General features: G+C 40.8%; 1 protein-coding gene and 1 long non-coding RNA gene across 3 annotated transcripts; one reads left to right on the plus strand and one right to left on the minus strand.

Moving 5' to 3' along the window:
- The first annotated feature begins 27984 nt into the window (after positions 1–27984).
- mpped1 (metallophosphoesterase domain containing 1) lies at positions 27985–193314 on the plus strand. The gene is made up of 7 exons (XM_047389294.1): positions 27985–28171; positions 51214–51571; positions 69467–69648; positions 92561–92786; positions 162806–162921; positions 180488–180601; positions 192009–193314. Exons 2-7 carry the CDS (start codon positions 51393–51395, stop codon positions 192125–192127), a joined length of 936 nt encoding a protein of 311 aa, XP_047245250.1. The 5' UTR covers positions 27985–28171; positions 51214–51392; the 3' UTR covers positions 192128–193314.
- Positions 193315–244364: 51050 nt separating this feature from the next.
- On the minus strand, positions 244365–245828 carry LOC124883250. Of its 2 annotated transcripts, none has more exons than XR_007042126.1 (3): positions 245651–245828; positions 245171–245460; positions 244365–244425 (listed from the first exon to the last, which is right to left on the minus strand). It is a non-coding gene; the product is annotated as an uncharacterized LOC124883250 (long non-coding RNA). The 2 variants fall into 2 exon arrangements; XR_007042127.1 differs by having other exon boundaries at positions 245171–245483.
- Between the last annotated feature and the right edge of the window lie 42530 nt (positions 245829–288358).

Raw genomic sequence — 288358 nt, forward strand, 5'->3', positions numbered from 1 at the left:
AAACCGAATAAACCACACGTGTGTAATGTAAAATGCAGTATTTGCGGTGAAAATGTACCCCCCCGCCTAGACATTACATGCGATGATCATAAGTGTTACATTCTGCCTTGCAGTGCAATTAATCAGCTTGATGATAAACTGATTTTTTATGATTTCGAATGCCTCGTCAATGAGAGCGGCGTGCATACCCCCTTTCTGGTCTGTGCTAAAACGTTGAAAGGTGATGAATGGTACGCTTATGGACTGAATTGCACCCAAAAATTTCTCCTGCATTTCAGGAGGCCAATGTACAAAGGTTACACCTTAATAGCGCACAATGCGCGGGGGTATGATGGTTACCTGATTCTCACAGCAATGCTGCAGTTAGGCATTAAACCACATATCGTCATGGTAGGGAGTAAAGTTCTCTGTTTAACCGACCCTGATTACAGGTTAAAATACATTGATAGCCTGTCCTTCATGTGCATGAAGCTTAGTGCCATGCCGAAAGCGTTAGGCTTTACCGATCAAAGCAAGGGTTTTTTTCCCCACCTATTTTCCTCTGAACAACATCTCCAGTATGTAGGGGCTTTTCCTCCTCCATCCTGCTACGCTGTAGAACGCATGAGTCTTCAAGAACAACAGGTGTTTAGCAGCTGGTACAGAGAAGCGAGCAAAGAGGTCTTTGACTTTAAGAAAGAAGCTATTCGTTATTGTAAAAATGACGTTGAAATTCTTTTTCAAGGATGCTTAAAATTCAGAGACGAGTTCTTTAAGGAGACAAGTGTGGATCCGTTTAAAAGTATCACAATAGCATCAGCCTGCATGAAGGTTTTTGTAACCAATTTCCTTCCTCCTCAAACCTTAGCCATTCCATCACCTCTGGACTACAGACGTAGCAGTAAAACGTTCTCCAGCGCGTCCATTCAATGGCTCGGCTGGATTGCAGACAGCAGAGCCATATTTATCGAGCATGCATTAAATAGGGGTGAAAAGAAAATCGGGCCATATTCAGTGGATGGGTATGCAGAGATTAACGGTGTCAAAGTTGCGTTTGAATTTTATGGCTGTTTTTTCCACGGCTGTAAAAAGTGTTACATGCCTCATGACAAGTGTCCGTTGAGAGGGGTCGCATTTGAACAGTTTTACGCAGCCACTGTTGAGAGAAGCAAGGTGTTACAAACTGTGTACGGCCTTCGTCTCGAAGTCATATGGGAGCATGAGTGGATTGAAATGAAAAAATCAGACCCAGGGGTGATCAGCTTTCTTGAGAAAGTTAATGCACCCGAACCGCTATCCCCCCGGGATGCCCTGTATGGTGGACGCACCTGTCCTATGAAGTTGAGGTACACAGCGGAACCGGATGAAACTGTACACTATGTGGATTACACATCTCTGTACCCTTATGTAAACGCCAACTGCGTTTTTCCCCTCGGACACCCCACCATCATTTACAAAGATTTTGATGACCCCAGCAGCTACTTCGGTATAATCAAAGCTGTGGTCTACCCACCACGTAACCTGTTGTTCCCTGTTTTACCTTACAGAACATCCCAAGGTAAACTTGTGTTCACTCTCTGCCGCTCATGCGCTGAATTAAATAACCAGTCAGGTCCCTGCATGCATAATGATCAAGAAAGAGCTCTGACGGGAGTTTGGGTGACTGCAGAATTCTGTAAAGCTTTGGAGTGTAGTTATCGTCTTGCTAAAATCACAGAGGTGTGGCATTTTGAAAAGAGAAGTGATACAATCTTTAAAGGTTACATTCATTGCTTTTTAAAGGGTAAGCAGGAGGCTTCAGGCTATCCATCTGAAGCAGTGGATCAGGAGAGTAAGTCAAAGTATATAAGCGACTACAAACTGCATCAGGGCATCCAATTAGACCCTGAGAAAATCGAGATGAATCCTGCCAAAAGGCAGGTTGCAAAATTGTGTTTAAACAGTTTTTGGGGGAAATTTGCGCAAAGAAGTGATCTGTCTCAGACCACAGTCATCACTAATCCTGAAGACTTTTTCAGCTTCATGTTCTCGAGTAAATACAGGGTTAACTATTTTCATTTTTTCAACCCTGAAATGTGTGTAGTGCAGTGGAACTACAGCAAACGTGTCATATATCCACCAAGTAAGACAAATAATGTGTTTATAGCAGCATTCACCACCGCTTATGCACGTTTAAAACTTCTCAGCAGCATGGAGAAGTTACAGGACAGATTGATTTATATTGACACGGACAGTTTGATTTATGTGACAAAAAGTGGTGAAACTCCTCTGGAATTGGGGAATTATCTGGGTGATCTTACTGACGAGTTAGATGGTGACAGCATTTCGGAGTTTGCATCGACAGGACCCAAGAGTTATGCATACCAGACCAAAAACCGTAAAAATGTAATGATACGTGCTAAAGGCATCACTCAGACGCATGAATGCAGCGAGAGGGTCAATTTTGACAGCATCAAAGGGCTGGTCGAGGGCTACTTACAGGGGTCAAGTGAGGGTGTCATTGAAATCCCTCAGCACACGATCAGGAGGGATAAAAAGAGATTCCGTTTGACAAACGCGACATTTCTTAAAAAGTTTCGACTGGTGTATGATAAGAGACGTCTTTTTTCTGACGGGACAACTCTGCCTTTTGGTTATTAGAGTTGAAGAAGAAATAAAATAAAAAGTCACATGGATTTACAGGAGATTGATTTTGATCCTAGATTTAGAGCCCCTTTCTCATGTATGATAGTTGGACCCAGCGGCTGCGGGAAAACTTTCTTTGTAAAAAGTATTTTACAAAACTGTAATCATGTCATGGATATTGTTCCAGAAAATATTGTATGGATTTACACATCTTTTCAACCCATGTATGCTGAATTGCAGAAGATGAATAAAAATATTACCTTTGTGGAAGGATTGCCTCATTCTTTTGAAGATGAAAACCTGTTTCCTCCTGATCAGAATCATTTGATCATTCTAGACGATGTTATTGCTCAAGCCTCAGATGATGAAAACGTGATGAAAGTCTTTACCCAGTTTCGTCACCATCGTAATATGAGTGTTATGATGTTGACTCAGAATGTATTTCATCAGGGAAAGTTCAGTCGCACTATTAGTTTGAACTGTAATTATATGGTGTTGTTTAAGAACCCGAGAGATAAGCTGCAGCTGAACATATTGGCCCGCCAAATGTTTCCATCTCAAAAGGGTCTCTTCTTGGAGAGTTTTGAAGACGCAACGAGAGAAGCTCATGGATATTTAATCATCGATTTTACGCCTACCTGCCCAGAACATTTCAGACTGAGAACGGGGATACTTCCTCAGCAGTGGCCTGCTGTGTACGTACCCAGAACAAAGTAAGTCATCATGTCAGCGCGTATAAAAAGGAATTTACCATTATTCAGAGCTTTGTACCAGGCCTGTCCACAGAAACGTAAAGATATTCTCGCACACTGCTCTCCCGACTTTATTCAGGCTCTGTGCGAGATTGCACTGAATATCCTAAAAGGTAACATTAAACTATCACCCTCTCAACACCGACAATTGAAGAAACAAAGAAATATCATCAGATTGTTGGGTGATAAAAGAACCGGGATAAAAACTAAACAGTTGGCTCTCAAAAAGCAACGAGGTGGTTTTATTCTGCCCATCTTAACGGCTCTTGCACCCTTGATCGGTGATCTAGTGGGTGGAATCATCAGGAGATAATGTCTCTCAGAACATCGCAGAAGATGTTTCTCATTTCCCCTCATCAATTCAAGCGTCTGACCCAGTCAGACACGTCCATCAGACAGACGGCGGAGGAGAATTTGGATGCTGAAATGAGAGCGATATTAAACGAGCCGGGTTTGACTTCTTATGAAAAAATCAAGAGATACGATGCTCTTCTCCAGAGGTATCTGACTTTACTTAAGCAAGGTGTCAAAGAAGAAAAACAGCGGGTCAGTTTAACGCTGCAGCGTGACACAGAGGTTCCTGAACATGAGCGGTCCCAAGAAAAACAAGGCCCAGGGCAGGACGAGGCCCCTAAGGATCAGGTTCTTACGGAAGTACTGAAAAGCCTTCCTAAACACAATCGTAAAAATGCCGAGTACATTTTGAAGAAATTATCCGAAAGAAGTGAGAGTTGGACTTCGCGAGGTGAATTTGTATTTAACGGAAATATTATAAAGGGGTCCCACATGATTGATTTGTTGAAAAATCTCATGCTTCCGTTTAAAAAATCTGGAGCATCACAAACCCGAGGATGGTCTGACTTTCTACACACCTTGTCAGAGGTAAACATACCTATATCTTCAGTCATTAACCCTTATGCTCGTGAAGAATATAGACGTTTCAAAACAGAGGGTACATCGATTGAAAATGGGGGTACACCACCCAGCGTTAAGCAGAGAAGAAAAAGAAGAAGAAGGCAGATAACTCATTCTCCCCACTGGTCGAGATCTGAGCTGGAAGATCCAAAAAATGCTGATGGGAGATCAAAAAAGTCTCTTCGTAAGACGACACTACCACCCCGATGGATTACATTTTCACCATAAACCGTTATAAGAAAATGAAACATGTAGCCTATTTCTTTTATTCAATAAAATATTTATTGATTATATTTTTCAAGTCTAACTTCGTTCTCTACTTCACACACTAACATATGATATCATTACACAAATATTAAATCATAAGAAGAAAAAAAAAACAAACAATGAAAAAAAAAATAAGACATTTTAAATTCCATAACAATCCAGAAACATCTCCAAAGAGCATGTTCCGTGAGTATAAAATGTACAACTTTGATTAATGACACATTTCTGATATTTTTTCACAAAGTTAGATACCATTAAATCATTCTTAATCACATCTCCGGTGTATTTCGACAACACTTGCTGCATTGATAATCCGCACGCTCTATGACATAGATAAAAAATGCAATGGTGACCGCACACAGTGGACAGAGTGTTTTGAAGCTGATTATTATGATACAATATTTTTGAGGATCTGTCTTCTAAAAATGTTACGATGCTTGACGGGTAGAACTCGAAATCCGGAGAGAATCCATAAGAGTCAAAAAAGCTGGATTGACCATTCTCATCCAATGTCAGAGCTAGCCAGTGTTCCCCCGGCATGTGTGAAGGATGTGTATTCACGATAAAGTAGGCCGGCCCTGGGAATTTGTCAGCTAGCAGCGGCAGCTGGTCGCACGGCCACACACCGCAAAACAAATCTCCCAGCAGATGACGCATCAGGCTCTCAATTTCATGATTATTCATGCCTGATTAGATTAATAATAATCCACCAGCACACGCCTCTTTGAATCAATCTCTAAAATAGAATCATAACAAGCGTAGATGATCAGCGTGGTGGTATATGGCAACGGGTTTCTGAAGCGCATTTCCAATCTTAAATTCCCACTGGAAACTGGAGATAGAGCATCTGTGTCCTCACCCGGGTTAAGATTAAATGGGAATAGAGAGTATCCTTGATTAAATTCCTGACGTGATATACTCAGTGGAAGATCTTTTAGATGTCGTCCTGTAGCCGTAAACAAGTTGTAATACTCTCTCACTGAATGACCTTGGTTAAAATTTGGCTGGAAGGCTTTAGCAGGAATTTGTCTGCCATCCTTACACAAAGCTAAATATTCCATATCAAAATGATTAAAGTCAAACGGATTGAGATTGCGTGTTCCTGTAAAAGCGTCATGATCCAGTAACGCAATCACCACATACTTGGGAAAGATGCCTAAGAAAAGATTCTCTTGGTTGCATACCCTTGAATTTTCAGGGATGGAATATGTTTTTACATTCACACGTGAAAGTGGATACAGAGCATTTGCTTTCATTAAAGCTGAAGCGTGCCCCAGTCGTACAGCTGGAGAGACAGTAACTTTTTTGATAAAAAGAGATGCTCCTAATATCCTGAGTTTGTAAGTGGAGTCTCTTGCGGCCATGAGACAAAAGGCATCGTTGGCTCTTGTAAGTTTAATTTTAAGGTCAACAGAGTTTAAAAGAAGTCTCTCGCAGAAAAATATGTCGGCATGCAGGGGGCCTAGGAGATGTACCTCCCTGGAATTTGCCGTAAAGCCTGCTCTGCTGTTAAGACCTTGGTTAGGGCCGTTAGTTGTAACAATAGAGTTCAGAGCACCTGCAGTGTCTTTATAAAAAAGACCGGAGCTAAACTGGGTTTTTAAAGAATCCTCAGAAAAGTTTAACAATGTCTCAATCATGGCTCTATATGGATGTGTAGCGCTGGATTGTGAAATCATTCGATCTCCGAGAGTGACGTCACACTGACTGAAGATGGTGTTTAACGGGTAGTTGATGAGCCCTACAGGTGCATCATCTGGCAGGTTTGTTCCATTCTCGTTAGTAATTTTCACTCTGAGATGCAACAGCGTATCGTTGAGATCCAGATACTTTTCTCCGTCTCCCGGAATGAAAAACTCGATCGGCCCTCCATCAGTGATTGCTGATAAAGGCTGGATCTCGGTGTAAATTTTATCTTCGATCGATAGCTGCGTCATCGGGGCAGAAAATAAGTCCAACTCTGCCAGCGTGCACTCTGATGATTTGTTATGTAAAAGAGCCATTATTTAAATATATCAAAACTTGCGGATGACTTCCTTCCTCTTCGTTTGTCAGCTGCGACTGATCTCCTTTTTCGCGTTTGTCGTTGTTTTTTAACCGTCCTTAAACGATCACCAGGGGGTCTTGTTCTGGGTCTTTTGGATAAAACCATAATTCCTGAACCTTCTTGACCGTCGATGTGTGCAGAACCACTCAATTCCGCGTCCGTACATGACCGGGGCCCCATAAAACCCTGGCAGATTACCGCCTGATTGACTTACATAGTAATTTACAAAGCGATTTGGATCACGTCTCAGACTTAGATGTGCCATGTTCTCTCTTGCCTGCTTGATGCAGTGTTGAATGACCAGCGTAATATGAATGATAACCAATCAATCTTAGAGGTTATATACATATCTCTGGAATAGTTTATACAAATAAAATTTATCTCAGGCTACGTTGTGATATCACCGGTCTGAAGTGTAGTCTTATGACGGTCTTTCCATAGACGAAATTTACAGGAACGTTTTGGTCCGATTTAATTTCTATATTGATATTTTCAATATGTCTTCTGGAGACTGGAAGGTAGTGGGCGGGGTTAAACGTCTGAGTAATCATATCACTGAATGTGCCTTGTACTTTGACGGTCCGCAGTAAAGGTGCAAAAGTGTCGCCTACTATTTGTGGGCTGACCACGTCGCTGTAACAGTATAGGTGATAGAAACCAGCCTTTATATCCGCCGGAAAAGGAGCCAGTTTTGGTTCAGAAACATGAATCCATTCCCCTGGTTTCACGCCCATCATATAAGCTAGAGTGCTGAAGAAGCGTATTTCATACGGACTATTTGCTTGAAATGCAAATCTCTTTTGAACTTTGCTGAATTTAATGCGTAAACCCGATTTCAATTTTTTGAAAAACATTTCCATCTTTGTCTCGAGTTGAACAACGCTGTTATAGTAGCCACTTCTGATCCTTTGCGTATTGATCTCCACATCACCAACCTTCCTCCATTCAAAGTAGGCATCATAATCCGGTAAATTATGCCATGTATGAGGGTATGAAATCTCGGCTAATGCAACCATCCATTGGCCTTCTAAATCAATATGTTGAGCTAAATTTACACGGAAACTTGAACTGGTATTATTTTTAAACACTTCCATGCTAGCATTAGATGGAAGAGTAACGTAAAAGCCTTCATCCTCTACCTGACGGTTCATGATGCTGTGTCAACTGTGAGGTTTAGTGCAAACCTTTTTTATACGTTTCGAAGTTCATCAAACTTGATCCAACTGTTGAATTTCTCAGGCCAGTTTTTCCAGCTTACAAAAACCTGTTTGACTCCCTTGACCGTACGTCGTTTTAATATTTTTTCCACTTGATACATCTTGTCGTTAAATATTTTTACTTTTTGAAGTTCCTCAGCGTAAAAGGAACCCTCGATAGGTTCTCCATCCAAATCTTTGAGTTTGTATACAGGAGGAGAACGGGGTATCCGGTCATAGACTGTAAACACTTCATCCGTAAAACTCTGTTCGTATTTTTTGTCAAACACTCCACGGACCTTGGATATTCTGACAAGATCCCCTTGTTTAAACGTTGTCACTGAGTCCTTGCAATATCTGTTGGACTTGACATCATACAGATTCTGAAACACTTGAAAGGCATTTTCTGGGGTCACTTCCATAGGGCTCCATTTTAATGCTGGAGTGGTAGGAATGGTTGTAGCTTCTAGCTAGGTTTTGCAGTACATCGACGTACCGCCGGGTATTGTTAGCTGTAAAATATCTCCACATCCTTGTTTTTAATGTGCGGTTAAATCTCTCGACCACTGAAGCTTTTGCTTCACTCGCTGTGGCAAAATGTTCAATACCGTGTTTCTCCATTAAAACTTTAAATTTCTTGTTAAAAAATTCTTTACCGGCATCAGTCTGAAGTTTTTTGGGGATCTGACTTTCTGTAAAAACTGATTCAAATGCCTTTACCACCTCAGCGGCTGTTTTCCTCTTCAAAACTCGTACATACGCCCTTTTTGAAAAGATGTCAATGACTGTTAATAAATAATTATAACCATCATTTTCCATGGCCAGAGCTTGCATGTCACAGAGATCGGCCTGGAACTGCCTCAATGGTCTGGTGACAAAAACTCTGTTTCTCGGGAACTTTATTCTTGCAGGTTTATGTAGAGTATAGGTATCTTCTCCTGATAAAAAATCTTTAACTTTTTCAACCGCAACCTTCTTTCCCGTTTCATCTTGCATAACCCTCCTCAGCCTATCTACACCCCCAAAACTTCCCGGATTTGAAGGGCTATAATATACTTTCTTCATCAGCCGTCTTCCTGCCATCTCTGCCGATTACTTGTTAAATAATGAGAAAAAACACACAGGAGGGTAGATTTATCCTTTTTTTTAAAATTTTTTTTATTTATTTAATATAAACAAAAAAACAACCAGAAAAACAAAATCAGATAAAATGCAGATGAATTCAAACACTACTAGCTTTTTAAACAACACTTTTTGGGAAAGGTTACTATGTTCCTACTTTAATTGTATTTAATAGTAAAAAAGAAAAAAGAAGAAAAATCATATAATGCAGATTAACTAAAGTACTGGAATACTAAAAAAAAAAAAAATTATACAACAACAAGTCATCAAACATGTGAGATCAGTTTGTCAGTCCATAGCACTCTGAAACAGAGTTAAGTTGTTTGAGATGTTTCTCATCGACCATGCGATCATAAACGTGCGCTATTGCACTGTGGATGCCTTGTACCGATTTCAGTTCATATAAAACCGTCTTGGCAATCGTCTTCACTCTGAAGTCATCCGCTTGTATGCTTCGAAGTACCAGAAGATTCTGAATAGCAGGAATGAGTTTGGGGGTTACGAGTCGTCGTACGATGCGTTGAAAGTTGACTTGGTAATAATCCTCCCCCAGTACCTCCAGGCAATGGTGTTGACGCTGGCTTGGGTGGTTCGTTATACATCCATAGCAGGTTTCTCTGAGATAGTTCAAAGAGGTTATGTTGAATAAATGAAGTATCGCTGTTTTCACCGTATTGATGAGGGTGGTTGAGAACCAACCATCAATTTCGTCCTCCTGGTTACTCTCATCCTCTGCTGAAGGCTGAGGGTCCTCCATCGGTTCCAGGGTTTGTGTAGGGGCTTCGGTAGAGGGTGAGTAGCCGGTGGCTACCTCCTCCTCCACGACCACCTTCATGTCTTCAGGCAGGACATTCGCGTCTACAGACTCAGCCATGAATAGCGGTGATGGTGAGCAGAGGTCTGGAGAAAGCGGTAGATATTTCATGTTGTATCCTGTAGGTGATGCAGGACTGTAGTGGTTTTCTGAGAATGAGGATGTTGAGGTGGATGGTGAGAAGAGGTCAGGGGAAGGCGGATGATATGGTCCAATGTTGAAGCTTTCATCGTGCTCAGGAGAGAAGTGGATCTCTGCTCGGTGGTTGTAGAGATCCCTGTATGGTGTCGGTCCACTCATTCTCATGATACGATTCTCAGTGTCTGTGAGCTTGCAGTTATCCCCCCCGTATATATATCATAGGAAGGGGCGTGTCCTCAGAAGAGGGTTCGTTCTAAACGTAAAACAGGAAACGTCAGCGTTTTTTTCACTGACATGACATCGATCCAACTTCGTGACTTTTGGAAAAGGTCGGAAAGACGATGTCCAATTTCACTCATCTTCTCTGCCCAAGCTTCAAACGGCAGAGCCAGCATTGTCTTGAATACGCCGCAGTCCTGATTGAAAGCCTCCAACACAAACAGATCTGAGGGACTCGTCCGGTTGTTCCTGCGTCTGCTTGCCCGAAAAGACCAGCGGCCATTTGCTGTGGTTTTTGACCCCCACACTGCGCTAAAGAGAGGTTCTCTCTCAGCTATTTCAACATCGGATGGTATATGAAACATTCTCGCCCGTTTTACAGGTCGAGGAGACAGTTCATTTTCTTCTTCTTCTTCTTCTTTCTCCCTCTCCTGCCTTGAGACTGTTTCAGGGCTATCATTAAGGTGCGGGATTGCAAGCTTTAACACAGCCCAGTCGCTGTGGGTGAGTGCACACAGAGCCAGTGATCCATTAAATACCTCGTCTTGATCCAATTGATACAGGCAAAGCTCTCCAATTTCATACATGAAAATATAACCCCAGCTGCCAACCAGGCCATATGGCTCCAAAGACCATTCTTCCTGCAGAGTCTTGAACGGGGGTCTTTGTACCCTGCAGATGTAGTATGTTGATTTCTTAGGAGCATTCAATTCACGGGATGAATACTGGTAGACGGTCACTGGGGTTTCGCACAGAACTGACATACCTCTTGGCCGAACCGAGGTCTGATTTTCAACCATGGTTGTTGAAGTTGATTTTGGATCCTCATCATCGGTAGAGTATGTCACGACGGGAATTCCGATAGGTATCTCCGTTGAGGAAGTATATGATGCAGTTGCTTGTTCATCATCATCATCTTGGCACGCGTTGCGTTTCTCCTCCGCTTGACGATAAACTCTCTTAACTCTAGCCATTGTTGAACGGGTGTCCTTTTTTTTCCAACGAATGCTGCATGTAAAGTGCAGAGTTTTATCTCTGTATTTAAAGTAAACACTAAGGCACGCCCTATTGTTTTCATTGGGTTATTCAAGGTTTAACGATGCTTACAAACACACCCCCTCTATTTTTAATTGGTGCTGATGCCAAACAGTTTCCGATAATACCATATTTGTCTTGTTCTATTTATAACAAACACACCCCTGTGTTTTAATTGACTCATTTAAGGTATTGCCCCTAATGACGACAACCAATCAGCATCCACTGTTACGCCCCCCTTGGACACACCACCTGCTTGACCACGTGACCTCCTGCCCACGTGGCAACCACATGGCGCCCATATGGCCCCCACCGGAAATCCCGCCCTCACCGGAAGTCCCACCCACCTGTCAAAAAGTTTGATGAAAGGGTGTACTTAAATTCTCTAATGTGTGTGAATGGGAATGACTGATTTCATTGTAATGCATCTTTGAGGGACCTTAAAAGCGCTAATAAAGGTCTGATGTTCTGATGATCTTTGCCAAATTTATATCTTAATAAGGTTTCCAGAATCTTTTTCGAAAAATCATATAAAGATGGCAAAGGTTCTACCTCTATTGAAAATACTGATAACCATAAGAAAGTTCATAGACCCATCTTGAATTTTTCCTAATTCTTTTACAAACAGGTTATTTAAACTTTCATGTGGCCAAATGTCTGTATTTGACTTTCTGTTTTTGTGAAATAAATGTCTGTTTCATGTTATGTAAAAATTAGAGTCCTCAACATTACCATAATAATATTAGGTCAGTTCTCTATGGTAAAACAAAAAGATTTTAATAGATGTTTAGACTTTTTCCAGTCAGGTTCAAAATGATTGAATTAGACTCAAACTTAACATAAGATGAAATGAACCTTAACAGAATTACTGAACTGGACTGAAATAGATAAAACTTTAGTTAATTGAAACAAACTTTAGTTACTTGAACTAAATACAAAGCTGACTGAAACTGTATGTTGTATCTATAAAACTGGGTAAGATAAACTAAGATTATAAGATATAATATGCCCTTCATTTTTTGTGTTCATCAGTGAGTGAGTTTTTATTTTTTATTTTTAATAAGAACTAAACCAAGCATTATTTATAATAATAGCAACTACCAAAAATAGTGATCTCATTTTTAAATGTAATAAGGACTTACTTTATAAAATATGATAAAAAAGAATAAGAATTTGGAAAAACAGAGGCTTTAAACCTCTGCAGGAACAGCACTGACACTGTCAAAAGTGGATCCTAATACAAGAATCTGGAAGCTCATTCTGGCGTGGATAGTCAAAGTCCATCTAAGGACACATTTAGATGAGGCAGAGAGACAAATACAGGGCTTAGCTGAGAGCAAAGAGAGCAACATGTATCCTGCCCTAGCTGCTGTCCCACCTGAACTGTGGTCCCAATCATCAACTGATGTAGGGCTTATAAAGGGGTTCCCACCATACAAGGTTAAACTAATATCTGAAAAAAGGCTATCAGTCCACCAATACCCCTTAAAGCCAGAAGCTGAAGAAGGTACTATGCCAGTAATACAAGATATGTTGAAGTCAGGAATATTAAGAGAAGCACCTGACGCTACATGCAAGGCATATCACACTGACATCGCTATTATTATCACAGCCAAACATAACTCTAAAAAGATGTGCCTTTTAAATCCAAGTACTCTAATACCTACTGCAGAAGATGGAAAACCACATTCTTATAAAGCAAAAGTTGAAGAAGACACAAAACCCAGACAAGACATTTCTCAAACCCTTATACCAGATTCATGTGTTGTGTTTGTAGATGGCTCAGCATCTAAAGATGAATATGGAAAGAATAGAGTTGGTTATGCAATAACAACCATCGACAGAATAATAGAAGCTAAATCTCTACCCAATACATGCTCAGCCCAAACAGCAGAATTATATGCTGTAGTAAGAGCATGTGAATTACATGAGGGACAAATACTTACTATATACACAGACAGCCAATACGTTTTCGGATCAGTACATCACCATGCTAAGATTTGGCAAAATAGAGGTTTTTAAACATCATCAGGGACAGAACTAACTCATTTCAACCTATTAAAGAGAAAATGTCAGATCTGCTATTTATAGACACAGACGTGCTGAAAGACGCCCAACAGTCAGCACCCAAGACAGAAATAAAGGCCTGGCTAAACAGAGGAGCTCAGAGAAAAGATGACATCTATCAGATAGAAGATAAACCAATCCTCCCAAAAAAAAAATCTATACAACACAGCGGCTACAGTGACACATTGGGAAGACCCACGTGTCAAGGGGGGAATTTGTCACATCTAGTAAAGCATTAATGCTACACTATACATTTTTCTGACTATGCAAATAATTTTTGCAGATCATGCATAATTTGTTGCAAACACGGGGGAAGAAATATTGCCTAGTTGTAATAGATGAACCTAGTGACACATTTTTTCCCCACATATGGTATCCCACAGATTATAAGGTCAGATAATGGAACTCATTTTGTAAATAAATTAATCGAACTAAGTTCTACAGCATTAGGATTTCAGTTAAAGATTAAGGAAAACAATGGAAGAAACAGGGAGGCCATGACCCGAATGCCTATCCCTGGTTAATTATGGATGAGAATAACTCCAAATCAAACTGGTCTTACTCCATTTGCCACCTACTGTACATCATTGTATAACTCCACCCACTGTGTTCTGAGCCTGAGATCACGTGGCACCAAGTTGCTGATGTGAATTTGTATTCTCAAAGAAATAGTACATGGCAGACCGTTTTCTCTGCCCTCTGACATGAATGAAATAGAGAAAGCACAACAGGAAACGTCATTAGCTGAGTGGATGAATAAAATGTTGCAGACAAAAGAAAAACAAATGTCCAGTGGTCTGCCGATAATCTCTGCTCCCATCCCACAGAATGAGGCCTGGAGACCTGGTCCTGATTAAGACACTCCACCGGAAGGATTGGAACACTCCTTGGTGGAAAGGGCCGTTTCAAGTACTCCTGACAACGCCCACAGCTCTGAAAATAGCAGAGAGGCCTTCCTGGATCCATAAAAGCCACTGTAAGCCAGTTTTGCCGTTACAGGAGCCAAACCAACTGACGGGGTAGGCAGAAGGAAGTCCGGGTTCAAAGGAGTTGGAGGATCCATATGGCCCAGCGTCTCAAACCGGTGAAGAAAACAGCTGATCTGCGCCCAATTATAAAATGGCTCTCTGTAACATGTGGACAGGACTGATAAGCCTGAGCTTAATTCTGGTAGCAGGACTCTTTCTCTATCTAAAGCAGGATCCACAGGAGGTGATACCGAACCAGAAGAGATGGACATCAGACGGGACCCATCTCAGAACACTGACGGAAGAACATGACGTACATCCATTCCTACAGAATTTCTGGTATTGTTCATGGTGGCATATGCAACATTGAACTAGGTAGAAATGCACGAAAATGAAGGGGACAATTATGATGACATGTTGTAAATAAATCACATCAAAAGCCTGAGTGTACTCATACATTGTATTTCATAAAATGACCTTACAGCAGAAAATCGAAAGAAGTTGTTGCTTAAGTGAAATGAGAAAAAGTACAATGATGACATAAACAGGGCAGATTTTTAAATTCCTTTATTATGTTTCACTGTTTTCATTAAGTATTATTCTTTTATTTTTATGATTTCAAGTATTATTCTTTTATTTTTATGATTTCAAGTATTATTCTTTTATTTTTATGATTTCAAGTATTATTCTTTTATTTTTATGATTTCAAGTATTAATCAACATTTAACTTTTAATGGTCGCCGAGTGCGGCTGGACCGTATGAGTATTTCCCACAAAATATAATCTGTTTACCGTCCGTGGGTTTTCGCTCTTACAAAGTATTTTTCTTACTCGTTTTTATATTAAATGTTTTTACTTGTGATAAAAGGAGGGACTGTTGGATGGGTGCAAAAACTTGTTATCACTCATGTAAAAACTTTGTGTTGCAAGGCACCTGCACTATGCCTTCCTCCCTGTGTGTGTGAGATCATTGTTCTGTCTCACACACACACACCCTGTCTGAACTGTCTGTTGAACTGTGCATATAAATAAAGAGATAGGGTGTCAAAAACTTTGTAGTTTCACTGCAAAGTGGGCTACCCTTGCTGCAAGTAACTATGACTGTATCGTTCTTACCTCTGAGTTGACTAAATAATACCTAACACTGGGTGAATCAATGATTAGCGCTAGCTTACAATTAGCCCATTCTGAGCCAGCTCTCAGGTTTAACACTAACTACTTAGGGTTAAACCGCTCTGCTTCCACCTGTTACTGGGCACACACACCTACCAGGCTCCCACTCTCTGGTTGGCTCAGCGGCTGCTCTGAAATGAGGCCTCTCCCCTATTGTAGCCCTGTTTGATGTGCGTTCTGTAGCGTTTTACGGCACGTAATTAATAAGGCAGGCCAATGCACCAGGACTGAACCGTCGTTCTGGATTTCTCCAGAATGGACAAATTGCCACTCCAATTGAGCCCGTGCTCTTAGTTGCGTGTTGCGGTACCACGTGTGCGCAAATAAGCACTTTTTGTCTTCTTTTCTCTTAGACTCATTGTCAGGTTGGGTGGAGTGGGCAGTTATTATATGGAACACAACAGAAAAAAATCAGATTGTTTTTAAATAAAAATGTGAAGTCTGTCATTTTGGGACTTAATGCATCTTTTGAACAGACATTAACTACTTCTTCTTTCATGAGATTCTTGGGCTGTTCTGACAACATCTGGAGCTTCAGCCCCAGAGGTCCAGGTGGCAGGTCTAATAAAGCATATGGGTACCACTGTATTTCGGAGCTAGTCTACATGCACTGCCATTCAGTGTGTCTTCGTGTGCGAGCAGCATAGAAAACACATCATCAGCTTAACAATACATATATATTTACCGCATTTTGATTTTTTCTCTTTTTACAAGGTGTTGTTGTCGACAAACAGTGAAAAAGTCTGTGCACTTTTTTGAGAGTACTACCATTCTCACTGGCGACTGAATCAAAAGTACAGGAAACTGTGAATGCTTGGTGGGGAAAGCAGGTTGGGTGATACCAAGATTTTGGGAGGAGGGGGGTTACATTACCAGATGATGATGCTATTTTACTGGCAAATTAAAATAAAAGAAAATTACCTAGTTATTCATGCAGGATATATTTGTAAATCGGAATTGGGGCAGTTATAGGACTGGATCAGATTTTTGGAGGGGGTCATAACACCCCTAACCCCCCACAAATTACGCTCTTGCAGAGACAACAAAACAAAAGCTGTGAGGTCAGGTACCAAAAAATTTTGAGTAATAAAAGTCAGTCAGTCATTTTCTACCACTTATTCCATAGTGGGTCGCGGGGGAGCTGGTGCCTATCTCCAGCAGTCTATGGGCGAGAGGCAGGGTACACCCTGGACAGGTCGCCAGTCCATCACAGGGCAACACACACAAACAACCATGCACACACACATTCATACACCTAAGGGCAATTTAGAGTGACCAATTAACCTAACAGGCATGTCTTTGGACTGTGGGAGGAAGCCAGAGTACCTGGTGAGAACCCACGCATGCACAGGGAGAACATGCAAACTCCATGCAGACAGACCCCTGGCCGGGAATTGAACCCAGGACCTTCTTGCTGCAAGGCAACAGTGCTACCAACTGCGCCACCGTACAATAAATAATAAAAAGTAATAAAAGTATTTTAAAAAATAAAATAAAAAAGTCATAACTTACCTTGTTACATAATGTTCATTGATATTGCTCAATACACCTCCTAACTTCAGTTTTGCATTAACTTTTTTTTTTGCAATTAAGACTTTTAAACCATCCCATCTCCCAAAAAGCTCAATGAGTGTTTACACCCCTGCTGTTATTTGCAGTTTTTCCATTTCTTATGCACAATTATAAATGTGCTTTTTGTAAATTTTCATATCACCTTACTCAGCTGCATATTTCATTTAGATATGCCATTTTTAATAACTGTGCCGTATTTATATTTGTTTTAATTTTTTTGCTTTACTGTACAGTCTACTCTTACATTTGCGATTGTATTGTTTTTCCCCCTTTGAGAGTACATGTTTGCTTTTATTTGTGAGACGAAAAAGGATATTTATTTTCGATTACCTTCCATTTTTCAAAACCTAACAAGTTAAAGTTCCTGATATGTCCACTAGATGGCACTGTTGTGTCAGCCCCTGGTTCAGACATCTCCATTCTGAAGGTGCTTGTTGGGGTTAGGAAATGTCTGGCTTTAATCCGCCAGGACAACATTTATTTCTGTAGGAACACATTTTTACAAATTACACCAGCACATAAAATATGTGTTTTTTCCTGTAGACTTACACAGTCCAAATCCAGAGGTTGGTCGTATGAGTTATATTTACTTGAGTTAGTTTTAACTGAACCATATGTTTTACTTTTACATACTGTATTATTTTGAAGTGGTGCTACTCTTATTTGAGTACACATTTTGACTGGTCACTTCACGGACTGAAGAACAGGCATCTTTTAACCAAATATGCACAGACACACTCACACAGCATACAGCAAAGGAGGATTCCTTTTATACCATTCTTTTACACAGGCTTCGTTGTTCTAATGTACTTTGTTATTTTAGGAAAACATTTTTTATTTTTAATCATTATTTATTTCATTATTTGAAAATATCTGAATTTTGACACTATTTAATCTTTTTTGTCTGTCTCATTACATTATTTCTATGCAAAATAAAATTCAACCTGAAAAGACTCACAATAAGAAACACAAAGATGGCGATTAGAGAAGTTTATTGGCCAATTATTATTTCTTTGGGGCTCGGACCCCGGAGGAAGACATGAATGCTGAGAATATCATGAGCTTGAATGGACATCTTAAGTTTAGGATTAGAGATGTCTTCCCCCTGGGATCCGACTGATGGTGGAGTGAAGGCCGGAGGAGGTGAGGAAACTGGGAGGAGATTGGAAGGAAGATGGTGGAGGTGGGGTGGTGGAGGGTCGAGCTCGGCTGAAGAGCAGGAGGGATCCATGACTGGCGGTCCTTAAAAGCGAAGCGTCAGAGGGTGATTGGCTGAAGAGGCATGCGGACTTGACACTGATTGGATGCAGGAGAGACGCATGGAGGAGTCATTGGATGGAGCAGGTGGTGAGGGTCTGCAAAACAGTCAGTCTTTCTTCAAAACTACATTAATCGAACATTACAGTCAAACATTTGCTCAGTACTTGAATAGTTTTCCTGACAATTTTTCGCTATACTTGAGTATTATTTTTATTTTGAAGTAACATCTTATTTGAGTGCACTATTTTGCTACTCTATCCACCTGTTTAAATCAAGATTATGTTCTGGCTCCTTTTTCTGTGAACACTGGAATCAAGATTCATGGTTCTCCTGTCTGCTGGTGGAAGATGGTCATTAGAGCAAACCTCAGTGTCTAAATACTAAATCATACTTAGTGTTTTTATCTGAGGTCAGAGTAACATTTTCTACTTGCATCAGAATAATGTTCTCTAAATGGTCGGTAAGTTATTGTTTTATGAATTTAACTAAACTACTAAGTAAAAATGAAAAGACTGAGGAAAACTAATAAACTACCGGAAAAAATAGTAATAAGGAACAAATAAGAATAAAACCGAAACCAATAACCAATAAAATAATGCAGTGATATCACAGTTCAGTGTGAAGATGTTTGCTTAGGAACCAGGGTTTGTTTTGAGGAATTTAACAAAATAATGTTTCTAAAATCATTTGCCGAATCAGCAATCAATAACATTTTGGAAAATTAATTCTTAATGTTAACTAGCTATCACAGTGACTGATTCAATGGAGTAATGGACTTCCACGATGGCTCCTATAAACATTTATGGACAAATAAAATGGGGAACGAACGGACAGAAGGTATGGTGATATCATATCCAACATTAGCGACTCAGTTAATAGCAATGAAAATAGCGGCTGCTGCATTGTTTAGCAATATATAATTTACCATTAGTACAAATATTAATGTGTGCATGAGGTGGCGGCATTCTACGGCCCATCGTGGTGCAGCAGAACAATATTTGTCATAAACACTGGAACTAATGTTGACTACCATTTTAGGATTTGCAGAGCTTTTAGCATTAGCAGCTGAGATAACTGAGACACAATTTAACATGTTTATAAGGACAATGTGGAAATATTCTTATAAAGGTTAGTGGGAGGAGAAGAGCAGGTCCAATGAACAAAGAAAACGTGGCAACCACTCTTGGTCTAGCAGCTGGTCAAGCATCTGCTTGGACTGGCGCACCCGTCAGGCATGGGAACCTGTGGATTTAATGTGCTCTTCATAGGGCAGCGGTAGGAAAAACTGCACGTAATTAGAGACAACTCGGCTCTTCTTGGAGAATTTTTGGCTCAGATTATTTTCTGCAGGAGATCAGATAGCCAGTTTTAAGTGGCTAGTCTTATTTTTGGGGTATGGGGTAGAGTCACTGGTTACACAGACAGCAGACAGTACCTCTTTTGGATGGAAAGTTTTCTTTGAAGATTCAGCCAGCAAGATCAAGATTTTATTCTGGGTGCGCCCCCAGTTTAGCCTGTGTAGAGCTGCAGGCAAAGTGGAAGGAGTGCTGCTAGGAGCAGAGTTTTGTAACTCCATGTCATCAGGGGTGTTCCAGTTGTCTATCTCCTTCTTCCTGGGAACTGTCATGAAAATGGGTTGATTTCTGTGCATTCTGGAATTCAGAGTTTTTACCAGTCTCTTTTGTTTGGTGCGTAGTTCATTCCCTGTTTCCGTCTATAGTTAGGACAAACACTTTCAACTTCTGGAATCAAATAACCCAAACACAGTTACTGCTTGATAGTATCCTAAATTATTGAGATGTACCTGTATGCTACAGATTTTGACATGTTTCTTCTTAAATGTGAATGTTGTGTATCAAACAAGCACTCAACATTCCTGAATCAGGCCAGCTTATTTAGGACCTTCAACCCATCTGAGATAAACCAGATATTTATGATGTACTGCATAATTGTTTTCATTGTTTTTGTCATGATAATATTTGTCTGTTCAACCAAACCACAACAAATGTCATCCATCTTCTATGATGTCTGTGAAGAATCATCCCATTAGACATTTGCTCCATGCTTATGAGGATATAAGTGTTTTTAATCCATTGTTTTGATTAAATTAAATGTACTAATACTTTATTAATCACAAAAAGGGAAATGGAACTTATTATTTATCCTTATTTTGACAGTATTGATATGATACAGCAGGCCAGGTAGAGAATTTTGCCACCACTGACAGAGAGATAAGTTAGTTGTACTTAGTGTGAAAAGATAATTATCCAGACTAAGGTGCAGAATGCTTTTACATCTAGCAATTCAATTCAATTCAATTCAATTCAATTCAATTCAATTCAATTCAATTCAATTCAATTCAATTCAATTCAATTCAATTCAATTCAATTTGCCGTTCCTGTTGTCATTCCTGGTTTTTGAGATTTCCTTTGTGTCCTGTAAGTTCATCTGTGTTCAATAAATGTATCTATCAACCATGGCCTGCTGATGCCCTTCTGCCGCTTTGGTCCTTCACCGCCGCAAACCATGACAACAACACTATAATGATGTGAGATTACAACAGTCATGCAAATGGGTGGCATAATGCTGAGGGATCTGTTATGATCACTGCGGCTGCTGATCAGTTACCAGACTAAATGATTGAGAAGGATGTATAACATCCTGATTCATTAACAGACTCCTGCAGGCAAGCATTGATTCTTTTGTTTGTTTGCAGTGATGTTTGTGACATGTTTCACATCTCTGTATCATCCCTTCAATATTCCTGTTGATGCCTGGCCAAAAACCTGCTTCTCTCACTCTGATTTTACAGTGCTCCACTCCATGATGTCCCTCACACTGAAGCATGCCTTTCCACACTGAACGATGACAATCCTGTTTTGTCTCAGCCCCCGCCCATTAGCCGTACGCAAATCTGCACGCACAGAGCAGACTCCCGGACACACTCCCTTTGACCAACCATTTTGGATATGGTGGGACATTTTCTGGAGGGACATGTCATCAAGGTTATTTTTTCTGATATGAGGGGTCTGTGATCAGTCTGTGCAGTAAAGGTTGGTAATCCATACACATCACTGTGAAACTTTCCACACCCAAACACTAAGCTCAAAGTCTCCTTTTTAATTTCAGCATAGCATTGCTCGGTTTCTGCCATTGATCTGGATGCAGATGCTACAGGTTGCCATTCGTCTCTGTTCCGTTAGAGCAGCACAGCTATTTTTGGGCGTCTGTGGACATTTTTGTTGGTGTTCAGGATCAAAGAATGTGAGGACTGGCTCCAGAGTTACAGTTTCCTTTAATTTCTTTCTCATGTCGGGCTGTCCACTCAAACACTGTGTTGTGCTGTAGCAGCTCCTTGAGAAAAGCTGTCTTGGAGGTAAGATTAGGAATGAACTTACCCAAGAAGTTGATCATTCCCATGGCTCGCAACACACCATTTTTGGCAGTTGATACAGGCATATTCAAAATGGCTTGCACTTTTGACTGATCAGGTTTCACCCCTTTATTTGTGACCCTGTCTCCCAAGAAGGTCATCTCAGTAATGCCAAAGAGGCAATTGTTTCTATTCAGTTTCAGTCCATTCTTTTTGACTCTCCAAAAATGTTTCTCCAGCCTTTAGTCATGTTTGTTGTCTTGTATTTCCCCAGACTACAAGGTTATCTACTAGACTTTGATGCCCTCCAGCCCCTCTATTATGGACTCCATTGCTTTGTGGCAGATCTGTGGGGCTGATTTAATTCAATTCAGTTCAATTTAAAAATACTTTATTCATCCCAAAGTGAAATTAAATGTTGTTGTAGCCCATATTATGCAGGTTTCTTCAAAGAGTTGTAGATGCTGATTTCTGTGGGCAGGACGGATCTCCTGTAACGGTCTGTGTTACAGCAGACCTGAAGAACCTTCTGACAGAAGACACTCTGTTGTTTTAATGTTTTAACAGTTTCATGAAGAATAAGGTATCTATACTCCTCCACCACCTCCACTTCTTCTCCCATGATGAAAATAGTGTTTGACCTAGTTCTGTTTCTCTTAAAATCTACAATCATCTCCTTTGTTTTATTCATGTTCAGCATGAGATGATTGTTTCCACACCATGCCACAAAGCGGTCCACCAGCTCCCTGTACTCAGCTTCTTGTCCATCTCTGATCCACCCCACGACTGCAGAATCATCTGAGTATTTCTGCAGATGACAGGAGTCTGTCTTTTACTGGAAGTCTGAGGTGTACAGGGTGAAAACGAATGGTGAGAGTACAGTCCTCTGTGGTGCTCCTGTGCTGCTGACTATCTGATTAGACTCCAGATAGTCAGTGTCAGAAACTGTGGTCTGTTTTGTTCAGGTAGTCTTTGATCCAGATTGTTGAGGCAGAATCCCAGAGAGCTGCTCTACACAGGCCTCCAAGATTCTAGGGTTGAGACCACCTGGACCTGCAGCCTTATTCTGGTTCAGTCTCTCTATTTGTCTCTCCACCTGACTTCTTGAGACACCCATGTGGTAGGTGGAGGTAAAGGGAGCATCAACATCTTCTGATGTGGTTGAAGAAAAACAGAAGGAAATGTAGAAGCAGAAGGATCCATGAGTGAGGTGGAAGATAAAACATTTGAGGTGTGACAGAAAAGCTGTGGGTCAAAGGAGGGTGGGATGTCTGTTTGGCTGTGAGCAGGAAAGAAGGATGCTGAGCTTGTTTCTGAACTGAACCTATTCAAAAATGTGTTTATTTCATTAGCTCTGACCAGACATCCATCTGTCCGATTGTCCTTCTGCTTAAAGCCTGTGATCTTCTTCATCCCTACCACACATCTCTGATATTGTTTTGCTGGAGCTTGCTCCCCAGCTTTTTCTTGTACACCTCCTTGCTGTCTCTTATCTTGACTCTAATGCCAAATGGGAGCCTCAGGAAAGAGTAACACCCAAATAGTGTGTTGAAGGTAGCGGACCTGCTGCTTTCTGGGTCCAGCCTCAGCTGCCAAACTCCGAGTGAAGCATCGAGTTTCCTAAAAGACGTAGCCCTTGCAATTTCACTCATTATTTCTTCTCTCTTTGGGATTTGATAATGCTTTCTTTTAATATTTTCATTTAAATCTTTGGGATCAAGGCGGACTCTTAAAATACCTGTATTCTCTTTCTTGACACATGTGATGGACTTCACCGAGCCTGTGGGCTCAACTACTCATTCAATAGCACCCATTTAAGTTACTCTTTCAAGCTCTGTTTTTCAAACCAGCCTGAGTGGTGCAGGCGCTGTTCTTGGTTTTGCAGTCTTTTGTCTTGTTTAACTACTTCCATGTTGTCAATGTTACTCTGATATATCCTCTTCACTAGTCCTAGGTCTTCAGATGGTTTGCCTCCTAAGAGTGACTCGTGTCCATTAGGCACAATGGTGAACAACATGTGAGGCTGTCTGCCTTTCACAGTCACTTTAAGTCTATATCCAAGTCTTTAGGCTTCTCAGTCCATGCCTTAAAAGCCTTCTCATTGATCAAGTTAGCTTTGGCTATTGTGTCAGTTTTAAATGTTACAATTATCCCATTTACTAACAGTGGAGCAGTCCATTTGTCAACACCTGTCAACACCTGTGACTGTACTTACAGTTTGGCCAGTGTTTATTCTTGAAGACTGTGATGACATCTTTAACATGTGACACCATCTTAATGAAAAATGTTTCATTTCATTCCTTTGTCATCTGTGACTTCCCGCACTGTGTGTACTTTGTGCCCTTTCTTTTTGAATCATGCAAGATGGCACTGAGCATGGCAGCCTATGAGCTTTGCTCTCTCGTCTTCTGCATGTTTTTGTGGTGCTTTCTGCCACCATTCGGAGGTCTCTTTCAGGAGAGAGGAACTAAATATCAAACTGTCTCCTCTTGCCATTTTTTCACCATCAGTCATTGATGCCAGCTTCACTGAGATACTGGTCAAATAAGCTCTCTATGGGAGGGGAAAGAGAGAGGAAAGAGAGCCGGCGTGCTTGTGAAGCTCCGACAGCAGGGGCTCCGTGCCCCCTTGCCTTCAGTCCATCTGGATGAGAACACCCCAGACTGCGCACTTCTGATACCAGGCTTTCAACTGAGCGGACTTATTGGACTTATTGGGAAGAAAGCAAGGAGGCAGAATCTGCTTTTATTTAAATGGAGGTTGGTGCAGAGATACCAAAGTGTTGAAGAAGACATGTTGTCCTGACCTGGAGTCATTTCTCATAAACTGTAAACCGTTTTATTCTCCTTTTTTGTACTGGTTGGCGCTTACATACCACCTCAAGGATTCACTTCAGATGCTAAACAACAACTCTCTGAGATGATAACAGACGTGGAGAAAAACGTCCAGACTCTCTCATCCTTGTTCTTGGAGATTTTAACAGTGCCAACCTCTCTAACAAACTTACAAATACATAAAGCACATTAAATGTCCCACCAGGGATAAAAACACTCTGGACCACTGCTACACAACTTTAAAGGACACATGTCTTGCTGTCACCAGGGCTGCTTTGGGCCTTTCTGACCACTCTCTGGTCCATCTAATCCCAACCTACGGGCAGAAATTAAAAGCTTCCAAACCTGTGGTGTGAACTGTTAAGAAGTGGACTGATGAGTCAAAGCAGATGTTACAGGCTTGCTTTGACTGCACAGATTGGACTGTTTTTGAAGCTTCAGCTGCTGATTTAAACCAACTTACTGAGGTTGTGACACCATACATCAGTTTCTGTGAGGACATGTGTGTGCAGACCAACATCTTCTGTAGATACAATAACAATAAACCTTGGTTCACTTCTCATCAAAGGAAGCTGTGCAAGGATAAGGAAGAGGCTCACAGCCGTGAGACCGGGCCCTGTATAAGCAGGCCAGGAACAACCTGACCAAGAAGATCAAAGCAGGGAAGAGAGGCTACAGTGAGAAGCTACAGAGAAGCTTTTCAGACTCTTCTTCTGCTGTTTGGAATGGTTTGAAAAACCTGACTGCCTACAAGAGCCATTCCCCCAACCCTGAGCAGAATCATCGCCTGGCAAATCCAGATCCCATTCGAATACAAATTCTTCCAAAACCACAAACCACCACCTACCTGTAAATAGGCTCTCAGCGCCTGAAAACAAAGAAGGACTCAAACCCTGACAGTGTCTCCCTATCATGCCTGAGAGCCTGCACCAGCCAACAGGCACCCATTTTCACTGAGATCATCAACAAGCCACTGGAGCTGTGTGAGGTTTCCTCCTGCTTCAAATGCTCCACCATCATCCCAGTACCCAAGAAACCCACCATCACAGGATTAAATGACTACAGGTCTGTCGCCCTAACGTCTGTGGTCATGAAATTCTTTGAGCTACTAGAGTTGAAGTACCTGAAGGACATCACAGGCCTCCTGCTGGACCCCTTGCAGTTTGCCTATACCGGGCAAACAGGTCGACGGATGATTCAGTCAATTTAGGACTACACTTCATCCTTCAACACCTTGACCATCCAGGTACATACACTAGGATCCCATTTGTGGACTTCAGCTCAGCCTTCAACATCATCACCCCAGACATCCTCTCCTAGAACCTCACTCAGGTCAAGGTCCCTGCCTCCACCATCCATCAGTGGATCACCAGCTTCCTGAAGGACCGGCAGCAGCAAGTTGAGGCTGGGGAGCATCTTCTCCCTAGATCAGAAAATCTCTGCAGACCCCACACAAACCCCACACACCCTGCACGCAAACTGTTTAGGCTTTTACCTTCTTGTTGGCTCTACAGAGCGCTGTCTGCTAAAACCAGCTGCCACAGAGAGTCTTGGTGAGGCACATTTTTGCATAATGGTGTTGTCCTTTACATTTGCAATTGTTTTTGCATAGGCAGGACATTGTCTTGGTCTTTGTTTCTCACCACCTCTCTTGCAAGTGAACATTTCTTTATCGTTGGTCGTGTTTTTATTGTCATTGTTTTTTAATTTGCTCCATAATAAGGCTGCATTTGCTTTATTTTAATTGACACAGCATTTAATGTCTCATTTTCTTGTTGCACTGTTCCTTGAGCAGGCTGTCTAAAGGTCAGTCCATGTTGCCATGCTAGCTCACTGGTTTGACATTTGTTTTATCGTACTGTCCAACATGAATTCTGTTTCCCTGAAGAGTTTCTCCCTGAACGTCTTCTCATGAGTTCTGAACACTATTTGATCTTTTATCATGGAGTCTCTGAGATCACCAATTTACAGGACTGAGCTTTAATCTTAAGGTCTGTGAGAAAAGTATCAAATGGATTAACTGGATGCTGTAAGCGTGAGCGAAAGACATACTTCTTGTACATTTCATTTTTCTTTGACAGACAGTGCTTATCAAATTTGTTTGTGACCTCATCATACTTGTCTTTGTCCTCAGGTTGAGGAAACGCAAGTATTGAAGACCTGTATTGTTTCTGTGCCGGCGATGGTGAGCAGCAGGGCTATTTTTCTTTCATCTGCCCGTTGATCAACTCTGCAATATACAGCATGAACTGCTGTATATTGAAAGCCTACAATTTGAATCTACATTTTCAGTCAGTTTCAACAAACTTGGCAGTTTTATTGAATATTTCCATACTTGCTGTCTCTTTTTCTTGTCTTTCTCCCTGAGGTCTCCCTTCAAGTAGCTTCTTCAGTAGCAGCTATCATCACAAATACTACGCAATATACAGTAAGTCCAATTTAGAGATTGTATCTACTTGTTTTTGTGGTTCAATGGGAAAAGTACTTATCAACCTGTTCACTGCCACATGTTGAAGTATTCATGGATACTGCCGCCTAAGTTGTTTTTCAGTACTATATATTTGAGTATGAATGTATCTGTAATGTTAAAGTGCTTTGAGTGGAAGTTATAACTAGAACAGAGTATTTATTATTTGCTGTCAGTGTCTGGATTACTGTTAAACAAAGAAGCCATCAGAGGTGAACCATAAATACAATAAAACTGAAGGTGATTAGATATGGAAACTAGTTATTTCTTGTGTGTTAAAGGCTTTGTGTTTGTATCCCTGATATTGTTATGATTTGGGGTTGTTTGGTTTTTGGTTTCTGGTTTTTTCTTATGTTTTTCACAGTTAAGGTTTTGACTCGTTCTTTTGTTATTATTCTTCTTAGATTTTGAATCATGCTTCTGTTATTTTCCTGGTCATGCTTTAGTTTTGTCGTCTTGTTCATGTTTTGTCAAGTTTGGTTTTCGAATCTGGTTATGCTTTTGCTTCATGTTTTTTCTAGTTTCTGTTAGTTTGTGTTCAAGAGTCTCTGTTTTTGCTGCAGCCACATTTTGTTCTGTCTGTCAATTAAGTTTATTCGGTCCACCTGCACCATGTTAATCAGTTTTGTTTTCCACCTGTACCATGCTCCATATATACACACCTGTTCTGTCATTGATTGCGGAAACATTCTCAAACCAAGTCTTGTTTTTTTGATCGTGTTGTTTTGTTCCTGCCTCCTGCTGAGTGTGAGATTTTGTTATTAAACCTTTTTTCACTTACCATCACGCTGCCTGCTCGTCTGCATTCTGGGGTCCTATATCTCACAAGTCATAACAGATATAATATGTAATAGGATGGAAATGATATAAAACCTCAGGTCATGTACTAATAAGAATCTCTCTTAACCAGCACTTTGGAACAGCTGGAGAGAAACAGATGGACCATTTCTTAAATGCCAAATTTGAGATATTCCAGCATTCTTGTTGTTGGAGCTTTTACATTAGAGTGATGACCTCTGTCTCTACATTGTAACATCTATCTCTCTTTGTGTTGTATGATGAATTTCTGGACCTCAGGCTTTGCTAAGTTCTGCCAAGTTGCCCCGGCCTGTCATCCCTCCTCCTCCTCTTTCTCTTCCTCCTCCTGCTCCTCCTCCTTCTATTCATTTTCATTGTGCAGCTAAAACAGTGGCGGATGTCCCCTTTAGCAGGCAGACGCAGGAATGAACAGAGAGGAAGCATCTCTCTCCACTCCGATGCGCTTTCTTGAAATTGAGCAGCGCATCTTTCAGGCACCTTCCAGCGCTGGTTAGAGCAGACTCTCTGCAGCTCACCTTCAGAACCGGTACGTTTCTTCAGCATCTTATTTACCATCTATAAGGCCTGGTAAAACAGCTATGTCTCAGGCTTTCAAGAACACAGCAGAGATGTGCGCTCTGTGTCCGTCCGTTATTCACACGGCTGTGCATTTTCTGACAGTGGGAGTCTGCGCTCGACTTCTGCGCTTTTCATGAAGCTGTTCATTTCAGTATGTAAATGTATGGAAAGCTTTTGGTTTCTTCAGATTGTCCTCTGAATAATGTCCAGTCCTTCCCATGCCAAGAACAAAAAAGACAGTTGGTGTGACCATATGGTTGGAAAGTTTAAATCCAGTTGACTGGAATGCTGTAGAAGCAGGGATCTGCTGCAAAGTGTGCAGGAAGATGATAATTTATTTTCAAGAGGGACCCGTCATCATTTGAAGTTAGAAATCTGCTGAGGAAACAATAGTTGAAATCAACTAAAAGAGGTCGAATTAGATGGAAATGAAACTAGATGACAAGATGACCACAAATCTATTCAGAAATAAATACAGTCACCTTTGGATGAAATAGGGGAGACCACTTTAAAATATGTAGTTTCTCTAATGTTTTTAAGGTGTGTGTTTTAGTAAAATTACAATTTCTGTTTAATTCTTTGAACCAGAATCATTAAATAATTTGAAATCTTTGATCGTCTTAAATGACCACAAATAATGCAAAGAAAAGACACATTTAAAAAACACTACCAATGTTTTAGAAATCGGTGTTTGTAGGGATAATCCTGATTTTCTGCATCCTCTCCACCAGTCTTTTACACCACTGCCAGGTTCAGGTGCTCACCTGATCACTTCCTTGTTGTGTAAATTGATCTATGCTTATATTGGAATGATCATTTATGCGGAGATGCTGATTTCAGAAAAGGCTCTCATAGTTTTTTAAGAGCTGTACTTTAGGATTTTTCCACCTTGGATTTTTTCAGTTAGGTCCTTTTTTAAATTTATTTTCACTTTTTAACTGTTCTGTGTAGAATTAATGATCTTTATTTTTTTATGATTGCAGGGAATAGAAAAACAGTAATAATCCAGAAACAACATAAGCCATTATTAATTCATCCATTCGAACGCATAACAAAGAGATGCAGCTGTGTGCTGACTGCAGTTTACATAGATGAAAATATGTACACTGCTAGCGCACAAAGTGTAGAAATGTAAAATACCACAGCAATGAGTTAAACATTTCTAATTGATAAAAATAAGAGCAGCAAGTCAACATAACGACCAAGATCTGCTCACCTCCTGATATTTTGAATGAGAACATCTTTTGGATGTTTCTGTCACCGTGACTGATGCAGGATCCAGTGGAAAATGTCTAATCGGGTTTTTCATAATAAATCAGAGAAGATGAAAAATGTGATTTCTCTGAATGTCTCTTTTTAGAGACATTCTGCGCAGTGAGAATTTCAAAGAGAAACACACTGGAGTAGGGATTTGTTCTGTAGTCTATATGTCCTGAATGTCCAGGATTTGTTGTGGAACATCAAAGCCCACTTGTTGTCACTTGTTCTTCTTTGTGGATCCATATCAAATTAATATGACCAAATTAATCAACCAAAACAAGCCAAAAAATTCAATAGCTTTTATTTGTTGTGGCTGATTAGTTTTTTTCAGCTAAATCTTAGTGAAAATTGAACTAAATGAGATTAAAAACCAATAAATGTGGAAAAACCGCTGCTACATTTGATCAGAATCAGATCCCAGTTATTATTTTATAGGCAATGTAATTAGCACTGATGCTTGAATGTACTTGGCCATTTGTAGGATTTTAATGGATTTTTAATTAACCATTTTTACAGTATGATACAATTTTATGTTCATTTCTAAGTTAGTGTTTATATGTTTTGTACAGTCAGGAAAAACGTTTTTTTCTTAAATCTGTGAGATTTTGGTGGTTTTGAAAAAGAAAAAATGCTATAAAAGCTAATCAGAGAAATTAGCAAATTTATTGTGGTTCTGATAAAAAAAAGAGGTAAATTAAATAAATGAGTTTCAGAGAGTTTCTGTTTCTGTTCTTAGCACTGAATCCAATATCAGACACCAGCAAAGCATAAAACTAAGAAGAAAATATTAGTTATTCTTTTATAAAGGCGCTGCAGGACACTGCTCATAACACACTTTGTTTCCTGTAAATTATAGTTCTCATATTCAAGGGACAATTTAAATGAGAACAATTAAACATCAATTAAAAAGTCAAGCACTGAATATAAATCATAGGTGGACCGCAGTAAGATCTGTTTAGCTAAATAGTATCCATCTGCATATATGTATTTATTTACATGTATTAACTAATTGGAAGACTTGTCTAATTGTCTAAATGGAGTTGGCACAATACGTTTACGATGCAGCCGTTATCTTCTTGGATGGAGAAGGATCTGTGCGTCACAGTAATCTGCAAAGAAAGAGACAGGAGTCCTGCATCTATATACACATTTTTATTAATTTTATTAATATCATTACTTTTAGTTCTTGTACTTTTAGTACAAGAACAAGGATTGCATTCGTGGTAAATGTCAACTGTTTGCTGCAAATCATGATGATGAAGAAAAGTATTACCATGAAAGTGACTTGCTTATAATCAAACAATATTGTCAGTCAGTTTGATTATATTCTTCTGTTATAAATCTTTATTTTTTTTTTTTTATTCTTTAGTTTTTTCTGTTAATATCTTTGTGCTTTTGAAATTTAGCAGAATTTAGCAGTGTCAGTTATCTCATTACTTCCATATTCAAAAAATAAAAATAAAGTTTTAACAAAAATAGAAAAATGTGTACCATAATCTAATTGCTTTTATTTAAAAAATAGATTTTGATGCAAACATGAGGGAAGAACACAAGAGAAGTGAGAGGACACAGGTGAGTGTTAAACATTTTAATAATCAGTGTCGCATATCGTACCGATGATACTGATTTTTAATCACAACTATACGTTGTTTTGTAGATTCACGTGGACAGCCAAGTTTTTTCAAAAGTATTGAGATGAATTTTAATGCCAGTATCAGCTCAAACAGCAGATAGTCGGCATGTTGCAGTCAAAGATTCTATGACAGATACACACCGTGGTGCTCTGTGGGAGATAACATTGGGAGTTTGAAAGCTGGAATTAGGTTGTAATTTAGCTGGGTAAATTGCCTTGGTAGTGAATAGTAGTGGTTTATAACCACAGAACTGGTGTCTCTCAAGCTTCTCTAAAAGAACAATGGGTGGCGCTCTTCTGATAACCAAACCATCACTGCGGATGTTTTTTGCTTCCAGACACAATTTCAAACCAACCTCTTTGCCTTAATAATAGAGTATGAAACAACGTAGCTGCTTTGAGACTCAGATGTTGTCAAAAATGTATTTAGAAAGTCATTATTGGTAAAATTGATGGTGTCCATGTTGTCTTTGTCTAATCCAGCTCTTCCTGACAGCAGGACAGGATTCCATCCCCTTCCTGCTCTGTAAATGTCAGCTGCTCACATGAACACTGGCTGGTACCATCATCATTAATGTGGTTTTATTGTTCTCAGTTTTATCATGGCTCCATATCATAGTCTGGTAGTTCAGACCGCTCCCACTAATTGTGGTGCCTTTTCTCTTGTCTTCATTTTCTGTCATAACAGATATTAGGAAACAGCTTAAGCATGCTGGAATCTGTGTAGGAACAGTTAAGTGTAGAAACAACATAACCATACATGTTTTCCTCTTGAAAGGACAACAGGATGGTTGTCTCTCTCTTTCTTTATGAAAGAATGTTATTTATTATTTTTTAAACAGAAATGAGCAAACAGACCTTTCTGCAAACCTGTCTGTTTAAACCCTGTTTAAATGTGGTTAAGGTGCAAAATCAGCAGGTCATCTTGCTTTTAAATAGGCAAATAGTAATAATTTTGTTATTAAAGACTCAAACATTAAAAACGGTAAGTTTTAACAATGGAGCCTTTATTATCTCAGCTGTGTTATTCATAACACAAAACGCAGTGGGAACCTACATTTACAGAGAAATCTAGTCCACGAGCACAACTATCAGAAAATGTTAAAGGTATGGATCATCTTATTGGAGAGAAATATTAATATTGGAAAATATTACCACACATGCCAAAGAAGGAGCTGCATTTCTGGGTCATATTTATCTGTAAAAATGAAAGATATATGTAACTGAAATAAGGCTGTAGCAGCTCCCCAGCACTTAAATTAATTAGCCAGTCTCGACGGGTGATTTTAGCATTTTATTTTCCCTCAGTCACCTCAGTCCTTCAAACACTGTGAAAACTAAAACATATACAAATATTAGAATACAAACATAAACTTACAATACAAACAACAAAACAAAACGTACCTCGCTGCTTTCACTGGGGAACACTAAGTGTTCATTCATTTCCCTGTGCCAAGTATCTTGTCAGTTCAAGTCATTCATTGGCACAATGATTCTACAAGCCTTTATAGGGCCAGCCCTCATTAACTACAGCAACCCGTGAGGTACATACAAAAAAAACCCAAAACATTATAAAATATAAACCAACAATGCTAATCAAAACAGACAAACATCCATAAACAATCTGCGACGTTCTTAATTTAGAAAATTCACATCGAACAATTTCATCTAAATAGTCTACCAAATAAATTATTTAGGCAATTTATTTTAAATAGATCACAATCCATTACAATGTCTCTTTATAATGAATCTATTTAGCCAATTCAGAATTCTTCCTTATAAACATTTTTGCCTTACAAAAATCATGCTGCTGCAAATATGCCAAATAAATGTGTTAATATTAGAGATGCATCCATTTATTTCTCTGAGGTTACAAGCTGGTTCATTATTTTAATTCATTACTAACATTGTTACTCAACAGTTCGTTTTAGGTAAAAGTAGAATTTAGGTCAATTCTGTATAGGTGTTTAAATGTCTTCTACTAAAAAGGAAAATGTTATGTTCATTTAATTGGGTCTATGTGAATTTAATTACCTTTAATGGTTCATTTTGGAGCAGAGGAGCTGGAAGTGGGGAAGGTGTTAGTGTGGTCTGGAACTGTTCGTTTGAAATGCTTATTTTTTTCTGTTCTGGTACAAAACGAGTTAAGGTTCAGGTTAGACTATTAATATCCAAAAGGTAGATTTGCCTTACAGTGAGATAAGAATGAGATCCGTTTACTCGGCCTAGAGTACAAAAGATGCACCAATCAGGACATTCGAGGACATTCGAGGAAGGACAAAAGAAAAAAAAAAAAAAAAACAGACCTGTACCATACAGTCCATTTAAAGTGTCAGTACATCATATTCGATTCAACACCTGCTGGATCAAGATTGTTTTTATAATGTTGTGTTCTAGATTTTGGGACAAAGAATCTCCATGCGGAGGGAAAAAGCTGAAGTTCACTGTGCAAAGGATAATTATAATACAAAAAAAAAAAATGGAAAACGCTATCTGCTGTACAAGGCTAGAGAAAGTTGCTGTTCAAACTTTTTGATTTGATGAATATATTTTAAGAAAAGCAAGAATAGGTCAAACGCTATTTCCATCATGGGAGAAGAAGTGGAGGAGTATAAATACCTCGGTGTTACTTTGAAGATACCTGTGTAATATGATCTACAACATTTAATTTCCCTTTGGGATTAATAAAGTATCTGTATTGTAATTGAATTTGTCTTGTTGGGGGAGGGGCACCACAACACACTTTGGAAGAAGTGGTAGAAAATGACTTCAGTCTCCCTTAAATTTGACAACAGTATCATCAGCATGCTTTATAATAAATCTATTGTCATGTTTGCGCTGACACATTTGTGTCAAGAACAATCACCAGAAAGGTGACAGCACGCAATCATATTTAACCCAGACCCAGGAGACTAGTGCAGCTCAAATCAAACGGAACTGATTTTAACAGATTTATTGAGATGGAGTTTTTTCGCAGGAACAGGACTCCATAGCCTTCAGCGTTCTGGGATTGGCTCAGTAAGAGAGAGAGGATATCCGCTAAATGATCTTGAATGATGAAGATGCAATAATGCTTACTTCTTGGTGGTTATGATGAGGCTGGGGAGGAGTGAGCAAACCACGGAGACTGAGGTTGGCAGGTTTCTCCAGTTGGTCTAAGGCATTGGAGGGTTACAGGCAGGGCACGTAGAGCGAGGAGTGACTCTGATCTGGTCCAGCGGATCCAGGGAGATACTTAGACTGTGGTAAATTCATTGATGAGTTTACCAGCTTGTTAGGAGACGGAACTACAGCGGGTTATCCAGGAAGAGGGCTTGCACTCAGCCAGCAGGAAGCAAGACAGAACATTGAGGGTAATCCAGGGCAGGGATCAGCTGACAGCAACCTTAAAGTGGAAACAGAGCTAGGGTTAGCTGCCTGACAAGTCAGGACAAAGACAGGGCAAGGTTAGCTGGTCTGATTACCACTCTAGTTGAGTTAATAATCTGACGCCTCCTCCAAGGTCTCAGCAGTATTTGAAGCTCCTCTTCCTGCCTGTTGCACCCTGGTGGAGAAAGTGAAGCACAACACCCACACCACACAACAAACCTGGACTCAGCTCCGTGGCCTGACAGCACGCAACCTTGGAGTGACCTGTCAGTGTGCTGTAAGTGTGAGAGGACACCATTTATTCTCCTTCTGTGTGTCCTGTTAGTTAAACAATCAAGAATCTACCAGATTGTTCCCTAAATGAAACTGTTCCAGGAGCCTTTTGAATAAAAGGTGAGGATGGATTGTATTGAAAGCCAAGGAAAGATCCCCAAATAACTGTCTGGCCATTAAGGTTCAAATGTTTCAAAAGTACATTTAACAGAGTGAGTGCAGCATCCTCTACTCTTTAGTGAGGCTTGTATGTAGACTGCTGCCTGGGGTTCCAGATATACTCAGTTTGTTTTAAAATTGCACCTCTGACCAGTTTTTCAACAACGGTCATTAAAACTGAGGTCAGAGCTACTGGTCTGAAATCACCAAAAGTTGTAGGGTACAGTTGTAGGGACAGGAACAACTACAACATGTCTCAGTATATGTTGTGTCTGTAGTGATTTGTTATAGATGTACTGAAAGACAGGTCTCAGCTCATCAGCACAAGATTTCATGAAGAGACCAGAGATATTGTCAGGACCATGGCTTTTGTTCACTTTTACTTAGAGGAAAGGTTTTTGAACTTCCTGAAGCCCTGTTTGAAAGTGTTCATTGTCTTTAAGCTTATGAGTTAGTTCCTGAATTTCCTCATTAAAACCACAAGTATCAATATGACAATAAAATGAATTAAAAACATCCAACCCTCCATCCATCCAGCATTAATTTGTTTTACTGCAGCTTCTACTCTGCTAATGATTCTTTATTTATTGTCTTAATTAATTAAAAACACAGAGCCATTATTTTCTGTGGCAAATGGAATTGTCTGAAAAAACCCTTCCCTAACTTTTTTATTCGAGTGCTTCATTTTTCATCTTTCAAGAACTGTCACAGACCCGTCCCGGTTTTTGGGTCTGCCAGCACACTTGGGGCTCTGGATGGTGATCCAGATGGGAGAAAAGCTTCCTGCTGGATTACCTTGTAACATGGAGGCAACAAATTAGCAAGACATGAAACATTTTTTACGTGTAGCGTGATCATTTGGAACAATTTAAAACAATGGAAGAAATCCATGAAGCATAATGAAAATGTCTCAACAACAATATCCAATGTGATTAAAGAAAAGGGGAAAAACACTGAAGTGAAATTTTGCAGCACCAAGGTCTCTCTGGCCTCTATTAATCCCTTTTAATAAAATATTGCTGTTATTCCTTCAGCAGTATTAAAAGCTTTTTGTGTAACCATGTAGAAACTTTGGGACTCTGTCAGGCCTTCTGTGCCGGTCTGCTGCTTCCCCTCGCAGGGCAAAGGTTTGATTAGCCTACAGGTTTTGACTTTATGTCTTGCCGTATTTTGAACTAAAGCAGATGTGGCTCAGGGAGGAAGAGGATTACTCTATTAATCAGTAGCTTTACTATCACGGAACATGTCCTCAGTGAGCCCAACTTTCTTACAGTTTGTGAATGTGTGGCACTGGAAAAACCATGTGGTCCAACTCCATTTCCATGTGGGATAATGTGGAAAAATTTTCCCAGTTTTTTTCTCCCAGTTCTTTTAGAGAAATAAGAGGAAGACATAGTTGGAAGGCATTTTCACTCTGCAAACTAGCATATTTTAAGCATAGTGCTAAAAGTGTGTTAATGAGTTCATTTCCAGGTGTTAAAGACATCTTTGTTTTCTTACACTTCTCCATTTTGAAGCAGACAGCCACAAAAAAGATGTCATAGCCTTCAGAATAAAAATCACAACAGCTGAGAGCAGCATATTGGAGCTGTAGCACAGACCTGCCACGTTGGTAGAAGTAGGAAGGAATCTGTGGAAAATGATGACAGCTTTGTTTCTCTAAGTGGGTTTCGTTTCTCTTTACAGTGCCTTACAAAAGTATTCACTCCTATTCTCCACGTTTTCTCACATTAAAACGACAAAGTATTTTTTGGGGGATTTTATGTGACAGACCAACACACAGTAGTGTATCACTGTGAGGTGGAAGAAAATGAGTTTCAAAATTATGTTACAAGATGTCTGAAAAGTGTGGCCTGCATTTGTGTTCAGCCCTCTTTACTGTGATACCACTGAATAGAATTCATTGGAACCAATTGCCTCAAGACATCACATAATTAATTGACTTTAGTCCCACTTTGTGTAATTTATTCACAAAAGGTGATGTGCAGAACAACCTTGAGCTCAACGCTCTAAAGACAGTGGAGATGGTTGTGGACTTCAGGCAGAACCCAGCCCCACCTGCCCCCATCACCCTCTGTGACTCCACAATTGACACTGTGGAATCTTTCCGCTTCCTGGGAACCATCATCTCCCAGGATCTCAAGTGGGAGCCAAACATCAGCTCCCTCATCAAGAAAGCCCAGCAGAGGATGTTCTTCCTGCGGCAGCTGAAGAAATTCAACCTGCCAAAGACTATGATGGTGCACTTCTACACAGCCATCATTGAGTCCATCCTCACCTCCTCCATCACCATCTGGTACGCCGCTGCTACAGCCAAGGATAAGGGCAGGCTGCAGCGTGTCATTCGGTCTGCTGAGAAGGTGATTGGCTGCAGTCTACTGTCGCTCCAGGAACTTTACACCTCCAGGACCCTGAAGCGGGCAGGGAAGATTCTGGCTGATCCCTCCCACCCCGGTCACAGACTCTTTGAAACTGTCCCCTCTGGCAGGAGGCTGCGGTCCATCCGGACCAAAACCTCACGCCACAAGAACAGTTTTTTCCCATCTGCCACCAGCCTTGTTAACAAAGCCTGGAAACCACACTGACACTCCCCCTTCCCCCTCCCCCCCCCCCCCCCCCCCCTTTTTTTTTTTGCTGACAGGACACTTGTAAACTGTAACTCTATGCGTTACATTAACGCTCAGCTTGGACTCCTGCTTTACTTGCACTGCCATACTTGCACACTGATCATCTGCACTGTTGTATTGCTCTTGCATCTTATACTGCTCTATACTTACTCTCACTCACTTAAAACTGTGCACATATATTTATATTATATTGTAGATTTGTTTATACTGTTTAATTTGTATTGTATTGCACTGACTACGCCAAAACAAATTCCTTGTATGTCCAAAAACGTACTTGGCAATAAAGCTTTTCTGATTCTGATTCTGATTCTGATTCTAAAACAGCGTCATTTTCCATCACTTTATGATATGCACTCTGATGTGTTGGTCTCTCATGTAGAATCCCAATAAAATACATTCATGTTTTGGCTTTAGAGTGAAAAATTTGAAAAAGTTCAAGGGGTATATTGCTTTTGTTCGAAATGTTGGAGATATTCAAGTCATTGTAGCAGCTCTGCTAAAGTCTTCATTACATTACAGGATAACATTACAAGACGAAAATTACCGTTGCTAGAATATCAACTGCTAATAAGAAGAAAACAGACTGCAAAAAAGGTGAAAATAGGTGTACTTAGATTTTGATGTACAAACAAAGCTTCCAATTTATAACTATACACATAGACCCAAGTTTTATTCCAAAAGACGTTTTCAAAATGAAATAAATTAGGGTACAGAATTGACACAGAACTCTGTAAAGTGCATTTTCAGTCATTCTGTGTAGCGTACATGATCAAGACAGCTGCATATGAGCCCAGAGTGTTAGACACTCAGCATCTGCTAATGCATTTCTCTGTCTGACACTAACAGTGTGAGGGACTGTCACTGTCAAATTCATGACAACAGAAACGCTTTTAAATATGCATGCACAGGCCTTCATACTCATCGGCCTGTGCACAGAATGCACACACGTACTGTGTGCACTCCTGAAACACAGCCACCAACCATGCTGAGATTCGCCTGTGACAAACAACCGCAGTGTGAAGTGTGAAGTGTGTTTCAGTCTCATCAGCGGGCTGTCAGTGTGTGAGGTTGCAGTGAATGATGAATCGAGATGGCAGGCCGACATCACGTGGTGGTCCAGGTGGACTCCACTAAAGCTGCCTGTCCCCAAATTATCACCTCCTTCTTACAATGTTGCCGTCATTCAGCACCTCTCAGTTGCTCCGTTCTGCTTCCAACAGTCGGTGAAAAATGAGCTGCAAAATTGAATCTGTGCCTTAATAGATGACGTGCACACAGACAGGCCTAACACCAGGGAAAGGCGGTGAAATTTACCAAATGCTATTCAGACTCTATCCAGTCAAAAGCTATATCCACAGGAACTAAACGTTGCAGTAAATTCATCAAACACAAGGCTGTTATAAGCAAGGCAGGGCTTTAATGGAGGCATTCCTGCCATGTCCTGCCTTTCTCAGACATATTCATAATTTAGTAACTTGACTAAAATTAGGGGTTTGAAAGTCTTTGCTTCCTTCCGTTAATGAAATTATTCACATTTTTTAGAACATTGACTGATGGATGATTTTTTTAACCAGTGTGGTCACAGCCTGTTGCTCTGAGTTTTCATCCCTGTAGTTTGTTGACAACAGCTGAACAACTGGTTCAGAACTTCAGATAAGCCTGCTGGGTTTAGGTGAGAACCTAACTAGTTTGTTTGGACTATGAATTTAGTTCATAACATTTATTTAATAAAGACAAATGAATTTAGTTTTAACCTGTGTGACCCGAACATAAAACTAGTTCTGGTTTAGGATAAACTTGTACAACACTGGTTGCTCACAGTCTAAAGACTGTAAGAAAATATGGCTGTGGAACGTGGCTGGTTGAAGCAGCTGAATTTACTGTCTGGTATTAGAGTGCTAAATGTGCTGCGTTTTTCCTTTTCAGGAATCTAGACTGCATTTGATTGTCTGTTGTTCAAAATCTGAAATACTTAGACTGATAAAACCTGAACTGATTTATTTTGCATTGAACAGAATGTTTTATAAGCACTCATTCAGATTCATGAAAATCTTTGCTCTAAATAAAACTGATGGTTTGGAATGATGTGGCTAAATTCTCCATTTATTACAGATTCTCTAAAAAAAGGTTGTGATTTGTAAAATATTGACTCTGATCATGGGTGGAGGAAATGTTTATGCAAGAACCACCACTGACTGTTTTATAAATGCAGAAGCAATATACAGGTGCATCTAAATAATTCAGAACAGTATTTAAAGGTTCATTTATTCCAGTAACATCAGTAACTCTATCATTAAGGGAAACACGTTATATAGATTCTTTACACACAGGTTGATGTTTTCAAGCCTTTCATTCTGTTAATTATAATGATTTTCTGCTTACATCTATTGAAAACACGACACTGAAGATTAGAACATTACATCGTGACATTAAAAAACATTGTTAATACAGAAAAATATGTTTAATACCTACTTAAAGGTTGTTATTTTCAAAATGTATTTTTGATCTGATTAAAGAGCCGTATGGGAACAAATTTACTGAGGTATAGACATGGGCCCGTATGTCAATGAGTAAAAATACACAAACGTTTAAAACCAAGATGAATAAATGTACATCCTTTTTCTTTTAAAGCCAAAAAACAACAAACACTATGTTACTGCCGCTAAAATAATATTGGTTATGCAGATGCTGCTGTCTATGACATTTATTTATTATTGAGAACACAAGTGACACTCACCTGTTTAATATACTCATGACAATGCATTACAAAAATGTTTTATCAGCTAAAGATATCTGGAGAAATCAAGAATAAAACACTTGATTCACAACTAATGAGATAAAATGGAATTCTGTAAAACAATAGATCATTTGAAAGATTTATTTTATACACGTGTAAAACAGCATTATTTTAAGTAATGGGTGGCGCAAAATATTTCAAGAGTCGACTGCCTTTCTTGTTATGAAGAGAAAAGAGTGACCAGGTCAGCTTGTTAATGTGCTGAAACATTTCAGGGAAGGCTGACTCTGGTAACTCTAGAACTTTAAGCTGTAGCAGCGGTATGCAGAACTATTAGTGGTTTTGAAATTGTTTTGAAATTGTAACGTAATACTCGATCACCCATAAGAAGGACAGAGTAGTACTAGAAGAAGTCTGAAAATAAAAAGAGCAATGACAGTTTAGTATTTGGCATGTTTTGTTTTCATTTAGGTAAAAGTCATGTTGAACAAAAGAAGATGTATCACAGTGTCAGGGTACGTCATCACTGAAAGGATGTGCTTTCAGAAGGATTCAGAAGAAAAGTGGAGGTGATAAAGTTTGATATGATGAGATGACAAAGAAAGAAGAGTATTAGAAAAAATGAAGAGCCAATGGAAAACATGTTTGACATAAAACAGGCTGCAACAGCAACAATCGAGACACCTCTCAGGTGCAACACAGGAAAACAGGAAACTAACAAAAAAACTCTGCTATCAGAGCTATCAGAACAATCAAACAATCTGCACACGTGTTATATGTCATGTGCCCCAGAGTGGTACAGTGCCTAGAGAAGTTGTCTTGCAATCTGAAAGTTGTGGGTTCAAACCCAGCATCCTCCTATCACATGTTGATGGATCCCTAGACAAAGCACTGTATGTCTAAGTTGCATATTGGTGTGTGATTGTGACTGGCTTATATGACTAGAAAGGCACTATAATTTAGTGCATTTACCATGTTCACTGCAGGATAAATTGCGAATTTAGTATTATCGCAGTATCACCGTATGCAATGTGCATGTCACAAACAACTGCCTTGACAGTGTTAGCTAAATGTTGAAGTATGCATTCAGACGTTCTGGGCATATACACTGCTCAAAAAAATAAAGGGAAAGCTCAAATAACGCATCCTAGATCTGAATGAATGAAATATTGTCATTGAATACTTTGTTCTGTACAAAGTTAAAAATGCTGACAACAAAAATCATCAATGGAAATCAAATTTATTAACCAATGGAGGCCTGGATTTGGAGACATACACAAAATTAAAGTGGAAAAACGCACTACAGGCTCATCCAACTTTGATGTAATGTCCTTAAAACAAGTCAAAATGAGGCTCAGTGTGTGGCCTCCACGTGCCTGTATGACCTCCCTACAATGCCTGGGTATGCTCCTGATAAGACGGCAGATGGTCTCCTGAGGGATCTCCTCCCAGACCTGGACTGAAGCATCCGCCAACTCCTGGACAGTCTGTGGTGCAAAGTGACGTTGGTGGATGGGGCGAGACATGATGTCCCAGATGTGTTCAATCGGATTCAGGTCTGGGGAACGGGCAGGCCAATCCATAGCTTCAATGTCTTCTTGCAGGAACTGCTGACACACTCCAGCCACATGAGGTCTAGCATTGTCCTGCATTAGGAACCCAGGGCCAACCGCACCAGCATATGGTCTCACAAGGGGTCTGAGGATCTGATCTCGGTACCTAATGGCAGTCAGGCTACCTCTGGCGAGCACATGGAGGGCCATGTGGCCCTCCAAAGAAATGCCATCCCGCACCATTACTGACCCACTGCCAAACCGGTCATGCTGAAGGATGTTGCAGGCAGCACATCGCTCTCCACGGTGTCTCCAGACTCTGTCACGTCTGTCACATGTGCTCAGTGTGAACCTGCTTTCATCTGTGAAGAGCACAGGGCACCAGTGGCAAATTTGCCAATCCTGGTTTTATGGCAAATGCCAAGCGTCCTGCACGGTGTTGGGCTGTGAGCACAACCCCCATTTGTGAACGTCGGGCCCTCATACCATCCTCATGGAGTCGGTTTCTAACCGTTTGTGCAGACACATGCATATTTGTGGCCTGCTGGAGGTCATTTTCCAGGGCTCTGGCAGTGCTCCTCCTGTTCCTCCTTGCACAAAGGTGGAGGTAGCGGTCCTGCTGCTGCAGTCCTACGCCCTCCTCCACATCTCCTGGTGTACTGGCCTGTCTCCTGGTAGCGCCTCCAGGCTCTGGACACTACGCTGACAGACACAGCAAACCTTCTTGCCACACCTCGCATTGATGCGCCATCCTGGATGAGCTGCACTACCTGAGCCACTTGTGTGGGTTGTAGAGTCCGTCTCATGCTACCACGAGTGTGAAAGCACCACCAACATTCAAAAGTGACCAAAACATCAGCCAGAAAGCATAGGTACTGAGAATTGGTCGGTGGTCCCTACCTGCAGAACCACTCCTTTATTGAGTGTGTCTTGCTAATCGCCAAAGATTTCCCCCTGTTGTCTATTCCATTTGCACAACAGCATGTGAAATTGATTGTCAATCGGTGTTGCTTCCTAAGTGGACAGTTTGATTTCACAGACGTTGGATTTACTTGGAGTTATATTGTGTTGTTTAAGTGTTCCCTTTATTTTTTGAGCAGTGTATATAACCGGTGAGACTTGTTTATTGCAGCATTAAATGATTTATGAGACAACGAGGTGATCAGATGGTTAAGTCACTAAGAAGCTACAACTAAGTTGCTTCATCGCCAAAACAGCAAATCTCAACTAGAAGCAAACCTTTCAATTAAACCTTGTTGTTGAGATTGAAATAATTTATTTCATTTTATTTTTTTCTAGTAGACAGTTGCAATTCTATTTATTAGGCGATTGGTTAACTCCAAAGGGTTGTTTCAACAATTCTGCTCCTTCTATTCATACAGCAGTATAAATGCTATAGCAAACATCAGTAATGTGTTTAAGTGGAACTTGTGTACACTTTTCAAATTTGCCTCAACATCTTTGATCACTCTTGGGGGGTGGAGCTGTACTGGACCATTAGATATAATGGCAAGAAAGGATTGCAGAGTTTGGTTTAATGATGCATAGCATGTGCAGCAGCCACATAACAGTCAGTGTATTCTAGCTTTGAAGAGCTACTGAAATATTTTTTAATCAGCAGAAACTGATGGAAACACTAACATAATATAACGTGCATAAAATATTTGATCGCTTTTGAAGAATTTCTTTGCATTTTGACTGCCAGCAGCCCACTCGTCTTGGGCTTTACTTTACAATCTGCTCAAGGCTGTGATTATCCCTGTTGGTTGGGCACTTTATACCTTACATTCGCACCCTCAAGATTCCACTGTACCCTTGCTAAATCTTTACCTATGTGTGTGTTGCTTACCCCTGCTGAGGTTTTTTGTACTATTTCAGACTCTATTCTGCTAAGAATGGTCTGAATAGAAGAGTCTGAAATATGATTTTTTTTCCTCCTTTCTTACTTTACCTAAAGGTGTGATTTCATTACTTTTCTTAGATTTTCAGATTTCTCAGAGGGATTACCAGCAAATGACAATTATTATTAGTATTTCATTACTTTTTCATTGATTTTTAGTTTTATCAGAAGGATTACCAGTGAAAACCAAATATTAGTAATTTGAACTTTAGCTGCTCTTACACCAATGACCCAGCTTTCTACCTACCTACCTACCTACCTACCTACCTACCACACTTTTACCTTCCACTCAACTTTACATTCTTATGTCTGGGTACAGCAGTCTTTAGCAGTCACCTTTTGTTGCTCACCCACCGAGTGAAGGGTATTGTTAGTCCAAAACACTTCATGGCAGGACTGAGATGCCTTTACAGGATTATGAAAGAACTGTTTAGTAAAATAGGCTGTTTATTAATGAATAACTGTCAATACAGCAGTCTTCCCCATGCTTGTTTGGGTCACAACATAACATTTTTGTTATGTTGTGACCATGACCATGACAACCATGACAGCCCTACAACATCCAGAGACTTGAGGTACTCAGGGCGGATCTCATCCACCCCCGAAGCCTTGCCACCGCGGAGCTTTTTAACCACCTCGGTGACTTCAGCCTGGGTGATGAAAGAGTCCAACCCCGAATCCCCAGCCTCTGTTTCCACCACGGAATGCGTGATGGCAGAATTGAGGAGATCCTCGAAGTACTCCTTCCGCCGCCCGATAATGTCCTAAGTCGAGGTCAGCAGTCTCCCGCCCCCACTATAAACAGTGTTGGCGAAGCACTGCTTCCCCCTCCTGAGGCGACGGACGGTTTGCCAGAATCGCTTCGAGGCCAACCGGTAGTCCTTCTCCATGGCCTCACCGAACTCCTCCCAGGCCCGAGTTTTTGCCTCTGCCACAGCCCGGGCCGCAGCATGCTTGGCCTCACGGTACCCATCAGCCGCCTCAGGTGTCCCACAAGCCAACCACAGCTGATAGGACTCCTTCTTCAGCTTAACAGCATCCCTTACTGCCGGTGTCCACCACCTGGTTCTGGGATTGCCGCCGCGACAGGCACCGCAGACCTTACGGCCGCAGCTACGGGCAGCAGCATCGACAATAGATGCGGAGAACACGGTCCACTCGGACTCTATGTCTTCAACATCCCCCGGGATCTGGTCGAAGCTCTCCCGGAGGTGGGAGTTGAATACAACCCTGGCCGAGGGCTCTGCCAGGCGTTCCCAGCAGACCCTCACTATGCGCTTGGGCCTGCCAAGTCTGTCCGGCTTTCTCCTCCTCCAGACTACTCCAGACTCAGTCCACTGCTTCCGCGGGTCCCCCAAGGTCTGGAATCGGCCCTTCTCCACAATCTTCCTCTGGGTCCGGTCACTTCTTCTCATTGTGCAGCGTTTTCTGCCACATTTTTCCTTCTCACAGACTTCCTACTGAGGTGCCTTGTACAGCATTCTGGGAACAGCCTCTTCGTTCAGACATTTCTTTCTGTGTCTTACCCTCTTGCTTGAGGGTGTCAATAGTGGCCTTCTGGACAGCAGTCAGGTCGGCAGTCTTACCCATGATTGGGGTTTTGAGTGATGAACCAGGCTGGGAGTTTTAAAGGCCTCAGGAATCTTTTGCAGGTGTTTAGAGTTAACTTGTTGATTCAGATAATTAGGTTCATAGCTCGTTTAGAGACCCTTTTAATGATATGCTAATTTTGTGAGATAGGAATTTTGGGTTTTCATGAGCTGCATGCCAAAATCATCCGTATTAAGACAATAAAAGATCTGAAATATTTCAGTTAGTGTGCAATGAATCTAAAATATATGAATGTTAAATTTTCATCATTACATTATGGAAAATAATGAACTTTATCACAATATGCTAATATTTTGAGAAGGACCTGTAGATGCATCCCGTCTCCAACACCCCTGAATGAAATGAATGGATTGTTACCAGCCCTCTGCAGAGCTGAAAGGGCTGCTGATGAGGGAATTCAGTCACTTGATTCTAGTGTGATGGAGAAGGGATGGATCTAAAAGTTGCAGGATAGTAGCTTTGAGGACTGGACCTGTGCGCCCCTGCAGTATACTAAGTTTAACTTTTGGAAATGAATTACCAAATTCAATTTTACTTTGTGAGTATAGTGTAATTGAACTGAGTTGAATTAAATTGAGTTGAATTTAAAACCTATCTTTATGTCAGTGCCATTTTTACAGATTCGTCGTCATTGTCTTCCGCTTTATCCGGGGCGCGGATCGCGGGGGCAGCAGACTCAGCAGAGACACCCAGACGTCCTTCTCTCTAGACACCTTCTCCAGCTCCTCCGGGGGAAGCCGAAGGCATTCCCATGCCAGCCGAGAGACATAGTCCCTCCAGAGTGTCCTGGCCGTCCCCTGGGCCTCCTCCCGGTGGGACGTACCTGGAACACCTTCCGAGGTAGACGTCCAGGAGGCATCCAGTATAGATGCCCGAGCCACCTCAGCTGGCTCCTCTCGATGTGGAGGAACAGCGGCTCTACTACGAGCCCCTCCCAGATGGCCGAGCTCCTCACCTTATCTCTAAGGGAGGGCCCGGCAAACGTACGAAGGAAGCTCATTTCCGCCGCAGTATCTGGGATCTCGTTCTTTCGGTCATGACCCAAAGTTCATGGCCATAGGTGAGGGTAGGAACGTAGACCGACCGATAAATCGAGAGCTTCACTTTTTGGCTCAGCTCTCTCTTCACCACAACGGACCGGCACAATGCCCCCATTACTGTGGCAGCCGCACCGATCCGTCTGTCGATTTCCCGCTCCATTCCTTCCTCACCTGTGAACAAGACCCTGAGATACTTGAACTCCTCCACTTGAGGCAGGAACTCCCCTCCAACCTGAAGAGGACAAGCCACCTTTGTCCGGTCGAGAACCATGGCCTCGAACTTGGAGGAGCTGATTATTATCCCAGCCGCTTCACACTCGGCTGTGAACCGCCCAAGCACATGCTGTACCTCTTGGCTGGAGGGGGCCAACAGGACCATGTCATCTGCAAAAAGAAGAGACAAAATCCAATGGTCCACAAACCAGACCCCCTCCGGCCCTTGACTGCATCTAGAAATCCTGTCCATAAAAGTTATGAACAGGACAGGTGACAAAGGGCAGCCCTGCCGGAGTCCAACATGCATCGGGAACAGGTCCGACTTATTGCCGGCAATGCGGGCCAAACTCCTGCCCCGCTTGTACATAGACCAAATGGCATCTAATAAAGGGCCCCCGATTCCATACTCCTGGAGCACAGGCCCCACAAGGGACACAGTCGAATGCCTTCTCCAGGTCCACAAAACACATGTGGACTGGTTGGGCAAACTTCCATGAACCCTCGAGTACCCTGTAGAGGGTATAGAGCTGGTCCAGTGTTCCACGGCCGGGACGAAAACCACACTGCTCCTCCTGAAGCCGGGGTTCGACTATCGGCCGGACTCTCCTCTCCAATACACTGGTGTAGGCCTTACCAGGGAGGCTGAGGAGTGTGATCCCCCTGTAGTTGGAACACACCCTCCGGTCACCCTTCTTATGAAGGGGGACCACCACCCCAGTCTGCCAGTCCAGAGGCACATTCTCCGACTGCCATGCAATGTTGAAGAGGCGTGTCAATCATGACAGCACCACAACATCCAGAGACTTGAGGTACTCATCCACCCCTGAAGCCCTGCCATCGCGTAGCTTTTTAACCACCTCGGTGACTTCATCCTGGGTGATGAAAGAGTCTAACCCTGAGTCCCCAGCCTCTGTTTCCACCAGGGAATGCGTGATGGCAGGATTGAGGAGATCCTCAAAGTATTCCTTCCACCGTCCGATAATGTCCCCGGTCGAGGTCAGCAGCCTCCCACCTCCACTGTAAACAGTGTTGGCGAAGCACTGCTTCCCCCTCCTGAGGTGTCGGACGGTTTGCCAGAATCACTTCGAGGCCAACCGGTAGTCCTTCTCCATGGTCTCACCAAACTCCTCCCAGGCCCGGGTTTTTGCCTCTGCCACAGCCCGGGCCGTGGCACGCTTGGCCTCACAGTACCCGTCAGCCCTCAGGAGTCCCACAAGCCAACCACAGCCGACAGGACTCCTTCTTCAGCTTGACAGCGTCCCTTACTGCCGGTGTCCACCACCGGGTTCGAAGATTGCCTCCGTGACAGGCACCGCAGACCTCACGGCTGCAGCTACGGGCAGCAGCATTGACAATAGATGCGGAGAACATGGTCCACCCGGACTCTATGTCTCCAACATCCCCCAGAATCTGGTATAAGCTCTCCCGGAGGTGGGAGTTGAATACATCCCTGGCTGAGTGCTCTGCCAGACGTTCCCAGCAGACCCTCACTATGCGCTTGGGCCTGCCAAGTCTGTCCGGCTTTCTCCTCCTCCAGCAGATCCAACTCACCATCGGGTGGTGATCAGTGGACAGCTCAGCCCCTCTCTTCACCCGAGTGTCCAAAACATGCGGCCGAAGGTCTGACGACACAACAACAAAGTCGATCGTCGACCTCCTGCCTAGTGGTGCCAAGTGCACTGATGGACTTGGCACCCTTATGCTTGAACATGGTGTTCATTATGGACAATCCGTGACTAGCACAGAAGTCCAATAATGAAACGCCACTCGGATTCAGATTGGGGAGGTCATTCCTCCCGATCATGCCTCTCCAGGTGTCCCTGTCGTTTCCCACGTGGCCGTTGAAGTCCCCCAGCAGAATAATGGAGTCCCCGGGAGGGGCACTATCCAGCACCCCCAACAGGGACGCTAAGAAGGCCGGGTACTCTGCATTACCGCCTGGCCCATAGGCCAAATCGACAGTCAACAGGCAACAAGCAAACCCACGCCAGCCTGCCGCCTCTCCCCGTGGGGCATTCCAGAGTAGAAGAGAGTCCAGCCCCTCTTGAGGAGATGGGTTCCAGAGCCCACGCTGTGCGTGGAGGCGAGCCCGACTATTTTAGTCGATATCTCTCGACTTCCCGCACAAGCTCAGGCTCAAGGCCTGGCTTGTGCATTTAATATGTAATATTTTACATATTGAATGTGCAAAACTGTAACCAGAGTAACAACAACACATTTTAACAATCTGAGCAAGGCTGTGAATGTATTATATTTTGGCTAAAATAACGTCACTTCTTTTGTCTTGATTTGAGCAAACCTAAGGACTTATGCAACTACTTTTTGATCAGTGAGACATGTGCCCGTGTTTTAATCACATGCGTATGAGAAAAGCTTGATTCACAGGAATAAGTAAATCTAGGCCATTTTCCTTGCCGAGGAGTACTGATATTGACAACATACAGTATGTACAGTATTAGGGTTCTCTGTATGATCAGACTGAAAGTGATTTTTATCAGGCAAAAATGACTACAAATGCACTGTCTCATTCTGAAAGATACCTTCATCAGTGCATAATATTACATTGGCTTTGACACTGAAATCAGGCTGTGCTTTGTTATTAAATCTGTCATTACATGTGTTATCTGTGCCCTCGGGAAAGAGCTCATAAATGCAAAGAGGTGTGAGAAATGTAACCAAGGTTGACTTCAAGGTTTAGTGTGTCATATGTTCAATAGTGTCACTCAGAAAGTGCACTGCTTCCAAAAAATGTTCATCCACCACTCAGTCCAAACATGTTGCTGCTCTCTTGTTTTTACATTTTTGGAGAAATGACTCGATCTTCTGACGGTGTTCACAGGAACGGTCCAGAACCCTCCCTTTGCTGAGCCATCTGAAATCATTATGAACCAGCAGTTCTGTGTGCTCAATGCCTCGGCAAGCTTCTTACGGAACAGGCTGTGTTGTAAACTGGAAGTTTAGCGAAATAAATTAACAAAACTCATGACCATGTCTGCTGTGTTTTTAAGTTCATCACTGAGATTTACACACAGCTCGTACTGATGGGTGATACACTGTAAAAACTGCATATGTGGGGCTATAGTCTACAGTCTGGCAACTAGTCCATGCATCATACCGATCATAACTGGAGCTCCATCAGTAACCAGCAGATAAACCTTTTGCAACTCAATATTATGTTCATTAAAAAATTCACTTCATCTGTTGTCTGTCCTTCAAGTAGCTTACGTCCATTAAGTTCTTCCTGAAAACAAACACAATAAAAAAAAAAAACTAATGTAGATGCAACGCTTGGCTGTTTCATTGCTATCTGTTGATTCATCCAAAGCAGCAGACATGACATCTGCTTTTGTGAGTTCTTCAAACAGGTTTTTTGAAATATGGTTACCAAGTAACTGAAGGCTGATGTATTTGATGACAGAACTTTTTTGATAGATGAAATTATGCTCTCCTTAACTTTTTGGTAAACCACAACTTTTTAGAAGATAGCAAGCACCCTTTCTTTCACTGTTTCATCCTTAGTAAAAGGTCTCTTTTTCTGTGTTAATGTTCAAGCCACTCGGAGGGATCATTGCTCTCTCCTGTTCCATGTAAAAGAGTCAGACTGCCACTTGAGTCCATTCAAAAGATGCCAGATGCTATACTTTAGATCTTGATTCCTCAGACTCTTCTGGAAAACGCAGAAAAAGAGTTAGGGCTTGTACTGTAATGTCTTTTCAAATTGTACTCTTTCATCACAGTAATGCTTTCATTTCAAAGAAAACACAGCAGCTAAAATTCGTTTCTGTTGGCAGAATAAACAAGTATTGGAATAGTTGATTTTCCAGATCTATTTTCTGTGTTTTTGTCTTTGAAAGTTTTTTATATTTTGAAGCTAGTTAACTTTGCTAACTTAAGCTCTAGCAATGGTTTCTGTCCATGGTTGTATTATGGTAGCTAACAGATGTATTTCAGAACTTTGGAGCCACAGTTTCATAAACAAGTCTGAGTTTTGGCAATTTTCTTGCCACAGGAAGTTTTAAAAGGCAGTATTTGGCATGTGGGCCGCTACATGATTAGGCATGTGCCAAATATACTGAACCTATATAATGCTTTTCTAGTCCTACCCACCACTCTAAGCAGTTTTACACTAGAGCCATCTTCACCCAGCTGCACTAAAGGACACATATTCAACCACCAATACACAGATAGGTAGGCAGGTTGGGCTTAAGTGCCTTGCCATCAACATGATGTAAGGCAGGAAGCTGCAATCAAAGGTGCAACTTTCTGATTGCAAGATGCAAGCTGCTTCATTACATAGTGCTGCGTTTCTTTGTTGGACAAACCAAATGTAACTTCAAAACAGAAAATTAAGAACGAATTGCAAAGATGCATGCAAGTAAGCACTGCCATAGTCAAGGACATAAAAAGCTTTGAGGTGATGGTAGAAAAAAAGGAATATCAGAAGAATTTGCCTTGAATAGTATGTCGAAGTCAATCATTACTATATAATTATTTTAAAACCTAATTAAAACTCTGATATTTTATCACAGAAATTGTTTCTTTTTTAGTAAATATCCTTTCATGTAGGTGCTTAGATCTCCAGCTGTTCCAAATTCCATGCTCTTTAAGTAAGTTCTGTTTTTTTCCCTTTAGGTGCTGAGGAAGAAAAAGAGGCAATGTTCACTCCACATATCATGGTGACAGTGAGCTCAGTGTGTGTTTGATTGTTTTGAGGACAGCAATCTCCACTCTGACCAATACAATCCACTCGCTGTCTTAAACCGAAAATTACAAGCAGCTGACATCCCTGTTTCACTCTGATCGCAAGAGCCATGGCCTTCACCCTGTCAGAGATCATGGCAGCGAGGCGGCAGCAGTCCCAGGCTCAGTCACACACTCAGAGAGGCAACAGGGCGGCTGTTGAGGTAGACGAGTACAGCACCAACCCCACTCAGGCCTTCACCTTCTACAACATCAACCAGGGACGCTTCCAGCCTCCTCATGTCCACATGTGAGTAGGTGGAAAAGAAAAGGTCCAAACATTTTGGTCTTTGACATTTTTTCCATGTTAGGCAGAGTCTGTTTACATTCACCAAAATCCTCTGGAGTCAGACAGTTTTATCTAAGCCTGGGGCCACATTATGTGTTTAAAATGTTCAAGCTGCAGCAATGCATCCACTATTGTCAATGAAACTGGCAAGACTAGGGAATACAGCAGTGTGTGACTAGAGCCAACTGTGACCTCACAATCCAACATGGTTGTTATGTTATTGTTAAAAAATAGTCATATTTATAAAAATAAATTGATGTTAAAATGTCTCATTAAACCAGAGATGTGTGTAAAGACATTGCTACATTGTTTGAATGGAAAAATTACCAAGAAACACACTATCTTGTCAAAAAGAAATCCAAATATTGAATTCAGGTGTTTTAATCACTTTCAAGGCTAAAGGTGTATAAAACCTAGCTTCAAGGCAGGCAGTCTGCTTCTGTAGACATTTGTGAATCTATGGGTCCCTCTATAGGGCAATTCCAGCCTGGTACCATGATAGGACTATGATTAAGTCCGGTTGTAAAATTTCCTTGCTTTTAAATATTCTGCAGTCTGCTGTTAGTGGTATTATGACAAAGTGGAAGTGATTGGTAACAGCAGCAACTCAGCCATGAAATGATAGGCCATGCAAATTTCACAAAGTGGGGTTATTGGATGCTAATATGCAGAGTGCACAGAGGTCGGCGGCTTTCTGCAGAGTCAGTAGCTACAGACCTCCAAGCTTCATGTGGCCTTTAGATTAGCTAAAGATCCATGCAAATAGAACTTCATGGAATGAATTTCCATTGCAGTGGTATAAAGTACTCTATCCCTGGACTGTAGAGCAGTGGAGAATCAACAGAATCATACCTTTTCTGTCCGGCAATCCAAAGGATGAGCCTGGGTTTGGCATTTAGCAGGAGAACAGCACTTGCTTAACTTCATGCGTAAGGTTTGGTAGAGGGAGAATTGTAGTGTGGGGTCATGAGCTGGGCTGGGAACCTTTCATTGAGTGAAAAGAATGTTTAATGTATGTCATGACATTTTGGACAATTTCATGCTCCCAACTTTGTGGGACTTCCTATGGAAAGAAATCACATTATAACCACAAACGTCAATGGATTACAATGGGATTTTATCTAATAGACCAGCATAAGTGCATAATTGTGAAGTAAGAAATGAAAATGATGCCTGCCTTTACAAATAAGAATCCAAAGAACCTCTTTGTAGAACCTCCTACAGACAGCTGCAGGTCTTGTGGACTATATTTTTGTCTATTATTCTTCGTGATCATAAATTTTCAAGTTCTCCCACAGAATCCTAGTGGAATTTAGATCTGAACTTGACTGGGCCATTCTAACAAATGGAAATGGAAAACTAAACCATTCCCTTTCTTCGACTGTATGGTTAAGGTCATTGTCCTGCTTTAAGATGAACCTCTCCCCCAGTTTCCGGATTTTATGCAGCCTCTGACAGGTTTTCTCAGAGGATTGTCCTGGATTTAGCTCCCTCCATCTTCCCATCAACGTTGATCAGCCTTCCTGTCCCTGCTAAAGGGAAGCATTCTCACAGTATGATATTGTGTTGTAATTATTATTTTGATTATATCATTTAAAATTTGACTAAAATATTAATTCAGTCTGTTGAGTGTTGTCCTGTGAATACGAGCCCATTAAGGCAGTGGTACTAGGACAATAGAGAAAAGGGTGAGTCAAGCTCTGACATTACTGAACAGCAAAACGTTGCACACACATGGAATAAATTCACACAATTTCTTAAACTACAAGAATTTATTAACAAAAATAATTTAACTCAAAGTCAAACATATTTCAGTCAACAAACTCTTTACTATCCTTTAACAATCCAACTAAATTACTAAGCAAAATGAAAGAACAAGGAAAACCAATGAACTCTATACAATATAAACAAGAGAATCAAAGATGGTTAAAAACCATGACCGATGCAATATTAACATTCAGTGTTATATATGTTTAAAAACCAAGGATTATCTTGAGGAATCTGGAAATTAGGTTAATAATTGGTATACCTTCAGACCACCATTCACACTGCAACATCAGATGAAAAATTATTTTAATAAAATAATATTTGAAAGAATGATTTGCAGAATAAAACCCAACTTTCTGGAATAATTAATAATGGTGTTTAATTAGCACACGCTGTTTAATTATTGTATATAGTAAAATAATATTTAGGGAAATATCATATCCTAGATTGGAAACTAACAACCTTTCTAAATAAATTAATCTTAATGGTGTTAAATTTGTTGTCTTTATTTAGTGCAATGATATTTAAGGAAATATTATAAAGGAAGTATTAAAATAATATTTTTAAGGTAAGGTAAGGTAAGGTAAGTTTATTTATATACCGCTTTTCAGCAACGAGACACTCAAAGCGTTGTACAAACAATTGCAGTACAATCACAAAGCAAATAAACACAGATACAGACACAGAAAAACAAATCAAAGGATAAAATCAAACAGAGGTAATTTAAAAAAGTTAAATAAAATAAAGAGAATAGAATAATGGACAAGAAAATGAAAGGAAAATTGGACTGAAAACGCAACTAATCATGCCTAGATGGCACAGTCAAAGGCCACTCTAAACAAATACGTTTTTCATCTTGATTTAAAGTGTTAGGTATTAATTAGTCAACTCAGAGGCAAGAACGATACAATCAGTTTTACTTGCAGCAAGGGTAGCTTACACTCTGCAGTGCAGACTACAAAGTTTTGGCACCCCTCTCTCTTTATTTATACATGCTGGTTCACACACAGTTCAACAAACATTCAGGGTGTGTGTGTGTGTGTGTGTGGGGGGGGGGGGGGTCAGAAAGGTTAGGGTTCATGTGTCTTGATTTTAAACAGAGAGGGAGTGAGGACTTGGTAAGCATAACTCACTCGTCTCCCCCATCTCCCTTTCTGTGGCATGTAGGAGGGAAAAGCACTTAGAGCAGACATGAGTGATAAACAATACAAAGGTTTCAAACCCTAACAGTCCCTCCTTTTTTATCACGAAGAAAGTCATGATTAGATACATATAAAAGAAAACACTCTGTGTGAGCGAAAAACCCACGGACGGTAAGCAGATTATATTGTGGGAAAAATACTCAGAGTACAATAATAATATAATAAATCAAAGAAAACAAAATGTAATAAAAGTAAAAGAAATAAAACAAGCCTTGTTCATGTCATCATTGTACTATTTCTCATTCCACTTAAATAGAAACTTCTTTCGATTTTCTGCTATAAAGTCATTTTATGAAGTACAATTATGAGTACACTCAGGCATCAAAGATATTTTCATTTACAACATGTCATCATAAGAGTAGTGGTCTTTATTTTGTAGCTCGGTAAAATAAACCTTTTCTGAGTCAGCAAAGTCATCTGCTTTGGTTTCAGTTTGGTGTCAACATTTACACACAGTATTTAAAGAGTATGTGGGTGCAATCTCAACTTAAAAGAGTTTGTGCTTTATGGCCTAGACTCTCCTCGGGTCAGGGGTAACAAAGTTATCTACGAACAGACCATCTGCTTTTCCTGAGACATCACCCAAAAGGAATGGGTTTTAACCATTAAACGTCTGATACTGGTTTTTACAGCTTCCTCCTCTAACACAGATGTTCTGAAGAAAGAGAGGTAACCTAAAGGTCATACACTTTGGAACACCTTAGAGCACTTAATACAAGAATTTCCATTACAACTCCTTTCTTCTGATTACAAGGTAATCACAATTAAAAGGACAATTCTTCAAAACCATCACCCCTCTCAGCTAACAGATAATCCAAAGCCATTCTACTTTGCAAACTCATCGTTCTAAGAGCTTGCAGCTCCTTGGTCAGAACAGTGAACCCTTCCTCTCTAATAATGGGCTGCTTGAATTATAAGTTGTGACTGTAGGTAGTAAATGAGCTAGATAATATACTCCAGACCAATTAGCAGGCAGATACAGATATTATCTATTTCCACACATCCAAACCATGTTCTTAGGACATGAGTACCCATCTCTACTAGGAAAAGTAACAAGAACCCTGGTTAATTTACCTGCCTGGCCATACAACCTACTTCCATTCAGTAAGGCTGTAAGATTAAGAGTTAACACATAGGGATCTGGGACCAAAGATCTTGAAATGGTAGAAGCAGCAGTTCTGATAGGACATGACTCAAATTTATGTCTGTTGATTAAAGCACATGAAACTGATATAATAGTTTTGCAACCTTCTGTCTTTCCAAGGAAATAAGGTGTGTTTTCCTCCTGTGCGATACAAATATCTGTACCTATATCTGGATATCCAATTGATTCCTATTACCCCAAAATCTATAAAGAATTCCTGTAGTAGCACATATTAAATTAGTCTCACTAGAAAATCTACTAACATTTCTGCTTTGCCTTACAATATAATTCCTCACCCAAGGAAAAATAACCTCCACCAGCTGGTTATGTTGCCTATCTGAAAAGAAAGTAGTATTATTAGGATCAGGTACTAAAAATGGTTGATCATTAATAGCACGTGGAATCAAACAACAAACATAGCAACTGTCATTTCTTATCTGCCTCACAGTTTGATGCATCAGTTGCCACCAAACATTATCAGCATGATCATGGTAGTCAGAAAAGTGATGAATCTCTCTTCGAATCAGCTGATGAGTATTATTGGCGTAATTACTCAGATTAGCCACACATTATCTTTGCTGTACCTTTCCTCAAATGAACACAAGAGTAATAAAATACTTGTAATACCAATCATCAGCATCAGAACAGACCATCTTTCATATAGATGCATTGTGACCTTGAAGTGGAATGTCCTTCCTTCTGGTACTGAAAGCAAACAGTTTTTTTTCAAAGAAAACAAATCATAAACAAAACTAAAAAATCCTGCTGCCTCTCCTGAGTGGCTTCTGCGCTTCAAGCTGCCCTGTTACCAGTCTGGTACAGGTGGGTGGTGGTAGGAAGCTCCTCTAGAAATATGTTTAGAAACAGGAACTCTAACTTGCTGGAAGTTAGGCTTCCATAGTCCAACTAAACAACGGTGGAAATAAACACATTTCAAATTTGTAATAATACCATAATGATAGATATCAAGCAATAAACATGAAAGTTAGATAAAAGCATCCGAGATTTCCTCCTCAGAGTCAGTTTCGCTGTCAAAGTAGTAGAAAAGAATTTGGCTGACCCTTGCTGTCCAGGCAAAGGAGCGCCTAGTAGCCACCAAATGTTAAGAAATTAAGGAGAATAAGCATCATGGCGCATGTTTCACTGTCTCTCTGTTGCAGACGTCGCCAGTCCATCATCCAGAGAAAAGTTATGTGCAATGTGTAGAGGTCTTCCGTGTATGTTCCCCATGTGTCTCTCATTGTGGTGCGTGTGCAGTGAGGCAAATGACCTTATGATTTCCAACTTTCAGGCAATGCGATGCCCTTAAGTAGACTCTGAAACAACGTTGCACTGCCCAAGAAATCGTGATCCTGTAAGAACAGTGTTCTTCAACCACCTCTTCAATCACTCGCCAGTGATCAGCTTACAGTTCTTTGTCTTGTGGTGGTCCGCTGTCCTCACACCTTTCAGGCCGTGGATGATCCAGTTGGAAGATGACTTGTGTCCTGGAAGCCAGATGAAGCTGGAGGAGCTGGAGCTTTCCTGCAGCTTTCCTGGGTGACTAGTAGGATCTGATATGGGCCATTCCAGCGCCTGGACTTCCAGTGTTTTCTCCTAGATTCTCTGATCAGAATCCAGTCGCCAGGAATAAAGGACTGGAGGGTGGAAGTGGCTGTTCCTGGTAATGCAGCCTTCACCGTCTGTGAAACTTGAGAAAACACAGTGGACAGGTTTTGACAGTAAAACAACATCCTATCTTTACACAAAGATGTGGAAAAAAATTATCTTGGCAATATCCCCATGTTACTTTATTCTGACATTCCGCCCTTCTGGCGCAGGGTCCAACCCATGCGACAATCCAGCAAAAGGTTTAAACAAAAATGTTCTAGTAACCAAGATCACATTACATAGAACCAAAGAATTGAATTCTGACATAACTATGTGTTTCTATGAATTTAACGAAAGCAACATAAAGAAAATCCAGATGTTTTTAACTGCAACTCCATTAACAACAAAACACAAACTTCAGTCGTTGTACATTTAATCAATATTTCACTTAGAAATAAGTCACATATCATCCTGATTTGTCTGGTATGAAGATGAGTATTAGATTAATGGAAATCTAATATAATTCTGATGCATACACTCTACAAATTTAATCTAATAAATAATTCCTGTCAAGTATGAAATCATAACTCTGATTCTTTATCAAAAATATATTCCTTACTTTTGGCATATCTTGGACTGTCAGTTAGCTTAATGGCACCAGGGAAAACCAACAATCTAATAAATCACCAATGATTCTGTATGCAAAACTGATTTAAAAAAAACGTTTTAACTATTTCATTAACCTTTTAATAGTAAAACACATAAATCTAAATGTCATGCTACATCCTTTATCATTATACAAAAAAAAACATGTTTTTAAGGTAACAATCACAACAAGCATTTTGATTCTTTTGTCTCTTAAACAGTGTTAAAACTCAGGAAGGGAGGTGCTGAGCATTTCCATAAATGTGAAGGCATGAACAAACCTGGTAGGTGGGCAGAGTCAGGCAGAACTAACCTCTAATGGGCAACCTATGGGTGGGACCCACAGTTTCTTCATTCAAACCCATCTTAGTGTACCTTAAACTGCAAAACTGTTAACATGCACCTACCTCAGAAACAAGCTGCTTCTTAACTCTCCTGAAGACTCAAAGTTGAATCAATCTGGGATTTAGAAACATTATTCTAAACATGGATTATTTTGTTGTGCAACATATAAACAAACATTCATTCCAACAAAACATCAAAGACAAACAAATGGCCAAATTTGAAACTTCAAGAATTCAAAGAAATTTTTAACAATCTCTTTTCAGAATATGTTTTCTCAGCCATATCTTTTAATGCTGTAATTGATCAATTTTGTTATGACAATCTTCAGGATCCTTTTTAAGATGAGTGCACATAGTCCAAAGAGATCTCAAAGTATTTAGAAGCACAGCAACAGTTTTCTTTTAAATGAATCCAAATTCTCTGATGCTGAAACCTTTTGCCAATTCTTTGTACTGTAACTCTGTATTAATAATAACTACAATCCTGAGAGTTATTGTTATAATTCTCTTTTTGTTTGGCTCAATTTGATCGCAGCTGTATTCTCTGCTCAGGTTAAATGCAAATAAGTATTTAAAGCGGCGTTGACATTTTTATGGTATACCCAAACAAAACAAAAACTGCAGTGTTTGACTTAATCAGAAATTAAAATAAGAAACTTGACTCCAAACTGGACTTTTTTCCACATAGTGTTTCAAAGGGAGGACACATATAATTTTCCTTCATTTGGCTATTTAAATTTTGAGAGTTGGGGAGAAAATTATTACTAGAACCCCAAAACAAATTCCTTGTATGTCCAAAAACGTACTTGGCAATAAAGCTTTTCTGATTCTGATTTTTGATTCTGATTTAATAATCCAAATGCTGATAAATGTTTCAATATTTTATGATTTAATAATCTGAAATTACCTTGTGTACCTTTCTACTCCTATGTATTCTTTTAATCTTTAAACCCGAAGAAATCAAACAAGGAGAGTGGAGTTTGAGCTGACCATCCTCTTTAGTGTTGAGAGATCCTTTATTTTTTTTTTCTTTTCCTAAAATGAAGGATTTTACTTGTCTTTATTCCGTTATAAAAATCCTAACCTTCGTTCTAAAACAAAACTCTTCAACCCCAATCTGTGTCCCCCAGAGTAGACATTTTGAGTATTACTGCATTTCAAAGCCACCAAATGACTGGAACCCATCATTGGCTTAGATCTGTTTTCATTTTTGTGTGGTACCACTGTCCAGTCAGATTCTTTCTTACCTTCAAAAATAACCCAATTTTTCCCATTCTCATTTTAAAGGTTTGTTTTACCAAGGAAAATGTGTTCATAGTTTTTGTCAGGACCTGATATAAGGTACAGTGTAAATAAAGATGCTGCATGAATAAGAAGAGGGAAGGAAAAAATACTAATATAACCTCTTCCCAGCAGCTGCTGTGAAAAACAATGAATTTATACCTTCCATAAGCGTAAGTTAGCACTTGCGGACAAAAACTGCACCCCACTGTAAGTACTGTGTCAGACCCTGAATATTCCACAACGAAAGAGAACTTGTTTCTCAAATAATTAACTTTAAAGTATCAAATGAGCTAAGTTATCACCCTTTTGAAGCTGCTTTTCTAACCCTCAAATAATATTTTAACCCGCTATATCTGTCAACGTCAGGCCAGCGTGTCACATGAGCAGCGGTTAATAAGCGTTCTTCGTTGCAGAAAATAGGAAAAGATTTATGCAAATGTGTGCGTGTTTGTACGTTACCCCCCTCAGTTTCTTAATCGCTCCAGAGTCAGACTGTCATGGCACACAGTCCTCTATCAGTCCAAAAACAACCCAAGCCTTTCAAGTCTGTTGGTGGGACATTCACTCCTTCGTTGTCCACTTTAACTTCTCCAGGAGGGAGAAAGAACTTTGCTCCGGCCTGTTTCTCTTCAGCCCGCATATGATGTGCTTTCAATATAAATCCAGTGTATCGCTCTTCTGGCTCTGCAGCAGCATGGATCGTTGTCCATCTTAGTGGGTTTGGGCCAGATTTCTTCTGAGTTTCGTTCTGGTGGAAACTCACACTGTGATTTGCAGCAAGCAGGCAGGCAGGCAAGCAGACCCTCTCTCTCTTTCAGGCCGTGCTGACGAAGCGTCTCTGGTGGAGTAGCCATGGGAAGGGCAGGTTTCTAAAGTCCAGACTTTAGTATAGGTTCAGATTTTGCACACAGAAATATTATCAGTCAGTCAGTCAGTCAGTTGTCCACCTGCCTGTCATTTCCTTTCATAGCATGCACTATACTCCTTTCTTTTCCGACTGATCGCAATATTTAAGACAAACCAAACTTCCTGCAGGAAAGTTTTAACTCTTTAACACCTTAATTGATGCACTCTGTGCTTTTTAATCTTGTTCTTATGTTTTTTATTTACACTCAAACATCCACTCTGTGAAAAACCAAACTTATCTTCCCAAATTAAAGCACATTTAACACAATCATCCCCACCTTTTCCTTTCATTTTTTAGGAGATGATGGTTAATGTGTAATAAAAAAAATAATAATAATATACATTATATCATACAGAGCAACTTCTCACCCAGATATATTTGTAGACAAATAGTTCGGATTCAATTGGCCAGAAGCCGCAGGCGGGCACTAGGACTCCCCTCCATTAAATGGAGGTGGACTGAGGACAACGTCTCCAGGCTGGCCAGGCGTCCGTGTCCCCTCCTGCGGTTTCCTCTCGCATGTTAGATCAATTATAGTATGAATGTCCCAGATAAAAGGTCACTGTCATGAGACTTATGGGGAGGACATTAACACGCCCTTCTACTGGGACTAGTTCGCAGCGGCAAAACTACCTAGTCGTTTCTGATCTCCTTGCGCCGAGATCCTACCTAAATTTATCGCTATTTCCTTTCGGCGAAATAAAACCCACCCAATCGCTGTCTCCTTACGGCGAGACACTACCAACGACTTTTTCTTATCTTAGCGCTTATTCAATTTCAAAACTGTCTCACCGCGGAGTTGACCTCTTGGTGACTGAGAGTCACTGTTAAAGCAAAGAAAATAAGGTTATTGAAATCTATCCGGCTTGAAGGACCAAGTTAATGTTAGGTATTAATTAGTCAACTCAGAGGCAAGAACGATACAATCAGTTTTATTTGCAGCAAGGGTAGCTCACACTCTGCAGTGCTGACTACAAAGTTTTGGCACCCCTCTCTCTTTATTTATACATGCTGGTTCACACACAGTTCAACAAACATTCAGGGTGTGTGTGTGTGTGTGTGTGTGTGTGTGTGTGTGTGTGTGTGGGGTCAGAAAGGTTAGAGTTCATGTGTCTTGATTTTAAACAGAGAGGGAGTGAGGACTTGGTAAGCATAACTCACTCGTCTCCCCCATCTCCCTTTCTGTGGCATGTAGGAGGGAAAAGCACTTAGAGCAGACATGAGTGATAAACAATACAAAAGTTTTCAAACCCTAACAAAAGCAACTTAGGGTTTCGGCGATTTTACAGTTTTCTGGCAGTTTATTCCAGATTAGTGGAGCATAAGAACTAAAAGCTGCTTCTCCATGTTTAGTTCTGGTTTTGGGTATGCAGAGTAGATTTGAACGAGATGACCTGAGAGGTCCGGTTGGTTGATACACTGACAACAAGTCTGTAATGTATTTTGGTGCTAAGCCATTCAGTGATTTATACACTAACAGAAGTATTTTAAAGTCTATTCTCTGAGCTACAGGGAGCCAGTGTAGGGACTTTAGAACCGGGCCGATGTGCTCCACTTTCTTAGTTCTAGTGAGGACGCGGGCAGCAGCGTTCTGGATCAACTGAAATCAACATCAAAGTAATTTTGTTCTTTTCATATTAACCTGGATAGGTGCATTTAGAGGTCTGGGCAGGATGAGGCATAGTTAAGGTGATGTAGGATCACCAGTAGTTAATCTTAGGTATTAACTTGTTGCATGCAATACTGATTGAATTATGTTATGCTGATCTGTGTTTTGATTTGGTGATGTTATGGATTTTCTAATCAAAGTGGGAGAGAAATTAACTCATTAAAAGAGAAAGACCGGACTTTGTCTTATAAAGTTTTATTCAAAGGCATTGCAGCGTTTGAAGACCCTGTCACTGAGCTTAGTCAGTGAAGCAGAGCCCAGAACAAGAGTTTACAGAGAGTATTTAAACAGTATGTGGGTGTTACCTCAACTTAAAAGAGTTTGGAGATATGGTCCTCTAGACCCCACCTTGGGTGAGAGGTAACAAGGTTATTTATGAGGGCACCCATCTGCCATTCCTTGGGACACAACCCTTCAGGGAGTGTTAACCATAAACATCTGATAATGGATTTACAGACCAACTCCTCTAGGGTAACAGAACACAGAGGTCAGAGGAGAGAGTTAAAGGGAAGTTCAGAGCATTTAAAAGAATTTTCCACAACAGTGCGCAAGCGCTGCTGAATTATGCGTGGTTAATGATTTGTCAGGCTGATCTCAAATCAGCCAGGAGTTAGAAGTTGGACTTTTCATTCAAAGCAACTGCGGTCTGGACCTCGCACAACCACTCTTTGTTCCAGTTTTATTGTTGGAGATTTTCCACTGAGTTCTCGCCTCAGAGTTTAGGATTCTTTGTCAAGATTTGGGGCATTCAGCTGATTGTTGCTAAAGGGGCGTGGCCCCATCGTTTTATCAGCTGATTGCTGCAATCGAGACATCAGCACAACAGGAGGACTTCTTTCCATTTAACCCAAATTACACATTTTGTCCATAAAACTGCTGGTGTGATCTTCATAGACACTTAATGCGCATATGTTTTTCTTTTATTATTATTGTTAGGTAGTCATTTTTATTCCCTTTGTGTAGAATAGTGCTTGTTAGTTAGGTGATGGTTTTGGACCAGAACAATGGTATATCAGAATTATTTGGCTTCAATAAATCTTCACATATATAATTAAGAGAAGCGTTTGTGTTTATTTCGTGCAAGAGTGATTTATCTGTCAAAACAAGGTCAAAGTTCGCCCACCTTCAGTGAAGCGGTTGAATAAACAGTGACAGTTTGTGGTTTGGTTAATAATTTGTAATTATTAAAGAGCTTTGAGCCCATAATCACAACACCGGAGGACATCTCTGATTTCTATTCATAAGTAATGATTTTGGTTAAGAAATTATTATTTAGTTTTTTTAATTATGATTTTAAATTATAATTCTTGATAAATATTAATTAATCAATAATAATAATCTTTACACAGAGCTGCCGGCTCTTACGCGGTCCGCTTTCAGGCAGGGGATAAACCACTTCAATTAGAGCTGCTGGGGCCTTGGTTGCTTCTCTGGGCCTCAGAAAGGCAGACAGGCTTGTCTTAATCACCACCTTTTTATGAATAAATGCTGGGTACCCCAACAGCAGATCATTTCTTTACTTTGTGGATCCAAGTTGAAGAGATATGCCTGCTCGTTTTCAAGGACACATTCGTGCGCTGTGTCTCCCCTGTCTGGCTCTTGCTGGAGATCCGCGTGGTAGAGAGCGAGTGGAAGATGGAATAGGGATTTTGTCAAAGATTCAGCTCTGACTCCTCCTCTTCCTGGACTGAGCTGGACGTTTTTGAAAGTTCCAGAAAAGTTCCTACCAGCCTTTGATTATGTTTAGAGACCATGTTCATCTATGCTGTAATCCTTGGCTGGGGTCCCTACAACTGCCACCACCATGTTTCACTGTAGGGATGTCTTTTGGCAATGGTGTCGGAATGGGGGAGGAACCACACACTGTGTCGGGAACCACACACTGGGTCGGACAAAACGCGAAAAAACAGGCACAGCACGATTTACTAACATGTGCAATGAGGTCAGAAGCGCAAAATAACTCCCACTGTCCAGTTAACATGTTTGCCTCCATGCAGTCATTCGCTTGTTTCAATTTATGAACACAATGTCACTTAGAAATGGACGTCACTTCATCTTTCCAGACACCCAGGATGCACAAAATGAATTAAGACCTTCAGTTTTTTTTCCTTTTATCAAAGACAACATTACAGTTAGTTTCATAAATTAATGGGAAAAAAACGATTGGTATGCCAGCAGAGGTTTCCCCAACCAAAAAACAGTTCCACAATATAACAACAAAACAGAAGACAAAATGTTTATTTGTCTGACTTTAATAACAACATATTACACAATCTGACAAATCAGATTCACATTGGCATTGAAAACACCCCTGATAATTATTATTCTATGGGTTAATGTATCAATGAAGGCCTATAAATTGTTCTTATAAGATTGTTTTTATGAGTATTTAAGATATAATAGTAGCCTATATATACACATACAGTAATATTTGATATAACCCAGGCTATATTTGAGCTCAGTTATAAAAAGAAGGCAGCCAAATGATAACAAAAATAAGTGTGCATCACAGCAAATATCAGGTTTCACGTATGCTCCCCAGGAAGAATCCCACCCCTGCTGTAGGCTCAATCCCATTTCAGTGGTTCTCACCCTTTGTTTGACAATAAATGATGTAAACCAATGGAACATTAAAACTATTTCATTTTAAATCATATTAAACAATCACACTTATTAAATGCATGCATTTTGTACAGCACAGCCAATCAAGTAGTTTTATTGTTTTGTGTTTACATTCTTTGAGCAGTTAGCCTAGCCTACAATCAAGCTAGCTCAAAAATAATAAAATAGCAAACATGACAGAGGACATGGAGAAAAATAAAAAACTAAGATAGTGTTAGGGTTTGATTGTTTATCACTCATGTCTGCTCTAAGTGCCTTTCCCTCCTTGCATGTCACAGAAAGGGAGATGGGGAGAGGAATGAGTTATGCTTTTATCAGCAACATCTAGGGACTGGTACGAGCACTCACTCACTCCCTCTCTGTTTAAAATCAAGACACATGAACCCTAACCTTTCTGACCCCCCCCCCACACACACACACCCTGAATGTTTGTTGAACTGTGTGTGAACCAGCATGTATAAATAAAGAGAGAGGGGTGCTAATACTTTGTAGTCTGTACAGCAGAGCTACCCTTGCAAGTAAAATGACTGTATCGTTCTTGCCTCGGAGTTGACTAAATAATACCTAACAGATACAATCAGACTAAACTGAACTTCAACATTTTAACACTGAATTCTACATGTTTTACGCCACCATTGAAACCAAGCCTGTCAGAACGAGAAGCATTACTACAACCCCCAAGCTGGTCTTGACCAGTGAGACAGTTATTAACACCAATAGACTAGTCCCAGCCCTGGAAGGGTGGAAGCATGTTGTTGAAACATAGATAAGGGAAAAGCACCACAATTAATCATTGATAAAAAATTAAACTGTCATGTTTGGCCAGACAGAATTTTAATACTGAATGGTGCAAAGACAGGGAGTGGTTGATCAGCAAGAAGTGAACTTTTTGTGAAATATGCAGATTGGCTGCTGTCAAACTGCTCGTCGCTTTCTCCAAATGTGGTGATGATGGATTTTTAAAGACAAGGATAAACAACTAGAAGAAGTTCCCAGGCCTTCTGGACAGCCATGAAAATTCAGTTTCTCATATAGAGAGTGTCCAAAGAAAGTGCGCTTAATTCAGTCAAACACCCATCAATATCCAACTTGACAAACAAGTGTACACTGAGCAGATAAAAAGGAGAGAAGGGCTAATGGAGCAACTATTGTATGTATAGTGCCTGCCCAGACAAGGGCTAGCTATCGAGGGCCATACAGATGAAGAGAGAAATTTTCAAAAGGTGGTTGAACTTGTAACCAAGAAAACTTCTCTGAAAATTTTTATTTTAAATAGAAAATATGTATCTCGTGAAACAATAAATGAACTTGTCCATAAGATGTATGGGGAGGCTTTTCGCCTCTCTCTTGGCCAAGATAAAACGTAACCTGGGGAGTACAGATACATGCAAAAAAAGCACCAGGGCTGCAAGCTTTGATGACTCAGTTCAGTGTTTTCTTTCCACTTAGAGTGTCTTTAAAAGTGTTCTCATCTACAGAGGAGGTGGGGAAGGTGCTCTGCTTCACAGACATCTCACCAGAGACAATTAAGTCAGCAGTACAGATGCTCCAGACTCAGTACAGACACATGGGATTGAGTGAGCCATTCCACAGCATCTTTGAAGAAGCCCAAAACAGCCATTAACGGCCTGGTTCAGGGGCCCACACTCCTTCCAAGGCAACATACGCCACACTGTTGTGATGATGGTAGTGTACCTCATCAGTGGGGAAATCCAGAGGAGTACTTCAGGAATCTGTTCTGTAAGCAGTCATTTACTTTTTCAACCTCCTCACTTCTGAGATGAGGCACAGGTTTTATCAGCCCACACTTCATCTACTGATGGGGATGAAACAGCAGGCAGCAGGCAGCATCAGCATCCCCCAGAATGTGGTGGAGATGTACAGGGGTGATGTTGACATGGAACAGCGCGCCACCCAGCTGTCAATGTTTCCAGTAATCCTGCTGGTATTCAACAGTTCCACCGATGGACCCATTAGTCGGGCCTACAGGCTTCTCCAGCTATATTCGACTGTGCCCATGTCAAATGCTACAGCTGAGTGAAACTTTTCCCGCCTGCGTCGACTGAAACCCTCCCTGTGGTTAACAATGTCTGAACGATGTCTTAATCACCTCCTTTTTCCTACCTATTCATAGAGACTTGGCTGATAGCCTGGACCTCAACAAATTACTGGACGTTTCTGCTTTCCAAGTTAGCGAAACGACACTTACTTGGAAAAGTTTAAGGGGAAAAGTAATTAATTGTTTTAGACCTGTTAATATTTCCTACCTGCAGGGTAAATGGACTGAACTTATATAGTGCTTTTCCAGTCATGCAGACCACTCAAAGCGCTTTACACTAGAGCTGCATTTACCCAATTGCACTCACTAACGCTCACACATTCACACATCGATACGCAGATCAGTAGGCAATTTGAGGTTAAGTGCCTTGCCCAGGGGCACATTGACATATGGCAGGAGGAAGATGGAATCGAACCCACAACCTTCTGATTGCAAGACAACTACTCTTCCTACATAGCCACAGTCACCTCAGGTAGGATTGAACACCAGTATTCACTGGTCAATTTTTCCATGTTCAGAAACTCCAGCATTTATAAAGTGCTTGGTTTTACCTATGATCATCATTCCTAATAAATGTCTTGAAAAGCAAGAATGACAAAAAGTAGACCATGCAATCTGTGCATTTTCAGTACCACAGATGTGTGAATACGGGCGATGAGGGAGATAAGTTATTTATTTTAATAAACTTTACCTCTGATAAACACAGAGAAATACATATCCACTCCTCTTTGTGCTGCAGTTCGTTACATAAATTGTTATTTCCCTTTTCAAAAGACAGATTGTTGTCGCAAGCTATTTTCCCCTTAATCTGATAATTATGATTAAAACTACGCACCAACATTACAGTATGACAAAACTGAGTATGTGCCTCTGCCAGTCATTCAAGTGCAAGGCAACCCAACACCCCGACGGCCCCCCACATCTAAAATGCATCCAGTGCCACTGTTTAGGGGAATGTGCAGTTTCATGCAGGGCAAAAAGGACAATTTTAGTGACATCTTTCTTCCTCTTACACGTTTGATGTCGCCCCTTTACATCTTGTATCAACTTTTCTTATGGCGGATTTCTTATGGCTATCTTTCATTGGTGGCTTGTTGAACCATTGTCTCACCTGAACTGTGGATCTGTGCAGATCCTCCAGAGTTATTGGCCTCTTGTCTGCTTCTCAGATTCATTTTCAGATTCATTTCCTCCATGTTCATATGATGGACTGAACAGATTTGAAATTTTAAAGCCTGGGATATTGTTTTAGAACCTAACCCTGCTTTAAACGTCTCAACAATGTTCTCTCTGACCTGTCTGCTGTGTTCCCTGTTCTTTATAATGCTGGTTGTTCTCTAATGTTCTCTAACAAACCTCTGAGGCCAAAAACAGAACAGCTGCATTTATACTTCGATTCAATTAGACACAGGTAAATTCCATCTACTAATTACGTTACTTCAATAGGCAGTTGGTTGTACTTGTTTTTTTAAGGGTGCATCATTTTCCTTCCATTTCACAGTTATGTACAACTTGGTAATGGTCTGTCATAAAAACATCCCAATCAAAGGTATCGTGTTCTTGTAATGTGACACTCTTAGGAAAAGTCTAAGGGGTACAATTAGTTTTGCAATGGACTGTGCTGGTAAAAAACAAACTAATCTACAAACTAACTATTAATATGTCACCAAAGACTGATGTGTAGTCAGGTGTGTTCTGCACGTTTGGCATGCACCTTATGATATGATTTTCTTGACTTTTTGTCAGCACTGAAGACCTCAGGTCTTTTGTCTAAATCCATGTCCTGAAAAATTGAAAAGTTGCTAAAATTAAGAAATCATCTCATATAAAACTTAGAATTTTCTTTCGACTATCTGTCAGTTTAACTGTACAGTTCCTTTACAGCAGACATTGTGGCTCAATCTGTCTTTATTAAAATAACACAGTTTAAACACAGTTTTGCATTGTGACAAAACAATGCTCGCTGAGGACTAGCATATCAGTGGAATGTGAATGTTAAAGTGAAAGCATGAATTGCTGCATTTTCTTACTTACTTTACTGTTCTTTCTTTACTTTTTACAACAATCTGAGATTAATGTAGAGAATATCTGCATTCCCCCATCCTCTTACTTGGTTGTTAGGTTGGCTGTTAGGGGGAGGGGGGTGTTTTGAGGGGCGGGGGTCTGGTGGAACAGCAGTGAGGGGGAGAAGGGCCTGCGTGGAACTGTACCTGTAGGAAACTTACTAAAGTGGGCCATGGTTACTCACCATCTCCCCTAGTTCCCTGGAGACCACGCGAATGTACATGCTCACTGAAAATCCCACAGGACTCTAGACTTTTCTATATCTGTGCTTTATTCTTTTTCTATTTTTGTACATTTCCTTCCCAGTGTATCTCTGTGCTGTGCTTTTATTGTGGCCTCTTATTTCTACTTCTTCCCAAGCCTCCTGTTTCCTTTGATACTACAGTCTGTGGAGATTTTTTATTTTTTTGCTGGATACTAATTTAAACTTATTTTACTGTCAGCCTCCTACTGCAGAACGTTTGTGAACAGTGTTATTTACCTGTAAATTTTACTCTTGCAATGATGCTTTTATCTTCACACACAACTGTTTTTGTTTGCTCATTTTTTTCCTTCTCAGGGTAGACCCGATGCCCCACGACACTCCCAAACCACCAGGCTACACACGCTTTGTGTGCGTTTCGGACACTCATTCACGCACAGATGCCATCCAGATGCCATACGGGGATGTGTTTATCCATGCTGGAGACTTCACTGAGCTTGGGCTACCTTCTGAGGTTAAAAAGTTCAATGACTGGTTAGGTTAGTAAAGCCTTGGTTCTATAACTACTGTGGGTCAGGTGTTTAAAATGGACCACTATGATTCTCACTGTCAGTTTAACCACAGTCACATGCAATGTCTTAGAAAACAGTGTGAAAGGTAGAGTCAGCTTACTCTAACAAGATTTACAACTTCAAGTAAAAACTGTACTAAGTTGAATGCAGTACATTATCCCAGCATACCACAGTCTCTAAAATCAATTTGGTAAGTTCAGCTCTGTTTGAAGTTTTGCTCAGTATGCTCAAGGACATCTGGGAATGTTCAGAGAATTTTTTAGAATCAAGGCAGAATCTTTATTTCTTTATTTTCTAAACCTTTACACAAAAAACATTGCTTTGTATCATCTCAAACTTCTCAGATGTTCACTGAATTAACTAAAATGACTTCTGCTCACAGTAAAAACTTTAATGAAACAAAAAACGTTTGTCTTAATGCTCAATTTATTGAACGGTTTATCACTATTAGGTGAGCATTGTGCACATATAAATGTCTACCTACATTTACAAGTAATATTTTTCATCCACTTCTTTTTGATGGTAGAATGACGACACAAACTATTTAAATGAATTTAAATAACAAGAACGGGGTGCAGAAGTTTGAATTTAGTGCATAATATCACTAATGTGCGTAACATACACCCCACTAATACTTAGTTAAATGCCCTTAGCGACTTACAGAGAAACCACACACTTTTTGCAGTCATCAACAAGGCCCAACATAATTCTGGCTGGATATTTGGCAACTCTTCTTGACAGAATTTGTAAAAGCTCAAGAAATTGGTTAAGTTCTTGCCTCAGACGTCAGATATTTTTAAGCAGTCTATAATTTAATTCAGTTCAATTCGGTTTATTTAAATTGTGCCAATTCACAAAACATGTCAGAATCAGAATCAGAATCTGAATTAACTTTATTGGCCAAGTTGGTGTGCACAAACAAGGAATTTGATTTTGGTTCTCACATTTTATATCAGCATCAGTTGAAACAACAACCACAATGTGTAAAAACAAATAAATGGAGAAGGAACAGTATGTACAAATGTCGTCTCGGGGCACAAAAAAGTTTATTTCTTTAAATCATACTGATTCCAAATCAAGCACATATATTCCAAATAATCCTAGCAACCAAGTAGCCCAGCCGATACTCCTTGAGGAAGTCAGAGCTAAACAGAATGCCGAGCCAGATGTAGCTTCTATGAAGAACAAAAACAGAGAGAACATAAAGTTAAGATCTAAATTATGGTAAAAAATGCAAAATTGGAGAGTAGTATGAGAAAGTAACAGAGTGAGGAAGAGTGGTCATTATGTCCTCCAGTAGCCTAAGACTATAGCAGCATAACTACAGAGAACCTAAGCCACTCTAACTATAAGCTTTATCAAGCTTCAGTCTTGTTCAGAGATGCTCTTCTGCATGCCTTGGTTGTAATGGGTGGTTATTTGAGTAACTGTTGCCTTTCTATCAGCTCGCACCAGTCTGGCCATTCTCCTCTGACCTCTGGCATCAATAAGGCATATGCGCCCACAGAACTGCCACTCACTGGATATTTTCTCTTTTTTGGACCATTCTCTGTAAACCCTAGAGATGGTAGTGCGTGAAAATCCCAGCAGATCAGCAGTTTCTGAAATACTCAGACCAGCCCATCTGGCACCAACAACCATGCCATGTTCAAAGTCACTTAAATCACCTTTCTTCCCCATTCTGATGCTCGGTTTGAACTGCAGCAGATTGTCTTGACCATATCTACTTGCCTAAATGCATTGAGTTGCTGCCATGTGATTGGCTGATTAGAAATTTGGGTTAATGAGCAGTTGGACAGGTGTACTTAATAAAGTGGCCGGTGAGTGTATTTATATATATATATATATATATATATATATATATATATATATATATATATATATTCAATTCAATTCAATTCAAAAATACTTTATTAATCCCAAAAGGAAATTAAATGTTGTTATAGCTCATATTATGAAGGTTTCCTCAAAGAGCCGTTGTAGATGCTGATGGCTGTGGGCAGGAAGGATCTCCTGTAGCGCTCCGTCTTACAGTAGATCTGAAGAAGCCTCTGACTGAAGACACTCTGTTGTTGTAGGACACTCTCATGAAGAGGATGCTCAGGGTTCTCCATAATGTTCTTCATTTTATGAAGAATCCTTCTTTCCACAATGATCTCCAGAGGTTCCAGAGGAGTCCCCAGAACAGAGCCAGCCTTTTTTATCAGCTTGTTGAGTTTTTTTAAGTCCCTGGCTCTGATGCTGCTTCCCCAGCAGATGATGGTAGAAGAGATAACACTCTCCACAACAGACTTATAGAAGATATGCAGCATCTTGCTGCAAACACCAAAGGACCTAAGCTTCCTCAAGAAGTACAGTCTGCTCTGTCCCTTCTTGTAGATGTATATATATATATATATGATTAAAGGCTAAATCATTCAGTAATACCTCCATTCTTCATGACTTGTCATAAATGTGAAAACTCCATCCATTAATTTCCATGGGGTCTTTTTCTTTGGAACAAGTTAAACATCAAGATTTTATATAAGTCCTGGATAATAAATGTATGGTGGAAATAGCAGACAGGTGGAGAAGTAACATGTAGGAAAAAAACATATGGAAAATGACAACAATATGAGTTTATCTGTGAACATGTTGGAGCAAATCTTTTGTTTAAGAAATTGTAGAAGAAGTTTAACAAAATCTACTCATTCATTCTTTCTAATTCCATTTCAACTTCATGCTCTATTGTCCCCCACCTGGAAGCATCTCATCTCTGAGTTAACAGCTGGTGGAAATCTTATCAGCTTCCAGGATTTCTGTAATGAAAAGCCTTTGTACAAAGTTGGGTTACAAAGTGAAAAAATCTCAAAATTTACACCAGTGCAAGTAGCTTCACTATCACCATCTCTATCGTAATTGTTGCTGCCACAAAAACCTTCCCAGGACTGCCGGAGGTCTGTTGTGTGAGAGCCTGTGAGCTTTTGTGTGTTCATCTCATTTTTAGAGGCAGTAGAAGAGGTAGTAGGGTGGGGGGTAAGGAAGGGGGACTCCCTGTCCTTCCCCTGTTTACTCACTCACATTTATAAGAGCTGCAGGGAGTGCGAGTTGCAAATCCACCAGCCTGTACTCCAGCAGTGGGCGAGGCAACGTGAGAGATTGGAATGAGAAGATAAACCGAGCCAAAATCACCTGCTGCCACCTCTGAAGTTAGGCTCCCTTCTCTCCATCCCTTCATCACTTCTCTCCTTTTGTATTATTGCCTCCTCCCCTACAACTCTGCCTCTGCTCATAGAAATATTTATATTGTAGCTCTATTCCTCCCTATCTTTACATGCTGCTTTCTATAGACGAATGTAACTCCTGCTGCTTATTGTGCAGAAGAGTGTGATCAGCTGTAGTGTATTCATTTATGACAAGTCTCTGTACTAACTGCTTAGTCGCAAATGATTGTATTCTCAAACTTTTTTCTTCTCCTTAATTCTCCTTCATTTATTTTGTTTATTTGGTTATTTTTCTCTTTTAATACTCTTTTCTCTACTTCCTTCATTTTTTTTATGTGGAGATTTTCCATCTTCTCATTTCTGTCTCTCCATCATATTTTCCAGCTTTATCCCGTCCATTCTGGTCCTTCCCTCTTCCACTCTCTCTCAGTGAAATTCTTCTTTTGGCTTTTATTTTTAGTAGGAAGACAGCCAGCTCTTGGGGGGTGGCATCCACTCAAGGCTTTTGTCAGGGGATGGCAGCGTTGTAGGAGAAGCGGAGGAAGGAGAGGATGAGTGAAGAGGTAGGAGTTGAAATTCATGCAGGGAGAGTGATTGGACATGGAGTAGATGATAGGAAAAGAGAGTGTGGAGGTGTGGTTAGTCTGGTGATGGGGAAAATGTAGTTTTTTTTTTCTGCCAATGTTGGAGGAGCTCAGAGTTTTGAAACCTGGAGGTTGATTCCAAGACCCCCACTAAAACCCCACCCCACCCTTTTTGTCACTTTCATAGAAAACTATGTAGTTACTGCTGACAGTCAATGAGAAAGGGCAGGTGAACTATGTGTGTGTGTGTGTGTGTGACATCTATTCCTCTATCCTCCTCTGATATTCTGTATATTTTTATCCCATATTTGGCACACTATTAATTCCCTGAATTAGTGTGATCAGAGGATCAAGACAAGGATTTTTTTTTTTCTTTTGATCACATTTTAAAACATTTATTATGTGATGTAGGTCCAGCAGTCTAAGCCTTATGGAGATATCTGGCATTTTTATGGGTTTTTGTTCTCTGACATAAGCATTGCATCAGGCGTTTTTTTAGCGAATCTGACTTTGCCATTTCTTCTGTGGCCTTTTGGTTGTAGCCATATTTAACCCCTGTGTTAGAAACATACATCCACTATGAATCTGCAACTCTAAGCAAAAAGGTAAAAAGGCAAAAGCAGCATAATATATTTGGCTAATTCAAAGCAGAAATAAAAATTTAAAGGTTTTAAATCATGATTATTGTGTGCAATTGTGTCTATAATTTGTTTCATTGTCTGCCTCCTAAATGTTACCACGTTTCGTTATATGACTAGAGGCTGCCAGGTTCACAGCCTTTTCTGCAATCCCTTATTTAAAGCCTGATCTGTTACTCTCCACTGTTGAATAATACATATGTGAGTAAATAAAATGATGCAATTGCCATGTAGGTATTTTAAATGCAAGTACAGATAGGTTAATTTTTATTTGGTCAGGAAATGTAGTAAGACTGTGTCTTTCTCTGCTGTTGCATCCATATTTTGGCCTCTCTGTCTTTGGGTTTTACTGCATTACTTCACATCAGTACAACCTTTTAGCATGTTTATCGTCCCTCATTCTTCTCCCGGATTGTTTCCTTTAGCTGTATAACAGCGAGGGCATTAAACTTTCATAACTACTGTCTTTTTATGGAATGTTTTACTGCTCTTCTCGCTCCCTCTTTTACTTCCTTCCTTTGTCACATTTCTATCTCATCTTTTTTCCCATTTTCTTGTTTCTATTCTTGGTTCTCCTTCCTTACCTAGGTTACATTTAGGCTTTGTCTTCATTTCTTAACCCTCCGCCACCCCCACCTCCTGCTGCTGTTATTGTTTTTTAATATCAGATAACTTTAGGAAATTGTATTGGACTGTACATTTAGGCATCCGTTTTTCATCTGTCCCTCAGTGCTTTTGTGTTTTCTATTTACACTCTTACAAAGCTGTGCTACTTAAATGTATGTGCACATATGAGGAAAAATATTAAACTGGCTGTGAAAGCTCACAGAAACATTTACAATATTTTTTTAGGTACAGATTTTTTTATTCAAAATACAAGAAACATTAAGAAGACATTAAGGCCTCCAAGAAAAACATTTTCAACATGATGGATTCATCTTTGCATCTTATTCTTTCTGACGCAGAATTCTCTCTGGGTCATTGAATGTATGTTTTAAAATAAATGTAGCTTTCACCATCTCTGTCAAAGGGAAGGAGGCATTTTACAAATCAAGGCCAAGCTGTAGGTAACTTTAAAAATGAGCAGATGAGGGAAGTCAGTAGCGTTGCAGCCTCTTTGAGTGCAGACAAAGTAAAATTAGAGGATTTTTCTTAAAGTCCAATGGAGAAATGTAAAGCTTAAGGGATTAACCTGGAAGCAAAATATATGTTATGGTATCTTGGTGAAGCTATAGGATATGAAGTGTGATAGATGTGGAAATAAAGCACAGCAAAAAAATTCAAACACGTAGTAAACAAAACCAAGAATAGCCTAATTTAATAATGTTTAAGAAGTAAAATGTGTCTGCCCAGCTAAATGAACAATGTAAATCTAGTGTCTGAATGATAATCTTAAAGAGCCCATTTTAAAAAATACAATGTGACCATTGCTACACGAGGTAACAAGGGAACAATTTGTACGAAAACTAGAGCTGTTCAATTATTTGCAAAGAACAACCTGAAGACAACAAAGGAAATCTGAGGCTGATCCCCTTCTCTGAGGAATGCAGGCAGCTTCTTTTGGCAATGAAATTGTCAGAACTGAATTTACATTTTTTGCTGCATTTTTTAATTCATAATACAAAGGTTAACATTATAGAATGTGCCACAAGTCTGCTTCACATGGTGAGGTAAATAAACAGAACCCAGATAAATGAACTCTGTCTTTAAGTTATTTCTTAATTAATCAGATTAACCCTATAACAAAACAACCCTTTTAAGATCCAGTAGTTTCAGTGTCTGGCTTTTATGTCTCTGATGTTTGTAGTGTTTGTTTGAATGTTTTATTTAATTAGTTACAATTTTCTGTCGACCACTGGATGCAATCAAGGGCTGGTTATTTGATTTCTACTGTAACTGTAGCATGAGCACTATTGATATAATAGAAAATCCACGTTGGATATAAAACTGGTTTGATCTGACCAAAAGCCTTCATTCTACTAATCACCACAACTGTGGAACAGCTGAAACTTTGTGTTAGCACAGGTTGTTGCTTTGCCACAACGGTCTGCTGTGTGAAGCTGCTTGACAACAAACTGATCAACAAGCACATTACAGCTCCTTTGGACTGATTAGTGATTCTATTGTATCTGGCATGTCTTTGTTGCACTGGAACATCAGTTGCACTGAGTTTCTTTCAGAGGAATGTAGGGGTCTCACTTACTGGCACAGATGATTAAAGTTCCACATATGGAAAACCATTTCATTCAAAATTAAATAAATATTGTTTTTAATAAATTATTAATAAATATCCCATCAAATAAATAAATGTCCCCATAAAATAAAACTAAATAAATAGTTAATAACTAAATGTTTTGCTCATTGGTAATTTATTTATGTATTTCAAGATTTATTTATGTATTTATTTACTTCAAATTTTATATATGTATTTCTTTAATTATTTTTCATTTTCTAAAAGATTATTTATTTATTTATTTATTTATTTATGTATTTGATAATGGTGTTTTATTTTGCGAAACTTTTATTTTGTAAAGCTACTTTATGTATTGCAGGGACTTTTATTTTTAAACTCTGTTTTTATTTGAGGCTCTTTTTATTTGATGTTATTATATTCAAATGAGGGGGCCGAGCTTTCTGTGAGCCAGGTTTGGTCAGAGGGCAGCGACCCGAGAGCCAGCGAACTGAAGTGGAATCAAACAGGAACTAGCTGCAAAATGTTGAAGAAGGAGCAGGAAAAAGTGAAGGCAACGGCGTGCTCTCACCTGCTCCTTCTTCGATATTTTCCAACTTGTTACTGTTTGATTCCGCTGCAGATCGCTGGCTGTCGGGTCGCTGCACTCTGACCAAACCTTCGCGTGGTTCTTGTAGCCCTAAATAATTCCAAACATCTCAGTGCTGTTAGTAAGTTTCAGCAACTTCTGGGGTAACAGAACGCAAAAAAAAACGAAACTACTTTCTGATTTCCCCCAGTGACCTTGAGAAATTAGTGACCAATAATGTGTACACATTACCTCAGTGACAATGCATTTTATCAAAGCATTTTATTAGGAGCAACAGGGAAATTCCAACAGTGTTCTAAATTTTAAGGGGAAACAAGAATGTTTGCACATCATAGAATACATTTAGGCTACATATCATATTTATGGATAAAAGTGTTTATAATGTTATACACATAAAGAAAACCAAACAGGAGAAATATTAACTATTTTAAAGCTGTTTCTGATGTTCTCTGCATGCTACCATGGGACTGCTATACCTTCTCCTCCTATACACCTAAAGATGCACGTGGATAAGAGCTCTGCTCCAGCTTACCTTCAGATCTACATAATTCAACAAAGCATGCAATATTACTGTTTCCAGGATTTACTCCTATATTTCCAAACCACCCCATGTGTAGCAGATGTCATTCAGTCTGTTCTCTCTGCCTGGTATCACATGGAAAATGAGCTGAATGGCAGAGCTGATCTAAACTATTTTAAAGTTTTAAATGCCTTGGACGAAAAGATGAGGCTGTCGGCTGTAGATGCTTCGACTGATGACAATAATAATTAGAAGAAAATACTTATTAAGATGTTGAGGGTGATTGCCTTACCATGGTTGGCTGTGCTGCATTTGGATGGACCAATCAGTCTGAGAAAGGGATCAGAATGTATGGCCTCCCAAAGACATTGAAAGAAGAAAATTATTGGCTCAGTCTGCAGTCTGTCTTGAAAAGCTGTTCAGCTGCATAAATGAAAGGAATTCTGTCCCAACACCAGATTAGTTTCACCAGGTACTGAGATCAATCTAAGTTGGCCAGTTTCTTATGACAGTCACATCACGAACCCATCCGGTTTATCATGATAAATTACTTTCTGATCACTTTGAATTTAATTTTTCATACTGACAGCCTCCCCATCAACCAGCCAACTCCAGCACTCCCCATTCCACTTACCAGCTTATGCATCACTGGCAAGGTCCACCAACCTGGTCATTTGTTCACCACTCATCTATCTCCCTGAAAACATGAAAATGGACATGACTGCAATGGCAGCAGTGTTACCTGTAACAGTTTAATAATAGTTTTTTTGTTACTGTTCTACAGTTATTTACTGATGCTGACATAGCATTGTTAATAATTCTTAATTTCTTGTTCTCTCTTGAAATACAGATTTTAATCTTAACTTGACAGCATGATTACAAATGCTAAATTAATGATATAAAATAAATGCAAATTAACAGCCCAGGAGTAATTTGCAGTTAACACGGTTAATTAACTAAAATTGGCTACATGAAATATCAGTGTTGACTTATTTTGGTAGGTTTGTTTTAATTTCATCAGGTTACTGGAGAAAATACCGGAACAGTAAAAATGGACTGTGTTCAGTGCTGGAATTGCTGGTGTTTGAAACTATCTGCAGATGCATGACCCACGTGACTTTCGGATTCGATGGGAATGTCGCCACTGGCCCACAGAGAACCTCCACCCCCTCATCTGAATATAGAGCATGAAATAAAAAGAGTCTGAAGTAAAAACAGACTTAAAAAATAAATGTCCCTGAAATACATAAAGTAGCATTACAAAATAAAAGTCCCACAAAATAAAAAAACATCATGAAATACATAAATAAATGAAGAAATCTTGAAAAAATAAACAAATAATGAAGCAAATAAATGTATAAATACAAAAATAAATATTGAAATATAGAAATAAATGACTAAATTAGCTAAAACATAATTTTTTTAATATTTATTTTGCTTTATTTTATGGTAAAATGTATTTAATTATTTGATGGAATAATTATAAAAATTTTATTAATAACAGTATTTATTTAATTTTGAATGAACTGGCTTTCCATACCACTTCAGTTGAGTGAATGTGGAAACTCTAAATAACACTGACAAATGAATAGGTGACAGAATATTGCAAAACGGTGCAGTGTAAAAGTGTTGTTCTTTAACACTGATTTAATTTGGCAAAACAGAAATCTAAACCCAGGCCTAGGGGGGATGGCGTTTTGCCAAGTACCTTAATTCATCAGCATTCGTCAGAAGCCCACGCTGCCTGTTCTGAAAGTTGCAGCTTAATCTTCTGCCACACCATCCTGGAGGCGACGTTTGTCACACTGAACAAGGACGTGAAGCAGACAGAATGAAAGAGAGAGATGGAATGCAAGGGAGAGAGAGGAGACAGACCACCTACGAGGATGCTTGATGATGCATTGTATCTCTTTGTCACTGCTTCTGTGTGAGCGTCTTTGGATGTGTCTGTGTGTGAAATCCATTATGTTTGCTATGGACATTGTAAAGTAAGTTCTGCTGGACTCAGATAAAATGATGGTTTTGGATGCATGGCGCAGTAGGTGGTGTTTGTGTACGATTTCTCATAATTGCTGGCTGTCTTTGTTTTATGTCTACTTGTTCAATTGTGTGTGTGTGTGTGTGTGTGTGTGTGTGTGTGTGTGTGTGTGTGTGTGTGTGTGCGTGTGTTTGTGTGTGATGGATGCGGCAGTGTGTGGGTCATGGATTAAATGAAATGTGTATGAAAGTTAAATTGAGGTTGAAAGGCAACAGTTCTTGTTTCTTCCTTTATTGTGAACCTTTATCTTGTCAGTCTATCTCGTGTGCTCTTCTCTTTGTTTCTCTTTTATATGATGATCACTTTTTCTCCCATTCAGTCTTTCATCACTCGGTTTCTCTCACACTGTACTATGGATTAATGACTGAGTCTTTTATTTATCTGTCTCTAAATATCAGTTTTGATTTATCTGAAGTTTCAATTTGAGTCCAACAGTTCTTGTTATTCTAGCTAAAGCTGTGCTCACAATCTTACAATGTTCTACACATAAAGGCTGTGTTCAGACAAACATAACCAGTTTTTGCCCGTGACAGAGATCCTTGTATGGGAGAACAGATCTGGTTGTTTTAGGAATCTTATTTCCCATTATCAGGCTGTCTGACCAATGACTGACATGGCATTAAAAAAAAGTAGTTAAATAATCAAATATTTGGTAAGGTAAGTATTTGCTTAGATAGAGTATTTTATCCATAAATACATTCAAATTAAAATGTATTCTTTCATTTTAAAAGATACCTGTGTGAAATTAGGTTAGTAATGGTTTGAAGATTTGGTGTTGAAGTATTTATACTTTCATTTTTTACTCATGCAACCTTTTCTATTTGCAATATCTATATCCTGTTCTGTACAGGGTGTTGTCGGCCATTTAAAAATCTGAAATATGCTGAACCAACAGCAATCAAAATAATTGCTTCCACCTTAGGACCAATAATACACCCTGATCAACTAAAACAGTGTGTCTGCCCACCCTGCTGCCATCACATCCTTCACTCACTAAAACAGAAACTTCCAGATCTATGAAGGTCTGCCAAGGTATCTGGCTCAAAGTCATCAGTAGCTGATCCTTTAACTCCTAGCTGTTAAGTTTAGTCTCTGTAGTTCAGACTCATTTGTTCAAAATATCCCACAGATGCTGGATTGCATTATGATTTGGACAAATAGGAGGCCAGGTCAGGTCAACCCCCTAAACTTGGGGTTTTGTTACTCTAACCATCTGTTTACTGGTGGCTCCAAAGCACACTGCCCTCTCTACCTGTTCTTGATCCTCTCTTCCAACATGTTTATGTTATCGACACCATCTGGATCCATGTAATATGGTCTGTGTTGGAAATTAATTATGCATATGAAATGTGCATTATATTATCATAAATTATGGCAGTTATTAATTACTAGTTACTTAATGGCTGGTTATTTATGAAATTAACAAGAAACAAATGAGGTACTAATAGCTAATACTGATAACTAACTAATTATTATCTGATTGTGAACTCACTATGCAGCAAACAGTGAATTTATGGATACACATCTGACCACAGTCATATCAGCTAATGGTTATATTATATTATTAATAGTATATTTATTTAAATAATGACCAAACATTAATGGAAAAAAAATGAATTCATTAATAAATAATTCAATAATACTTTTTGACATTAATAATGAACTGCAAATGATTCATATCTGGGGTTCCTCACGTTATTTATTGCAAAGCAAGAAAATAGCAACAAATATATTCTTTTCCTTCATCCCTTCTGGGTTTAAATATTACTACCAGTTTTTGAACCTTATTATTACTACATACTGCAGCAGTAGCCACAACTAACATGAATGTTACTGTTGATAATCCCTGTATTCTGAATCAATAGTTGTTACTGAACCATCCCTTTATCAAGACCTGGCCTTTGTTCTCTAACTCTTTTTGATTAATCATCACCCTAAAAATTGTCTTAACACAATGTGTGCAGTAATTTATTATTAATTAATGTTTAAATAAGATTTGGCCCATAATTTCTGCCTAAATAATTCCTTCATAACCAAGCATTTTTCTGTTTTTTCTTGTTTATTTTAAGAAATTCTACACATCTCTAATATTAGAGCACACTAACTGTTGTCTACAGGGAATAAGACACTGACTGTTCTTGACATTAAATAATCCCTTGCAAAAACATCCAGACTACAATAAAAATTACTTAAAATTTGACCTGATAATGTAACAAATGTCAAACAAGAAAGAAAGAGCAGAAAAGGAGAGTAAAGGATGAAAGTTTGAAAGAATTTATGTTTTGCCTGATTTTTGAAGAACGTTTGAGTGCTGCTCCTTGATTATTTGTTGACTTCAATGGTAATACATCATAATATTAAATCAGAAATCTCAGGCTGTCAGGAAGCGTTTGGACTCTATTTTATGCAATTGCACACACTCCCAGAATTTCCAGACTTATACACTGTTATTAAGTTATTTGGCAAGATGTTTTGGCTATCGCTTTTTAATATCAACATGTGCACATGCACACTTTTGAATTGCCGCTGTTGGCAAACAGGATTTCTTTTGCCTTTTTCTTAGGAATCTATGTTTACACAAACACATGTCAGAGCACACATGCAGACACACAGTTGGCATTAATCCAACATGTGGGAATTTTGGCCAGACCAGGGATTTTCCTCTTCAAAGAGCAGACCACCCATAGCAGCGACAGAACTATGACGACCGTGCTCCGGAAGATTTCCTGTGACGGTAGTTGGAGCCCACACAACACACACACACACACACACACACACACACTTAGCTGGCTCTATGCATACAGATGGTCTCATGCACCTACTTTTGAAGTAAGATTAGGCATGGACTCAAAATCTACAGGATCATAAACATGTCTGCAGGCTGCATATTGCAGCTGTAGAGCACAATACATAAATTAGCCACCAGGTAGAACTGGGTGCAGGATGTTAAAACACAGACAACACTTGATCTGGATAATGTTGGGTGGGCATGCAACAACAGGGCAGAGAATAAAGAAAGGACTAAAAGATAACAAGGAGAATACGAAGAGATGAAGGGACAGAAAGAAAGGTTTTTCTTTAGTGTTTCCAGCCAACTACTATAAAACTAAACTGAATGATGGAGTCCAGTTTGGGCTAAGTAACGTGACTTTAATTTAGACCTTCACAATAGCAACCAAGCTACATGGATGTTGAGATAATCCCTGAGCATTCATTCCAGTGTATTTTGGAGCTCTACTACTTTCCTTTGAGCTCATGTGATTTAAAGTCCTTTATAAACGAAAATACTTGATGGAATTAATAATTATCCTATTTTTTAATTATCCTTATTAATCTTATGCTGTGTTGCCTTACTGTTCGCTTCATAACATTAGCTAACTTGCATAGTTTAACTATTGAAAACAACATTTATTTTCTTCAACCTGCATCAAATTGTCATGAGTTAAAACCATCTTTAAACTTGCATCCAAATAATAAACACAAGTAGCTCATCACACTCCACCAGATGTTTATTTTATAAATCACAATGTGACTCAATCATCATTGTAATAATTAGGGCAAAGCCAATACGTGGAAATTCAGCACCTATAAAAAAAATCATTTAAAAGTGTTGGTAATAATTAGGGCAAAGCCAATACGTGGAAATTCAGCACCTATAAAAAAAATCATTTAAAAGTGTTGGTTCCCTGGATTGAATAACATTAGAAAAGATAACAGAAGAAGGCAAGGCACGCTTATTTGTATAGAACATTTCAGTATCAAGACAATTCAAAGTGTTTTACATGAATCAGACATAGGAAAAAAGAATGCATAGAAAAAAAGTGCATTGCAGTGGTATGATAAAGGCAGGTAGAGAAAATTGGTCTACTCTGACCATGTGGTTTCAGGAGTAGGATCCAAATGCAGACAGGCAGGAGCAGACGTGAAATAAAAGGGTTTAATGAATAAACAAAAACTTACAAGCGGCATAAGAACGAGGTCAGTCTCGGCTTTGACAAACAAATAGTAGAAATAGAAATAGTAGAAATGCTTGACATGGGTGACAGTGTGGATAGACAATGATCCAGCGAGAAATGAACAGTACAGAGGAGTAAATGAAGACACAGGTGAAAACAGAAACTGATGGGCATGAAACAGGTGGACCAGATGAAGCTATTTACAGGCTGTGGCAGGACTGAACACAATATGAATGGACTAAACAGAGAAGCAATAAAACAATCGAACCAAAAGAAGTTCCCACAGAACACAAACTAAAATGCATGAAGAACAAGAATAAGTAAGGAATAAAAGTGACTCCTAGAAAACACAATAATCAAAACAAGAAACCTAACTCAAAGTAAATGAACCAAAGCAACACCTGGAAAACAATCATGAACAAGGTCCTAAATAAAACTCAAATATCCTCAGATCATGACATACAGACTAAAATGAATGATGTTTCAGTTAACTGTGTAATAGAACAAGCAAAGGCAACTCTAAGCAAATAGGGTTTTAACTTTGATTTAAAAGAACTCAGATTTTCTGCAGTTTTACCTGCTGTCTCCTGGAAGTTTGTTCCAGATAAGTGAAGCATAAGAGGAGGTCATGTTTTTCTCAGCTTTGTTATTGATTAAATTTTCATATAACATGGGTATTAGGACAAGGAACAAATGATTAGATTTTGGTGGTGAAACAGAGCATAATCTGGATCCAGGATTTTTGTAGGATTCTTTATCATTGCCAGACCATGGTGTGACAACTTAGAATTCCCATATGATTCGTCACCCTGTTAGCAGCTGACATACAGCGGCCAGAAGTCATCCAGAGTATGGCTGATCAGTAAAGAAAAAAGTTGTCATGCTTCAATGACCCTATTGCCTTGGCAGTCTCTGCTCTATGAGTACTTTTCTAGATTCAGCAGACAGGAGTGAAAGGTCTATTGAAAATTGAGACCTTCAACATTGTTCAACAAATGAATAAAATTATCTGACTTTTTTTCTTCACAACATCCAGAGTTCATGTGTGTGAGATGTAGATTTTCATGATTCGATGCTTTTCCATGTTCATCAGTATTTTCGCTGAGAAATCAGACACCATGCACTTGATAAAACTAAATACTTCAGGGTTTTTCTTACTGCAAAAATGTGTAATCTCATTCACGGTTACACCAACCACTATTAGGATGTGTGGCCTGGTGGCTGGCACTTTCTGAATTCATTTGGGAGGAAATTGTTTAAAGGGCAATATGTTCTCATACCTGTTACTGTTGTCTGAAGATGGGCTTTTCTTTGGGGAGTCAGACCCTTGTAGAAGGGGAGCCAGCCTGTTTTATAGTAAGATTCCAGTGTTTAGAGTTTGTTTGCTTCTCTGATTTGTTGTGAGAACAGTTCGTTGTTGTTTGCAAATGTTTTCCGAGGTTAAAGAGATTGTTTTCTGTACTGTCGTCCAGGCTTTTTCATCTAGATGTTAGGAATAGTGCAGCGTAGGACCCTGGAATGCAGACAAGCAGGCAGCATAATGGTGAAAAAGATTTAATGAACAAAAAATAAAAACTCACTCACAGGAGGAGGCAGGAACCAAAACAATAAACAGGCAGGCGAGACAAGCATGGCATGATCCAAAAAAACAAGGTGACATGATCTGAAATGTTTTCGCGATGAGTAACTGAACAGGTATGTATATATGGAGCGTGAACCAGGTGGAGCAAGGAGACAGATTAGCTTGGTGCAGGTGAACCGAATAAAGTTAATTGACAGACAGAACATAACGTGACAGGAGCAAAACAGAACTTCAAGGATACAAACAAATAGAAATCTAACTAGAAAAACATGAAACCAAAGCATAACCAGAAGCCCAAACAAAGAACAAAACATGAATACAAAAACTAAAGCATGACCAGAAAAACAGAAGCATGATTCAAACCCCAACTAAAATAAGACCAGCAAAAACCCAAACCACCAACAAAGCATAACACTAGACACAGGGTTCTTCCTGTTAGTCTTCCCAGATTTAAAGGAAGGGATTTATTGTTTGTGCCAAGACAGTTCCAGGAAGTTTCAGGGTTGGTCGGTTTCTTCTCATTTACATCAGCGTTCTGTTTCTTGGTGTTGGTTAGCTGTCTATTGGTCTTAAGAAGTGTTTATATCCTTTATGAAAGTATGGACCTTGGATTGATAAATTTACATTTTCTCATAGAGGAAGAAATAAAGGATTATTCTATTCTATTCGTTTTTTCAGCGTAAATATTGATGTGGCCCATACACATAATATTTTATAGTGTAGACAAGGATCAGGTTCACACAGAATTTTTTTATAGTGTGAACAAGGATCTGGCTGTAATAGATGAATCAATATCCTTTCCTAAAATGACATGAGATGCAGATTTATTAGTCAACTTTGACCAAAACTTCTGGTCTTAGATATGTTTAAGGAACTAAAATGACGAGTAACCACAATTTGCAACTAATACAATATAAAATCCTTCATTGAGCTGAACGGATGATCAGGATGGGTTTTGCACCGTCTAATACTTGTTTCCACTGTACCGGCAATATACCTGACAATTACATGCACACACTAGTTATGTACACCTATTCAGAGGTTCTGGTGCCAGATATGTGAAGTCTTATCAAAATCTCTGAGATATAATTTTTCACTTCCCCCTCAGTTTGCTTGTTGGACAACTTAGATGAAAATTCTTATATATACTCATTGAATATTCTTATGGAGAAACCTTATATACACGAGCATGCTCTCAATTTTGGATTCATGGGTATACAGATATACTCAATATTGAGCTGCGGTTGTCACTAAATACATCTTGCATTCATTAGTACTGTGTACTTTTCAGTGACATTGTCATAAATTCATAAATGCGTTCCTGTAGGTGTAGAATCAGTCTTCTAATGTGTTATCTTGTATTATCTTTATCCTTCTTTCTCTCATCTATTCTTATCTCCTTCTTTCCCTTTTACCTTTTGCCCCACCTCTCTCCCGTCCTTCTTTATTTTTTTTTCTCTTTTGTTTCCGTCTCACAGTCCATTTCATAAAAATAAAAAAATCCCAAAGCAATTTCTAATAAAGTTTTTTACATCTATCAAGCAGAGCATTATAGCAATAGCCGTAATGCTCCACTTGTTAGAGTAAATCAGTTGAGCTTCTTCTGGGCACTCAGACAATTCTGAGTGCTACTCTGCAGGCAGGACACATTAACAAATAATAATAAAAAAGGAAATGGTCACGACTTAGTGTTTCACTGTCCAGTAAACATCAGCAGTCTTCCAAACTAATTTAAATCCATCCTGCTGTCCATTGGACTGGACTGAAAGTTTGATCTTGTTATTAATTTAGAAAAACAGATATTCAAAGAAGCTGCAGTACAATAGTCTCAGAATAATACAATGTTGTCTTTATTAGATATTAATCAAGACTAGTTTAAAGCAACACAGTACTGCTGAGTAAAACATACAGTATCTTAATGGTGTACAGCCGCCAACGGTCATGTTGTTTTACACACCAAGCATAATTAACACATACAAAGCATCCTATAGATTAAAAAACTCACCACTGCTGTTCTACTGCCAAAGAACCGCTTTCACCTTTAGGTGTGCTGGATAAAATCACAACCAGAACATTCTTCATCACCAAGATCTCTGTTTGCTGCGTACATTACACTTTCTATATTATAGGACTGTATTACTGTCTGCAATTGTTAAACAGTAAGACAACTGAGCTAGTGAGAGCTAGTGATGTCAAATATTCCCCTTATCTTTGAGAAGGTGAATCTAATTACAAATTTAATTGCAACCTTTACCATGGAAGATATGCAAATATGAAGAGTTTTTAGGAATCAGGGATTCTGCGATACAGAGTGGTCTTTGGATTAATGTCTCACCGGAAGGTAATTGAATGGCCTCGTTTGGTCATCACCTGATCATCAGTAACCAACAGCCAAACAGTAGTCTACATAGGTCATTGTTCTTTAAGTACCAGCCCGGATGATAGTGGTATAGCGCAATGAATGAAGAAGTGAATCCGAGCAACAACTTCTCCTTAAAACACACCAGAATTAATTAACGTAATACCCTCAATTTACAGTTAAATACTTGAATCAATAAACTATCATTAAACTAGTAACTTTCAACTAAAACAACACATAAAGCCTGTCACAAAAAACTGATTTATTCTCAGGGCAGCAACATTACATTCAAGTATGTGAATGTATGTGTTTGTACATATCGGTGTGTGTGTGAGCCAAGCTATGCTGGCTGAGAGACAAGCTGGTGGACTAAATGGAAGGGCTAGATGTAACAAAAAAAATTGCATTGGACTAAACAAAGGAGCTAAGGCTACTACTGTGTTCAGGCAACCAGAACAAAACGTACCCCCTGTAGCAAGCTCCCTGAGGTTGTGTAATACTGTTTGTGTGTTAAGAGAGACAAAGGAGGAAAACACAGACAAAATCAGAACAAACTCAAAATGCCAGTATTCTGCAGCTCGTGTATTAAAATGACCAATGACCCAAACAACAAAAAACAAAGAACAACAGAAATCAACAATACAGGTCCTTCTCAAAATATTAGCATATTGTGATATAGTTCATTATTTTCCATAATGTCATGATAAAAATTTAACATTCATATATTTTAGATTCATTGCACACTAACTGAAATATTTCAGGTCTTTTATTGTCTTAATACGGATGATTTTGGCATACAGCTCATGAAAACCCAAAATTCCTATCTCACAAAATTAGCATATCATTAAAAGGGTCTCTAAATGAGCTATGAACCTAATCATCTGAATCAACGAGTTAACTCTAAACACCTGCAAAAGATTCCTGAGGCCTTTAAAACTCCCAGCCTGGTTCATCACTCAAAACCCCAATCATGGGTAAGACTGCCGACCTGACTGCTGTCCAGAAGGCCACTATTGACACCCTCAAGCAAGAGGGTAAGACACAGAAAGAAATTTCTGAACGAATAGGCTGTTCCCAGAGTGCTGTATCAAGGCACCTCAGTGGGAAGTCTGTGGGAAGGAAAAAGTGTGGCAGAAAACGCTGCACAACGAGAAGAGGTGACCGGACCCTGAGGAAGATTGTGGAGAAGGGCCGATTCCAGACCTTGGGGGACCTGCGGAAGCAGTGGACTGAGTCTGGAGTAGAAACATCCAGAGCCACCGTGCACAGGCGTGTGCAGGAAATGGGCTACAGGTGCCGCATTCCCCAGGTCAAGCCACTTTTGAACCAGAAACAACGGCAGAAGTGCCTGACCTGGGCTACAGAGAAGCAGCACTGGACTGTTGCTCAGTGGTCCAAAGTACTTTTTTCAGATGAAAGCAAATTCTGCATGTCATTCGGAAATCAAGGTGCCAGAGTCTGGAGGAAGACTGGGGAGAAGGAAATGCCAAAATGCCAGAAGTCCAGTGTCAAGTACCCACAGTCAGTGATGGTCTGGGGTGCCGTGTCAGCTGCTGGTGTTGGTCCACTGTGTTTTATCAAGGGCAGGGTCAATGCAGCTAGCTATCAGGAGATTTTGGAGCACTTCATGCTTCTATCTGCTGAAAAGCTTTATGGAGATGAAGATTTCATTTTTCAGCACAACCTGGCACCTGCTCACAGTGCCAAAACCACTGGTAAATGGTTTACTGACCATGGTATCACTGTGCTCAATTGGCCTGCCAACTCTCCTGACCTGAACACCATAGAGAATCTGTGGGATATTGTGAAGAGAACGTTGAGAGACTCAAGACCCAACACTCTGGATGAGCTAAAAGCCGCTATTGAAGCATCCTGGACCTCCATAAGACCTCAGCAGTGCCACAGGCTGATTGCCTACATGCCACGCCGCATTGAAGCAGTCATTTCTGCAAAAGGATTCCCGACCAAGTATTGAGTGCATGACTGTACATGATTATTTGAAAGTTGACGTTTTTTGTATTAAAAACACTTTTCTTTTATTGGTCGGATGAAATATGCTAATTTAGTGAGATAGGAATTTTGGGTTTTCATGAGCTGTATGCCAAAATCATCCGTATTAAGACAATAAAAGACCTGAAATATTTCAGTTAGTGTGCAATGAATCTAAAATATATGAATGTTAAATTTTCATCATGACATTATGGAAAATAATGAACTTTATCACAATATGCTAATATTTTGAGAAGGACCTGTATCTATGTTGTGAAATTCTACACTAAGGTCTCTAATCTGATTCAAAGACTCCACTTGGGATTGCTGTTGCTAGCAATCGAATCCCACAGTTGCTTGCACAACAAAATGAGGTAGACTGGCTAGAGCTGAATGGACCGGGACAGCACTCCGTCTGTAGTCCCAGGGCAGCTGTTCTCTCGGAGTAATAAGTAGCTGTGCTTTGACAGGCAAAACCACAGAGTTTCCCTTTTGGAGATCTGGGGTCTGGTCTTCCTTCTGCTGGCAGTTATCAAGATTGCCAGCTCTACTACAAAATTAGCACTATGACATTTTTATTGACATTTGTAGAGAAAATTGTCATTTAAAAATCAGGCATTTAACTGATCAGGAGGATTGGGAAAGTTTTACATATTTGTTTAAGTGTGAATTTTTTCTTAAAACCAAATTTTTCCAGCAAATGTTACTTTTGATGTTTTAGACAATAAGGAATTAGGAAAATTCTTTATTTTGCATTGGCTCCATTTGCCTTCAGGGAAGTGCAACCCTTTGTTTATGGGGGCTTTTTTGTGTCTTTATGACAGCTAAACACAAACCCTTTCTCCAAACAAATGGCAGTTATGTATGAAGAGGCGTCGGCCTGGGCCCAAACTGCAGAGACGGGTTGCCTTTGACAGCTGCTTTCATCTCGTTATTATTCCGCCTTCACACTCAAGGATTTCTGGGCTTCCCAAAGTGTTTCTTTTGCAGTCTTCTTCCTCCCTCTGTCCTTCCACTGGCACTGAGCTGTGATTGGCTGTTATGACAGACTTGTCGCCTGGCTGTCAGCTTCTTCTGAAGCTCAGTTTAATTACTCCTTTTCAATAACATGACATGTTCATGCACAGATGCATGCAAACTTGGGCACACATTGGAAAGTCAGTCACAAATAAGCCCGCTGACACACAAACTGGCGCGCTGAGCTGCACACTGTGCTATGCTGGCAGTAATAATGGAAAAAGAATGGTGATTGAACTTTCTACCAGCCAAACTACCTCACACAGCAGAGCCCCAGATGTTTGTCACTGTTGACTCTTGGTTTCTTGAGCCGAGCTTTGAAAACGTTATTTAAAATTGTGAAGGCCCAGACACCGCTGGGCTTGATGAGCTGAGATCAATGTTGCACCATGCTGTGCCAAGCTCTGAATAGCCAATTAAAACTATTGAAAAGGAGGAGAGGATGAAGGAGTGAGCGTTTGATTAGAAGAGGATAATGAAAGAAGACGGGGTAAAGATCCAGCAGTGATTGCTGTAGCTTGTAAATGTTTAATATTCTGCATCATAAAAGTGACAGTGATGACCAGTTTTGCTCTCCTTCCTTTTCCTTCCTCTAGAAAGAAATATTTCCGGAGAGATTTGCATTCAGCTCTGCTTGAATTAACAAAAGGCAGCAGTGCACTGGGTTAAGACTGTAAATGATTTAGGAAATCTAAAACAGATGTACAGATTTACTAGAAATAGCAAAGAAAACAAGAAGAAAGCATTGTCTCAGTGAATGCCAACCCTTCTGAGAGGGGTTTTATATGGTCCTCAGTTCCTTCATCTTCTTCTTCGCTTCCTTTTTTCTTAATTTCTGTTTTCTCCTACTCTCCTATGGTTCCTTTCTGTCCTTCCCCACTCTTGATACCCTTAATTTATACTTTTTAATCGTCCCTTACCTCCTGTTTTTCCTTACTTTCATTTGATTTATTTATTTATTTAGAATGTTTTCGGTTCAATGCATATATTGAATTTTACATATACAGGGATTGGACAGTGAAACTGAAACACCTGTCATTTTAGTGTGGGAGGTTTCATGGCTAAATTGGACCAGCCTGGTAGCCAGTCTTCATTGATTGCACATTGCACCAGTAAGATCAGAGTGTGAAAGTTCAATTAGCAGGGTAAGAGCACAGTTTTGCTCAAAATATTGAAATGCACACAACATTATGGGTGACATACCAGAGTTCAAAAGAGGACAAATTGTTGGTGCACGTCTTGCTGGCGCATCTGTGACCAAGACAGCAAGTCTTTGTGATGTATCAAGAGCCACGGTATCCAAGGTAATGTCAGCATACCACCAAGAAGGACGAACCACATCCAACAGGATTAACTGTGGACGCAAGAGGAAGCTGTCTGAAAGGGATTTTCGGGTGCCAACCCGGATTGTATCTAAAAAACATAAAACCACGGCTGCCCAAATCACAGCAGAATTAAATGTGCACCTCAACTCTCCTGTTTCCACCAGAACTGTCCGTCGGGAGCTCCACAAGGTCAATATACACGGCCGGGCTGCTATAGCCAAACCTTTGGTCACTCATGCCAATGCCAAACGTCGGTTTCAGTGGTGCAAGGAGCGCAAATCTTGGGCTGTGGACAATGTGAAACATGTATTGTTCTCTGATGAGTACACCTTAACTGTTTTCCCCACATCCGGGAGAGTTACGGTGCAGAAGCCCCAAAAAACCGTACCACCCAGACTGTTGCATGCCCAGAGTGAAGCATGGGGGTGGATCAGTGATGGTTTGGGCTGCCATATCATGGCATTCCCTTGACCCAATACTTGTGTTAGATTTTACACAGCCTAGCCCCGCCTTATTTAATTAAGCTTTTCCAATACCACACTCCCGCTCGGTCACTTCAGTCCGTTGACCAGGTGCTTCTGGTCATTCCCAGTTCCAAGCAGAAGCTTAGAGGGGATAGGGCCTTCTCTATTGGGGCCGTCAGTTATGGAATGCTTTACCATTGCATATTCAACAGGCCCCTTCACTGTTTTGTTTTGAGTTTTTAAGTTATTTACATTGTTTGTGTTTAGCTTTGGTATTTTGTTTGATGTTTTTTCTTATATTATTTATCCCTGATGTTCATCACTGTTTCAGCTGTGGCTGGTGTAAAAGTGCTTTATAAATAAAGTTGATGATGATGATCTTGTTGGCCGTTCATTCCTTTAATATCCCTCTCTTCTATGCCAGGTACATTACCCTACGACATCAAAATTGTTATTGCCGGAAACCATGAATTGACCTTCGATCAGGAGTTTATGGCAGACCTCATCAAACAGGACTTCTACTACTTCCCCTCAGCCTCCAAGCTAAAGCCTGAGAATTATGAGAACGTCCAGTCGCTGCTCACCAACTGCATCTACCTGCAGGACTCCGAGGTCACCGTGCGAGGCTTCAGGATCTATGGTTCTCCATGGTGAGTGACTGCAGCTCTATCCACAAGTGAACACCACAGCTACCGACTACTTCAGCAGCTCCAGTTCTGATTCCCGTTAGCAAATGTTTTCATGTGGCAAATGAAAGTAACTTTAGCTTTTAATAATAACCAATAACTGTAACTTTCAGTACGTCCCCATTTTGCTTTTATGTGTGCATGTTGATGGCCATATGTTTCATGCAACACTCAGAGGCAAATGTATAAAGCCACATGTAGTTGCTAAATGTGTGCAAATCGGAGCTTCCATGTCCTTTCAATTCTGAAAGGAGACATGGAAGCAGATCTGCACCCTTAATAGATCTAATGAGCAAACAGTGTCTTTCTGTGCTGATGCTGTTTTTTGGCTACATTTAACTGATGCATTAAGCATTTAGAGGAATGTATTTGTTTAAATTACAGCCAGAGCAAAGAACTCAGCATTCTTGAAGAACAGAGCTTTTTGCATGAAATGAATTATTCACATTGTGTTTAAAATCATATTATTGCTTTTGAATGCAGAATACAAACCTTATGATAGTGTAATGTTACAACAGTTGGATTGACGTAGAAGTTAAAAAACAGAACTGAAATATGAAGATTAGTCTGTTTGGTGCAACTCACATTTGGTATATTGAGGAATCTCTCTCCCACTTGTCTGCTGTGCTGAAGGGTGGTGATATGGTGGGGGATATTTGGTTGGGGGAGTGCGTTCACAGCCAGCATCTCACAATAGAAACCAAAACCATTTTCTTCAATTAATAAGTAAAATTATGAGCATGTTCCTGCAGACAATGTGTAGACTACATGTAATAATTTAAATAATCTGGTTCATTTTAATGTCAGTAAATGTTTTTTTCTCAAAAAACTGTCATTTACAACCTGATGCTTCACGTATTAAATGACTGAAAAAAGGAATTTCCCTGTCAGATGTTGATCTTCGAGAAATGCCTCATCATATCAGAACATGGTGCTCTCTTTATAATTCAAATAATTATAAAGTAAAAGTTATTTTGCTACTGTTTTGATTAGTTCTGCATCTGCTGTGTATGTGGCTCAAGGGGGCAAATCACAAAAACACAAAAATAAGTACACATTACTTCTATCTGCTAGACTTGATGGGCTTGCTTTCATCTGCATGTATTTAGCATAATCTGAGTCTATTGCCGAAATAAAGCAAATGGCAGATGCTTTGCAAATGTTTCCTTATGTGGCCTAGAGGTTAGGATGGTCAGTGGCTTTATCTTGTAACTACTGGGTAGGTAAAGAGGACCACATGTGTTATCATCCAGAGTGTGTCCAACATCCAATATGACCTCATGTATAGTCTGCTGAGGAATTCATCAAGTGCTGTTAATGCTGTCTAATGCATCTCTGAGGCATCCACTGTCTGCTGACCTTCACATACTGTTTTGAGTGACTGTTTGAAATGCCTTTAACACATTGCTCGACTTGTGATGGCACCACTTATGCCTATGATACCCGCTTACATACCAACAGCTGGTAGGCATGCGGACCAAATTACATCCAAATCAAAGCTGCTGGGAAGAGACCTTGTATAATAAACAGATTCATTTCAAACTGGGAAATGACTGCGGTTAAAGGAGGTAAATAAAAACTAATTCCAAAAACTATAATAGTCATAGAAATATAATTGCGCGTAATGACAAACAGCAGAAGTTGTTATTAGTGAAGACACCACGATTTAAAGAAGATTGTTAATAAAACATTAAAGCTACAGTAGGGATTTGCTCTCTGCTCTGCCACAGCCCTCCCTCCACAACTCCTCCCTCACAGCGGAGGCTGCCGTGAACCCACAGGCTAGTAAGTAGGACCACCGATGATGGCGGATAAACAGTTATGGCACATTCACTGGTATGGATGAAACATCAACGATATGCTTTACATTGACTATGGCCTGCCCATACTTTGACAACAAATTTGGTCTTCAAATCATTAGTGCAGCGCCATTAGCACATCTGCAGCACACCAGCAATTTTGGGCTTGAATGACTGTACATGCTGTATGGGGGAGGGGTGAGCATGACTGACACTCCAAAGACATTCCTCCTGGCTCTGATTGGTTGTTGACCGGAAACAGTGTATTTCTGCAAATGGCAGTAGGACCACTGGGAGGAGACAGATGAGTTTGATTTTTTCACAGATTATCTGTTTCATATTCCACTGTCAAGACAAAGTGACAGTTTAACAAATATGTAAAAATTATATTTTTACATATTTGTTTAGTTACCTACTGCAGCTGTAAGGCAAAAACATGACTAAGAACAATTAATAATATATCTTTTAGAATTTTCCATAATATTCAGACATGAAATGACATTTAAATCACTTATTGTGTTGGATTGTAACTGGATTGAAATTTTAAACATGGTTGTGGCCAATAATGCAGCTAGGCTCACAAACGTTTATAGATGTTATCAGTGGTCACACAGTGTTATGCAACATTTAGCAGGTCTTTAGCAGCACCTTCCTGAAACCTTGTTTTAATTTGGTCATGTTGGAATGTTTTACAAGCATGAACAACCTGTTTAAGTCCCCCACAGTTGGTTTAAGATTTTAACTATACCACTCCAAAACATTTTTCTTATTTTTGAACCATTCAACAGAGGTCTTGCTGGTGTGTTTTGGATGATTGTCCTGCTGCATAACCCAAGTCTGCTTGAACTTAAAGTCATAAACTGATGGTCGGACATTCTCCTCCAAGATTTTGTGGTAGTGAGTTGAATTTATGGTTCATCAATTCATGGTTAAGTCTAATTGTCCAGGTCCTGAAGCAGTATTTGAATTCATAGGTCTGGCAGCTTCACCTTCAAGAAATGTGGAAATAAATTAATTTATATTTCCATCTTGATACGTTGGTTTGGATCATCATCATTACAGCAAGAAAAAAACTAGGAGAAACAAGGTTAGAAATGCCGCAGCAGTAGTGTTTGTAAGACTTGATTAATGCTTTTCGACACCTTTTTGTACACCTTCTCTTCAAGCAGAAAAGAAAATCTTGTTCAAATGTTATAGGTTTTGAAAATGAATGTATAAACTATTAAAACAAAATATTTAGCTCAAATGAACAATGTTTGAAAACAATGTTTGCTTTAAATATTTAATGTATTTAATGTATACAGAAGTGTTTTGCACAGGTTCTGGGGTGTTCTGCAAATTGAGTGAAGAGTTTTAAAAAAGAAGGGCTTGTTTTTACCATTGGCTTGCTTGTATTTGGCTTTTTCCTCAGACCTGCTGTTTTCTGGTACATCAGCAACATGAATGTATGTGTTTATTCCTTGATCTTTGCGTATGTGTGTCTGATACAGGATAATTGGTTTGCTGTAATAGCAGGTTTCCCAAAGTGGCTGCTGGAGCTGCTGTAGCAAGCTGGCCAGTCTGAACAGAAAGGTGGGAGCCAGAGTGAGAGGATAGAAAGGTGAGGGGGAATGTGAACGAATTACAGATGGCAGGACACAGGAAAGATGCAGGGAAGCCAGAGCTGGTTCCAAACATGGAAGATCTTCTGTACACCAGCTGGCCTTGGTTGCTGACTGGGATGAGCCTATGAAGTGTGTGTGTGTGTGTGTGTGTGTGTGTGTGTGTGTGTGTGTGTGTGTGTGTGTGTGTGTGATAGCTGTGGGGTGTGGTCTAGCAGCACAGAGGGACTCCAGCTGGAAGCTCAGTCAGCCCCCCTACTTAGCACCACCCACCCCTGTCTTTTCTTCCGTGTTCTCTTCACCACCCCAAACAACTCTTTTCAGCTGATGGGCCCTATATGTTGTTGGAACCTCACAAGTCACATTTTGTACATACTTGTTTTCTCCCAGACTGGTACTGCTTTATGGTCAGTACACTGTCAGCACTACCATCTTCCCTTCCTATATGCTACAACAACCACCTCCACCTGCCTGTTTATGTTTGCAATCATTCCTGTGTGGGGGAGTCTGCCCATTTATGTACACACCAAATAAATGTAAAACTTCCTCTGTATACTTGTCAATGAAAAACAAGACTTCTACAAGGCCTCAGGAACAATGGGTACATGAGATCATTTTAAAAACCTTTGGCAAGAATGCAAAGCTTACTACATTGGAAACAAAGTTGATTCTAGATTTAGAAGTGTTTAAGCTCTATGTTTCACTCTGACATTGTCACGTGTATCTTAAACATACTAAACATAAAGTATTTAAAGTCTACTTATTTGTTGAACTGACTATGTCATAATATGGTTCCAACATAACAGACTCCATCTGTTGATATTATCACAAGTCAGCATTCACTTGAGTCAGAATATGCATGAGTCAGAATATGCACAAATCAAATACAACATGTGTTTAAGCTTTCAAATCATATTTCTCTCATATGATATTATTCAATGTAACTCAGATGGGGTTATTAGAATATATCAACTAGTGTGTAAGGAAGCAAAAAGCAATGAAAGGAAGTCATGATTTTTACAAAACCAGCTGAATACAAAATCTTCAATATCAGAACAAACTAAACATATTGCAGGTAACATTCTAATTCTGGCTGTAGTAGACAAGAAAAGGAGATTTTCACTCAGCCTCTTCAGCGTTAATAAAAACTGTCTACATTTCTCTTATCTTTGTTCATGCTTTCAATGTCTTCTTCATTATCTAACTTACCGAAAAGTCATCTGTTTCTCCACAAACCCATTCTATACCCAGGTAATATGTAAATACATGCACATGCACTTTATAATCAGACGAAGAGCTCAAATTTGTTTCACGTTCCTTTTCGAGTCTAGACATCATCTTCTTGATATGATCAGTGTGCATTTTATTTAAGGATCTCAAAAGTGAAAGAAAATCAGCATCATCATAGCTTCCTATGCTGCAAACATGATGCTACATAAGAACCCTCAGACGGAAATAGCTGATGAATGTATGCAGCCCTGAATCACTGCCATCTGATTTCATTTGGGAAGTTCTTTCAGAGGAAGATGATCTTCTGACATCTCTATTAGCATCATTTCACAAGTATTTATTCAGACTGCCTTTTATCCCACCTTATAGATGAACAAAGCAGTACATGAAGCTACCTGGAGGAGTTGTCCATTGATTCCGCTAATTATGGTTGCAGTCTTCACTTTCACTATATGTCCAAGTTCTCTGAAACCTGAGGTATGGTCAGTTCAAGAGACTCAAATACATCTTGCTATAATTGATAGTGTTGAGTATGACTTGGATTCAGGAGTATATTTTCCGTTTGTAACTAAGTGCAGAACAATGGGTTCTTGTTAACATGATAAAGTAGATAAACTATTTTTTTAATACTAATCTTTTTATGTCTTAACTTTTCTTTAACTTAGTTGTAATAAACGTAATTGAATTGGAATGTCAGTATAAATGGATTGAACTGACTTTTTTTGTAAAGTGCCTTGAGACAACGTGTGTTGCGAATTGGTGCTATATAAATAAACTGAATTGAATTTGCTGGTTCATTAATGGTCGCAGTTGGTAGCACTGTTGACTTGCAGGAAGAAAGTCCTGGGTTTGACTCCCGGCCGGGGGTCTTTCTGCATGGAGTTTGCATTTTATCCCTGTACATGCGTAGGTTCTCTCTGGGTACTTTGGCTTCCTCTCACAGTCCAACAAAATGACTGTTAAGTTAACTGTTCTGTCTAATTGGCCCTTAGGTATGAATGGGTGTGCGTGTGGTTGTTTGTACTGTGTCTTTGTGTTGCTATGCGATGGAATGGCAACCTGTCCAGGGTTTACCCTGCCTCTTGCCCATAGACCTCTGTGGATAGGCACCGGCTCCCCGCGACACTTTATGGAAGAAGCTGGTATAGAAAATGGATGGATAGATGGATGGTTCATTCATGATACTTGAGACTGTTTCACTTACTTTACCCGAGAAAACAAAATGTTACTCGTACTTGTACACGTCTCGTACTCGACGTCTTCCGCTTTATCCGGGACCGGGTCGCGGGGGCAGAGAGGGAATGATAGGGAATGATAGGGAATGGGGAGAGGGATGCCCAGACATCCCTCTCTCCAGGCACCTCCTCCAGCTCCTCCGAGGGGAGCCCAAGGTGTTCCCAGGCCAGCCGAGAGACATAGTCCCTCCACCATGTCCTGGGCCATCCCCTGGGCCTCCTCCCATTGGGACGTGCATGGAAGGCGTCCAGGAGGCATCCGATATAGATGTCCGAGCCAGCTCAACTGGCTCCTCACGATGTGGAGGAGCCGCGGCTCTACTCTGAGCCCCTCTTGGATGGCCGAGCTCCTCACCTTATCTCTAAGGGAGTGCCCGGCCACCCTAAGGAGGAAGCTCATTTCAGCCGATTGTATCCGGGATCTCGTCCTTTCGGTCATGACCCAAAGTTCATGGCCATAGGTGAGGGTAAACGTAAACCGACCGCTAAATCGAAAGCTTCGCTTTTCGGTTCAGCTCTCTCTTCACCACAACGGACTGGCACAGTGTCCCCATTACTGCGACAGCCGCACCGATCCATCTGTCGATCTCATGCTCCATTCGTCCCCCACTCGTGAACAAGACCCCGAGATACTTGAACTCCTCCACTTGAGGCAGGAACTCCCCTCAGAACACCCTCCGGTCACCCTTCTTATGAAGGGGGACCACCACCCCAGTCTTCCAGTCCAGACTGCCAGTCCCCGACCGCCATGCAATGTTGAAGAGGCGTGCCAACCATAACAGCCCCACAACATCCAGAGACTTGAGGTTGGATTACGTTGGATTTGTTTTATGCAAATGTCAGGGCTCATACATCTTTAAAGCAAGACCTTTTCTAGGCAAATCAGATCACAATCTTGTTTTTCTCTGCTCAAAATATGAGCCCCTTGCTCAGAGACAACCTGTAATAAAGAGGACTGAAAAAGCTAAAGAAGCCCTGCAAGGTTGCTTTGAGGCTACAGACTGGGACGCACTGTGCCAGCCACATGGAGAGGACATCAATGGCACGACGGAGCGTGTCACCGACAATATAATTTTCTGTGTGGATAACACAATCCCCACCAGAATGGTGAGATGCTTCCCCAATAACAAAGCAGAGCAGCTCTGTGGGATTCTGCAGCACCTCTTCAATCTTAGCCTGGCCCAGAAGAAGGTTCCAGTGTTGTGGAGGACCTCCTGTCTTGTTCCGGTACCAAAGAAAACTCACCCATCAATCCTCAGTGACTATAGACCTGTTGCCCTGACATCCCACATCATGAAGGTCCTAGAGAGACTCCTGTTGGCCCACCTGAGTAAGCAAACAATGAACTATCAAGACCCTCTTCAGTTTGCTTATCACTGTGGAGTTGGAGTTGAAGATGACATCATACACCGGCTTCAACAAACCCATTGTCATCTGGACAAACCCAGCAGCACTGTGAGGATCATGTTCTTTGATTTTTCCAGTTCATTCAACCTGATTTGCTTTGTCAGAAACTCCAGAAGACTCAGGTGGAGGCCTCAACAATCTCCTGGATCTAAGACCACCTGAAAAACAGACCACAGTTTGTGAGACTGAAGGGTTGTGTGTCTAACCAGGTAGTCAGCAGCACGGGAGCACCACAGGGCACTGTACTCTCATCATTTCTTTTCACTCTGTACACCTCAGACTTCCAATATAAGACAAACTCCTGTCACCTGCAGCAATACTCGGATAATTCTGCAGTTGTGGTGTGGATCAGAGATGGACAAGAAGCTGAGTACAGGGAGCTGGTGGACCACTTTGTGGCATGGTGTGGAAACAATCATCTCATCTTGAACGTGACTAAAATGAAGATGATTGTAGATTTTAAAAGAAACAAGAATAGATCTAATGCTGTTTCCATCATGACAGACAAGGTGGAGGTGATGGAGGAGTATAAATACCTCGGTGTTAAAACTTTGCTTAAGAAACCTTCGCTTGATCGAGATGACTTACTAAATTACAGACCTATATCCAATTTTCCATTCTGATTTAAAATTCTTGAGAAAATAGTTGCTAATCAAATGTGTGAGCATTTACACAGCAATGACGTGTTTGAAGAGTTTCAGTCAGGTTTCAGAGCTCATCATAGCACTGAAACAGCTCTGCTGAAAGTCACTAATGATATTCTTATGGCCTCAGATAATGGACTTGTGTCTGTTCTGGTTCTGTTAGATCTCAGTGCTGCATTTGATACAGTCTATCACAATATTCTCTTAAAAAGGCTGGAATATGCTGTAGGGATCAGGGGAACAGCACTAGGCTGGTTTAAATCTTATTTGTCTGACAGATTCCAGTTTGTTCATGTAAATGATAAATCATCTTTAAACTCCAGGGTTAATTGTGGAGTACCACAGGGTTCAGTACTTGGGCCAATTCTCTTTACTATATATATATATATATATATATATATATATGTAGGTATATATAGGTAAAATTATCAGGCACGCTGATGACACTCAGCTTTACTTTTCCATAAATCCTGATGAGCCCAACCAGTTAGATAGACTACAAGCATGTCTTGAAGATATGAAAACTTGGATGACGTTAAATGTTTTGCTTCTAAATTCAGACAAGACAGATGTTGTCGTCTTTGGACCAGAGTCTTTGAGAAAGAAACTGCTTAGTCAATCACTTAACCTGAATGGCATTAAATTGACCTCCGATAATAAAGTAAAAAACCTTGGTGTTATTTTTGACCAGGACATGTCATTTAAATCCAATATTAAACAGGTTTCTAGGATTTCCTTCTTTCATCTCCGGAACATTGCCAAAATTAGAAATATCCTGTCCAGGAGTGACGCTGAAAAACTAGTCCATGCATTTGTTACTTCAAGGCTGGACTATTGTAATTCTTTACTATCAGGATGTCCACAAAATGCAGTTAAAAGCCTTCAGCTGATTCAAAATGCTGCAGCAAGAGTTCTGATGAAAATTAAAAAGAGAGATCATATTTCTCCTATTTTAGCTTCCCTTCATTGGCTCCCTGTTAAATCCAGAATAGAATTTAAAATTCTCCTCACATTGAGGGCCCTTAATGATCTAGCTCCATCGTACATCAGAGATCTGATTGCACCATATATTCCTAACAGAGCACTTCATTCTCAGACTGCAGGTTTACTGGTGGTTCCTAAAGTCTCTAGAAGTAGAATGGCAGGCAGATCCTTTAGTTATCAGGCTTCTCTCCTGTGGAACCAGCTCCCAGTTTTAGTCCATGAAGCAGACACCCTGTCTACTTTTAAGGCTAGGCTTAAAACTTTCCTTTTTGATAAAGCTTATAGTTAGAGTGGCTTAGGTTATCCTGAGCTATCTACAGGTCCTTCTCAAAATATTAGCATATTGTGATAAAGTTCATTATTTTCCATAATGTCATGATGAAAATTTAACATTCATATATTTTAGATTCATTGCACACTAACTGAAATATTTCAGGTCTTTTATTGTCTTAATACGGATGATTTTGGCATACAGCTCATGAAAACCCAAAATTCCTATCTCACAAAATTAGCATATCATTAAAAGGGTCTCTAAACGAGCTATGAACCTAATCATCTGAATCAACAAGTTAACTCTAAACACCTGCAAAAGATTCCTGAGGCCTTTAAAACTCCCAGCCTGGTTCATCACTCCAAACCCCAATCATGGGTAAGACTGCCGACCTGACTGCTGTCCAGAAGGCCACTATTGACACCCTCAAGCAAGAGGGTAAGATACAGAAAGAAATTTCTGAACGAATAGGCTGTTCCCAGAGTGCTGTATCAAGGCACCTCAGTGGGAAGTCTGTGGGAAGGAAAAAGTGTGGCAGAAAACGCTGCACAACGAGAAGAGGTGACCGGACCCTGAGGAAGATTGTGGAGAAGGGCCGATTCCAGACCTTGGGGGACCTGCGGAAGCAGTGGACTGAGTCTGGAGTAGAAACATCCAGAGCCACCGTGCACAGGCGTGTGCAGGAAATAGGCTACAGGTGCCGCATTCCCCAGACCTGGGCTACAGAGAAGCAGCACTGGACTGTTGCTCAGTGGTCCAAAGTACTTTTTTCGGATGAAAGCAAATTCTGCATGTCATTCGGAAATCAAGGTGCCAGAGTCTGGAGGAAGACTGGGGAGAAGGAAATGCCAAAATGCCAGAAGTCCAGTGTCAAGTACCCACAGTCAGTGATGGTCTGGGGTGCCGTTTCAGCTGCTGGTGTTGGTCCACTGTGTTTTATCAAGGGCAGGGTCAATGCAGCTAGCTATCAGGAGATTTTGGAGCACATCATGCTTCCATCTGCTGAAAAGCTTTATGGAGATGAAGATTTCATTTTTCAGCACAACCTGGCACCTGCTCACAGTGCCAAAACCACTGGTTTACTGACCATGGTATCACTGTGCTCAATTAGCCTGCCAACTCTCCTGACTTGAACCCTATAGAGAATCTGTGGGATATTGTGAAGAGAACGTTGAGAGACTCAAGACCCAACACTCTGGATGAGCTAAAGGCCGCTATCGAAGCATCCTGGGCTTCCAAAAGACCTCAGCAGTGCCACAGGCTGATTGCCTCCATGCCACGCCGCATTGAAGCAGTCATTTCTGCAAAAGGATTCCCGACCAAGTATTGAGTGCATAACTGTACATGATTATTTGAAGGTTGACGTTTTTTGTATTAAAAACACTTTTCTTTTGTTGGTCGGATGAAATATGCTAATTTTGTGAGATAGGAATTTTGGGTTTTCATGAGCTGTATGCCAAAATCATCCATATTAAGACAATAAAAGACCTGAAATATTTCAGTTAGTGTGCAATGAATCTAAAATATATTAATGTTAAATTTTCATCATGACATTATGGAAAATAATTAACTTTATCACAATATGCTAATATTTTGAGAAGGACCTGTATGTAGTTATGCTGCTATAGGCTTAGGCTGCTGAAGGAAATAATGACCATTTTCAATCTCTCTGCTACATTCTCATACTACTCTTCAATTTTACGTTATTTGCTGTTATTTCAGCTTTTAACTCTATGTCCTCTTTCCATTTTTTCTCTTTCTAGAAACTACATCTAACCTCGCTCTGTGTTTAGCTGTGGTACCTTCCTGCAAGGGGACATCAGCCAAGCTGCTGCCACCAACAACTTAATGCTCACCTCATACAGATGATCCACTTGGACCTGTCTTTCAGTGTTTAACTCTGTCTCTCCTAGACATAGCTACTGGCTGAGCTTGTACTGTGACTAACTGTATTTGCTCTCTTTCATACTCTAGACTTGAAAACTGACACAGAGTTCATCTGCTGAGTTGTGTTTCTCTCCTAGAGGAAGACAGTAAAGGAGCTATAACCATTAATGTTTCACTTTTCTTTACTATAGAACTACACCTTGATCAGTGCTTCTGTGTCTTTTTTGTGTCTCTGCTCTGTTCTTCCTATTAAAAGGGAGTTTTCCTTTCCACTGTCGTTACATGCATGTTCAGTATGAGGGGTTGCTGCAAAGTCAATGCTAGCCACTGTCGCTACATTCTCATCCAGGAGGAGTGAATGCTGCAAGTCACTGACTCATTGCAATCTGCTGGGATTCCTTAGATATAAATACTTTTTAAACAATCTGAATAATAAATAACAAACTGAGTTTGACTGATCTGTTTGATAGCTGGGATCAGTTGTATTTGGAATCAGTATAATTCAATTGAATTGACTTTGTAATGTGTGAATTTGGTGCTATATAAATAAAATAAATCGAAGTGAATTGAATAAGGAAGTTGGGGCATTGTGTAAAATGCAAATAAATGATTTGAGAATCCTATTCAACTTATATGCAATTAAATTCACTACAAAGACCAGATATTTAGTGTTTAAACTGATAAACTTTATTGTTTTTTGCCAAATATTGACTCATTTTGAATTTGATCCTTGCAATATGTTCCAAAAAAGCAGGGACAGAGGTATGTTTACCACTGTGTTGCATCACCTTTCCTTTTAACAACATTCAACAAACACTTGGGAACTGATGACACTAATTGTTGAAGCTTTGTAGGAGGTGTTCTACACCTATCAGTCCAGATGAACTTGGGCCCAGAGAAGCTGACGGCATTTCTGTGTGTTGTTGATATATGGCTTTAGCTTTGCATGGTAGTGTTTTAACTTTTAGTTGTAGCAACGAACTCTGTTAACTGACAATGGTTTTCTGAAGTGTTCCTGAGCCCAGGTGGTAATATCTGTTATATTATGATGTTGTTTGATAATACAGTGCCTACTGAGGGGTCGAAGGTCATGGGCATTCAATGCTTGTTTTCAGCCTTGCTGCTTATGTGCAGAGATTTCTGTGAATAACTGAGCCCTTCAGCGATGCTCCGTTTATATCCAATCACAACACTCACCTGTTTCCAATTAACCTGTTTACCTGAGGAATGTTCCAAACTGGTGTTGTTTGAGCATTTCTAAACTTTCCCAGTCTTTTGCTGCCTCTGTCCCAACTTTTTTGGAATGTGTTGCAAGCATTAAATTCAAAATAAATGAATTCATTAATTTATTTGAATAAAGTTTATCTGTTTGAACATAATAAACAAATAACGCAAAACCACCGTTGTGGTCAAGAGAGAGCTCAGCCGAAAAGCGAAGCTCTTGATTTACCGAAAGAACAAGATCCCGGATACAAGTGGCTGAAATAAACTTCCTCCGTAGGGTGTCCGGGCACCCCCTTAGAGATAGGATGAGAAGCTCGGCGATCCGGGAGGGGCTTGGAGTAGAGCCGCTGCTTCTCCACATCGCAAGGAGCCAGATGAGGTGGCTCTGGCATCTGTACCAGATGCCTCCTGGACGTCTCCCTCGGGAGCTGTTCCAGGGCACGTCCCACCGGGAGGAGGCCCAGGGGACGGCCCAGGACACGCTGGAGGGACTATGTCTCTCGGCTGGCCTGGGAACACCTTGGGCTCCACCCGGAGGAGCTGGAGGAGGTGTCTGGGGAGAGGGACGTCTGGGTGTCTCTGCTGAGTCTGCTGCCCCCGTGACCTGGTCCAGGATGAAGCAAAAGACGACTGAAGTGTATTCAGTTGCATATAGGTTGAACAGGATTTGTAGATCATTGTATTATGTTTTTATTTATGTTTTACACATAGTCCCAACGTCTTTGGAATTGGGCTTGTGTTTATACAAATATAACAAGTAACCTGGTCACCTTTTCACTTATGCTTACAATGCCTCACAGAGGTATTAATACCACTTGAACATTTTCCGTATTCTGTGATCTAATGCAACAATCACAAATCTCAGTGTTCTTTATTGGGATTTTATCTAATACAGTAACACAAAGATAGCGCATCTCTTGCAGTGGCAGCAGATCTGTAGTGTTTCTGTGCGTTTTTAAATTAACTCTCCATATAAATGTGCTTATGTTTAACTGAATTCAAATCCATTTAGTTTACTTAATTTTTTTTTGTGGCACTAGAGGCCTTTATTTTTCAACAATAGGTAGACAGGAAAGAGGACAAAGTGAGGGGGAGACATTCGGCAAAGGTGGCCAGGTCTGGGACTCGAACCGGCAACAGACGCATTGAGGACTACAGCCTCTGCACATGGTCGCGCGCTTAACGCTTACACCACCCCTACTTATTAATTGCACTGTACAAAAAAAAAGTTAATTCAGTCCAATCTTACAGATAGATTCAAAGTTAGTTACATGCGTTCAAATTTCATCCAGTTTATCAAACAACATGGTGAAATTCAGTTCAGTAATACTCAAATTGGTGAAAAGGTTTTCTAACTTTTCTTTCTGCTCTTGGTGGAGGAGAACGCTTATTCTCTGTCTCCCGCACCCCTCCCATATCTGCCCTGCTTCAGCTCTGTGTCTTGTCTTTTTTGGAGCCTATTTTTGCATATCTTCCAAATTCTTCCAAAATATGGATTTGGTCAGCTGGTCTCTCAATGCAATTGATCAAATTTTCTCGACGAGAAGACAGGGGTCGGGAGAGCCCACTTGCCCGAACGGGACGATTTTCTCTGGATACACAATGGACTCCTGGCAGAAGTGGAGGATTGTGTGTCTGTCAATAATGTCAGTCGAGGATGTGGAAGATGTGTATATAATTGGATGTTTGATATCAGGATTTCTGCTTTTTTGAGTCAGCGGTTACCTGGCATATCGAGAAATTCAGAGAATGTCAGCAGCTGTTCTGGCAATTGTGAGGCTGCTTGGCATGTGTGATGGGATCTTCAGGGCAATCACCACTCAGACTGAGATGTTACGAGAGATGAATCGCAGACTGGATGTGATCCTTACACAGGATCGCAGGCAGATTCAGGTTCCTGGACTCAGGGGTGAAATGGGATAAATCTTGGAGAAAGTTGTTCGGTCGGATCTGGCGAAAGACCAGGAATTTGGCTTTTTGGATTCGCCTTTGAGCAGCACCAGCGAGACTCTCAAGGCTGACGGAAAATTAAGAGTCAGCCCAACCCAAATAATTATTGTTTTTCTGAATCTGGTTCCCCTGCACGGCGTTGATGGCTGGCTATCTTCAACCTCTCCTGAAAGTTGTGTAAACATGACGCTCTACTCCCTCTGCCCCCTCCCTTCACTGAAGACATCTGTGGACCTGCTCAGAACTTTGTGGCCGGTTGATGAACATTCCAACGTACCATCAAGGACTATGGCCTCTGTGACAGTGCTTCATGGACTTACTTGCACACACTCACTTGCACACACACACATGCTCAAGATGAACATATGCACCCCCTCGCACCACCTTCACCGTTCCCGGCATGATGTTGTTTTGTCAACTTATTGCTTTTTGGCTGAGGTTTTTTTTTTGCAATCTCAAACTGTATCCTGCTAAGGATAAAGTATGAAATATGATTTTTTTTTTCCCCTCTACTTACCTGTGGCCTCTTTTCTCATCTAAAAAGGGCAGCGCCTGTGAGTGGGCAGCAAAGCCTCGGTGACCAGTCCCCCCTTGTCTTGTGTCATGATGTATGTTTGGATGGGTTGTACTGGAATTCTAATTTCCCCTCGGGGATCAATAAAGTGTCTTTGAATTAAATTGAATTGAATTGAATTGAATTGAATTGAATTGAATTGAATTGAATTGAATAACTAAAGAGACCCAGCAGACTGCATCGATTCACTGACTTGGATGAGCATGTGGTAACAGTGGACAACCGCGTGCACTGTGACACTGACTTTGCGGAAGTCGCTCATAGTGAGCATAAATGTAGTGACAGTAGAAAGGAAAACTTTCTTCCTGTTTAAAGAAACAGGAAGAAACCTCCAGCAGAACCAGGTTCAGTGTGAGCGGCCATCTGCCACGACCGACTGGGGGTTTGAGAGAACAGAGCAGAGAAGGAAAAAGAACACAGAAGCACTGATCCAGGATTACTTTCTATGGGAAAGAAAAGTGAAAAATGAATGGTTATAGCTCCTTTAGTGGCTTCATCTAGAAGAGAAAGACAACTCAGCAGATGAACTCTGAGCCACTTTTCAAGTCGAGTATGAAAGAGAGCAAATACAGTTAGTCATAGTTGAAGCTCAGCAAGTAGCTATGTCTAGGAGAGACAGCGTTAAACACTGAAAGACAGGGCCATGTGGATCATCTGTAGAAGGTGAGCATTACGTTTTTGCCAGCAGCAGCTTGGCTGAAACCCCCTGCAGGAGGGTGCCACGGCTAAACACAGATCCAGGTCAGATGTAGCTCCTAGAAACAGGAAAAAACACAGAGAGAACATAGAGTTAAAAGCTGAAATAACAGCAAATAACGCAAAATTGGGAAAGTCGTATGAATAAGTCATCATGATGTACAAGTTCTTTTGCTACTGAATCATGACACTTCACACCAATAATATTTAGCTAACATGCTAATGAATCTGATTTTCCAGTTACCAAAAAATGATCTTGATATTGTAAGAGAATATTAATTCCCTCTGGTGTAAGAGAATTATATTGATTTCTCTAAACCATAAAACTTACTTTTTACTCATTAACAGTTCCATTTACATACTAAGCTGAAATACTACTATTTGAATGTATTTTTTGAAATCTAAACTACAACTCCCAAATGTCTCCATGTTTTCTCTGAAGTGGCATTATTCTTTCTCTGACTGGTGATAAATCACAGATGTTTGCTCTTCAGTTGCTCAGAATTACATCCAACTCATAATTTAGCAACTTAGACTCTCAGAAACATGGCTAGTCCTTTGCAAATGACATCTGAGTCATTAATAATAATGAGCAACATGGCATTGACATACAGCATCACACATTCATGGGTTCTCTCTCCGGTGAGACCAGACACAGAAATGAGTATGCATGTCTCATTCTGTGCGGTTATTTCATTAGAGGCCATACAAAGGAAAAAATCACTTTTTTTGCAAAAAGAAATTTTCATTCCTATCGGAAATTATATAAACATTAAAATAATATATTGCAGTTTCCCCATCAACAACCAACTTCGAAAACATTGTTTCAGTAGAAACAGAGAACTTTAGAGAAAACTTGGTCAAGAAATTGATTCATTTACTTTTTATGATCAAATGATAAGGTACATGGCTTTTTAAATCTAAGGAGGTAAACAGAAAAATACATAAATATTTGCTGGTGTCCTTATATTACACATGACAGTGACTTGATGTGTATTAATGTTTGTTCAGAAGGATCAAGTTTTTAAAGTTTTTTTTGGTTAAAGTTTTTCTTACACGTCTATGAGAAAAACAGAGACTTTGCATTATTTATCAGCCTCTGTAGTAGTGGATTTTGAAACCAAGTGTGCTTTATTTTAGATTAATGGAGGAGTTTTAATTAACCAAATAATACAAATAAATGTTCTATATATTGTTTGCACAGAGATTAAATTATGGTTTAATTTGCCAAGTTGTGCTTTTATTTGCTGCTCATAAAACAACACAGAGAGTCTTTCTGACCAACTGAGTGATTTTATCCAAACTGGGACTTCATTCCAAAACAGCTTCACTACCTAACAGTTTAGATTTGGACATCTGGGAAATCAGATAAGCATTGATGCTTTTGCAAACCAACTTGTGGATGGGGGGGATTTGGAATGTGAAGGGGCTTGGGTAACCGTGCTAAATTTTACCATCGGCACATTGATTTAAAAGACAAATTAGTGTTTGTGTGCTAACAACTGTTCAGTTCAGGGCCAAAATCGAGCGAATCGACTAACTCTGTGCTCCACTAACCAGCCTGAGATCACGTGACACCAAGTCGCTGATGTAAATTCGTATTCTCATAGAAAAGAAATCGTATTCACAAACTCTTATAGCATATTGTATTCATAAAGAATAAACCACAACTGTAAACTTGAACTTTGTGTTTGTAATTTCTTGAAGCTGTAACATATTATTTTGTATTCTTATAGAGAAAATATACCTCTTTTGGATTTTACTTATGCACAACTATTGATTAATATGCATGCTTAACAAATTACAAATAAATACACAGAAATTTTAAAACCCATGTAAATACCCTCACCACAAAATAGAAAGCCTGTTAATAAGTGACTTAATATTAATAATTAATTCACAATAAACATCAGACATCAAATTTAAATGATGTTGATGTTTAACAAAGAAATTTTAAAAGCCTATTAACATCTTTATTTCCAACAGTGAAGGAGCAACGATGCCGGACAGCATATCCTAAGATTATCTGTTTAGATATTCGCAAATTACTGATAGCACCATTATTGTAATTTTGGTGTAAGTTCCCCTGTCGAAATGGCTCCACATTAACTCCGCACCATGCAACAGCTCCATCATATCAGGCATAAAAAGGTGAAGCGGCACAACAACCAGCTCATTCTTTTTTAGTAGAAAAGGAATTAGTGGCTAATGTAGCTCAAATTAAAATGGATAAACATTAACAAACGTTTGCTCAGACTGAAGCTGAAAGTTACAGCAAAAACTGGTCAGAACTTTTAGCAACCAAACTTGCTGACTCCTGTTCAACACTGAAGATAATGCAAACTGTTCAGAAACTGAACAGATGTATTGCTGAAAACCTTTTGAATGGACCAGATTCTTGAGTGCAGTGTAAAAAATGTCATTTTTTAGGGAACAGATCTTTGTTCAGACTGAAAAACGTTGCTTTCCCAAATTAGGTGTATATTTGAATCCTAGTTGCTCCTTTGCAGATGTTATAACTTCTAGGTCAGGGGATCTCAAACTTCATGTTCAATGGTCTTAATCGGACTTCTGGATAAGGTCAAAAGTCATGGAGAACTAGAGATGAGTGAATCCCATTAATTAAATCTGCTTACAATTTAAAAACAAAACAAATGACACTTTATGCCTGAAACAGTTTAGCTGTGACTAATCCACAATAATTGCTGGCAGTAAAATTCAATAACTTCTCTAACAGTTTAAGAAATGTGAACCTAAACGTGACCAAAATAAACATACCTGTCAGTTATTTCAAGTATTTTGTTATAAAATAGTAGCATATGTTTCATATGAAAGTTTAGAAAAGGTAATTTTTCAAAAAATCTAAAATCTTAGGATATCAACTTAAATTTCAGACTTACAGTATAAAATGAAAGGTGTCATTTAGTTTACAGTTTTCATATAGAGGAAAGCAACACTTTTTAATAATTTTATTTTCTAAATTGGATTTGAATTACTACTTATTACTTTTGTTCTAATTTAGGACAATGACAAAACCATTATGATGTGATTAGTTTTATTTTTCTGATCTGTATTAAAAAGTACCATGCACCTTTAAAAAAAATGTTGCAGTGTTATGAGAATGCTATCAGGTTTTTTGTATATTTTATAGTAATTCAATACAACCCCTCTAATACAAACATGACAGCAGTGGCAACGTTTTTAAGAAGAATCTGGAGTTGTTTTAGAATAGCAGGAGTTTCAGCCCCTTGATGCTAAGAATTTTATTTACTGCAGGTAAGATATTGACAAGTCATAACCTCACAACAAAATATGACTTTAAAAAAACTCTCCATCCAATGTCAATGCTAATGATAAGCTAAGTTGTGGTGGTCGGTGGTCAGTGCTTTATGTGAGAAAAATGTTTCCACACATCTTAATAGTCTTCCCAAAGGTCACGAGACACCAAGTGGAGGGCTGTGAGAGTATATTAGGAATCATTGTGATGTGACCCCTGTGGTGTATGGAGAGGCAAAAGGGACAAAATTTAAGAAATGTTCAAAGAAATGTACCATGAAATGAATAAATGTCCTATTAAATAATTTAATTGTACCATTTATTTATTTAACACATTAAAAAAATAAATATATTATTAAAGCATGAATTAATTAGCTGAAATGAATTGAATTAATTATTTGTATTTTTGGGGGGCCGTCAGTCTCTGGTTCTATTAGTTTGGTGGTCACAGGCTGAATTGTATGGGAACCCCTGAGATAGTATATTAAACCAAAGTAGATGCACTTAAGATGGTGTTTTGTGGGGTCAAGATATTGGTCTAACATGCTTACTTTTTAATTATATTCCAGGATTTTTGAAGCATATTCAAAGACAAAAACAATTCTCAGTCAACTGACTTAGAAGAGAGGACAGGCAAAAGTGCCAATACATGTTCATAGTCACATTAACAAGAAAGATATGAGTGACTGGAGAGGCAATGCTGGAGATTCTGTTTTCCTTTTTTAATGAAAACAGCTCAAATGTACCGTTCTCCACTGCTACACGTGAAATAATTATGGATGAAGAAGCAAAAGACTCCTTAATTAGATTGTTTAATTATTGAGGATTTCTTCTATAGTGCCCCAATTAAAAAGCTCATCAAAAACTAAAGAGATGAAGAAAGACTATTTTTCTTCCTTGTTCCTCCTCCTGTCATCCCCTCCTCCTCCATCTCCATTTCTTATTCCTCTGCTCTTTTATTTTACATGAATGGACTACCTGCATTCTGTTTGATGAGCAGGAAATTGAGGGGATTCTTGCCCACTTTAATCAACTTGGTTATTTTCATGCACATGGTAAAAGTAAGGGTGGGTAATGGTGGCATGAAAGCTTTCCTCTAGTGATAATCACTCTAACGATGGAAGTGGAGGCATCAACATACAACTGTTTCTCTCGCCTGTGCTTTTAGACTTTACTTTTCTTTCATTCTGTATAACCAAACGTTCCCAGAAAAATTAGGGATTGATTAAAATAAATAGGAACAAAAATTATTCCATTTATTTATCTTGAAGATTGAAACTTGGTTGTCGGAATGACGTCATGCACAACATTCATCCAATTTAACGAGCTTAATACATTTGTATGATTAGAATTTGTTCTTACTTTCATTCTACAAATTGTTTTTTATCCTGTGCTGTGTAAATTTGACCAGTGTTTCCAATAAGAGCCAGCTTTACTTACAAAAATACCTCAGCAGTTTCCATGGTAACTGCGTGGTCTCTAAGTCTACCTCTGCTTTTCTGAAGGCTGTTGGTATTTTTAATAATATAAATGGATTGATTAATTAGTAAGTTAGGAAATGTGTACATACACTTTTTTGTCATTGTCACTATGTTTTATATATTTGATGTGCAGCAGCCATATTAGATTTTGTTTTGTGGGTTGCCAGGAAACCTCCAGCTTCTGGGAACATGAGGCATTTCTCAGAATGTCTTCTTGTCTAGTCATGTACTCGCCTACTTGTGAAACGCTAGGCCAAGTACTGGTCCAATCCTACGTCTACCTCAAAGTGCCCAGATGTGTTCTTGCTCCGCCCATTTTATTGAAGATGCATCTGTATGTCCTTCTGCAGACTTGGGTAAGCTAGTTATCCCACAATGCATTTTGCCACCAGCAGTGTTAAATGGAGAAGGTGTGTATAATTTTTATACCACTATTAATTTGTCACAAAAAGTGGTTTTAAGACGTTTTTATGCGAGAAAGTTGACCACAAAACTTCATCTGTGCAGTCAGTTAATCAAGAATGAGCTTCCTCTGAAATGTGCTCTGGTGGATTCGAAGCAGCAGAGCTCCACTGACAAGCCATGGTATGTGGAGGCTCAGTGGGCGGTTGGAGCATGTTTTTCCCACTAACCGCAGCCTGATCTCGACAAGTCACTATGTAATTTACTGCTCCCTGCTATCTGTTTGTGGCGGCTGAAAGTAGATATAAAGCGTTTAGTATTTGTGGTGAATGTCTGCAAGTACCAAAATGTAAAATTAATGATTTTTCTCTTCCAATTTTTGACATTTCAAGTGATTGTATTGTTATTATAAAGTATGTCCCCTCACCACTTAATTTTATTTGACTACCTAGCAATTTTTTGGCATGTAAAATTATACTGACAACAATATTTTAATACAGTACTTCACCTTAATTATCATACAGAGAGCTTTAAATTTTCCTTGTACATAAAAATACACATTTCCCTAAGACTGGAGTCTGAACTCTTTATTTTTTTTCTGTATTTCATGGTTTTATGCAGATAGCTCTGCAGGAGGAGAAAAATCAAACATAAAAAAATTATTTACAAATAATCATGTTAAAACTATAGACATAATGGAAGAAGTTAATCAAATGTATTACTGAAGCTGCTTATCATTTTTTTTTATTTGTCTAGTGAGACAAAAAATGACTTACAAGCAAAACGTCTTAAGTAAAGATTTTGACTTAAGGGAACAATGATGCTTAAACCCTCATTATCTACTTAGTAAAGCTTTTTTATGATCAAGAAATGAATTTTTAATTATTAATTATTATTTTAAAAGGTATTAACTTAATACTGACAGTTCTTTCTAATTAATTATGTATATTTGATATTTGTCAAATAAATCTTTTGTTCTAAATTTTACTATAGCTATCATTCTTGAGTAAAATGCGACCATTTAGTGAAACTCAATAAAATATCTTAGCTGAGCGATGACATCATTAACTTTCATTCAATTTCAGAACTACTTTTCTTGTGTTCTCAGTAAGAACATATTTTCAACTGTACCTATCAAGTACGTTTGTGTCAAACACACCAGAACATACTTGTGTACTTGGGAATTGAGAAAGCGCCATGCAAAACTTTCACTTCTCAACTAGAACTAATGGAAATCTGTTGGATGCATGTAAGAATGCCACTACAGTGTTTGAATTCAGATTATGTAATATTTCGTTAGTTTCCTATGCAAAAAAATTAAGCCTGTATGTTAACTGGATGTAGCAATGACTAAGTCCTACTGCTTGTCTCATTTATAACAGGAACCTGATTAAACTGGGTGTGTTGGTATTCTAGATCAGATTTTCAGTAACACTGTAGGGAACCCAGTACATTGTGTATATAACTTGAACACACAAGCATACTTTGGTCCAGGCAAGACTCCAGCATATTCTATTTGATTTGACCCTTTTAACATTGGAGACAACACTGATCAGCAACCTTCAACAACACAAATGAGATCACCATATACCTTTGAAGGACAGATCACAAACACCTTTTAAATAACAGAAGGATAGACTTTGTTTCCGAATTAATTTCATGGTGAAAAATGTTGATTTTTTCAGCTGGCTCTGCAGCTTTCTGCTGTTGATTCTATTGAAAGGACAGGAAAGTATGAGAGTTCATGTCTTACGGCCTCTTCATGACACATGGTGACTCGAGTTTGAAGCTCTGGCTCAAGTCACACTTAAGTCATGAAAATAAAAGACTTGAGACTTGACTTGGACTTGTTACCTAATGTTTGAGACTTGACTTGGACTTGCCCCTCAAAGACTTAACCTCCACACCCCATATCTCACAAGGCATTTTCTACTTTGGCCCACCCACCTGTGGCATCATCTCTTAATTTCTCTGTCTTACAATTTCAAACCTTTAAAAAGGAGACTTCGATGCCGATGAACATCAATGATAAAAAAATAATCTTTATTTTGTTCTGTTTTTCAGCTTCTCTACCATGTCATGTTTATCTTTCTCATAAGTGCTGCCAGTTTGCCGGCCTGTTGCTGGATAAACAGCTATGGAAAGCAGAAAGAGCAGACAGGAGGACATTTTACTGTGTCGTATCCCTGGAGGGATTTCTCTTTAAATTACCTGTTAAATGGCCTCAAGGGGCTGGGCTTTAACATGCGTGGGTGTGCATGTCAGCATTTGTGTGTGCTTTTGTGTTATGGCCCGCTTTGGGGCATTTTCCTCCATTTCACACATGACTTTGCTCCCCAAGGCATGTGGCTCTCTTGATAGGGGAAAGAAAAGCATAACAATGATTCTGTCCTTATGTTCCTTCCTGCTGCTATATGTACAAAACACACTCTTTTTCTGTCTCACACATTAGCATGCACTGACGTTCATTGACCGTGTAACCACCTAGACCCCAAAGTAACCATAATGCGGTTTTTCTCTAAACTGAAAACCTGATCATCAACAGATGGTTATTTAGAGTGTTTGACCACAAACCTAAAAGAAGCAACATGCCATGGAAACCGTCTCGTATACTGTACATGCAGTTCATTTTATTTAGCACGTGTATTGTGACACAAACGTTATTAGCTTAGGTTGACACTTTTGCATATTACTTAGATTTTGTCTTTGCAGGTTTTTATATCAAAGTCAGTATTAACAACTAATAATCTTGCCTATCCAGATGGAGTGGTTTGGGTAAATAGATGCTGCCCCTTTCAGCCCATTTTATACTATTGTAGTTTGGGTCAATTTGCACTAATTGAGGGTGTCTGGTGCAGGATTTGTCTGGAATAACCAGTTTACTAGTTGATGATTTAAAGTGAAGATCTATTCATAGTCTGTTGATAATATGTAAATCTAAAATCTTCAGACAATGATATACACTCGTACTTGTACTTGTCATCTTCCACTTGATCTGGGACAGGGTCGCGGGGGCAGCAGACTCAGCAGAGACTTCCAGACGTTCCTCTCCCCAGACACCTCCTCCAGCTCCTCCGGGGGGAGGCCAAGGTGTTCCCAGGCTGCCGAGAGACATTGTCCCTCCAGCGTGTCCTGGGCCATCCCCTGGGCTTCCTCCCGGTGGGACGTACCTGGAACACGTCCCGAGGAAGGCGTCCAGGAGGCATCTGATATAGATACCCGAGCCACCTAAACTGGCTCCTCGCGATGTGGAGGAGCAGCGGCACTACTCCGAGCCCCTCCCGGATGGCCGAGCTCCTCACCCTATCTCTAAGGGAGTGCCCAGCCACCATACAGAGGAAGCTCATTTCAGCCGGTTGTATCCGGGATCTCGTTCTTTCGGGTGTGACCCAAAGTTCATGGCCATAGGTGAGGGTAGGAACAAAGACCGACCGGTAAATCGAGAGCTTCGCTTTTCGGCTCAGCTCTCTCTTCCCCACAATGGACCAGCACAGTGACCCCATTACTGCAGCAGCTGCTCTCCCGCTCCCGCTCCATTCTTCCCTCATTCGTGAACAAGACCCCGAGATACTTGAACTCCTTCACTTGAGGCAGGAACTCCCCTCCAACCTGAAGAGGGCAAGCCACCCTTTTTCCTGTCAAGAACCATGGCCTCGCGAACCGCCCCAGCACATGCTGTAGGTCTTGGCTACACGGGGCCAGCAGGACCCCGTCATCTGCAAAAAGAAGAAACAAAATCCACTGGTCCCCAAACCAAACCCTTTTGGCCCTTATGAACAGGACCGGTGACAAAGGGCAGCCCTGCCGGAGTCCAACATGCACCGGGAACAGGTCCGACTTAGTGCCGGCAATGCGAACCAAACTCCTGGCGTAGGCCTTACCAGGGAGGCTGACGTGTACCGTGAGGCCAAGCGTGCCGCGGCCCGGGCTGTGGCAGAGGCAAAAATTCGGGCCTGGGAGGAGTTCGGTGAGGCCATGGAGAAGGACTACCAGTTGGCCTCGAAGCGATTTTGGCAAACCATCCGGCGCCTCAGGAGGGGGAAGCAGTGCTTTGCCAACACTGTTTACAGTGGGGGTGGGAGGCTGCTGACCTCTACTGGGGACATTATCGGGCAGGAAGGAGTACTTCGAGGATCTCCTCAATCCTGCCATCACGCATTCCCTGGTGGAAAAAGGTTGGGGACTCGGGGTTCGACTCTTTCATCACCCAGCCTGAAGTCACCGAGGTGATTAAAAAGCTCCGGGGTGGCAGGGCTCCGTGGGTGGATGAAATCCGCCCGGAGTACCTTAAGTCTCTGGATGTTGTAGAGCTGTCATGGTTGACACGCCTCTTCAACAATGCGTGGCGGTCGGAGACTGTGCCTCTGGACAATGACATACAATTACATTTAATTCTACCATTTTTCACCATAACTGATCAACACAAAATGAATAAAGTGATTCACACATCACCATTGAAAAAATTATTGAGGGGAGGAAATGGGAATGCGTAGGTATGAAATGTGATAATGAGTTGGTGAAGCGACAAATTCACCCTGAACCTTGTCAGTCCTGTAGGTCAATGGTGTCATAATGCCGTTTTGTGGTAGGACCAATGTGCAGTGAAGAAGAAAGGATGATCATGCCAGGAAACACACAGGGTGGCTAACGTACACAAGGAACCAGCAGGGAACAAAGAAAACAAATGGTCTTAAATACAGAACTGAACAGCAGGGGGAAACAATGACACACGTGACAAGACGTGACTTTTCCTGCTCTCGGTGGAGGTGGACGCTTTTTCTCTGTCTCCCGCACCCCTCCCATATCTGCCCTGCTTCAGCTCTGTGTCCTGTCTTTTTTGGAGCCTCTTTTTGCACATCTTCCAAATTCTTCCAAAATATCGAATTGGTCAGCTGGTCTCTCAATGCAATTGATCAAATTTTCTCGACGAGAAGACAGGGGTCGGGAGAGCCCACTTGCCCGGACGGGACATTTTTCTCCGGATACACAATGGACTCCTGGCAGAAGTGGAGGATCGTGTGTCTGTCAATAATGTCAGTGGAGGATGTGGAAGATGTGTATATAATTGGATGTTTTATATCAGGATTTCTGCTTTTTTGAGTCAGCGGTTACCTGGCATATCGAGAAATTCAGAGAATGTCAGCAGCTGTTCTGGCAATTGTAAGGCTGCCTGGCATGTGTGATGGGATCTTCAGGGCGATCAACACTCAGACTGAGATGTTACGTGAGATGAATCGCAGACTGGATGTGATCCTTACACAGGATCGCAGGCAGGTTGCGGTTCCTGGACTCAGGGGTGAAATGGGATAAATCTTGGAGAAAGTTGTTCGCTCGGATCTGGCAGAAAGACCAGGAATTTGGCTGTTTGGATCCGCCTTTGAGAAGCACCAGAGAGACTCTCAAGGCTGACGGAAAATTAAGAGTCAGCCTAACCCAAATAATTATTGTTTTTCTGAATCTGGCTCCCCTGCACGGCCTTGATGGCTGGCTATCTTCAACTTCTCCTGGAAGTTATGTAAACATGACTCTCTGCCCCCTCTGCCCCCTCCCTTCCCTGCGGACATCTGTGGACCTGCTCAGAACTTGGCTGGTTGATGTACATTCCAACGAACCATCAAGGACAATAGCCTCTGTGACAGTGCTTCATGGACTTACTTGCACACACACACATGCTCAAGATAAACATATGCACCCCCTCACACCACCTTCACCATTCCCGGCATGATGTTGTTTTGTCAACTTGTTGCTTCTTCGTGCTGAGGTTTTTTGCAATCTCAAACTGTATCCTGCTAAGGATAAAATATGAAATATGATTTTTTTCCTTCTAGTTACCTAATGTGGCCTCTTTTCTCATCTAGCAAGGGCAGCGCCTGTGAGTGGGCAGTAAAGCCTCGGTGACCCGTCCCCCCTTGTCTTGTGTCATGATGTATGTTTGGATGGGTTGTACTGGAATTCTAATTTCCCCTCGGGGATCAATAAAGTATCTTTGAATTGAATTGAATTGAAGACAATCAGGGGAAATCACAGAACAGGTGTGGGCTTGGGGTGCAGGGAGACAGAAACAAAGGACTAGACCAGGTAAATAAACAAAAACACAAACTCAAGAACTCAGACACAGGCTGGCATAACAAATGGTGCATGGCCTAATGAAACCTAAGCAAGTTATTAGGTGTCTTTCAACAGCTTCAATCTATGTTGAGTTTACTCATAATCAGCAATCTTAAATTCAGTTATACTGAAATAGAGCACCTACAATAAGCAGTTTGGAGATCACAGCAGATTACACCAAACTAAATATGGCAGTGTTCAAATATCCATGGACCATGGATCAGTGGTACCATTTCTCCTTAGTCTATCTTTTAACAAGTAGCCTGAGCTGTGAATAGACCAAACTAGAGTGAGAAAAGAACCATAACATCCAGCTGGTCCAAAAAAATGCAAGTTACAGTCTTGTCATAACTTCTCTATAGCAATCAGGTCCATGGACTCTGAGCATTACCACTGCACCATTCCTTTGTCTTCTCAAGGCATTTTAAGACTGTTGTTAAAGAATGTTGTTTATATGGACATTTTCAGCACTTTCATTTGGTACATTTAGTGAACTTAGCCCCCCTTTTTTGATTGGAGGGTTTCAACATATAATTTATGGAACCTTTACTAGGTTCTAAGATTAGTTTGATCTACTCCCAAGTTTACAGAAGGACACAACAAATACTGCCTCATTTCATTATTTATTTAACAAAGACAAAGAATAATAAAAAAAAGCTTACATACATGTACAATCCTGGCTTTTATAAGGGCTTGATTTCTATTGCTATTGAGAATGAAAAAACACAAACAGCTAAGATCTTAACCTGGAGGTGGCATAAATGCAGTATCATATAAACCTGCATAGCTTAAAGAGTGAGATTAGAAGTCTATCTTGCAAATATGAATGGCTTTTTAGTTCCTTGTGTCTTCAGTTAATAAATATATTCTTTTAAATTCAGAAAAGTGATTTATTTTTAAAGTTTTCTATTTAAAAAATTGTTAGTTAAAGGGGACCTATTATGTAAAATTCACATTTGATCGTTTTTACATTTTCATTTGGATCTCTAATGCTTCCAGAAACAGTCCAAACGCAAAACCCCCACCAAACATTCAGCCGTTTTCTAGGAACTGAAGCGGAGCTCCACCCACTCAATTTATTTTTGAGGGCAATGCTCCAGTCACATTGCCGAAGACAGTGCTAATTTGCGCGTATTACTTCAGCACGGACTGCTTTAAGAACTCACATCACTACACGTCAGGATTTGCAGAAAGACTTATACTGAAGAAAGTTTCAGTCCCTACTGTTCGTGGCAAATCTGCAGATGACAGAAATGTAAGTACCTATTGTTGGGTCCTAAGGGCAGAACATAGTTGGTCGTAGTGTGAGCAGCGCGGACACCACACTCATTGTCTCCAGCTTCATAGTCGAGCGTACCAATTTCCTATATTTCTAGTGACAAATTCCTACAATTCCCACACTTTCTGCCATGGCATCATTGGACATGGAGGTATAACTAATTCGCAATATAGCTTTGGAAAAACAAAAAGAAAAGAAGGTGGTGTTAAAGACCATCAAACCAGACTAGGGATGAAGAAGAGAATTACACCCCTCAGTGTGAGGCAGAGAGTGGCCGTTACGTTGTGCGTACTAAAACAGTTCGATGTGGAGACTTTTTTAGGCCGAGCAGTTTATTGTGTGGCACCACGTACGGGGGCGTAAAAGCCACGCCCACAGAGTCAAGTACGCACGGCTATGGTCAGAAACAGCTAATTTGCATAGAAATGACAGAACCCTAAAACAGGTCATTCTGCTCAAAAAAGGGGAAACTGAGGAGGTGAAATCTCATTATCTGAGAATGATTTTGTATGAAAAATGTTATTAACATGTTTGTTTATAGCCCATAGACCTATCCCAAATGTTTAAAAGGAATTATAATAGGTCACCTTTAAGTTCTACTCCTCTCAGGTTTCATAGAAGTGGTCACCATGGCAGGAATGAGAATGAGCGACCACATGTGATCACTATTCATGTTCACAGAATCCCCCAATGGTACAAATTATCAGTGTTTGTAACACAGACATACTGTACATTGAGGAATTTCATACTACTGGATTTAGAAATATAGTAAAAAAGTGATTGAAAAATTATTAAGAAAAAAACTATTAAAAGTTTTTTGTCATTTCTGCTCAGCTCCACTTCAAAGCCATCTATCCTCTCAGGAAACTAGAGATTGTTGAGTTTGTGTCTTATTGAAGCATGATAAGAGAAAACAACAAACTACTACAAATCATCTGCTCTTATGAAATACTTGACATTTGGTTGATGTTTTGTTTCCTTTTGGATGACACCTTTATCATTTCACCAACTTATTTCCTTTCTTTGGCTCTTTCTTTTTTTCTTTGGCTTAAACAAACCCAGAAGAAGCTCAACAACAGCACATGGGTAAATGGAGCAACAGTAGCAGGCTGTTACAAGATAATGTAACGAGATCATGTTGTAACACTAAAGCCTGTTGGACCACATGTTAGGACTAAACTAAAAACCATTTAACTTGGTGTAGGATTAATTTACCTGAATTCCTTAAAGGTCAACAGAAGTATATCTGATTTGCTTTAACTTTTGTTTGGATATTCCGACAAACACAAAAGTGGCTCTGCCTGCTGTAAATAGTAGTATCAACCTCAGCATCCCTGAGCCACAATTAAATCGTTCTAATATTTTCTTCAAAATTGTTTGACCTCATTTTGTTTGCTTTAAGATTTTAATTATCTAATGTTCTTACCATCATACATCCAATATCAGGCTGTTTTCTGGAGCAAGAACTTTACTTTATTTCATACAACATAAATAGTTGTCACAAAGTTTTTTCTTGCAGCTGTTAGCACCTAAACGTGTCAGATCTCCAGCTTGCACACACCTCAGTGTTCCATCTGAAGAACAATTGTTGCACAATACATCCTATCTGGTACTTTTAAATGTTACCTTACAGCACCTTGCAAAATTACCTATTTTTTCTCTTTCATCTCTTTACAAACACAAACTTTAATGTATTTTTGTGATTTTATTTCCTAGGCCAGCACAGAAAATCTTAAGCGTAGCATGAAAAGGTATTCAGCCCAGTTGAGTCAATCCTTTCTTTCAACTCTCTTGTCATTTTTCATAAAACGCAGATTTGGGGAGTGTACGACTAACAGTTGTCCTCTCAACAGATTTTACCCATTAGAGCTGCGGATCACTGCAGCTCATCCAGAGTTACTGTGGGCCTCTTGGTTGCTTTTCTGATTATTGCTCTCCTTGCCCAGTTTATCAGTTCAGGTGGATGTCCATGTCTCGGTAAGTCTGCAGGTGGCTCATCCTCTCTCCATGTTCATATGATGGATTGATCAGAGCGATGTGGGATTTTCAAAGCTTGGAATATTGTTGTAGAACCTTACCCTGCTTTAAACTTCTCCACAACCTTCTCTCTGACCAGTCTGTTGTGTTCCTTGGTAAACAGCAAACGCACAAACAGGGACATATTTTGGACTTGATCATCACTAAGGGTCTAAACATTTCCAAGGTGTCTGTAACTGATGTTGCCCTATCTGACCACTTTTCTGTTATTTTTGAAAGCATCATCTGCAATGACTCAGTCTGCCAAAGAGGCATGATAAGAAAACGTATCTTTAAGGACGGTGCTGCTGAAACATTTAACCAGATTTACTCTTCTACCTCCACTTTTCCCTGTAACATTGTAGATGAGCTGGTAGATAACTTTCATTCTAAAATCTCGGACATCATTGATTCAATTGCTCCAAATAAAGTGAAAGTCGTTTCTGGGAAGAAAATGTCTCCATGGAGAAGTGCTCCACCGGTCAGAAGTGAAAAAAAGGAGTGTCGAAAAGCTGAACGCAGGTGGCGAAAGACTGGACTCCAGGTTCACTATATTATCTATAATGAGAGACTATACAGATATAACCTACAACTGAAAAATGCAAGGGAATCTCTTTTCTGAGATCATCAGCAAAAACATTAACAATGCTCGTGCATTATTTGCCACGGTCGACAGGTTAACAAACCCTCCTGTAACTGTAGCATCTGAACTCCACTCTACCAGGGCCTGCAATGAATTTGCTAAACTCTTTACTGAAAAAACCCAAAAGATCAGAGAGGCAATCAGCACATCCACATCAACTCCAGTACCAATGTTGTCTCCAACTAGAACTGATTTTGACAAAATTTCCCAATTTCACCAAATAAACTGCAAAATCTTAGAAGAAATCGTACAACAACTAAGCTCTTCTTCCTGCTGTCTCGATCTTTTACCCACAGCTTTCCTTAAGAAAGCTTTGCCTGTAATAACATCTGATTTAACTCAAATAATAAACACGTCCCTTTTGTCAGGTGTTTTCCCCCAGGCCCTAAAAACAGCATTTATCAAACCTCTATTGAAAAAGAGCAACTTGGACAAGCTGCTACTACAGAACTACAGGCCTATATCAAACCTCCCCATCATCATAAGATTATTGAAAAAGCTGTTTTTCAGCAGTTAAACAACTTCCTAACAACGACCAACCGCTTCGATGTCTTCCAGTCAGGCTTCCGTGCTCACCACAGTACAGAGACTGCTCTTGTCAAGGTGTTCAATGACATCCGTATAAATGCAGACTGTGGAAGAACCACAGTGCTGGTATTATTGGACCTTAGTGCAGCATTTGACACTGTTGATCACTCCATTTTATTAGAGCACCTGGAAAACTGGGTCGGCATTTCTGGTACAGCACTCAACTGGTTTAAATCCTACTTGAAGGACAGGGACTTTTTTGTGTCATGGATGAATCAATGCATGGATGGGCCTAAATTTTCTTCAACTGAATCAAAACAAAACCGAAGTAATAATCTTTGGACCAAAGGAAGAGCGTTTAAAATTTAGCACACATCTTCAGTTAATACAGCTAGAAACCACCAGTCAGGCTCGAAACCTGGGTGTTGTGATGGACTCAGACCTGAACCTTCAGAGGCACATAAAGGTAGTAACTAGGTCGGCCTTCTATCACCTAAAGAACATCTTCAGGATTAAAGGACTAATGTCTCAGCAGGACCTTGAAAAACTCATTCATGCGTTCTCCTTTAGTAGAACTGATTACTGCAACGGTGTCTTCACAAGTCTGCCTAAAATTTCGATCAGACAGCTGCAGTTGATCCAGAACGCTGCTGCACACGTCCTCACTAGAACTAAGAAAGTGGAGCACATCACCCTGGTTCTAAAGTCCCTACACTGGCTCCCTGTAGCTCAAAGAATACTTTAAAATACTTCTGTTAGTCTATAAATCACTGAATGGCTTAGCACCAAAATACATTACAGACTTGTTGTCAGTGTATCAACCACCCAGACCTCTCAGGTCTTCTGGCTCAAATCTACTCTGCATACCCAGAACCAGAACTAAACATGGAGAAGCAGCTTTTAGTTCTTATGCTCCACTAATCTGGAATAAACTGCCAGAAAACCGTAAAAACGCCGAAACCCTAAGTTGCTTTAAATCAAGATTAAAAACGTATTTGTTTAGAGTGGCCTTTGACTGTGCCATTTAGGCAGATTAGTTGCGTTTTCAGTCCAATTTTCCTTTCATTTTCTTGTCCATTATTCTATTCTCTTTATTTTATTTTATTTTATTTTACTTTTTTAAATTACCTCTGTTGTTTGATTTTATCATTTGATTTGTTTTTCTGTGTCTGTATCTGTGTTTATTTGCTTTGTGATTGTATTGTAATTGTATGTACAGCGCTTTGAGTGTCTCGTTGCTGAAAAGCGCTATATAAATAAACTTACCTTACCTTACCTACCTTACCTTACATGATGCGGTTTGTTCTCTGAGGTTCTCTGACCTGAGGCAAGTGGTAAACCTGGATGTGGCTTTGAGACAGAGACAATATTTTTGGGGCCTTTTTTATATATTCTGGTAAATTGTGAAAGCTGTTTGAAAATTTGTGAATTATCACATAGTTAGGTCATTGCTTGGTCATTCTAGGCAGACTTTTCTTTACTGAAGTGCTTGAAATGTCTCTGGGTAGATTTTATTTGTTTTTAAATCAGATACTAATTTGCATTTAAAACAGCAGAAATGAATTCAGCCAAATGGCATAAACTTGAATTGTTCTAAAAACAAAACAATTCTTTATTTTTTAATTATTACTAACCAGAAAATTAGTTTGTTTGTTTGCATGATGTCTAATAGGAAATTATTTGCACAGGAACAAAACAAAGCTCATCACTTAAATGCTTCTGCGTTGTTCTATGTTGGCACCAGGTGTACTCCTTTTGTCTTCACCCATCCCAGAAGAAGGAGACAGAGTTCCCCACCTCCACTTTACCTTCCACCCATTTTATCCACTTTCCTTCAAAAAGCTACTGTCTTCAGCTGAACTGGGCAATCTCCATGATTCATACACAGAATCACAGACAACTAAGTAGGGGGAGAAATTAGGCAAGGTCTGGGTAAGGGGGTACAGTTAAATTTTGTCTCTGTTTAATTCTCTTCCTTTCTTTTCCTCTCCCTCGCCCGTCCATTCCCTCTCTACAAGGAAAGAACTTTGAAATCATTTGTGTCTCATGGGTTTTTTACACATTCTAATTTCCAACTAAATGGGACATCTGTTTGAGAAAAGAAAGATTTGCCACGGTTGCCAAGGCAACTATCACTGTGAAAGGAAGGAAGGGGGTAGGTTGTGAGAGAGGAAAAAAATTCAACTGCTTTTACGGAAAAAAATTAGATTTTGGTGAAATGTTATCCTTGCATGACATACAGCAGCAGTCTCTCCCTATTTTTCTCTTTTTTTATTTTCATCATATGTTTTTATTTTTTATTTCTCTCATTCTCAACTCTTTGCTTGTTAATGCTGTCATAGTTATTCCTATCTCCGATCTTCATGTTCCTACCGTACATGTTGCATCATGAGAGGTATCTTTATGAATCTCCAATTAGAGACCTACAGCCTATGTTAAAACAGCAGCCCTGCAGCTTCCCTGCCGTTCTCTGCAAAAAGCCTGTTATTTACAAGAAGAAGGGACAAATGTATAACCACTAGTGCCACTAAATGCAAAATAAATTGACTCGACATTTTGCACGCCTAAGCAGGGATGACGAATTGTCAGGGATTGTGTTTGAGGAGTCGGACCAGAATGCAGGGAGACGCTCGGGAGCCACATGGTAAGATGAAAAATCGTCTTTTAATGACGTTTTGCACAAGGACCTACAGATGAAACCAGGAGATACAGGGAAACGACAGGAAGGCATCAGGTGGTATGCAGGAACTAAACAGCAACTAAACAGGAGCCTAGCAGGACGTGGCGATGGGGAACAAGTGAAACCGGTGAGCAGAGGGAAGTGAATAGTGAGACGATGGGAAGGAGAGGCAGGTAATCAGGGTGAGTACTGACAGGTGTGATGACCAGGTGTAGGGAACTGAGGGAAATAGGTTACTATGGCTATTGGGAAACTGAGATATGGAAACGGGAGGAGAGACTAAACTAAACAACAAACTCAGGGAAACAGATCTGAAGGGAAACAGAACTAAACAGAACATAAGCTAACGTAAATAGTAACTCTAGAGGGAACTAAATCTAAGGACATGGAAATAATTAAAAGTAAATAAGCACATGAATAAGCACAAGAATACTAAGCGTGAAACTAAAACTGAACTAGAAACATTTGCATTTCCTGTGAAAATGCAGTGTGAATGCTGTAAGCTGAATTTTTTAGCAGAAAGCTGGCAGAAAGAAGCTGAAATTGACTGCAGAAAATCTGCTGAAATCTGATAAATTAGTAGAAATAGCAGAAACAGCAAAGAAAAACTGTCATCTGATCTGTTTGAACAGGAAGACTATTAGCTATAAAACAGCTTAACAATGTAAAGTTACCTCAAAACTACTTGTTGAAAGAGTTGTTGAAATGCAAGAACTGACAAAAACTTTAAAAAAGCAGGAAAGAGCTGCCATAGATGAGCTGAAAAAGCAGACTGAAGCAAAAATATAGCCTAAGAAGTTGAAGTCAGTGCTAAAATACACAAGAAATTTCGGACATTTCTGAAACAAATTAACTAATAACAAATACGCTGAAGAAACACAAAAACAAACAAGAAATTGCCAAAAAAACGCAAAAGTGTTCTTCAGCTAAGAGAGAAGAGAGGAGAAAGAGAAGCTAAAATGATAACATTAGCATATTGGCTATCACTTGCATGAAGGCTGATATTCATTTAACCCATCTACCATGCAAAAAGCAATATATAAGCTAAAATGAGCTAATATTCTAATGCTTACTACAGCGTATATTCAAAAGTCTATGAAATTGCCATTTAAAACTATTCACTCTTCAGCATTCACACAATAATAATAATAGTAATAAACTAGAAAATGTCTGAAGAAATTTAGACGGGGCCTGCCTCTTGGCGCGTGCTTCTTGGACCAGAGCCAAATGTTGTGGGGCTGAGGTACAGAACCAAAGCAACAGAACGGTGTGCATCATGATTGAGGGTAGAAGGTTAAGATGCCTATCTAGACCTGTTCTTGTTTCACCAGTAATCATGCATCCTTGCATTGCTTTGGCAGTTGCCAATAAATAAAGAGTCCAGTTTAGAGATGTGTAGTAATAGGTGCCACCAGGCAATGGCACGGGAGTCAAGCCACTCACTGTTCTCCCTTCATTACTGTGGCAGGCCCCAACTAAGGAATGTTGAGACTTTTATTTTGTAAATATCAGTGAGTTTATTTTGAAAGGATAAAGTAGATCCATTTCCATCACAGAGTCCCAGCAATAGTGTTAAGACCAATGCTGCAATTATTGCTGTGTGAAATATGAAGGCGTTTATTTTGTAGGGTATGTCTAGGTGTTGATTTGAAAGTCCAGCATGGTTGTCCTTTCAGGTCTAGCGTACTTCCACTAGATATAAAGAACCTGTTTGCTATTCTAAAATCATTGTGTATGCTATTATAAGCTTTAAAAAAATCAATACAAACTATGGAAGCTGAGGCTTTTATTTTGAAAGTTTCAGTAAGCCTTATTTCAAAGGACTAGCATAGTCCCATTTCCAACACTGTGTGAACTCCAAAAGTAGTGTAATGCCCAGTCCTGCAATGATACATACAGGTCCTTCTCAAAATATTAGCATATTGTGATAAAGTTCATTATTTTCCATAATGTCATGATGAAAATTTAACATTCATATATTTTAGATTCATTGCACACTAACTGAAATATTTCAGGTCTTTTATTGTCTTAATACGGATGATTTTGGCATACAGCTCATGAAAACCCAAACTTCCTATCTCACAAAATTAGCATATTTCATCCGACCAATAAAAGAAAAGTGTTTTTAATACAAATAACGTCAACCTTCAAATAATCATGTACAGTTATGCACTCAATACTTGGTCGAGAATCCTTTTGCAGAAATGACTGCTTCAATGTGGCGTGGCATGGAGGCAATCAGCCTGTGGCACTGCTGAGGTCTTATGGAGGCCCAGGATGCTTCGATAGCGGCCTTTAGCTCATTCAGAGTGTTGGGTCTTGAGTCTCTCAACGTTCTCTTCACAATATCCCACAGATTCTCTATGGGGTTCAGGTCAGGAGAGTTGGCAGGCCAATTGAGCACAGTGATACCATGGTCAGTTAACCATTTACCAGTGGTTTTGGCACTCTGAGCAGGTGCCAGGTCGTGCTGAAAAATGAAATCTTCATCTCCATAAAGCTTTTCAGCAGATGGAAGCATGAAGTGCTCCAAAATCTCCTGATAGCTAGCTGCATTGACCCTGCCCTTGATAAAACACAGTGGACCAACACCAGCAGCTGACACGGCACCCCAGACCATCACTGACTGTGGGTACTTGACACTGGACTTCTGGCATTTTGGCATTTCCTTCTCCCCAGTCTTCCTCCAGACTCTGGCACCTTGATTTCCGAATGACATGCAGAATTTGCTTTCATCTGAAAAAAGTACTTTGGACCACTGAGCAACAGTCCAGTGCTGCTTCTCTGTAGCCCAGGTCAGGCGCTTCTGCCGCTGTTTCTGATTCAAAAGTGGCTTGACCTGGGGAATGCGGCACCTGTAGCCCATTTCCTGCACACGCCTGTGCACGGTGGCTCTGGATGTTTCTACTCCAGACTCAGTCCACTGCTTCCGCAGGTCCCCCAAGGTCTGGAATCGGCCCTTCTCCACAATCTTCCTCAGGGTCCGGTCACCTCTTCTCGTTGTGCAGCGTTTTCTGCCACACTTTTTCCTTCCCACAGACTTCCCACTGAGGTGCCTTGATACAGCACTCTGGGAACAGCCTATTCGTTCAGAAATTTCTTTCTGTGTCTTACCCTCTTGCTTGAGGGTGTCAATAGTGGCCTTCTGGACAGCAGTCAGGTCGGTAGTCTTACCCATGATTGGGGTTTTGAGTGATGAACCAGGCTGGGAGTTTTAAAGGCCTCAGGAATCTTTTGCAGGTGTTTAGAGTTAACTCGTTGATTCAGATGATTAGGTTCATAGCTCGTTTAGAGACCCTTTTAATGATATGCTAATTTTGTGAGATAAGAATTTTGGGTTTTCATGAGCTGTATGCCACAATCATCTGTATTAAGACAATAAAAAACCTGAAATATTTCAGTTAGTGTGCAATGAATCTAAAATATATGAATGTTAAATTTTCACCATTACATTATGGAAAATAATGAACTTTATCACAATATGCTAATATTTTGAGAAGGACCTGTAGTTTAAAACATAAAGGTTATTATTTTGTAGAGCATGTTTTGTCTTATTTTGAAAGTCCAGCGTGGTTGTCCTTTCTGGTCTGGGTTAGTTCTGTTAGTTGTTCTAAAATCATTGTCTATGCTATTATCAGCTTAAAAAATCATTAGTAACTATGGAAGGTTGAGGCTTTTATTTTGAAAATTTCAGTAAGCCTTATTTTAAAGGTCTGATCTGGTCCTATTTCAAACACTGGATGAGCTCCAACATTAGTGTGAAGCCCAGTGCTGCAATTTTCTATAGTTTAAAATGTAAAGGCTTTTATTTTGTAGAGCATGTTTTGTCTTTTTTTTTTAATCTAGCAGGTTTGTCCTTTCAAGTCTGGGTTATTTCCATTAGTCATATAGAACCTGCTTGCTTGTCTGAAATCATTGTGTATGCTATTATCAGTTTAATCATTTGTAAATGTGGAAGGTTGATGTTCAGTGTGAAAAAAAGGCTTTTATTTTGTAGAGTATGTGTAGGTCTTATTTTGTAAATCTAATGTGGTTGTCAGCTATTACTGACTTATTGTGATCACTCATGGAAGCTTATGGCCTGAGCTCAGCCTCAGAGCCACTCTCTTTCAGAGGTTACTTAAGTTCACTGGCAGCTGTGTTCTGTTGCTATGGTAATTAATGAGTGCCCAACAGCTGCTGTTTCTCACTCACGCAGCACCTCACTTTGTGTCTCATCATGGCCTGGCTTTATAACATGGTGGCACATGCTCCCGAACTACTGCCCATAACTCGGAAACCGTAAGGGCTATCAACGTCATTCTTGGACCGTTTTTCTCAGAACGGACAAGAGAACGAGAATATTAACACATTTTTGTTGAAAATATAATAATAAAGGCACAACACTAGGTGAAAAAAAGGGAAAAATTGAGAAAAACATAAAAATGCCTGAACATGCTCTCGAACAACGTCTAATACCTCAGAAACTATAAGCGCTATCAATTTGATCCATGCACTGTATTAATCAGCAGGCCGTGGTGAACAATCATGGAGCTTCTCAATTTTCTACAAAAATCTGTCTGGGAGGTGTGACCCTGTAAAAAAGCGGATAATTTTGACAATTTTTAACCTGAGTGAAGGTGAATTTTTTAATGTCAAACAAACCTACTTCACGAGGAAACGATAAAAAGTATCCAAATAATATTTGGACCGTAGGTATCAGCAGGGATCGTTGAACAATCCTGGAAATTTTCATGTGTCTACATAAATCCGTGTAGGAGATGTGACAGTGTAGAAAAGTGGATAATTTTGAAATTTGTTAATTTCAAGCAATTTTGAGAAGGACAGATTTGGTACTCCTAAACAAACCTTTTTTATGACAAAACGATAAAAGGTATCAAAAAAATTCCTTCACTGTGAGTGCCAGCAAGGTCTGAAGATGAATTGGTGCAAAGCTCATGTCTCTAACCTGAACGGTTTAGGAGGGGCGGCGATTCGAAAACATGTGAGTTTAAAGATTTTTTCCTCTGATTTTTTCTGAAATTCCTATAGGTTTTCCATTCAGGGTGTGTTGACTTTGCGGTGCTCCCAGACGTGTTGCGTGAAATCCGTTAGTCCTACATTAATGAGGGTGACATTTTCTGAATCGCGAAAGAGCATCCTACATTTTGATACCTAATTTGTGCCAGTAGAGTGAAAATTGAGAGTTTGTTCGTACTTTCTCTGGTTATTCAACAACCTAGAGCGTACACTCTACCAACTGATGAATTCCGCCATAGGATTACATTATAAAATCAAAAACATCAAACATCTTGCCTAAATTTGGATCGCAATTGTAGAAGAACCGTAATAGATATCAAAAAGCTGAATCATCTGAAGATAGCTTGATGTCTTGTGAACATTTTAAAAGTTGAATGGTGTTTCTAGCTGAAAGTATGCAGAAGTTGTAACCTGTTAAAGAGCACAAAGTTTTAGCTGAATTTTGCGGAATTTTTAAGATTTTCCATTCATTTCAATGGGCCAAAAATCGGCACAAAAAGCTGAATATTTTAAAAAGTATAAAAAGTATTAATACCAAAAGTCATAGCCGTAATGTCCTAAATGAGCTGAACATTTTAAAAGTTGAATGGCTGAAATAGCACAAAGTATGAAGGAGGAGATAGGTGCCAAAAAAAGTGTTAGATATACATAATAATAAAGAGAAACAGGATCTCTACAGTTATTGTGTGAATGCTGAAGGCATTCACACAATAAAACCAAAGAATGGAAATAACCATAAGGAATAGACAAAGAGAACTGTACAAATAATAATAAACCCGAGCTTCGTCCATTCCTGATCATGTCTGTCTGTCCATCTGTGTCTTTACATTCTCATCTCTTCCGCCTTCCACCTATCCATTGTCTTACATCCACACACTCCTCAAAAAGATGTTACACTTAAAATGTTCTTTTTTTAACTTTTAATACTTTGATGGCTGATTAGTTCATCTCTTGTGTTCTTCCATGTCGCAAGTCCCTCCTGTGTAGTGCTGTTTCTGTTGGGAGCTCATTATTGCTGGGCATGAAGTTGACTGTCAGGGTCTCGGCTGATTTGCCGCATCCCGGCTCCCTCCTGCCGCCGAGCGTGGCTGATTGAGGTTGTTGCTGAATGGTGCATGTGTGACTGTGGATGGTGAGTGGGCTAGAGCTGGTACAGTCGGGGTTGAGGAACTGTTTAGTACTCTCCGCTCTAGGGACCATCGCAAAGCATTTTTCTCTGGCTGCGCATGTTGCTGTTTTGTTCCACCACAGTGACTTGCGTCAGCAGCAGGGGATGCAACTCCTGACATAGTACAAGTTGAGACTGCTTCCTTGAGGTATTTATCAAATTTCTGATATTATGCTGTTTTCTTCCTTTTTATTGCTTGGCTGAAAGAAAAAAAAACAGTACCTTTTTCAGTAGAACTCATAACAAGCAAGGACGGGAGTTGATGACAGTGGAGTTTTCTAATTCAGACAGAGTAGTAGTTTTAGTCTTGTGAAAAGCCAAATTCAGGGAGAAATCATTGGAATGTAACCTAAAGAAATTAACTGTGATTACTGCTACAAGAGAAGAATGCAGGACCAATTTTTCAGTACTAGTTTTGTGTTGTAGGTGGAGTATGCAGTAAGGGATAGAAAGACTGAGATATAACGTATGAATAAATTATTAACGGTCTGTCTTGACCAGTGTAGTGGAGGACCCAGGATGCAGATGACAGCAAGCAGTGGTGGTGAGTAAACAAGAAGATTTAATAAATGAAACTTACTTCAGCAGGTGGTGGCACAAACAGGTATGGACAGGCAAGCAAGACAGGCTTGGCAAGAACAGGTGACAGAGAGAAGTGTTCTGTAATGTTACAGTGAGGCAGAAACAGAACAGCAGTGTATATATGGAGCATGATGCAGGTGAAACAAGGAAACTGATTGCATGGTGCAGGTGGACCGAATGAAGTTGATACAATAACTTAGAAAACATAATGATAATGAGAAAAACCCAAAACCAAACACCCCCAAATCATGACACGGTCATAAAATGATGTAACTACATTAGTTATCAACTGTTACACCTGCTTTCAGCATCTAATCCTTTTCAGAGGCCAACATTTTTTTTCTGGTGGTCAGTTGTGCCCAGATACAGGTGGGGTAAGGATCTTTCTCTGTGGGCTTTAGTTTCCAAGTAAAAAATCCACTCGAAGCGGCCGTCCCGGACTCGGCAACCTTTGCTGAATGTCTCCCCCTCTCGTTGCCCCTCCTTCCTGTCTGCCTACTATCAAAAATAAAGGCTTCTAGTGCTGAAAAAATTATTTCATAAAAAAACATTAAATATTGCCTCAAAAAGGTATTTGATCAGTGGAGCTCTTCTAGCATCAAATCTGCCTTTTTATCTACTCTCCAAATGCAAGCAATTTGCTGTTTTGTTTTACAGTTTTTTACGATTGCTTAAGCACGATTTTGAAAACAGGGCTCGGAATTTCAAAACACTACACACAATTAGCACAACCACCCACACAATATGCAGAACACCTCAAAGCCTGTGCAAAATGAAACACTTTTGTGAAAACCATATACACATTTAAAAAAACCATATTAAGTTACCGTATGAAACACACATATTTCATAAGACCTCATTCTATTTGAACCAGTTGCACACTGCTGTGTTTAACTCAAAACTCTTTTAGCAATTCTACCTCTCAGTGATTGGATTACTGCAAGCGCAGTACATGGAAAGTGCAAATTTACAACATGGTAAATTCACCAAACAACACAAGATCAGTGCTGCAGACTATTGAAAATATGATTTATTTCTCTTCATTTAACCAAAATCTGTCAACATAGACAATTACAACAAAACATGTCCGACTCCCAACACTGCAAACCCAGAAAATAGACAAATTAAAATACTGTACTACCAGTACAGGTTAAAAGTACTGTAAAGTAAAAGATCTGGCCAGAGATTTTCATCAACATCACAGGCAATATCCTCATTGGCAAGAAAACGTGGGAAGAATCGTGTTGAATGACGGATTTGTCCTTGCGCAGCTGCGGCATCAATTTGATCACAAGCCTCTTCCATGGCCTGAATGTGGGGCACCTGAGCCTGGGCCTTCCGTTTTGGTTGAAAGCAGGAGAACTCACCTGCTGCATTTTTGTAGAGCTCAAACCTGATTGGTGTGTCTAAAATAAAGCAATCATGTGTTCTCACATCGGATGTGTGTGTTTAATCAACTGGCTCATGGTTATGGTGATTTGTCAGTCAGTGCTTTGGAATTGCAAGCAAAAGACATTGTGATATACTTCTGTGTCTAAGGTATACACATTTGTCTTGCAAATCACTGTGTGTATTGTTCTGCAAAAAGTGTGAGGCTGACATAGTGGTGAGAATCTAGTCCAACGTTTTGCTCCTTGAGTATAAGGTGTTGATAATTATGTGATTCTTTTGTTTTTGTTTTCAGTGTTTATGCAATCATAAAAACTGTAATTCTAAAACAGAAAGAACGCTGTAATGCAGCTACAAATGCAGATGTGTGTGTGTTTGTGTTCTAGCATTTGTTACAGTGTAAAGCCCAATTCTTCTAACATACTGTATAATATGTTGTGAGGACCCACTGCTCCTAATGGGACCCAAAGCCTGAAACTGAAAAGAAGAACTGCTGTTTTTGGGTTAGGGTTTAGGTTTAGGACTAAGGTGTGTGTGTGTGTGTGTGTGTGTGTGTGTGTGTGTGTGTGTGTGTGTGTGTGTGTGTGTGTGTGATGTGCCTTCAGGCCTTCAGTGCAACTGTTACCTACAAAATATCAATGTCTACATTTCAGTACAAACCAGCCATCAAAATGCTAGACAAAACTCCCTGTAGGCTAACGTGAACTGACATAAATCTGTCTTCTTTAGGATTACTAGCCTCACTTTTGGCTTCCTCATCATCAAATGTGCTGGAGAACAAAAGAGAAATCTAAGAGGAAAAGAATGAGAGAAGGTGATTTTCAGAAGAGTAGGAAGGAAAGCAGCAAGGGACTCAACTATTCATCTGTCTCTAATCCAGCATCTGAGTCCCTTCCCTGTCCGATGGTATTCCAGTTTCCCCTGTTTCACTTTTACATGCTTCTTTGTTTGGTAAAGTTAAATCTCTTCATTTCACTGTTCCCTGGATTGCTTTTTATCTTTTCTTTGTCTGTCTTTCCCCTGCTCCTCATCCCAACAGCCTTTCTCCCCCACCCCCAACACACCTTCCCACCATTACTGACAGCCAACTCTCTCTTATGGAAAATAGGAAACATTGGGGAGACTGGGACCTACCAGGTGTGTGTTTATTTGTAGATAGTAGATGTAAGCCTTACGCTCTAATATTTTAGCATTTCAGCAAACAAACTGATTTTACACTTATATAGTCTGGATTCATCCAGATGGATGGATAATTTCAGTGAAAGAAGGCTGGTGTGAGAGATGGAAGGATTTTTGTAGGAGGCAGCTGGCAGTGGCATCACTCACTGGAGGAATGGATGGGGGCTAAAATATGTACTCCTTCCAGCAGAGGGAAAATTTGTTTTAGCAGAGGAGTTTCTGTGTGGCTGGCTCTCCAGCTGGACAAACCTTTCCTCTTATTTCTTTTATTTTTATTTTTTGGAACAACCTCTAGATGGCTCAAGGGGCACTCCAGTTTCCTCATGTGTTATTGAAAGTTAAGCAGCTAATGTGGTTTGAAAATCGTCTTTTGGGACCTTCTTTTATTCATTTACCCTGTCTGATGCTGACTGATTCACTGGAGTTAAGCGAAATCTGTAGAAAGAACAGTGTCTTTTAAACTGTTGGCAATGCAATATGCAAATATACCATTTTACCACAGGCTAATACTCAGATTAGGTGCTTTAAAATCTGTAAAATCTGACTGTGAGTTGCTCCCCAAACTGAATCAGGTTTTTGAGTCACTGAGTGTCATGATCTGCCTGTGTTTGGGGTTTTGAGTTTGAGTTCCTAGTTCGGTTCCTCTTACATTCTTTAGTTTGCTGTTATCTCATTTCATGTTAGATTCATTCTGTTGTTTAGGTGTTACTTAACAGGTTAGATGTGTTGGTTTATATTTTCCTTATAGATCTGGTTCCCCCTTGTTGATGTTCCTTAGTTAGTTTCATTGTTTACTTGCTTCTGTTCATTTAAGTGTTTTTCTGTTACCTCTCGGCACTCACTGCTCATTTGTGCTATTTAGTTACTCTCCCTCAGTATTATTTAGTCGCCCAGATTTATGTTCCTGCCTGTTGATCACCATTGTGCTTTTTGTAAGCCTGGCTTAAATATTTATTATTAAAACAATTTTCTACTCAGCATTATGCTCCTCGGTTCTGCTCTGCACATAGGTCTAACACAACTTCAGCACAATGTGACACTGAGTCAGTGATCCTGAGTGTCACACAAGTTCCACTCATTGCTGTTCCCACTGATTCATACTGCTACAACCACTGATTAAAGATGGAAAACATTATTTTTTGTAAAGAAAGAGACAGATCAACAACTCCTAAAGGGAGTTTTGTTTTCCTTCAGAATAACAAAAAAAAAAAAAACATTAATGCATATTCGTGGTCTAATGTTTTTGAAACATCTGTCAAAAAACAAATTAATTAGTAATGTCAATTATTAAGGCACTGGAACTCAGATGTGTTTAGTGAGGACACTAATCACAGGTAGAAACCTCACTAGTTAAGTTTCCTTGGAACACCCAGTGGAACTGGTCAGACAGTTTTTATTCAATCTACATTGTGATGCAAATATCACTTGAATGGCGAATCATTGTTTCACCACGGGTAAAATGGAGTTTAAAGTAAGATTGATTTGTGTGATATCAGATCAGGAAAGGTAAGCAACTAACAGATATAGAAGTGGAAGAGTGAGTGAGTAAGTTGATGTACTGGAAATGAGTTAAGGATTTGTTGTGCAGGACTGAGTCACTGAGTCAGTGATTCTTCTGTTGTGTGAGTGCTGCTGAGCAACTCCTTTATTCACAGCTTTGCAGGGAGGGAAAACAGTGAGTTGGGTTGCTTTTCTGCTTGCTCTCATCAGGGTTATCTAACTACAGAATTTGTTTCCTGCAATTCACTAAAAGGGGGGGCTGGGGATTAAATTACATATTTCTGTTGTAGATAGTGTGTTTAGAAATCAGAATTTTAAACATGTTCCCTCATAGAGTTTCTCTAACTTGGCATCCCACTGTGCCGAGTGGGTAGACTAAGTCAAAAACTTGCACACACACCCTGCATCACCACAAGTTATGTTAGCCCTCGAACACACATGTAAATTTTGTCCAGGAGCACTGCATTGACTGCTGAGTTACAACTGTGAAATTAGCCTAAACAAACACTGCAAATCCCTTTGTGTGGGTGGAAAGAGGAAATAATGCAGAAGCATAAAATTATATGAAGCTCTGCTTTTTAACTTACCACCATCTGTAAAAAATTTTATTCTAAATTACAATGATGATCACTGCAACCCCAGCATGAACAAGATTGTTAAAAGATATCGTTTTTTTACATGAAACCCAGGTGCCAGTGAGAGCAATGACAGTTATGTCACTGAACTAAGACTGTTAACAAAAACATGAACCTTTGGGAGATTCACTCATTTGGGATAGGATTGTTTGCGGTGGTAACAATACAAGCATGAGAGAAAGATTGCTTCGTGAGAAAAAAACCTCACACTCCACACGTTTGCAGCTGTGCAGAGTCACTAGGGTGTTTTTTTTTTTCGCTAGGCTTTTAAAGGAGAATGTGAAAACCATCACCTGATCTATGGTGGACACAGTGCACGTTGTGCAAGGATCATTGTACCACTTTAGAGGCAGCGATACAGTACAGTTTTAATTTTGTGGGAAAACATATAAGAATCGGAAGGAGGACCGTCTGGTGTTTGGGTAAGTGTGCAAAGTTTGGCACAAAGAACCATTCTGCAGCCAGATGCAAAACAAAATCTGACCAGAAAAGACAGAAAAATGTGAATAGAATAACAGCAGAATATGTGAGTGATGAGTACGAGAATATCTCCTGTTTTATAGCAACAGAGATAATGGATGTTGTAGGGACAAACTTAGCTGGAGATGAGGGAATGAAAGATGAAAACAAAGTGGACGGAGTTTCAAAAGACTCAGCCCCTTTATGGGGACATGTTGTTCAGCAAAAACAGAGTTGAGTTCCAGATAGACTGTGCTGCCAGTTGCAAAATCATCCCAATTATCCTGGTGAACACAGACATAAAGTGTACTAGTCGTGTACAACAAAAACAAGCTAAGGCCAATAGTGAAGGGTAAAGTCAAAGTAAGAAACCCAAGAACTCACAATCAATATCTCTTACAGCTCAAAGTGGTAAATGCAGATAGAGCAGTACCTTTTCCTGGTAGGAGGTAGATAGCACAGTAAACCCAGTGCATTTACAAAGAGGCAGGTTCCAGTGGCTAAACTGAAATTGCTGAAAGAAGAGCTACGAGACCAGCAACACAGAGGTATGATCACATCTGTGGAATGCAGTATAGACTGGATTAGTGCCATGGTTGTTGTACAAAAACAGAATGACAAGCCGCAAGTATGATAAAAAATCCTTGAACAAAGCCCTAAGGCACAGTTATTTTACATTGCAACCATTGAGTACATTCTGCCAGACTTGTTGAAAGCTAAGGTGTTTACAGTGTGTGACATAAAGAATGGATTTTGGCATGTGTAGCTGGAGGAGTCGTCTATCTATTTGACATTTGCCACTCCATTTGGTTGGTATAGATGTGAAAACTAGCACAAGCATTGGACAATGGTCCTGGACTGTATATAATGGCAGAAGAAACTGATCACAACCATTTCTTGACAAATGCAATAATCTAAAACTAAATGCAGACAAATTTAGACTGAAACAGAAGGGGACTGCATACATCGGGCATTGCCGCACTGTGGGTGGACTCAAACCAGATCAAGAAAATTATATTATTAATTATTATATATACTTATAATAATATATATATAATATAATAATGGTTAATTATTATATTATTATAACCTCACATTACATTACAAAGCGGTGCTTCAGACACAAGTTTGGGTGCAGCACTAATGCAAATGGAGAAGCCAGTTGCCTTTGCTAGCAGAACACAAACAAAAACAGAATGTGGCTATGCAAAGATCAAAAAGGAGTTTCTAGCAATGGTTGTCGGTATGGAAAGATTTCATCAGTATACATATGGCCACAAATTTACTGTTCAGAGTGATCAAAAGGTATTAGAAAACATGGTACAAAAACTCCAATTGGGCACACCCAAAACGCTACAGGGTATGATGTAGGATGTAGAATGTACAATGTAGAAATTGTGTATGTGCCAGGAACAGATTTGGTACTAGCAGACACCCTTAGCCGATCCTATCTGCCAGAGTACACCTGTGGAAGCTCAATTAGAGACAGCTAACATGGTGCAACACTTACCAGTCGCATCAGACAGACTACATGTCATTAGAGCAGCAACAAAAAAGGACAGAACATTCTAAGTTGTCATTAACACAATGACTCAAGGATGGCCCAATGACATGCTACAGGTACTGTGGGAAATCAGGCCTTACATTTCATCCCAAGATGAACTGAGCCACCACCTCTTGAAGCTCATCAACAGAATGCCAAGAGTGTGCGGAGCAGTAATCAAAGCAAAAGGTGGCTACTTTGAAGAACCTAGAATATAAGACATATTTTCAGTTGTTTCACACTTTTTTGTTCAGGATATAATTCTACATGTGTTAATTCATAGTTTTGATGCCTTCATTGTGAAGCTACAATATTAATAGTCATGAAAATAATGAATGAGAAGGTGTGTCCAAACTTTTGGTCTGTACTGTATGTGCATATATGTAACGCTAGTGGACTAAGCATGTTGACTAAGGCTTCACTATGTTATAAATTATTAATAATTAGCAGCATCAAAAACCGGTTCTTAATGGAGCTTGGGATGTAAATGAAGACATAAACTAAATATAAGATTTTAAATTGAAAATATATTAATATTAAAATCAACTAAGAACAACATCAATAGTTAGGAGAAAACAGAAATAAACAATAAGCAATGACAACAAATAATAATTAATGAAGGTTTTGTACTGTCCAGTCCTGCTATTCAACCTTCATAAATCCCAAGATCAATAAATTGGGATCTGTCCAAACAGGGGAAAAACAATTGTCCAAAATCCCAAAATAAAATGGAGGGGAAAAAAATAAAGTCCTGAAATAATTATATAAGGAGTGAAAGAAATCCACGCACTACAGAGAAAGGAAAAACAGTTTAGTTTAGTCCTACCATGAAGATAGCAAAAGGTAGCTTGCCATCTTGAATTCACTCTCTTCCTTTTCAGTCCATAGAAAGAACCTGACATAAAATGGTCAAAAACACAAATTAGTATTTCATTTATCTATGTAACTGTTATCTATTTACCTGCCAACCATTAGCATTGTTTAACAGTTCACAAATATAAACATACATGTTAAGTTAAATGAATCAATACATCAGAATTTTTTGTTATAATTAATCGATTTAATCACATTCAATAAATTAAACACAATATCTAATCAAAGTCATTAAGTTCAAAACATTTTGTTCAAAGATACATTAAAAAATTCATTAAGTTCAAAAATATCAGATAAAATGTATTCATTCATTAACCATGCAGTAAGTTCATTAAATTCATTAAGTTCGTCTAAATTATCATTTAAGTACTTATGAAAATACTCAAGCAAAATCAAAATAGGTGTTGCGCAACAATCAACGTAGCTACATTCAATTTGGTTTCTCTAAACAAGCTGCGGCTTTTACTTGAATCAGGAAAAGTTCTAAAATAATAGTAATACCCAACAAAATTATCACAACTAATAACATAGCTTAATAGTTTAAGGTATTAACAAAAATTCGGCTTATAAAACAAGTCCAATTACCTTTAACCTTTATGACGAAGGGTCTTATTTGGTTAAACATTAAGCATGAGCGGCAGCTAAAATTAGCCGCTAATGCTATGGAGTTGCGAATGATGGCAATAATTATTAAACTCACTTAAAACACACACTACATGATTGCCACCAACATAAACACTAAAGCAAACGATTCACTGCTGAAATAGTACTGCACCTCAGGTATTTTTCCTTGCTACAGAAATTGTTTGGAGAAGCTCATGCTGCAGACACAGAAGAAAAGTAGCAGAGGAAATGAGGTCACCCAGGAGGAAAAAAGATCTGCCACAATAAGGTGTCTTTATAGACGGGTTACAGGCTCCCCCCTTGAACTAATGTATGACCCCATACATGCAGCTGGCTAACAGCGGATTATTTGTTCACAGTAAGGAGCAGGAAAAGTGTCCTCTTTGAGTTCAGTAACAGAGGTGAATACACTGCTCAGCCCGTGGAACATGGACTGAATACTATGCATGAAAGGATTCCCGAGTTTTGAATACTGCAGGCGGTCAGGTGGCTTGCGTATTCGAGCTGGATGTCGTGCTGGTGTTTCTGACTTCGAGCTGTATGGTTCCGCTTCAGAGGTTGAGTCTGGTTCAAGAGCTACGTTGGCTGGCTCTGAAGGGTCTAGATCAGAGAAAATGTTTCCTTCAGGCTTCAGATCAACAGTCTCTGAACCAGCAGTTTCCGATTCAAGTCTTTCACCAACAAGTTCTGGTTGAAATTCTGGTTCTTAAGCCTCACTTCATTGTCCTGCATCTCCTGTTCAAGAGTGTCCTGTCTCTGCTGGCTACACAGAAGTACAGTTTGTTCACTTGGAAGAACTGGGGGTGTGTAGGTAGGTAGGGTGATGAATGTGGTAAATTTAGTAGGCTCTGACATTAAAGACACAGGTAACTCTGGTAAGTTTACATCATCTTCTGACAGGACCTCCTCACTATCAGAAAGGTTTGGATTCACTGGAGTTAATCAAGTTACTGGCTGTTTTTTTTTCTCTCTTCTTGGTTCTGAAAATGAGACTTGAAGATAGCCACAAGGCAATAAAAGGTCCCTTTGCAGTGTCCTGACAGGACAATCTTTATTCTCAGGCTCAACGGTGTAAACTGGAAGAGCGCCGGCTCTCTTCACAATGATGTATACATTTGACTCCCATCGGTCTGCAAGTTTATGCTTTCCTCTGAGTCTCACATTTCTAACTAGGACTCTGTCACCCACGGATAATTCTGAAGCTGTGATGTGTTTTTCATACCTCTGCTTGTTTTTGCCCATCAAATTTTCAGAGTTCCCTGTGGCGATACAGTAGCTTTCTTCAAGGTGAGATTTTAGCTTCGCCGTTTCCCTTTCTACAGGTAGACCAAACATCAACTCATAAGGGGTATAACCAATTACATCGTTTCTAGTACAGTTATAGGCATGTAATAATGGTTTAACAAAGTCTTTCCAGGGTGTCTTGTATTACTCTTTTAGTGTTCCCAACATGTACAGAAGTGTTTGATTGAAGCGTTCAACAGAATTTCCATGAGGTTGGTGGTTCGGGTCTTACTGATCCCCATTAGTTGACAGAGCTCCCAAATAATGTGTGACTCAGGGTGTATTCACACCAGGAAAGTCCTTTGGTCCGCTTGTTTGGTCCGGACCAAAAGCAAACTTTATTTTTTTCATTTGGTGCGGTTTGTTTTCACATTGAACTTTTTGCAAGTGAACTATTACTTGTAAACAAAGCCACGCGGGTGACCATCATTGTTCCCATTGGACAGAAATGACGGGGGCGGGACAGAGCACAGACATGGAAATTTAGGAAACCAGCTGTAGACGTGCTGCGTGCAGCACCTCTGTTCTGCATATTTGTGCTGTTATTACAGCTACAATATTATTGTGAGAGTCAAGAGCAGCTCATTAAACACAGACTTTGAGACGTTCCATTTATAATTTTGGAATGGTTGACATCTGCTGACATCCGTGGCAAGAAAAATCTGGATCTAACAAATTCAAGACCGACACTCCTCAGGAAAAACAAGCTGGTAGGATTTCTTACCTCCAACACTCCTCTTCCTGAGAAGAATATTCTTGTGTAGCTCCAAGTGTGTCAATTCTTGCAGGAGTAAAGGTAAGTCGGGAAGCTCTTTCCTCAGAGAAGTGGTTGGCGTTTCTCCTCATTCCAGCTTGGCGATGATGTGTTGAATGACTGGATCAGTCCGTTGTTTGGCAGCAATCTCTGCATCAGAGAAGGAATGGAGGACAGAAGATACAAATTGCAGATCATCCACAAAACTGTATGGCAGATTGTCCATATCAGTGGAGAGAGTTTGAACAAGAGCAGCCACCACATGATATTCTCCCTCTTTTCTAGACATCAAATCCTCTACCACATCTCCATGTGGACGTCAAGAGAGACCATCCACATCAGCATTTTGTTTTCCAGCCCTGTAAATAATCCGGTATGAAAAGTGGACAAAGCGGAAAGACACCTGTAGCTAGTTGCATCCAACTTGGCAGAGGTCAACTGATTCGTCAAAGGATTACTATCTGTCATTACAGTAAACTCTGTGTCTGCTTTCACAGCATGACAGACCCCTTCTGGCATACGCTACAACTCTGTTTCTCCCCTCATGCTCCTGGTACAACATTGCACCTAAACCAGTTGAGATGGCATCAGTGTGGAGGATGTAAGGTTTGCAGGTCTCAGCAAAGACAAGTACAGGAGCTGAAGTGAGTTTTTGGATAATCTACTCAAAGGCTTGTAGACGTTCAGATGTCCAACGGCCACTGAATGGTTCTTTTGGGTTTAGGCACTGCTGAGGTGTTTTAACCCCCTTTAATTTATTTTGGTTAGGTGGATACCCTGATGTTAACTCATTCAGAAGTTTTACAATTGTTGAATATCCCTCCACAAACCAATGGTAATATCCTGCAAAACCAAGAAATGGCCGAAGTTCTTTAAGATTGCGTGGTACAGGCCAAGTTTTGAGGGTAGAAATCTCCTCTGGGTCTACACCATTTTTTGACACCACATGAAAGAAAACGCACTTTTCCACAGACACCTTCAGACCATACTCCTTCAATCGATGAAGCACTTTCATTAATCGCTTTTTGTGCTCTTCCATTGTTGGAGCGAATACAATCAGGTCATCAAACAAGTACCGCTTTCAAGTTCACGCTTCCCATGCATTTCTCCATGAGACATTGGAATGTGCTGGGCCCGTTCGTTACTCCCTGTGGAATGCGATTAAGCTCCCAAAATCCCAACGGCCAGACAAAAGCAGTTATGTTCTTGTTCGACTCCTCCATCTCAATTTTATAGTAGCCGGATATCAGTTTCAAAACAGAGAATCACTCTGATCCAGACAGGGCTGCATAGGCATCTTCCAGTTTGGGCAAAGCGTAAGCATGTTTAATGGTCTGTGTATTTAACTTTCTGTAGTCGATACAAAGCCTTATACTGCCATTCTTCTTGCGCACTACAACAATTGGGGAAGCAAAAGGTGAGTCAGACTCCCGTATTACACCAGCTTCAAGATGTTCTTGGATGTGCTGCCGTACAGCCTTAAGGTCCTGGGGATGGATAGGTCTGATTTATTTGCTTGAAGGTGTAGGATCGGAAAGCTTGATCTGGTGCCTAACCTTGTCAGTACAACCAGAATCAAGGTCATGCTTTGCAAAGACTTCCGAGATGCTGTCGAGTTTGGCGGTAACACGATGTTTCCATTCGGGTGTCAGGGGCGAATAGCTAAAATTCTAGTTCAGTTTGCTCTCTGATGGCTTTGTAGACCTGACAGATTGATGAATGTTTTGCTCTTTGTGCAGAATGGATTGAAAAGCACTTATCTCTGCGATTTCAGCTCTGGCAGGAATCACTATGTCGTGATCATATTCTTTGGTAACTATAAGACAGACAACAGGTGTGGAATGAGGGGAGTTAAACAAGGCAAGACTTTACCATCAACCCACCAGGCAAGGAGAAAGCAGATGGATGCTGTATGACTACTGCCTTTTCAACCTGCAAGGATAGAGCAATGACCAAACCCTCCAGTACTTGGGTCATCCCAGCAGGGATGGTTTGTGGACTGCTGGCCTGCATTTTTAGGATGCCGTGATGGTCTTCAGCAGTGAGCTTGTGTCTGAGTTCTAAAATTTTTAACACTGCTCTCGATCCACATGACACTGGATTGAATTCAGAATGATGGTTTTCCAAATATTTGCTGTAGACAACATCTAGTGTATTTGTTCCAACAAGGACAGAGGGCTGAAAAGATCAGAAGTCGGGGACCACTTAAGGGTGTCTACATCTCTCCCAGGAACTCTTTGAGAAATGTCATGTTAAGTTCCACATATCCCAGATAGGGTACACACTGTCCATCAGCACCTTCAACCTCCAGAAGGTTTTTTAATGTGTTGATCTCGTGGTCTTGCAGGTGTTATAGAAGGAATGTGTGACAGTAGTGACTTGAGAACCTGAATCAAAAAGACAGTGCAAATCCTTTCCTTCGATTTTAACTTGTCCGGTGCTCTTTGCTGTCTGAATGACCACAGGAGCATGATCTTTGCATTTGTAACTTGGCGCGATGTTTGGAGGAAGGAATATGCTTCTTCATTAACCTTTCTTTCACCATCTACCTGTCCTCCTCAGGTCTTAACAGAAGCAAGAGCTCAGAAAATGACGGTGGTTCATCCTTTTTTTGTTCTAACCTCAACTTTTTTACGACCGAATTATCCTAGTATCCTCTGCAAAGTTGTTTTAAAAGGTATTTATCCATTTCAGTAGGTGGAAGCCCACCAAAGCTCACTACCTTGTTCAATGTTGACTGCAATGTCTGTAGATAGGAGGATGGTTGCTCTCCATAATCCTGCAGTATGTTAAGAAACTGAAGTTCTTCTCCATCTTGTACTGCACCAAATGCTGAATCAAGCACCTACAAGAGAGCTGTTGGAAAAGAGTTAGGCCCAAGGCCTTTGATCAGGTCAGCAGCTGGGGGAAGAAAACTCCATCATCCGTCTGGTGATGTGGAGTGGAGATAAACTTGGATCAGCACACAGAAGATCAATGTGGGAATGCCAGGAGTCATAATCTGCTTCATAAGTCGGTTTTGAAACTTTCAAAAAAACAAAGATTAAAAAAAAAAGATCCGCCACCATAAGGTGTCTTTATAGAACACAGGTTACATATACATTTCATTATATGTGCACAATGCTAATCATCGAGGAAAGTAGATTTGTGTGTGCAGACTGTTATACTACTCCAGAAGGCCTTCTGCTTCCAGGCTATTGGGGTCATTAAGCCATTAGTAGTTAAATAAATGTAGTAAATGTGATTCTTCCTGTTTTCTGTGTAAGTGCACTGTTTATTGCTTGTTTATTGGAACAAAATGTTCCAGTATTGTCAGTGTTAGAGTCACTTTTGCCACCTATACATTCAGTTAATGACAGTTTAGGATTTAAAAAGATGTTCCGAATCAAGTTCTCTTTTTTTCTTTATTTTACTGATTAGATTAATTCCTCCTTTTAAATGTTGCTGATTACAAAAACAAGTCTGACTTTTGCTGGGTCCCAGCCATGGGATGAAACAAGGACTGAACTACACTAAGAAAGGGACTAGTTAATACTCTGAATCTCAAAATGCACAGCATTAACCCATCCTCCCGCACAGTTCCCAGGAAGGAAGAGTCACAGCTGCAATCCTCTTGACCTCATGCATCTTCAAACTCTAGCACACAGCAGAGTGCTTTCTCTTTACCCACAACCCTCAACAGGTTGCATTGGGGAGGAAACACACATGGATGTCTGGGTCTCGCTGGCCAAGACAAAGACTGCATCTTTGGTTCCAAAGTACGGTCTGCTGTATGTGTACCCAGTGACTGTAACCTACGCAAGAATAAGACTAGTCGGCTTCTGTCTGAGATTCTGTTCTGCAGAATCTGAGTCAAAGATTTCCCATGGTGTCCCTAACGAAATGGTTTTTACCTCCACTGCCCTGAGAAAAGACAGCATAGAAACCACAGTCCCGCATGCCTCCTCGTGTGCGCCTTTCCAAGCAGAAGCTTCCCCTTGCCAGCCTCTACTGAGAGTGGCTGCCATGGCTTTTTTGTCCATCGGACCCGCTGAACTCACTGCCCCCATCGGACATCCACCTGTTCTTTAGAATGGTTGATGTAAGAGGTTGTCTGGACAGAGAAAATTGATTTAAGGTAAAACAATTTAAAAGTTGGTTATTCTCATTGTCTTTGATTTTCTTTGGGGTCTTTTAGCCCTGATGCTTTTTGTTTTGGGTTGGCTGAACCGCTAATCACAGTATGACTGCCATCAACACGACCATCTTGTCAGTGCATACATGCTTTTCCACCACCATCTCAACTCCATTTATAATGTATTTCACTGTAAGGGCTAATTCTGCAAACATTAGAAATCAATTGTCCTAAAAGGTCACTGATTTGTAATCCAGCAAATCATACTTTTAAATATCAGTCAGTCAGTCATTTTTTACCGCTTATTCCATAGTGGGTCACAGGGGGGCTGGTGCCTATCTCCAGCAGTCTATGGGCGAGAGGCAGGGTACACCCTGGACAGGTCGCCAGTCCATCGCAGGGCAACACACAAACAACCACACACACACTCATTCATACACCTAAGGGTAATTTAGAGAGACCAATTAACCTAACAGGCATGTCTTTGGACTGTGGGAGGAAGCCGGAGTACCTGGTGAGAACCCACGCATGCATGGGGAGAACATGCAAACTCCATGCAGAAAGACCCCAGGGCGGGAATTGAACCCAGGACCTTCTTGCTGCAAGGCAACAGTGCTACCAACTGTGCCACCGTGCAGCCCACTTTTAAATATTATTTTAAGAAAAAAAAAAAAGAAACTTTTAAATATTATTTTCTTAAAATAATATATTTTCTTTTGATTTGCATTGTAAACTGATCGTTTGAACCCATAGAAATGATTGTTCTTTCTTAGTTTTAAAGCTAATTCAGCCTAGTTTTAAATTCCTCGAAACAAACCTTGGTTCTTAAACAAGCATCTTTACACACTGAACTGACACCACACCTCACCAGGAAGGTTTTCATAAAACAATAACTGACAAAGACTGAGAGCTGATTAGTTATGAGTTCCTGATAATCAGGTGGTGCCGCAAACCTGGTAATTCTGATCTAAATTACCAACTTTGTTAATAATTGCCTTTTGCACCTTTTAATAGTTATTCATAGCCAAGCCAAACAATCATTGCACAACACTGTTTTCAAGCAGTAAATTAGGTAATTTGAATCGGTTTATAACGTTTGAACAGCATTTTGTCTGTTTCCTACTGTTCACGAACACACACACAAGCACACACACACACACACACATGCTCAAAGTGCCGATAACTAATGACAGGAGATACATGGGCATGTCAAAGATAATATATTGAGCAGCCGCAACAAGGTAATCTAAATCTAACGGATACACTTTTTTTAGAGACTTTAAAGGGCAGAATATAGTTGGATGTACTGTTAGTAGCCCTCTGTCCACAGCTTCATAGTCAAGCTTACTAATTTTCTATATTTCTGGTTACAAATTCCTACATTTCCCGCACTTTTTGTCATGGCGTCATTGGACAAGGAGGCAGAACTAAACTCGCCATGTAGCTTTAGAAAAAAAAAAAGAAATGAAGGTGGTGATATAGGCCATTAAACCACAAAAAGGATGAAGAAGAGGAATACAGCTGTCAGAGTGAGGCACAGAGTGGCCATGACGCAGCTGTATTCCTCTTCTTCGTGAGAAAGGATTGTCCCATCAGTTGGTATATGTAATGTAAGCAAACTGACCCCAAGTTTACCCAAACTAGGAACTAGCCAGCTGTCCATTATTATTTTTTTGTCAATTTAAATCAACAATGCATTTTGTGCAGTTGTAAACGGTAATGTCTGAATCTATAGTTTGAGGAGTGGTGGTGAGGAAACAATGGTTTGGTAACTGTTAACATCTAACTGTGAAATTAAAGATTCTGTTTAACCTCAGCCTTTTCCTTTGCAGAAAAGAATCCAAAGTTTATCTCACTCCAAAACGTTTCCAACACCATTCAAAACTCAGCCTAAAGTAAGTTAATATGAGGGATGTTCCTTTAATTGTAAGGAGTCTCTTTCAAAAATAAAAAGCTGATTCTGAGTCCTAGTCTAAAAGAATATTTTTTTTTTCTTAAAAGGCAAAACTAAAGTTGCACCTCAGCAGCTCAGCATCATCTTCCTATGTCTAGATACTCCTTTCACTTCCCTTCTGGACTGATATGGTTAAAAAATACGCTCTGTCAGCCACTGCCATGTTAGCAGGTTGTTTCCTTGCTAACAAGGTGAGTCAGTGGAGCAAATGAGGGAGTGAGAGCTAGGGTAATACAATCAAGAGGAGACACAGGTGTTGTGGAATTTTCCTATCAAAGTGGGTAGAAGTTGACTCGCGACAAGAGAAAATCCGGACTTTGTCTTTATAAGTTTTATTCAAAGGCATGCAGCGTTTGAATGATTGTCACCGAGCAAGTCAGTTGAGCAGAGCTCCGAACGCCATTTACACACAGTATTTATACCCGAACATGACAGTGTTATCTCAACTTCAAAGAGTTTGTGTTTTACGACCCTAGACCCTTCTCGGGTTAAGAGGTGACAAGGTTACCAAGGAACAACCATCTACTCTCCCCAACACATCATCCTAACTGTGGGTTTTAACCATTAAACTTCTGATAATGGCTGTTACAGCTTCCTCCACTAACACAGATGTTCACAGGAGTGAGGTAACCCAGAGGTCATACACTGTGGAATGCTTACTGCAAGAATTTCCATCACACTCCTTTCTTCTGATTACAAGATAATCACAACTAAAGGAAAATTCTTCAAAACCATCACCCCTCTCAGCTAACAGATAATCCAAAGCTATTCTAGTTTGCAAACTCATCGTTCTAATAGCTTAGGCTGATTGAAGTATAAGTTGTGACAGTAGGTAGTAAGTGAGCTCGATAACATACTCCAGACCAAGTAGCAGGCAGATACAGATATGATCTATTTCCACACATCCAACCCATGTTCTGAGGACATGAGTACCCATCTCATAAAGGAAAAGTAACAAAAACCCTGGTTAATTTACCTGCCTGGCCATACAACTAACCTCCATCCGGTAAGGCTGTAAGATTAAGAGTCAACACAAAGGGATCTGGAGCCAAAGATTCTGAAATAGTATAAGGATCAGTTCTGACAGGAAATGACTCAAATTTATGTCTGTTGATTAAAGCACATAAAACACATATAATAGCTTCGCAACCTACTGTCTTCCCAAGGAAATAAGGTGTACTTTCCTCCTGTGTAATACAAATATCTGGACCTTTAATCGGATTTCTATTACCCCTAATTCTATAAAGAGTTCCTGTAGACGCACACGTTAAATTAGTCTCACTAGAAAATTTACTGACATTTCTGCTTTCCCTAACACTATAATTCCTCACAGTTTTGATGCATCAGTTGCCATCAAACATTATCAGTATGATCATAGTAGTCAGGAAAGTGATGAATCTCTCTTCGAATCCGCTGATGAGTATTATTAGCATAATTCTTCAGATTAGCCTTACATTATCTTTGCTGTACCTTTTCCCAAATGAACACAAGAGTTATAAAAATACTTGCAATACCAATCATTAGCATCAGAACAGACCATCTTCCATTTAACTGCATCGTGACCTTGAAGTGGAATGTCCTTTCTTCTGGTACTAAAAGCAAACATTTTCTTTTTCAAAGAAAACTAATTATAAACACAACTTAAAAAATAAAAATCCTGCTGTCTCTCCTGAGTGGCTTCAAGCTGCCCTGTTACCAGTCTGGTACAGATGGGTGGTCGTAGGAAGCTCCTCTAGAAATATATTTAGAAACAGGAATTCTAACCTGCTGGATGTTAGGCTCCCATAGTCCAACTAAACAACAGTGGAAATGAACACATTCAAATTTGTAATAATACCATAATGATAGATATCAAGCAATAACCATGAAAGTTAGATAAAAGCATCCGAGATTTCCTCCTCAGAGTCAGTCTCGCTGTCAAAGTGGGAGAAAAGAATTTGGCTGACCCTCGCTGTCCAGGCAAAGGAGCCCTAGTAACCACCAAATATTAAGAAATTAAGGAGAATAAGCATCATGGCGCATGTTTGACTGTCTCTCTGTTGCAGACGTCGCCAGTCCATCATCCAGAGAAAGGTTATGTGCAATGTGTAGAGGTCTTCCCTGTATGTTTCCTATGTCCTATCTCTCACTGTGGTGTGTGTGCAGTGAGGCAAATGACCTTATGATTTCTAACTTTCAGGCAATGCGATGGCCTTAAGTAGATTCTGAAATAACGTTGCACTGCCCAAGGGATTATTGTGCACTTGTAAGAACAGTGTTCTTCAACCACCTCTTCAATCACTCGCCAGTGATCAGCTTACAGTTCTTTGTCTTGTGGTGGTCCGCTGTCCTCACACCTTTCAGGCCGTGGATGATCCAGTTGGAAGATGACTTGTCCTGGAAGCCAGATGACGCTGGAGGAGCTGGAGCTTTCCTGCAGCTTTCCTGGGTGTCTAGTAGGATCTGATATGGGCCATTCCAGCCCCAGACTTCCTGTGTTTTCTCCTAAATTCTCTGACCAGAATCCAGTCGCCAGGAATAAAGGACTGGAGGGTGGAAGTGGCTGTTTCTGGTAATGCAGCCTTCACCGTCTGTGAAACTTGAGAAAACACAGTGGACAGGTTTTGACAGTAAAACAACATCCTATCTTCACACAAAGATGTGGAAGAAAATGATCTTGGCAATATCCCCATGTCCAAATTAGGAGACCTGCCACACAGCACTTCAATAGGACTGAGATTTGCCTGTGTCCTTTGTCTCAATCTCATATAAGTGAGAACAATAGGTATAGCCTTCACAACAATTGGCTAATTTTCAATTCAAAGTCCCATTCTCAAACCTAAGTGCTTAACTACATGAACTTCATCAAAACATCTAACAAAATCAAAAGAATTGATCTTCTGACTTCACCTGATATACTAGCAGTGACCATCAGCTAAATATTCTGAATATCAAAAATGTGACATGATGTTTGAGGAAGGCCTGATTACAGGTCAATACTTCATAGTTTCAGAATACCCAAAAAGAATTTCAAAAATGGTCTAATCTGTGGAGATGTAAAATTTCACAAAAGAATTAACACCATAATTTCAGAGAGGTTTTCAGAATGTGGTCTTAGGGAGCTATGCACCATTTATATAAACAAAGTACGTCTCCTTCGCATTGTCACTAAGTCCTCATTGGAGGTCTGAGCTACCCTTTTTCCCATGAGTGCTAAAACGTTTGGAACCTCATGTTGCTTTATTCTGACATTCCCCTCTTCTGGCGCCGAGTCCAACCCATGCGACAATCCAGCAAAAAGTTTGTACAAAAATGTTCTAGTAACCAAGATCACATTACATAGAACCAAATAAATGAATTCTGACATAACTATGTGTCACTATGAATTTAATGAAAGCAACATAAAGAAAATACAGATGTTTTTAACTGTAATTTAGTTCCATTAACAACAAAACACAAACTTTAATTAGTCAGTTCATCAATGTCTCACTTAGATATTAGTCACATATCATCCTGATTTGTCTTGTAAGAAGATGAGTATTAGATTAATGGACATATAATGTAATTCAGATGCATAAACCCTACAAATTCGAATTTAATAAATAATTCCCACCAAGTATAAAGTCATGACTCTTATTCTTTATCAAAAATATATTCCTTACTTTTGCATATCTTGAACTGTCAGCTAGCTTAATGGTACCAGGGAAACTTCCAATCTAATAAATCACCAATGATTCTGCATGCAAAACTAATTCTTCAAACTAGTTTAAACTATTTCATTAACCTTTTAATAGTAAAACACATAAATCTAAAAGTCATCCTACATCCCAAAAAAAAATTTTATTAAGGCAACAATCACTACAAGCATTTTGATTCTATTGTCTCTTAAACAGTGTTAAAACTCAGGAAGGGAGGTGCTGAGCGTTACCATGGGAGCAAAGGCATGAACCAACCTGGTAGGTGGGCGGAGTCAGGCAGAACTAACCTCTGATGGGCATTATGGGCGGACCCACAGTTTCTTCATTCCAACCCATCTTAGTGTACCTTAAACTGCAAAACTGTTAACATGCACCTACCTCAGAAACAAGCTGCTTCTTAACTCTCCTGAAAACGCAAAGTTTAATCAATCTGGGATTTAGAAACATTATTCTAAACATGGATTATTGTTTCATGCAACATATAAACATACATTCATTCCAACAAACACAAAGACAAAACATCAAAGACAAACAAATGGCCAAATTTGAAGCTTCAAGAATTCAAAGAAATTTTTAACAATCTCTTTTCAGAATATGTTTTCTCAACCATATCTTTTAATGCTATAATTGATCAATTTTGTTATGACAATCTTCAGGATCCTTTTTTAAAAATCAGTGCACATAGTCCAAAAAGATTTCAAAGTATTTAGAAGCACAGCAACAATTTTGTCTTAAATGAATCCAAATTTACTGATGCTGAAACCTTTTGCTAATTCTTTGTACTGTAACTCTGTAATAATAATAACTACTATCCTGAGAGTTATTGTTATAATTCTCTTTTTGTTTGGCTCAATTTGATCGCAGCTGTATTCTCTGCTCAGGTTAAATGCAAAGAAGTATTTTAATTTAATTCAATTCAAATTCAAAGATAGTTTATTGATCCCCGAGGGGAAATTAGAAAAGTCGGCATTGACATTCTTATGGTATACCCAAACTAAACAAAACTGCAGTGTTTGACTTAATCAGAAATTAAGATAAGAAGCTTGTCTCCAAACTGGACTTTTTCCCACATAGTGTTTAAAAAAAGAACAAACATCATTTTCTTTAATTTGGGCTATTTAAATTTTGAGAGTTGGGGAAAACGTATTACTAGAACCCCTCTTTTACAATCCAAATGCTGGTAAATGTTACAATATTTTATCTCTTATCCTAAAATTAAGGATTTTACTTGTCTTGATTCTGTTATAAAAATCCTAACCTTGGTTCCAAAACAAAACTCTTCAACCCCAATCTGTGTTCCTCAGAGTAGAAATTCTGAGTATTATTGCATTTCAAAGCCACCAAATGACTGGAACTCATCATTGGCTTAGATCTATTTTAATAGGTAATCGGTCTATCTTTAATTAAATATTATAATTTTATGGACCCAAAATCTATGGCTTACGGGATTCAGGAGTCCAGGAACCACAAGTTGAGTACTACTGCATTGAACAATGATGCCAACTTTCTGCAGAGATGGAAGGATTGGCTAAATATATTATTTCTGCTTGGACAATAATCAGATTTAAATTATTAGTTCACAGCTCCTAATTTACTGCAGATCATATTTGCTTCTAACACAGTTCATATGAAGCTTCAGACAAACATTATGCTGAAAAGCCAAAAACAAAACAAGCAAAAACCAGATCTGTTTTAAAATAAAGGAAAAGCATGCTTAAAAAACTTAGTACTGTGGTGGAAAATAACTCCACAGTTCTGAAGGCCTTTTCATGCAGTCTTTTAGGAAACATGAGATTAGTTTAACTTTTGTGTGGTACCACTGTCCAATCAGATTCTTTCTAAATAACCCAATTTTTCATTCTCATTTTAAAGGTTTGTTTTACCAAGGGAAATGTGTTTAACAAAACAAATTACTCTCAAAGTTTTAAAAGTTTTTAGCTGGTGATATCTCAGAAAAAAATGTTTTAAGACTCCTATGCAACACAGAACTGATTAAGTTTCTCTTTCCTTCTCCAAAGGGAGAAAAAAAAAACTAAAAACTGCAGAACCACACCTTTCATAGTTTTTGTCAGGACCTGATATAAGGTTCAGTGTAAATCAACACGCTGCATGAATCAGAAGAGGGAAGAAAAACCTAATATAACCTCATCCCAGCAGCTGCTGTGAAAAACAATGAATTTGTACTTTTCATAAGCGTCAGTTAGCACTTGCGGACAAAAACTGCACCAAACTGTAAATACTGTGTCAGAAACTGTATGAAGACCATCTGCAGTAGAACTAAGCCTGTTTTAATGAGGTCTCTACCCATTAGATTTATGGAATACAAACTCTGACAACAAAAAATAATACCTGAAGGAGAAACCCATCAGGTTTTACGCATGCAATGGGTTTTAAAAAAAATGCTCCTTCATGTGATCTGTCCTGAGAATAACATATAAACTTGGTTACTGCTGAGTTTTGGAGATGTTGTAACTTCCTCTGCTTTTAATAACTTTTAATAACTAGAATAATTGACCCTGAATATTCCACGATGAAAGAGAACTTGTTTCTCTAAAAGAATTAACTGGAAAGTATCAAATGAGCTAAGTTATCACCCTTTTAAAGATACTTTTCTAACCCTAAAATAATATTTTAACCCGCTATATCTGTCAACGTCAAGCAAGCGTCACATGAGCAGCGGTTAATAAGCGTTCTTCATTGCAGAAAATAGGAAAGGATTTATGCAAATGTGTGCGTGTTTGTACGTTACCCCCTCGGTTTCTTAATCGCTCCAGAGTCAGACTGTCACACACACAGTCCTCTATCAGTCCAAAAAACAACCAGGCCCTTCCCTGGTCTGTTGGTGAGACATTCAATCATTCTTTGTCCACTTTAACTTCTCCAGGAGGGAGAAAGACGAAACTTTGCTCCGGTTTCTCTTCTGCCCGCATAAGATGTGCTTTCAATATAAATCCAATGTATCGCTCTTCTGGCTCTTGCAAACAGCATGAATCGTTGTCCATCTCAGTGGGTTCAGGCCAGACTTCTTCTGAGTTTCGTTTTTTGTGGAAACTCACACTGCGATTTTCAACAAGCAGGCAGGCAGATCTCTCTCTTTCAGGCCGTGCTGGAGAAGCGTCTCTGTGTAATAGCCATGGAGAAGGGCAGGTTTCTAAAATCCAGACTCAAAAACGCAGATGTTGAACTCAAATCCCGTATATGTGTTTATTTGTGTGTGAGAGAGGCAGAAGAAAATGTTTAGTATAGGTTCAGATTTTGCACAAAGAAATATTATCAGTCAGTCAGTCAGTTGTCCACCTGCTTGTCACTTCCTTTCATAACATGCACTATACTCCTTTCTAAAACAACTTTCTTTTCGCATCTCTAATGTCCCTTTTCACTTTTACCTTCTTTTCCGACTGATCGCAATATTTAAGACAAACGAAACTTCCTTCAGGAAAGTTTTAACTTTTATTTTATTTTATTTTTATAACTTATTTAGACTTAAACTTCCACACTGTAAAAAACCAATGTTATCTTCCAAATTAAAGCACATTTAACACAATCATCCCCACTTTTTCCTTTTATTATTTTATAAATCAGAGTATGAAGAAGGAGACACCCCTGATGCCTCAAGGTTCTGGAACCATTTTTTTTTACCCGTTCAGCGGCACGTCTGCCGTCTGGCTTTTCTCCTGTATGAGGTGTAGAAAATTGCTAAAAACCACCCGCAAAACCCGGTGTTCTGCTTTATCCCATTGTTACCAATGAGAACCTCCCTGCAATTCCTTTGCAGGGTAACCGGGCCCTCAGCTGATGTCCTCCCTCTCGCAACTCTGGAACCTAATTAATTAGTTAGGAGATGATGGTTAATGTGTAATAAAAATATTAATATACATTATATCATACAGAGCAACTTCTCACCCATATATATTTGAAGACAAATAGTTCGGATCCAATCGGCCAGAAGCCGCGGGCGGGCACGCGGACTCCACTACCGTAATATGGAGGTGGACTGAGGACAACGTCTCCAGGCTGGCCAGACGTCCGTGTCCCCCTCCTGCGGTCTCCTCTGGCACGTTAGATCCTGTTCGTGACGCTAAAATTGTTGTGGAATTTTCTTATCAAAGTGGGTAGAAGTTGACTCACGACAAGAGAAAATCCGGACTTTGTCTTTATAAGTTTTATTCAAAGGCATTCAGCGTTTGAATGACTGTCACCGAGCAAGTCAGTTGAGCAGAGCTCCGAACGCCATTTACACACAGTATTTACGTTTCCAACACCATTCAAAACTCAGCCTAAAGTAAGTTAATATGAGGGATGTTCCTTTAATTGTAAGGAGTCTCTTTCAAAAATAAAAAGCTGATTCTGAGTCCTAGTCTAAAATAATATTTTTTTTTTTCTTAAAAGGCAAAACTAAAGTTGCACCTCAGCAGCTCAGCATCATCTTCCTATGTCTAGATACTCCTTTCACTTCCCTTCTGGACTGATATGGTTAAAAAATACGCTCTGTCAGCCACTGCCAGGTTAGCAGGTTGTTTCCTTGCTAACAAGGTGAGTCAGTGGAGCAAATGAGGGAGTGAGAGCTAGGGTAATACAATCAAGAGGAGACACAGGTGTTGTGGAATTTTCCTATCAAAGTGGGTAGAAGTTGACTCGCGACAAGAGAAAATCCGGACTTTGTCTTTATAAGTTTTATTCAAAGGCATGCAGCGTTTGAATGACTGTCACCGAGCAAGTCAGTTGAGCAGAGCTCCGAACGCCATTTACACACAGTATTTATATCAGAACATGGCAGTGTTATCTCAACTTCAAAGAGTCTGTGTTTTACAACCCTAGACCCTTCTCGGGTTCAGAGGTGACAAGGTTACTTAGGAACAACCATCTACTCTCCCCAAAACATCATCCTAACTGTGGGTTTTAACCATTAAACTTCTGATAATGGCTTTTACAGCTTCCTCCACTAACACAGATGTTCACAGGAGTGAGGTAACCCAAAGGTCATACACTGTGGAATGCTTACTGCAAGAATTTCCATCACACAGGCAAATAGGGTGAGAAAATGGAGAGATGAAGGAGAGAGAGAGTGAACGAAGGAGAGGAGAGGAAGGCCTTGCAGCCCTCAGCAGAGGCATTCAATGATTCATAGACTGTGTCCAGTGATATCAGAGGGTTTCTGATATTGAGACAGACAAAAATACACACTTAGTCAGGTTTTAAATAGGAAAGCGAAAAGCCCTGCAATCCTCTGTTTGTTAATGGGTTAGAGAAAGCATTAAAGTTGGCTTCTCTTCTTGTTCTTTTGAAAGGCAAAGCCTGTATCTGTGTTTGTGAAGAAATACGGTAAAAGCAAAGGTTTAAGCTGTGTTTCTGTCCCAGCAGGCAGCCTGAAGAGATCCTTGGGGATTGTGTCCTCCAGCACTAACATCTGTTTTCTTCTTTTTGTGAAGTCCAAAACAGCTTGGTAAATTACCATAATCCTTAATATGCTCCACACTTCTCCTTTGAGTTACCACACATCACTGCACCAGTGTAATCCCTTACCTGATGAAAACATTACAATGCTTGAGCAGGGTTATTATCCATGAATTACATTCAGTTATTCTCTGCTTTTTTCAGCAGACATGGAAGTATGGCTGATTTCCTGCCAAAGACTATCTCAGTGGTTACGCCTACAGTCTGCAGGCATTATATTTCCTGAATACTGGGGCCAATGTTGATGAACAGTTTTGTTACAAATCAAAAGATACACAGTTAAAAAGAAAGTCACACCTTTTTCAATATGATTCAGTGTGTAAAATTTAAGTATGCTGCAGATATTTCAACTGGTTAGTGTTAATGTCAGCTGACAAAAGTATGTGAGTCCGTTTTCAGAATCTACATGTAAAAAAAAAGAAAAATCTTAAAACCATTCATCCAAAATGGCAGCCAGCTTTTCTTATTCTGACACCTAAATTAATCAATCCATAATCATATCTACTGTGTGTTGTACCATGTTGTATTATACGTTTTACACATATAGCTATGGCCTATCAGCTCTGATGCTACAGGCACATAGCCAGGCTCTACACTACAGGCGTATAGCCAATAAAATCCCCATCATAACAATGTACAGTATGAGGAGCCGGACTACAAACGGGCTTCAAAAAACACGAGCATGAACAGTGTTTGTTTCTGCACCCTCACTGCATTATTGTGCATATCGTTATTGTACAACTGTCAGCTAAACATCTCTACTTGGGTCCCATTTGTCATAAGGACATTGTCCCAGAGGTCTTGTGTGTTGAGATACAAATTTAGTTAAGTTTCTTTAATCAAGGACAGCACATAAGACTATGTTATCTGATAAAACAATGCAAACGTTGTTGTACACAAAGGTTTTCTAACCACAGGCTAATATGCAAACCCAGTTTTTGGTTGGATTTGTTTTTTAATACTGCAAAATAAAACTACTCAATTCACACACACACACAAGCACACACACACACACACATGCTCAAAGTACCGATAACTAATGACAGGAGATACATGGGCATGTCAAAGATAATATATTGAGCAGCCACAACAAGGTAATCTGAATCTAACGGATACACTCTTTTAGAGACTTTAAAGGTCAGAAAATAGTTGGATGTACTGTTAGCAGCCCACTGTCCACAGCTTCATAGTCGAGCTTACTAGCTTTCTATATTTCTGGTGACAAATTCCTACATTTCCCGCACTTTCTGTCATGGCGTCATTGGACAAGGAGGCTGAACTAAACTCGCCATGTAGCTTTAGAAAAACAAAAAGAAAAGAAGGTGGTGATATAGGCCATTAAACCACAAAAGGGACGAAGAAGAGGAATACAGCTAGAGTGAGGCAGAGAGTGGCCATGACGCAGCTCGTACTCGCGACCAGCTGCTCGGAGCAATGTGTCACATATAAAACAGTTCGATGTGGAGACTTTTTCCCGCCGAGCAGTTTATTGTGTGGCACCGCATGGCACCGTAAATTAAGCTGTAGGCGGACATATCCGGAGGACTCCGTGCGGACGTCCGTGGAGTCAAGTACGCATGCCTGTGTTTTAATCCTTAACCCTCCAACAGTCTCAAACATGCCGTACTTTTTTACTCTATTTCTAATTGTACTGATGTCAGATTTAATATTTAACATGGTAATCAAGTCCTTTAGAGTCGGAGATTGAGCTCTCTGATTTTATTTCTGGAAACATCTTTGGGAATTGCACAGTTTGACCTCATAGTGAATCTTTATCTCTGAAGAATAATGAATTTGTTGGGAAATGGTTTTTTAACTTTTTAAAGACTGATGGGCAGCAACAGTCGTTTCTCTAAATTGTCATTAAGTTAACACAGATAAAACTGCTTCAGTGCAAAAAAAACTGACGAAAGCTTTGCGTTTACAGAAGTGGTGAGAATAAATTAATTAACCCATTTGTTCAGCAGCCCGTTGCTGTTATACTGTTGTCTGGAAACATGAAAAGTAGACTGTTTTATTTACTGGCTTTGGATTTTGTCAAAGTTTTTGTTAAATAATCATACTTAATGGATTTTATAGACAGGATCATTTTATTTTATTCTCATAGAAATAAAAAGAGTTTAAACTTGCTTTTTTCAAAACTATTTATACATTTGTTAAAGGCAAATAAAACTATCAAGCACTTGTCAGTCTTCTAACCATTTTTGTGTCCTCCATGTAAGCATTTTATTGCTGTTCATTAATCATTTGTTCAGATGTTATGTAGCTTGTTTCTTTATCCTTCTTTTCCTCATGCTGTCACTTCATTCCTCCGTTCACTCTGGAAATCAGGGGCATCAGTTACACTGCTGAGCTCATTCCATTTTAATTTAGATCTCCATGTTAAGATGGACATAAATATTGCATTCCTGGGGCCTATTAATATGCTGATCCCAGTCTAAATGTTTTAATATATGCTGTGTAAATTATTAACGTGTTCACGGGCCGCATTGGATCATTTCTCAGAAATGTTTACATTTTGTCTCTTTAGATACTGAAATACTTTTAATCATGAGATGTAACAGAAATAGGAGAAATGTTCTCATCATGATCTTTTCATGGACACAACCTGCCCTCTCTGCCAGTGATCGCCACATCACCATCTGAAGCTGCTATAAAAAGGGGGGAAGTTATTCTTTAAATCAGCCCATCTTGCTTTCTCCCTTAATTCTTTTGAAGTCCCCATGCATTTTATCACCTGCACACACATATCCACACACTCCAGATATTATTCTAAAAAATTCTCATCTGATGTTCCATTAGACACAGATGCCAAGGCAGCAGCTACAGCGATAAAGTTGGCGTTTCAAGTGACTGGGCTCAGCAATTTATTAAAAGCCGGTTGAACGCCGGCAGTGACAGACGCTGTCGCCTGCCGTTGTACACACACGTGTGCTGTGTGTTGTGGCGGAAGATGGATTGGAGTACAGATTGTAAGTGACATGTTAATTTCTTCTCCGTCACTCACGGCCGAGGCGTTAGCTCCTGCAGTAAAGGAACGGCAGGCTGAGCCATCAAGGATTTCTTCCTCTGTTCTTTCCTCACTCATCCCCTTTTCTTTCCTCTTCTTCCTGCCATTACAAACTCCATCACTGTTCTAAATCAAAGACATTTTTGATTTATCTTTTTGCCACATGCCTGCAAGCAATTTGATGTTTTAAAGATTGCTTCATATGGCAACATGCATCTTCTCAAAGTTAAGGTCAGACCACCTGTGTAGACCATGAGAGGATGAGTCCCTAATGTCAGAACTTTACACTCAGGGAGACTTCTTTAGTGCTCATTAAAAGGGGAGGGTCAGTATTATCAGTCAGCATTAATGAAATCCAACAATCACTAATTGATTGAGGGGAGTTCAGCTCACAGACACACAAAGATCTGCTGCTTTCAATCCGGTTTCTCCCATTTATTTTATGCAGTTCTTTCTTTTAGCTGATTTTTCTGCGTGCTTTCTTCCTCATTGTCCCTCAGTTCAAAGTGTGACTCAAAACTGTATATAACATACAACTCAGCCCATGGTTTTCACCTTGTGCTTATGCTTCAAACTGATGTATGATGGTTGGAGCAACTTAATATATGCAGTCGTAAAATGAATGAGTCATGTATGCTGTGTCTAGTTTCTGTGTTTATTGTGAACTTCACATTCAATACATTCTTTAATGATGTCATTATGGGTCATAAATGTAACTGTCAACAACCAAGAGCATATAACCAGTGCTCTATTTTACTCACTGTGTGTGTGTGTGTGTGTGTGTGTGTGTGTGTGTGTGTGTGTGTGTGTGTGTGTGTGTGTGTGTGTGTGTGTGTGTGTGTTTGCACAGGCAACCGTGGTACTATGGCTGGGGCTTCAACTTGCCGCGGGGTCAGGCTCTTCTTGACAAATGGAACCAGATTCCGGACAGCACAGACATCCTGGTCACACATTGCCCTCCACTGGGTGAGATATGAGTTACAGTGTTTCCCCCACTCTCCCAAGGGACACACACAAACAAACATACACACACCAATGTCTCATTATTACAATATTTTCATGGAATCACTAAACACGGAATCACCAAATTCACCTTCAGTTTGTCAAGACAAGTAATCCTGATGATTTCTTCTCTGGAAACAGCTGATCTAAGCTGAAAAGGAAATATTAAGTTCTAAGTCCTAACCCTATTATTTAGTATTAGTGTTTTAAGATTTTTTTCACACATGCAAAGACATTGGCATATGTTGATACATATTGTGCCATGTATGTTAAATACATTTCCAAAATATAGCTTACATGCATTTGTACAGGGCCCGGGAACTGACATGATGGAAATATATATATATAGCCTGCGCACGAAATACTAAATGGGGCCTACGAAATAGTAATTCAATCCCAAGAAATACTAATTTGTGCCCACGAAGTACTGATTACAAAGTAGGCATCAAGTGACCTGTGTTAGAGGAGATGTGTAACTCATAAGTGATTGAGCTCAGGGTACAGTGGGTGTGTATGCGTGCCTACGTGTGGTGGCGCTGTGCGCTGTCATACATGGGACCACGAAGAAGAGTGCAGAAAGAGAAGAAGAGTGTGCGTGCAGTTGTGTGTTTTGGCAGTATGCACGATGGCGACCAGGGAGGAAGTTCAGCTGGCCACACTACATTTAACGTGCAATCAGTGTGCAGTACAGTTATTAAAAACTCCGCTGCTTCAGCACTCCGGTCTCTTCATTATTATAGAAGTCTCACTCCCCGTGACACGCAAGTACAGGGAGTTAACCCTGAAGTGAACAACCATTTCGGCCCTGGAGGAAGAATCTACTTTGTGTTTCCCGACCACAGTCAGAAAACGGAAGCAGGAAGGACTAACACCTGGCTCTCAATATTCTATTTAAATGCCTCTCACTAATGAGAATTCCTAAAGATGCTAGGCTTTTCAGAATCTCTTTGTAGCTTGCCCCCAGCCTAAAATTAAACTCAATCAGACTATCCTTGTCCATCCAGTTGTTGTTTTGTTCCTCCGTATGTTTGAGGAAGTACACTGTTTTAGTATTTCTTGCGCACATTATACCTATGTCGTGGGAACAAATTAGTACTTTGTGCAGACATTATCTATATTTTGTGGGCACAAATTAATATTTTGTGGGGATGAATTAGTATTTCGTGGGCACGCCATATATTTTTTTTTCACCATGTCAGTTTCCGGGCGCCGTACATTTGTAATCTTTACATTACATTAACCAGTCATATAGGAGCTCCTGGACTGAAGCTGGAACTGCTCAACAGTGCAGGGTAACAGCAGGGCACAAAGAACAGATTAAATTTGAGAAACAAAGATTTTTGAAAACAATTAGAGAGAAGCCTAAAACCTCCCTACTGCTGGCTCATTTGTTACCATTACACATCACGAGGTTAACACCTGATCATACTATTTAACGTGTCCAACATTATATTAGATATGTGCAATAATGTCTTCTCAGGAGCATGATAGTACATAAGTAGTCAGACAGTTGACGCAATAAAAGGTGGAAAGACAGAGGAAGCTCGAGTGAGGTCTTAAATGATTAGTGATAAAAATATTATTAGACCCAGGGGTAGCTTCAGGGTGTGGGGTACGGTTTAAAAATCACATTATTGACAAAATAGATCCAGAAAGGAGAACAGGCTAGGACTGATGTCAGGTTGATTTTTTTTTTTTTAGAGGAAGCTATGCTGGTGAGTTACTTCTCTGCCAAGTTAGCAAATAAAAGTTTTGGTTCAGTCAGCTTGCTCTGCTGTCTGTAAATTCATTCCTCCCCTACTGGATTAAGCTTTAATTACAATCGTAGTGGAAACCTTAGTGCTCACCTTTTAGTTGCTAACAACTTTACCACACATCCTTATCACAGAACAAAGTCCTTAATAAACACAGATGCTAGATCGCAAGCTGACTGACATCCTACTGTATGTGCATGCTTACGCACAAACACAATAATGGACCTCTGATGTGCACACACACTTTCACACCTCATCTCTTGCTGCAGCTGTGCTGTTGCGACAACTGTTTATGATTGATTTCTGTGTCTGCAGCTCGGCTTCGAACGCTACAATTTATTTTTCATTCAGCTTAGCCAACTGTCTCCAACTATCTGCTCACAAGCCACCAGCATATGGAGCAGCTATAGCAGGTTACTTGTGCATGACACATATTCACTCAGATGCAAAAGCTAAGCGACTGACATGAGGGCAAGAGGAAGAAAAGGACAGATGTTGACAACTTTACAAATATTTTCTTCTCTTATTAAAAAAATGAAGAAATGAAAGAAGCAAATTGTGAAGAAAAGAGCAGTGTGAGCAAAACACTGTTTAGTAGTGCAAAAGAGGTTATTATATCTTTAGAGGTGAGATAAAGCTGCATATCAGAGGCCAAAGAGGAAAAACATGGCCTCTTTATCTGGCTGTGAGGAAGAAGAACATCACGAAGAGATGGGATGGGAGTGAGAGAAAAAGAGGAAAACAGACTCCCTGCCCAAAGCAGCAGCTGCTTTAAACAAGAGGCACATTAGAGTGAAACACCCCAAGACACAAAGAGCCCTTGTAAATTCTCACTGCGCTTCCACTGCTGCCACCGCTTTGCAAGAATTACAATAAACTACTCTATGTTGATCAAGATGTTTTCTCCATATGCACATTGGTTTAATAGATCAAGAAGTCAGACTGACTCACTTAATAAACCGAAGCATTTTGGCAATTCAGTAAATTGTAGAAAACATATTCCCATGTGGCTGCAGCATGAAAAAGCTGGATTTCTATAAATTTTACTGGTTACCCCTCGCTGAAAAAAACCCCACCTCAAAACAGGCATACGTGGGTGGCTCTAATGAAATATGGATTTAGAAAATTTCAAAAATTACATATTTTAATACTATTTTTTACATGTTTTAAGACAAAACTAAATAAGGATTAGGTGTTAACAATGTTGATTTAGAAAACTAATAATAAACACAATTTGTTTATGTTTTTTTTTTGCTGTACTAGTGGCCTTTATCTATCTATCTATCTATCTATCTATCTATCTATCTATCTATCTATCTATCTATCTATCTATCTATCTATCTATCTATCTATCTATCTATCTATCTATCTATCTATCTATCTATCTATCTATCTATCTATCTATCTATCTATCTATCTATCTATCTATCTATCTATCTATCTATCTATCTATCTATCTATCTATCTATCTATCTATCTATCTATCTATCTATCTATCTATCTATCTATCTATCTATCTGTCTGTCTGTCTGTCTGTCTGTCTGTCTGTCTGTCTGTCTGTCTGTCTGTCTGTCTGTCTGTCTGTCTGTCTGTCTATCTATCTATCTATCTATCTATCTATCTATCTATCTATCTATCTATCTATCTATCTATCTATCTATCTATCTATCTATCTATCTGTCTGTCTGTCTGTCTGTCTGTCTGTCTGTCTGTCTGTCTGTCTGTCTGTCTGTCTGTCTGTCTGTCTGTCTGTCTATCTATCTGTCTATCTATCTATCTATCTATCTATCTATCTATCTTAGTAAAATAATTTTCCATTTACCAAATGCCTAACAAAGAGTGTAAGTGTAAAACTGTGGATTTAGAATCAACAAAATACAATCTCTCTAAAAATGAAATAAAATAAAGTACTTTAAATAACAGAATCAAAGAGATGATAGCCTGCTCAGCTAGAAATAAAAACATAAATGAAAAGGGATTTAAATTCTGCTCATTCATTAATTTACCAGTAAATGGTACAACCCAAAAGTCAAATTTCTGTTGAACAGACATGGGGATGATGATGTTGTTTTCAGTCTGTGGTTGAAAAGTGAAACATTAGATAGACAGGCTTTACAATTAACATTTTGAACAAATGTTTCTGGATTATATCAAAACAACTAGTGGCCAACCTTAAATAGTCCTAAATTTAACAGATTTACTGTAGTTTTATTTGAAAATTCACACACAGAAAAATGTATCTGTAGTTTAAAAAATACTATTTGGTTTCTCTTTTTAAAAAAACCTCTATTAGTCAGTCCCCTTTTTTGTCTTCTTTCCTTGTTTGCTGCTTTTCTCTGTTGTCTTTTGTTTTCACTTTATTGTTTTCAGGAAAGAGTGACAGGAGGTAAAAAATTGAGTCTCATACTCAGCACTAATTTTGTTCCTCCAACTAGATGCTTTTATTGACTCTGCGTCAACAGTGTGCCTCCTCTGTGCAGCCATTAAATCCTACACACTTCATGCTTCATCCCTGTCACACGTACTGTGAAGTTTGCATCTGCGTGGCTTTGATTGATCTTTATTTTATATGAGTGCTTTCAGACAGCCTGTTTTTTTACCCTTTGTGCTGTGCTGAGCAGTTTACCATCTCACAAACAGCCTGAAATGAAAAGCTTTGTTTGAAAAAGTGATGTATTGCCATTAGAGGGGAGGTGGAATTTATAACCCTCACTCAGGCATGGAAGGAGCAAAAGCACAGGAAATCAACCCAAAGCCATCAAACATCTAATCAAGTGAATTTCTGAAACAATCTGAAAGAACCATTATTACAGCAAAGTAGGAATAGAACATCACTTTCAGTTAGATAGCATTTTTCCAGTCAGTGGTTACTCAGGAGGCAATCCTTATTTTACTAGGCTGTACTCTTTCAAGACCTTGAAGACTTGAGACTGGGGTGGAGGTTTACCTCCAGGAGGACAGTGACCCTAAACATACAGCCAGGGCTACAATGGGATGGATTAGATCAATAAATTTTGTGTGTTAGAATTCTAATGAACCATGATTCTACTAAGTGTCGACTCAGCAGTGCACATCGCACCTTTCACATTTTTATTTGTAAAAAAATGTAAAAACAATTTATAATTTTCGTTTTACCTAATGCTTATCTACTACTCTGTGTTGGTCTTTAAAGATTACATGCAGTAAATAAACATAAGGACATCATCAAGGTTTGAGTAAATGTTCAAGGGATATGAATACTTTTTCAGGCCACTGTATTCATTATTTCTAATAAATAGTAAATTTGTCTGCATACTTTTGCCAATTGAAAAAGTTACCTAAGAAAGAAACATTTAAAATTAAGACAGATCTTTTGTTTATAGGAGGATTTTCTTCCTTTCATAACTGACAACATATTGTCTGTAAATAATTACATTCATTTACAGGTCAGTTTTTATATTGTTGGGATTTAAAAGAACCCTGCATATATAGGTCATGGAAATGTAGAAATATGACTCACTATAACTTTACCTTTCTGTTCTGCATCTTCATCTGTCTCAGCCAGACTTCATCTACATTTATCTTGATTAAATAACAATAAAGGCTTGTTAAAACATGGAGATTAACCAGAAAACAATTTTCATTCTGCTGTGCTGCAATAGCTAGCATACAAATAAGTGCAGGATGTGATAATATGTTGGTAACACTTTGCTACCAATTTTATTTAATGCCTCTGAACTGTTCAACTCAAGTCTAATAATGTGGATTCTCTAATGGTGCGTTCAAACTGACCACGAATGACGCGACAGGAGCGAGTGATTTACATGTTAACCCTATGTAGTGGCGAGTTTGAGAGCGAAGCGTTGAAGGACGCAATGCGAAAGATACGATGCAAACAGCGCGATTAGGGCAGATGGAGCGAAGCGAGAGCGAGTACACGGAACGGAGCTGGTGGTAACACACAGCTTTCTATTGAGCTGAAATTTATTTACTCACCGAAGATAGATGGACAGGCGTTCTGCAGCAGAGATACAGCCACTGTAGTAAGGCTGAGTCATCCCCCAATGCAACACAGCAGGTCCTCAGACTGGGTCCTGGATAGATGGAAGTACCGCTGAAAGCAACTGTCATTCAGACACTGCTGCTGGAGTAGGTGGCGGTACTCTCCAAACTGGTTCCGTCTCTGGAGAATCTGGTGAACCCAGAGACGTGGATGCCAGTGGCCTTGTTCGATGTACCATAAGTAAAGCACCATCACTCGCTCCATGTTGAATTGAAACCAGCAAGCAGATAGAAACTACTCGAGTGGAGCGTTGTCGCCCGTTGGCCAATCAGAATAAGATAGCTCTACAGCTGCGTGAAAAAAGAGAAAGTAAGCCAATAAAAGAAACGGAAAAGAAGTGAAGGATAAGTTTGAAGGCTTTTTAATATTTATATTTGTTTTGACTTGAGTTAACAACGCCAGACTGAGGTTGTTTTCACCAGTATTGTGGAGTTAACATGGATTTTGGACAGTTTGCTACGAGCATGTCGAACACGAGTCGGCTTCAGTGACTAAAGAGAGGGAAACCTGAGAGCCACCCATGGAGACATCCGGATGGACACAGCATCAGGAAAACACCTCTGCATCTCCAATTACCATGTTCAAGCTACGTGAGGGCCTGAAAAAGCTTTGCTCGGAAGCGGAGCTATTGAGTCCTGAAGTTGCAGTAAGAGTAAAGAGAACACCCAACGGTGCCACAACCAGATTTTCAGAACACTGAACGGCATTGTAGTACGGAAAGACAAACTTCACCTGTTGTGTTGTTGTGATTCAGAAATTGTTAATTGACCATATATAGATTGACGTGTGTATTTTTTGCATGTTAAATACCTTGTTAAAGTGTTGAGATGTTGCAAAATGAAACACACTGAACTGCTAAAGTGAGGGAGGTCTGGAATAATATACCAAGGTTAACACTCACCAGTTGTTGTTTTTTTTTTATGTGACTAAATAGTTACTTAATAAGTTAAATAGTAAAGACTGAGATCTTAAAGTTTCTAAGAGTCAGTCAGTCAGTCATTTTCTACCGCTTATTCCATAGTGGGTCACGGGGTAGCTGGTGCCTATCTCCAGCAGTCTATGGGCGGGAGGCGGGGTACACCCTGGACAGGTTGCCAGTCCATCACAGGGCAACACACAAACAACCACGCACACACTCATTCATTCACCTAAGGGCAATTTAGAGTGACCAATTAACCTAACAGGCATGTCTTTGGACCGTGGGAGGAAGCCAGAGTACCCAGTGAGAACCCACGCATGCACGGGGAGAACATGCAAACTCCATGCAGAAAGACCCCCGGTCGGGAATCGAACCCAGGACCTTCTTGCTGCAAGGCAACAGTGCTACCAACTGTGCCACCGTGCAGCCAGTTTCTAAGAGATAAAACCTAAATTCAGTCGACGCAAATAAAATAGACCTTAAATTAAATACCCTTCCTTGAACCGCCACCTTAACGTGGTGGAGGGGTTTGAGTACTCGAATGATCCTAGAGGCTATGTTGTCTGGGGCTTAAATGCCCCTGGTAGGGTCTCCCATGGCAAACAGACTCTAGGTGATGGGTCAGAAAAAGAGCGGTTCGAGAATCCCTCATGATGACTACAGAATCGAGGCACGTGAGGTCGCCCGGTACGGCGGAGCCAGGGTCCCACACTGGAGCCAGGCCCGGGGTCGGGACTCGTCGGAGAGCGCCTGGTGGCCGGGTTGCTCCTCGCGGGACCCGGCAGGGCCAAGCCCGAATGAGAGATGCGAGACCATCCCCCAGTGGGCCCACCACCTGTAGGGGGAACCGTGAGGGACTGGTGCAAAGAGGATTGGGCGGCGGACAAAGGTGGAGACCTCGGCGGCCCGATCCCCGGATGCTTAGGCTGGCTCTAGGGACGTGGTATGTCACCTCGCTGGGGGGGAAGGAGCCTGAGCTGGTGAGGGAGTTCGAGAGATATCGACTAGAAATAGTCGGGCTCGCCTCCACGCACAGCGTGGGCTCTGGAGCCCATCTCCTTGAGAGGGGCTGGACTCTCTTCTACTCTGGAGTGGCCCACGGGGAGAGGCGGCGGGCTGGTGTGGGTTTGCTTGTTGCCCCCCAGCTCAGCCGTCTCGTGTTGGGGTTTACCCCAGTGGATGAGAGGGTCGCATCCCTGCGCCTTCGGGTTGGGGAGAGGTCTCTGACTATCATTTCGGCCTATGGGCCGAGTGGTAGTGCGGAGTACCCGGCCTTCTTGGCGTCCCTGTCGGGGGTGCTGGATAGTGCCCCTCCTGGGGACTCCATTATTCTGCTGGGGGACTTCAACGCCCACGTGGGAAATGACAGTGACACCTGGAGGGGCGTGATTGGGAGGAATGGCCTCCCGATCTGAATCCAAGCGGTGTTTTGTTATTGGACTTCTGTGCTAGTCACGGATTGTCCATAATGAACACCATGTTCAAACATAAGGGTGTCCATCAGTGCACTTGGCACCAGGATACCCTAGGCAGGAGGTCAATGATCGACTTTGTTGTCGTATCATCAGACCTTCGGCCGCATGTTTTGGACACTCGGTGAAGAGAGTGGCTGAGCTGTCCACTGATCACCACCTGTTGATGAGTTGGATCCGCTGGAGGAGGAGAAAGCCGGACAGACTTGACAGGCCCAAGCGCATAGTGAGGGTCTGCTGGGAACGTCTGGCAGAGCCCTCGGCCAGGGATGTATTCAACTCTCACCTCCGGGAGAGCTTTGACCAGATTCCGAGGGATGTTGGAGACATAGAGTCCGAATGGACCATGTTCTCCACATCTATTGTCGATGCTGCTGCCCGTAGCTGCGGCCGTAAGGTCTGCGGTGCCTGTCGCGGCGGCAATCCCCTAACCCGGTGGTGGACACCGGCAGTAAGGGACGCTGTCAAGCTGAAGAAGGAGTCCTATCGGCTGTGGTTGGCTTGTGGGACTCCTAAGGCGGCTGACGGGTACCGTGGGGCCAAGCGTGCCGCGACCCAGGCGGTGGCAGAGGCAAAAACTCGGACCTGGGAGGAGTTCGGTTGGCCCCGAAGCGATTCTGGCAAACCGTCCGGCGCCTCAGGAGGGGGAAGCAGTGCTTCGCCAACACTGTTTACAGTGGGGGTGGAAGGAGTACTTCGAGGATCTCCTCAATCCTGCCATCACGCATTCCCTGGTGGAAACAGAGGCCGGGGACTCGGGGTTGGACTCTTTTATCACCCAGGCTGAAGTCACCGAGGTGGTTAAAAAGCTCCGTGGTGGCAAGGCTTCGGGGTTGGATGAGATCCGCCCTGAGTACCTCAAGTCTTTGGATGTTTTGGGGTTGTCATGGTTGACACGCCTCTTCGCGTGGCAGACGGGGGACAGTGCCTTTGGATTGGCAGATTGGGGTGGTGGTCCCCCTTCATAAGAAGGGTGACCGGAGGGTGTGTTCCAACTACAGGGGGATCACACTCCTCAGCCTCCCTGGTAAGGCCTATGCCAGGGTATTGGAGAGGAGAGTCCGGACGATAGTCGAACCCCGGCTTCTTTTGGAGGAGCAGTGTGGTTTTCGTCCCGGCCGTGGGACACTGGACCAGCTCTATACCCTCTACAGGGTACTTGAGGGTCCATGGGAGTTTGCCCAACCGGTCCACATGTGTTTTGTGGACCTGGAGAAAGCATTCGAAAAAACGAAAACGAAACAATTTAAATAGTACCTTGATAAAAGAATAAGTTTTCTTTACTGAAAGGTTTTAAAAGAGGTACTAAAAGAGATTTTTTATTTTATTTCATTTTACTACAGTTTATTTCCTAAGAGTGAACTAGAGTACTTAAGAGGTTAAGTGGATTTATTTTGGTTATTTATTTCAAATGCATGCTGGTATCAGTGGTTGGGTAAATGTTCATTTTAATTTTAATCCAAATTTCTGTTTCCTTAATTAAACAAGCCGGCATTTAAAATATATCTTCTAGTCTGTGGTGTGGTTTATTTTTTAGCTAATTTTGCTGCTTCCACAAACCTAAAGCCTGGTCTTACTTCACTATCATTTATAGTGAGTGTTACGTCATACTCTTTATGACCAGCAAATTTGGAAAACATCATTTAGTGATAAGACAACAATGTTTAAATGGTTTTTCTTTCTATTTTTTGCATCCCAAACAAGTGCTCCTGTGCCCTCATAATTCTCCCTCAGCAACACTTTCGCAAGAATGATTCCCAGGTAAAGCCAAAAATCACACCACACCCTGGGCCCCAGCCATACATGATTCCTCAGGACCATGTGAGGATTCAGCTACTGAAGTTGACCTTGTGCTATAATAACATTACTGCCACAGATATTACATTCATGTTGTTGTTTCAATGACCTTGTCCAAATCTGTAAAATTTATATTTGAGAGGTTTTTACACCTTCACCACCAGTTTCAACCTTCACCACCAGTTTCAACCTAGCCCTGAATGACAAAACATTCCTGTAAGCTTATCAGCAAAGAATGTGGCTTCTTATGTATGCTGCATCTAAGCTGAAATCATTTTAACCATGCATGTGCATGCTAAAAATAGACTATATTGCCAAAAGTATTGGGTCACACCCCCCAATCAATGAATTCCGGTGTCCCAATCACTTCCATGGCTGCAGGGGTATTCAATTCAATTCAGTTTTATTCATATAGCGCCAATTCACAACACATGTTGTCTCAAGGCATTTCACAACAGTCAGGTACATACATTCCAATTAATCCTAACCATTGAACAGTGCAGTCAGGGATAGTTATTTATTCAAATTGGATAAAACGTTTTTCTGTCTAAGGAAACTCAGCAGATTGCATCCAGTCAGTGACTTGTAGCATTCACTTCTCCCAGATGAGCATGTAGAGACAGTGGACAGACACTGGCGTTGACTTTGCAGCAATCCCTCATACTGAGCATGCATGTAGCGACAGTGAAGAGGAAAAACTCCCTTTTAACAGGAAGAAACCTCACAGAACCAGAACCAGGCTCAGTGTGAGCGGCCATCTGCTACGACCGACTGGGGGTTTGAGAGAAAAAAGGACCTCAAACTTCTTGAACACCTTTGGGAGGAATTAAAGCAGATGCTGCAGTTCTGGTTTTCTCATCTAACTATGAACACACTGTATACATCCTTGTGGAAGATGTTTACAGAACATTTAAAGTTGCTGGCTATGGTGGGTCCACCAACAAATTGGACCTTATAGATTAAGAATAGGGTGTGAGCAAAGTTCATATACATGTAGACGAATACTTCTGGCAATATAGTGTACTTTAGAAGGTCCAATCAAAATTAACGAGACACAGCCATATAAGTAAGTGTCTGTGTGTTTGTTCAGCAATTACTGTGAGCCAATCACACAATGGGTCTACATTGCGACATTTTTACTGTTTTACTGTCATGGCCTTCTTAACAGCAGCATGACACCATGCTGCTGTTAAGAAGGCCATGACTTAAATTCTCCACAGTCTGGAGTAAACTTTAAATCTCTCATTGTTTATTTGCATCAGTTGAACAAGCTTAAACTTTACAGAGTTTAACTATATTAAAACAAAATCCCACGACCTGTAGTTTGCTCTTTCTCATCCTAATGCACACCAGTAAATATAATGCCAGAGATATTTTTGACATCCTAACAGCTAAACGCTGCAGACTGAAACTCTTTTCTTTCCTCTGTGTCCCAGCAGAGCCAAGCCCTACTCCAGTGTGAAGTGTCCATTGTGTACAATAGACCTCACCCCATGACTGCAGAATCATCCAAGTATTTCTGCAGGTGACAGGAGTTTGTCCTGTACTGGAAGTCTGAGGTGTACAGAGTGAAAATGAATGGTGAGAGTACGGTCCCCTGTGTTGCTCCTGTGCTGCTGCCTACCTGTTTAGACACACAACCCTTCAGTCTCACAAACTGTGGGCTGTTTGTCAGGTAGTCTTTGATCCAGGAGATTGTTGAGCAGGCGCGTCGTTAGAACATGGCTTCCAGGGCTGAAGCCCCAGATGTTTTTAGCCCCGGATCTCTTAAAGAACGAAATTTTGAAGTATTAAAACAATGCAATAAGCCACAAAATGGCATTGGATTTCACATTTTTATCTAAAAACAATCTGCTTTGTTTATCTTGTGCTCCATATAATCACTGCCCGCTTCACCAAACCTGGCAATGAGTTAAAAGAAAAAGAAATTGTCATTTGCGCACACAGGCGTCACCACGACTGCGCAAATATGATCACGGGCATTGGCGGACTGGCACTCTGTCCGTCCTGGGGAAGTTCAGGATGGCTGTTCAGTCCACTCCCGTCGGCCTTCCTCAATCATACCTGAAAAGTTACACTGAGCGCCGCGAACAGGGCTTATTTCAGAGCAACCGCGGAGCCAACTGGAGAGCTGAGTCTGGTGCGTGTTTGTGCACAGGAACAGGTGCAAGCAGAACAGCATAACTCAGGCTTAAGTTAGCGATAAAACCTGAATGCTGACTCAAAATGGCCTGATCGTAAGTTAAAGCTAGTCATTTTTTCACCCAGCAAGACATGATGCAGAGGTTTACTCTAATGAGTATCATAAGGGTCATGATGAAGAGCAGAGTAGAGGGACTTTCACCTGAGCTACAGGTAAAGTTCAATGGCCTGGCCGTAATACAAAACAGTAGGAATCCTCTCTGTGAACGTCTAGCTGGATTATTCACGATGTGAAAAATATCTGGTCCTTTAGTTCAGTCAAAATAAACGTTACTACACACATTAAAAAGGTTCTTCAGATTATAACATTGCATCTCATTGCTGCAGCCAGTCTTATAGTCCAGTTCTACATGTAGAAAGAATAAAATGTTGCTGAATACGCCAGGAAAATATCTACTGGTGCCACTGAGACATGGTAGAAAGTGTAAAAGTAAGCCTCCGGCTTCTTTTTCAGATCTTCTGTGCTGATTCTAAACATACAACTCAATTTATGTAGCACCAAGTCACAACACATGTAGTCTCAAGGCACTTCACAAAAGTCTGGTACATGCATTCCAATTAATGCTAATCATTGAACAGTGCTGTCAGATTCAGTTATTTATTCAAATTGGATAAAATGTTTTTCTATCTACGGAAACCTAGCAGATTGCATGGAGTCAGAGATTTGTAGCATTCAGTCCTCCTGGATGAGCATGTAGTGACAGTGGACTGTCACTGGTGTTGACTTTGCAGCAATCCTTCATACTGAGCATGCATGTAGCGACAGTGGAGAGGAAAAACTAGAACCAGAACCAGTGTGAGCGGCCATCTGCCACGACCGACTGGGGGTTTGAGAGAACAGAGCAGAGACACACAAAGAATACAGAAGCACTGATCCAGGAGTACTTTCTATGGGAAGTAAAAGTAAATGTTGGTGGATGTAGCTCCTTTAGTCGTTTCATCTAGAAAGAAAGAACAGATAAACTTTGACATATGGCAGGAGAAAGCTGGAATCAAACCCACAACCTTCTGATTGCAAGACACCTACTCTTCCTACTGAGCCACAGTCGCCTCTGACTTATGTCCTCCAGCAGCCTAAGCCTATAGCAGCATAACTACAGAGATAGTTTCACTTTCAGTTCATTTATTTATATAGCGCTTATTTACAACAATGTCATCTCAAGGCACCCCACAAAGGGTCCAGAACGGCGCGGGGCCGCTGGAAAGGCCAGACCAAACGACCTAGTGCCAGAGCCTGGCCACCACAGAACGGGCCACGTGTAGGGGCACTAAGTAAAATAATAAACCGATAAAGTTTGTCCATCTAGAGCCCACTGATGGCCATTGTTATACTAAAAACCACAATGATCGGGATACCTCTCTCTGTCAGACTGATTGTAACCACTGGAAAAGAGAAGGGATCATACAGGTAGCAGAAATGAAGGGTGTGTTTGCACCTCAACCATAACTGAGCCGGTTTAGGCTAAACCTGACTCCCCCTTACTCCATCCAACAGGGAGGGAGAAAGGTGGAGGTAAAAAAATAAGGAAGATAGCTCAGGATAACCTAAGCCACTCTAACTATAAGCTTTATCAAAAAGGAAAGTTTTAAGCCTAGTCTTAAAAGTAGACAGGGTGTAAGCCTCATGGACTAAAGCTGGAAGCTGGTTCCACAGGAGAGGAGCCTGATAACTAAAAGATCTGCCTCCCATTCTACTTATAGAGACTCTAGGAACCACCAGTAAACCTGCAGTCTGAGAACGAAGTGCTCTGTTAGGAACATATGGAACAATCAGATCTCTGGTGTATGATGGAGCTAGATCATTAAGGGCTTTATATGTGAGGAGGAGAATTTTAAATTCTATTCTGGATTTAACAGGGAGCCAATGAAGGGAAGCTAAAATAGGAGAAATTTGATCTCTCTTTTTAATTTTCATCAGAGCACCACAACTTAACACCTCTTTCTCTCAGAAAGTGTTTAATAGTTAGAACTTAACTAATGGCTCACATGCTCAGTGCAGAACAACAGCATGTGCTGTGAATGTTTCATTTATTATGTTTGGCAGGCCAAATTTCTTCAGTGGAATGAAGGGCTAAAAAGATGGCAATAAAACAGAACAGGTTCATGAAAGAAGGAACAATTTGAATGAAATGTTTGGAAAGCTCTCAGCATAATTAAATCAAATAAATGTGTTTTTAGGATCTTACCGTTTCAGTAAGTTTTAAATAAATCAACTTTATACCAATTTCCTTTTTTGAAATGTAAGAAATAAAGACCATGGAGCCTCAGGAGTGAAACATTTGGATGAGTGTAACATTTAAAAAGGTCATTTACATAGATGAGAAAAGAAGCACATTTATTTGGCCCATAGTAAATATCTCTGAGTTTAGATTTTTTTTTTTCTAAATACAGGAAAATGTCATTATCTGCTTCAGCAAAATGTTTTTAATCAATCCTAAACTCTGGTTTCCTTCATTCAGCTTCTAACAAAAAATAAAAACCAAGTAAAATGGAGTAATGACGAAAAATCAATCTGGGAGACTCACCCACTCCTCCAGCTTCATCCAATGGCTCCTCCGTGCGTCTCCGCTCCATCCCATCAGCATCAAGTCCGCAGTAATTGTCAGCCAATGATCCTTCAAGGCTCCGCATTTAAAGTTTCCCATTCATGGATCTATCCATGTCTTTGTCCAGGTGACAGTAGGTTTGTTGAAGCACGTGTATTATGGAATTTTCAACTCCAACTCCACAGTGATAAGCAAAGTGAAGGGGGTCCTGATAGTTTATTGTTTGCTTAGTCAGGTGAGCCAACAGGAGTTTCTCTAGGACCTTCATGATGTGGGACGTCAGGGAAACAGGTCTATAGACATTGAGGACTGATGGGTGAGTTTTCTTTGGTACCGTAAGAAGACAGGAGGTCTTCCACAACACTGGAACCTTCATTTGGGCCAGGCTAAGGTTGAAGAGGTGCTGCAGAATCCAACAGAGCTGCTCTGCACAGGCCTTAAGGACTCTAGGGCTGACACCATCTGGACATGCAGTGTTATTCTGGTTCAGTCTTTGCAGTTGTCGCTTCACCTGACTTCTGGAGACACACAGGTGGAAGGTGGAGGAAAAGGGAGCATCATTATCTTCAGATTTGGTTGAAGGCAAACATGTAGAAGCAGAAGAATCCATGGCTGAGGTGGAAGATAAAAAATTTGAGGTATGACAGAAAAGCTGTGGGTCAAAGGAAGGTGGGATGTCTGTTTGGCTGTGAGCAGGAGAGGAGGATGCTGAGCTTGTTTCTGAACTGAACCTATTGAAGAATGTGTCCAGTTCATTGGCTCTGTCCAGGCATCCATCGGTCTGATCTTCTTTCTGCTTGATGCCTGTGATCTTCTTCATCCCTGTCCACACATCTCTGATATTGTTTTGCTGGAGCTGCTCTCCAGCTTCTTCTTTTACATTTTCTTGCTGTCTCTTATCTTGGCTTTAAGTTGCTTCTGTATACTCCTCAATAATTATCTGTCTCCCTCTCTGAACGCTCTTTTCTTGTTAAGCAAGTCCTTCAGGTCACTGGTGATCCAGGGTTTGTTATTGGGGAAGCATCTCACCGTTCTGTTAGGAATGATGTTATCCACTCAGAAGTTTATATAGTCGGTGACACACTCAGTAATGGCATTGATGTCCTCTCCATGTGACTGGCACAGTGCATCACCGTCTGTAGCCTCTTATCAACCTTGCAGGGCTACTTTAGCTTCCTGTGACCATTTTCTCACAGTTCTTTTTATTACAGGTTGCCTCTGAACAAGGAGCTTATATTTCGAGCAGAGAAAACAAGATTGTGATCTGATTTGCCGAGAGGAGTTCTGGCTTTGCAGATCTATGAGTCCTGACATTTATGACATTTGCATAAAAGAAATCCAACGTTTTGTTTTCTCTGGTAGACCAGCTGACGGTTAAAATCACTGGATATTGCCACAAACGCATTGGGGTGTTGTGTCTGTAGCTTAGGAACAACTGGGCTGATGGCATCACATGCAGTTTCGGCAACAGCGGAAGGTGGACCATATACTGTTGCCAAAATAACACTGGTGAACTCTCTGGGTAAATAATATGGACGGAAACTTATTGCTAACAGTTCAATATCTGGACTGCAGAAATGACTTCACAATAAAATGTCCTGGACTACACCATCTGTTGTTCACAAGTACTGCCAGTCCACTTCCTTTACGTTTGCCGCTCCTCTTTAAATATCTGTCTGCTCATATGGTCAGAAAGCCTGGCAGAGAGACGCTGGAGTGAGGGACATGATCCTGCAGCCGTGTCTCTGTGAAACACATAATACTGCATTCCCGATACTCTGGCTGGGTTCTTTGTAGGGCTTGGAGTTCATCCAACGTGTTTCCCAACAATCTCACTTTGCCCATCATGATCGATGGAAGAGATGGTTTGAACTTCCTCCTTACCCCTCTTCTCTTTGCTCCTGTTCTGCATCCACGGAGCCTCCTTTTTAACTCATCAGGGATTTGGGGTTGTAGTTGAAGTATTATTTGAGCTTTTGAGATATTAATCAGCTGCTCCCGGTTGTAAGAAACAACCCCGCTGCCATGGTGACACATCATAACAAATGTTCAAAAGCAAAAAAGTATCAGCAAAAATCCTTCAAGCTGCACAGCATCTGACACCGGAGAGGATAATCGTCCAAAAAAATATAAATTTTATCCACCACAAGAGGAATTTGTGTTGTTAAAAAGAAATAGAATAAAAATAACACAGCCACTACAACCAGCTGCCTTGAGTGGCGCAATTCTAGAATACTACTATTAATTGGTCATTGCAGCAGCAGAAAGCAACGAGTATAGCAGCCATGTCAAAAGAGGCACTCCAGTAACTTATTGAAAATGCTGCCAGGTGGTGTAGGTGTGATGAGCTTGAAGCCTGGGCATGAGGCCCATGTGGCCGGACCTGCTTCAAATTCTTAATGACCAAGAAATGCCGGTGCACCTCATCCTCATGTCATACTATTCCTACTCAGAGGAGACAAGTCAACCTTCCCACTCAAGTTTTGTTTATGCTCAAAATACTTTGGACACTTAATGTGGAATGAAGAGACCAATTTGTTTTTCATACATACACCAGGAGAATTTGTTCTGCAAACGCCAGGTTTGAAGTTTTGATCGCATTCTGAGGCCCCTATGGAGCCTTTCTTTTCATTTTCCTGACTTTTGCAGGTATGTTATGGGAGTAAAACATTTTGAGGTCATGCCATAAAGCCTCTCACACTTGATGATGAACCAGCGATTGGATGAAACATTATTAAGAGTGAATTAGTACAGTTTTTGCTGCTACACGTATCTGATTTGCCCCTCATTGTATGCAGGCTTTCTGGACTGGGTTCCTAAAAAGATGCAACGCGTTGGATGCATGGAGCTGCTAAACACCGTTCAGAGAAGAGTCCAGCCCAAATTACACGTGTTTGGACACATTCATGAAGGTAAATGCATCTGCTTTTTAAGAACAATAAATAAACTGCAGTTCTAGGACTAGGTCATATGACAATCATGTTTTAGGAGCAATGTATTTGAAGCACTTGCATACAAAAGGTTTTTGCAGAAGTCTTTCCATCCTGGTATTGTGTTAATACAAACCTACAGGGGTTGGACAATGAAACTGAAACACCTGTCATTTTAGTGTGGGAGGTTTCGACTAGAAATAGTCGGCCTCGCCTCCACGCACAGCGTGGGCTCTGGAACCCATCTCCTCGAGAGGGGCTGGACTCTTTTCTACTCTGGAGTGGCCTGCGAGGAGAAGCGGCGGGCTGGGGTGGGTTTGCTTGTTGCCCCCCAGCTCAGCCGTCTCGTGTTGGGGTTTACCCCAGTGGATGAGAGGGTCGCATCCCTGCGCCTTTGGGTTGGGGAGAGGTCTCTGACTCCCGATCTGAATCCAAGCGGTGTTTTGTTGTTGGACTTCTGTGCTAGTCACGGATTGTCCATAATGAACACCATGTTCAAACATAAGGGTGTCCATCAGTGCACTTGGCACCAGGATACCCTAGGCAGGAGGTCAATGATCGACTTTGTTGTCGTATCATCAGACATTCGGCCGCATGTTTTGGACACTCGGGGAAGAGAGGGGCTGAGCTGTCCACTGATCACCACCTGGTGGTGAGTTGGATCCGCTGGAGGAGGAGAAAGCCGGACAGACTTGGCAGGCCTAAGCGCATAGTGAGGGTCTGCTGGGAGCGTCTGGCGGACCCCTTGGCCAGGGATGTATTCAACTCTCACCTCCGGGAGAGCTTTGATTCCGAGCTCAGATTCCGAGGGATGTTGGAGACATAGAGTCCGAATGGACCATGTTCTCCACATCTATTGTCGATGCTGCTGCCCGTAGCTGCGGCCGTAAGGTCTGCGGTGCCTGTCGCGGCGGCAATCCCCAAACCCGGTGGTGGACACCGGCAGTAAGGGACGCTGTCAAGCTGAAGAAGGACTTCTATCGGCTGTGGTTGGCTTGTGGGACTCCTGAGGCGACTGACGGGTACCGTGGGGCCAAGCGTGCCGCGGCCCAGGCGGTGGCAGAGGCAAAAACTCGGACCTGGGAGGAGTTCGGTGAGGCCATGGAGAAGGACTATTGGTTGGCCCCGAAGTGATTCTGGCAAACCGTCCAGCGCCTCAGGAGGGGGAAGCAGTGCTTCGCCAACACTGTTTACAGTGGGGGTGGGGAGCTGCTGACCTCGACTGGGGACATTATCGGCCGGTGGAAGGAGTACTTCGAGGATCTCCTCAATCCTGCCATCACGCATTCCCTGGTGGAAACAGAGGCTGGGGACTCGGGGGTTGGACTCTTTCATCACCCAGGCTGAAGTCACCGAGGTGGTTAAAAAGCTCCGCGGTGGCAAGGCTTCGGGGTTGGATGAGATCCGCCCTGAGTACCTCACATCTTTGGATGTTGTGGGGCTGACACGCCTCTTCAATATTGCGTGGCGGACGGGGACAGTGCCTTTGGATTGGCAGACTGGGGTGGTGGTCCCCCTACATAAGAAGGGTGACCGAAGGGTGTGTTCCAACTACAGGGGGATCACACTCCTCAGCCTCCCTGGTAATGCCTACGCCAGGGTATTGGAGAGGAGAGTCCGGCCGATAGTCGAACCCCTGCTTCAGGAGGAGCAGTGTGGTTTTCGTCCTAGCCGTGGGACACTGGACCAGCTCTATACCCTCTACAGGGTACTCGAGGGTTCATGGAAGTTTGCCCAACCGGTTCACATGTGTTTTGTGGACCTGGAGAAAGCATTCGACTGTGTCCCTCGTGATGCCCTGTGGGGGGTGCTCCAGGAGTATGGAATCGGTAGCTCTTTACTAGTGGCCATCCGGTCTCTGTACAAGCGGAGCAGGAGTTTGGTTCGCATTGCCGGCTCTAAGTCGGACTTGTTCCCGGTGCATGTTGGACTCCGGCAGGGCTGCCCTTTGTCACCGGTCCTGTTCATAACTTTTATGGACAGGATTTCTAGGTGCAGCCAAGGGCCGGAGGGGGTCTGGTTTGGGGACCAGAGGATTTCGTCTCCTGCTGGTCCCATCTAGCCAAGACCTACAGCATGCGCTGGGGCGGTTTGCAGCCGAGTGTGAAGCAGCTGGGATGAAGATCAGCTCCTCCAAGTCCGAGGCCATGGTTCTCGACCGGAAAAGGGTGGCTTGTCCTCTTCATGTTGGAGGGGAGTTCCTGCCTCAAGTGGAGTAGTTTAAGTATCTCGGGGTCTTGTTCACGAGTGAGGGAAGAATGGAGCAGGAGATCGACAGATGGATCGGTGCGGCTGCCACAGTAATGGGGGCGCTGTGCCGGTCAGTTGTGGTGAAGAGAGAGCTGAGCCGAAAAGCGAAGCTCTCGATTTATCGGTCGGTCTACGTTCTTACCCTCACCTGTGGCCATGAACTTTGGGTCATGACCGAAAGAACGAGATCCCGGATACAAGCGGCTGAAATGAGCTTCCTCCGTAGGGTGGCCGGGCACAACCTTAGAGATAGGGTGAGGAGCTCGGCCATCCGGGAGGGGCTCGGAGTAGAGCCGCTGCTCCTCCACATCGAGAGGCGCCAGTTGAGGTGGCTCGGGCATCTATACCGGATGCCTCCTGGACGCCTTCCTCGGGAGGTGTTCTAGGCACGTCCCACCGGGGGGAGGCCCAGGGGATGGCCCAGGACACGATGGAGGGACTATGTCTCTCGGCTGGCCTGGGAACGCCTTGGGCTCCACCCGGAGTAGCTGGAGGAGGTGTCTGGGGTGAGGGACGTCTGGGTGTCTCTGCTGAGTCTGCTGCCCCCGTGACCCGGTCCCGGATAAGCGGAAGACGACGAGTACGGGTACGAGGTTTCATGCCTAAATTGGACCAACCTGGTAGCCAGTCTTCATTGATTGCACATTGCACCAGTAAGAGCAGTGTGTGAAGGTTCAATTAGCAGGGTAAGAGCACAGTTTTGCTCAAAATATTGAAATGCACACAACATTATGGGTGACATACCAGAGTTCAAAAGAGGACAAATTGTTGGTGCAGGTCTTGCTGGCGCATCTGTGACCAAGACAGCAAGTCTTTGCGATGTATCAAGAGCCACGGTATCCAGGGTAATGTCAGCATACCACCAAGAAGGACGAACCACATCCAACAGGATTAACTGTGGACGCAAGAGGAAGCTGTCTGAAAGGGATGTTCGGGTGCTAACCCGGATTGTATCCAAAAAACATAAAACCACGGCTGCCCAAATTACGGCAGAATTAAATGTGCACCTCAACTTTCCTGTTTCCACCAGAACTGTCCGTCGGGAGCTCCACAGGGTCAATATACACAGCCGGGCTGCTATAGCCAAACCTTTGGTCACTCATGCTAATGACAGTTTCAGTGGTGCAAGGAGCGCAAATCTTGGGCTCTGGACAATGTGAAACATGTATTGTTCTCTGATGAGTCCACCTTTACTGTTTTCCCTACATCCGGGAGAGTTACGGTGTGGAGAAGCCCCAAAGAAGCGTACCACCCAGACTGTTGCATGCCCAGAGTGAAGCATGGGGGTGGATCAGTGATGGTTTGGGCTGCCATATCATGGCATTACCTTGACCCAATACTTGTGCTAGATGGGTGCGTCACTGCCAAGGACTACCGAACCATTCTTGAGGACCATGTGCACCCAATGGTTCAAACATTGTATCCTGAAGGCGGTGCTGTGTATCAGGATGACAATGCACCAATACTCACAGCAAGACTGGTGAAAGATTGGTTTGATGAATATCTAAGTGAAGTTGAACATCTCCCATGGCCTGCACAGTCACCAGATCTAAATATTATTGAGCCACTTTGGGGTGTTTTGGAGGAGCGAGTCAGGAAACGTTTTCCTCCACCAGTATCACGTAGTGACCTGGCCACTATCCTGCAAGAAGAATGGCTTAAAATCCCTCTGACCACTGTGCAGGACTTGTATATGTCATTCCCAAGACGAATTGACGCTGTATTGGCCGCCAAGTTAGGCCCTACACCATACTAATAAATTATTGTGGTCTAAAACCAGGTGTTTCAGTTTCATTGTCCAACCCCTGTAGTATGATTAGCCGAACTCCGAACAGATCAGTCAGACTCAGTTTATTATTCAGATTGTTTAAAAGCTTTTCTAAGAAAACTCAGCTAATTGCATCGAGTCAGTGACTTGTAGCAGTAACTCCTCCTGGATGAGTATGTAGTGACAGTGGACAGTCACTGGCATTGAAAACTCCCTTTTAACAGGAAGAAACCTCCAGCAGAACCAGACTCAGTATGAGCAGCCATCTGCCTTGACGTTGTTAGAGACAGGTTCTCTGTTGGGAACTCTCTGGCTGCTTCTGTAGGCCTCAGAAAGAAGAGTCAAGCAATGCTTGTACCTAATTTTCCCCTTTCATATGAACGCTGGATTTTCTGAGCAGCTGATCATACTTAATGTTGTTGCAATTGATTGGCGGGTATGCGACCATCAGATCATAGTCACTTTGGATCCAAATTGAAGAGTTATGCCTTCTCACCCACAAGGAGACATTCACACATGTTGCCTCCCCTGTCCGGCTCTTGCTTGAGATCCGAGCTTGAGACTGCCATTTAGTAAACAAGGTGTTTTTGTTCACAGGGAGTCAGCTATGACTCCTCCTCTCCCTGGGCTGGGTTAGGCCTAGGTTAGTGTGATGTTGAATGATGCAGAGAGGTTCATACTGGCCTTCAATTGTGTAAAGTCAATCCATGTTCCATCCATGTTTTTAATCCATGGCTGGGTCCCAACACTGCTCTATTTTATATGAGAATTTTGTGTGTGTTAAAAAGATGAAAATAATAAAAGCTAAAGTTAAAAGATTAAACATCAATCTGTTGTTTTTGCTGTTCCGCTCATTTAACACACACGATTCGATTTGCACCTTGTTTGTAGATGAGCTTTGCGCGTGTAATCCAGTTTCCTCATGTTTTTGTACACGATAGCCTTTTGAAGATCAGGCCCAACAGAAATGTCAGGCTTCTAAAAAAGTATGTTCGTTTCTATGCACTCAATACTTGGTTGGGATCCATTTTGCATGAATTGCTGCATCAATGCGGCGTGGCATAAAGGCGATCAGCCTGTGGTTCTGCTGTGTGATAAAAGCCAGGTTGCCTTAATAGTGCCCTTCAGGTTATCTGCATTGTTTAGTCTGATGTCTCTCATCTTCCTCTTGCCAATACTCCATAGTTTCTCTCTGGGGTTCAGATCAGGCCAGTGTGCTGGCTTATCAAGCACAGTAACACCATGGCTACTTAACTAGCTTTTGGTACCATGGACCAGTACCAAGTCCTGCTGTTAAATGAAATCAGCATCTCCATAAAGCAGAAGGAAGCATGAAATGCTCTAAAATGTCCTGGTAGAAGTCTGTGTTGGCTGTGGACTTGATAAAACCCACTGCACCAACACCACAGGTGGCATGGCACCCCAAATCATCACTGACTGAGGAAACTTTACACTGGACTTCTGGCAGTGTGGATTCTGTGCTTCTCCACTCTTCTTCCAGACTCTGGTACTTTGATTTCCAAATGAAAGTAAAGTTTTACTTTCATCTGAAAAGAAGGCTTTAGACCACTGAGAAAAAGTCCAGTTATTTTTCTCCTTAGTCCAGGTAAGAGGCTTGTAGCCCATGTGTTGGATTCATCTGTGCGAAGTGCTTCCTGATGCGCTGACTCCAGCCTCAGTCCACTCCATGTAAAGCTCCCCCTGCAGTTATCCCTGCTGCTAGTGCACTTCTTCCTACCACACATTTTCCTTCCACTCAACTTTCTATGAACACGCTTGGAAACAGCACTCTGTGAACAACCGGCTTCTTTAGGAATGACCTTTTGTGGCTTACCCTCCTTGTGGAGGATGTCCATGACTTCTGGACATCCTCCACAACTCTTCTGTACATCTGTCCAGTTAGCAGTCTTCCCTATGATTGCGTAACCTACTGACCCAGGCTTGCAGACCATTTAGAAGTTCCGGAAACCTTAACCTGAGCACCTTAAGGTGTTTGGAGGTAATTGGCTAATTTGAGTTTGACACCAAGAGTTTGCAGTGTTGGTGAAAGGCCAGTTTTTGACAATATTCTATTTTTCAGAGATGCTGAATTTGGATTTTAATTATCTGTAAGCCATAATCATCAAAATTACAAGAAACAAAGGCTTAAAGTGTTTCTATCTTTCTTTCTTTTATTTTATTTGGATCCCCATTAGCTGCAGTTCCCTGGGGTCCATACATACAACATAAACAACAAAAAATACACAACAAACACAAACTATGTGTAATGAATCTATAGGAGTTTTATTTCTGAAATGAGTGTCGAAAAAGATTAAACCAATTCACAATATTCCAGTTTTTTATACATACTTGTATATTTGAAAAGTCAATTTATTCAATTCCACACATACTATTACATTTTAAGAGTTTTTCTTTTTATTTTGATAGTTATGACTTTATCGGTCACACAAGCCAAAATTCATTTACTCATAAAATAATATCAGACTAATAACAACAGGATTTTTAAAATAGAAATGTTACGTTATGTCCATATTATGTCCTACACAATCATCCAACAGACTGTCTGAGAACCTATACTGACAGCCTCTACAAGGAGGTTAAGCCACAAAAGGGTATTGCTGAAGAATCTGGTTGTTCAATAAGAGTGTTGTATCCAAGGATATTAAGGGAAAGTTAAGTTGAAGGAAACTGTGTAATCTAAAGTTCTCTTTTAAGATGAAAGTAAAGTTTGCATTTCCTTTGGAAATCAACATTCCAGAGTCTGGAGAAAGATTGAAGAGGCACAGAATTCACATATCCAGATGTCCAGTGTGAAGTTTACACAGTCACTGATGACTTGGGGTACCATGTCATCTGCTGCTGTTGGTCTACTGGGTTTTTTGAAGTCCACAGTCAACGCAGCCACCTACCAGGAAATTTAGAGCACTTCATGCCTCTTTCTGCTGACAAGCTTTATAGAGATTCTGATTTCATTTTGCAGCAGGGCTTGGTACCGGCTAACAGCAAAACCTGCTTAAATGACCAGCAAACAGACCTGATCTAAACCCCATAGATAATCTAAGGGTCGTTCTTTAGAGGAAGATTAGAGACACCAGAACCATCAACGCAGATAAGGTATAGGCCACTAATAAAGCAACCTGAGCTACCTGAACATCTCTGTAGAACCACAGACTGATCTCCTTCATGCCACCCTGCATGTGTTGTACCGTTGAAAAAGGGGGACAAAAGTGAGAAACAACACAGACAGTTTCCTACACGTGCACTATGTGGAATGTCTTTAGTAAAAAATAAGCACAATTCCCATAATAGTGCAACACCTTTTACATTTACACATATACACATGCTTATCACAACAATCCATCTTGACAGAATTAAGAGTTAATGACTTATTTCATCCTTTTAGCTCTTCTATTAAAATATGAACTGATTAGTTCTCATTTGCCCTATTACCTTTGCTGACAGAGGATTAACATCCCAATTTAACCCCCAGTCAGTCGTGGCAGATGGCTGCTCATACTGAGCCTGGTTCTGCTGGAGGTTTCTTCCTGTTAAAAGAGAGTTTTCCTCTCCACTGTCGCTACATGCATGCTCAGTATGAGGGATTGCTGCAAAGTCAATGCAAGCCACTGCCCACTATCTCTACATGCTCATCCAGGAGTGAATGCTACAAGTCACTGACTCGGTGCAACCTGCTGGGGTTCCTCAGATAGAAAAACTTTTAACCAATTTGAATAAATGACTGAGTCTGACTGCACTGTTTGATAGTTATGATTAATTTAAATGTATTTACCTGACTGGAAATCTGTATGATTCGATTGAATTAACTTTGTGAAGTGCCTTGAGACGACGTGTTGTGAATTATGTATAAAAACTGAATGGAATTGAATTGAATTTCAGTGAGACCGAAAATAACCTTAAGAAAATAAAGGCAATAGAAATAAAAGAACAAAATACACACATCACAGTTAACATACAAACATATGCCAAACACGCAACACACGTTCAGGACCTGCAGCTTGGAAGCTAGCACACCAATCAAGCACAGATCAACAATCCATAATCTCTAGTAGTCGATCACAGAGTAAAAGATGTGTATGTTCTTTCAATTTCCCACTCTCCCTGAAAAGAAATGTCCTCAAAATTAACATCTCAGTCTTAGGTTACTTTAAACACTATCAACTGCCAATAGAAGCAGGATTACAAACTGGAGCTCTTGTCATACATTCTGTTGTCTGATTAAAAACTTAGTTTCTTTTCATAATGTGCATGTTTTTGTGACACAGTATCAACATGAATTGTATCAATATGGCAGTGCAGCAGCATATGCATTTGTAAATTAACTTACATCCAAGTGCATGTGTTCATAGCTCTTGGAGGCAAGTGCAAGGTAGGCTTCTTACATTGTAGCAAGCTGGTGAGCCAAGTTGATTATATGTAAAGATTTTGGGACATCAGTAATGTTGTCTTGGTTGCTGGAGCTCCTCCTTACTGGTCCCACTGTGCTTGCCTCAATCTGGTGAAGGAAAAACCTTCTCCACAGGTATGTACTCTTTCTCAGGAAGTTGCTCACGTTGTCTTACCATGTCCGGTTCTGTTTCTGACTCAGTTGGCGGTGTTCCTCCAATTGTGTGTTCAGCTGATTAATCAGCAGCCATATATTCTGATGGTTGAGGTTGATGTATGAAGTTGCTGATGAGGTGGCACATGGTAGTACCCCTCATCATCATCATCATCATCATCATCATCATCATTATCCTCTGACTGTTTTACTCCCTCAGTTGTGTCCACAGTTCTCTTCCCATGTCGTTGTTGTACCGGCATTCTGGGAGGCAGAGAATCACACGGTAGAAGATGATTGCAGTGTAATATCCTTAATCTCCCTTTACCCTTCTCGGGTAGGAATGTCTTCACTCACTCGAAGCATGACTGTGTGGACCATTTCCTCCCAGTGGTTTCTCAGTGTGCTTGGACCACCACGAGGTGTCATGTTCCGTATTAAAACACGGTCAGCAGGCTTTAACACTGAGCTTCTCACCTTACTGTCATAACATTTTTTTCTTGTCATTACTGCTTTGTGAGCATTTTCAGTTGTGATCTCATATGCCTCAGCAATTGGGATCCTTGTTTCTGTTTCTGTTTATTGTTGATGGTTACTGTTTCCTTACACTGCATGTAGAGTGATCGATAATTACATGTATTGATATTCGCCTTACACAAGATGGAGGAAGTCGATTGAGACCAGTTAAAAAGGTTGCGTTGTGACAATGGAGTTCATTGGTGCTCTTGTATCATGGCATGGTTTCTTCGGTTTAAGTACAACAGTTACATCTTCACAATACATAATGCTCTATCTCACAATGCATATATAGTCAGGAGAAATGATCTCCGATCAGTGATGTTGTAATGTCTATGCCTTGATGGTCTATTTCAATCTGAAGTTCTTTCAACACTGTATGTTAAAGGAGTTCCAACCAAGTAATGGGTGCAGATACTGTATAGTACGGGGACATACTTTACAGTGGGCCAAAAGTTCTATTGAACAAATCCTTTTTATTGGTTGGATGGGATAATCAAACTTTCTGTGAAGCTGAATTCTGAATTTTTATTAGCTCTGAGACAATATCATCAAATGAACAGAAAGAAAAACTTAAATACAGGTCCTTCTCAAAATATTAGCATATTGTGATATAGTTCATTATTTTCCATAATGTCATGATGAAAATTTAACATTCATATATTTTAGATTCATTGCACACTAACTGAAATATTTCAGGTCTTTTATTGTCTTAATACGGATGATTTTGGCATACAGCTCATGAAAACCCAAAATTCCTATCTCACAAAATTAGCATATCATTAAAAGGGTCTCTAAACGAGCTATGAACCTAATCATCTGAATCAACGAGTTAACTCTAAACACCTGCAAAAGATTCCTGAGGCCTTTAAAACTCCCAGCCTGGTTCGTCACTCAAAACCCCAATCATGGGTAAGACTGCCGACCTGACTGCTGTCCAGAAGGCCACTATTGACACCCTCAAGCAAGAGGGTAAGACACAGAAAGAAATTTCTGAACGAATAGGCTGTTCTCAGAGTGCTGTATCAAGGCACCTCAGTGGGAAGTCTGTGGGAAGGAAAAATGTGGCAGAAAACGCTGCACAACGAGAAGAGGTGACCGGACCCTGAGGAAGATTGTGGAGAAGGGCCGATTCCAGACCTTGGGGCACCTGTGGAAGCAGTGGACTGAGTCTGGAGTAGAAACATCCAGAGCCACCGTGCACAGGCGTGTGCAGGAAATGGGCTACAGGTGCCGCATTCCCCAGGTCAACCCACTTTTGAACAAGAAACAGCGGCAGAAGCGCCTTACCTGGGCTACAGAGAAGCAGCACTGGACTGTTGCTCAGTGGTCCAAAGTATTTTTTTCAGATGAAAGCAAATTCTGCATGTCATTCGGAAATCAAGGTGCTAGAGTCTGGAGGAAGACTGGGGAGAAGGAAATGCCAAAATGCCAGAAGTCCAGTGTCAAGTATCCACAGTCAGTGATGGTCTGGGGTGCCGTGTCAGCTGCTGGTGTTGGTCCACTGTGTTTTATCAAGGGCAGGGTCAATGCAGCTAGCTATCAGGAGATTTTGGAGCAATTCATGCTTCCATCTGCTGAAAAGCTTTATGGGGATGAAGATTTCATTTTTCAGCACAACCTGGCACCTGCTCACAGTGCCAAAACCACTGGTAAATTGTTTACTGACCATGGTATCACTGTGCTCAATTGGCCTGCAAACTCTCCTGACCTGAACCCCATAGAGAATCTGTGGGATATTGTCAAGAGAACGTTGAGAGACTCAAGACCCAACACTCTGGAGGAGCTAAAGGCTGCTATCGAAGCATCCTGGGCCTCCATAAGACCTCAGCAGTGCCACAGGCTGATTGCCTCCATGCCACGCCGCATTGAAGCAGTCATTTCTGCAAAAGGATTCCCGACCAAGTATTGAGTGCATAAGTGTACATGATTATTTGAAGGTTGACGTTTTTTGTATTAAAAACACTTTTCTTTTATTGGTCGGATGAAATATGCTAATTTTGTGAGATAGGAATTTTGGGTTTTCATGAGCTGTATGCCAAAATCATCCGTATTAAGACAATAAAAGACCTGAAATATTTCAGTTAGTGTGCAATGAATCTAAAATATATGAATGTTAAATTTTCATCATGACATCATGGAAAATAATGAACTTTATCACAATATGCTAATATTTTGAGAAGGACCTGTATACAAGTCTGTGTTTAATGAATGTATAATATGAGTTCCAAGTCATTAAAGCTGTCAGATGAAATAAAATAAGTTCACTTTTTTGTCTTATGTCTTTAATTTGTTAGGATATGGCATGATGACAGACGGCACTACAACGTTCATCAATGCTTCAGCCTGCACTGTTAACTTCCTGCCTATGAACCCACCTATCGTATTTGACCTTCCCAATCCCAGGACCACATGACTAGAAAAGGCTGTACCCCAAACCACAACCGTCAGTGAAGAGAAAGGAGCTCGAAGAGAAAATTGAGTTTGTAGGGCTGGACAGATGAAGTTTTGTAAATATAATACTAGTGTGTGTTTCACAGAATGTGATTGTGGCAGATGGATGCTTCCTCAGGCTTTCACCATTATTTCATGTGCCATAACTACTTCTTCATGTAAAAATACTGAGATGCAGATGCATGAACTCATGGAGAGACACATTATTATGTAGACAATTAACATTTCTGTGTCATTGCTGCACTGACAATCTGATGCTGCTGTTGGAGACAAAAGGAACATTATTGTCACTTCATTAAAATGAACAGTGAAACAGTCCAAATTCTCATCTACATGAGAGCTTTGGCTGAGCAGCAATGAAACATTTGCCAAGAGGATTTCACACCACTCTTTCTACTTTTCAACTTTATTTTCCAATGTATTTCCCAATCCTTCTGTACACACACATACTTTCCCTCTATCCCTCTATCCCTCTATTCCCTCTGTTTCTGCTTCCTCTCCTCTCTTAGGGGCCAAAGCATGCTGGAATGTACTTTTTGTTTAATTTCCTTATTCCCATCGGCATGTTTGCACATGCAAGACATCAAAGGAAGTGTACAAGGGCAGCAAGAGGTCTCTGCCACAGGCTGCAAGTATGTTGGGGTGTCAGATATGTCGACACTACTCTCTGGGGTTCATTACAGCCTCAGGTGAGCCTCTTAACCCTTAATCTAAAAGGCAGAAAAAAAGGTATTCTGTCCCATCCCAATGTACCACACCCCTGCAGTCTTCTTCTCCTTCCACTTCTTCTCCATCCTTTCCACCCCTCATGCTGTGACTAAAGTGTAGCTGTTACTGGAAATTTCTGAGACCCAAAAGGACAACCATTAAACCTGAAGGTGCTACATGCTAATACTGCTGTCCATTCAGGCTAAGGAAAGCTGGAAAACTGGAAGCAGCAACTGATGTTTCAGGTTAGTCGGTTATGGTATTTGTTGGAGGACTGGACCATCCTGTTTTTTGCTCAAGAGGAGAAAAGCTGTAACTACACACACACTGTAACTGATGTTTGTGAAGTTCCTTCCTCGGAATAATGAACAGCTTAAAGTTTTTCATTGCTGTTGCTATGCTATGTTTTTTGGTTGAAAAAAATGTAAATATTTCTGGTTACATTTCATTTGGTCCATTTCTTAGTAATGTAAATGCTTGTTGTGGTATTTATTCTTTTTGCTCAACTGTATTTATTGAAAAACTATTTCATGTCTTTTGTATTTAAAAAAAGTGGAGATACAAATTTGTAAAATTATTTGGATTTTTTTCAGTGCTTCATATTGTGGATTTGGCCATCTGAACATGCTTTGCATAACAAGATCAGGTCACATTTTGATCTGTCTGCTCTCTAAAGTTATGTGTGAACATTCCCCAGGGCCACAGTTTCTTCCTCCTTCTCTCTTGCTTCCCCACCACATTGCACTATGCCAACGTCTTAATGATTCCAAATGAGCAAAAGAAGAAAAGGCAGACAAGCAGAAATGCATTCAGTTTTAAAAGTAACTGATTTTGTGTGTTAAAGAGATAGTTTGATTTCTTGGAAGTTGTGTCCATTAAGACAATATGAGTAATGAGTATCTTACCAGCACTGCCAGCAGCTCATAGTTCCTTTAATTCACTGTGCTTTGACAGTGTCATTGTGCTTTCAATTGGAAAGACACTTTACATCAGAATTCTAACTTGGGAAATCAGAAGCCTCAGATCAGTCCTATGCTTACATCCAGTTTAGGCAGCCAAGCACAAAACATAGTAAAAGTTACAGTTACAGTTTATTTCCACTTCTGATACCATTGGCTTATATCAGTCTTAAAATTGTATAAATGCATAAAATTCAGTTACCCTGGCCACTGAGCACAGGTTTGAGCAAATCCTACTAGTTTTCCAACAAGCTACTTCCATACTATTAAAATTCCTATTTTTAAAAAGATTTTATGTGAAGTTATTCTCATATCAGTTCCCTTGCCTGTAGTATAAAAATGCCTTATTACCCTGCTGGAAAATTAAATAAATCCTCATTGGTGGAAGTCTAAAAAGGTAATCAGATGTACAGGTCCTTCTCAAAAGATTAGCATATTGTGATAAAGTTCATTATTTTCCATAATGTCATGATGAAAATTTAACATTCATATATTGTAGATTCATTGCACACTAACTGAAATATTTCAGGTCTTTTATTGTCTTAATACGGATGATTTTGGCATACAGCTCATGAAAACCCAAAATTCCTATCTCACAAAATTAGCATATTTCATCCGACCAATAAAAGAAAAGTGTTTTTAATACAAAAAACGTCAACGTTCAAATAATCATGTACAGTTATGCACTCAATACTTGGTCGGGAATCCTTTTGCAGAAATGACTGCTTCAATACGGCGTGGCATGGAGGCAATCAGCCTGTGGCACTGCTGAGGTCTTATGGAGGCCCAGGATGCTTCGATAGCGGCCTTTAGCTCATCCAGAGTGTTGGGTCTTGAGTCTCTCAACGTTCTCTTCACAATATCCCACAAATTCTCTATGGGGTTCAGGTCAGGAGAGTTGGCAGGCCAATTGAGCACAGTGATACCATGGTCAGTAAACCATTTACCAGTGGTTTTGGCACTGTGAGCAGGTGCCAGGTCGTGCTGAAAAATGAAATCTTCATCTCCATAAAGCTTTTCAGCAGATGGAAGCATGAATTGCTCCAAAATCTCCTGATACCTAGCTGCATTGACCCTGCTCTTGATAAAACACAGTGGACCAACACCAGCAGCTGACACGGCACCCCAGACCATCACTGACTGTGGGTACTTGACACTGGACTTCTGGCATTTTGGCATTTCCTTCTCCCCAGTCTTCCTCCAGACTCTGGCACCTTGATTTCCGAATGACATGCAGAATTTGCTTTCATCCGAAAAAAGTACTTTGGACCACTGAGCAACAGTCCAGTGCTGCTTCTCTGTAGCCCAGGTCAGGCGCTTCTGCCGCTGTTTCTGGTTCAAAAGTGGGTTGACCTGGGGAATGCGGCACCTGTAGCCCATTTCCTGCACACGCCTGTGCACGGTGGCTCTGGATGTTTCTACTCCAGACTCAGTCCACTGCTTCCGCAGGTCCCCCAAGGTCTGGAATCGGCCCTTCTCCACAATCTTCCTCAGGGTCCGGTCACCTCTTCTCATTGTGCAGCGTTTTCTGCCACACGTTTTCCTTCCCACAGACTTCCCACTGAGGTGCCTTGATACAGCACTCTGGGAACAGCCTATTCGTTCAGAAATTTCTTTCTGTGTCTTACCCTCTTGCTTGAGGGTGTCAATAGTGGCCTTCTGGACAGCAGTCAGGTCAGCAGTCTTACCCATGATTGGGGTTTTGAGTGATGAACCAGGCTGGGAGTTTTAAAGGCCTCAGGAATCTTTTGCAGGTGTTTAGAGTTAACTCGTTGATTCAGATGATTAGGTTCATAGCTCGTTTAGAGACCCTTTTAATGATATGCTAATTTTGTGAGATAGGAATTTTGGGTTTTCATGAGCTGTATGCCAAAATCATCCGTATTAAGACAATAAAAGACCTGAAATATTTCAGTTAGTGTGCAATGAATCTAAAATATATGAATGTTAAATTTTCATCATTACATTATGGAAAATAATGAACTATATCACAATATGCTAATATTTTGAGAAGGACCTGTATGCTTTATCAATCTGCCTCTGCTCATTTTTTAACAAATCATGGGTCCGCTGGGAGAACTTAGTTCTCAAACTAGAAGACCTTGTAAGCATAATAAATATGAATGAAGCTGATGCACAACTGACAGTTTGATACAGAATCCAAATGTTTACTCCATTCTTGGAGCTAAAGCGGACTGACAAGCCCTATTGATGCAGCCGGCAGGCTTAGCAACATGAACTCCAACATGAATGTTGTTTAGCTACACAAAACCCTTCCAAATGCAACAACATCCTTTTGATTTTAAATGGTTTATATCCACTAACATATCCTGCTAATTAATGGACATTAGAAAATCCTGTTCTAATGTCCTGTTGTAAAATGTTTAACAATGCTGAGAGAAAGGAAGACATGGCAAGTCTTTTTTTTAAGTCTTTTAGTTTTTCTAACTTCCGACTAGATGTCTTGAGAAAGTATGAGTAAAAATATTTCACATAAGATATTGTCGAAAACATGTAAATTTTGTCTCCCTTTTAAACAAATTTTAAAAGGGTTTGGTTCTCCCCTTGAACAAAGTTTTCCTTTTTTGACACCATTGATCTGCAGCAAATGTTGCAGTGGTTTATGTCAGAGTTGTGGGTTTGGTGGAAGGTGGCAAAATGCAGATCATGGCGAGGAGGCCGCATGGTGAGTAGAAGACGTTTTAATTTAAAAGCAACAACTTATAGGCAAGTAGTCCAGGCGTACAGTCAGGAGACAAACAAACCATAAGGAGGAGCTCGGGAATACAGCAAGGGTTGTCAATGTAAGGATAAAGCAGGGAACAATGAAAACTAGAGAGCTTATAAGCTGAGCGAAGTGGAGTATGGACCAATGAGACAGGGAGGCAGGTAATCAGAGGAAACATGAAACAGGTGTGGACCAGGCTGCAGGGAACTGAGGGAATATGTTACTATGGAAACGGGAGCTAGAGAATGCAGAGACTGGAAGGGAAAACTAAACTAGACAGCTCTAGGGAAGAGAAACCTAAACATAAAATAACAGAATTAGTAATTCTAGGAAGAACTAAACAGGGGCCTGGGGAAAAGCTAAACTAATGGAAAACAGACCTAAGGAAACTTATATAAATAAAAACCCTAACATAAAATACAAAACTAAATCTGGAAAGAACACTAACTAGACAACGCAGAGAACTTGAGGAACTATACTAAAGAGCAAAGGTGGGAAAGAACTAATCTTAAGGGGAAAAGGCAACTGGGTAAATAATAACAAAAAGGGGTCTTAGGCCAAATGGGAAAGGGAACTAATAAATTAGAAGAATGCAGCAAGAACAAATAACCTAACAGTAAGCAAGCACAGAAACACTAAGCGAGAAACTAAACTAGAAAACCCAAAGAGGCAAAGAGAACTGTTCTAATAATATTAATAATAACCAGAGGAGAAAACCATTCTAAGTAATAAATAAATGAGAAAGCAACCACCAAGGGAACTATGGGCGAGTGGAGAAAGAACTACTAAAACTAGGGGGCAGGAGAGAGAACAAAACTATTAGGATGACAGAAGGAATAGACAGACACAACTACTAAACCCAAAGGAATAGAAACACCTAACTGTGAAAGTAAATAAACACAAAACCCAAAATGGCAGATCTTGACAGTTAATCAAATAAGATTTGCATAAATCATGATGAAACATTTGGGATTGGAGATGTTTTAAGTTGTTAGAAATATGCTTTGGACTGGGCTCCTTTACTTTCCTATCGTAAAATTAAGTTCTTTCTCTTAATGCAACCTAATTGTGTTAGAAAATAGATAGGATAGAGACCAGCAACCTATATCCTTTCAGCCCTATGTTTTAAGAAAGAAAACTGTACTGGCAAAGAGCCTTGAACCTGGGACTGTTTAGGCTGGTTCTTGGAGTGTGTATAATTTTTGTGTATATGCAGAATCATTTTAAATGAAATTGTATTTACTATACAATTTCTACTACTGATTTGTATTTGTTTAATCACTGCATCTAAATATATTACTAAAGATAAATTTGGTGTTTTATTGTTTCCATTCAGCAACAATTTCAGCTCAAAATACACAAATATCACACTTGGATAAGTCTTAAGATGTAGTCAAGAACAAGACTTTAAGGGAGTCAAGACTAGGTTCAAGCTAAACCAATAAAATACCATTTTCAACAGCATTGCAGTAATTACACTAATATGTTTGTTGCTGTTAACCAAAATACAATAAAGAAAAAACTGCCTTTGGCAGCTTAGTAGCAGGCTTGCCTTAAGCAGGTATACAGACTAACTGGTTGCCCTGCTGTACCTAACTTTTCGGTTTTGAACCTGAACTTGTACAGGTCCTTCTCAAAATATTAGCATATTGTGATAAAGTTCATTATTTTCCATAATGTCATGATGAAAATTTAACATTCATATATTTTAGATTCATTGCACACTAACTGAAATATTTCAGGTCTTTTATTGTCTTAATACGGATGATTTTGGCATACAGCTCATGAAAACCCAAAATTCCTATCTCACAAAATTAGCATATTTCATCCGACCAATAAAAGAAAAGTGTTTTTAATACAAAAAACGTCAACCTTCAAATAATCATGTACAGTTATGCACTCAATACTTGGTCGGGAATCCTTTTGCAGAAATGACTGCTTCAATGCGGCGTGGCATGGAGGCAATCAGCCTGTGGCACTGCTGAGGTCTTATGGAGGCCCAGGATGCTTCGATAGCGGCCTTTAGCTCATCCAGAGTGTTGGGTCTTGAGTCTCTCAACGTTCTCTTCACAATATCCCACAGATTCTCTATGGGGTTCAGGTCAGGAGAGTTGGCGGGCCAATTGAGCACCGTGATACCATGGTCAGTAAACCATTTACCAGTGGTTTTGGCACTGTGAGCAGGTGCCAGGTCGTGCTGAAAAATTAAATCTTCATCTCCAAAAAGCTTTTCAGCAGATGGAAGCATGAAGTGCTCCAAAATCTCCTGATAGCTAGCTGCATTGACCCTGCCCTTGATGAAACACAGTGGACCAACACCAGCAGCTGACACGGCACCCCAGACCATCACTGACTGTGGGTACTTGACACTGGACGTCTGGCATTTTGGCATTTCCTTCTCCCCAGTCTTCCTCCAGACTCTGGCACCTTGATTTCCGAATGACATGCAGAATTTGCTTTCATCCGAAAAAAGTACTTTGGACCACTGAGCAACAGTCCAGTGCTGCTTCTCTGTAGCCCAGGTAAGGCGCTTCTGCCGCTGTTTCTTGTTCAAAAGTGGGTTGACCTGGGGAATGCGGCACCTGTAGCCCATTTCCTGCACACGCCTGTGCACGGTGGCTCTGGATGTTTCTACTCCAGACTCAGTCCACTGCTTCCGCAGGTCCCCCAAGGTCTGGAATCGGCCCTTCTCCACAATCTTCCTCAGGGTCCGGTCACCTCTTCTCGTTGTGCAGCGTTTTCTGCCACACTTTTTCCTTCCCACAGATTTCCCACTGAGGTGCCTTGATACAGCACTCTGGGAACAGCCTATTCGTTCAGAAATTTCTTTCTGTGTCTTACCCTCTTGCTTGAGGGTGTCAATAGTGGCCTTCTGGACAGCATTCAGGTCGGCAGTCTTACCCATGATTGGGGTTTTGAGTGATGAACCAGGCTGGGAGTTTTAAAGGCCTCAGGAATCTTTTGCAGGTGTTTAGAGTTAACTCGTTGATTCAGATGATTAGGTTCATAGCTTGTTTAGAGACCCTTTTAATGATATGCTAATTTTGTGAGATAGGAATTTTGGGTTTTCATGAGCTGTATGACAAAATCATCCGTATTAAGACAATAAAAGACCTGAAATATTTCAGTTAGTGTGCAATGAATCTAAAATATATGAATGTTAAATTTTCATCATGACATTATGGAAAATAATGAACTATATCACAATATGCTAATATTTTGAGAAGGACCTGTATATAACCAGAACCTCAACTACAGTCCACCTTAAATCTGACAAGCTGGTAACAAGTTAAACAGACAAACCAAACAACTGTGAGGATCACATACATCCAGCTAGATGTTAGCTGACTTAGCATTTGCTGCAGGCAGACTGAGTGGAGACAACAATTGGTTTATTCTTTAGCATCATATGTACACTAGAGAAATTCTAAGTTTTTACAGGACATCAAAGGAAAGACATAGATGTTAAAATATAGATAAGGAAAGCTTAAAAGAACCAAATGTTTCAAACTGTTCATTAGCATGATGCTTAGATTATGTCGGCAGTAAACAATATCATTAGTCCTTATTTAAAGGAACCAACAGTTTAAAATTTGACAAGCAACCAATAAAGTTTCTGCCACCTGTACCCCTGTGGCAGAAACACATTTGCCAAAATAAACTTCATCATCCCCACAACGTCTGGCAAAATCCTCTGTGGACTCACAAGACAGAAGTGCATCTTTGTAAAAGTCAGTCAGTCAGTCATTTTCTATACTGCTTCTTCCATAGTGGGTTGCGGGGGAGCTGGTGCCTATCTCCAGCAGTCTATGGGTGGGAGGCTGGGTACACTCTGGACAGGTTGCCAGTCCATCGCAGGGCACTTTGTAATAGTGTGTGTTGTATTACATCTGGTGTAAAGTTAACACAGTATTTTAGGAAAAAAGCATCACACAGACAGTCACACTTCAAGGGGTGTAATGTCTTTGGCTCCTATTCTTCTGTAGGAAGTATAGGAGCCTTAATTGATGGTACAATGAATTCTGCTGTCAAGGTTGGCAAAACCAGTTACTAGATTTAGGAGCAGTTACTGTTTCACATAGAACCAGGTTGGCTCGAACAGCTTAGAGTTTAGATAAAAAGAAAAGATAAATAAAATCGTTCTTTAAAAACTGTTTTTTAAATTGAAACATCTTTGTATAATTATAAAAATGGGATTGATGAGCTAAAACATGTAAATGAAACAAGAAAAACTCAAAAACAAGAACTCCGCAAGGGGCAAATATGCTTTTATGGCATAGCAGCTGCAAAGTGGAAGGACGCTCATGACCCTTGTTCAAATGCCCAAATCGCCTACAATCGGCACATGAGCATCAAATGTAAAGCATAGCCTTTAAAAAGGGCGGCCTGGTCAGGCTATTTGATTGTTTTATATTTTACAGTATATCTGCCATAATGTTATCACTGACCTGTGTTAAAACTTTCCAACCATGTGGAGGAACAGCTATATTTCAGTCAGCTGAATAGCTGAGTGACAACAACAAAAAATCAGGGAAAAGCTGAAAGATGGATGAAATAATTTAAATTTGGGAACTGCAGATATAGATTAGTAATATACATTTCAATGTAAGAAACAAAACAGAAAAAAGATATGGGAGGGAGTTTTGATGCAAAGCTGTCTGCCTGGTCCACTTGTAGAGTTCCTGTCAATATTTAGAAGCTATCCCCCTATGAATATTTTCTGCTTCAGTAGTGTTTAATGTGCTTCCTGTTTTATCCACAAAGAGACAAAGTGCTTATTGATTGAGTTCTCTGGGCATTCTCCTCAGGAGAAAATGACTTCTGCTCTTTCAGACAATCTCTGTATCTAAGGTTTGTTTAAAAATGATATATTTACTACTGAAGTTAAGCAGAGCCTCCACAGGCAGACTGATGGATAGCAGCGGTGGTGCCATCTAAAAGGGAGTAATTGTTGTTCTTTGTAACAGTTTTACTTCCTGGACCTTTTATATTAATGGATGTTTATGATCATTTTGTAATGAATGAATGTATAGCATTTTGAGATGAAAGTGTTCATTTGCCGTTATATTTTTGTCATTATTGTTGGGGACATGTTGTGTCTTTGGACAAATTCTGAGCCAGCAGCCACTGGAGACATCTGTAATGTAAAGTACCTTCCTTTTTAAACCGATAACACTCTGCTCGTTCTGGGATATTAATCGACAATTAAATAAAACCTTATCTGTAATCAGCAGATCATGTCTCCTTATTTCACTCCAACCTGACACTTTTTTTCAGATTGACAGAACAACCAATTCTGAGGAAATGAGGTAAATGTACTCCTTCAGGTTTTTTCCCTTTTTCTAAAGATATTTGTGTCTAGTATCAACTAAAGAGATCAGAGCAGCCAGTTAATTTCCATTAGCTGCTCTTTGCCTGTCTCACATTTTGTTCCATAAGCCTTGCACACCTTTGGACATTCTGATGAGAATCCTCGTTCAAATAATTACATTAGTAATCCCAGGGGAGGGAGAGTAATTTATTCACAGACACTGCTTTACTTTACCAGTAATACCACTAGCTTTTATATGCTCCAACATCAGCTTCTTGTTCCCTTCTTCTTTCACACTCTCCAACTACAACACTGTAATATTTTTCTCACTTCTGATCATCTCTTTTCCAATTCTGTCTACCAATCCTGTGTTCTAGTTCTCTAAATGTTTCTCTCCTGTCTGAGTACTAGTATAAAACATGCATTCCGTATAGAAGACAAGCAAGGTTTTTCCACATCCCACATTCATTTTTCCAAATGACTAGACAAACCCTTAAAACTTCAACCCTGCTTATTCTTTGACAGTCCAATGAGCAAATTTTTACCCCTTACAGATTACTTATATTTTTGCTTTTCTGTCCCATTTCAATAGTTTAGATCAAACAAATTTTGATATTAGGCAAAAATAACCTGAATAAATATAAAAAGTGGTTTTAATGTAATTATTCCATTAATTAATGAAAAAAGGCAGCTGAAACTAATTTGGCCCTAGGTGAAAAAGTAATTGCCCCCTGAAACTAAAAACTGATTGAACCACGCATGATAGCAACAAACGCCATCGACCATCTGTGATAACTGACAATCAGTCTGTTACATCACTGTAGAGACATTTCAGCACATTCCTCTCTGCAGAATTATTTTTATTCATTCACACTGGAGGTTTATCCAGCATAAATGGCGTCTTTAAGGTCACGGCATAGCATCTTAATTGGATTGAAAGTCCAAACTGTGAAATGGCCACTTCAAAACCTTTTTTGGGGCTATTCAAGGTGGACTTGTTGTGCAGGCCATAAAGCAGCAAAACGCCACCCTGGCCATCACACTATCAACATTATGTATAACTGTAGGTATGATGTTGTTTTTGAAATGCTGCGTTAGTTTTACACCAGATGTAACAGGACACACACCTTTCAAAAGGTTCTACTTTGTCTCAGCAGTCCACAGATTAATGTTCTCAAACGTCTCTGTGATCAGCAAGATATTTATGGTAAATGTGAGACTGGCCTTTATTTTCTTTTTGGTCAACAGTGGTTTAGGCCCTGGAACCCTCCGAGAAGGCCATTTTTGCCTAGCCTGTCTTTCTTATTATTGAATAATCCACTCTGACCTTAAGTGGGGAAATGAGCAGAGCTTTAAATATTGATGTAGGTTATCTTGTGACCTCTCGGGTGAGTTCTCTTAAACTCAATTTGGTAGGTGGGCCACTCCTAGGAAGGTTCACCACTGTTCCATGTTTTCTGTATTTGTGGATAATGGCTCTCATTGTAGTTCTCTGGATTCCCGATGCCTTAGAAAGCCTTGTAACCTTTTCTACCTTGATGGCAGTTACTTTCTTAGCTGTTCTTAAATTTCCTTAGATTGGGGCATGATGTGCTGCTTTTGAGATTTTTTAGCCTACTACAAGCCATTAGACAGGTTCTACTTAAGTGATTGCTTGATTGTACAGGTCCGGCATTAAATCAATTGCATTCAGGCCTGGGTTTGGCTAGCAAAATTAAATCAGAAAATGTGATCAGCTAGTGTTAAATTATAATGGGTAATTAAATTTTCACACCGGGCCAGATTGGTTTGGATAGATTATTTTCTCCTAACTGAAATCATTATTTTGATCATCATTATACCTTTGTCTGATCTTAAAATTAGGTTTTTTTTAATGACAACTTCAAAATGTGTCCTGTATTAATACATTAGCCGCATACAATGCTCAGATGTAATTTTCTCCTATTCTTCTAACCTTGAAAGTTTGATGTTTTTTGCTATGCATTCAGATTTTTTGTTATTTCCATGGAGACAAGTCAGATAATTACCTGGTCCATTAATGCAGTTTTACTTCTTTTTTTTTAAACCAATAAAGAGTTTACTTTGACCACATCTGACAAGACTAAATTCTTCCAGTATATCACTGGTATGTTCTAATCATCTGCACTAAACGTCTTGTGACTGTCAGAAATCTTATAATGGGAACCTGGCCAAGGCTCATTTAGAGTGAAATTATTGGCTGTCCAATTTTGAATTAAGGCTTGCTTAAATATCAAATGTTTAGAAATGCAAGTTTTGTGTTAAGATGGGCACAGTCACAGCGGCTCGAGGCTCCCAGGTACTTTTGCACCTTTTTGTATTTTTTTTTTTTCGTGATGCACCCATGTCATAGCAACCCAACATACAGCCGCCAAGACCTGATAGACATTGGATTTCAGGCAAAAGCGGACATTACAAGCACCTTCTCATGGACTCACAACATCCTCACTGGAGATAGCGAGACCGACGGGCACCCCGTGGATTGTAATCAGGCCTGGCAAGAGCCGGAGACAACGTAGGGAGAAGAAACTGTAGCGCGGATGCCGAGCAGGCCTGCTAGCTCGGCTCAGAAACCGAACTCACAGACCTCTGCTACCATCCGTCTTCCTTGCAAACGCCAGATCTCTTGCAAAAAAGATGGATGATCTACAATCACAGATCGTCTACAACTGCTTCGTCCATGAGTGTTGTCTGCTGATTGTTAGCGGATCCTTGCCGCGTCCGCATATCCTCGATGTTACAGTCAAGCCAGCAGGCTGCACCATTCACTGCCACGATCGAACTGAAGCCTGAGCATAGGAGGGGGACTCTGTGTGCTTGAGGACTGGTGCTCCGACAGCAGAGTAATAGACACCTACTGCTCACCGGACCTGGAGGCCATGACAGTCCAGTGCCAACCCTTCTACCTGACGGTAATGGTAGCCACTGTGACCGCTGTTTACATACTCCCCCAAGGCGAACGTTAGCATGGCACTTGGCCAACTCCAGCTCATGGTATCAAAACAACAGAGGGCTTATCCGGGCGGTGTGCACATCATCGCTGAGGACTTTAATAAAGCACAACTCAAGACTGTTCTCCCCAAATTCCACCAGCTGAGCACTTTTAGTTGTGCAGTGTAACTGTTGACTAAATCAATTTAATTTGGCTAGCTTATACTGTTAAGGAAAATTTACTTCCGCTCTTTCCCCAACAGTGAGTTCAGCTAATCTGGAAAGGAGAGATCAGTTAGAATAAAATGATCACATCAAGTTTGATTACATGCTAGTTAAATTTAATAAATAAATAAAAAAGAATAGATTAACAATAAATGTATGCATACAAATTACCTTTTTCACTCCACTGGAATCAGTGACACTCGCAGGTGCATGGCCAAGGGGGTCTGGTAGTGGGTACAAAAGACGCTGAGTGGTAGCTTAGCTTCAGTGTCATTGTAAAGCCTGATGACCTTTTCTGATACTCTCTTGCTGCAACAGCAATACATTTTTCATCTTACAATAACCAAATGATTGTCTCACAAGATTATTTAAAGGTTTAATTTCCACCACACTGACACAGAGCTAGAGCCACTTGCACTTTAGTGGAAAGAACATTCTTTCTCAACTTCCTGTTTTCTAAACATCTTACAAAGAGCAGAATTGACACAGTCACATAGTCACTGACAGGGCACTATGGAGTCTTTTCATGTCTTAAAAATACGACCAAAGGTAAATAGCATGCTGAAACTTACTTACAAAAAATAGAGCCATGCAATACCAAAACAGACGAGAAATAACAGAAGGTAAATTCAGGCATAATAAACACTGCCATTTATATATCAAAGCTCACTTTTAGTTTCCTCGCAAATTATTACATGTCTCAGAATGTGTCACACAGGTCTTGATAAAACACTTAAAGTTATTGGAAAGCATACACAGGGTTGTGTGATCATTAAAATTTGCCTGAGTCTGTGCAGCATGTTTTCATTAAATGCAGTGCTTATGGACCAGAATGGAGACAGCTCAAGGAAGCACTGACCACCTGTCTGTTTGGGAAGCAGGAGGGGCTCACGGCAGCCCTTGCTGCTCGCTGAAGACAGTGACTGCAGAATGATTGGTGCTTTCACGTGTAGTTGCCAAAGTCTCCAATAACAAAAAAAAAAAAAAAAATCACTAGACTTGTCGTTAGCCGTTATTTTTAGTGACTAGAAGAGTCTGAAAAAACTCGCTAATATGGCAACAAAATCGCGAAGTTGGCAACGTGTTGTGCAGCACAAACAACCACCTGGCCGGAACACGCTGCTCTGAATATTTAAACAAAATTTGTCGAAGCCTCAAGACAGACAGTTAGATAGACTACAAGCATGTCTTGAAGACATAAAAACTTGGATGACTTTCAATTTTCTGTTTCTAAATTCAGACAAGACAGAAGTTGTCATCTTTGGACTGGAGTCTTTAAAAAAGAAACTGCTTAGTCAATCACTTAAACTGGATGGCATTAAATTAACCTCCGATGATAAAGTAAAAAACCTTGGTGTTATTTTTGACCAGGACATGTCATTTAAATCCCATATAAAACAGGTTTCTAGGATTTCCTTCTTTCACCTCCGGAACATTGCCAAAATTAGAAATATCCTATCCAGCAGTGACACTGAAAAACTAGTCCATGCATTTGTTACTTCAAGGCTGGACTATTGTAATTCTTTACTATCAGGATTTCCACAAAATGCAGTTAAAAGCCTTCAGCTGATTCAAAATGCTGCAGCAAGAGTTCTGATGAAAATTAAAAAGAGAGATCATATTTCTCCTACTTTAGCTTCCCTTCATTGGCTCCCTGTTAAATCCAGAATAGAATTTAAAATTCTCCTCCTCACATATAAAGCCCTTAATGATTTAGCTCCATCATACATCAGAGATCTGATTGTTCCATTTATTCCTAACAGAGCACTTCGTTCTTAGACTGCAGGTTTACTGGTGATTCCTAGAGTCTCTAGAGGTAGAATGGGAGGCAGATCTTTTAGTTATCAGGCTCCTCTCCTCTGGAACCAGCTCCCAGTTTTAGTCTGTGAGGCAGACACCCTGTTTACTTTTAAGGCTAGGCTTAAAACTTTCCTTTGTGGTAAAGCTTATAGTTAGAGTGGCTTAGGTTATCCTGAGCTATCTTCCTTATTTTTTACCTCCGCCTTTCTCCCTACCTGTTGGATGGAGTAAGGGGGAGTCTGGTTTAGCCTAAACCGTCTCAGTTATGGTTGAGGTGCAAACACACCCTCTATTCCTGCTACCTATATGACGCCCTCTCTTTTCCAATGGTTATGGTCAATCTGACAGAGAGACATGTCCCAATCCTTGTGGTTTTTAGTATAACAATGGCCATCATTGGGCTCTAGATGGACAATCAAGTTTATTATTTTACTTAGTGCCCCTACACGTGGCCTGTTCTGGGGTGGCCGGGCTCTGGTACTCGGTGGTTTGGTCTGGCCACCCCGGCGGCCCCGCGCCGTTCCGGACCCTTTGTGGGGGTGCCTTGAGACAACATTGTTGTAAATAAGCGCTATATAAAGAAATGAACTGAAACTATCTCTGTAGTTATGCTGCTATAGGCTTAGGCTGCTGGAGGACATAATGACCACTTTCACCCTCTTCGCTACATTCTCACACTACTCTCCAATTTTGCATTATTTGCTGTTATTTCAGCTTTTAGCTTTATGTTTTCTCTCTTTTCTCTTCCTAGAAGCTACACCTGGCCTGACTGTGTCTACTTGTGACACCTTTCTGGAGAGGGGCATTGTCCAAGCTTCTGCTGGCAACAACTTAATGCTCACCTTCTACAGATGATCCACTTGACCCTGTTTTTCAGTGTTTAACCCTTTCTCTCTCCCAGACATAGCTATTGACTGAGCTTTTACTGTGACTAACTCTATGTGCTCTCTTTCAGACTCTTACCTTTAAAACTGGCTCAGAGTTTATCTGTTCTTTCTTTCTAGATGAAACGACTAAAGGAGCTACATCCATTAACAATTACTTTTCCTTCCCATAGAAAGTACTCCTGGATCAGTGCTTCTGTGTTCTTTTTGTGTCTCTGCTCTGTTCTCTCAAACCCCCAGTCGGTCGTGGCAGATGGCCGCTCACACTGAGCCTGGTTCTGCTGGAGGTTTCTTCCTGTTAAAAGGGAGTTTTTCCTCTCCACTGTCACTACATGCATGCTCAGTATGAGGGATTGCTGCAAAGCCAATGCCAGTGACTGTCCACTGTCTCTACATGCTCATCCAGGAGGAGTGAATGCTACAAATCTCTGACTCCATGCAATCTGCTAGGTTTCTGTAGATAGAAAAACTTTTTATCCAGTTTGAATAAATAACTGAATCTGACTGCACTGTTCAATGGTTAGGATTAATTGGAATGTATGTACTTAACTTTTGTGAAGTGCCTTGAGATGACATGTGTTGTGAATTGGCGCTATATAAATAAACTGAATTGAATTGAAAACCGAATAGATAATTTGCATTAAGGAATTTTAGTAATTGAGGTAATCAATTCATTCAGGCAATTGTTTAAGCCCTACTACTCTCAGCAACTTTATCAGCTGCTCTCTGTCAGTTGTTATTCCCAGCTTATTTGCTGGCACCTCTTTTTTTTCAAATCATCTGTTTCTGTTTAGTTGGTTTTCTTTTGTTTCATCATGTATCTAGCCACCTATCTAACATTTTTAGCATTTGAGTCTTTTATCTCTGAACCATGGATCACACCTGATTTGAGCAAACAAAACTGTGGATGAGAGAAGATTATTCAATGTGTAACTAAAAAAGAAAAGTAAGACATTTAATCTTTGCAAAATGGTATTTAATCTGTCTTCTGAGAAGCTCCAAGGTGTCAGAAAGTCTTGCAGATCTGCACACCGTGTTTAATGAGAACATGCTAGCTTGTTTACTTAATGAGGATCCCAGCAAAAGGCCCACACGGAAGACACGAAAAATGAAAAAGAAAATACAGATTAAAGTGAGAGCCTCTGAGTCTTCAGAAAAAAAAAAATTTTAATAAGTGTTTGCAATTCTAGGATCAGATAAAGAGGTTTTGTATTTAAACTAATGTACAGACAATACCAAATTTGATACCATGCCGTATCTGAAATTCTACACAGATGGTGGTATTGTTCAAAACAATGCAGGTTTTTGTGAGTAAGGTTTTGTTTTGGAAGGTTGGAGCTTGTGGGTTGCCAGATTAGGCCCTCACCCACACGCCTCATTGAAGCTTGGGGTTAGACTTTGCCACTCAACAGGATTTCTTTCAGAGCATGCCCACCCGCATGTCATTGTTCAAAGCTTCATGGACACCTCTCTGTGCCAGAATAGCAACAACACACCAAACTTGTCCAATTTGCCCATCATGGGAGGTGACAGTCGAGAGCCTGAGGGTGGGAGGTTCCTGCTGTGTTTACACAATGTGGCAACCTGCTGTCGCCCATCACCACCCCCTTGCATTCCACCGACACCCCCCTCCTTCGCTTTACAGTCACCCAGTTTCAACAGGGATCTAATAAAACTTCAATTTTATTTTTGATAAGGGGAAAGATAACAGAGGAAAAAGAGGAATATTGATGGGAGCTAATGTTGCTTTTAAAAGGAGAGGTAATACAAAAAGTACAGTAAGCTGTAATATTTAAATTCATTGTATTTATATAGCTTAACAAAAATCGCATCTCAAAGTGGCTCTGGGTGAATTTGCCCCTTCGCCAGTTTCTACCCCGCATTCACTGCCACGCGCTGATATGTTCTCCCCCTTTCCACTTCTATCTCACCCTTGCAAGCAAATGAGTTCATACCCATGTACTTAAACATTTGCATATCAATTGGTTTTTCTTTTTAGTTGATTATTTTCATTACTGAATGACATAAATGGTCATAAAAACCTTCAAATCTCAGTTTTAATTTAATTATATATTGTTTACTAAAACTTTATTTTACACCCTATATCTATTATTGTGGTTCTGCTTTGCATTTGGTCCAGCTGTAATGAAATTATGACCCTTTTCCAAACCAACATATCAGACACATACCTCTATCTAAAAAACCAAGTGTTGCTTTTCGCTGATATCATAACCACATTTACCTTCAGCATATGAAGATATACACTAATACTGATAAAAAATAGAATGAGCCTCTTTGTCACATTAAAGTACTTTTTAAAAATAATAACCTTTAAGCTTGTAATAAACATAGTCCACATTTCTTCATTAAAATGTTGTTTATTGGTCTGATGTAATATTTGAATCTTAAATGTCATGTTTTCATTAGCTGTGAGCAGAAAACCATCATAATTAATAGAAATAAAGTCTTGAAAACATCAGTTTCTGTGGATGTAATCTATACAATGAGTTTCCCTCAGTGATGGAGTTACTGACATAAATGAACTTTTCAATAATATTCTCATTTATTGAATATGACTGTAATAATTGCTTTAACTCCTTTTCAATGCTGCAGCAAAACATCCCCTGGCAGGTACGAGATGACACTTTGTCACTTTGAAGCGTCAGACATTAACTAGATCCACTTTGTACCCAAAAAGGTTGCTAAGAAACAAACATATGAAATGGCTTAGCAGCATTTTGTCTCACTCCCCCATAAATAAAACAGATGCAATTTAAAGTACTTTAGGCTGAACCCACAGGAGTAAATGGATAGTGTTGGCTGTATTCTTTGTTATGCTCATGTTGAAAGTTTGGAACATGTATTTGATTTTGCAAGTTTGTTTCTGGGTTTAGGGAAGACTTTCAGTGTTAGCTTTAAAAATGTTATGTCTATCTTAACAGGCAACACTAAAACCTTTGGGCAGGATTGTGCAAAAGAGCATTTAGAATTTATAATAAATTGATTTATTCCATTTGGAAAATAATTTATTCAGAAATGTCAATTCATTAAAATAAGTTCCATTATATTCATGTTCAATATGAAAAATGTTTGGTTTATTTCATTGAGGCCCTTATTATTCACTGTATTGCAAAATTAAATATCAAAGTGTCTCTCTTTCTTTTGTCTCTTTGTTAAAAAACAAAGAGACAAAAGAAAGAGAGACACCGTAGATGCAATACTGATTGAAGTGTTAGAAGTTGGAATTTTTAAAGTTTGTCATTCAAAGCAACTGCGGTCTGGGCCTCGCCGGACCACTCCTTTGTTCCAGTTTTATTACTGGAGTTTTTCCATTGAGTTTCCGCCTCAGAGTTTTATGAGTCTTTTTTCGAGATTTGGGGCAATCAGCTGGTTGTGGCTAAAGGGGCGTGGCCCCACCGTTTTATCAGCTGATCACTGCAATTGAGACATCAGCACACCAGGAGGACTTCTCTTTCCATTCAACCTAAATTACACATTTTGTCCATAAAACTGCTGGTTTGATCTTCATAGACACTTAATGCGCATATATTTTTCTTTTATCCTTATTTTTAGGTTGTCATTTTTATCCCCTTTGTGTAGAATAGTGCTTGTCAGTTAGGTGAAGGTTTTTGGACCAGAATAATGGTATATCAGAATTAATTGGCTTCAATAAATCTTCATATATATAATTAAGAGAAGCGTTTGTGTTTATTTCGTGCAAGAGTGATTTATCTGTCAAAACAAGGTCGAAGTTCCCCCACCTTCGGTGACGTGGTTGAATAAACAGTGACATTTTGTGGTTTTGGTTAATAATTTATCAATTATTAATGATGAATAACTAATTGTAATTATTGAAGAGCTTTGAGCCCATAATCCCAACACCAGAGGACATCTCTGATTTCTATTCGTAAGTAATGATTTTTGGTTAAGAAATTCCTTTTTTTTTTCAAATTGTGATTTTAAATGATAATTCTTATAATATTAATTAATCAATAATAGTAATTCTTACAACTGCCTAAATGTGTCTGTAATTGCTTCCTGCACTAGAGTCACTCTACAAATATCATGACACTTGTCTTTACTACTGTATTGCACTTTTTACATTCATCAACAAAAAGCCCTTGACTGCCTTCAATTAGTCCAAAACTCTGCTGCAAGACTTAACCGTGACCAACAGAAAAACTCACATCTGTCCTGTTTTAATGTCTGTGCTGGTTACCTGTTTTTAGGATCCATTTCAAAATCCTGACTATAACTTTCAGGGCCTTGCATGGTTGCACTCTTTCCTTGTTATTGAATTGGCCACTTGGTAGTTGCCTAGAGCGGCAGCTACTAATGGGGGCGCTGCTGTGACAACTCACAAAAGCAGAAAAAACATGGAATGAAATAAATAATGGCAACAATGTAAAGCCCTGACTGGTGCCCTTTCCTCATGCTCTGTTGAGAAATAAATATTTACAGCAATCCCGCCCCCATGTCCTGTTATTCCTCATTCTGATGGATCTCCCCCTGCTGTCAATCAAATGTTCCGAAAAGTATAAGCGACCTTGGTACCTGGTCATGACAGAGAGGTGTCCCCACATGAGGAACCTTCCAGACCAGCTAGGATGCCAGGAAACAGCATGGCCCAGCATGTGTATTTTAAATCGCCAATAATATTTATGTAGTTAAATATTTAAAAAAGCAAAGCATTCAGTTAGTTAGCTGTAGTTCAGCCATGTTAGGTCTTAGAGCTAATCTATTGAAAACCTTTATCCTAACAAGTTTCAGTGTTAATAACTGTGGTTTCATACTAGAGAAACACATAGTATTATTAAGATCAAATATTGCTTTGTTGTATTGTGCATGGCAGATTTGGATGCCAGAGAGAGAAACACACAGATGTGTGCACCACTGGTAAAGCGACAGGAGAACTTGTTCATAGCCTTGGATGCAGAGAAATTACACCAAGCAGAACATGTCTCGGCTGTTGGCGATGTATCTGCTGTAAGCTCAGTCCCACACACACACTACTATCGTGTACAAACTGTGTTCCCTCTGTTCCATCTGCTGCATGCTCACATACTCATTGTAATTAACAATGGTGGAGAATCTTCATGTTAAAAGCTGATTAGATGGAGTGGAGTTCAAATGCTGGCTCCTAAATGCAGCTTGTACTTGAAATGAAAGCAAGATGAATATGAATGTTTCTGTACTAACACCTTTTGCTAAACAAGTGAATTGAACTGTCTGCACTGGGCTTTTTCATTGTTAAGTTTTCTGTGTCCTAATCCAGAGTTTTTCAAAGAGGGGGCCGCCATTGGGCACTGGGGTGGGGGGGCTCAGAAAATTGGAGGCTCCAACCACCTCCAAGGTTATTTAAAAGACTATTTCACTGACCCTAAAAACACAAATTTAAGGCCAGGCTTAACAAACTGTTTAGGAGCCACCATTCCGTCCCACCCATTAGTGTAGTCTTTGTTTGTCACTTCCAAACCAACACACACTCTTGTCTTACAAACACATGTAAGGATTACGATTATTAATTAAATAATTGATATTTATCAAAATTATTATTAAAAATCATAATTCAGAAGAATAATTTTTTTATCAAAAATCATTGCTTACAAATAGAAATCAGAGATGCACTCTGGTGTTATTAATTATGGGCACAGAAGCACTTAATAACTACAAAAACATTCACCTAACTAACAAGCACCATTCCACAAAAGAGTAAAATGATTACCTAACTAATAAAATGAAACATATGCGCATTGAGAGTCTATGATGATCAAACCAGCAGCTTTATGGACAAAATGTGCAGTTTGGGTTTACTTGGAAAGTGAAACCCTCCTGGTGTGCTGATATCTTGATTGCGCCGATCAACTGGCAGAAAAGTGGGACCATGTCCTTAGCCATTAACAGCTGATTGCCCCAAATCTCAAACAAAGGATCATAAATCTCTGAAGCGGGACTCGATGGGAAAAGACTCCAGTAATAAAACTGGGACAAAGGAGTGGTCAGGCCACGAGGTCCAAACCGCAGCTTTGCTTTGAATGGAAAATGTTTAAAATTCCAACTTCCAACTCCTGCCTGATTTGGGATCAGCCGAACAAAAACATGAACGTGCACCTTACTGATCGCATCCACGCTCTGTGATTCAGCCGCACAGCAAATCAAAAAAGCTCAGCATAAACACTTATATCATTATTGCATGCAACAGGTTAATGTGTTGGATTAACTACTGGTGATTTTAAATCACCTTAAACTATGCCTCACCCTGCCCAGACTTCTAAATACACCTATCCGATTTACTATAAAAAGAATGAAACTTCTCATCCGTCCAAAATGGGAAAATATGAGGAACAATTGCAGTTGACTGAATGAACAAATATGAGGAACCGTTGCAGTTGATTGAATCCTTGTTGCCAAGGAGATTAAAACTCATCTTCTTGGCAACAAACCTCTGTGGGTTTTCACTTGAGCTGGAGTGTTGGCACGGTCCCGCACGGAATGGCCGTGTGGAGGAAAAGTTCGCCTATGAGCTTTTGTCTCCATTGCATCGTCCCGTGAGACACGCTGGAAATGGCAACAAAAGTTTGGTTTCCGCGGGTTTTATAATCCTGGGTGACGTCAGAGCTGCGATGCCTGTTGAGCTGCGCATGTCAAACTGCGCAACCTAGTCCGACCAATATGGATGACCCCAACACACACAAGCACACACACACATGCTTGAGAGAGAGTTGATTTATCTTGTTCTGTGCTTTTTGCCAATGGTTTGTTGAAAATGCTGTTATTGTTGAAAACCATGTTAGTTGCTTCTTTATTTTTTTCATTCCATATTTCCATATTCCATATTTTGTGTGTGGGTTTTCAGAGGGGGTCTGTGGCCAGAAACTAATGCTGTTTGGGGGTGGCTCAACTTTTTTGAATGTGATAGTGGACCTCTTAACGGTGGGAGCTGAAAAAAAACAAATTTTTTTATCCACCTCAATTGCATCCATCACTAGATGGAATAGAACTGCAGCAGTTAAAATATGTATGCTACAATAGCAAAATTCTGATCACAGGGAAAATAAAAAATAGCATAACAAAAAAAAAACTATTTACATATGCTACATAGAATAACAGCATCAGCCTAAAATATCAGCAATTACCCACCTTGAATTTAAAATATCAGTATTGGCAATGGAAAAACCTATATTAGTTATATATAACAGCTAACAGGAGGCTGTGTGCCACCAGTCATCTTCCTGAACTTTGCAGCAACCATTTTGACTGAGAATGGAACGTGTAATGTGTTTTTGGAACTCCTTAGCGAAAATGGGGGTAGTTTAAAAGTTTTTAAAATAAAAACAAATTGCTTTTTACAAAGCTTTACTTTTAAATTAGTTACTCTGACTGGAAAAGCTTCACATGTTCTATTATATGTACATGTTTCACACAGAAAGATCACTGGTGTTGCACTGCCTCTTAGCCTTCATTTCCCATGTAACTATTCATTCGTTTCCATATAATTAATGCTTAAAGCCAAAATGATGATGGTTTTGAGGTTATTAAAATAGTATTTACATAAACCGCTGGTAGTTAATTCCCATCCCAGCCTACGGAGTAAGGGATCCCACACAGTCGGGTGTACTTGACTCCATGGACATCTGCCCATAATCAAAGCAGACTCAATGTTGACTCAGTGGAGACTCAAAATGGACATCTGCCCAACATGTCCGCGCAAAGCTTTAATGGCCATATATACCGCCTTTTTTATTTTTCCAAAGCAACACAGTAAATTAGCACTTTCTCCTTGTCCAATGAGGTCACAACAGAATGTGTGGAAATTTAGGAATCGGTCACTAGTAATGTAGGACATTGGTACCTCCGAATATGAAACCTCAAACATCCACAGACAGTGGGCGCAGAGTGTGCATCACTTACAGTATGCCCGACTGAGAGCCTTAAGTTGATAATGGGAGACTGGTTGGTCTTCAGCAGGTTAATTAGTTTAGCATCATGAAGACAATAAGTTGTACTGTGTAGTGAGTATTTTCTAATACAATTTTTTATGTCATTCATACAACTTACCTACAATCACGATACAACAGCAGCCACCTTTAAATCCATATTATTTTCACTAAGTCATGTGGAATTTGCATGGACTCATTTGAAATCCCCACAGAAAGGGAAACAGAGATTCTGAAGTTATTACGGATTTTAAGGCACCTCTATGCTCCCGACCAAAACCATATATTCAGTCCTCTTTCTGCTCTCTCCATTTCTGAAATCTTCTGTATAAAGCCAAATATGGTCCTTTCAAACATTGCATTTCATCTTGAGGATAGGCCTCTGAACCTTCTTTTAGTTGTGGTGTCATTTAAACACAACATTCGTTGGCAGCTCCGACGGTCCTGAAGCTTGCTCCTTATCAGTAATAAGATGCATGTCATAAAATAAATTGTCATGTAAATAGGAGTGTACCACATTTGTATAATTTGCAATTTAACATTTCTATTGAAGTATTACGCACATTCAGAGGCACACTTAATTTATAATCTAGAGACGGAGGTTACGTTTTTCTGCCTTGCAAACATTCCAGTGCTTTTTCCCAGACCTAATTCTTTCTGGTGTGTATCTCTTTTGGTGGTTACAAATTAAGAAGATATCCTGCTGTTCTGTGCTATGCTGCCAAAATACAATTAGCTCAAGCCAGCAAAAATTTGTCTGATTTTGCATCTACTAAGACAAAGAAACTCCTTCTTACTCCTACCCTATTTTTAGTTCAAGATGATTTCTCCAATGGCTCATGTCTGTAACAAGAGGTAATTTGACTGAAAGTGGGGGATTCAAGTTTAATTTGGTTGGGTGTGGTAAGGAATCAGATGCCACAGAAAATAAAGAGGACGAAAGCGTAGCGGGGAGTGGGGAATTATTTTAAGACCTCTTTTTAAGCATACAGACCCCTGTGAGGCAAAATTGATGAAATTGTTCATACTGCTGGTCAAAATATTGAGCTTTACTCTGTTTTTACAACTCATTTTCATACTTTGCTTGGGAAATATCAAACAATCTTTCCTAGAAGCAGTAGCTCAGTAAATGTGCTGAATTGCCATTTCTTCCCAAGATGACCTTGCTATGTGCGAGTCAGCACCCTGCTTTAATTATTATAGCTAGAAACCACTGATCAGGCCCGACATTTGGGTGTAGTGATGGACTCAGACCTGAACCTTCAGAGGTAAAGGGAATAAAAACAATTGCAATGTCTGTTGCTCTGACACCAGTGGTCATGAAATGCTTTGAATAGCTGGTACAGGATCACATCCCTTCTCCTTAAAAGGTCTGACCCTGGACACCCTGGACACCTACTTCTGCACCCCTACTCATCACAACTTCATGTCTGAGGGGGCGGGGCTTAGATGATGTCAGCGTATGATCACATACGATCATCAGGAACCCAAAGGTCCTCTTTCATGCCAACTTTGGTGTAATTTGGTTTGGGAAGGTTATTGGGTTTTGTCACTTTGGGCGCCAATGCCAACTTTGTGCCCACGCCCCCTAAACATGCCCGAAAACTCATTTTGACAACTTTAAATCCCCCATGCCTTAAGTGGATATTGACCAAATATGAAGCGGATAGCTCAAAATCCCTAGGAGGAGTTCGTTAAAGTTTGATGTAAGTAAAAGTGAAAAATGGCCAAAAATTAGCCTGTGGTCCAAAATGGGCGACTTCCTTTGCATTTTAGGGCATATCCCCATGATACTTTTTTTCTGGGTTTCAAGAGTTCTACCAGTGTGCCAAATTTCACATCTCTACGACTTACGGTTCGGCCTATCTCACATTTGGGGCCGTGACAAAGAGGTTTGGCCACGCCCACAGACGACGACATTAAGGAACAAGAATTTTCGTCAGGGGACAACTTTGGGTAAAATCGGGTATTTAGGGTCTTGGCAAAGTCCCTAAAGTTTCCCTGCAAATACGGGACGGAATAATAATAAGAAACCCTACGATTACAATTATGCCCTTGCCCCTTGCAGGCCTCCTGCTCGGGCCTAACAACCCTGACTCCGAGAAGGTTCCAGTGTTGTAGAAGACATTTTGACTTGTTCTGGTACCAAAAAAAACTTACCCATCAGTCTTAAATGGCTACATACTTTTTACCCTGACATCCCACATTATTAAGGTCATGAAGAGACTCCTGTTGGCCCACCTAAGTAAGCAAACAAGCACCTTTCAGGAGCTGAAGATGCCATCACACACCTGCTTTATCTGGACAAAGCAGGCAGTACTGTGTTCTTTGATTTGTCCAGTGCATTTAAAACAGTTCAGCTTGATTTGACTCATCAGAAACTCCAGAGGACAAAGGTGGAGGCCTCATCAATCACCTTGACCAATTACTTTACCAGACAAACAGACCACAGTTTGTGAGACTGGAGGGTAGTGTGTCTAAACAGGTAGTCAGGAGTACGGGAGCACCACATGGAACTGTACTTTAACATTTCCTTTTCAATCTGTACATCTCAGACTTCCAGTACAAGGCAGAGTCCTGTCATCTTCAAAAATACTCGGATGATTCTGTAATTGTTGGGTGTATGGAAGATGGAAGAGATGGAAAAGAAGTTGTGTTAACGGAGCTGGGGGACCACTTTGTGTCATGGTGTGGGAACAATTATATCATCTTAATTGTGAATAAAACAAAGGATATTTGCTTTCAACAGAAACAGGAAGAGGTCAAACATTATTTCATAGAAGGAAGAAGTGGAGGTGGTGAAGGAGTATAAATACCTCAGTGTTCACCTGGACAACAGACTACACTGGAGATGCAACAGTAAAGCCTTCTGCCAAAAATGACAACAGACTGTACTTCTTGAGGAAGCTCAGTCTTTCAGTGTTTGCAGTAAGATGCTGCATATCTTTTACGAGTCTGTTGTGAAAAATAAAATCTCTTCAGTGACTCAGAGGAAAGTTCCACAGGGTGTTAAAAAAGACTGGTTCTGTTATGACGACTGCTCTGGAGATGATTGTGCAAAGAAGGATGTTTCATAAAATTACAAACATTGCAGACAGCCCTAAGCATCCTCTTCAAGATGTTCTCTGTCAGATGGTTGTTGTGTACTGCTATGTTGAATAAAAAAAAAAAAACTATTAATTCTCACACAGACTATTTCAAAAGGATGCCTTTTTTTTTTTTCAACATGTCGTCTCAAGGCACTTCACAAAAGGTTTGGAAGGGTGCGGGGTTGTTGGGAGGGTTAGAATAAACTGTGAGTGAAACTAATGCGTGTTTAGAGTTTGGGCATTTTAGAATGGGCTATGTGTAGGGGTACTAAGTAAAATAATAAACTGATAAAGTTTGTCCATCTAGAGCACACTGGTGGCCACTGTTATACTAAAAACCACAAGGACTGGGGGTACCTCTCTCTGTCAGACTGATTATAACCATTGGAAAAGAGAAGGGGTCGGACAGGTAGCAGAAATGGAGGGTGTGTTTGCACCTCAACCGTAACTGAGCCGGTTTAGGCTAAACCTGACTCCACCTTACTCCATCCAACAGGGAGAGGGAAAGGCAGAGGTAAAAATAATTGGAGAGTGTTGTTTCCTGTTGCGTTGTGTGAAAGGTGGGTAACTTTAAAATGAGCTAAGTCAATTCAGTTGGATCATTCAGATCTCAAGTCAGGTACATACATTCCAACTAATCCTAACTATGAAACAGTGCAGTCAGATTCAGATTATTAATTCAAACTGGTTAAAAAGTTTTTCTATCTAAGGAAACCTAGCAGATTGCATCGAGTCAGAGACTTGTAGCAGTCACTCCTGGATGAGCATGTAGCGACAGTGAACAGTCACTGGTGTTGACTTTGCAGCAATCCCTCATACTGAGCATGCATGTAGCAACAGTGAAGAGGAAAAACTCCCTTTTAACAGGAAGAAACTTCCAGCAGAACCAGGCTCAGTGTGAGCGGCCATCTGCCACAACCGACTGGGGGTTTGAGAGAACAGAGCAGAGACACAACAAGAACACAGAACCAGAACATGGAACACCAGGAATACTTTCTATGGAAAGGAAAAGTAAATGTTAATGGATGTAGATATTTTCGTAGACAGGGTGTCTGCCTCACAGACTAAAACTGGGAGCTGGTTCCACATGAGAGGAGCCTGATAACTAAAAGATCTGCCTCCCATTCTACGTCTAGAGACTCTAGGATCCACCAGTAAACCTGCAGTCTGATAACGAAGTGCTCTGTTAGGAATATAAGGAACAATCAGATCAGGGAAGCTACAATAGGAGAAATACGATCTCTCTTGTTAATTTTCATCAGAACTCTTGCTGCAGCATTTTGAATCAACTGAAGGCTTTTTACTGCATTTTATGGACATCCTGGTAGCAAAGAATTACAATAGTACCTTGACGTAACAAATGCATGGACTAGTTTTTCAACGTCACTCCTGGATAGGATATTTCTAATTTTGGCAATGTTCCGGAGGTGAAAGAAGGAAATCCTAGAAACCTGTTTAATATGGGATTTAAATGACATGTCCTGGTCAAAAATAACACCAAGGTTTTTTACTTTATTATCGGAGGTCAATTTAATGCCATCCAGGTTAAGGGATTGACTAAGCAGTTTCTTTTTTAAAGACTCCGGTCCAAAGATGACAACTTCTGTCTTGTCTGAATTTAGAAGGAGAAAATTTAAAGTTTAATTTCCCTCCTCTTTCAACCCAAGTCTAAAACGAAGGCTACGGTACGGCACCAACATAGAAAGCCGCCTTTACTTCAAGGTGCGCCTTCTCAACTACTGGCCACAGCAGGTTTCTTCACTCGTGGTCCTCTGGAGAAGTCTTCCTTGAATCGGAGATTGCCAAACTTCAAAAAGGATTATTGTTTCGCCACTTTCTACCCCAAATCTCTATGGTGTCTCATAGAAAACTGGATGATTAAATCTCGAGGGCGTCCTTGCTTGTAGTCTATCTAACTGGTTGGGTTCATCAGGATTTATGAATAAGTAAAGCTGAGAATCATCAGAGTAACAGTGAATATTTTTCCCATTCTACCTGATAATTTTACCTATTGGAAGCATACAGGTCCTTCTCAAAATATTTGCATATTGTTCGTTCGTTCGTCGTCTCCCGCTTATCCAGGACTGGGTCGCGGGGGCAGCAGATTCAGCAGAGACGCCCAGACGTCCCTCTCTCCAGACACCTCCTCCAGCTCCTCCAGGGGGAGCCCAAGGCGTTCCCAGGCCAGCCGAGAGACATAGTCCCTCCAGCGTGTCCTGGGCCGTCCCCTGGGCCTCCTCCCGGTGGGGCGTGCCTGGAACAGCTCCCGAGGAAGGCGTCCAGGAGGCATCCGGTATAGATGTCGAAGCCACCCCAACTGGCTCCTCACGATGTGGTGGAGCAGCGGCTCTACTCCGAGCTCCTCCCGGATGGCCGAGCTCCTCACCCTATCTCTAAGGGAGTGCCCAGCCACCCTATGGAGGAAGCTGATTTCAGCCGCGTGTATCCAGGATCTCGTCCTCCCTGGCGTAGGCCTTACCAGGGAGGCTGAGGAGTGTGATCTCCCTGTAGTTGGAACACACCCTCCGGTCCCCCTTCTTATAAAGGGGGACCACCACCCCAGTCTGCCAGTCCAGAGGCACTGTCCTCGACTGCCATGCAATGTTGAAGAGGCGTGTCAACCATGACAGCCCTACAACATCCAGAGACTTGAGGTACTCAGGGCGGATCTCATCCACCCCCGAAGCCTGGCCACCGCAGAGCTTTTTAACCACCTCGGTGACTTCAGCCTGGGTGATGAAAGAGTCCAACCCCGAGTCCCCAGCCTCTGTTTCCACCACGGAATGCGTGATGGCAGGATTGAGGAGATCCTCGAAGTACTCCTTCCACCGCCCGATAATGTCCTCAGTCGAGGTCAGCAGTCTCCCGCCCCCACTATAAACAGTGTTGGCAAAGCACTGCTTCCCCCTCCCGAGGCGCCGGACGGTTTGCCAGAATCGCTTCGAGGCCAACCGGTAGTCCTTCTCCATGGCCTCACCGAACTCTTCCCAGGCCCGAGTTTTTGCCTCTGCCACAGCCCGGGCCGCAGCACGCTTGGCCTCATGGTACCCGTCAGCCGCCTCAGGAGTCCCACAAGCCAACCACAGCCGATAGGACTCCTTCTTCAGCTTAACAGCATCCCTTACTGCCGGTGTCCACCACCGGGTTCTGGGATTGCCGCCACGACAGGCACCGCAGACCTTACGGCCGCACCTATGGGCAGCAGCATAGACAATAGATGTAGAGAACATGGTCCACTCGGACTCTATGTCTCCAACATCCCCCGGGATCTGGTCGAAGCTCTCCCGGAGGTGGGAGTTGAATACATCCCTGGCCGAGGGCTCCGCCAGGCGTTCCCAGCAGACCCTCACTATGCGCTTGGGCCTGCCGAGTCTGTCCGGCTTTCTCCTCCTCCAGCGGATCCAACTCACCACCAGGTGATGATCAGTGGACAGCTCAGCCCCTCTCTTCACCCGAGTGTCCAAAACATGCGGCCGAAGGTCTGATGATACGACAACAAAGTCGATCATCGACGTCCTGCCTAGGGTGTCCTGGTGCCAAGTGCACTGATGGACACCCTTATGTTTGAACATGGTGTTCGTTATGGACAATCTGTGACTAGCACAGAAGTCCAATAACAAAACACCACTCGGATTCAGATCGGGGAGGCCATTCCTCCCGATCACGCCTCTCCAGGTGTCACTGTCGTTCCCCACGTGGGCGTTGAAGTCCCCCAGCAGAATAATGGAGTCCCTGGGAGGGGCACTATCCAGCACCCCCGACAGGGACGCCAAGAAGGCAGGGTACTCTGCACTACCACTCGGCCCGTAGGCTGAAATGATAGTCAGAGACCTCTCCCCAACCCGAAGGCGCAGGGATACAACCCTCTCATCCACTGGGGTAAACCCCAACACGAGACGGCTGAGCTGGGGGGCAACAAGCAAACCCACACCAGCCCGCCGCCTCTCCCCGTGGGCCACTCCAGAGTAGAAGAGAGTCCAACCCCTCTCAAGGAGATGGGTTCCAGAGCCCACGCTGTGCGTGGAGGCGAGCCCGACTATTTCTAGTCGATATCTCTCGACCTCCCGCACAAGCTCAGACTCCTTCCCCCCCAGCGAGGTGACATTCCACGTCCCTAGAGCCAGCCTAAGCATCCGGGGATCGGGCCGTTGAGGTCTCCACCTTCGTCCGCCACCCAATCCTCTTTGCACCGGTCCCTCACGGTTCCCCCTGCAGGTGGTGGGCCCACTGGAGGATGGCCTCGCGTCTCTCGTTCGGGCTTGGCCCGGCCGGGTCCCGCGAGGAGCAACCCGGCCACCAGGCGCTCTCCGACGAGTCCCGACCCCAGGCCTGGCTCCAGTGTGGGACCCCGGCTCCGCCGTACCGGGCGACGTCACTTGCCTCGATTCTGTAGTCATCATGAGGGATTCTCGAACCGCTCTTTTTCTGACCCATCACCTAGAGTCTGTTTGCCATGGGAGACCCTACCGGGGCATTTAAGCCCCAGACAACATAGCCTCTAGGATCATTCGAGTACTCAAACCCTTCCACCACGTTAAGGTTCAAGGAGGGGTATTAGCACATTGTGATAAAGTTAATTATTTTCCATAATGTTATGATGAAAATTTAACATTCATATATTTTAGATTCATTGCACACTAACTGAAATATTTCAGGTCTTTTATTGTCTTAATACGGATAATTTTGGCATACAGCTCATGAAAACCCAAAATTCCTATCTCACAAAATTAGCATATTTCATCTGACCAATAAAAGAAAAGTGTTTTTAATACAAAAAACGTCAACCATCAAATAATCATGTACAGTTATGCACTGAATACTTGGTCGGGAATCCTTTTGCAGAAATGACTGCTTCAATGCAGCGTGGCATGGAGGCAATCAGCCTGTGGCACTGCTGAGGTCTTATGGAGGCCCAGGATGCTTCGATAGTGGCCTTTAGCTCATCCAGAGTGTTGGGTCTTGAGTCTCTCAACGTTCTCTTCACAATATCCCACAGATTCTCTATGGGGTTCAGGTCAGGAGAGTTGGCAGGCCAATTGAGCACAGTGATACCATGGTCAGTAAACCATTTACCAGTGGTTTTGGCACTGTGAGCAGGTGCCAGGTCGTGCTGAAAAAGGAAATCTTCATCTCCATAAAGCTTTTCAGCAGATGGAAGCATGAATTGCTCCAAAATCTCCTGATAGCTAGCTGCATTGACCCTGCCCTTGATAAAACACAGTGGACCAACACCAGCAGCTGTCACGGCACCCCAGACCATCACTGACTGTGGGTACTTGACACTGGACTTCTGGCATTTTGGCATTTCCTTCTCCCCAGTCTTCCTCCAGACTCTGGCACCTTGATTTCCGAATGACATGCAGAATTTGCTTTCATCCGAAAAAAGTACTTTGGACCACTGAGCAACAGTTCAGTGCTGCTTCTCTGTAGCCCAGGTCAGGCGCTTCTGCCGCTGTTTCTGGTTCAAAAGTGGGTTGACCTGGGGAATGCGGCACCTGTAGCCCATTTCCTGCACACGCCTGTGCACGTTGGCTCTGGATGTTTCTACTCCAGACTCAGTCCACTGCTTCCGCGTGCCCCAAGGTCTGAAATTGGCCCTTCTCCACAATCTTCCTCAGGGTCCGGTCACCTCTTCTCGTTGTGCAGCGTTTTCTGCCACACTTTTTCCTTCCCACAGACTTCCCACTGAGGTGCCTATTCGTTCAGAAATTTCTTTCTGTGTCTTACCCTCTTGCTTGAGGGTGTCAATAGTGGCCTTCTGGACAGCAGTCAGGTCGGCAGTCTTACCCATGATTGGGGTTTTGAGTGATGAACCAGGCTGAGAGTTTTAAAGGCCTCAGGAATCTTTTGCAGGTGTTTAGAGTTAACTCGTTGATTCAGATGATTAGGTTCATAGCTCGTTTAGAGACCCTTTTAATGATATGCTAATTTTGTGAGATAGGAATTTTGGGTTTTCATGAGCTGTATGCCAAAATCATCCGTATTAAGACAATAAAAGACCTGAAATATTTCAGTTAGTGTGCAATGAATCTAAAATATATGAATGTTAAATTTTCATCATGACATTATGGAAAATAATTAACTTTATCACAATATGCTAATATTTTGAGAAGGACCTGTACCAAGCTGGCAGCGTGAAAGCTAAGGCTAGCAACATTATTGAGGAGCCAACAGGTAATGAACCTAAAGGGATCAATGTAGCTAATGCTGATGTCATCCTAGCCGCCATAAATTCCATGAAAATAGAATTTCAGCAAAATTGGATGGAATAGTAATGTCAATAAATGGCATGAAAGCAGACATAAGTGGTTGTAGAGCAAGTTTCCCAGGCGGAACAACAAATATTGAATGCGGAAGATGAGATGGTCAACCTGCAGACTAAAGTAAATAAGCTGTAGTCTACAAATAAAATACTGGAAGAAAAGGCTTTGGACATGAGAACCAGGTTTAAGTAATATGACACTTGTTGGACTTTCTGTAGGTGTCGAGGGCTCAGACACATGCATGCTTTTGGAGGAATGGATTCCAGAATTGTTAGACGCCGCGTTGGCAGGAACATCAGCTGTGATTGAAAGGGCTAATCGGATAGGACTGAAGATAATTGCCGAACATTTTGGGGAAAAACTGGTCTGATCCAGAGAGACGGCATCCACCCCACTTTGAATAGAGAAGCTCTTCTTTCTAGGAATCTGGCCGAATGTATTAGTTCTCCAAAACTCTGACAACCCAGGGTTCAGACCAGGAAGCAGGGTCGTAGTTTAACACTCCTCTCTGCAGCTTCTGTACTGTTACCCACCCATTACCCTATTAAGACAGTGTCTCGCCCACGACCAAAATTGAATAGATTAAAAAATACTCTTAACAGGAGGAATTCATGATAATCTCATAAAAATAAACACAATTCAGACTAAAAAGAAAAATAAAACAATTAAATGTGGCTTACTGAACATAAGATCTCTCTCTTCAAAGACTTTGCTAATTAGTGACTTGATTTGTGACAATCAGATTGATTTATTTTGTCTGGCTGCAGCAAGAGGATTATGTTACTATAAATGAGTCATCTCCTACTAATTATTACAATTTTCACATACCTCGAAATACTGGGTGAGGAGGAGGAGTAGCAACCATCATTCAGTCTGATTTATTGATTAGTCCCAGACCAATCAATAGCTACAACTCTTTTGAATATTTAATCCTTAGTTTTCCTCATCCAAATTGCAAAGCATTAAAACCACTTCTGTTTGTTGTTTTGTACCATCCACCATGCCCTTACTCTCAATTTTTAGATCATTTTTCAGACCTTTTATCTGATTTAGTGTTAAATACAGATAAGGTTATTATAGTGGGGGATTTTAATATTCACGTTGACACTGAAAGTGATAGACCAAATATAGCCTTTAATGCTATCTTAGACTCAATTGGCTTTGCTCAAAACATTAACAAACCTACCCACCATTGTCTTCATTCTCTGGACGTTTGTGCTGACATATGGCATTAGTGTAAAGACATAACAATATTTCCTCATAACCCTGTCCTGTCTGACTATTTTGTAATAACCTTTGAGTTTAATTTAAGTACTCCACACCTGAAAGAAAGTTTAATTATAGTAGATCATTATCAGACAATGCTGTAACAACCTTTATAGAATCTGTTCCACTTTTAATTTCTTCATTATCACAGCAAAAACAGTGGAGGGCAATAATTTTGTTTCTTCCCCTTCACAAATTGATTCTCTTGTTTATAGTATTACTTTCTCAAGGGGGCTGCATTGTCTAATGCACCATTAGACAATGCAGCCCCCTTGAAAAAGAAGGTAATTATTTATAGGAGGTTGGCTCCCTGGTTTAATTTAGAGCTGCGTACTTTAAAGCACATTGTTGGAAAATTGGAGAGGAAATGGCGCTCTACAAACCTAGAGGATTTCTACTTAATCTGGAAAAATAGTCTAATATTGTATAAATAGACACTTTGCCAAGCCAGAACAGCTTATTTCTCATCATTAATAGAAGACAACAAGAATAATCCTAGGTTTCTCTTTAGTACAGTTGCTAAACTTACACAGTCATAGCTCTGTTGAGTCATCCATTCCCTTAGCTCTCAGCAGTCAAGGCTTTATGGGATTCTTCTTAAATAAAATTGATTCTATTAAAAACAAAATCAAATGTGTGAGCATTTACACAACAATGATCTGTTTGAAGACTTTCAGTCAGGTTTCAGAGCTCATCGTGGGACTGAAACAGCTCTGCTGAAAGTCACTAATGATATTCTCCTAGCCTCAGATAATGGACTTGTGTCTGTACTTGTCCTATGAGATCTCAGTGCTGTATTTGATACGGTTGATCACAATATTCTCTTAGAAAGGCTGGAAGATGCTGGATCAGGGGAACAGCACTAGGCTGGTTTAAATCTTATTTGTCTGACAGATTGCAGTTTGTTCATGTAAATGATAAATCATCTTCACACTCCAGGGTTAATTGTGGAGTACCACAGGGTTCAGTACTTGGGCCAATTCTCTTTACTATATATACAGGTCCTTCTCAAAATATTAGCATATTGTGATAAAGTTAATTATTTTCCAAAATGTCATGATGAAAATTTAACATTCATATATTTTAGATTCATTGCACACTAACTGAAATATTTCAGGTCTTTTATTGTCTTAATACGGATGATTTGGGCATACAGCTCATGAAAACCCAAAATTCCTATCTCACAAAATTAGCATATCATTAAAAGGGTCTCTAAACGAGCTATGAACCTAATCATCTGAATCAACGAGTTAACTCTAAACACCTGCAAAAGATTCCTGAGGCCTTTAAAACTCCCAGCCTGGTTCATCACTCAAAACCCCAATCATGGGTAAGACTGCCGACCTGACTGCTGTCCAGAAGGCCACTATTGACACCCTCAAGCAAGAGGGTAAGACACAGAAAGAAATTTCTGAACGAATAGGCTGTTCCCAGAGTGCTGTATCAAGGCACCTCAGTGGGAAGTCTATGGGAAGGAAAAAGTGTGGCAGAAAACGCTGCACAACGAGAAGAGGTGACCGGACCCTGAGGAAGATTGTGGAGAAGGGCCGATTTCAGACCTTGGGGCACCTACGGAAGCAGTGGACTGAGTCTGGAGTAGAAACATCCAGAGCCACCGTGCACAGGCGTGTGCAGGAAATGGGCTACAGGTGCCGCATTCCCCAGGTGAACCCACTTTTGAACCAGAAACAGCGGCAGAAGCGCCTGACCTGGGCTACAGAGAAGCAGCACTGAACTGTTGCTCAGTGGTCCAAAGTACTTTTTTCGGATGAAAGCAAATTCTGCATGTCATTCGGAAATCAAGGTGCCAGAGTCTGGAGGAAGACTGGGGAGAAGGAAATGCCAAAATGCCAGAAGTCCAGTGTCAAGTACCCACAGTCAGTGATGGTCTGGGGTGCCGTGTCAGCTGCTGGTGTTGGTCCACTGTGTTTTATCAAGGGCAGGGTCAATGCAGCTAGCTATCAGGAGATTTTGGAGCAATTCATGCTTCCATCTGCTGAAAAGCTTTATGGAGATGAAGATTTCATTTTTCAGCACGATCTGGCACCTGCTCACAGTGCCAAAACCACTGGTAAATGGTTTACTGACCATGGTATCACTGTGCTCAATTGGCCTGCCAACTCTCCTGACCTGAACACCATAGAGAATCTGTGGGATATTGTGAAGAGAACGTTGAGAGACTCAAGACCCAACACTCTGGATGAGCTAAAGGCCGCTATCGAAGCATCCTGGGCCTCCATAAGACCTCAGCAGTGCCACAGGCTGATTGTCTCCATGCCACGCTGCATTGAAGCAGTCATTTCTGCAAAAGGATTCCCGACCAAGTATTGAGTGCATAACTGTACATGATTATTTGATGGTTGACGTTTTTTGTATTAAAAACACTTTTCTTTTATTGGTCGGATGAAATATGCTAATTTTGTGAGATAGGAATTTTGAGTTTTCATGAGCTGTATGCCAAAATCATCCGTATTAAGACAATAAAAGACCTGAAATATTTCAGTTAGTGTGCAATGAATCTAAAATATATTAATGTTAAATTTTCATCATGACATTATGGAAAATAATTAACTTTATCACAATTTGCTAATATTTTGAGAAGGACCTGTATTCATTCAGCTGCGGCTGGGTGGATGTTTTACTTTTAACCTTGTTATCTTTGCTGGCCTTCGGCATTACCACAGGCGAGTGGTTTTGCTCTTGTGAGTTTTATGTAGCAATGTAGGCTCTTTTGACAGAAATTGTAGTCTTATGATTGGAGCAGTGGATAATGTGTCTACCCAGGCGGCCGCCATAACAGGAAGTCCCTCCACTGTGTTTTTCTGTGATAATGAGGAAATTAAAAGTGAAACAGATCATTCATACAGGTTCATACAGCATTGTCTGATAATGAATAAAATGTTTTTCCAGGCCAGGAGCACACTAATGTTGTAGCACATTTATTGGCTTAATCAAGGACTCAATCATAGAAACGGTGCAACATTAACTGAACATTAACATAAACAACCTAAAAAGTAGAAACGTGTAAAAATGCTGTTCATGTTTGTTAATAAGAACTGATGCTGTAAAATTAATTATTAGTTTAATTTAGGTCATTTCTATTAATCACTGTTTTTGTGAAACTATTTTTTGGCAACTAGTCACGCTGTTTCTATTTTTGTTTTAGTGCCATAAACACTTAGACATTACTGTAGGGCACAAGTTTGTGGATCTTAAAATGTGTGGTTGGTGTTATATCACTTTCTCTGCAAATTTGTTTACTGTGACACCTACTTTGACACATTAATTTTGATACCTTTATGTATTGTAGGTGTAGAAGTGATCAAAAAGCAATAGAGATAGAAATCAGTTGTTTTTTGCCAGATCATGAAATCAAAGGACGGTCAGTCAGATATAAACCTAGCCAACCTGAAAGCCTAAGAGAATATTCCGGAGCTATCAGAGATGCCCACAATACAATGATCTATCCCGAGTTTGTCCAGCATCCAAATCCAATTCCAGGATCCAAATCACTATATGAACCCCCAAATCACAAAATATTTAAATCGAAAAAATTTAGATTTTTGTTCTAAACTTTCTAATATTAGAGCATACAGGTCTTTCTCAAAATATTAGCACATTGTGATAAAGTTAATTATTTTCCATAATGTCATGATGAAAATTTAACATTCATATATTTTAGATTCATTGCACACTAAGTGAAGTATTTCAGGTCTTTTATTGTCTTAATACGGATGATTTTGGCATACAGCTCATGAAAACCCAAAATTCCTATCTCACAAAATTAGCATATTTCATCCGACCAATAAAAGAAAAGTGTTTTTAATACAAAAAACGTCAACCTTCAAATAATCATGTACAGTTATGCACTCAATACTTGGTCGGGAATCCTTTTGCAGAAATGACTGCTTCAGTGCAGCGTGGCATGGAGGCAATCAGCCTGTGGCACTGCTGAGGTCTTATGGAAGCCCAGGATGCTTCGATAGCGGCCTTTAGCTCATCCAGAGTGTTGGGTCTTGAGTCTCTCAATGTTCTCTTCACAATATCCCACAGATTCTCTATGGGGTTCAGGTCAGGAGAGTTGGCAGGCCAATTGAGCACAGTGATACCATGGTCAGTAAACCATTTACCAGTGGTTTTGGCACTGTGAGCAGGTGCCAGGTCGTGCTGAAAAATGAAATCTAAACCCCCAAAGGCTTTTCAGCAGATGGAAGCCTGAATTGCTCCAAAATCTCCAGATAGCTAGCTGCATTGACCCTGCCCTTGATAAAACACAGTGGACCAACACCAGCAGCTGACACGGCACCCCAGACCATCAATAACTGTGGGTACTTGACACTGGACTTCTGGCATTTTGGCATTTCCTTCTCCCCAGTCTTCCTCCAGACTCTGGCACCTTGATTTCCGAATGACATGCAGAATTTGCTTTCATCCGAAAAAAGTACTTTGGACCACTGAGCAACAGTCCAGTGCTGCTTCTCTGTAGCCCAGGTCAGGCACTTCTGCCGTTGTTTCTGGTTCAAAAGTGGGTTGACCTGGGGAATGCGGCACCTGTAGCCCATTTCCTGCACACGCCTGTGCACGGTGGCTCTGGATGTTTCTACTCCAGACTCAGTCCACTGCTTCCGCAGGTCCCCCAAGGTCTGGAATCGGCCCTTCTCCACAATCTTCCTCAGGGTCCGCTCACCTCTTCTCGTTGTGCAGCGTTTTCTGCCACACCTTTTCCTTCTCACAGACTTCCCACTGAGGTGCCTTGATACAGCACTCTGGGAACAGCCTATTCGTTCAGAAACTTCTTTCTGTGTCTTACCCTCTTGCTTGAGGGTGTCAATAGTGGCCTTCTGGACAGCAGTCAGGTCGGCAGTCTTACCCATGATTGGGGTTTTGAGTGATGAACCAGGCTGGGAGTTTTAAAGGCCTCAGGAATCTTTTGCAGGTGTTTAGAGTTAACTCGTTGATTCAGATGATTAGGTTCATAGCTCGTTTAGAGACCCTTTTAATGATATGCTAATTTTGTGAGATAGGAATTTTGGGTTTTCATGAGCTGTATGCCAAAATCATCCGTATTAAGACAATAAAAGACCTGAAATATTTCAGTTAGTGTGCAATGAATCTAAAATATATGAATGTTAAATTTTCATCATGACATTATGGAAAATAATTAACTTTATCACAATATGCTAATATTTTGAGAAGGACCTGTACATGTACTGTGACGTGTACATATGTAAATTAAATGTAAAAATGTGCTCAGAGCAAAAGCATTTTTATGATTGCATTAAGGAAAAAGGTCTACACATCCACTGTTTGTGGGGCTACCCGTTTCTGGAAAGAAATCTTGGTTCTGCTCTTAAGTACTAAGTCACAGCCATTGGCACCACAGACACCTTAAGATTTTCTCAACTTCTGTCTTAGTTCCTTATCCTTTGTTGTTGGACTTTCTTAATTTTCTTTCTACTTAAAGTTGCTCATGCTTTTTCGCCAGTTTTGGTGAGCTATCACCTGTGTCACAGTGTGGATTCCAAAGTGACACATCCCAGCTTTGTCATTTTCCACCACCTTTCAGGGTGTCTCCCACATGCAAGAATTCATGTGATGGACTGTTGTCCAGTTCAGGGTTCAACATGCCTCTCTCACTCTGACTGTTGGAGTAGGCTTCATCTCTTTGTGAACCTGAATGTATTTGCAGATAGATGGATGAAGCATAAGCTTGTCTCCAAAACCATATGATGTAGCTTTTGGCATGGTTGTGGTAGAGATAAAAAATGTTTAAAAGCCATGAAAAAGTCTAAAACAAATCAATTGCCGTCTGGCTTTCTATTGTTATTCAAAGCACATTTTTATTTTAAAGGTAATTTTCCCAATGCAGCTGTCTGGGTAACTGTGTGCATTATTCAGATTATTTCCAGAGACTGCATGGCTAAGGGGTTGTGATGTTAAGGGGTGTAACTTTTCTTAACTTAGATTAAAAAAAAGTGAGCAGAGCAGACAAAATAGGTTAGGGCTCTAAGACACAAAGGTGTAGGTCAAACCTTGACAGACACAAAGTGGCAGAAAATAAAGAACTGACAGGTGCATAAATTATGAAGAGAAGAAATATACAAAAAGAAAAGTAGACCCAGTGAGCTACACCTAACAGAGAACACAGACTGTCATGATAGCACTTTAAAAGCTATTAGGTTTCTGCAGCTTTTGGTTCAGTGCTGAAAGGTGTAGGAAGAAACCATTAACTGCTCGCCAACTTTAAATGGTAACACCAACATTTCTCAGTAACTGTTGAGTAGGATGGAATATAACCACCATGCTGCCATTCACACTACCCAAACAAGTGAAAATGTTTCAAAGTATTCACACAGAGCTAAGTGAAGATAAAATAAGAGACATGTGTTGAAAATATAACTTTTATGTGTTAAAACAGAAAATATCTTCACATCACTTCATGTTTAGTGCTTTATGGCTTTAATGGATCTATTTACTTATTGTGATCCTATAATCCTCACCTCAAACAAAACAGATTATAAACAGTAAATTATCATCTTATTGATCTCCCATCATTAACTAGACCCTAGATCCACAATAAAACACATATAACTACCAAAGCAATGACTCAGAAATGACTCAGTCACTGAGAATATAGCTGAAGCCTAAACCGTCAACTAGACCAGCATCTATAATATATTTAACAATGATGTACAACCCAGCACAGTAAGAATATGTCTTATTTCTGCACATCCATGTTTTTAGAGATTCCAGTATAAATCTTCTTTTTATCTCCTTCATAAAGCAAATCAAAGATTATATATGAATAGCAGAATTGTTTGTGAAGGGAAAACCAAAACATTTGGGATGGAATCATAGCATGATTTGAATTTCAGGGTAAACTTTATTATATATTTGCAGGATAAATTCACCATTTTATCGTAGCTGATGTAATTCTGAAAACTTGAATGAGTAATTCTGACTGTAAACTTGACCCAACTACAGTGTTTCATACAGAATGTCGCACTTCCTGTATAAACGTCTTTGTATTTATAAAATCAATCTGAAAGTATACTCTTTTCATCTATGCCTGCCCTTAGTTTTAAATGAGACTTTATATTTTTTCAGTAGTTCAAAGCTACGAAACACGCATTGTCTTTTCAGTGTCGACTATTCAGACTCCAAAAGGAAACATTTGCAATGAAATGTATATGTTTGTTAAAACTTAACGCAATGTAAGGTACATGAGGGTTTTTTTTTCCTGTTAAGCCCATAATTATTCATAGCCCTGAAAAAGTTTGGTTTAAAATATTCTTTCAAGATTTTCTATTAATTAATAAGAGAGCATAATAATTGGTCCAAATAAAAACACATTATTTTTATCACAAATTACACTTTTACTTTTTTTATTTTCTTTTGTGAAATGCCTTTCTCATTTCTTATCTGAAACAAACTTCTTTTTTAAATAAAAACAATATTAAATTTATATCTACCAGAGGTAAGAATAAATTCAGACTTAACTGTATAGATTTGGAATTTTTTTATACAATGCAATATTAGAGCGCACAAAATTCTGTAATATAAATTTATTTTTAATTAGGGCCCAGTTTTGAAATGCTTCCTTTGTGTGTATGCTGTGAGTGTTGATTATTTATTATAAAACCATGGCTATCCTAAAACCTACCTTATGTAAAGAGCTCATTAGTGGTCTAAAGTGTGAGGACACATCAGTCCATTTAAAACGATTGATAGAGGTTTTTCTTTGTCTCTACTGTGTCATTAAAGAAGGAGGAGATTTTGGCACCTCGACAAGTCATTCATATTTGGGTGAGTCGTTAAGCATGAAGATAAGAACACTCACTTGTCTTTACACCTGGAAGCAGAGTGATTTTAATGAGCAGCATCAACATAAAAAAAAAAAACACATTTCAAAGTGAGAAAAAAAAAACACAAAGTTTTATCAAGTTGAATATTTTGGTAGTCAGTCTGACTGATTCGAATTTTAAGGAGCATAACTGAATGGAATGTGAAGGCGTGTTGAAGGGGATAGCTGTCAGACGAACATATGGCAAGAGTCTGAGTTGCTAACCAGTGGCCATATGCAATCACGTAATCATGTTCATGGCCATCAAAAAGCTGCAGATGATGATTATATCTGTACAGCTATTTGGCATTTATATGTGAATCATGCATCTGAGCATGTGCCTTTGTCACTCAGCAATCTGTTAAGATTAATCCCTTGAGGCCTGTTGAATAATGTTCAAAACCTCTCTTGTCTTATTTTTTATGGAAGTCCATGCAGTAAAGCATGAACAAATATATATATATATATACATATATATACCCCTCCGTGAACCGCCATCTTAACGTGATGAAAGGGTTTGAGTGCTCGAATGATCCTAGAGGCTATGTTGCCTGGGGCTTCAATGGCCCTTGTAGTGTCTCCCATGGCAAACAGGCTCTAGTTGACGGGTCAGACAAAGAGCAGTTGAAGACACCTTCATGAGGACCACAAAACGTCGACCACATGACGTCGCCCGGTACGGCAGAGCTGGGGTCCTACCCTGGAGTCAGGCCTGTGGTCGGGACTCATCAGAGAGCGCCTGGTGGCTGGGTTGCTCCCCGCGGGACCCGGCCGCGCCAAGCCCGAACGAGAGACGTGAGACCATCCCCACAGTGGGCCCACCACCTGCAGGGGGAACCATGACCGGTGCAAGAGGATTGGGCAGAGGATGAAGGTGGAGACCACGGTGGCCCGATCTCCGGATGCTTAGGCTGGCTCTAGGGACATGGAATGTCACCTCGCTGGGGGGGAAGGAGCCTCAGCTTGTGCGGGAGGTCGAGAGATATCGACTAGAAACAATCGGGCTCGGCTCCACGCACAGTGTGGGCTCTGGAACCCATCTTCTTGAGATAGGCTGGACTCTTGTCTACTCTGGAGTGGCCCACTGGGAGAGGCGGAGGGCTGGGTGGGTTTGCTTGTTGCCCCCCAGCTCAGCCATCTCGTGTTGGGGCTTACCCCAGAGGGTTGCATCCCTGCGCCTTTGGGTTGGGGACAGGTCTCTGACTGTCGTTTCGGCCTATGGGCTGAGCGGTAGTGCAGAGTGCCCGGACTTTTTGGCATCCCTGTTGGGGTTGCCTTATAGTTCCCTCACGGGGACTTCATTATTCTGCTGGGGGACTTCAACACCAACGTGGGAAATGACAGTGACACCTGGAGAGGTGTTATCGGGAGAAATGGCCTCCCTGATCTGAATCCGAGCGGTGTTTTGTTATTCGACTTCTGTGCTAGTCATTGATCAACACCTGGTGGTGAGTTGGATCGGCTAGAAGAGGAGAAAGCTGGACAGACTTGGCAGGCCTAAGCGCATGGTGAGGGTCTACTGGGAGCGTCTGGCAGAGCCCTCGGCCAGGGATGTATTCCACTCCCACCTCCGGGAGAACTTTGACCAGATTCCTGGGAATGTTGGAGACAAAGTGTCCGAGTGGACCATGTTCTCCACATCTATTGTCGATGCTGCTGTGGCCATAAGGTCTGAAGTGGCTGGGATGAAGATCAGCTCCTCCAAGTCCGATGTCATGGTTCTCGATCGGAAAAGGGTGGCTTGCCCTCTTTAGGTTGGAGGGGACTTCCTGCGTCAAGAGGAGGAGTTCAAGTATCTTGGGGTCTTGTTTACAAGTGAGGGGAGAATGGAGTGGGAGATCAACAGGCGGATCGGTGCAGCTGTCGCAGTAATGGGGACACTGTGCCTGTCACAGCGGCAATCCCCAAACCCGGTGGGATGCTGTCAAGCTAAAGAAGGAGTCCTATCAGCTGTGGTTGGCTTATGGGACTCCTGAGGTGGCTGACAGGTACCGTGAGTTCAAGCGTGCCGCAGCCCGGGCTGTAGCAGACGCAAAAACTCAGGTCTGGGAGGAGTTTGGTGAGGCCATGGAGAAGGACTACTGGTTGGCCTTGAAGCGATTCTGGCAAACCGTCCAGCGCCTCAGGAGGGGGAAGCAGTGCTTCACCAACACTATTTACAGTGTGGGTGGGGAGCTGCTGACCTCGACTGGGGGTATTATCGGGCAGTGGAAGGAGTACTTCGAGGATCTCCTCAATCCTGCTGTCACTCATTCCCTTGTGGAAGCAGAGGCTGGGGACTTGGGGTCGGACTCTTTCATCACCCAGGCTGAAGTCAATGAGGTGGTTAAAAAGCTCCACGGTGCCAGGGCTTCGGGGATGGATGAGATCCGCCCTGAGTACCTCAAGTCTCTGGATATTGTGGGGTTGTCATGGTTGACATGCCTCTTCAACATTGCGTGGCAGTCAGGGACAGTGCCTCTGGACTGGCAGACTGGTGTGGTGGTCCCCCTTCATAGGGTGACCAGAGGGTGTGTTCCAACTACAGGGGAATCACACTCCTAAGCCTCCCTGGTAAGGCCTACGCCAGGGTATTTCAGAGGAGAGTCCGGCCGATAGTCAAACCTTGGCTTCAGGAGGAACAGTGTGGTTTTCGTCCTGGCCATGGAACACTGGACCAGCTCTACACCCTCCGCAGGGAACTTGAGGGTTCATGGGAGTTTGCCCAACCGGTCGGTCCACATGTGTTTTGTGGACCTGGAGAAGGCATTCGACTGTGTCCCTTGTGGTGTCCTGTGGGGGGTGCACCAGGAGTATGGAGTCGGGGGCCCTTTATTAGGGGCCATCTGGGTTCTGTACAAGCGGAGCAGGAGTTTGGTCCGCATTGCCAGCACTAAGTCGGACCTGTTCCCGGTGCATGTTGGACTCCAGCAGGGCTGCGCTTTGTCACCGGTCCTGTTCGTAACTTTTATGGACAGGATTTCTAGGCGCAGCCGAGGGACGGAGGGGTCTGGTTTGGGGACCAGTGGATTTTGTCTCTTCTTTTTGCAGATGACGTGGTCTTGCTGGCCCCTTCTAGCCAAGACCTACAGCATGCGCTAGGTTGAAGGGGACTTCTTGCGTCAAGAGGAGGAGTTCAAGTATCTTGGGGTCTTGTTTACAAGTGAGGGGAGAATGGAGTGGGAGATCAACAGGCGGATCGGTGCAGCTGTCGCAGTAATGGGGACACTGTGCCAATCTGTTGTGGTCAAAAGAGAGCTGAGCTGAAAAGCGAAGCTCTCGATTTACCGGTCGGTCTACATTCCTACCCTCACCTATGTCCATGAACTTTGGGCCATGACCGAAAGGACGAGATCCTGGATACACGCGGCTGAAATCAGCTTCCTCCATAGGGTGGCTGGGCACTCCCTTAGAGATAGGGTGAGGAGCTCGGCCATCCGGGAGGAGCTCGGAGTAGAGCCGCTGCTCCAACACATCGTGAGGAGCCAGTTGGGGTGGCTTGGACATCTATACCGGATGCCTCCTGGACGCCTTCCTCGGGAGCTGTTCCAGGCACGCCCCACCGGGAGGAGGCCCAGGGGACGGCCCAGGACACGCTGGAAGGACTATGTCTCTTGGCTGGCCTGGGATTCCCCCGGACAAGCTGGAGGAGGTGTTTGAGGAGAGGGACATCTGGGTGTCTCTACTGAGTCTGGTCTGGTCCCGGATGAAGCGGAAGATGACAAATACTAGTACTGTTGTTTTTATGTATGTATACGTATGTATACATACACACACACACATACATATATATATATATATATATATATATATATATATATATATACATATATATATTTCTACTCACCATTCGGTAGGCACTAGGATACTAGTTTCCACGATGTTTAAATAAACAATCAGTGCCCATTTTCACAAAGAACCCTAAGACTAAAAGTCCTCGTGATGTCATTCCAAGAAAAATCTTTAAATTTCTTGAATTCTAAATAAGTTAAAAAGTTAATTGTGTCTGTAAACAATATAGTCTTTGGGTTAGTGGCTGAGCAGAGAACTGCGAACAATGATAAGCTCAGAAATAAGCCAATAACCTCTCAGAATCCGTGAGAGAATAAGGAAACTGAGTGCGGTAGTCAGGCGGGAGAAGCAAGGTCAATGTCTAGAAATAAGAAGCCAGGGAGATATCTGACGTAGGCAACGCAGAGCAGAGGAATCCAGGAGGCAAGAACGAGATCAGGATCAGGCAATCAGACAAGGAAGGAACACTGGGCATGTACTCACACTAATGGTGTTGATAGTCTGGCACTGTTTGTCTGCCAGCTTGCTGCTTATTAAGCCAGGTGAACAGGTGGAGCAGGTGAAAGCAATAATCAGAATAACTTCAGCACAGAGATGATTTGCTGGCAGACAGAAGCGGTGCAGACAAAACAGCCCAGAATCATAACAGTACTTCCTCCTCAAGGTCCGGCTCCTGACGGGAGCGACCTATGAAAGGTCCTGATGAGACTCTTGTCGATAATGAAGCGCACAGGGAACCAGATGAACACCTCAGTTCCATAACTTTCCCAGTCCACCAGATATTGGAAACCCCAGCCTGTTCTTCTAGACCGGAGAATGCGATGAAGCCTAGACAGGCTCCCCATCCAGGAGCCGGGTGGGTGGAAGGGACCCGGAGGAGGGTTCCAGAAGAAACATGACATAAGGCTTGACCCGGGACACATGGAACGTAGGGTGGATTCTCATAGAGTGAGGCAATTGGAGGCAGCATGCCACCGGGTTTACCATCTTGGATATGGGGAAAGGTCCAACAAAACGAGGTGCCAACTCCTTGCTCTCCACTCTTAGGGGAAGATCCTTTTTGGAGAGCCAAGCCTTCTGACCAACTTGGTATGGTGGTGCCGGAGTGCATCGGTGATTAGCAGCTCTGGATTGCACCTCCAACATTGCAGACATTGTTCTTCTAGCTTTTCTCCATACCCGTTGGCACCAGGGATGGAGTTCCTAAAGATTTCTAAAGGATTGGAGCAGAGAAAAAGAAGTTAACATTAGGAAGTTATATTACTATGAGATAGCCCTTGATAATGTATCAGGCAAAACCTTGTCTGCAACGTTTATGTGTCTAACATCTAAATTATATGAATGAAGAAAAAGGCACCAACTCATAAGTCATTGGATGGGATTCTGTTGAGAATGAAGGAATGTAAGGGGGATGTGATCTGTACAAACTACAGTAGTTTTACAACCTGCACCAACAGACACTTCAAAATGTTGTGTAGGCCCATATTAAAGCCAATGCTTCCTTCTCTACTACAGAGTAGTTAACTTGATAAGAGTTAAACTTCAGAGAAACAAACTGTCAGAATGTCCACTCCATCTCCAGGATAACTTTATTTCTACCCCATCAGCTCTTTATGAGCTTTATCCCTTCATTCTAGCAGCAATCCTTTGGGGGCACAAATGGTCTTAAAAGTCAATTCTCATCCATTCAGACAAGACCGCAGTGGTAGAAATTATTGCCTACCTCTTACATCAGATCTCTTCAGCAGCTGCATCCTCACGCTATTTGTCATCCTCCGTAGACCGAACCTTAGAATCAATGTTTTTGCTTGCCTTCTTCTGCTTCTTCCACTGCTCAGAGTTTGCTCCATCCAAGCATAATCTATCTATTCATCCATGCATCTCGGATATCTCCATTCATAGCCAAAATATCCTCATCTTCACTCTCCAAAAAAGCAAAACCAATCGGCTTGCGGTATCTTTTTCAATTCATCTCTTCCGTCTTAACTCTTTTCTCAGCCCATATAAACCAATCTCTAGCTATGTTCAGTCCAGACTATCTGCAAAGGCTTCACTTCATAATTCCACTATTCATTACCGAATCAGGAAGTCTGGCCACGAGATTCTGGTTCATTAATCATTTCCACCAAGTCCGGCATCTCACCAGCGTATTATTCAGTCCACTCTTTCCGTATCGGTGCTGCTTCCACAGCAACCCTTCCACGGCATCTCTAATCATACTACTCGTTGGTCTTCCCGAGCTCACTGCTCTTACATCCGTAACAATCTCAGTGACCTTCACTAAGCCCACATGTTATAAGAACGGACCAAGAAACTACAGTACAAAGCCAGGTAATGTTAAAAGGTTTATATATGTCTTAATCTCGTTAATATATGCTCTTGGTTCGTCATCTTGGCACTAGTGCTGCTGCTTTTTCTTCTTTTTCTCTTCTTCTGCTGGTGGTTCGCAACAAATTCAGAGGTGCATACTGCCACCTACTGTACATCATTGTAAAACTCCACCCACTATATTCTGAGCCTGAGATCACATGACACCAAGTTGCTGATGTAAATTTGTATTCTGATAGAAAAGAAATCGTATTCACAAACTGTTATAGCATATTGTATTCATAAAGAATAAACCACAACTGTAAACCTGAATTTTGTGTTTGTAATTTCTTGAAGCTGTAACATTTTATTTTGTATTCTTATAGAGAAAATATACAATACCTCTTTTGGATGTTACTTATGCAGAACTATTGACTAATATGCACACATTTCCGTCTTTACATACACATTGTTTTTGACAGCGTTCTTACCCCATACAGATTCCCTTCCAGTTTGCGCCAGACAGTTCCATCTCCCACTATGGTAGCAAATGTTCTTCTGCTGTTATTTACATGTCTGTGCCTGTATCCTTGTGTTTGCTCCTTACTGACAGCATCTCTTCTTGTGCCTTAATTTCAGTTGTATGGCAGCCTGCATGCTCAGCTCAACCCAGCCATCTGCCTGCCTGGTCTACTGTATCTATTAGCATCTCTGATCTGCTTACCCTCTCCACCAACTATACTCATCTTTAATGCCTTGCCAGCTTGCTCATTTTCTGCTACCATTACAAGCTGTATCCCACTTTGAGCTCATCCTTTGGATCCCTCAATGTCTCCAAACACTGCTTATTTTTCTCTGCCTATAACTGGTCAATAGTGCCAGCACCAATTTCCTGATGTCCACCTTGCATGATTCATACTTTTAAAGATTGAAGATAAATTTTAAACCTTCTACTCACATGTGTCAAACATTGGAAAAATGGTTTTATGAACATGTATGGTTCTAAACAAGTTTAAACCAGTGTAAATGAAAACTTCAAGAAAATTTATTTGAGACATAAGGTCAACAGCGAATCAAGTTTTGTTGGACAACAACTGGTCCATACTTTCAACAGTGCAAGATTTCAAGGAATGTGTTTATTGTGAGTTATATTAAGTTCATGATTTTTTTGTATCAATTATCTTTGAAGATTACTTAGGCTGATTGGAAAATATCCAAAAAAAAAAGCATTTAGCTTGTAAAAAACAAAACATGACTGAACTGTGATTTCCTGCACAGTGTGTGATTTATTACTGATTATTTGCAAGGGACATTTGATAACCTTAGCACAAGATCATCAAGTCTGTGTTGCAAAACTCTTGTGCGTAACAGGAGGTGAGGGATTTGTGGATCAAATCTTTTTTTTTTACAGTTATCAGTGCACATTAAGTTAATTTCTTTTTCCAAGGCATGTTATGATAGTTATCTCAAAATCTAGAACCGCATCTAGAACATGGTACTCCAAGGCAAGGGTTCTCAGAGCAACAACTTTTGGACAGCCGTAACTTTCAGCAGAACTAGGAAGCGTGCATTCAGACACTGGCCACTTGGGGGCGTTGCATTAGGTAACTAAGTTTCTCAGAGCTGCCTTGTAACAGCTGTAATAGACCTATTCCCCAGTAACAGCTGGAGGAATGTCTAAAAAGTGTGCGACATGATTTTGATCTGGGCATTGTGGTTAGGTTAGATGCTCTTTGCCATTTTTACCTAAATTTAAAAAGTATCCCTGTGAACATCAGTTGTGCTGTGAAGCAAACACAACAAACACTATTTGTTTTTCATAATTAGTACTCTGATTCATTATAACATAAGAATCTGTAGGATGATCACTGTAAGATGATATTGGTATATACCAGCTAAGCACTTAGGATTGGTTTAAAAGATATACTGTTAACAACATGGACTAGGAAGACATGGTGTGTGTGGGTGTTTGGGCAGTGTTTGTATTTGACCACCTTAACAGAGGTGGCACTTAGGCATGAGTATTACCTATATACTTGTAACTTACACACCAGAGCCAAGAGAAAGTCTGGACAAAACACCCATAAGTTATAAATCCAACACTCACTGGGTAATCAAACTATCTGTCAGAAGTTAGGGTTAGGGACGTGCACCTAAGATGAAAATTTCAGAAACCCTCCATGATTTCTATGTGGGACAATTTGCAAAGTTGCAGGGTGTTCAAATACATATTTTCCTCTCTCTTTCTCTCTCTCTCTATATATATATATACAGGGGTTGGACAATGAAACTGAAACACCTGGTTTTAGACCACAATAATTTATTAGTATGGTGTAGGGCCTCCTTTTGCGGCCAATACAGCATCAATTCGTCTTGGGAATGACATATACAAGTCCTGCACAGTGGTCAGAGGGATTTTAAGCCATTCTTCTTGCAGGATAGTGGCCAGGTCACTACGTGATACCGGTGGAGGAAAACGTTTCCTGACTCGCTCCTCCAAAACACCCCAAAGTGGCTCAACAATATTTAGATCTGGTGACTGTGCAGGCCATGGGAGATGTTCAACTTCACTTTAATGTTCATCAAACCAATCTTTCACCAGTCTTGCTGTGTGTACAATGTTTGAACCATTGGATGCACATGGTCCTCAAGAATGGTTCGGTAGTCCTTGGCAGTGACGCACAAGTATTGGGTCAAGGGAATGCCATGATATGGCAGCCCAAACCATCACTGATCCACCCCCATGCTTCACTCTGGGCATGCAACAGTCTGGGTGGTACACTTCTTTGGGGCTTCTCCACACCGTAACTCTCCCGGATGTGGGGAAAACAGTAAAGGTGGACTCATCAGAGAACAATACATGTTTCACATTGTCCACAGCCCAAGATTTGCACTCATTGCACCATTGAAACCGATGTTTGGCATTGGCATGAGTGACCAAACGTTTGGCTATAGCGGCCCGGCCTTGTATATTGACCCTGTGGAGATGCCGACGGACAGTTCTGGTGGAAACAGGAGAGTTGAGGTGCACATTTAATTCTGCCATGATTTGGGCAGCCATGGTTTTATGTTTTTTGGATACAATCCGGGTTAGCACCCGAACATCCCTTTCAGACAGCTTCCTCTTGCGTCCACAGTTAATCCTGTTGGATGTTTTTCGTCCTTCTTGGTGGTGTGCTGACATTACCCTGGATACCGTGGCTCTTGATACATCACAAAGACTTGCTGTCTTGGTCACAGATGCGCCAACAAGACGTGCACCAACAATTTGTCCTCTTTTGAACTCTGGTATGTCACCCATAATGTTGTGTGCATTTCAATATTTTGAGCAAAACTGTGCTCTTACCCTGCTAATTTAACCTTCACCCTCTGCTCTTACTGGTGCAATGTGCAATCAATGAACATTGGCTACCAGGCTGGTCCAATTTAGCCATGAAACCTCCCACACTAAAATGACAGGTGTTTCAGTTTCATTGTCCAACCCCTGTATGTATATATTTATACACAGCTCAAAAAAATAAAGTGAACACTCAAATAACACATCCTTGATATGAATGAATGAAATATTCTCATTGAATACTTTGTTCTGTACAAAGTTGAATGTGCTGACAACAAAATCACACAAAAATTATCAATGGAAATCAAATTTATTAACCAATGGAGGCCTGGATTTGGAGTCACACACAAAATGAAAGTGGAAAAACACACTACAGGCTGATCCAACTTTGATGTAATGTCCTTAAAACAAGTCAAAATGAGGCTCAATATTGTGTGTGGCCTCCACGTGTCTGTATGACCTCCCTACAACGCCAGGGCATGCTCCTGATGAGACGCGGATGGTCTCCTGAGGGATCTCCTCCCAGACCTGGACTAAAGCATCCGCCAACTCCTGGACAGTCTGTGGTGCAACGTGACGTTGGTGGATGGAGCGAGACATGATGTCCCAGATGTGCTCAATCGGATTCAGGTCTGGGAAACGGGCGGGCCGGTCCATAGCTTCAATGTCTTCATCTTGCAGGAACTGCTGACACGCTCCAGCCACATGAGGTTTAGCATTGTCCTGCATTAGGAGGAACCCAGGGCCAACCGCACCAGCATATGGTCTCACAAGGGGTCTGAGGATCTCATCTCGGTACCTAATGGCAGTCAGGCTACCTCTGGCGAGCACACGGAAAGAGATGCCACCCCACACCATTACTGACCCGTCTGCTCCTTTGTCCCTAAACAACAAAAACAAAAACAAAAAAACATCTTGCTTAATATCAGTGTAAAAAAAACCTTTTTTAATTGTCCATTTGTCTTAATTTGCAGAACATATTAAAATATTTCTATGCAAATGCCTAAAACAAGCTCTTTCAAACTTTTCACTTCTTTACTGAGATTTGCTTGCATTTGAAAGTGTATTTCTCTTCAGCTGTCCCTTGAATCACGAATTATAATGCTGGCTGAATTATAAATATACTTTTAAAAACACATATAGCACATTTCTTCATCAAATATGAATATTTAAAAGCTTATTTATTCTCAATCACACTCTCCAGCGATACAGTAGGATTACATAAAATTGTCCATGTATTCAGGCTAACTTTAATATCACCTGTAATGTCAAATCGACTTACATGAACAAATGACACAATACATTAAAATAATACTAACATAAACTGTTAGAAATCACTTGTGTTTAACGTTCACTGTGATGACTGGCAGCAGGAGCTCAGTGCCGATAGTCCATTCAAATCTCTACCGGGGTAGCTCGCCCCACCGCCGGTAGAGCTGGCGAAGCAAACCGGCAGTTACTACGGTGGGAGTGGAAAACTCCGAAAACGTCGGAGCACGTTTGAAATTAAGCGATGTCTTGATAAATCAAGCAGATTTTTCACGTCTACACAGTTATATTCCCGCACTAAAAACATTGTAAAAGTTCATTTGTGTCACAGAAAGTGTAATTTTTCACAGTTTACTCACAGCTTTTGCTAGTGTGGTCCGCCAATGCTGCCCCTATTTGACCAAACCGCTTCGACCCGCAATGAATCATGGGAAAAGATGGACCGCGAAGGATACTCACAAGTCATCCTTCAAATCGGGCAAAAGAAGGACACATTTGTCGGCAGCATCTGACAGACCTTACGCGCCGTGCTGTGATGTAATTAGCCCACAATTAGGCACTTGGAAGGATCCAGCCCCTGAATTGGGACACACCCTCGGCCTGCACATGGATCCTCCTCCTTCCTGTATATTGACCAATAGGAGAGGAGCTGGAGAGAAGAAGGCAGCCCTCCTCATTTGCATAATGAAGCAGAAATGCATACGGTAAAGGAAAAAGAGAGACAAGGAAATGTCACAAGAAAAAAGGCATGTGTAAGGAAAAGGAAAAGCAAAAGTAACTCCAACAGTACTTTTTAAAGTCAGCAGAAAACTGAAACTCCGGTTCGTTCACTCACTAACCTGTTGATAAACGGTGAAACTATACTGCAGGACGATATGTTGCAAACTTATATTCAGTACTTTTCCCGTATTGAACTACACAGACTCATGCTGCATAAAGTGGCGCTTTTCCCTTCATGTCGGCATGTCACTACACCCACAACACTGCTGCAGACACAGAGAAGAAGGGCGAGACTTACAACAGGCTGCAATCCAATTGGTTGAAACACCCTGGAAAATTTACCCACCTCTGTTTTCTTAAAGAGGTGCGCTCATTTTATGTGGGTTACACAGTCACTTCCTGTCCAGGTTCTCATTTATAAATATGGCGTACGCACAAAACGGGGCCTGAAACTGGCACACGTGACTTTCCATGCAAAAGTTGTGACCTAATAAAAAACTTGACAGGTGAATGTGTGGTCCCTCACACAAAATCTGATCCATTCATACGTTGTGGAGACAGGGGAGTCTGGCGACGCAGATGATGAGATGGGGAATTTCAGTCACCCTGATTCCTCTCAAGACATTAATTTTCACTCCATATCAAACGTTAATCATGGATCAACTTTACATTCACATTCCTCTCCCCGATGATCACCAGGGTGATGTGTACCAAAAATTAAAACAAAAATTGTGACAAGATGTGAGGCAATAACACTGATTGCTGTAAACATTTAAATACCATGGTCACATGACGGAAATTAAGTTTCACAAATATAAATATTTACAAGGTATTTCTGAGGGATTTAGGAAATTATAGTTTCAAAATAGAGGTTGTTACTATTGTTTTTCTTAAAGGGGATGCATCATGCCTTTAAATCCTTCCTTTTCAATCTTAAATCTTTCAGTTGTGGTCTTTATAAAATGTAATTGCAATGCTTTGGTCTGAATTCCTTGTTAGGAAGAGCAGCTTGTTTTGGTGCGGTCTCTTTAAATGCAATTGAGGCACTAACACCCATCTCTCTTGGGTCAAAGAGCGCTCCACTTTAACCCATTTTTGTAGTTTGATAACAGAGATGCAATTATCTAGCTCCACAGAAACAAGACAAAAATGGCAAAAACAATGCAAAACTGTTAATGTAATAATACTATTCAAAACATGCATTACGATTATTCCTTTAAGGAGCTAAAAGTAGCACACAGCAGTAACATAAGCAGAAGGCTTGATGCTACTGCTATCAAAACAGTGGCCAGGACGTCATATCAACACACAACACACATGCACGGTCTGATTCATTACAAAATAAATATGGTTGATCTTTGTCAGCCCCCAAAACAGCTCTATAGGATTACATTGGAATTTGGATCAATAGTGCCCCCTAGGACATTTCAAGTGCTCTATCTCCCTCATACATCATCGGATCCACTTCAAATGTAGTATACATCATCACTGATCATTGCTGAACATGTTACCACAGTCATTTGATGACATAATTTTAGCCCCGCCCACTAATAAACAAGTGAGTGCAGCTTCCATCTGGAAGGTCCGATTTGCTCCAAACTGAATATGGTTGACCTTTGTCAACCCCCAAACAGCTCTATTTGATTACATTGGAATTTGTATCAACAGCGCCCCCTAGGATATTTCTCCCTCATACATCATCGGATCCACTTCAAATGTAGTATACATCATCACTGATCAATGCTGAACAAGTTTCCACTTACAATTGATTTTGACTTCAAAGAACAATTGGCTAACGTTTGTGCTGATGCTAAAATAGCATGGCTGGATGCACTGCCTTGGTGATGTTTTCCATGAGATCATCACCCACTAAACACATGGGTTTAACACCACATGAGTTTCTTTGAGGGTGACTGGACAGAAAAATGGGCCCTGGTTACCCTCTCTATCCAGGATGCTCTGACACCGATTGGCCCATCTCAGGGGGATCCTTTCAGAAAAAAAATTGCTTCTGACATGCCATTAGTTCATATGAGTGCAGACATACAGCCCTTTAACTCATACTGAGATCCACACTTCCATAGCCAAGAAAAGGAGCACACATTTGGATGATAAAATTACTGACACCATTCAGTAGACAGGAATTGGTGATTGGTGATGTGAGAACTTGCTTAGCAGCTCACCTGGAACCGCATCAGTAACATAACATAGAGGAAACTGCAGGGACTAATCTCCTGATATCATCTACCCCTTTGGCTACTGTGGCACAACACTTTTGGGCTACCCTTAGGATAGCTTTTCCTGTTAGAACCATCTCTAATCTTTTAAATGACACCACACACATAACAGGAGAAAGTTGAGGGCTATGTAAACAGAATGTTGAAATTATAGGAAGAACAAACAGCAACCAGCCCACAGACAGGTCTGTTGCAGAAGCTCTTTAAACAAACAATAATCAAACAGGATCTGTGGATTAGCAAATGGTAAAATTAGTTGCAGGGGATTACCTGCCATTAGACCAATGGATAGCCACAATGGTACTTCATTTTGAAAAAGAAAATAAAAATAGCTGAGAGAAAGAAGGAGATTAAGGCTGCTAAAACCCATATGATTGCAACTCCAACACCTGTGATTAGCTTAGTACCACCACTTGTATCAGATGTATCAATATGCTCGCCAACAAAGGCAGAGCCCAGAAACCGACAATATGACAACAAGTTCTATTGTTGGAAATGTGGACAGACAGGGCATATACTGCTCCACCATACTTTGGACCACCGCTTGGAGCCTTTTTCTATTCTGCTTCTGAATGTTAGCATATTTTATGAAATAAAGGTTGAAAGTGTAATGTGTCATGCTTTTTTAATAAGTTTGTCATTTTTTTAAAGCAGGATTTATTTATTTTTTAAGCTTGGGATGAACATAGTTATGTTTTGGAATATAGAACATTTAAAAAGGTTCACCACTTTTCAAAACTATGCACAAATTCTATCCTTGGTGGGTTTTAGTTGCCATAGAGAACATCCTAGTACAGCTTTAGTTGTGAGAGCAAAACCAACCCTGACTTATTTACCTTTCTGACAAATTAGCAGTAATTAACACAATAACTTGGGAGCTGATTTTTCTTTGCAAACATTTTGATTAAAAGTGTTCCCCTTGTTGTCTTACATACTGAGACACCACTTAGAGCCAATTTACTCCTCTGCTTTTAATGAGGACAGCGCAGCAGAGAGCCAGATGGCCATCTGCAAATGGGAAAAAACAGCAAAATCAGTCAGACAAACACGTACCTTGAAAACAGTTTGTAACATCATTCCGTGACTGGACTGATGGTGAATTACACAAGATGGTCTGAAGTTCTATATTTGCTTCTCCTGTTTCACTTTCTTCCTCATTTGTTTTTGATTCAAGACACCTACAGGGGTTGGACAATGAAACTGAAACACCTGGTTTCAGACCACAATTTATTAGTATGGTTTGGCTGTAGCAGCCTGGCCGTGTATATTGACCCTGTGGAGCTCCCGACGGACAGTTTTGGTGGAAACAGGAGAGTTGAGGTGCACATTTAATTATGCCATGATTTGGGCAGCCGTGGTTTTATGTTTTTTGGATACAATCCGGGTTAGCACCCGAACATCCCTTTCAGACAGCTTCCTCTTGCATCCACAGTTAATTCTGTTGGATGTGGCTCGTCCTTCTTGGTGGTATGCTGACATTACCCTCGATACCGTGGATCTTGATACATCACAAAGACTTGCTGTCTTGGTCACAGATGCGCCAGCAAAACGTGCAACAACAATTTGTCATCTTTTGAACTCTGGTATGTCATCCATAATGTTGTGTGCATTTCAATATTTTGAGCAAAACTGTGCTCTTACCCTGCTAATTGAACCTTCACACTCTGCTCTTACTGGTGCAATGTGCAATCAATGAAGACTGGCTACCAGGCTGGTCCAATTTAGTCATGAAACCTCCCACACTAAAATGACAGGTGTTTCAGTTTAATTGTACACCCCTGTACATTATTACAGAAATCAATGTCAAAGCAGCTTAGATCTGAGCAGGGCCATCTTAACCTGCCTAGATGCCCTGGGGCTAATCAACGTTTGTAGGCCCCCCTACTGCAAGTGCTGTACCCATATATGGTTACATATATTGTTACATATAGAATGTTAAATTCTTCTTACACATTTTTTGCACCAATAATATTGTAATGTTAAGAAACTCACTTTAATAACCAAACACAAGTAAAACATTACAATCAAACATAAAGTGCGAACCATATTTAACAATCTACATGTACAATTGCTTATAATATTGCACTCATACACATTTATACTATAAATCAAAGAGCCATTTAGCATTGGAATATAAAACTATTAAAATATTGTACTCATTAATATAAAAAGCCTCAATAGCTATGTAAACATATTTAACCACAAAAGTAAGATAAGGGATTATTAGCTTTTAAAACTGCAATAACTAGACGTGTATAAAATCTAAAGTTGTGTTTAACCATACAAGTAACACAACTGAATGCCACAGATTAATGTCAATACTATAAATACTTCAAAATACAAGTGATAACACAAGATGATACAATGAACAAGGAACAGTAGAATTACTTATGTATTGCACTGGTCTACACAAGTAAAATCACCAACTAACTAAATTAAAAACAAATGTAAAAAACACAAGTTTAGTTTCTATCAAAAATAAATTAAAGCAGCCTGAAGTGAAGAAAAGCAAACACACATATTGTCATGATGGAATGAAGGTGTTTGACTTTTGTTTTGGGTTTTTCTCTGATTCTGATTATGTTTTTCAAGTTGTGTTTTGGATCTTGCTTCTGATCATTGTTCTCCAGGTGGTGCTTTAGTGCTTTACTTAGTTTAGTTTCTTATGGTTCCTGCAGTCTGTTTATAGTGCATTTCAGTTTTTCCTGCTTTATCTGTAAGATGTATGGGAAGAAACTTGTGCCATCAGAAACTGAAGTTGAATAGCTCTGACTGAATTTGTATTTGTGTAATTTGAAATTAAATGCATTGGTTTGAAAATGAATTATGCTAAACTGAAACTGCATTTTATGGTTTGAAATTGAATTCCTTTGCTTTTAAAATGTATTTTGTTGTATTAAAATTCAGTTTGACTACTTTCACTTTCAGATCTGTAATTCAATCTCAGTTCCAAAATTCAGTTAATCAAACACAGATTCATCAATTTACATTTTACATCAGGTTAAACTTCCTTTACGTCATGTTGAGCTGGAGCAGTGCAGCATTCATGAGCTTGGCGGATGTCAATCACCAAGTAAAATGACATCTACAAGAAGCGTCATGTAGACAAATGATGGTCAAACAGTAACACTGATGCTACCTGTAGCTATTAGCTAAACATGCCAGATTAGCATAGTGTGCCGACGTGTTACCTCAGTCTGCGTTTCTCTTGCCCTTACCTCAGCGTAACCTCTGTTCCCTAGCAACCGTGTTAGCGTGAAGCGCAGCGCTGTAAAGCCAAACAAATGGAGCCTGAAGGTTAATAATGCAGTCACTACTGTAAATGGGAGTTTGCATGTTCTCCCCGTGCATGCGTGGGTTCTCACCGGGTACTCCGGCTTCCTCCCACAGTCCAAAGACATGCCTGTTAGGTTAATTGGTCACTCTAAATTGACCTTAGGTGTATGAATGAGTGTGTGCATGGTTGTTTGTGTGTTTCCCTGCGATGGACTGGCGATCTGTCCAGGGTGTACCCTGCCTCTCGCCCATAGACTGCTGGAGATAGGCACCAGCTCCCCCGCGACCCACTATGGAATAAGCGGTAGAAAATGACTGACTGACAACTGTAAATGACTACATGGTTTTTATTCACCCTTTTACATATTGATGATTGCTCATAATGCTGTTTTGTTTTAAGATGTTATTGTTTTATGATCTTCTTCATTATTGAACCATTTAAAATGTTGAAAATATTTTTTGTGTTCATAGATATAAAAATCTAAGACTAAATAAAATACATTGATGACAAATACCATTTGTTGAATTTATTTCTAAAGCTTTCAACAACTTAAACACTAACATATTAACTTTAGGAACAAAGTTTAAATCAGTTTATTTGCAGAGCATACAAATAATAATAATAATTATTATAATAAATAAACCAAACATTAATATTAGATTTCATCTGACTGAATTATATCTGTTTAACTTCCACCCATTGGGGAAACCCAGCGGGATTTTGAAAACAATGTGCCGGGAGTCAACTGTTCTCTCGGGGTTTAGCGCACCTCAACCACCTGGTCAGCTGACAGCTGGCGAACACATCAGTGCATTTGTGTAATTAAGCGATATCTTGATAAACTGATCAGATATTTTAGGTTTACACAACTACATTCTCATCTAAAAACATTGTAAAGGTTCAGTTGTTTCACAGAATGCGCAATATATCCAATTTCATTCACAGCTTTTTTCTGTCCTCCGGCCTTTGCTACTTCCGTTTGAACAATCTACTTCGACCCGCAATAAATCATGGGATAGGGTGGGAAACGGAGGATACACCGGACCCATCCTTCAGTTTAGTGAAATGCATTTTCAAACCAATGCATTTCATTTCAAATTACACAAATACAGATTCAGTCTGAGCAACTCAAATTCCGTTTCTGATGGCACAAGTTTCTTCCCATAAAGATGTTCCTTAGGTTTGACAGTGTCCTTGTATTCCTGTTCGGTTCCAGCTATTTCTGGTTTCCACTCCCTGCCACAGTCAGCTTGCAATCAGCTTCATTCGATCCACTTGCACATTGTCAAACAGTGTTCTTCCATCACCTGTGCCATGCCCCATATAAAAATACAAAAATATCTGTCATAATGTCCATGTAGACCTTCTTACTAATGTTAGGACCCAGCCATGGGGACAACATGAATGGCCAGTAAGAACTTTTCTGGAACTTAAGTACGAATGAATTGCTGTTTGTGTATCCGGTATTCATTCATGAACGGGGGTAATTAAGATACAAGTATGGCTTGACTTCTCTCTCTGAGGTCTACAGAATCAAACTGTGTTATAGAGAGTTCCCAGCAGAGACCCTGTCTCTACGACGCCGAGTGGAGCAGTTTTCCCAGTCTGAAGGAAGGACAACGGGACCGCATCACCGTGGCCACCACAGTAACGTGCAGTTTGGCCGGTGGACAGAGTGTGCCGTCCCTTCTCACAGCTATGGAGGTTAGCTGCAGCTAACCCTTTGTTCAAACTGTGGAAGCTTTCTTCAAACTTCATCGCCTGGACAACTTTTTCTTAGCACGGTTCACCTGAGAGGTTAGGTTTGGGCAGAGAAAGAGAAGTAGTTTAGAAATCAATTCAATTCAATTCAATTCAGTTTTATTTATATAGCGCCAATTCACAACACATGTTGTCTCAAGGCACTTCACAACAGTCAGGTACATACATTCCAATTAATCCTAACAATTGAACAGTGCAGTCGGAGTTAGCTTTTTATTCAAATTGGATAAAAAGTTTTTCTATCTAAGGAAACCCAGCAGATTGCCTCCAGTCAGTGACTTGCAGCATTCCCTCCTCCCGGATGAGCATGTAGAGACAGTGGACAGTCACTGGCGTTGACTTTGCAGCAATCCCTCATACTGAGCATGCATGTAGCAACAGCGGAGAGGAAAAATTCCCTTTTAACAGGAAGAAACCTCCAGCAGAACCAGGCTCAGTGTGAGCGGCCATCTGCCACGACCGACTGGGGGTTTGAGAGAACAGAGCAGAGACACAAAAATAACACAGAAGCACTGATCCAGAAGTACCTTCTATGGGAAGGAAAAGTAAATGTTAATGGATGTAGCTCCTTTACTCGTTTCACCTAGAAAGAAAGAACAGATAAACACTGAGCCAGTTTTCCAGGTTAGCGTCTGAAAGAGAGCACATATAATTAGTTACAGTAAAAGCTCAGTCAATTTCCATGTCTAGGAGAAAGAAAGGGTTAAACACTAAAAGACAGGGCTATGTGGATCATCGGTAGAGGGTGAGCATTAAGTTGTTGCCAGCAGAAGCTCGGACAATTCCCCTCTCCAGAAAGGTGTCACAGGCAGACACAGAGCCAGGCCAGGCGTAGCTTCTAGGAAGTGAAAAGAGAGAACAAGGTTAAAAGCTGAAATAACAGCAAACAATGCAAAATTGGAGAGTAGTGTGAGAATGTAGCGAAGAGGGTGAAAGTGGTCGTTATGTCCTCCAGCAGCCTAAGCCTATAGGAGCATAACTACACAGATAGTTTCAGTTCAGATTATTTAGTTAAATGACGCTTATGTACAACAATGTCGTCTCAAGGCACCTCACAAAGGGTCCCACTGATGGTCATTGTTATACTAAAAACCACAATGATTGGGATACCTCCCTCTGTCAGACTGATTATAACCATTGGAAAAGAGAAGGGGTCATACAGGTCGCAGAAATGGAGGGTGTGTTTGCACCTCAACCATAACTGAGCCGGTTTAGGCTAAACCTGACTCCCCCTTACTCCAACCAACAGGGAGGGAAGAAGACGGAGGTAAAAAATAAGGAAGATAGCTCAGGATAAACTAAGCCACTCTAACTATAAGCTTTATCAAAAAGGAAAGTTTTAAGCCTATCCTTAAAAGTAGACAGGGTGTCTGCCTCACGGACTAAATCTGGGAGCTGGTTCCACAGGAGAGGAGCCTGATAACTAAAGGATCTGCCTCCCATTCTACTTCTAGAGACTCTAGGAACCACCAGTAAACCTGCAGTCTGAGAACAAAGTGCTCTGTTAGGAACATATGGAACAATCAGATCTCTGATGTATGATGGAGCTAGATCATTAAGGGCTTTATATGTGAGGAGGAGAATTTTAAATTCTATTCTGGACTTAACAGGGAGCCAATGAAGGGAAGCTAAAATAGGAGAAATATGATCTCTCTTTTTAATTTTCATCAGAACTCTTGCTGCAGCATTTTGAATCAGCTGAAGGCTTTTAACTGCATTTTGTGGACATCCTGATAGTAACGAATTACAATAGTCCAGCCTTGAAGTAACAAATGCATGGACTAGTTTTTCAGCGTCACTCTTGGATAGAATATTTCTAATTTTGGAAATGTTCTGGAGATGACGGAAGGAAATCCTAGAAACCTGTTTAATATGGGATTCAAATGACATGTTCTGGTCAAAAATAACACCAAGGTTTTTACTTTATTATCAGAGGTCAATTTAATGCCATCCAGGTTAAGTGATTGACTAAGCAGTTTCTTTTTTAAAGACTCCTGTCCAAAGATGACAACTTCTGTTTTGTCTGAATTTAGAAGCAAAACATTTAACGTCATCCAAGTTTTTATATCTTCAAGACATGCTTGTAGTCTATCTAACTGGTTGGGCTCATCAGGATTATGGATAAGTAAAGCTGAGTATCATCAGCGTAACATTGAAAATGTATCCCATGCTGCCTGATAATTTGACCTATTGGAAGCATATATATAGTAAAGAGAATTGGCCCAAGTACTGAACCCTGTGGTACTCCACAATTAACCCTGGAGTTTAAAGATGATTTATCATTTACATGAACAAACTGGAATCTGTCAGACAGATAAGATTTAAACCAGCCTAGCGCTGTTCCCCTGATCCCTACAGCAAATTCCAGCCTTTCTAAGATAATTTTGTGATCGACTGTATCAAATGCAGCACTGAGATCTAACAGAACCAGAACAGACACAAGTCCATTATCTGAGGCCATAAGAATATCATTAGTGACTTTCAGCAGAGCTGTTTCAGTGCTATGATGAGCTCTGAAACCTGACTGAAACTCTTCAAACAGGTCATTGCTGTATAAATGCTCACACATTTGATTAGCAAAACGTTTCTCAAGAATTTTAGATAACAATGGAAGATTGGGTCTGTAATTTTTCAAGTCATCTCGATCAAGCGAAGGTTTCTTAAGGAAAGGTTTAATTACAGCTAACTTAAAAGCCTGTGGTACATGTCCATTTACTAAAGATAGATTAATCATATCTAAAATGGGGCTGGTAATCAGAGGGAACACTTCCTTAAATAATTTTAAGTGATCAAAGCATGTAGATACCAACACACCAAAAAGACTGCATTATTATATAATTATCTAAGAACAGCCAGAGGGGATCAAATACTTTACAATTTCCATCTATCTTAAAATTTAAAGTTTTTGTTTATATATATGTATATATATATATATATATATATATATAAAATATGTCGACATACATTAGCCATGAACTTGCTATCTCTTTGTTTATTGGCTAGTTAAATCAAACATCTTTTTTACCTGAACATGATTGTCTCTGGATTGTACCTGGAATCAGAAATTATAATGCTAGCTGAATTATAAATAAACTTTTAAAACATATAGCACATTTCATCATTAAAAATTCATATTGAAAAGCTTATTTATTCTCAATCACACTCTCCAGCGATACAGTTGGATTACATAAAACTGTCCATTTATTCTGGTTAACCTTAATATCACCTGAAATGTTAAATCGATTTTCAGTAACACTTAAAATAATAACATAAACTGTTAGAAATCACTTGTGTTAAACGTTCACTGTGATGACTGCCAGCGGGAGCTTAGTGCCGATAGTCCGGTCAGATCTCTACCGGGCTAGCTCGCCTCACCGCCGGTAGGGCTGGCGAGGCGAGCCGGTTACTACGCCGGGAACGGAAAACTCCGAACACGTAAAAGTGTTTTCTCAAATGTAAATTTGTTTTCTGAAATGTAAAAGTGTTTTCTGAAATGTAAATTTGTTTTCTGAAATGTAAAAGTGTTTTCTGAAATGTAAATTTGTTTCGCATCTTGTTAAATTGTTTTTTGAAATGTAAATTTGTTTTCTGAAATGTAAATTTGTTTTCTGAAATGCAAAAGTGTTTTCTGAAATGTAAAAGTGTTTTCTGAAATGTAAATTTGTTTCGCATCTTGTTAAATTGTTTTCTGAAATGTAAACTTGTTTTCTGACATGTAAATTTGTTTTCTGAAATGTAAATTTGTTTTGGTACTTGTAAAAATGTTTTGCACCCCCTGGCCACCGTATTATCGCCTTGCGAAAATCACAGAGGTGTGGCATTTTGAGAGAAGCAGTACCACAATCTTTAAAGGGTACATCCACTGCTTCCTGAAGGATGAGCAGGAGGCTTCAGGCTACCTGTCTGAAGCAGTGGATCAGGAGAGCAGATCAAAGTATGTAAGAGACTACAAACTCATCAAGGTATCCAAACTCATCAGGGTATCCACTTAGACGCTGACAAAATCGAGGTGAGCCCTGCCAAAAGGCAGGTGGCAAAACTGTGTTTAAACAGCTTTTAGGGAAAGTTTGCACAAAGAAGTTATCCGTCTCAGACCAGAGTCGTCACTAACCCTGATGAATTTTTCAGTTTTATGTTCTCGAGTAAATACAGGGTTAACTACTTCCATTTCTTCAACCCTGAAATGTGTGTACTGCAATGGAACTACAGCAAGCGTGTCATCTCTCCTCCAAACAAGGCAAACTATGTGTTCCTTGCAGCATTCACCACCGCTTATGCATGTTTTAACAGCATGGAGCAATTGCAGGACAGAATAATTTACATTGACAGTTTGATTTTTGTGATGAAAAGTTGTGAAACTCCTCTGGAACTGGGAAATTATCTGGGGATCTTACACACAAATTTGGTGGAGACAGCATATTGGAGTTTGCATCGATAGGACCCAAGAGTTATGCATACCTAACCAAGGGCATCAGTCAGACGCATGAATGCAGCGAGAGGGTCAATTTTGACAGCATCAAAGAGTTGGTTGAGGGCTACTTAGCAGGGTCCAGTGAGGGTGTCATTGAAATTCCTCAGCACACCATCAGGCAGGATAAAAAGACATTCCGCTTAAGAAACGCAACATTTCTTAAAACGTTTCGGTTTGTCTATGATAAGTGACGTCTTTTTTCTGACGGCATAACTCTGCCTTTTGGTTATTAGAGCTTATGAAGAAAAAATAAATAAAAAAAATGTCACATTCCGCAGATTTACAGGAGATTGATTTTGATCCTAGATTTAGAACGTCTTTCTCATGTATGATTGTAGGACCCAGCGGCTGCGGGAAAACTTTCTTTGTAAAAAGTGTTTTGCAGAATTGTAAGCATGCCATGGATGTTGTTCCAGAAAATATTGTATGGATTTACACTTCTTTTCAACCCATGTATGCTGAATTGCAGAATATGAATAAAAATACTACATTTGTGGAACGATTGCCTCATTATTTTGAAGATGAAAATCTGTTTCCTCCTGATCAGAATCATCTGGTTATTTTAGACGATGTTATTGCCCAAGCCTCGGATGATGAAAACGTAATGAAGGTCTTTACACAGTTTCGTCACCAGTTTCGCAAAAGGGTCTCTTCCGGGAGAGTTTTGAAGATGCGACGAGAGACGCTCATGGATATTTAATAAACAATTTCACACCTACCTGCCCAGAACATTTCAGACTGTGAACTGGCATATTTCATCACCAGTGGCCTGCTGTGTACGTACCCAAAACAAAGTAAGTCTGCGCATATAAAAAGGAATATCCTCTTACTCAGGGCTCTGTACCAAGCCACTCCTCATAAATGTAATGATATTCTCGCACACTGCTCACCCGACTTTCTTCAGACTCTGTGTGAGATTGCGCTGAATATTTTAAAAGGTAATAGTAAACCTCCCTCTCAACACCATCTCAGACTGCTGGCTGATAAAAGTATCAGTATTAGGGCACAGCGCTGGTGGTGTAGGGGTTAGCGCACGACCACATATAGAGGCTATAGTCCTCAAAGCAGCCGTCCCAGGTTTGAGTCCCGGACCCGGCGACCTTTGCCGAATGTCTCCCCCTCTCTATGCCCCTCCTTCCTGTCTACCTACTATCAAAAATAAAGGCCTCTAGTGCTGAAAAAGATTCTTAAAAAAGAACTGGTATTAAATGTAAACAGTTGGCTCTCAAAATTCAAGGAGGTGGTTTTATTCTCCCCATCCTAACGGCTCTTGCCCCCTTGATCGGAGATCCAGTGGGTGGAATCATCAGGAGACAATGTCTCATCAATTCAAGCATCTGACCCAGTCAGAAATGTCCATTAGACAGAAGGCGGAGGAACATTTGGATGCTGACATGAGCCTGGTTCGACTTCTTATGAAAAAATAAAGAAATATGATGCACTTTAGCAGAGGTATCTGACTCAAGCAAGTTGTGAAAGAAGAACCACAGGTGAGTTTGTGTCACGCTGCAGCGTGACACATCGAGCAAGACTCCTGAGCATGAGCGGTATGAAGATAAATAAGGACCAGGCTCCTTCGGATCAGATTGTTAAGGATGTACTGAAAAGCCTGCCAAAGCATAACTGTAAAAATGCTGAGTACATTTTGAAGAAATTATCCGAAAGACGTGGGGGTTGGACTTCGCGAGGAGAATTTGTATTTAAAGGAAATGTTGTGAAGGGGTCCCATATGATTGACTTGTTGAAAAATCTCATGCTTCCGTTTAAAAAACTGGAGCACCGCTACCTCGAGGATGGTCAGACTTTCTACATACCTTGTCAGAGGTAAACATCCCCATATAGTCAATAACCCTTATGCTCGTGATGAATATAGACAGCTCAAAACAGATGTAGAGGGATTATTTATTAAAAATCCCCAACATTAGGCAGAGAAGAAGAAGGCAGATAACTCTTTCTCCCCATTGGTTGAGATCCGAGCAGGAAGGTCCAAAAATACTAATATGAAGCCAAAAAGTTTCTTGGTAAAACAATACTACCTCCCCGATGGATAACATTTTCAACGTAAACCATTATAAGAAAATTAAACATGTAGCCTATTTCTTTTATTCAATTAAATCTTTATTGATTACATTTTCAAGTCTAGCGTCGTTCTCTACTTCACACGCAGGTATATGATTTAATTAGAATGTAAACAAATAATAAATCAGAAGAAAAAAAACAATGAAAAAAAAATATCACAATTTAAAATCCATAACAATCCAGACAACGCTTGCTGCACTGATAATCCGCATGACAGATATATTTATTTTTTCATTTTCTCAACAGAAGGTAGACAGGAAAGAGGGCAAAGAGAGGGTGAGACATTCGGCAAAGGTCGCTGGGTCCAGGTCTCAAAACTGGGACAGCTGCATTGAAGACAATTGCCTCCGCACATGGCCTTGCGCTTGACCCCTACACCACCAGCGTCGCACCCGGTGGAGTATGATTTTACATTCACAAGTGATAGAGAGTGGATAGAGAGCATTTGCTTTCATTAAAGCTGAAGCGTGCCCCAATTGAACGGCTGGAGAGACGGTAACTTTTTTGATGAAAAGAGCAGTTCCTAATATCCTGAGTTTGAAAGTGGAATCTTTTGCTGCCATGAGACAAGAGACATCGTTGGCTTTTGTAAGTTTAATTTTGAGGTCAACAGAGTTTAAAAGAAGTCTCTCGCAGAAAAATATGTCTGCATGCAGGGGGCCTAGGAGATGCACCTCCCTGAAATTTGTCTCAAAGCCTGCTCTGCTGTTAAGACCTTGGTTAGGGCTGTTGGTTGTAACGATAGAGTTCAGAACCCCGGCTGTATCTTTATAAAAAAGACCTGAGCTAAACTGGCTTTTTAAAGAATCCTCAGAAAAGTTTAACAATGTCTCAATCATGGCTCTATACGAATGGATGGCGCTGGATTGTGAAATCAATCGATCCCCAAGAGTTACATCACACTGACTAAAGATGGTGTTTAATGGTTGGTTGATGAGCCCGACAGGTGCATCATCTGGCAGGTTTGTTCCATCCGCGTTAGTTATTTTCACTCTGAGATGCAACAGCATATCGTTGAGATTTTCTCTGTCTCCCAGAGTGAAAAACTCAATCCATCGGTGATTGCTGATAAAGGCTGGATCTCGGTGTAAATCTTATCTTCGATCGATACCTGCGTCATCGAGGCAGAAAATAAGTCCAGCCTGTCAGTGTGCACTCTGATGACTTGTTATGTAGAAGAGCCATTATTTAAATATATCGGAACTTGCAGAAGACCTTCGTCCTCTTCTTTTGTCACTTCCAACTGATATCCTTTTTTGAGCTTGTTGTTGTTTTTTAGCCATCCATAAACGATTAACAGGGGGTCTTGTTCTGGGTTTTTTGGATAAAACCAACCTCTTGTTGACCATCGGTTTTCGCTGCAGAACCACTCATTTTACTCACGGCTCTATCTATTTCATCAGAAACTGTTTTCAGATGGGGTTTTGCAATAGGCAAATCCCATTTTAACCAGGGGGAATACGAAGGGAAATAATTTTGAAAATAATGATTCAATTCCGCGTCCGTACATGAAAACCTCATAAGACCCAGGCAGATTACCGCCTGTTTGGCCCTCTTCTTTTTTTCTAATTATATATGAAGGATGATACAGGTTTAAAGTTGAGTTTCACAATTGTTTTTCCGTATACAAAGTTCACACAGCGGTTCTGGTCTGTTTTAATCTGGATGTTAATAGTTTTAATATAACTTTTTGATACAGGTTTGTAGTGACCAGTATTATATCACCAAATTTCCCTTTGATGTTCACCCAGCAAAGGTGAGTAACTGTCTCCGACTGTTTGATAATGAATGATGTCTGTATAGATGAACAGATTATATATTCCTGTTCTGAGATCACATGGGTAGGGTGAGGATTGCTTGGAGATGGGCCGCCATTCATCAACTTTCACCCCGAGTATGTAGGCTGTAGGTGAAGGTGTGCGTATTTCATATCATCCTTCACCAGCAAAATCAAGACACTTGGTTATGTTGTTGAATGAAATATCACAGCTCAAGTCATATTGCCGCAGTGTTGGTACAATCTGATCCAGAAGCTCTTCAGGTTGTTCATAATATCCTCCTTAACTGAATTTTACACGGACAGGTAATTCATGCTCCTCATGCCCATTGGTACTCTTCACATTGTAATAAGTCGAGTGTTCTTTAGCTTGATAACCTCCTTGAATGAGCTTTACACGGACGGCTCACTGGTAGTGTTCGGGTAAGTTATACTAGGTGTGCGGGTATTGAATTTCACATAAACCAACCACCCACTCTCCATTAAGTTCAGCGGCCCTGGCCAGATCGGTTGTGAAAATAGATCTTGTGTTATTTTTAAACATTTCCTTGCTAGCGTTAGAGGAAAGGGTAACGTAAAAGCCATCATCCTCTACCTTCCGGTTCATGATGCTGTGTCAACTGTAAGGTTTAGTGCAGACCTTTTTATATATTTTGAAGTTCATCCAAACTGATCCAACTGTTGAATTTCTCAGGCCAGTTTTTCCAGCATACAAAAACTTGTTTGACACCCTTGACTGTGTGTTGGTTTAATATTTTTTCCACTTGATACATCTTGTCGTTAAATATTTTTACCTTTTGAAGTTCCTCTGCATGACAAGAACCCTGGATATGTTCCATGTCCAAATCTTTGAGTTTGTATACTGGAGGAGATCGGGGTGGCGTAATTGCGCAGTGTGTGCTTTGTGCAGTGCTATTGCTTTGGGTGCTCTTTGCTGTGTTCTCTCCTCCACTCCTGTGGGCGGAGGCTCTGGCCTTCCAGTGTGGGTGCTGCGGGGTGGGCATCACTGGGCTCAGCGGTTGCAGCAGGCTTCTCGGCCTTGTACTGAGGTGGAGTTTATCTTTTCTCCTGGGTGAATCCTGGTTGATGGTGTGTGCTTGGGGTTGGTGGTATTTGCCGTACCCCTACGGATGTATGGAAGGATGTGTGGTGTCGCTGTTGCGTTGGCTTGGGGGAACTGCAGCTTAGCTTGGCTCTATCGTTTTTGCTTGGCTGGTCTGGATTTTGGTGGTTCTGTTGGGCAATGCAGCCTCTTTGCTGTGCAGGCTGTGGCCTATCTTTGGCGCCCTTTGAGTTGCTGGGCCGCATCTTTCTTTTGGGTACAGTGGTGGGCAGGGTGGTGTGTCTCGGGGTAAACTTGTCTGCCAGACAGGCGCTGGTGGTTTTGGCTCGTTTGTCTATTGGGGGGTGCATGTGCCTATGCTGGCTCGGGGTTTGCATGTGGGACGGGAGACAGCATTAGTAAAGATCACGTGATTGGAACGGTACAGGATAAAAAATGAACAGGAGCAGACGGGAGCGGGAGCTAACCAACAGGAGGAAAAACAAACTAGGATCAATTGTCTTTGGAAATGTAAAACTGAGACTTTGTTATAAACTTTAAGAAAACAAAACTTGGATCGACGCCGCCATTATGTAGATTTTTCCAAGAAGCCTATACTATAATGCAAGTCTAACGAACTACACGACCCACAAGCCAACAGTGCTTCTGATCGATGTTTTCCACCTGCGTTCAGAATGGAGGAAGCAAACGTAGGTGGAGAACTGGAAGTGGTAAAATTGGATTGGCAACGTAAAGTCAGAAGTAAGGTCTTATCTATTAAACTCATAGAGTTGACAGGAAAGTCGCAAATATTACCGAACTTCAGGAGAGTTGAATGTAGCGGTGTTAACACGCAGTATGCTGTTTGTAAAACGTGTTTATTCGTAATCAAGTACACCAGTGATTAAGGCACACTTGTAAGGTAAATTCTGGATTAAATCAGCCCTGCATCTCTTCGTTTGTCAAACAAAAAGTACAATCACGTGTCAACAAAATTGCTTGCATGCACACTAAAGATTTAAGAGCCTTTGCCACTGTAGAGGGGAAAGGCTTCATCAAGGGAAGATATTAAATAAATACGTTGTGAAATAAAAAAAAATTGAATGTACTCTTAAATGTACAATTTATTTACCACTAATTACGTCATGTTCGTTCGTTCGTCGTCTTCCGCTTATCCAGGACCGGGTCGCGGGGGCAGCAGACTCAGCAGAGATGCCCAGACGTCCCTCTCTCCAGACACCTCCTCCAGTTCCTCCAGGGGGAGCCCAAGGCGTTCCCAGGCCAGCCGAGAGACATAGTCCCTCCAGCGTGTCCTGGGCCGTCCCCTGGGCCTCCTCCCGGTGGGACGTGCCTGGAACACCTCCCGAGGAAGGCGTCCAGGAGGCATCCGGTATAGATGCCCGAGCCACCTCAACTGGCTCCTCTCGATGTGGAGCAGCAGCGGCTCTACTCCGAGCTCCTCCCGGATGGCCGAGCTCCTCACCCTATCTCTAAGGGAGTGCCCGGCCACCCTACGGAGGAAGCTCATTTCAGCCGCTTGTATCCGTGATCTCGTTCTTTCGGTCAAGACCCAAAGTTCATGGCCATAGGTGAGGGTAGGAACGTAGACCGACCAGTAAATTGAGAGCTTTGCTTTTCGGCTCAGCTCTCTCTTCACCACAATGGACCGGCACAGCGCCCCCATTACTGTAGCAGCCGCACCGATCCGTCTGTCGATCTCCCGCTCCATTCTTCCCTCACTCGTGAACAAGACCCCGAGATACTTAAACTCCTCCACTTGAGGCAGGAACTCTCCTCCAACCTGAAGAGGACAAGCCACCCTTTTCCGGTCGAGTACCATGGCCTCGGACTTGGAGGAGCTGATCCTCATCCCAGCCGCTTCGCACTCGGCTGCGAACCGCCACAGCGTATGCTGTAGGTCTTGGCTAGAGGGGGCCAGCAGGACCACGTCATCCGCAAAAAGAAGAGACGAAATCCACTGGTCCCCAAACCCTCCGGCCCTTGGCTGCATCTAGAAATAAAAGTTATGAACAGGACCGGCGAAAAAGGGCAGCCCTGCCGGAGTCCAACATGCACTGGGAACAGGTCCGACTTAGTGCAATGCGGACCAAACTCCTGCTCCGCTCGTACAGGGACCGGATGGCCACTAGTAAAGAGCTACCGATTCCATACTCCTGGAGCACCCCCCACAGGGCATCACGAGGGACACAGTCGAATGCTTTCTCAAGGTCCACAAAACACATGTGAACCGGTTGGGCAAACTCCCATGAACCCTCGAGCACCCTGTAGAGGGTATAGAGCTGGTCCAGTGTTCCACGGCTGGGACAAAAACCACGCTGTTCCTCCTGAAGCCGAGGTTCGACTATCGGTCGATATCTCTCGACCTCCCACACAAGCTCAGGCTCCTTCCCCCCCAGCGAGGTGACATTCCACGTCCCTAGAGCCAGCCTAAGCATCCGGGGATCGGGCCGCTGAGGTCTCCACCTTCGTCCGCCACCCAATCCTCTTTGCACCGGTCCCTACGTCATGTTGTCTTTAAAATTATACTTCATTATTCAGTGGCACACTTAATTGCATAATAGTCCATTTCATGAAATAATGGTACATTTATTGTTTCTAATGATGAATTAAATAAATAAATGGTACCTTTAATTTAATAGCAAAGTTAATGTTACATTTCTTTGATGTTATATTTACTTCACTTATGGGACATTCAAAACATTTATCTATTTAATGATGATTTTATTGTTTTAATTTTGTCCAGTTTGACCCTCCATTCTTGATGCCTGTATAGGAGGTCATGTCAGAATTTGAATCAGGTGTGCTGGAGCAGACACACATCTAAAACTTGCAAGGAAGGGGTCCCTGAGGACCAGAGCTGTGAACGATTGAGGTACAGTTTCTAAATTGTGAAGGTAATGCCTTTTTGCACTTTTGTTCACCAAGTACAGTTCCCTTGCCAGGGGCATTTTTCTTGCATTTCGGCAATTTGAAACATAAAAGTAATGCCATTGTTCAAAGGAAACAATCAGTTCATAAGTATGAGTAAAATACAACTATGTACATTTTGTTTATTCAACTAAGATAGGCATGGTCTGTTTCCTTGTTTGATATTTTATTATTTCTTCATTATTATTCTTTTTACTTTAACTGGCCTTTACTACAACTAAAAACAGGGACCTAAGAAATTGCCAAAAGACTAAATGAAGAAAACAAAAATGGGAGTGGCACAGGAGTTCTAAATGGGAGCGGGATGGAAATGGGAGTCGATTTCCCAGGAGTGGGATGGGACAGTATTTCTTTTTTTTTTTGCTAGCCTGGGATTGGGATGGGACAAGACATTTTTCTGTGGAAGCAGGTTGGGACAGGAGAGAAAATCCACTCCGGTGTCACCCTCTAGTTGGGAGTGACCCTGTGGGAAGATTCATGTTGGGGTTCATGGGGGTTGGGGGGTTCATAGGGTTGAGATTGGAATTCATTAGGGGGTTGGGACTGTTTCATCTTGGGACATATCTGCACCTGGACCTGGGAGTATAGAGTATGTATGGGGAGTGTGAGTGAGTGTATGATGTCCATTGTTGTGTGTCTTTACGTTGGGTGCGTGAGTGTTTTTATGTGTACGCATGAGGGTGTGTGAATGTCACTGTGTGTGCCTGTTTTTATGTCAGGTTGGGTCTTGGGCTGCTCCCTCTCCTGGATCATTTTAGGCCCCCCATAAAATGTGGGCCCTATTGTTTCCACACTCCCTGCTTGCTGTCTGCATTTCCTCTAAGGAAAATTAAGTAAGTAAGTTCTAGTAAGTTCTGGTTCAATGACAGGAATCTGAGTCCAAAGCATGATGGATTATTGTAGTAAGGTGAATGCTTTGCTCTGTCTAATAAATCCTAGATAACCTTTGATTTTCTGCTATAGACAGTAAGTGATGATCATTGACAATGTTCCGTTTAATTCTAGATGCTAAGACAAGCAGTAAACCAGAAGTTTATTCATTTGCAATTAAAAATGCCCTGCTAAGAGTAGATTAACATAATCATAAAGTTACAGTTTGCACCTAATCATATCCAAGAAACACTGTTTAAATGGGATTATGGCCATGTTGGGCCCTGTGGGACCATGATGAATCCAGAGATAAATAATGTAAAAAGAGTCTGGGTATCGAAGTTTGAATAAATATCATAGTCACCCATGAAGACAATAATGGCAATGCTGAGATGAGAAAGCAGGTCATACTCTGTCTTGCCTTTGTCTATTTTAACACACTAACAGAAAGTGTGTGTGTGTGTGTGTGTGTGTGTGTGTTCCTGTCTTGGCATCACAGTGAGAACCATTTTCCCGATTTCACCATCAAATTGAGGACCGTTTGTACCAAAGTGAGGACATTTTGCTGGTCCTCACGACCTATTTTGCTAACGGTTAGGTTTAGGACTAAGATGTGAATTGAGTTTAGGTTAAGGTTAGGGTTAGACATGCACTGGTAATGGTTAGGTTTAGGGTTATTGTCAGGGTTAGGGCATAGAAAGGGTTGAAAATGACTGAAAATCAATGGAAGTCAATGGGAGTCAACACATGGTCCTCACTACATATAGCAAAACAAGAGTATGTGTGTGTGTGTGTGTGTGTGTGTGTGTGTGTGTGTGTTGCATGCATCCGTGCCACAAAGTCCTGAGTGCTCAAACCAATTAAAGTCATTGAAAATGAACCTGTCACACACAATCCTCCTGAGCCACATCAAAAAAAGTTGAGCAGCATATCTCATGTGGATTTGACTGCAGGGCCCAAAGCTTTAAAAGTCAATTAGCTCTGTCTCATTCAAGGACAAAGTCTGACCACAAAGCAAGTGTGCATGATTTCTTCCTATTGACAAAGAACGTCCTAGTTTTGGGAAGTTTTAGCCTCTGTGCAACATTTGTAATATATTACTGCTTCATATCCAATGATGTGATTAAAACTGTTACATTACATTATATTTGCTTTCCAAAGAAAGCTCAGTTCAGTTTATTTATTGTTGCTTCCCACACAGAAACAAGATATAGTTCTCCATGGACCATGACTGGACCATGATGCTCAATAAAACAAAAATTAAAAGAAGGTTCACACACACAAGCATACGAAAACAGGTGGATAACAAGGCAGCTTGTGAAGAGAATTGGTTGTCCAGACAGGGCAGGAAGAGGGGCACCAATGATCTTTCTTTCATTCTCACAATTCTTTGCATGGTTTTCTTAAACCATTAACATTTACTTTTCCTTCCCATAGAAAGTATTCCTGGATCAGTGCTTCTTTGTTCTCTTTGTGTCTCTGCTCTGTTCTCTCAAACCCCCAGTCGGTCGTGGCAGATGGCCGCTCACACTGAGCCTGGTTCTGCTGGAGGTTTATTCCTGTTAAAAGGGAGTTTTTCCTCTCCACTGTCGCTACATGCATGCTCAGTATGAGGGATTGCTGCAAAGTCAACGCCAGTGACTGTCCACTGTAACTACATGCTCATCCGGGAGGAGTGAATGCTACAAATCTCTGACTGGATGCAATCTGCTGGGTTTCCTTAGACAGAAAAACGTTTTATCCAATTTGAATAAATAACTGAATCTGACTGCACTGTTCAATGGTTATGATTAATTGGAATGTATGTACCTGACTTTTGTGAAGTGCCTTGAGACAATATGTGTTGTGAATTGGCGCTATATAAATAAACTAAATTGAATTTGATTGAATTATCTGCAGCAGAGCAGCAGTCATACCACATAGTAATAAAATATGTCAATATGCTCGTTTTCTTCTCTCTACAGAATGTTGTCACTGTCAATGAGGGTTACTTATTCTTTTTCAGTCTCTGGAGGACGCAAAGGCACCACATAGATTTTCTGGCTTGGGCAGTGGTGTTGGTGGACCAGGTCATATTGTCTGCAATGTGCACCCCCAAGAATTTGATGCTGTTGACCCTTTCAACAGCAGTGTTACTGATGGTGAGCTAGACATGCTCACTCCTGCCTCTTCTGAAGTCCAGGACCATTTCTTTTGTTTTCTCCATCTTCACAAGAGTTTTTTCTTACTCTATATGTCCCAGGACCACACCTAATGCGGTAGATACCACATTGTCAGCAAATCTGTTTGCACAGTAAGCATACGGATGAGGGTCAAGGTTAGAAGGCAAAAAGATTTTGATCTGTTGCATGACTAGCATCTCTAAGCATTTCACAATGACAGGAGTCAAAGGTATAGGAGAATATTCATTCAGACAGGACACAGAGGATATTTTTAGCACAGGGACGATGGCAGCAGATTTAAGGCACTTTTTAACAACATATAAGTTATTCAGCCAGTCAGGGAGCAAGGTGTCGCTTTAACAAATCTGTGAAGGGGTTTTGAAGTCTGTAATGGCTCGGACTCCCTGCCACAGACGTGTTGGAATTTTGCTGCTGGTGAAATTGTTGCTCCCTAAGCCAGATTATTCCGTGCAATTTTCAGAGCTCCTGTATCCCCTTTTCTGAAGGCTTTGGCTTGAATCTTTAGCAGTAAGTGAACCTCACCTGTCATCCATGGTTTTTGGTTGGCGTGCACAGTGATTGTTTGTTTTTTAATAATGACAGAAACATAGCCAGAAAAGCCCAGTTGAGGGAGAGGGGATGAATTAAGTGCTTCCTTGGAAAGGGTGTATGCTTTGACCAGAGTATTTTCCCCTCAGATATCAACATTTATTTGCTGGTAAATCTTGGCAGGACTTTGTTTAGTTTGGCATCACCTAACGCAATGAAAAATGCCTCAGAATGTTTTGTCTACTGGTCACAGATGGCATCATGCAATTCATAAAGACATACAATTTGTTAACGTTAGTGCTGGGGGGTATGTATCATTTTGTAATTGAACCAGTTAGGTTTATTGTGGCAACCAAATGATATCTGTCCATCCATCCACACCCGCGTGTCCTTACATGGTCGCGGGGAGCGGGGGATGGTGTCTAACTCCTGCGGTCATTGGGTTAGAGGCAGAGTACAACCTGGACAATAGTCCATGTGATAGGCAGGTCATTAATCCAACACAGAGACATATGACACATCGATGCACACACTCGTACCTAAGCACAACATAGAGAGACCAGTTACAAGACCAATCACATGTTTTTTTGACTGTGTGAGAGAGCCGGACTCCCTGGAGAGAGATCAGATATCTAGGTGGCAAATTAATATTTACATGGTTTGGTGTTTTTTGCTTTTTTTTGCTTTTTCTTTTTTTTTTGCTTTGTTTTAATAACTTAAGGAATTAGTGGCTCATACATACAATAAACATATTTTTAAAAGGCACACTATCTGAAAAACACAAGGTTGATGATCCATAGTCCTAATATTGTTTTAACCAGTTTTTGAAACATTGCAGTCTTCTGTTAGTTATATATGAACATTTAGAATAATACTTAGACACCAGAGTAAAGAATCCTCGGGATTAAGCTACTCTACCTTCAGATTCCCAAGCCCCCCTCAGATGGGTGTGGTACCTTTGCTTCAATTTTCAGTCTATCAACAGTGACACGTTCTAAAAAGGGAAAACTAAAATGACCAAAGCTCCAAAAACAATGGTCTGTGATGCCAACATTGGTAAAGTGAGTCTTTTTCCTACTGTCTATAATTACTGCATTAGCTGCAGTAAAATTAATGTAAAATATTTTGAATATACATTTTCTAACCAGGGAATGTAATTAATAACTTTTTCAATCCTGTATTTTTTGTAATTGGACAGAAATAGCAAAGGCATGAGGCATTTGTCAAATTTTAATTCAGGCACTAGTAAAGAATGAATGCAAATCCAAAATGGTAAATGGACTGAACTTATATACGCAAGGAAAAGGAAAAAGAAAACATTTACATTTCTTCATGAAAACGCATGTCTAAGGAAAAGGAAAAACAAAATATATATACATTTCTTGATGAAAACACGTGTAAGGAAAAGGAAAAACAAAACATTTACATTTCTTCATGAAAACGCATGTGTAAGGAAAAGGAAAAACAAAACATTTACATTTCTTCATGAAAACGCATGTGTAAGGAAAAGGAAAAACAAAATATATATATTTCTGTTTTTATTTTTAATTTTGTCAGGATCGGTCCTCCATACTATTGACATCAGTTAAAGCTTGCCGATGTCTATCCTCGTGCATGCTTGCTGATAACATCATCTCAGCTGTGAAACATCATGGTGAAACATCCATGTTGTAGGGGTGTTTTGCTGTAGGAGCAAATGGTAAATTTCACAAAATACATCAAATCATGAGGAAAAAAGAGCGTACAAAAAAAATAAAGCAACAACATAAGACATAAGATAATAATGTCAAAACTTCAAAATAAATGACTCTTAAATGAAAAATGACCTTAAGAATACCACCAAATCAGTTACAAAGTCAGTAGAGGTCAACAAATTCAATGTTTTCGATAGCTCATCACAAAACCCTGATCTCAGTCCCATAGAAAATTAGTGGGCCGAGCTGAAATGTTGTGTGTAAGCAAGGAGGCCTACAAACCTGACCCAGTTACATTAGTTTTGTCAGGAGAAATAGGTTCAGACTTCCAGGAAAATCTTTTAAGAGGATACCCCAACATCTGACCCATTTGAACAGTTTAAAAGGCAATTGTACCAAACACTAAAGAAAGGTTGGACTTTGTAGAAATTAAGAGAAAATTATTTGTTATTCCAGCATTTAGCATCTAGAAAGAACTTTCATAAACTTAATTATCCTAAACTCAGTAATTTTGGTCTGAGTTAATGTTAGACAAGGGAAAAAAAATGTTTAAGACTATTTTTAAACGCTGTATGTACACATCTTGGGCGTCATTTACGAAGCATGCGTATGCACAAAAACCTTGCGGCCTAATGTTTTACGCCCAATCCCGGCAGGTACAAAAATTGATGTTGCGACAAAAAAACATTTCAAATCAACAATAATAAAGTACAAATTTTAAAACTCGCTTGCAAACATTGAAATATGACTCCATTCAATTTTATTTAACCTAAGGAGCATTAAACCTAATGTGTTTTCATGAGTTTGTGTTTCATGAGTCTGAGCTTTCATGATTTCAACCTGGACCACATTTAACCTCGTAAAATTATAGAAACAACCTCAATTGGACATAAACTGCCACATATAGATGTAAATGTGCATCACTCTGTGCACAATGCGCATTAAATGCATGTAAATTATCTAAGGGGCACGTTTATTCTCACTGAATGAAAATGCCATGTTAGATCAGTGCATTAAGTCTAAACAAGTCAGGGGTGATAATTTTAAGGTGGACAAGGTGTAGACAATCATACATGTCCATACCTTTGTAGAGATGCGCGTAATTGTGGAACAATGGCAGTTTTGTCACAGGTGGAAGACATCATCCATGAAAGAAGTCAGAGGGAGGGCGCGGCACTGGTGGTTTAGGGATTAAGCGCACAACCATGTGGGGCTAAAGTCCTCGATGCGGCTGTCCCGGGTTGGAGTCCCGGATCTCGTGACCTTTGCCGAATGTTCCTCCCACTCTCTTTGCCCTCCTTCCTGTCTACCTACTGTCAGAATAATGAAAAAAAATAAAGGGCCTTTAGTGCCACAAAAAAAAAAAAAACTTTGTACAATTCATTTATAAAGATATAATCAATAAAGATAAGTGATTTAAAGGATGCTAATCAATAATGATGACTGTAAATTAATTTGGATGAAACAAATTCATGTGTGGTGGCTGAGAAACCTCAGGTTGATTCTTCATATTAAAGATGTTCTTGGTGAATTTTTTGTTGAAGTCATTGCATACAGGGACATTATAAACAATGCATATTATTGTAGATATAGATGTGGTTAATTGAGAATATTTTGGCAATGCATGTTAATTATTCAAATACCGAATAATTGAGAATATGTTGGTAAATTTAAGACAAACAATGTATTTTTAAGCATTTGTTCAAATTAGCCAAGTACTATAGAAACGAAGGTTAACCGTTTTTCGTGGATAAAGCACTAAATCTAGAGACTTGAATAAACAATCATATTGTTCCTTCTACAGCCAATTCTTTCCAGGTCTTCACAGGTAGTCTGGTAGTGCATTATTATTTGTTTTGCAGTCAATTTCATTGAGGTCTTATCTTATTTCTGTCATAATTTGTGGGTGTTTTTTGGGTTTTTATTATTATTTCTTGATAGGTTTTGAATCATGCTTCTGTTTATTATTTTCCTGGTCATGCTTTAGTTTTTGTCTTCTAGTTCATGTTTTGTAAAGTTAGGTTTTTGGATCTTGTTATGCTTTAGTTTCATGTTTTTCTAGTTATGTTTCTATTAGTTTGTATCCTTGAATATCTGTTTTGCTCATTCACGTTTTGTTCTCTACTGTCTGTTGTCAATTAATTTTATTCGGTGCACCTGCACTAAGCAAATCATTCTCCTCGTTTCACCTGGTTCATGTTCCATGAATAAAAATCAGCTCTGTTCACTCCTTGCGAAAACATTTCGGATTATGCCATGCCTGTCCAGCCTGCATGCTTATTGTTTTGTTCCTGCCTCCTCTTATGAGTAAGTTTTAGTTTTTCTAAAGATTAAGTCTTTTTCTTACCATCATGCTGCGTGCTCATCTGCATTCTGGGGTCCTCTGCTACACAAACCGTGACAATTTCATGTACATCAGAGTTGCTGGCCTGCAACACAGTTTATCCTGTGTTTAAGTGTGTGTGTGAGGTGGGCTAGGGGGGTAACGCAGCTCATTAAACAATACTTTTACACAACAAAGAGAGGCAGTTCACACCTTTGGGATTTCGCTGCAGACTAGAGTCTGCCCTTTGGTACTTCTAGTCTTAAGCCAATCCTTTGCAGCCCGACACAGATGATCTGGTAGTGTAGTGGTGTAGAGCTTTGTCTCACACAAGTATTAGACTCAATACTGCCTGTTATCTCTTAAAGTCTTTTCCAGCATTAATCACACACTCTTATTCAACAATTAATACTTTGAGAGGATTGCCACATAACAATCTATCCGTAATCTTCCCATTGAATCAACATGACCACATAGCTTGTGGTGTGAAAGGTTGGTGGTTTGAATCTCAGAATTGACAGGTTTTTTTTTTTTTTCATTTTGTCATTTTTATCACACACTTACTGAGTTATAAGGCTATATATTGCGGATTGTGTTTCAGAGATTGCTTCAGCATTAAATAATATCCCCTCCTTGAACCGTCACCTTAACGTGGTGGAGGGGTTTGAGTGCTCGAATGATCCTACAGGCTATGTTGTCTGGGGCCTAAATGCCCCTGGTAGGGTCTCCCATGGCAAACAGGCTCTAGGTCAGACAAAGAGCGGTTCAAGAACCCCTCGTGACGACTATGAAATCGAGGCACGTGACATCGCCCGGTACGGCGGAGCCGGGGTCCACCCTGGAGGCCGGCCTGGGGTCGGGAGTCGTCGGAGAGCGCCTGGTGGCTGGGTTGCTCCTCGCAGGACCCAGCCGGGAAAGCCCGAACGAGAGACGCGAGACCACCCCCCAGTGGGCCCACCACCTGCAGGGGGAACCGTGAGGGACCGGTGCAAAGAGGATTGGGCGGCGGACGAAGGTGGAGACCTCAGCGGCCCGATCCCCGGATGCTTAGGCTGGCTCTAGGGACATGGAATGACACCTCGCTGGGGGGGAAGGAGCCTGAGCTTGTGCGGGAAGTTGAGAGATATTGACTAGAAATAGTCGGGCTCGCCTCCACGCACAGCGTGGGCTCTGGAACCCATCTCCTCGAGAGGGGCTGGACTCTCTTCTACTCTGGAATGGCCCACGGGGAGAGGCGGCGGGCTGGGGTGGGTTTGCTTGTCGCCCCCCAGCTCAGCCGTCTAGTGTTGGGGTTTACCCCAGTGGGTGAGAGGGTCGCACTCCTGCACCTTCGGATTGGGGAGAGGTCTCTGACTATCATTTCAGCCTTCAGCTTCAACGCCCACGTGGGAAACGACAGTGACACCTGGAGAGGTATGATCGGGAGAAATGGCCTCCTCGATCTGAATCCGAGCGGTGTTTTGTTATTGGACTTCTGTGCTAGTCATGGATTGTCCATAATGAACACCATGTTCAAACATAAGGGTGTCCATCAGTGCACTTGGCACCAGGACACCCTAGGCAGGAGGTCAATGATCGACTTTGTTGTCGTATCATCAGACATTCGGCTTCATGTTTTGGACACTCAGGTGAAGAGAGGGGCTGAGCTGTCCACTGATCACCACCTGGTGATGAGTTGAATCCGCTGGGGGAGGGGAAAGCCGGACAGACTTGGCAGGCTCAAGCGCATAGTGAGGGTCTGCTGGGAACGTCTTATGGACCCCTTGGCCAGGGATGTATTCAACTCTCACCTCCGAGAGAGCTTTGATCAGATTCCGAGGGATGTTGGAGACATAGAGTCCGAGTGGACCATGTTCTCCGCATCTATTGTTGATGCTGCCGCTCGTAGCTCTGGCCGTTAGGTCTGCGGTGCCTGTCGCGGCGGCAATCCCCGAACCCGGTGGTGAACACCGGCAGTTAGGGACGCTGTCAAGCTGAAGAAGGAGTCCTATCGGCTGTGGTTGGCTTGTGGGACTTCTGAGGTGGCTGACGGGTACCGTGATGCCGAGCGTGCCGCGGCCCGGGCAGTAGCAGAGGCAAAAACGCGGACCTGGGAGGAGTTCAGTGAGGCCATGGAGAAGGACTACCAGTTGGCCCCGAAGCGATTCTGGTAAACCATCCGACGCCTCAGGAGGACGAAGCAGTGCTTCGCCAACACTGTTTACAGTGGGGGTGGGGAGCTGCTGACCTCGACTGGGGACATTATCGGGCGGTGGAAGGAATACTTCGAGGGTCTCCTCAATCCTGCCATCACGCATTCCCTGGTCGAAACAGAGGCTGGGGACTCGAGGTTGGACTCTTTCATGACCCAGGCTGAAGTCACCGAGGTGCTTAAAAAGCTCTGCGGTGGCCAGGCTTCGGGGTTGGATGAGATCCGCCCTGAGTACCTCAAGTTTTTGGATGTTGTGGGGCTGTCATGGTTGACACACCTCTTCAACATTGCGTGGTGGATGGGGACAGTGCCTCTGGATTGGCAGACTGGGGTGGTGGTCCCCCTACATAAGAAGGGTGAGCGGAGGGTGTGTTCCAACTACAAGAGGATCACACTCCTCAGCCTCCATGGTAAAGCCTACGCCAGGGTATTGGAGAGGAGAGTCCGGCCGATAGTCGAACCCCGGCTTCAGGAGGAGCAGTGTGGTTTTCGTCCCAGCTGTGGAACACTGGACCAGCTCTATACCCTCTACAGGGTACTCTAGGGTTCATGGGAGTTTTCCCAACCGGTCCACATGTGTTTTATGGACCTGGAGAAAGCATTTGACTGTGTCCCTCGTGATGCCCTGTGGGGGGTGCTCCAGGAGTATGGAATTGGGGGCCCTTTACTAGGGCCATCCGGTCTCTGTACAAGCGGAGCAGGAGTTTGGTTCGCATTGCCAGCACTAAGTCTGACTTGTTCCCAGTGCATGTTGGACTCCGGCAGGGCTGCCCTTTGTCACCGGTCCTGTTCAGAACTTTTATGGACAGGATTTCAAGGCGCAGCCAAGGGCCGGAGGGGGTCTGGTTTGGGGACCAGAGGATTTCGTCTCTTCTTTTTGCAGATGACGTGGTCCTGCTGGCCCCCTCTAGCCAAGACCTACAGTACGCACTGTGGGGTGGTTCGCAGCCGAGTGTGAAGCGGCAGGGATGAAAATCAGCTCCTCCAAGTCCGAGGCCATGGTTCTCAACCGGAAAAGGGTGGTTTGTCCTCTTCAGGTTGGAGGGGAGTTCCTGTCTCAAGTGGAGGAGTTTAAGTATCTCGGGGTCTAGTTCACGAGTGAGGGAAGAATGGAACGGGAGATCAACAGACGGATCGGTGTGGCTGCCACAGTAATGGGTGCGCTGTGCTGGTCCGTTGTGGTGAAGAGAGCTGAGCCGAAAAGTGAAGCTCTCAATTTACTAGTCGGTCTACGTTCCTACCCTCACCTATGGCCATGAACTTTGGGTCTTGACCGAAAGAACGAGATCACGGATACAAGCGGCTGAAATGAGCTTCCTCCGTAGGGTGGCCGGGCACTCCCTTAGAGGTAGGGTGAGGAGCTCGGCCATCCGGGAGGGGCTCGGAGTAGAGCTGCTGCTCCTCCACATCGAGAGGAGCCAGTTGAGGTGGCTCGGGCATCTATACCGGATGCCTCCTGGACGCCGTGTTCCAGGCACGTCCCACCGGGAGGAGGCCCAGGACACACTGGAGGGAGTATGTCTCTCGGCTGGCCTGGGAACGCCTTGAGCTCCCCCCGGAGGAGCTGGAGGAGGTGTCTGGGGAGAGGGACGTCTGGGCATCTCTGCTGAGTCTGCTGCCCCCGCGACCTGGTCCCGGATAAAGCGGAAGACGACGAGACGAGATTAAATAATATTAAAAGTCATATCATTAACACCAAATATGGTATGCTGACTTGTCTTTGCAGGCTTTCACAGGTGGTCTGGTAGTGTAGTTGTATAGAACTCAGACTCTGACTCCAGAGGATGCGGTTTCAACCTCTGGACAGGGTCCCTGAGGATCACCCATGCTACTTCCTCACAAACTGTGGCTGATCAGTGATGTTGTTTACAATGAAATATAGATTTTTCATGAATTTCTTAATTTGGACCACTATAGTCTTGTGTAAACAACCCCTTTTCATTTTTTGTTGAAAAATCATTACATCCAGGGTCATTGAACAATGCATATTATTGCACATATAAACTTGGTTAATTGAGAATATTCCAGTAATTTTATGACAAACTATGTATTTTTAAGGATTTCTTTCAAATTGGCCAAGTACAGTAAAAACCATGGTTAACCGTTTTTTGGTGGACATGAATGAACAATCACATTGTTCCTTCTACAGTCATTGTCATCTAAAAATATTTTGGGAGTTTTATGATCTAATATGGATTTTATATGAATATATTTAAAATCTGGTCATTATAGGCTTGTATTGTATAAAAATTGTTTTTTTGTTGAAAAACCTTTACATGTAGAAACATTCTAAACAATGCATAATATTGCAGATATAGACTTGGTTAATTGAGAATAGTTTGGTAATTTTAAGACAAACTGTGTATTTTTAAGACATTTTTAAAATTGGCCATGTACTGTAAAAGCTATGGTTAACCGTTTTTGGTGGATAAAGCACCAAATCCAGGCACTTGAGTGAACACTCTTATTGTTCCTTCTACAGTTATGGTCATCTGAGAATATTTTGGACATTTTATGATGAAATTAGGATTTTTATCTATTTAATATAGAACATTTCAATTCAGTCTTAAAGGCTTGTGCTTTATAATTCTTTTGTTAAAGTTTTTCTCCAATGCTATAAATTAGCTTCAATACAATGTAAGGGCAAAGCCTGTAAGCAAGTTCTAGTAATTACGTGTCCTGCTGACTCTTTTGAATCTAACAATTGTTCTTCAACACAGTGCAAATTGTTTACCCTGTTTTGTAAACAGGAAGTGTTTGCTCATGTTGTTGAGTTTCAAAGAACATACCGCATTCTAGTGGCGTGGCGGTGGAATTACACCATTTTCACTTCTCTGCTGTTGCCGTGTGAACGAAGATTGTAATCAAAATATTCTCATGTAGATGTGTTAACATACCTTAATTCAATGGATTGTTGTCGTGTAAACAGGGCCTTAGTGGAGTGTGAACTCTATTATTATCAAATTTTTATGGTTTTATGCAGTCAGCTATACAGTAGGAGAGACCATAGTTCCAGGTTTGAATGCAGTTTCCTAAAAGCTCCCAGTGAATCTTTTCACCTTTGTGTCATGCTATCGTCTAAGGATTTATAACTATTGATTATAAATAATTATCAATATTATGTTTAATCGGACTCATCATTTTCCGTTTCATCTGGGACCGGGTCACGGGGGCAGCAGACACCTAGACGTCTCTTTGCCCAGACACCTCCACCAGCTCCTCTGTGGAACACCTCCCGGGGAAGGCGTCCAGGCCTTTTATAATTAAAAAATTCAGAGGTAGTACATTCTAACCATCGTCATTTCTTACAAAATAGGTCAGAGATACACTCTAGTGGTGTGATTATTGGGCTCACAGGACTTAATAATTACAAGTAGATACAGATAATCACTCTTACACAAAATAAACACAAATGCTGTCTCTTTATCAATGTCAAAATTTATTAAAGCAATAGTCTCTCTTACAACCAACTATTAATGTTAACAACTTTTCATCTAATTAAGCATGCACAATTCTACGAAAGGGGTACAAAAATAAGAATGCATGCTTAGGGTGGACGAAGATCAAATCCGCAGTTTATGGACAAAAATGGGAATTAAACAACAATTTGGATTGACTTGGAAGATGGAGCAAAATTAATAAACTGTGAAGTCTTCTTCTAATAGCGGCTGTGCGCTGTTAGAACGGTAAAGCCAGGCCAGCTCAGACGCGGTAAAGCACCTAGCAGCCTGCTGCTTGGCCACTAACAGCTGATAGCAAACTAGTCTTGAAACAAAGGGTAATAAAACTCTGAGGCAGGGACCCAGTGAAAAAAAACACAACTGCCATAAATGGTGAGACAATGGAGAATGAGCACGAGGCTCAGTTCACAGCCTCAGTCTACCTTAAACTCCACTTTAGCTCCAACTGTTAAACTAGTTGTTTAAAAACACGGTGAACACACTGACACTCAAACATTGCTGCGCAGTCGTGCTTCAGAGTTCAACGGTATTTAAACAGCCATCAAACAGCTCAGCATAAACACTTTGATCAATATGGCATGCACGCCAATGAGACATCGGATTAAATGTGGTGATTCTAAATTCCATAATCTATACCTCACCCTGCCCGAACTGGAGACCAAAAATGTCAAGAATAAGAAATAAAATGAGTTTACTTGGAGGCGATTCGTCTAGGGAAAGAGGTGCAGGCGAGTGGGCTTCATTCTAGGAACGGATGAAGTGGCGAGTGTCGCACATCTGCAAACACTTTAACAGTCACCTTCTCCATCTTCATCCAAACAAGGAAAAATAGGAGGAACCATGGCAATCAAATTAAACAAACAAGTAGGAAATTTGTCTCCTTGGAAAAACCTCTGTGGGTTTTCAACTTAATGGCTTACTCTTCGGATCTTCTTATATCAGACTAACTTCCAGACACATTTCCAGCTTTGTCAACCTCTTCCCTGGATGGCCAGTAGGGTGACATGCAAACCCGCCCATGAGCTTCTATTTATCCAGGGACCGCCTCCGAGCGCAGTATCAGCAAGATACTACAGCTGGAAATGGCACTTAGCGTTAGCTTCAGCTGCTATTTATCACTTCTGGTGATGACGTCAGACCTGCAGTGCATGCTGGGAGGCGTAGTAGCAATTTGTTTCTTGTCAAATGGACAATGGCCCAACACTGTCTAAACATCTACTTTATATAAATATTTGCTTATAACTAGACAGTCAATGTGTCAATTAACTGTACTTGTTGACTGATTATCTGTTTTTTTGGTATTCTAATAAATACAGTTTTTACTAAAAACATTTTTCTGTTTGTACTGTGTTTGGACTCCAGCCATGGCTTACAACATTAAAGGCCAGTAAGAACTTTTCTAGAACTTTCAAAATAAATCACATTAACCTACTTCCAGTTCAGCCCAGGAAGGGGAGAAGTCACAGCTGAATAAATACACTTGGCTCCAACATGACAGTCTCTTTCCAATGCGGATCCCAGAGGGGAAATGAATAGGAGAGGTATGATGCTCAAATGTCTCCTCGCTGGCAAGCATACATGACTCTTCAACTTGGATCTCAACGTAACTACGATCATATGCAACAAAGTTAAATAATGATAAGCTGTTCGTGTATCCAGCATTCATTCAGAAAAAGGGTGTAGATAATACAAGCTCGACTTGACTTTTCTTCTGAGGCCTCCAGAAGCAGCCCTAATTGAAGCGGATTTCCCCCACATCGTAGAAAAGAAGGCCGGGACCATATTGCACGCCTTCCAGTGTGCACGTCCAGGTAGCGTGAGCTCCCCCGCAGCACCGTGGCCACTCAAGGAGCCGAACGTGCCTTTGTCATATGGTTTGGCTGGGCCAGCTAAAAGCCAACTCCTTACAGCTACTGAGATAAGCTGCAACACTAGTCCCTTTCAGTCCACACGTGGATGACCGGACCTTCCTCATCTCATCGCCCGGAAACATTATCCTCAGCACTCAGTTCACGTAAGAGGTAGTGTTTGGGCAGAGAAGATTAGTTTAGAATTAAATAATCTAAATAATGTTTGTTTAATGATTTGTTTGTCTTGAGAAAATTGAGCTATAATAAGTGCTAGCAGACTAGCACTCAGCTAATGGTGTGTTCTGTGTTGTGTTTTTAAAGTTAAGACAAACTTTAAAAGGTGATTTTTAAACACAGATCAGCTGTAACACACCGTCAAAGCTTATGCATTTGATCCTTTTATTGATGGTATTTTAAAGGTACATGTTTGATTTTAAAGAAATGATGACGAGCAATAAGCTTATTTTCTTAGCTTCAACGGCTATCGGCTGAGGTAACACGTAACCTAGTAGTCTTTTAAGACTCATTTATCTATAAAGGATAAGTGGTTCTTATTCAAAATAATATTTCCTTAAATATTATTTTAATAAATAAAAGCAGCCAATTCACCACCATTAAGACCTATTTATCCAGAAAGGTTTGGTTCTTATTCAAATAATATTTTCTTAAATATTATTGTACGAAATAAAGGCATTTAATTAAATGACATTGAGAATTAGTCATGCAGAAGGTTGGTTTTATTCAGCAAATCATTCTTTTGAATATTATTTTATTAAAATAATGTTTTATCTGATGTTGCATTGTGGTTGTTTAAAGGTATACCAATTATTTCTTAAGTTAGTTCCAAGACTGACTTAACTTCATTTCCAGATTCCTCAAGATAATCCTTGGTTCTCAAAGATAAATAACATTGAATGGTAATGTTGCATTACTTTATTGGTCATGGTTTTTAACCAAATTTGATTCACTTATTCATAATGTATATAATAGGTCTTCCTTATTCCTACATTTTCTTGGTAGTTTAGTTGGATTGTTCTAGTATAGTAAAGAGTTTATTAATATGTTCGAATTTGAGTTGACTTATTTCTATAAATAAATTCTTGAATTTTAAGAAATTGTGTGAATTTATTCCATGTGTGTGCAGAGTGTTGCTGTTTAGTAATGTCAGAGCATGACTCACCTCTTTCATTGTTGTCCTAATACCACCGCCTTATTGGGCTGGTATTCACAGGACAACACTTAACAGACCAAATTATTATTTAATAAAATATTAAAACATTAATATCAAATAATATATTTATATGATAATCACAACAGCTGTATCTGAAATTAGTTCATCTGATTATTATAATAATAAAATAAAAATAAGTTCAATAGCCATGTTTACAATAAATGTCTAGGAATAATTATCTAAACTTGTGTCATGATGTATGTTTGGATGGGTTGTGCTGGAATTCTAATTTCCCCTCGGGGATCAATAAAGTATCTTTGAATTTGAATTGAATTAAATTAAGTGCAAATTTAGGGAATAATGGAAAGTGTAGTAGAGAATAAACAAACACCTCTTGAAAGGTTTGTGTTAGGTCTATGTTTGTTCTGGAGTACCCTGAAATTTTGGAAAACTGGGCAATGAAAGATTTAATAAGACTTTGCTAGAGCTTAGTTTCAGAGAACAAGTCTGAGTAAACTCAATGAATTCCCACCATAACCATCACCCAGTGTGATGCTGCCTTACACAAGCTTGCTTTATAGCTCCAGGGCACCTCACTAACCAATGAGGAACACGAAGATGGGTACTAAATATACCCCAAACGACTCTTGGGTAATCAAAGACTTCTGGTGCCCTGAGAAGTCTCTTTGTAATTGCACTCTGATTAGTCTCTCAGTCAAGGCTTGGAGGGAGTGTCCCTAATGTGCTGTAACACTCATATTATCATCATGCTAACACAGTGAAGAAAATAGATTAAGTCAAAATATAGAAACTAAAGTCTAAAATGCTTTGACTTAAGAAAACCTTCAAGATTAAATCAGGTTTCATCCTTCATCCCATCCTATTTGAATCTCATAAGGCTGCTTTGTGCTGGTGTGAAACTTTGTTTCTACCTTTTATAATATAAAATTCTCTGCTAACACGTTTCCTTACAAGCAGAACACCCAGTACCAAATTTATATCACTTTTTATTCTGCCAGAGTCAGGGGAAATTGAAAAGTTGTTCCACAGCAGCTTGTGGGTTTTAAAAAAAGATCAAATGAAAGTGAATTTATTAAAGACAGATATAAATATGATTTTCTTCCCTCAATCTCCTCCCTGCCTCCCTTTCCAACTTAGAGGATTCTGTGCTAATTAGAAATGTGTTAAAATCACCAAGGAGAAGCAGAGGAGATCATACGGTATTAATGAACAGAGACAGAAGGATATCATCCAATCTCTGTCTCCATTTCATCTTCTCCTTCTGTACATACCGCTCTTCTTTTATCTGCTTTTATTTCTACCCCCTTTCAATTTCCCTTACAAAGTTTGTTCCCCTTTTTCTTAAGCCCTTTGTCTTTCAGCCCCCCAACCATTATTTATCTTTATTAGAGCTAGAAATTCCTTTGATTATTGTTAATTCGCTACCCCCTACTCCTGTTCGTCCCCTCCATACTCCCACATACTTCAGTGGTGCCAGCTCTCCATTAGGCAGCTGTGTTCATGTTGGCGAGGTTGCAGGCCTGGCACTGAGCCATGCTCAGAGTGTCTTGTCCATCCGTCTGCTCGCCTACCCTCATGCTCTTTAATTTTTCTTTACCAGCTTGTTATAAAATAATCCTGAAAGCCCTGTGAATAGATGATAGTTCTTCACCCTGCCTTTGTTACCCAGTTGGCTGATCAGAGTTCAACACCAAGAGATACACTGTAACTGGCAGCCATTTTAACACTGCATATAAATGTTGGTAATTGCTCACTGCAAATACCATTTTGCTTTCAGCTTTAGAGGTAATATTCTGTGCAGATTTAACTCCGCTGACAGTACAAGACTCTCTAGATAGATTGCCAGTTCCCTACAGGTTCACAAGCATGCATGCCATGATGTCACATTATGCCATTTTTCACCAAGACTGATATTTATGCTAATGGATTTGCCGAAATATCTTTTATATTTTAGTTTTGGTCTAAGTCTTTTGGACAAAAATGCTTATTAATTTTAGTCCAATTTTAATTATTTCTATATGCAATAGTTTAAACCCAGTCATGGTCAATTAAAAGGTTTTAGTCAAATTTATAATAATGTATTTATTATGCACGCACGTCATCAGGTGTTTCAAAACACAATTTGATGAAATACTATGTTAAGAAAATAGAATAGCCTTAACCATCAAACAGGCAAAACGAAAATACTGTTATATTTAGGTTTTTTTAAGGCAGGACCAATGTGCAGAATGACTAGGAAGCCGCATAGTAAGTTGTTTGGAGTTTAATGAAGAAGATGAAAAGCTGACTTACTGGCAGGCAGGCAGGCAGGCAGGCAGGCAGGCAGAGTACAGAGCACAAACAAATAATCCTCAGAAACCAGATCCAGGCAGCAAAACGGAAAACTAAGCAACTGGGAAGAACTCAGGGTAGTTAACAGGAGGAACCATCGGGGAGGAATGAAAATCAACAAGCTGATATACAGCGGGAGGTGGAGTATGGACCAAAAAACAATAACACAAAACGACCTGACCAGGGCAAGAACAAGAGTTCAGGACGTTCCTCCAGGATACCGGCGACTAAGAAGCAGGCGATCTGGAGGCCGGCGGCGAAGGAGCAGGCTGTCTGGAGACCTGCAGCAAGACTAGGAGAACCCACGAAAAGGCTTGTCTGAAGGCCGGCCCAGGCATGTAGAAGAAGCTGGGGAACCCCGATCTGGAAGTTGGCCTTGGGGAAGTTGGTCTAGCAGGAGTCTGGGCAGCCTGTGGCGACTGAGCAGAGTAGAGGACCCTCGGAGCCAACGATCTGGAGGTCTACCTCGGTTGAGCTTGGGAGACTTGGAACCTCGGTGGAGCTTGGGAAGTGTTGCAGGAACTGCTAGAACCCTCGATGTGTTATGATTTGTGGCTTTTTTTGGGTTTTGTTGGTCTTATTTCACAGTTGAAGTTCTGAATCATGCTTCTGTTTATTATTTTTCTGGTCAGGTTTTAAGGTTAAGATGCGTCTTAGTCATAAAATCCTCCCACTCTCACACCCAGGCCTCAATCCAATTCTAGTACGAGCTGCTTAAATACGGTCACCATTATTTCAACCTGCTTTAGGGCCTTTTCTTGCCGATCAAACGCGTGAAGGTCTTCAGCCGTGGAAAACACTTCAGCTACTGCAGACGGGGAGTATTTGGCAGTGGCTGCTGCGGACGGGGAAAGCTCAAGAGCGGCTGCTGCATCTGCTGTGAGGGGCAGGTGATGACGGCGAGTACGGCACAAGGAGGGAGCAGCAACAGGTCAGATAGGGACATCAGCCAGGTCAGCAGAGGTAAGTGCAGATGTAGAAGATGGTGGAGGCACTAACTTGGAGCCCCTGTAAACTTCCTTCATCTCCTCTAGTATCGGGGAGAAGGCAGAATCTCAATGTCTTCCCCATATAAGGCTCTGGCCTCCCGCTCTTGTTGATTTATCCTGCGGGACAACTCTGTGGCACAATGATCTGCTTGGTCCTTTTTGCGGCTGGTTCCTTCTGTTATATTTAGGTTTTTGGAAGCAGGACCAACGTGCAGATAATGACGAGGAAGCCGCATAGTGAGATGTTAGGAGTTTAATGAGGAAGATGAAAAGCTGACTTACAGGCAGGCGGGCAGAGTACAGAGCACAAACAAATAATCCTCAAAAACCAGATCCAGGAGGAAAAACGCAAAACTAAGCAACAGGTCATGAACTGGGAAGAACTCAGGGTAGTTAACAGGAAGAACCATCAGGGAGCAATGAAAACCAACAAGCTTATATACAGAGGGAGGTGGTGTATGGACCAATTAACAGGGAGGCAAGTAATCAGAGGGAACATGGAACAGGTGTGGAACAGGCTGCAGGGAAACTGAGGGAAATGGGACTAATTAAACTAATGAGCATGAGGAACTGAGCATCAAAGAAAACTAGACTAAAGAACAAAACTCAGGAAAAATAGATCTATAAGATAATATAAACAAACACATGAAACACAAGAATCTAAAAAGTAACAACTAACGGAAGTAAACTACAGATCTGGAGGAACAGAAAAACACCTGACTGGCAAAAAGTAAACAAACACAAAACAGATCGTGACAAATACATTTTGATAAGTTATTAACCACATAACTGGCACCCACTCTGTACTTAAGCTTTCTTGTATTTCTTTAATGAGCAATGGCCAAAATTATAATCTATCTGTTCTGTTGAGTTTGTTTGGTTTTTTTGTGTGTATATGACTTTGCTGCCTGGCCAAAAATCACTATATATTATACACATAACAATTACACACATAAGCTAATGAATTGCTGTTAGCACAAACAAGCTAACTTTAACCTGAAGTTAGTGTGGTGTTTGGATAGAGATGTCCTGAAAATTATTTTAGTTTGTTCCAACAAAGAGCAGGAAGGTTCCCACTAGGGGATATATATACATGCTGAAGATGGTAGTTTTGTCATAGTTCCTGGGATGTGCGGTTCTCAGTAAAGCAGCTTAACACGTTGAAGACTGGTTGTTGCGTCGTTGCACTTCACTTGGAGATTTTCAGCACATTTTGTCTGTTAGGACACAACAGTTAGCAGGTCATTTGCGCCAGGTGTTACGCTTACTATGAAATGTTTCATAGCCCAGTTGTCGAGTAACTTTGTATGTATATGGTATATTAACACTTATAGTAACTTACTTCTGAGACAATATCAATCTGGTGATCCTTCAGGTGCCACTTAAACGTTGTGGTGTTCTCACCTAGTTTGTGACCACATTTTCTCTGTTTACAAAACATTTGGTTTTTTGGATGGATGATATTTAAAGCTCGTCCATAGATCCTTTTGTGATTTCCGACTACTATACCCCCACCCTCTTGAACATTGCCATCGTCCATAAATGAATTATTTAACTTATGGTGGTGATGGGCATGACCAAACAAGAATAGGATGGAGCTGCATTGCTGATACTTTTTAGCTTTCCACTGACAGATTACATAGGCAGAAATGTCATGCATCTAGTCTCATCTTGTCAAGTTTTGATGTGAGGTAGAAGAAGCTGTCCTGGTGGACGAGGACTGCCCTGTGCCCGCTTCCCTTGCTGCTCCCTGGCCACACATCTCTGAACTCTGAACTCTGCCCCCATAAAATCTGAAATATACAATCACACATACACAGTATATAAGCTTTGTAAATTTAATTCTAAACTTGAACTACTGCTATGCCGTTTGCATTGCTGTTTATACTGCATCTGAATTTTGACACTATGTTGCTGCTGCGGCAACTTGTTTTTTATTTTTAGATACATATTTTTGTTCAGCTTAGTTTTATATGCTCCTATCTATATATATTTCTAGACTTATAGTTTAATAGATTATTAAAACATTGCACCTTAAATGATTATTCTCTACATCAATGGTCTGAGAGCAATGCAGTTTTGAGCTTCTGTATGTCCTGTACATATTTTAGAATTGGCTATAAAGCTCACTTTGACTTTGTTTTTTTTCCCACTTTAATAGCTAAAATTACAAACAGGCACATGACATAGGCTGCACATGAAAGGAGAGTTACCCTTTTGACCGCAGACATTTTGTTTTGTTTGTTCCTGCTGTTAAAATGTGTCACCAAGTAAACACTATGGTAAGATCCACAAAGCGCTCTATGGCCTTTGGACAGATTATTGTCAGTTTCCAAGTCTGGTAAGAGAGTTTAAAAGGTCCTACAAGAATAGTCTACAAGTGGAGGACATTCAGAGCAACCGCCAACATGCCCAGGTCTGTCTGCTTAAGCAAGTACAAGCTAAAAGCAGACGGCAAGATGCTGAAAGAAATCTGATGTAAAAGTGCATGCCTGTACAATTGGAAATAAACTCCTGGATATATATATAGTGCTTAGTCATTCCGATCACTCAGCTTTACACTAGCGCCACATTCACCCAATAAAAGATCTGCACAAACTCTTGCACTTATATGCACAGATAGGCAACATGTGTTTAAATGCCTTACCCATATACAGTATACACATGTATATACTTGGCTGCCAGCGGCAGTAGCAACATCAGTAAGGGATGTCAGAGCTGGTGATGGACCCAGTGCAAAATGAACAAAGATAGAGAGGAATTGTGATGTCTTCACTTAAGTTATAATGGAAGTGTTTTGTGTTTAAAAGAACAAAAACAAAGCAAATCTTTATTTATTTATTATTATTATTATTATTATTATTATTATTATTATTATTATTTATTTTTGTTATTCATTATTATTTTTAATAGCAAATCTTATTTGTATATCCTCTCCTTACCTTCATGTCAAGCAGATGGGTCGCCCTTAGAGAATGTGTTATTTTCTCTATTATGTAGGTTTAATTGATATTTAACAAATGCAATGCTTACAATTCTTCATTGCTATAGTTAGGTTTAAGGAACTATTATGCTGAAACACACTGTTTTTTATTCCTTTATCTTTCCACATGGAAATGTGGAAGATGCAAATTGTCGGTTCAAATAAATTCCTTTTTTATTCAGATGGTTCTCTGTTTTTTACTAACTGTTGCTTATTCATTTCTTAAAACAGTTAAAGTTAAATTATATTATTTTTGTATTATTTTCCAGTCAGTTTTTAGAAAATTCTTATAATCTGCACATCTGACAAAACAGAGAAATATTATATGTAATATTATTTGCTTGCACAGATTACAAGATGACCAAAGACACATACATTTCAGTTGGAAAACTGAATTACAATAAAAACTAAGGTGGAGAGGCGAACAAATTCGGCTATTTTTTATTGGGATCATTTTACTCATTATTTTATAAATTTACTGGATGTATTGTTTGTTTTGGTTAACAGCTTCCCCCAATGAACCGCCTGAGAACCCAAAGACGAACCTCCCCACAGGGCCACCCCCAACCAGGAACCCAGACATTTAACACATGACCCCAAACACAAAATGCTATGAATTCCCTTACCAGAGGGGCAAAT

The sequence above is a fragment of the Girardinichthys multiradiatus genome, chromosome 17, assembly GCF_021462225.1.
Source record: "Girardinichthys multiradiatus isolate DD_20200921_A chromosome 17, DD_fGirMul_XY1, whole genome shotgun sequence".
NCBI classification, from domain to species: domain Eukaryota; kingdom Metazoa; phylum Chordata; class Actinopteri; order Cyprinodontiformes; family Goodeidae; genus Girardinichthys; species Girardinichthys multiradiatus.

What these genes read in the sequence shown, in the direction of transcription:
- mpped1 (XM_047389294.1), top strand. Translation starts at nt 51,393, where the DNA reads ATGGCCTTCACCCTGTCAGAGATCATGGCAGCGAGGCGGCAGCAGTCC. An exon ending in AGGATCTATGGTTCTCCATG is followed by an intron (nt 92,787 to 162,805) that starts GTGAGTGACTGC and finishes GTGTTTGCACAG; the next exon opens with GCAACCGTGGTACTATGGCT. An exon ending in CACACATTGCCCTCCACTGG is followed by an intron (nt 162,922 to 180,487) that starts GTGAGATATGAG and finishes CATTGTATGCAG; the next exon opens with GCTTTCTGGACTGGGTTCCT.